The 288,358-nt window shown below is 39.4% G+C and overlaps 1 protein-coding gene across 2 annotated transcripts; it reads right to left on the bottom strand.

Annotated features, from left to right (window-relative positions):
• Positions 1-79,995: 79,995 nt before the first annotated feature.
• FAM135B (family with sequence similarity 135 member B) lies at positions 79,996-272,933 on the bottom strand. 2 transcript variants are annotated; one of them, XM_057429781.1, is made up of 20 exons: positions 272,595-272,933; positions 212,133-212,228; positions 185,299-185,378; positions 152,862-153,001; positions 145,127-145,197; positions 144,324-144,497; positions 132,560-132,686; positions 108,145-108,298; positions 105,427-105,476; positions 101,358-101,513; positions 99,184-99,257; positions 94,857-95,011; positions 91,754-93,821; positions 89,879-90,045; positions 88,281-88,372; positions 86,079-86,176; positions 85,626-85,777; positions 84,279-84,389; positions 81,704-81,817; positions 79,996-80,357 (listed from the first exon to the last, which is right to left on the bottom strand). In XM_057429781.1, exons 2-20 carry the CDS (start codon positions 212,207-212,209, stop codon positions 80,152-80,154), a joined length of 4,266 nt encoding a protein of 1,421 aa, XP_057285764.1. In that variant the 5' UTR covers positions 212,210-212,228; positions 272,595-272,933; the 3' UTR covers positions 79,996-80,151. The 2 variants fall into 2 exon arrangements, 1 of the variants encoding a protein (XP_057285764.1); XR_008974967.1 differs by lacking the exon at positions 79,996-80,357 and having other exon boundaries at positions 85,636-85,777.
• Between the last annotated feature and the right edge of the window lie 15,425 nt (positions 272,934-288,358).

Raw genomic sequence — 288,358 nt, 5'->3', positions numbered from 1 at the left:
ATCTGATCTCAACATTTTGTTCACCATCATTCAGCACCTGAGAAAGATAAGAACCTCCCATGAGTAACTGGGAAAACTCCCTGTGTCTTTGCACTCAGAAGCCAGTCCTGTCTATCCCTCACGGTCCTCCAGAGGTACAGCTTGCTCTGGGCAAGTGCTAAATGCATTCGCAGCATTGCTTTCCTTTTAGGCATAATGCCTTGAAAGCAGAATTGTCATTATTGTGAAATTGCTTCAGCCAGCACTTAAACTCAATAGGACAGTATTTAAAACATTAACTGCAGACTTCCAGCTGAGGTCTTCAGCTCTTCTTTTCTGTCACATTACACAATACAACTGCTTTATGCTATTTGCCCTTTCCTCCTCTTTCGTAGGCTTATCTCAATAAGGCCTGCCTCAGAGTCACTGGAAGGAAGAAAAGAGAAGCTGAATATATCTGACAGCACTTTCTATCTGATAAACTAAAGTTCAAACGAGTGGAACTCTTTTGCCTTTCAAAGGCCTTCAGTCCCCTGACGTTTTCTCATGCTATATAGCCCTTTCTGAAAAGCAGGGACTGCTGTCACTTTCTTTGTGCAATGCAGTGGGACTAATTCACCTCTGATTTCCTAACTTTGATGAAGGATAAATATTTCTGCTGTGGGCATGGGGAGCATGGCATCACTCAAAGGGAAGTATAATATTATTGACTTTTTTCTAACTAACCATCAAAATAAGTTTTAGGGTTATTTAGAGATATCACACTCCAGTCCTTTCTAGGCCAGGTTGTTCTCTATTCTTACAGTGCCAAATAAATGACCACACAGAAAGTGTTCTGTTTGACAGGATTCACTTCAATGATCTCTCAGATCAAGGTGAGTATATTGATTAGAGCTGGGTGGGATAAAAGTTACCCTTCAATAGAAACATTTTCTAGGCTCTTCAGCCAACAAGAAGGCATACAAAACAAGGCAATGTGGTCTTTTCATCAATAATTGGCTTGGCTATTGCAGACAGAGAAGGTTGTTGATCTGACCTTCAGGAGGTCCGTGATGTTGCAGACCAAGGGATGCACCCTGAATATGTTCAAACCTCTCCCTTTCCCTGGAGATGAAGCTTTCTGTGCACATCTAAATTGAATGGCAGGATCAGACCTAGCTGCACTGGTTTTGTTGTTTGAGAAGGGGTGGCCCTGAGTCTTTTTCTGTTAAACTCCACTAAAGCAAAGCTAGGCCCCATTAAAGATTAATTGTACTTTGAGTTTGATGCAACCTCAAGAACAAAAGTTACAGTTTTGTTAAATGACTCTAGCTACTAAAGTGAATAGTTACAAAGTTTACTACTGTGATTCTGACCTATTAAAGTCACATGAACTTTTTAATGTGCCAGGGGCTGCCACTGCAACTTCGGATAGATTAAGCTGAAGGCTCATTCACTGCTCTTTATACTTCACCAATAGATTTTTACAAAACAATTTATGTCTGCTCTGTAATTAGTGAACTCCAGAACGGAAGCATCATCAATACTGACAATAGGCAATACTCTTATTTTACCAGCTTCTCTACCTGTCCTAAAACATCTTGTCTCACTTTTGTCTTTTGATTTGTATCTCAAGATGTAGAGTGTCAAGCTGATTTTCTGAGTGAAGAGGCAAACCTTTCAAGAGGTAAAAGCTTAAGTCCTGGTACACTATGGGCTCAGAATCAGAAAAGTCCATAATGTAGTCATACATTTACTTCATGGTCCAGTGACAATATTTGATTCAGGAGGAAACATGCACATTGCTGGTGAGAACTCTTTGAAAAGCTTGTGATTATTACAAAACAAACCATTTAGCTATAGTTACAGTAGCATCTCATCCACTGTGAACAGGTACAGGAAATCCCTTCTACAACCTGCAGATTACCACAATGACCCCCTCTTTCCTCCATGACAGGATCACAACATGTCACTGATTTTTCATGAGATTCAGGACTGGCCACTCTGAAAGGAATCTCAAAGTGGTCTTCAGGCCAGATAGTTACCAGCTCTTACTGGGAGACACTTGACCATCGTGCAAGTATTAGTCTTATCGTAAATTTTAAAAGCAAATTATAAAATGTTTTTGAACATTTGGAAATGTGAAGAGACCTGTTCAGAAACTTCAGTGTGTAAGTACCAGATCTAGTTGAGTCATGGCCATCAGTAGAAGCATTCATCTATTTCATCAGGTGCAAATTGCCAGTGTGATAAGCAAAACAGTTGACAAAAAATAGGACAATTTTAGAATGGCTGAAATGTGGTTTTCTAAACAAACATTTCTGTGTTTCAGCCCTTTTTGAAACTTCAAATTTTATTTTGCTAGTAGAAAAAAGTTACACATGAAATGGAACTGTAAAATAAGAAGTAATATATTATAAGATTTTATACAGAAATATGGGGGTTTGACTTGCTGTGTGTAGTATCTTTTTATTTGTACTTTAGCCAAGCATTTTTCATAGGTCACAAATCTATTTCCACCGTCTTTTCGATGCACATTCAATCGGTAGAAAATACCACTCTCTTCTTTTTACAAGGATGGATTTGATAAATTTTGTCAGTAGAGGCAAAGTTAATTTCTTCTGAAAGTAAGAAAGAAATGAAAGCTGACTTGTTCTTCTTCAGAAAACTATATTATTATTTGTAGACTTCTGCAATTTCATGAAATAGTTATATTTTAAAATCGATCTACTATCTATATATTAACTCTTTGGTGTTGCTGTTGTGTTTTTTTTTTCTTTCCTGAGGGTGTTAGCAGGGAATGGATTAATTTTTAACGAGGTCAAGTTTATCAATGCACGGTAGCCTTATTCTGAGAAAAAAGTTTGGCTGTACAGCTGGAAAATGGAGATTTCAAGAAAAGGTCTTGGTCAAGCCAAAAAGATACAAGTTTTAGGCCTGCATTACCCCATTTGATTAAAATCAAAGCAAAGCAAATTTTGTGTTTCTCTAAAAACAGATATAATTTTTTGTAAGAACTGTATTCCATAATTCATTCATTAAAAAATTATATCTGTGAGAGCATTCATTCGTTTGGATCCTCTTATTTTTATACTAAAGTAGAACAAGGTGGCTGAAACCAAAATAAAAACTCTGATTTATGGTCCCCATCAGATTTATCCACAGCATCTGAAGCAGTCACCTTCCAAGGTGTCTGCCAAGCCATTCTTACCATGCTTGAAACCCCAGAACAGTAAATATGTAGAGACCAGGTGTAGGGATTGAAATATGCAAATTGGGAAAACCCAGAAATGTTCTGACTTTTGTGTGCTTTATTCTTTGGTGGAAAGGACAATCACAAGTGTAAGAGATTAAATTTTTTTCCTTTAATTTCATTCTTCATCTTCATTCTTCTTTCCTTCTTATTCATGTTATTCCTTTCCTACTTCTTAAGTGAAATCTCAGATCCCATTAAAAAAACAGATTTAGCTACGTAGGAAAACACAGAATGTTCATTCTGGCAAATTGCTCCATTTCTCTGCTGTTCAGCTATGTTAGCTGCTGTTAGATTTCATTGTCCCACATCAGATCCTGCTCCAGAATTACAGAAATATGTTAAATATATCAAATGAAACAATTAGTATTTCAATTTTTGCTTAGCTTCTTTTATTGATCTTTCTTGGGTTTAATATATAGGCTTGAAAATCAACTTTTTCCTGATTCAACTGAATGAGTTTTGGAATTGCCAGGCAATCCGATCGTAAGTTTATTGGGAAAAAGACCAATTCTACTTCTGCACATATATTGGAATCAGGAAGCCAGTTACAAAGCTGTTAGCCTGGGTCAGGATAGTCCTTAGAATTTTCTTCTGATTTAGAGTTTCAAATACATACAGAACAAAGAAAAGAATAAAATAAATATAAGTGCTAATGTGTAAGCACGTTATTAAAAATCGAAAGGCTAAATATCTTAAATAATAAATGAAAGAAATCCTGAGTAATATCAATTTGAGATAAAAATATTTTTCAATAAGTAGTTTTTCAATTAGAGATGTTCTTCCGTTTTATATTTTAAAGGGGAAATAATATCCCCCACAATCTATTCCCTTCTTTATCTCCTAGTACCCCAACCAAATATTTATTGGCAGAAATGATGTATTTTAAAAACCAACCAAACAAAAAACTATACCAAACAAATCAAACAAAGAAAAAATAAAAGCTCTGAAGCACTCAGAGCATGAACATGCTTGTGTCTTTACATCTACCTGCAATTCTTACATTTTGACACTACCTATGCGGTTTTAATTCCCGTCACATTTTCTCCCACAGTTACGACTTCAGGTCATGCATTAAGGATGATCTGAATAATGTCATATTCAGCAGGAAAGATGAGCCTTGCACTGCACACTTCTAGGTGGAAGCTTTGTGCCATCACACCTCCTAGAATATCTGAGGGATGCAGGTATCAAGCTATTGTACCAGAGGGTATCCACCCTGATTCTGTTATGCTCCATCCCAATTGCCTGATCCAGCAAAAAGCATTATGTTGCCCAATGCTTCTTTCTAAACCATCCTTAGGCTCAACAGGACAGCAAGTAAATCATAACTTTTGCACAGGAACTTTGTCCATAACAAAGAAACACCATGTTTTCATAAAGAGAAGGATTAAATGAAGAAAAGGAAATTTATACTTTATATATACTAACATCAATAGAAAATCCTCATCAGGGAACTCAAGAAACAAACCAACCAACCCTTTTTACTTAGCCTATCTTGAATCTTATTATTAATTATGTGGTAAGCAGAAACAGCAGGCAAATATGCTGTAAACAGGTCATCTGCTTCAGCAGTTGCAGCAGCAGATTTTTATGCAAAATCTGAGTGCATATGTTGGGTTATCATTTAAACCCTTATTGGGTGTGCAGTTTTGTCTTTTTTTACCTTATATTGAAGATAATGTAGTTTGCTTCTCTTAGGAGTCACACCTCACTAAAAGGATTTGTTCCAATCTGGTTTTAATCAGAATTATTGTAATCATTATACAGTATGCTTGGAAAATAAATGAATGAAAAGTAAGGCTCATGTTCTCTTAAATAACCTTTTTTTTTTTCTCTTTATTAGCTCTTACAGATTGGCACAGGGAACTTTTAAATCTTAAGTGCTTAGATATGGTTCAATAGTTCAATAAATCTCAGCATTTGTTATGCTAAGATTTAAAACAAATCATTCTAATTGTTTTCTTCTTTGTTTCAGTTCCTCTTCAGCATTCTGAAGGTGTGAGGTAGACACTATTGGGTTGTTTTTTTTTTTCTTTTTGAACTCCTGCATCTCTCCTTATCCAAAATGTATTTCTGTTGCTGTCTTAAATATCTAAGAGGTTCATGTTTTCCATTCGTAAAGCATACGTTTGGTTGGTTCAGAAACAAATCTCTGGTGGGGAATAGGCTGCATAGTGTATATGGCCATATTGAGCAGCCTGGACTTGCTGAACATAGCATGAGAGAGCAAGGAGGTCACAATGGGAACGAGTAGATGTTTTAGTAGAGACTTGTTGAAATTAGATTGTGAAAAGACAGCCTAACGCAGTAGCATGGGCTTCTTGATAACACACTGAAGGGTTGTTATACTAATCTTTCTCACATTAGTTCATTCTCTGTGGTTTGACAGCACTTAAAGCCTTTTGACCTCATGAGTTAAACAGGCTAAAGCAATGGTGGAGTCCTGTTATGTAGAGTTTGCCCCATGCGTTGCTTGGCAAGAAGCAGTTAGAAAACACTAATGAGCACCCCATGAGGATCCCCTAAAAATCTTTCTTGCTGAGTGTCACATGAACAGCATCAAAAAAGAATGGGAAAAAATACATGGAAATGTTTATAAACTTGATCATGTCTTGCTGCCAATTTAACCTATAACTGCAGTGCAGTAGGTGCTGCCAGACTCTGATTCCCCTGAATAAGTAAGACCCAGTGTAAATCTGGATAAAAAAGACAGTCTGAACAAACTACAAAGTCTCATCCCACTTGTGGTAGTAACAGTAAAACAAAGGGAATTGCAATCAGGGATTTAGACTGCAATCTATTAAATTTTGTACATATTAGTAAAATTAAGGATGAGACCCAAGCCTTATCACCTGAGGTATGAAAAACTGAAGTTGATGAGCAGTGAGTTGAGGATAGGGCAGCATGGGATTGGTGGGCAATGGAAGAAAAGGAACAATGGAGGTTAATTACGCTGCCTGCCTGACTTTAGACTTCTAGTTTAACTCCTAAGAACCTCTCAGAGGTGATTCAAAGCTTACTTTTCTACACTTGCTATATTAAAAGCTTAGCATACAAACTTGGATAAAAAACCTATATGCATAAAGCAAACATACCCACTTCCATCATGCTATTCTGTCTCCGTGATTAGAATAACTTGCAATTGAAATAACCATAAAGCTTTTTCTTCTATCATATTTGAGCCTGTGGTGCAATTACCAACTTCTTTTTTTTAACTGATGGACTCTATGGGTAAAAGATATTTGCATTTCTGCGAAGCAGATTTCTTTGAGGCACTGCATATGCATAGATAAAAAATACACTTTGCATCTCTATGCATAAATCTAGATGTTTATGTTGAATAGCACTGTCTAACCACAAAACTCTTAAGTGTCATTAGCATGGAGATAATGTGTATTGCAACATAATTTTAAGACACCTGTCATTTTTTGTAAAGCTAACATTGCTTTGGTTAAAGAATATATGAAATGATAAGTAATAGCTGGTGACTATGATTTGTGCAGTGAAAAAGAGGTATAAAATCTAGGAAATTCTTTGTAAGCACCTAGGAAATAGCAATAAGCAACTGCTAGTCATGAAGAAAGCACATCAAATCAATCTTTTTTTTCTTCTTCTATAAAATGGTTTGTTAATTGAGCAGAAGCTGGTAACATATTTTGAATTTGGTAAGACTTCTGACTTAGAGGTTATTTCCCCAAATAAACCAGAGCAATCTGGACTAGATGAAACTACCACACTGTAGGTGCAAAGCCAATTAGAAAGCTTCACTCAGGGTTTATTTTTCAACGGTTCATAGTCAAAACAGAGAAAAGTGCTGGGCAGGATCCAACAAACGTCTGCCTTCCTTTTGGAGCTATTCAATACTTTAGTTAATGATCCAGATGATGGAATGGAAAGTGTACTTATTAAATCTGCAGGTGACAACAAGCCTCAAGAAGTTGAAATACAAGACTGGAATTCAAAATGATGATGAGATACAGGAGATATGGTTCGAAAAAAATTGATGAAATTCATTAGGGACTCAGGCAAAGTATAATACTTCACAAGCATAATCAGCTGTAAAAATTCAGAATGGGGACCAGCTGCTTGAGCAGCAGCTATACAGAAAAGTATTTAGAAGTTGTAGTGGGTCAGAAGTGAACACTGCCATCTTCCTACAACCTCTCCCTCTATCATGACCATAAAACCAGTAGTATAGTCTTCAAAACTGTATGCTGTTATCATTCCAACTTATTCAGTACTAAGGAGACCTATTCTAGAACAATGTATTCAAAAGAGCTATGGAAAGGACAGGAGTGAGAGTGATCACATACCTGAAAAGCATGACAGTTTAGTAAAAACTGAAAAAGAACTAAACCATTCTGCCAAAAAAGGAAAAGACTGGAAGCATACCTGGTGACACTTTTCAAACAGGTAATGGTAGAATCATAGAATACCAGGTTGGAAGGGAACTCAAGGATAATCTGGTCTGGCATTTCTTGGCAAAAGACTATTGTATATGTCCCAACACCCTGTGCAAATGAATCTTAAATGTCTCCAGTACTGGGGAATCCATCACTTCCCTGGGGAGATTATTCCAATGACTGACTCCCCAGGAGTAACTTGTGCCCATCACCCTTCATCTATTCCATGTGACTTCTTGTAAAAATGGAGTCTCCATCTTCTTTGTTGCCACCCTTTAAATACTAATGATGATAAGGTCACTTCTGAGTCCTTGGATCATCTTTGTGGCCATTCTCTGGACTCTCTTCTGCCTGTCTGCACCTTTTTTGTATAGCAGAGACCAAAACTGAACGTAATATTCCAGGTGTGAGCTGAAAAGCACTGAGTGGGATGATGACTTCTTTATCTCTCTTGTGATGCCCTCGTTAATGTAACCTAGCATCCTGTTGGTTTTCTTTACTGCAGCTTCACACTTTTCACTCATATTGAGCTTGTTGTTTACTAGGACCCCTGGAGCCCTTTCCATAGAGTCAATGTGATGTTGAAAACGAGAAAGAAATATCCATGGAGGACAGGACTTTTTGTCATTTTCTGTGCCCCCTTCTGTACCAACTACTGCATCTGACAGCTGTACTCTTAGGCTGGCAGCTATACAGGCCTCTTTCTAGCACTTTTAAAAAGGTGTTTGACACACCTTATGAAGAATTAGTTGTAGACAAAATGTTTAAAGATCTCTCAGGCCAAGAATAATTGGCAGAGACCATTAGGAGTTACTAGAGCTTACTGGAAACAATGGCCTCCTACAGCCATCCTTTCCCAGCCTTTAGCAGGTTGGGAAATCTGCTCAATACTCAGTCGTTTTCAGGTGTTTGGTAAGATCAACCACAGATTTGCGGTTTGAGTAAAGTCCAGAGCCAGCTCTCTCACCACTGGAAATCAAAAAATTTATGTGAGCAAAAGTTATTTAACAACTACCAGAATCTAGTGCTACAAAACCTTATGTTAGACGCTATTATTGTTAAATCAGCCCTATACACATCCATTGTCTGCTCAGAATATGAAAGGAGATCGCACTTGGACAATATGCATCAGAGTGAAAAAGAATCAAATATCCTATTTTACCCTGTAACAGTTTTTTACATGCAATAGTACTGTTGGAGAAGTAAATTAGGTCTTCAGGGGGTCCTAATCACTAGGCTACAGACTTATGCTCCCACTTGTCCTCTACTGACTTTCATGAATCTCAAATTATTTTGCTATCCAGTAGATTACTTTCCTCAGGAGGGATTGAAGAATGACAAATATGCACAGATTCCCTCATTCTCCTACTCTGTTCTGCATCTAGACAGTGAAAGCAGCTTACTCAAAAAATAAAAGTAGCACTGAATCTCTACAGGTAGAGGTGGATATCAACCTGCACTCTCCAGCTCATGGGAGAGTCATTATGGAAGAAAAACTTAAGGCAGAGAGAAGAAATCAAAGCTGTTCCAAACTTTTGATTTGTGTGAGGCTTTCTGTGGGAATCTTTAATGGACCACAGTCCTCCAGGCAGAATCCTGATGAAGCAGAATGAGCTATATATCAAATATTACAGCCCTACCATGACAGAAATACGCTGTGGTGTTGAGGACACTACCAAAAAAGACAAACAACCACTTCTTGTTTGCTTTAAATCTGACAAGTGCTACTTTTGGTGATTTGGTTTTGTGTTGAGAAGATAGATACTACCATTCCCTGCTCATCTTCCCCAAATCACTCATGACTTTGTAGACCTACAGCATTCCCACAGTACCTATCTGCTGGTCACCAAAGCCAAACACAGCATTGTGTGTGAACACTGAAGGTTTTAGACATAGAGGACCAGGTTAATTTCACTGAAATCTTGTTATCTGACAAGATTAAATTAGTGCTGTAATTACTGTAGACTTTCCCTGTAGTCAATGCAGTGAACAAGACTTCACAGACTTCACGCATGAGTTTGGTTCTCCTTCAGTCTAAATGCATTTCTGAGATGCTATCACCCTACTTCTTCTGATGACAGAGGAATCTTGTCCAGATAAGAAGAAGAATTTGGCCTTGTGTGTTCTGCATGTAGATGGTGAGGTCCTTCACTCAGTACCTACCACACTGTCAATCACACAGCATTCAAAGGCTCAGGAAGTTTTAGATTGTTAAAGTGCTTGTTTTTCCATTTAGTGCTGAGAATGATTCTTTCTACACTCAAATGGATGTGAAACTGATTAATTTGAAGAGACAACGAATTTGTGTACTAACTGAACCCAATATCCTTCTATTTTTGCATATGTAGTTTAACCTTGCTCAAAAGAAAGTAAACCCATTCTATTGATTTCATCCCTTTCTTCATGTCTAGAAACTTTTCTGCCAGCAGAAAGACTGCCCTTTCTTACACCCTTTATGTTTCCAAAGTACACCTCAGGGACTGTACGCTAAACATAAAGTCATACGATACGTGTGATAGTACAGGGGACTCTAGTTAAATAAATAACTTTTTGACTTTGAATCCTGGCACGATAAACTGATGACATTGCTACTTTAGGGCCTAAATTCAAAAGCCTTCATCATTCAAGTCTTCTTTATGAGATATTAGTTCTACGGCATTTGCATCCTCTAATGAACATTAGACTTTCTAAGAATTACTGAGAGAAGAAAGTTGGCACTTTCTGCAAAATGGCAATGTATTTTCTTTGGAGGATAAGAGAGAAACATGCAAGTAAGGCTGAGCACTGCTTTGAGGATTTGACCCCCAAACAAATCAAATACAGGAAAAAAAATAGCATCACAACATGAGCATCTCTAATTTGAATAAACAACTCTAAGGAAATCTAAGCTAAAATTTTCACAGAGTTTGTGTAACATTATCTATTGTGACAACACAAAAGTTGAAGTATTTTTGACAAGCTAAAATCAATATGCCGATACATTTTTTGTTGGTTTTGTAGATTAAAAATAAGCTTTTCAATTTTCTTATATGGATGAATTTGATTGAAGAATCCCAATGTTAAATTAGCATTAAGAAGAAGGAAGGGCTCTCCTCTTCTGTGCAGACATAGCAGCTACAGTAGTTGGGATGTGGTCTGCGATGCAAAATCTGAGTCGCTAATGAAACACATAAAGTGAAAGTTAAATTCCAACCCATTCCTTCAGGATTTGCCAACTAAACTCTTTGAACACATGCTAATCAATTTCCATGTAATGGACATTCACTGCCCACTCTAACATTGAATTCTCATACATTTAGGAGCAAATATTTTTTAAAGGATTTGAAGCAGAAGATGCAATTTGTCAGTGACTATAGATGGCAATTGATTCCTTCAGGAGGTGTGAGTCTATGGCTGAAACTGAAGTCCAGACAACAGCTACATCACTGGCATTTTAGAAGTACTGTATTATAGCCTCAGCTGGCATAAAATGCTATGCACAGTGCAGCTACAGTGATTTACACCTGCAGAAAATCTGGCTAGCTTTAAAGGTTTGTTTATGAAGGTAAAAAAAAAGCAAGTAAAAAACAAAAATCACTTTTCTGTTTTCCTTTCTTTCTTCTTTACTTCTTTTTTATGGTCTTGCAAAAGCCAAGGAAGAAAAGTGAGAGCAAGCTGCTGTGACTGAAACAAAGCCTGGGATAGCAAATAATTACTAGCAAACAGCATAAGCAAATTAAAATGGAAAGGACATGCCACAGACTACTACTGTGCTGCATTCTTTGGAGAATCAACTCGCAATGGATTAGCAAAAATGTGCCTTGATCCATTATCGTGTTCTCCAGTTCAGCAGGCGAAAACTGATACTTTGGAATGGAGGTAAAGTGAAGTAAATGCTGTAATTTGTGACTGTGTGACAGCAAATGAAACTCGGCAAGTGGGCCAAGCTATCTGAAGCAAAACAATAATAGCTTGGTGAGCATATTAGGCAACCCCGGAGGAGAAGAGATGAAAGATTCAGGCAATAAGGAGAATGTATGTATTTTAGGTGTTAGACAGCCTTATTCTCAAGGCATTACAAACAATAAGAACATCTGAAAAGTGCATGTGGGTTAGGCAGAAACATATTTGCCCCTAGTAAACACATTTCCCAATAATACCTTGGTGAGAAGAACTAAAAAAAATATATTATCACTCTAGCTAGTAGATTCTGTTCAGATGGCATCTGGCTAGAGGTAAGTTGTATTATGAGACCTTTGTCTAGTTTTTATAATTTATGGGTTCAGTTTCATCAGATCTAGGATATAGCGTTCATTGGGTACTACACACTCTGAGGATTTATGCTGCATAGCTAAACATCATGTCTGTATATCTTTTCTCAGTAATCTCTGATAATACCCAAATGGGCATTTTATTTTAAACATCTGGATAGCCGTATGGTTTGTGAGAATTAAGGTGCTAAATGAAGAAAACAGCACAACCATAAAACCTTTCAAATAAACAAAGCTTTCTTTGGAACATTAACTCCTTTATAGAGAAATCTTCTCTGTTCCTAAAAATGCACTTAATACTTTATGTCTTAATCTCAAGGTAACACTTTTCTCTTACAAATAATCTCAAGGCGTTTAATGGTACCATTACTGTAGAAAATGATGAGATATTTGCATAAAAAGCACATCACCAGAAAGATATAAAAAAAAAAGTTCAATTTTTTTCCTTCAGCTTTTGTCTTTGTTTCATACTAAAAGCAGCAAAATACTGTTCAGCAGGGTGTTCTCTTCTACTCAGTAATAACACTGTCAGCATTGTCATAAAAATGGCTAAAGGTGTAATTTAGGGGAATTTGTCTGCATACTAATAATTGAATTTCTATTTGTTGACATTGAAATCCAGAAGAGAGGGAGAGATAATGCAATGTATTCAGTTCTTTGGTGGAGTCTGTTTTTACGTGTGTGCATGTCTATGTCAGTGAATGTCTGCATCTGTATAGCTCAAAATCATATGTAAAATTTTTCTTCCATGTGTAAATAATAAAAAAATGCTGAGGAACACTATTCTCAAGTCATATGAAGAAACAAAAAACATTGCATATTGCTCTTCTTCCAAACTATTTTAGAGATGCCAATATACTTCTTTTATATTTTATAAATATAAAACCGCATTTTTTTATATATATGCATGTACACACACGTATGAGACAGCAACCTTCAGTAATATGAGAAATCAAAATATGAAGAACTGGATATATTGCTAGCCTTCCTGGTTTTGTAATGCACTTTTCTTCATGAATGATTCTATCTCTATTATGAAATATAAAATTGTAAAATAATGTTGTTTGACTTTACTGAGGAATTCCAGTCTTAACTGAAGATTGAGTATCACAACCTGTATTCCTGAATTGACTTATTCACATGCATTTAAGTCTGTTGAATTCAGTGGAACAGGATGGATAAGTAAAGCTGATTTGGATAACCATGATTTTCAAAACTAGAACCTGGATTTTAAGGAGTTAGCTAGGTCACACTTGACCTATATTGCATCATCTGTTGTATGGAGGTTTCCTCTGATTTCCTTTAGAAGAAATTAGAAAATTCTTGTGCAGATGTAGAGATTTTTTCTGGTTGTTCATCTTTTGCATTCTTAATACTGAGAATTTGGTTATACAGGTATACCTACAGTGAAAGATACACATAAGGGTTTTATGCAAAAGACAGTGCTTGGGAGTTCTCTAGCTTTGTTTTGTTTTGAAGATCCTCTTAAAGCAGATTATCTAGTTTTTAGTAGGATTTTATTCTATTTTTGGCAAGAATGATTTTGGTAATTTTAAGGCATTATTTTGCTGGTGAATAAAACAGATGGTCTTGGTAAGACTGAACTGGTGTGGTTCCGAAAACCAGTAATTTTCACAGAATTTGATCAGTACTGAGGCATAGCTTAGCAATGGGAGAATCCTAGTTTCCCTGTGTATAACTGAACTTGCCTGAATATATGACAGTTGCTGAATAGTGCTGGTACCTTTGGAGTGATCCCATGCTACTAATTATCATTACTTTTGTGAACAAGCCAGTGACAGTCCACTGAAGGGCCACTAAGATGATCAGGGTCTATAGCACATGGCATATAAAGACAGGCTGAAGGAAATAAGAGTTTTTCAGCCTAGAGACAAAATGGGTAAAAGTGGCTGTAAGGGCACCCATAAAAGAAGCTCCCAAAGAAGGAAGATCCAAGCTTTTCTTAGAGGTATTAAGGAGGATGAGTAAAAACCTTCAGGAAAGGAAATTCTGATTGGAAATGAGGAAACGTTTTCCGCCAAGAAGCATGATGAAGTATAGCAAGGCTGTGGTATCTCCATCTTTGGAGATTTTTGGGACCAGAGTGGACAAGATAGTCTGCAACCTGAATTAGCTTTACTTTGATGTAGGAATTGGGCTAGAGACCTCCAGAGGTTCTTTCCAATCTACCTTCTATTGTTTTTTACTTAACTGAAGAACATAAATACAGAGTCTAATCATTCCAGGTTCCTTTTACAGTCAAAGGAAAGAATACTCTTCTGGAGGAATTAGTCTTCCACTGGTTATAGAAGGAGCCAAGCTCATCTCATCTTCTAACTTAGGTTCTATTATTAGGTATTCAAAGCTTTGTGTCCTGGGTTCAGCCACTTAAACCACGACACTTTGTCAAAACCAGATGCTAGTCTGTTGGTCTGGAGAAATACAGGCTTGGAGGGAACCATGAGTAATGACTTAACCCTAACTGAGCAGAGCAAGTTTTGCCCCTTTGCTCATCTTCTGAGGAAGACGTGTGACTGGGTGGAGAAGAAGAAAAGAAAGCAGCTAGGCACACAGTGCCAGCAGCATACTGTACTGACATGCAGTCTGTGACCTAATCTGAGCCCTGCTGGTAATGAAGAAAATGCAAAGTAGTATTAGCAACCAGTTCAAACCCAATCCTCAATGCAAAGGCGTTTTGTTTTTTTTTTTTTCTTCTCTCAAGTTCACACTCTATGCATACTTCTACAAATGCAAGAAAAGTATTTGTCCAGAGATTAGAAACTGCTCTAGTTATAGGGATTTATAGAAAATAAGGTCCTTGTGTTGAAGGTTTTGAACCTTGCCAAGTATTTATTAATGAAAGGGGGAGCAAACTGAACCATCTGGATCACCAATTTTATATATTTAATATACATTTTTATGAGAAAGAATGGCTCTTCAAACATAAATTTTACTCTGCTTCCTTCAGCAAACCAAATCTCTACTCTAAAGACAGTTCATCATTTTATGAAAAGCTGGGGCTGAAAGCCTCCTTCTAAGTTGTAAGGTCTAAGTCTTTGCTGCGTGGTGCGAAGGAAGGCAAGAGACTACACATCTGTGTACACATTTTCAGGCCTGACCTTTAAATCCTGAATACAGCCTTTTGTGTTTTCCCCAAGGAGGTGGTTAAGGCCATAACAAGCAAAAGAAATCTGGATGCATTTTCCTGTATTTTCTGCCACACATTAAAGGCTTGTGCTGCCCTCCGTATGTGCTTGTAAGAAATGGGCTCTTTGAGCACAGTTCTTCTTTCATTTCAAATAGCTCCTCAACAAACTAAATTGATTGACTTTGCTGAGGTTTACCTCATCAGCTGACCCACAGCTTGAGGTGCAGTATCAGGGAAAGTACTGCATTGTTTCTTTGGAAAGCTAAGTGGAAAATAAAGGAGGCTGTACAGCATGAACTGGAACAGTCCTTTTAAAACCAGATGAACAATGTAGACATCTTACAGGTGTAGACACACTCTGAAGAGCTTTCTGAAGGCAAAGGCAGATGACTTGTGCGTAGTGACAGAGAAAGGGGCAGCCAGAGGAAGGGGTACATGATCATTAGACACATCCAGGGCAAGAGGCAGTGGTTTACAGTGCAACTGGAGGGAGTTGTCCATGGCCAGGCGCTGGCCATGGTGCTGCAGGGCGGCCTCTGGGTGAAGAGACACCTCTGAGCCCCTCAGCCAAGCCGGGGACACGGGGCGGGGGGGGGTGGGGGGTGGGAGGAAACAGGTTCCAGGTAGGGCCAAAGGTGGCACAGGCAGAGGAGGAGGAAGCCAAGGAGAGAGCAGCAGCAGTGGGACCCCTAGGGAGGGCAGAGGAGGAGGTGGGAACCTGGGTTGTTTCTCTGACTCCCAGCACAAATGAACGACCTCTTTTTACATGACCCTACTGCTGACTACCTGTCGGCTGTTGTTTGCAACGACTGTCAGACCTTGAGTATTTCCCACAGGAACACTGGGAAAACATGGTGCCAAAAACACGTACAGAAAACGGACATATACTGTTAATGAGGATTACTAGCATTGACCTTGTCAGACTTCTCTTCTTTGCTTTTCTTCTCCTGTCTGTTGCAAATGAAAAATGCAAACAAAATTTGGAGGGGTTCCAATCTGGAAAGTGGAAATCTCCTGTTTATTTTGGGGGCATTTTATTTTGTTTAGTTTTTGCTTGGGTTTTTTGTCTGGTTTTGTTTTTTTTTATTTTCCTGAGGGGGCATTTTGATAAGGGTTCAGTTTGAAAGTTGTAATGTTTGTTGAAGTCTAGCACAGAACTGCCTCTGTTTATCACAGTAGTGTCATCCATGTCACAAATCTAATATGACAGGAAAGACACACCTTTCCCCTTTGGGGGTTTGGATTTTACATATAATAGCATGTAACAGCAGTGTTCTATCAAGAACCTCTGGTCTCAGAAACAGAAAGCTATTGTTGAGTAAGGACTGGAGAGAAGAAACCAGTGTAGTGTTCTCTCTATTCCACCTCAAGTGTTTTCACAGAGATGAGGCACCTCCATCCTTATTGTCATTTTTATAACAAAGAAAGGAGAGGAGAATTATCCCTCTGATCTCCTCTTTGATAGGTCTTGTATCTTAATAAATTAGCCGCTTTTCATTTTGAATGGCTGCAGTTCTCAATGTTGTTTATTATTGGTAGGGTGATAGCTCCAGGGAATATTTCCGTAATGAGATAGGCATGTAGTAGCTTTTCACTTTCTTTTCAGTGTGGGTCTGTTAGGTCACATACACTCTGGAGATTTCTGTCAATGTCTGAAACATATTTTCTTAATGATTTTTCATGGGTTTTGCAACAATATTTTTTTTTATAAGGAACGTTAACACTACAAAATAACTAACTTTCAGTCTGGTGTCTACCACAACCCCAAGGTCCTTTTCTGACAAGCTACTTCCCAGCTGGGTGGGCCCCAGCACGTAGTGATGCATGGAGCTGCTCTTCCCCAGGTACAGGACATTGCACTTCTTGTTGAACCATATAAGGTTCCTATCAAGGAACCCTATCAAGGAAACCTATCAGGTTTCTCAAGCCTGTTGAGGTTCCTCTGGATGGCAGCATGAGCTTCTGGTAATCAGCCACTCCTCCCAGCTTGGTGTCATCAGAAAACATACTGACAGCACACTCTGCCCCATTATCTGTATCTTAATGAAGATGTACTTAAACACAGTGTAGATAGACCATCAAAAAGTGATTATCCCACTGTATTCAGCATTTGTGTGTCCTCCCCTGGAGTACTGGGTGCAGTTCTGAACTCCAAAATTTAAGAAGGATCTGAAGGTCCTTGAGCATGTCCCAAGGAAGGCAATAAAGCTGGTGAAAGGGCTTAAAGGAATGTCCTATGAGGAGCAGCTAAGGACTTTGGGCTTGTCTAGTTTTAGGAAAAAGAGGCTGAGGGGTGTTCTCCACAAGTTTTCTCAGCTGAATGTGTTCGTGGTGTGTTTATTATTATTAAATCAAAAGATATTATGTTGAGGTCTAGATATTACAAACTTAAGATTTAAAATATTTTGGCTACATATATAATTGATTGGCTCTTCTCATTCTAAGATGCTGTTGAAAGTGAACTAGTCCTTGTGGATAGTGGTTAGGAAAGGAAAAAGCTCTATTTATTTCAGGCTATTTTGAAGAGAGCTGCCCTGGTGTCCTTGTCCCAGAGTTACCTCTCCAGCTCCCATGCTGGAGTCAGAAGTGGCTGCATTAAATGGATGAGCAAAGTGATTCCTTCACAGGCAGAGCTGGCAATTGCCACAGGAATTCTCAGAAGGAAAACTGCTATATTTGAGGACAATATTTTGGTTAGAGATATTTAAAGAAAAGACAAAATCACCCCTGTTTTCAAGGAACATTTGGTTCAGCTCCTTCATATGACACAAAACATCATGCTTTGTCTCTCCTGCTGCAATATGGTGAGTGACATTCCTAATAAAAAGTGACTGTACTAAAGCAAACCAATGGGATGCAGCCAGCATAGTTGTGTTGATGGCTCCAAAGTTGCTCCTGGGACTGTCAAGCAGTTAAGCTGCAAATGGGCTATTTGCTATGCCGTGCTCCTTGACATAAAAAATCCTTTACATTGCTAGGCAAAGAAGGAGGACGGGATAACATTATTTGCCTTTTTACTGAGATTTCTTTCCTGCACAAAAGCATATGATTTAGGCTCTGTTTTTGTTTTGGTTTAAATTATTTTCCAAATAACTCCATGACTCAGGAAACACAATAAATGGTGGGAATAATGTACACCTCCAGAATGCTGTGTATGAGAACTCATTATTTTGCATCCAGCACATTAGCTCTACACTGGCCTTTGTTTCCACCACATCATTCACAGTACAAGTTAATTACATAGTTTCAGTGTGCAGCTTTCTTTCTTACCACACAAGATAATGCAGTTCTGAACTCATTTAAGCAAAGTACGTGCTTTTCTCCCTATTATGCATTGTGCCAAACAGCAAATAATAGTAATTAATAAAAGCAGAGCAGAGTTTGGCAAAGTCACTTCTTGTTTTTATTAATAAAGAAAAACAAGATTCTGTGTAGCACAGTGCAGGGCACTCCTTTGCAGTTCTCAAAATTGGTCATAGCCAATCTCTTTTTGAGATAGGCAGAGAGTGGCTCTGAAGACCTTAATTTTCTTTCCTCAGTGTACCCCAGAATTAGTTTTTCTACAGCAGAACAGAAAAACTGCAAACACACTGCTGGAACTTAGTGAAGCAGAACAGCTATTACCAGGTTTATCCTGTGTATGGATTTGCCAACAGAATTGTTTTTCTGATCTTCCTCTTATTCTGTCAATTTAGTCTGGTTAACCAAACTGTAGAAGTCGTCAGGGCTTCCCCCTTTTACCACAGTACTTGTTTAAATATTTGTCCATTGGTTCCAGGCTACGCACACCAAAGTCCTTTTGCCTACATACTTAATTACATTTACCTGCATTCCAGAGATGACGTTTTAGCACCTGGCGATTCCCAGCTGGGGTTTTGGTGCCTTCTGGAACACACAATTGCCAATGGGGTTGTTAACATTCAAAGGAAAATAACCAGAAAATTTCTGTATTTCATTTCTCCTACCCTAAAGACCGGCTTGGTCAGCAATGTCTGCTTCCTCTCAGTAGACTGTGCCATGAAGGAGAATGGGCTTCTTTTGCTTGCCTTTGTTAAGAAGGTTGTAGGTAATAGCACAGGTACATAAAGAGAGTGGTAACAGCCAAATGCCACCTCAGAATAGAGAGCAGGCTGCAATTCCAAAATCCCATTAGAAACTGGGTGCTCCTAAGGCTTATGATCAGAGAGAAGTAAAGAAGAAAAGAAGTAGGAGAAGGAGCTGTAAGTGGAGAAACTTGTCACACAGGCATGCTGGAAGAACAGAGATTACTCTATCTTGCTATATAATTACTTCTCCATAAGATGTACATACTACAAAGCTGTGGAACACTGTTGTAATGAAGTTCTCCATCACCAGTGTCAAACAACTCATTTCACTAACTTGAAGCGATTTCAAGTTATTTCAACTTGTATGAAATACAGAAGACATCATACCATAATTCTAAAATTAGGTCATACAATAATTCTAAAATTAGGATAAAAGCTGAAATATCTGATGATAGGGCGTCTCAATGTAGATCTCTCCTAACACTTTGTGCTGGCAGCAATTAATTACTTAGTCATTAGTGCTAATGTACTATACTTTGGGGTTTGTTTATAAATAAGTGGGTTTTAGTCCAGGAGAGTAATTGTTTCATCATTCATTTTCAGTCACAAAAGCCAAAGGTGCCCTTTATATGAATAACTTGACTCCAGTCTGCTAGCATTTAAACGGTCAAGCTAGGCTTTAAAATTAGAAACATTTAGATGAATGACCAGGAATTTTCTCTTTGACTCGCATTAATTCTTTTTTTTCTTTGGTCTGACTTCCACAAAGGAAATTAAACAGGTTAATAAATAGCCAGGAACTGTGTTTTGTTTCTTAATGGAAGTTCTGTTTCAGAAAAAAGAAAAGAAAAAAGAAAGAAAAAGAAAAGAAGAAAGAAAATCCCAACACTTAATCTGTAAAAGTGTGCAAAATCCACAGGTTTTACCTGCTCAGAGATTTCTATTACACATTAACAAAAAAAATCCACTGCTGTGTAAGGCTGATTTTATATAATATATTCTATATAATATGATTCTATATTCTATGCCTATAATCTATGATTCTATATAGATTCTATATAGTTTCATATATAGATTATATATATAATAATAGATTATAGATATAGAATCATAGAATCATAGATTGTAGATATAGAATACAGAATCATAGATTATATGAGTCTAAACATAATATTACATATTATGTATATATTATATCAAATCAGCCTTACACATCAGTGTGAGGGGGTTATATAGATACCCATATGACAAAATAAGTATTTTGCCTACATGTTCTATATGATATTAATTTTCTGTCAATCAGATCATGACCTCACTAGGACCTAAGATCACTGGAGTTACATCAATGACTTTTATTATTGTACAGATATAGTACTAACCAAGCTCTCTGATTTGGGAAGCCTACGGAAAAAGCATATGTTCAGTGGAAATCAGGATTTATTCAATGTTTCAACACGTTTGGGGTTGTTTTTTTAGAGGAAGAGGGAGTCCTTTTTTTTTTAATGGATTTGTGTCCTTTTCTTTTAGTTCTGTAGCCTCCATATTGAGCATTAAAAAAACCAAACAAACAACCCAATAGTCAGACACATTACCACACCAAACAGAAACTAAACCTAAGAGATGTTGTATTACGCATTGATATGCATCCTTTCAGATGCAAGTACTTGTTGATATAAGTGCTAACACTGATCTAGGTAAGGTAGTTTAAATCTGGATTATGGAAACATATCACAGAACATGAATTGAGACTGGGCAGTGAGACTGTGTAATGTGTACTTGAAACCTATGAAAAGAATGGTTCTGGCCATTCCAGAAAAGATACAAGAACCAGAAATGAGCTGTGGAGTGGAAGCAGGGAGAAAATAATTATCTTTATCTCCCTTCTAACCATATCTCAGTGAAATCGCTAAGAAAAATTGCATATACAAGTTGAGAGTTATTAGTTGCTTAGCTCAATACATGACTCTTATTTCGTATGCATTAGCTTACTCCTCATCCTACCTAGAGTACACAGTACCTACTTTAAGTTCATATAAAGAACTATCTTGATTTTTTTGTCTCTATGACAAATGCCATGTATCACTGAAAAAACAATTATAAAACATACTGATCTCTTAGGAAGAAAAGAGCAGTTCAGGAAATCCCAGATATAGAGGTTTAAGACACCATCTTTAAGTCTGAGTGATTTGAACACCACTTCAGTTTTCTGAGAAGGTATACCAGAAATGCTGTTTCCCTAAGAAATAAGGTCAGGGAACAAAAAGTTTCAGCATTACTGCTCCTCTTAATAAGGAGTAGTAGTTAGCACCTTTCAGGTGAGAGAAAAACTAAAAAAGTTAAATCTCAAGTCTTGGCATTCAAATTTGGCATCTTGATAGCAAAGAAAGGTTTTTCTTCCTCACTTGGTGCAATATTGTCTACTCTCACAGAAAGCATACCAGATCCCTGGTTTATGGGTGTTCTTAGTTTTAAGCCATGTGTTCTAGATGTATTGTTTATTGCTTATGTTATGCTGAAGTGGAAGCATTTTATGCTTGAAGAAGTCTCTCCTGGATGTAGTTAGAAGACTCCCAGTGGCTTCAGTGATCTCTGAAAGAAGTTTAATTGTGTTGGAAGAACTACAGCTTATGTTTTTTTCTTGTTTCTATTGCCTTGTGCCATTTACGTGACAAAGGCAAACTGCTTTAATACAAAACTAGCTAGACTTCTACACAGAGACACACAACACCCTACCCAATTTTGCATTCAGCACTTCATGCATTCATATTTGTATTACTGTAATTCAATTCTTTCTTTTTCTCTCTTTCCTTTTAGGAACTTAGTAGGGTTAACTGTGATTGCAGCACTTTCATACTGGTTTTCAATTTGCAATTGAAAAAAAACCCACAGAAATTGGATATTGAGTTGTATGTAGAAGCATTAATACCTGCTGAATAATTCCTCTAAGTAGAACATTGCTTTTTGCAGTACAGGTGCCAGACAAACATGGACAAAAATATTAATATTCATATGTCAGTAAACAGGAAGGACTGAAGTGTACAGAATTTAAAAGAAACTTGAAAAAGTTATGCCTGCAAACACACTGCAGAAGGCTCATCCCTGTCTTGATTTGATTGACTTTACATCCATGTAGGCAAGTGATCTTGAACAAGCTCTCTTGGAGCCCTAAAAGAACACCTTATGTATAGACAAGGAAATTCACCTTCCAACCCATTTGCAGTCCAATACCTTGTTCATCTAGGAAGAACACAGAACACAGCATGACTTCTAGACACTGGGTGTAAGTGGTCTATTTCATTTGTTCTCAGATGGCTTGGTAGAGTGAATACTACACAACAGATTTTATTAAAAAGGGAGTGCCTGAAAGGAGGACAGAATGCTGCTTGGGTCTCAGAAACTGCTGGAAAGAGAGACAGGGGAAAGGTCTGTGGTAGTGTAGTAGTTCAGTTACTGTCTGGACAGTAGTTAAACATTCCATAATGGATATCACAGGAAAAAAAAAAATGCTGAGGTTTTATTGCTTGTTTGTTTGTGGGGATTTGTGTCTTTGCTGTACATTCTCCAGTTCTGCTTTGTGGTCTCTCAATCACAAGCCCACCTGACCAAGACAGCATTAAGTGCTTAATGCTTTGTGAGGGAAGAAGGGAGGAAGTAATTATTAAATTGTTCTCCCAATTACTGTAACCAACCTTGCTTCACACTGTGCTGTCACAAAAAGGTAGGAGCCTCTCATCATCACTCAGTGACAAAGAGTACTCCTAGGCCACTGAGAAGCCCGTCCATCTTGGGCACAAGGATGACTGATAAGATCATCCTTGATGCAGAACCATCTTTGGTGCAGAAGAACCACTGAGAGACAGGTTAGAATTAACATGTGGAGAAAATGATCTGCCTGAAAATGTTATGATTTGCTTAGAATTCCTCCTGAATAACACTCAATACGAAAAGGCTAGGGTGCATATACATGTACTAGCCTTGTCTGTCATTGCAATCCTTACTTTGGTAACCAAAAAAAGTCTGTATTTGTTTCATATTCTTAAAGATCTGGTTTGCTTCCAGAAATGCTAATAATGAATCTGCAAAGAAAGACACTGATATATAAATGTAGATATATATATGTGCTTGTGTACACATAGACATGTCATGTTTAACATAGATAGAAGAAGAATAAACACTTTTACTGTCAGGTTATTTGCATTTAGTGAAATCGCTTAACCAAGAACCCATGGAAGTTCTAACTTGAGTACAGTAAGTGGCTGGTTGCATTAATAAAACCCACTTCTATTAATTACCTTGGAATAGATCCATGAAGCAATGTCAGATTGCAGGAAAATGTGAGCTGGAAGGGTCCTGAAGGATATGATTTTCCCTTTACTATGTTTTTTTGGGGATGTCTTCATAGATATATAGATTTCAACTAAAATTCAATAAAAATCTGATCAAGAGAAAGTAATCTGGGTTTAGGTTGCTGCTTTTAGGTGTCTACAAGCAAACTGTGTATCTAATAGACATTTAAGATACACATTTGCTTAAGCATAAAAGAGTTTGTTCTACTTATGTTACTGCTAGGCGTAGTAGGACCCAGCTTCCCTCCTGTTGCTATTTCAAAAGGGAATAACTCTCCTCCAGGTCTTATGCTATATCTGCTAATCCCATGCAGATGTCTGAGATACCCGTCACAAGCGCAAATTACCATTTGACAACACACAACGGAATTGTATACAATTTTTCCTACAGAAACAGAGCTTTGATTTTTGATTCAGTTTCCCAAATGTATCCACCTTGTATGTTAACACCATTTCCCAAATGGTGTTAACACCGTTGGAGATGCCCTCACATTGCTATTCAGGAAGGTCCCATGTTTCTTGTCAATTTCTTTGTCATACCTTCAGAAGACTATGATCTTCTGAAACAGCAACTGGAGGACAGGCTGTTTCCTTGAGGGCATCTCAAGTAGCAGTAGGAGTCCACCTTTAGCATGCTTTGTATTTGCCTCTGGCAGCACTGTACCAGTGTGATCTCATACACATCATCTGAAACCACAGCAGAATTACAGCAAGGATGGCACGAAAAGGTATTTAAATGTTGAATTGGTATATACAGAATGATAGGTGATTTTTGAGGATATGCTAAGAAAATTTGGCTCTAGAGGAACAACAGAAAGCTTTTAGAGAGATTTCATCTGTTTTAGCTGATTGCTGTCTTTCTGTGATGTGAATTAGTTAGACTGCCTTCCTTACTGTGCGCAGCAGAATATTATTCAGGTTTCAGTCCGCAGATCCCCTAAAGTCTTCCCAGCTGAACTGAAAATCTCACTGTTGTCAGGCTTGTCTTTGAGTTTTCTTCATGAGTTGAAGCGATATTTATCTTTGAAGTTATATCCCATCACCTCTTATTGATAGATTTTTCTGAGGACCACTGAGAATAAGATTAGTAAAGTCTATCTCTAAGAAAGAATAGGCTTTACTAACACCTTAAACAAAAATTTGCCCAGATTTTATGCTGGAATTCTGTCTCAGTGTGCTTTTCTTTGTACGAAAGAATGTGGGGAGAGTGTACAACTCTCTCTCAAACATTATCTGTGTATCCACTAATGGAAGCAACACATGCCATTTCAAGCAATGTAATAACCTGTTTCCCAGCTGGATATAAATAAGGTAGAAGAACGGATTAACTGTGGTTCACACAGCATACCAATTACTAGTAACTTCCCACTCAAAATCAAAAAAGTTTGGACTAGTCCAACTATTCCTTGGAAAGACAGAGAGAGGAAAGACAGAGAGACAGGAACCACAGCATTCTAGAAATATAGAGCTTTCTGCAACAGAGAAAGCAACAATGCAGAAAGAGCACTCTCTTGTAGAAATATCTAACATAGGTGAAAGGAGGAGGTGACTCAAGAAGCAGAGTCAACTGAAAATACCTAACAGGTTCTGCTAAATGATTCAGAGGTGGATTTAGGGAATCAATAACTATATACTGCAGTACTGTAATCAGTTTTGTGGCTTGGTTTTGTTGGGGTTGTTGTGGTTTTTTAATCACCATTTACAATATGTACAATTGTGCAAATAATAACTCCGCAGTTTAATATTCCAGACTGTGGTTCAGCCAGAATTACCACTAAAGCACCTTTGAAATTCAAGCCATTCTCCCAAGAGGCTAGAAATATTTAACAAACTGAATCTGCTCAAGTTAATATGTGATTGCATGCATATTTCTTTCCTTTAACCTATGTATCTCCCAGCATTTCAGATCACTTGCTGACATGCTTTTCTTCCTTCTTCTTTTTACCCCCAAGAACATGTGTTTGCCAGTTTGAATACACAAATGTTCTCCTGTCGTTGCTCCAAAAACACCCCTTCAGTTGTTAATAAATTTAAATGCTTGTGCTCCTGATGGTTTCTGTTTGCTCGTGATTCAGTCACAGAAATCCATCTGTAGCAAGGAGTCTGAAAAGGGCATGCAGCTGTTTGCCAAGCAGACAAACTGATACATCATCATTTTGAGCTTTTGGCTTCCTCCTTTAATTCAGTAGTCATGTGGATACCATGGCTTTATAGGCCAGTACTTTAAGAACTTGAAGTCCATTTCACCATTGATTTCCCCTTCTCCCATTCCCCCCCCCCCCCTTCCCCCCACTTTCTGTTGTCTCTAGACATATTTGTGGACTTTGGAACAACCTAATGATGTAGCAATCACTTTCAATTTGCACAAGGTTCTTTTACTGTAAGACTCTGTAGTGGTTCCTCTTTACACCCTGGCTGAAATGTTTTAGAAGCTTTACAAGTGAATAAACAAAATCTAGCCTTGGCTGTTAAACTGGAATCAATCCCATACATAATCACTCTGAGCACATAATAATAGCAAATAATTGCACTGTCTTGTTGGTAGGGTTTAAGTGACAGCAGAGTGAATACTGGATTGGTTACTCTGGACGGGGGATGTAACTAAAAGCTGAATTCTGCTCTAGGGTGTAAATGTTTAAAAAAATGCCAAACCCCTGGCTTTTTTCAGTAATTCCTATGGGTTTATTTATCTTATCAGTGAATACAATTTACAAACTGATTTTGTTGCAGATGCATGGCAAACATTTTATATACGAGAAAATGGTCTAAATTCTAGCTGACAATGAAAAGAGAAGTTACAAAGCTGTATTTGGAAGTGTCAAAATGCTCCTCAATAAAAAGTCTTTTGAACCTAGGGCTTGGGAGAAAGATAGCCCTGTACAAATCAGTCTTCACACTGTTCATGACTACTAAGCAGAAGAATAGGCTCTATATGAAATTGTAGGCACATCAACATTGCTTGCTGTTTGCAACCACAACTGTATTCCTCTATCTGGTGATAAAAGGGCTATCAGTAAGGACCGGTTATGTCCTCGGTCTCCCTTGTTTTGCAGTGTCCCTTTCACTTTGTAAGTAATATCTGCCATACATATGATTCTGTGAGATTCTCAAGATATTACTGAATTCCATTATATAGGAGGTCTGAATTTAGCAGTCCAAGGACCTCCTGATTTCTTGAGCAGGATGACCTTGTATCATCCTAGCATACTATCATTCAACTCAAGAGGATGCAGATTTGGGCAAAAGCCTAAAGACATTCACCACTTCCATGGTTAAACTTATAACCTGTAGAAACTCACTCCAATGCCTGTTATTTCTAGAAACATTGGCAATGATATGATTAAAAACAATAAGGAGCAACATGTGCTGGCTTTGTTGAATTTTGCTCTGTATTTTTTTCAGATTTGTCCAAAGTTGAAATCAGAATGAAATAATTCCTAACCAAATCAACAATTCTTTTTTTCTTGAAAGAGTCTGTTGGCTGATCCATCTCTAACTGTAACCATATTCTCTAACAGCAAGCACAAGAGATGGCAATTTGCTTTCTCAGTTTCCTTTCATGCAATTTTTCAGTACCAACATGGAAGTAAATGTTGCCTGTTAGTGTACAGTGTTATCAGTCCCTCCATCTCCACTCAAGCACAATCAGAATAAATAATTACTGATGCAGTATGGAAACAGAGCTGCGCTGTGCCTCACACCAAGTAATGGTGTATCTCCAAACAGTAAGAACTCTCTCTAGAAGGCATCAGCAAATTGTAGTCTCACTGTGACACACAATTTTCTGTAATGTTTTCTGATTGTCAGTCTTTACAGTAGATGAACATCAGTACCAAGTTGTTCCCAGTCCTTTAGGGTAATGTTCTGTTTCTAGATGTTTCAGCTCTCCATTCCTCCTCACTAAGAGCTGCATGCCTGAATACTACAGAAATAACAGTGGCTAGTAGTGAGGCATCTGTTCTTCATGTCTAGTGATGGAAAATGAAGGTAGGGCTTTGAGGGTATTATATCTTTGCTCATGTGGAAGGAGTGTATGACTGTTATTAGTTAGAAGGTGCAAGGATGGTGTCTTTCTTCTGTTTGAAGTGGCTGCCTGACTTTTCAAGGAAATACAAGATTTCAAAGAAATGCAGAAATACAAATTCAATCTGTTGTGGATTAATGCTTTAGAAATGTCGAGCCTTAGACTCCTTCTACAGTTGGTGGAAAGAACTGGACAATTCCACTGTATGACTCAGAGCATCCAGTTGAGGAAAAGCCACATGTACATTCAGGGCTCTGGGGCTCTGACAACTTTAAGGTTAAGACAACTTTGTCAGCTCCCTGAAGATGAGAAGACTGAATATCCCAATCTTCATCTTCCTTCCAAATTCAAAACCTCCTCACCTCAGCCAAGTAACCACAGAAAGTTACTCTCTGAAATAAGGATTTTCCTGACCTCTTCCAAAGCATGGATATCCAGGTATTCTGATCATGGTCATCCAACAATTTTGTATGTGACTGATAAGGTATAAGCACAATTCCAAAAGCTGGACTTCCTTGAAAGACTAGTAAGTACCCAAAGGATGATGACTTATTCAAGATTGGATCTGCCTTAGTCAAGCAAACAATTAAAACACATTTAATGTCACTAAAATGCTGTTGCAGTGAAAGGAACTGTACAGACTCCAGTTAAAATGTTTTAACTTATGGGTCCAGTTTAGAGCTCAGCATGTCAACTAGCAACAGATTTTCTAGAATAAAACCTGCATCAGTTCATGCCACTGAAATACCAGTTAGGCTTGGAGGGATCCTTGTGTAAATGGCCTCTTACAAAGCACTACAGGGCCACTAAGGAGTGCTCTAGCCACTGGACTGGTTCCCTCATGAATGCAGATTTACCCATTTGGGAAAGAAGGGGATGTCAAATGATTCTAGGATCAAATTCAGTTGATAAGCAGGATTTAAACTTTAAAAATCCAGCTCAGTCTTCATGGAAGTGAGAGAAAAATGGGAGAAAAATGCCTAGAGATCATACATACATCTGAGGAGTGGGACATGCTGGCTAGGGATGCCCATGCCATGATTCAAAGTATCTTGGGAAGTGATTGTTCCCATTTGGAACAGGAGAAGGTACAAATCTAAGGGAGAAGCCCCACAGTCATTGAGCTACAGGTGTCTGACCTTTCCAGGGAGTGTACAGGACATGGAACACTGCATTGCCCCGGCTCTGCACACTGCATACAGTAACAAAACCTTGAGCCTAATGCTGCTCATTTCATTCATATAACTTTATACCATTAGTTTATTTTTCTGTGTTCCTCTCAAGTATCTACACCAGTTCATCAATGTCTATACTTCAGCAATAGCCATAAATAACCAAACTGCACAATGAATAGCTTATGGAGTTAATTTAATTCCATGTGAATTATTCACATACACCAGGAAAGGAGAAAATGGGCTAGCAGGTTTTAAGCCTATCATATTAAGGGTAGCAGCAGATGTTTAACTTCAGACATGCAATTTCCTGAATTAAGGTTCACTCTGTTTGGTATCAGGATGTCATTAAAAGTGGTATTTGAAAGCTCCACCACCAGATCAATTTAGATTACTTACTGTAGTAGAAGAAGTGTGAGAATTTCTGAGGTGGCCACACATTCTGTGTATCTGACTTTGCGTGCCATGTATGCATCTGTCCTCATGACATCAAGTTTGAATCAGCAGCCACACAAATTACATTTTCACCACGGAGTAAGGAACAGTGAAGCATCCTGCTTCTTGCTGATTCCAAGCACTACAGGTAATGGATATTCACTTGGTTTTTAAAGAGAGCATGGATTTTAATTTCCTCTGGAGCAGTGCCATGCACCTATTAAACATAGAGTCTACACGCTTATGCTACAGAAAATAAAAAATGAACCGTGGGATTCTTCTGGGAGGTTTTACTGGTTTTGCCATATCCACAAAATAAATAAATACATGAAAGACAGAAAGGGCAGTGATGAGACAGCCACTTGTATTACAGAATCAGCTCTTTTACTCCCAGTGAATAGCCTCTTTACAAGAGCAGTTTATTTCAATCTCCTCATCTTCCTAAAATGAATCTGTAGTGAAATGCAATTATAGTGAATATTTCCCTATTCCCAGTGCCTCTAAATGTACCTATATTAATTTGATGCAGTTATACTAGTTAATATATTGCTTTTTTCTCCTATTTTTTCTTGCATATATGTTTTCGAGCGTGTGAGTATGTGTGTTTGTGTGTGAAACTCCCCAGACAGGGCCAGATTTGTCTACTAGGATGATTGACACTGACAGCAATTGAGAAAGCAGTTGCAAAGATGTCTAGTCCCATTTCTGGGGCTGCTATGTCTGCTCTCCACGAAACTAGACTGGGAATTCTGACATTTCCATCCTGGCCATCACAGGGTTACCCAGGAGATCAAAACACATCATTTAAACCAGCCTCACGATTCTGAGGATGCTGTTGTCCCAAGGTGTCCCTGCAGAGGGTCTGTTACTGCAGCAGCTGCTGAAGGAAGAGGTTTTAAACAGTGGATGCAGATTGAGTTAAATTTAAGAACTCTCTAAGGATTTACCAAAAGCAGCTTGATTGAAACTGCATGGAGGGAGAATTATGCATAAATGCTTAAATTCTGACTCTCACTGGGAGGACCACAGAGTAAGATGTGACATTAGGAAAGGAAGGCTTTCAGTTCCAAGGGCTAAATGAGTATGAAGGTAATGAAAATTTCCCCAACTTTCTGAACATCTCATTTCAAATCAATATATGGTTTAAGTGGTGTTTTTTTGGTGTACTACTAAAACATTCAGGCTCGTATGGCCTTGAAGTAAAGTATATATATGACTCCAATCTCATGTAAGCAATAACATTAAAATTAGTGGCAGAAGGCCTCTAAATTAACTGAAGGAGTAAGGATTTATATATGACTGTAGTCCTCATAGGCAGCTCGGTGTAAAATATGAATATTTCTAAATGCCCCTATGGAAAGCAAAGGTTTGATTGGAGTTGATACCTTCTTGGTCACCAGGACACACAAGTAAAGTGTGTAGGAGAAGCAATATTTTAGATTATATTGCATGAGGCAACATTATTTCTGCATGAACAAGGCTGTTGAGTGAAAAGTTTGAAAAAAAAAATAGGGGAAAGATGAGACCTCTCCTATCATTTACCTCATCAACATTTACACAACATTCTAGAAAGAGATTTTCTAAGCCCTCTGAGAGGTCTAGAAGTGTTAAAAAGCAAGGTTACACCAGAAACTGTACTGAGAAGGATTTATATAGATTAGGAAATGCTGCCAGGTCTCCTTCACTTGAGCAGCCCATATCCTTGTAGTGTTCAAAGCTTTTTTCCTCCCCAATAATGTAAGAGTATCTCACTCCTACTCTCTGCTCTTTCAAAGGATATGGGAAGTTTCTTCTCTGGAGGTAGGATGGCTCATTCTTAGTCATCCTCACCTCACTGTGTTCTGCAGATCAAGAGCAAAACTGCTCTTGTCTGTGGTCAGGCAAATGTAACAGAGAAGCAGAGATCACAAGGATAATTACTTTCCTACAGGTTTCAACAAAACAGCAAGCTGAGTAGAGAAGGCAGCTCAATTATTCATAACTTTGCTTCTAAACACTTTCATGTGCTAGCTCTATAATCAACCATGGCAGCCTGCATTTCACCATCAACATTAAGAGACTGAGATATATAAAAATAAACTCTATAGATAAAGGGTTGATCACTGCAAAACTCAAGTCCATAGAAACCAGGCTTCCTTAACTCTGTATTTCACAAATTACTGAAGTTCAGTTTGCTTGACTGGTTTTGGTTGTTTTTTTTTCTAAAGAGTCATTTCTATGGCATGTTTCTTCACTCTGCTGCGAGAAAAGCTGAGAACTGATGGCCATTTATTTATGATCATTTTGCTGTTTGTTGTTAAATATAGTGCACTTAAAATCAGCTGTCACGGAGCCCACTTTACCTCCACGAACCTGCCAAAAATATTCCAGTTTGATCTGCCTTTGCATATTTTGGATGTTTGCTCTAACCCACCGATTTTCCTTCACAGATCTGCGCATTGGCAGCATTCTGCAAAGCCTCTGGAGGAAAAGAGGGGCATTTGAGACTGGCTTTTTGTTGGTTGTTTGGGGGAGGGGATTTCAGGGGCAAAGAAATGAGTTGCTCGATTCTTCTTAAGCATGCTCTCTGTAATATCTGCCCTTTTCATATAAGGCAGCCACACATAAAAGAACTGATAGAAAGTGCAGAATTAATCCCACTGGAGTGCAGCCAAGAGCCGGCTGCAGAGTAGATTCTGTACCTGGGAAATGCCAGATGTCTATACATTCAGAAGCGCAGAAATTACCATGGAAATTACCTGTTTGTCCAGCTAAACAGCTCAGAGGCAGAAGGGACAATCGCAGGGGGTTATTATTAGATTCATGGAGTGATCCCAGCTCCAGCCAGAGGAACCCAAAGCATCTGTGCAGATCAGCTCTGTACAGACTGGTCCCTTTGTTCCTGACTCCAAAGGACTTGCACACTACTCAAATCTGTTGCGGTTTAACTCTCCCTTTTTTGACCCACTTCTTTGTGAAAACTCAGCAGGTGTGATGGAAGGAGAAACCGAAACTAACAGCACCATCTACTGGGTATATGGCACTATTGCCTAGTAGAGCTGATGTAAGCAATGACTAATGGAGAAAACAACCAAGATCAACAGGCCTTCAGTGGTATAGGATGTTCAAAGTCTTTTTCCCACAGGCTGTGATTTGTTTTTGAGGGAATGGGAAATACAAAAAATAATCTGATTTATCTCTGTTATTTCTCTGAGAACAGCCTGGGCTGTTCAGCATGGCTGCATTTTGGACAATTATTCTTGTTTGGGCTAGTAATCGGGATCACAGAATCATAGACTAGTTAGGGTTGGAAAGGACCATAACATCATCCAGTTCCAACCCCCCCGACATGGGTAGGGACACCTCACACTAAACCGTGCCACCCAAGGCTCTTCCAACCTGGCCTTGAACACTGCCAGGTATGGAGCATTCACAACTTCCCTGGACAACCCATTGCAGGGCCTCACCACCCTTGCAGTAAAGAGCTTCTTCCTTATATCCAATCTAAATTTCCCCAGTTTGAACCTGTTACCCCTTGTCCTATCACTACAGTCCCTAATGAAGAGTCCCTCCCCAGCATCCCTATAGGCCCCCTTCAGATACTGGAAGGTTGCTATGAGGTCTCCACGCAGCCTTCTCTTCTCCAGGCTGAACAGCCCCAACTTTCTCAGCCTATCTTCATATGGGAGGTGCTCCAGTCCCTTTGATCAAAATTACTTATGAAAATAGGGAATGAACAGCTGGGTCAGCTTCATTCAAAGATTTGCTTTCACATCCAGGTTGCTGAAAAACTTGAAGAAATGAACAAACTAAACCCAAGCAAAACCAATCAGAAGTTGTCTCTCTCATATGGTGTTGATCTATATTCATTAGTAAATGAGGAATTTGACAAAAAAATAAAAGCTATTTACAGTGTAAAAACTCTTGAAACAACAAACTCCATGCTTCTCTTACCTGGATTTGCAACATAAGCTTGGGAATCTTCTTGAAGAAGAAGCACAGACATCTATTTTCAAAAGAGGCTTTTTGTCTGCATATTTTAGCTTTAGATGCTAAGTATCTCTTAGCTGGAAGGCCATGGGTAGGCATAAATTGAAGCAGTGGAGGAGAGTTAATGGCTTTTAAATACTGATTACCAGTCAGCTGACTGTCTCAAAAATGCAGTTTTGGGAACCTCTTTACTAGAAGCTTTGCAGGTATCAGAATATTTTTCTCAGTGCAGATTCATACATGTAAAATTTGTCTCACCACTAGGATGCTTTTTTTTTTGCAGGAGCCTATTTGTGTGGTAAAAGCCTGTCATCATCAAAATAAGACACTGAGTGTTTTATTCCCTGTTGATGCCATCTGAGAGGCAGACCTAGAAATGCAGTCTGACTTCTGCCATCTCAAATCATTTCACTGAAAGGCGTGATCCTTTCCATCACACCCACCAAACTCACTATACCAACAAATTGCTACAATTGCACCACTACCACAATGAGACGAAACCAAATTTATTTTATAAGCCATTTCTAAATGTTAATGGTATTATGATACTTAAGATATAGTCATGTAGCTGCAGAAAACAGTGAAAGAATGGAGTGTGCATAACATGAAATTGCACAATCCAAATTAAACTCACATCTACCTTTGGCTAGAGGCAAAACACCACAGCAGAAAAATGAGATCTGAGGAAGCTATGATGCTCCACCAGCAGACAAGGGTTTCCTTTGGAAGAGATGAGACATCTTCTGAAATTATATAGACAAGCAGCACTTTTCTGACAAAGAAAGTGAGAATGCAGATCAGTTTGTTCTTGCTCAGGCTTCTGGAAAAATATGTGTTATATGGGCTTATTTAGTTCTCCTTGCCTCTAAAATGAAATTGGCTGTTAAGTCCTTACATTAGTACCAAAACATCTCTCACCGCTGCTTCCTTTTTAGCAGGCTCTCCATAAGAATACACAACCCTTGCTTCTGCCTCAGAGAGTTTATGATTTAAAGAACAGTCAGGCTGCCTTGCTCTTGCCTAATTCAAACCCATAGCTGTCCCAGTTACAACAACGTATACAGTGATTTAGAGAGGTTTCTTTGCCATTGCACACCTGCTTGGGGGATGCAGCCCTCCACAGTATGAATGGTTGCAGCATTGTAAACCGATTTGTTTCAGGAGTATCTGATGATCATTCTGAAGAATCTCCCACCTGCACAGGGCTGGTCTGGGGCAAGTCTAGAGGACACTGGACACTGGCTATAGGACTCTTGTAATGAGACACTGGGCTCAGTCAATCATATCCTAAGACAACATTGACTTCCAAAGACGTGATAGAGGAGGTGATCACTGATGTAGCATCATACTTGTTTTTTTTCTTGTTTGTTTATGTTTTGCTGTTTCCATGGAAGTTACTGACATTTGCTGTAATCAATTTAACTTCCCTTTTCCCTGGATTTCAAGGCAGGAAATTATACTGACACCCCTTGGAGAGTGTGATATGATTTTCACTCTACAGTCCTCAGTCTTTCTCCCACATTCAGCTTTCTTCACAAGGCAGATTGATGCTGAAGTGATGTTTTAGTGATTTAAATAGTATCAGATGGGTTTTGCTGGAGAAAAAAGTATCACAAGTAGCAATTTACCCTCTACAGGAACAAATCTGTTCAGTGTAAACAAGAGCTTATTTCAGGATTTTATATAAACTGATGCCTGGTTAAAAGGATTTCCCAGGTGGCCATAATGAATGCAGCTCCTTCTATTAGCACTCCTGGTGCGGTAGGAGAGTTTTTTTGTAACATGGGAAGATCATGTATTTTGCTGGATCACCTCTTTTCCACCCATGCCTGACATTGCTAACAAGTGTTAAAAGGAATTCACTTATTTGAATATCAGTTGGAGCAGGCGTCTATAGCAGAATCTGTCACTGCACACAGGTGTGGAGCTGTCCTTAACAAACACCAAAAAATCAGTGGCAAGATAAAAATCAGGCTTCTACTTTGGAAAAGCTTTAAAAAACCTTTTGAGAAATGCTCTCATTCACAAAGGTCTAAGTAAAGAGCTTCTCCTGGAAAGACTATAAGGGCAGTGTGAGGAGTCATGTACATTGCGGTCATATATGCTGGTTTCTATCTCCTGAAGAATGATCCTATGTTTCTCCCAGTCTTCCTGCAAGACCTGTTGATTTTGTCTTTATCGAGGAGCTGCTTGCTATCAGTCCATTCATGAGTTCAACAGTGAATGCTTGGCTTGGAATTACAAAGCCAGAGTGATATTTCAGGTCTTTGGTGACGGACTTGATCCCACCTAAAACTATTTCTATTCATTGGAAAGAACCAAATAATTATAATGACCAAAAAACTGTGATCCTGGAAAGCCCAGATGACCTACTGAGCAGAGCACTCATCAAGAAACCATTCAATAGGAACATTATCATGCTGTAGAATTGCCTAAGTTATATCCTTAACTCCTGAATTTTGAGGGGGAGGAATTGGTTTCTGAAAGAGTTCTGTAGTTATGGTGGATGAGTCTTAATGCTCAGCTACAGCTGGTTATGCCTTGTGACCTTGAAGTCTCAGTGACACCCTGGAGCTTATACACAGGTAACATCTCTGGTAGAGCAATAGAAGGAGGAGTGATTTTTAGTGTGTGAGAAAACTGTCCTTGTGTAGGTCTGCCAGCAGCCCAGCCCATCTCAGAGGCCAGAAATGAAAAATGAGGAAAATTCCCCTTTTCCTTTCCTTTTCCCAGCTCCAGCATCAATTCAGAGATGATCCTGGAACAAGGTAATGGGGAGAAGGACAAGCAGGAAGACTGAAGCCAAGACAGGGTCTTGTACCTGCTTCCAAAAAACTCTAAACAATGTTGGGTAAAAAGAGCACGCAGCTTAACTGGGGCCCCAGGGATTCAAGCCTGACATCAAAATCATCTGTGAACATCACAGTAAAGGGAATGCTCCACTGAGCACCTTACAGCCCCTTTTGGTGATTACATGACTCTGTAAGTCAGGTTATAGTTATGCCATTGCCTTAATCCATCTATCAGATACACTGGATTTCAAGACATCTGCCATCCATGTGATTGTCTTCTGTGCCTATGACATGGGCACCATCCTTTAAAATGATGCTTTTAATGGAGCTATTCTGCAATTTTTTAACACTAACCTAATTGGATTAATGGACTACTTCCTCTTCTGGCCTTTGAGGTCTCTTTGCCTTTCACTGTGCTATTGGTATTACTTTTTGAATGTATGATTTGGATGCATTGCTTGAAGGGCTGCTGACACCTACCCTCAGAGATCCTGCCACACTCTCCCTTATTAAATCTGCCATCAGTTTTACTCTGCTGGTTTCAGGTGCTCATTTTCTTTCATCTTTGTCCAAGTATTATGTTCCCCTTGACATAGAGTTAGCCCATAGGATGCACACTAACCCATAGGATGCACATCTAGATATGTCAGTCCTGATCTAGATGGTGGCTGAGAGATGCCCCCAAGTCAAGGGAAATCTGTACGCATTCAGTAATGTCTCCCAGCTCCATTTCCAAAACCCTGTATGTTGTATTCATTGTTCTGGGGCACAGGTGAAAAATAACCACCAATGACCATGGTTCCCCCTTAATAGTTTTGATGGGGAACCATAAACAGCCATCCAGAGGGAGCTTGACACGCTTGTGAGGTGAGCTGATGCCAACCTCATGAAGTTTAACCATGACAAGTGCAAGGTCTTACACCTGGGTCGGAGCAATCCCAGGCACAGCTACAGGTTGGGCAGAGAAGAGATTCAGAGCAGCCCTGCGGAGAAGGACTTGGGGGTGCTGGTTGATGAGAAAATGAACATGAGCTGGCTTCAGTGTGCGCTTGCAGCCCAGAAAGCCAACGGTATCCTGGGCTGCATCAAAAGGAGCGTCAGCAGCAGGTCAAAGTAGGTGATCCTGCCCCTCTACTCTGCTCTTGTGAGACCTCACCTGGAGTATTGTGTGCAGTTCTGGTGTCCTCAACATAAAAAGGACATGGAACTGTTGGAACAAGTCCAGAGGAGGCCACGAGGATGATCAGGGGACTGGAGCACCTCCTGTATGAAGATAGGCTGAGAAAGTTGGGGCTGTTCAGCCTGGAGAAGAGAAGAGAGAGAGACCTCATAGCAGCCTTCCAGTACCTGAAGGGAGCTGGGGAGGGACTCTTCATTAGGGACTGTAGTGATAGGACAAGGGGTAACAGGTTAAAACTTAAACAGGGGAAGTTTAGATTGGATATAAGGAGGAAATTCTTTACTGTAAGGATGGTGAGGCACTGGAATGGGTTGCCCAGGGAGGTTGTGAATGCTCCATCCCTGGCAGCGTTCAAGGGCAAGTTGGACAAAGCCTTGGGTGGCATGGTTTAATGTGAGGTGTCCCTGCCCATGGCAGGGGGATTGGAACTAGATGATCTTAAGGTCCTTTCCAACCCTAACCATTCTATGATTCTGTGATCCTATGATTCTATGATTCTATTATCTGAGAGCCATTTCAGAATACCTGAGTCACAGGTACACTGTTTCTTGACTCTCTCTCTTTGTCTCAAGCTAATCAATACAGCATTCATAAGCCTATAAGGAGTTCACTGTTTTTTCCCAGTACGTATCGAAGGCAGACTATGTGGAAACCTGTTCCCTTTCCAAACACCATTGCAGTCTTAATAAGATGTTGAAGCAGGAGATCAGAAAAGGAGAGTGAAGAGTGATGCTGGCCTGGATTTACAAGTATGTTAGAGAAGTGGGGACGTCATAATGAAATTTGAAATTTTACTTAGGAAAATCTGGGATGTATGGATTGTCCAAAAGATCAAATGCTGAAAGTGGATTTTGGATTGATCCCAGTTGACTGGCGGAATTCAGGACATTTCTGGCAAGAGCAGTGATGGAATCACGTTCCTTTCCTAGATGAATCACAGTAATCCAGGACTGAGGTCATTGAAAGGCAATCTGGGGCACTCCCGGTGGGTGAATAAAACCTGTACATCTGTTCCCTGCAACAATAATTCCCTAATCTCGCATTAGGTATTTTATGCTATTAAAAAAATCCCCAAAACAAAGCCCCCACAAAACTCTCAAAGTCTAAGCAGTCATTTCATTTAGAAATAGAAAAAAAATCTATTCAGTCATTTCTGTTCTTAAATACCCCCTAGCCAGCTGAGCAAAACCCGATACACTTTACATGCAAAGGTCTTTCAAGGTAATTCTGGATGTTGCCTACCCTGAAGGCAAAACTTAAACCACAATGTGGTTTTATGACACCTTCCTCCTCTCTCCCCATCCTGTCCTTTTCCCCTGCTTATCCTCTCTCCATCATGCTACAAAATCAGGCTCTGATGCATCTTGTCAGAAGAGTCACTGAAATGTGAGCACAGTGCTGGGCTTTCTTTTCCTTTTAATAAATAACATAAGGTAACATGAAAATATGACTAAAAGCAGGTTAGCTTGGCTTTGAGTCTTCTTTCTTTCATGCAGATCAGGGTTCAGCTAGGACATATCCAAAACTGGATCTGAAGGGGGTATCCAAAACTGGTCTAGAATACTGGTACTGTACTGTTGTTCCCTCTGAGGAAGTGTTGGAATGACAGCGCACTGTGGTGGCAGAGTTTTATGTGTCTATGCCTTTCACATAACACATCAGTTCTTTGCATGAACAAACTGGTCTAGCAAATAGCCATAATATCCCCAGAATCATCCATGTAGTATGCCTACTCCAAAGGAGTGTTTGATACCAGATGTTCACATAGAGTGGAAGTCCAGGCCTCAGTTCAAGACTGATCTCATCCCAGTCCCTTTACGCCTGACCCTACTTTGTCAGACTTGTCCCAGAACTGCCACCATCTTGGCTGAGCATCCCTGGGTTGTTCCCAGTGCTGGAACTCGAATTAGTAAACTAGGCATCCCTGACCAGATTCCTCCACAGGGAATTTCATGTTAGTTTTAAGTCAAAGATACCCTGTATACACAAAGGATGTTTTCCATGCATGCTCTCATTAGCGCTTCCTATTAGCTGACTTAGTTCTTCCCTCACTGTAGAGCAATTTTAGGCCTCTGATGCCTAGTACATGCATTCCTCTACATGGCAAGAAACATAAAAGTTAAGCATTTACATGGCTCAGTGAACCTCACTCCTAGAACATTAAGCTTACTGACTCTGAAAAGGTGGCTTTGATGTCTTCTTTTAACATAAAAACCAGAGCACATTAAAATCTTACTTATTGCTCCAGCAGATTTTAGTGTTGTGGGTGGAAATAAAAGCTTTGATACTATCTTAAGCGTGGTGAGAAACCTCCACTATTGCTGCACTGTATCCTCTGGGCACTCTTTCTTTAGGGTTATTCCCTTCTCTTTTCCACAGGGCCTATGACAGCCCCATCACCATAGCATCTGGATGCTTTCTAGTACAGGATTAACAGCTGTCACATGGCTGCTTTCTATCTTGTTCTCATGGCTGAGGAAAACCAGGCTGTCACCCTTGCGCAAGTACCACATCTGACTTAAATCCTCATTTCCCAGAAGCAAGATCTTCAATGTACTTTGTATTTATATTAATGTACAGAAAATTATACTCTACAGAAGAAATCTTTCTTCCCGTCCCTCCCTCCTTCATGTCTTCCTCCTTCCCTCCTTCCTTCTCTTCCTCTTTACCTCCCTTTTTCCATCATCCCCTCCCTCCCTTCACTCTCTCCATCCCAGATGTAAAGGTATGAACTGCATTGTCTTTCACCTGCAAAGCCTGTGTAAGATACCAGCTCAGTGTCTGTAGAAAAAAACAGCCACAGTTATTGTGTGTTTAGTGATATCTGTGGCACAATAGTTACACACAACCTCAAACAGAGTTCTGCTAAGTTCTGCTAAAAGATGCTGCAGGACTAGGATGGGAATCTGGACATATAACTGTTTTTTTAACCCTCTTTCTTTTCTTTTTCCCCAAAGCCTTTCTGTGAAGACTGTGAGAAAACAAACCAGTCTATTCACAGATGTAGCTGCTTTATTAAATCAATCTTCAATCAACCACTAAAGTTAAACATAATTCAACTTCCTAAGATAGAATTGACAGCTCAAGAAAACATTCAGGATTGACAACTGACCAAGGGCATCATTGCATCCCACCTTCTGCAGTGAGCATTTTCTGGTTGAAAGTCACCACCCTGGCCTGACCCAGTTTGAAGAAAAATAAGCCCAAAATTTAGCCTACTATTGAAAGCAGGTATTGTGGCTGTGATGAAGGTGACAACTCCTTAGGAAGGAAAGTAAAGCAGTTTGCTTCATCCTGCCACATGAGCAGCAGCGGCACACTCCTAAAGCAACAACCGACATTAGATGTGTGGAAGGGAAAAGCAGGATTTGTTGCCTGTCACAGGGATGTCACAGCAATACAAAAGTGTCAGAAGACTTTGGATGCAACAACAGCAGGAAAAGAAGTGGGAAAAATCTGTCAAGGAATTAGAAATGGAAGGATAAGGGGCATTTTTCTTTTCATATATATGTATATATATGCATATATACAGCTTTGTATCTGTGTCTGTGTGTTTACAAGGAATAGATAAAAGAAAAACAAAGAAAAGAAACCCATTCTTTCTTCTGCTTAAAGCTTTTCTTAAACCTGCCTCTTGAAAACCCACTACCCCTCCTCCAGCCTGGTATGTTGTAAGGAAAGTGTTTCTCCCTCACAGTGAGATCTCAGAATTAGTGCTTACCAACACAGCGCTCATCATCAATCATGCATTGTCCATTCCTTATTGAGCTACTGCCTTTGCCACGCCAATATTTTCACATTTTATTAAAGCCTCTTGATTTTTTATTATTCATTCCCTCACACAGTCACTTCCTCACAGTTTGCTCCTGTTGTGGTCTGCAGCATTCAACAGAAATAGCACAAAACCTCCAGCATGTCAGAATCAAAGAACCTTTTTTGATGGGGGAAAGAAAAAAGCCCTTCATAGAATACCTTTTATTTTTATAAGAAATTCACTGTCACAGTGTTCTTCACTCAGATGTTACTGTAGTTTGGATGGAGAAGGACCAAGTATACTTCAAGATATACCCCATCTTTAATCCTCAAAGATTATGCCTTAATCATCAGGCAATGAAGTATCCTGAAGGGAAGGGGTGGGGAGAGAGGAGGAGAACACAGGAAACTCAGTTCTTTCATTGAAACTCTAGCATTTTATATTATTTACATAGTAATTGAATTTCCATTCCCTCTTTCACAAGGTGAGTCATAGCCACATCATAAAGGTCTTTCTCTCCATGAGAAGACATATCAGGGCTCTGGCATTACTGGTGTCCTCTATCTGCTAACATGGAATTTAGCCTTGCAGTTTTTTAGCGTGGTTTGGACACTGAATTGCCAAAATACGTGAATCCTGAGGAAAGATGGAAGTGTCCGGGAAACCTGGAGCTAAATTCCCAAATCTTTGGAAGAATTGTATTTTCAGCTGCCTTCTCAGCACTTGCCTTTTGCTACGCTCAGCTCAGGATAATGTCCTTTGCTCCCCATTTCTGTGTTACTACCGCGTCATCTTCACTGGGCAGGGAGTCTAAGTGTCCCATTCGGGGCTATAAATAAGTTTAGCAGCTGGGGAACCTGAATCTCTTAGGTGCCCAATGTTCATTTCCTCTTGCTGAATCCTGGAGGAGTGATTTCACCTTTGTTCTGCCCTCGCCAGGAATGCACACCAATTTAATACTAAATCTTCAAAGGATAACAGAAGCATTTAGAGCAATAGAATATATTAGCTCATCCATAATTTCTGACACAACTTTACTGGTTTGTGGCAGTGACAGAAAAAGAGAAGTCATCTGCTAGGAGTGTCTGTCTAAAAGAGGAGAGTGAGCATTAGACTCAGCCCAAAGCTTCTCAGGAATATTGGTCAAACCTGTGTTACCACCACCACCACCACCATCCTAAAGAGGTACCAGCATCCAGCCTGACTTCTCTAGGCTCCCAAGGGAAAGCAATGCTCTCTGCTGCTCCCAGCAGCCTGCTGCTGAACTGATATGTGCTTGGAGCAGGTCAGGTTGGCCCTGCACTCCTCGGTGCTGAGAATCTGCCACCACACGGGCTAGGAGAGGACTGTCACACCCTTTTCATCACTAAACTGACACCAGCACTACAGAGTGGGCATGGAGAGACAGAATGTGCACACAGTTTTGGCTCATGAAGTCAGAGGGAGAGCACGGTCAACCAGAGGGAGAGCAGCAGAACACATAATTACATAAACAAATTGATGCTGTTTGACCCAAACTGGCAAGGATCCTGCAACAACCAACACGTAATTTCTGCCACTCGTTGACCATGGAAGGCAGATAATATCAGCTCACTAAAGACGGGAAACTGCTGCTTCCTTCGGATCATAATTTAATTAACTGTGATTTTCCCAACCAGCACTTTTTTTTCCTCATTATACAAAAATAGAGCCAGACCCAGGGCTGATCCCATAGGCTTCCAGGCTTTAAAGACAACAACAGTTTAATGACACAACTTATGCTGTATTCATCCTCCTGCCCCAGGCACAAACACTCGATGAGCTCGTGGGCACGGGCTGGTAATGGAGTCAGCCCACCTAAGACTCAAGATGCAATTTGGACCTTTTCTGTCAACAGTGTCCAAACTGGAGCCAGATTAGCCAGGGGGCTTTTCTGTTGTGGTTTTAACAGTCCTGGACCCTTTTCGGACGTGTAACTGTATAAGAACCTAGCAAAATTAAAGATGTAGATAATTTTGCCAATGGTCTTCACTCTGCCCCCCTTTCTTCTCCTCAGAGAGACCCTCTGCTATTTACTTTCTGCGTCTGAGGCTTAGAGGGAGGCTCTTGGGAGAGCATGCCGTGATTTTAAGTTAATAGTGCCATCTAGTGATGTAAGGAAACATGTGCCAGGCAGAGCTGCAATGCTGAGGGTCTTCCCTAGGGATAAACCATCTTGTATCATATTTAATAATGTCTCTGTAGCATCAGGGTGACTTGTCCCAGGGGCAGGCAGAGTCTGTACACACTCCTGAAAGGACTGGAGGTTGGAGCAAAGAATCCAGAGCCTGGGAATCCAGAGCTCATTGAGATCTGTATGTGAGGGTTTAGGATGCTCTGCTTAGCAGTGATAGGAGGGGGAAAAAGTAGCAAATCTGGTCCTGTGATGCCCTTGAGTATTCCTGGTACATATATACACCTATATTCCACATATATATGGATGTTTGTGAACACATGCATTTGTATCTCCCCAGCAGCATATATGTGTATCTGTTGAATCCTCAAAACATAACAACCTGATTCTCAGAGGCTGCATTTCATTAATCTATTTCCAAATAAGGGAAAAAGGCACATGGACACACACACAAAGAGTAACTAATCCCAAATGACAGATATATATATATATATGCATGATCATGTGAATTATTTCATTATAGCAATATAACCAAACGTAAAATTTCAGGGACTCTTTAATAACCCCTAGAAATTGAATTTTCAAGAGCAGGTACAATGAGAGTTTATTCTCACTCCTATTGCGAAGTTTTTCCCTATACTCTCTCCATGTGCTCTTCAGAGTTTGCCTTTGTGCTGTCCCTTAAGATAAGAATGACTACCTGAGGACTTGTTTTTACGCCCGGAGCATGCAATGACAACACTTTCTGTGATTTATTTTAATGAGAAGGCAGTGCACTATTATGAAGCCAGACTCCAAGCAAATCATTCATTCCAGCTGCTCAAGGAGTATGCCGAGTGACACATTTCTGTGGCTTTCTATACCTGAGGGAATGAAATGGGGTACAAAGGTGTTCTCATTTTCCTGAATAAAAGTGGGCCTTGAAGAAGGTCTGCAGGGATTTGTACCAGCAAGCTTGTGCCAAAGGTCTCAAAGGAGACCTGGCTGCTATTTTTTTGGGTTGTATTTATTCTGTACTTCATGTTTTGCAGTTTCCCTTAATGTCTTGTAATATTTGGGTTTTAAAAATCTGCCTGGTTCTGTTACCTTGCTCAAATCTTGGTTTTAACTACTGGTGAGGTTGGTTATTTCCCTTTGACACTTCAGAGTTTACCCAGGGGTGCAGGCTGGGACATGCTGATGACAAGAGCGACACGAAAATTCCCCTAGAATGTGGATGGCATTTCTTCAACACACAGTCAGGGCTGAAATGCTGATTTTCAGGCAGACAGAAGGGAATATGTGGGACAAAGCTCTGCAGACCTGTGAAGTATAGTGTGCTCCTGGAATTACGCATGAATTTTTCCTATTCATCGCTGGCTTTTGCAGGAGGTGAGTACACCGCAATGCTCAACATCTCTTGCATTTCTTTTGTCCTGTGACACATCACATTTCGAGATTTTGGTCTTTCCCTGTAAAATTTAAGTTTCATGTAGACTGCTTGAAAGTATTTTCTGCCCCAGGGTTTGAAGTCTGTGTTCTGTGGACTGAACATTAATTGCATTGTTTCCTGTGAGTTACTGTAGGAGTACAAGTCGGTTTCCTTTCCTATTATTTTTTGCAGCATTGTTTTCTTTAAACCTTAAAATAGCTACAGCAGCTAGCTCGGAATCAAGTTGAAAACCTAGGATGTGATCAAAGAAAGCCTGGAGATACCTATCCAGGGACTTGCCTTCTGTCTCTCCTCTCACTATTTGTTGCCCAAGATTACAGAAAGCAAATGCACTTGTGGAAGACTATGTTTGAAAGGCTCATCTAAGGAATAGCACAAGGCTACAGTGAGGAGCTGCAGGGTCTAACTGTTCTTTGCATGATTCAGGCAGGGAAATTATGTATATATGTGACACACAAAGGCTTACTGCAGTCCTTCAGCCTCTAAAGATCCTGTGAAAAAAACCTTTGTGCACCCCGATGTGTATAATTTATTACACAGTAGGTTGGGTTTTAATGGCTATGTGTATCTAAAAAAAGATGCCTCTCAATTATGCTGATCAATGGGTCTGTTGGATGTAAAGATCAGTTTGAAAGCTGTTTTTTTCAGAAGCAGGAGAGAATTTCACACCATTCTGAGTGTCATTCGCCTGCAGGTAAAGTACGTCACTGTACTAATTAGAGCAGATTATGAACTGACTGACCTCCTATGACATGGAGAGGTAGGGTGGGATTTAGTTTGCCTTTGCAAAACAGTGAAGGTAGAACCCACACTAGTGGTCAGGTATCTGGGGTTTATATATCTGGATTTTCCACAGGTTGCCTGACTTTGTCTTTACATGGTCCTTATCTGGGCCAGGTGACAACGTACTTGGAGAGGGTCATATCTGCATGGGGTGTTGCAGTTCTCTATGTTGTGATCAAGCCATGCAGCAACACACTTATTGCTTTCTCTTTCCTTTCTTAATATGGATCAGCATTGCAACTGTCCCCAGTGAGCACAGATCTAAAGATGAATGTCTGGCAGTATTTCCTGCAGGTTTTTATAGTTGATTTTTCATCTGAAGTCTAAACTGAGAGCCAGACCATACCACCTGCCCCATACAACCTCTATTCCCACATTCTCATCTATTTTGTCAAGATAATGGCAAATCCGTTATGTGAGGATTGGAAAGGATGAGTTCTCTAGGTTATCTAGGTTATGAGGTCGTAGGATTTGGGGTTATCTAGGGGAGTTTTGGTGGGATGCCGCCTTCTGTTTGCTCTTCAGAAAGAAAGGCAGACTAATAGGTTAGTATGCAGGCAAATACCTGTAAGTATGTTAGCCCTGTGTCTGTGACACGTATCGTTCTTACGTTCCCTGACTGCATGCTCAGTAACTGTTGTTCCCTGCCTTTCTCAAAGTATTCATGTTAGGTTTCAAAAGAGGAATATGCTGTCATGGAACTGAGCAAAGTAACACTTGTGTCTGGAGCAATGGTTGTGAAACACGTCTGCAGAGATAAGTCATTTCCCTAAAATATAGAGCACTCGCTTCCCCTATGCCCATTCTTTGGCTTGCTGCTTCCTGCGTCAATCAAAAGATAAGAGACTGAATGTGGTCTCTGCACACTCCTGTCCATACAGCCATTTCCCATAGGTTATAAGTGATGGGGGACTAAAACTGTACAGTCAGAGCAAGTGAGCGGTGGAGCAGCTCAAAGGTCAAAACTCAGACCCAGACATTCCCACTCCTGTCTTAACCTGGAGTTTGCTGTCACTCCTCTGCATCCTGCAGGTCTGTCTGAGTGTAAGGCAGGCAATGCCATGTCACAGGTTACCTTATTCTCTTTTAGGACAGTCACAGTAATTATCATTCACAGGTCTGGCAAGGATTCTTACTCATCCTCACAGCTGACTAGGAGTCACTGTAGCTTGCAAGTCATGCTATCATGCCTGGATAAGAAAGAAAAATGCCTTTTTTCACAGCAGGTCTGTTGGGTTCAGAAGGGTGGCATTTTACCTGCTGCCTCCACCAGATTGGCTTAAAGAGTTAGTAATTTAAGATAGTGATATAAAGAGTGATTCACCTGACCTGTTTTCAATATCTCTTAGGATGAGATGATTCACCCGCTGGAGGGGCATCTCCGTCTCTCACAGGCTGCTGAAGAATCTCTTAGACACCTAACTGGTGCCTGCTGAATGGGTGTGTGCGCCCACATGCTGGTACCTCTGTACAATCAAGTCACACTGTGCTCCCTGTACAGTCAAAAGGGTCAGTTTAAGGACCCCCTAAACTTCACCAATTTTATTAATATATTTTGTTAACTCTAATAACAATGCAGTTTCTTCATGCAGATGGAGATGCCTGCACTGTAATATGCTGCATTGCATGTGATGAACCCTGCACTAGTTAGTACTAAACCCTGGATCTTTCAATGTTAGGTGAGAAGAATCCCACTCTTTGTGGTCATCCAGCAGCCATTTCTAAAAGCTCAAATGTTTAAAGCAGAAGGTTGTAGACAGGAGGAAGGTCTTTAGTTCACAGGTCTACTAGTCTGTGCAGCTGCCTCATATGCTTTATGGAGAAGGTAAGGTATATATATACAGAGATGTCAGAGTACTGTGGCTCATACCCTTTCCCACTGACTTCAATGGGAGTATGAATTACAAAACAAATAAAAAGAGGAAGTGGAGCTGTAAATAAGTAAAAACCTGAGTAAACACAGAATCTGTTTCTATGACTGGAACAATTATGATGCTTTCAATAATGCAGAATCCTTGGATAGTCAAATCCATTTTTGAAAAGAAGCCCTCTTTGGAGCCATTTTAGAGGATGTTGTTAGTCTAATTAGCAATGGGTTTATCACATTCCCAGCTTATTCACAGGAGGATATGTTCTAAAAGACTGCTGCTTTGTTTAAGCTCATTAAGATTGTATGGGCCATTACAGTTGCAAAACATATACTTTTGCTTATTCTTTGGGGGCGGGGGGGGGGAGAAGATCTACTTGGAACAATCTCTGACACACTCAGACTGCATAAATAAGTTTTTTATATATTCGTGCCATCAATACCTGGTCTCATTTGTTCTACTTGTACTTACCTTCAGCCCAGAACTAACAGCTACTATGAATATTACAATTTCTTTACACTTTAATAACTCATGAAAGAGACCATTTTCCAGTATAAGTAAGTCTTGCTTTTGATCAAACTCTTATCCTCAATTTCAGCTATGATGCCACAATGAATTGCAGCTGAGCAGGGGTACAACTCTCCCTAATTCAAGCTGTTTCCCAGCACCTTAGAAGGAGTTATACAGAACTTAATGGGAGGCAGCGGCATGAACTGATATAGATTAAGAATGCAACAAAGACCTTAGTCTTTAGTCTCAGTGATTTTTTACCCTGTTTGAAACTAGTAATGTTTTTAGGCACAAATATCTTCAAGATATCCATGTAAAACTGAATCAGCTCTTTATGTTTGTTGTTTTCCTATCTTCACATTTTTTTCCAATCTTTCCTTCGAGAATGATATAGGTACAGTGTACACACATACATGCATTTACAGTGACACCATAGAATTCAAACCTACGTATCTCTCCTAGAATGCTGTGCCAGGATGGTAAAGGACACTTTTTATTCCCTGAGTCCTAAGATACTACAAAAAGAAAGATGGAAAGGAAAATGTGAGAAAAAGATCACCAAGAGCAAATTACTTCCCTAAAGAAATCTGTTGATACAGGGAAACTGTAAACAAAGCATGTGTAATAGTGCAAAACAAAAATACAACACAAACATGGCATACTGCCGGTATTAAATCCCAAGTGGAATTTACTTCCCATTTACTTGAGTGGCAGTGGTGTTTCAGAGCTGTCTTCTGCCACTCAAGAAGAAGAAATTTTATAGCAAATGGGAGTATGGTTAAATAAGTTGAGGCATCACGGGTTAACCATACTAGAGCGCTCTACATGAATGGACTTGCAAGCTACTTTTAGAAGGAAGAGCTCATAAGGTCACCATGATGGACAGCTATGACAGTACAGTGAGAGTAAAGACCTGTATTTACAAAAAGGTGTGAACAGCACTGGGATGATGCTAATACCCTTCAACACATCCCTTGCTGAGATAAAATGCTGTAGGAAGACTGGAAGTTTCTCAGAATTAGTAAACCAATGACAGAGAAGGGAAGAATTACAATTATTTAGCCGTGTGAAAATGAGAGGGGGAGAGAGTAACGAACACATAAAGTTAAAGAAGAAAGGTATTTCAGGGAGCATTTCTTATTTAAGACTAAGGAAAGAGCATATTGTGAAGAAAGAGAAGGACACCATTAATTCAATTACAGATACAGACTCAGGTTGCAGACAGAATTGGGTCAGTTGCTACCAGAAGACCCGGCATTCATTATAATTTATTTAGAAAGGAAAATCAAGCTGCTGAAAACTCAGCAAAGAAATTAGGACCCAGTAAAAAATAGGAAAGGAAAGATAATCAAACACCCAGCCAGGGCTTCATGTGTCTCTTCTTACCTCCCATGTCTTCAGACCCAGACCCCGGGAAGACACCTTCTCTGATTAGTACCAACTTGTACCCTGGAAAATACCCTTAGGTAAAAACTGGTTTGACAGTCGGAGAGAGAACAGAAAGCAGGCACGATCTCTGTCAGTTCAAAGGAAAAGAACTCAAGGTATCCGTGATAAGCAATTACTTTATCAGCATTAAAACAGCTGTCTCTGCCTGTTTTGGCAGAGTCATGCGAGGATACACTCCTCTCCATGACAAGCATAATGATGGTTTTAAAGACAAGAGCATTGGTTCAGTGGAAACTGGATAAAACTTGTCATGAGTCACGTAGTATATGGAGTAACAGGTCCTTACTACTGTTTTCTGGTCTGTTCCTGGTGTGAATAAATGGGATGAACAATGAATGAGTCATGAAAGGGAAAGGTTGGACAGATAAGGAAAAACTTTTTGACTTTTGCTTTTGTTTGTCTAAAACATGATTTTTTTTTAATAGTTTACATTATCCACATATTTGCTACTCATTCATGCTACCACACTGAAATCAGTTTGAATAGGAATTTCTCTGTATATAACCTTTTTACCGGGTGCTAATGGCAGCAAAGACAACAAATACCAGGCTCTTTTTCAATCTTCTTGATTTTTTTTAGGGGAAAAAAAGGGAAACGGGCAAGAGAAATAGGGAACCCATGGAGAGGGATTTGGGGATGGTTTTAGACATGGACTCTTCAGTTCTGCATTGATCAAAAGGCTTACTTCCAGGAGCAGAAGACAGGCAGCAACTCTGCTGACCTGAATTCTTTGTATTGCATGACTAGTGATACAATCATCAGAAATTATTAGAATTTAACATGTTCCAATCATCTATACTCAGTTGAGCATTATATTTATTTCTCCTTTTGTGTAAATGCTAATTAAGATGAATTAATTATATTTCTTAAATTCTCCATCCTATGTGTTTTCTAAAGTCTTTGCTTGCTTTCAGACTTCCGTGTGCTGTGGGATCCTATATGGCTAGACAGTAATTGCTGTCATCTGAAAAAACAACTTAAAATGTTCCAGGAAAAAAGAGTGAACCCAAACTATGTGGGAGCCTGGTTGTTTGTGACTATGGTCATGGCCCCTTCTAAAAATGATGAGAGGCTCCATGCAGCCTGATAGGTTTTGCATGAAGCAGCAATTTTCTCTTAACCTTTCACATTCTTGCATGTGCTTTGTGTTCCACGTTGCTCACATGAGTGTCTATGTGCATGTGCATATGAGCATGTTTGTAAGAATGGTTTGGCTAAATTTGGGCTTCAACAGAGTGGTGGGAGTACTTCCACTTACAGCTCCTCAAAGCCCTTCAGGAGGGTTTATTTTCCCTTCATTGCTTTGTACAGTGTGTAACTTCATGCCGGTATTGTCATCTCTGTTCCTGGTATTGTTAGAGAGGGTAAAGTTTTTACAATAAAATAATCATATAAAATAGTAAAATGATTATATTTGAGAAATTTATAAATCAATAGTGAGGCTTTGCATATTAGAAGACGTCGTAACTTTGCCGTTTTGTATCATAGTTACTCTATAACTAAATGTTACAATGGTAGTCCTGGTAGCAAGAGCTAACATAACTGTATATGGTGAGGGGAGTATGGGTGTATGTACTGTAAAACTCTACCCAAGCAGAACCTAAGTTTAAGATAGCCAAAAAGGGCATACCATAAGCATCCTGGTGAAGATAAGAGAATGCTAACGTCCACAAGATGATTGGGACCTAGAAAAGGTGAAGAGGACAACCTGAGGAAGACTTCTTACTTCACCTGAGGAAGACTCCTTACTTCATCAGGGCGACCACCAGAGGGGGCTGCGCAAGCGCAGAAGAGGCTGATGTCGTAATAGACTGATGTAGCAATCCTTGATGCATATGTATTAGTAAATGATGTCATCTCTGTTGAATATGTATTAGTTACGAAATTTTTAGTGTATAAATTGCGAACGCGATGTGACGGGAGTCGGAACCAGATTTGGGTGCATACCCTGGTTCCCAGCGCCTCAATAAAGCACCTCATATAACCATCCCGGTGGTTATGTGTTTGTCCCGACGCTAACAGTATGGTCTAAATCCTAAACTCTCTATACCTGGAGAAATCATAGCTTAACTTAACCTAACTTAGTTTAACCTGAAGCAATATGAGAAAGAACTAAAGCTTTTTCATCTATATTTACCTGATGTGTTGATCCTTGTGTAGTAGATGCTGTATGGCTCATGCCGTTATCCAAATCAGATTTCTCAGAGAGCTGGAGCCTTCCTTTGTCTCATTAAATATATTTGTGTTGCTATGGGAACACATGAACCATGTTGGCAAAAAAACCTCCAAAACATTTGTTCCTTTAAAGTTTCTCAGGATTGACCATTCCCTTAGGGAGGATCTGCTGTAACAACAGTTCTCATTTATTTATGTCACTGAAATCCCTACAGGAATCACAGGATGCGCTCCTCCTGAGCAGTGTTCCCCCCTCCTACTGTTTATCCTTCTCCTGTTTTAGACCCACAGCTGGTTCTGAGAACTGGATCTTCTCACTAGACTTTCAGGACATTGAAGTCATTGACTACAACCACTCTACCCTAAGGCATATTTCTTATTGTAAACTTAACAAGTCCAGGGCAATGTTTCTTTTCAAATAAAATTGAGGCAGAAGCTTCCAAATGATTTGTTTTCCCAGAGTTATCACACACAGTGTGGATGGAGTCAAAACACAGAAGAACTTGCAATCACCACTCCTGCATTATCATCTCTGAAGACCCCCCAGGCTTGTTCCAGCAAAAGAAAAATTACCATACCTCCAGTCACCCACGAAGTACACAAAACATGCATTATCAGACAGCACTTATCAAATCTGAACAGAAGTTGGCATCAAATTCTGGAGAAACGGTAAGTAACTTCTTTCAGTGTAACACAGAAATAGGACAGGCTGCACAATGAAAGCCTGGGCACCAGAAAGCTGCTGAGATATTAATGTAGAGGCAATGGCAATGAAAGGATTATGATGAAGTCTTCAAAACATTAGAAATTAACCTTAATACTTATGTTTGCACATTAGTAATGGATTAGAAGCTGAACTATTTCCTTCTTTATTATGACAACTGCATCAGCTTGTATTCATCATGTTTTATCAGTTGAGAGCAGACACTGAAATAACTTAAGATGTTTAAGAATATGCAGTAAACCACTGACATAGCCAGGAGTGCAATTTGTTCACAATATTATGCTACAAAAGACCCAAGCCTGGGACAGCAGCTGTGTAGAAACATAAAGTGTACTTTTTATGAAGAGTTTGCACTGATACTGTTATCTGACTAAAGGCTAAGAAATTAAATTTCAGGACCTGGAAAGGATCAGGGGTACAATGATATGTAAAGCAACATGAGTAATTTAGTGAAAACCTATTCAGTGAAAGCAAGAGTTTCATTTGGTGAACCAGCTTCCAATTCAGAATATCAAAGGAGAAGGACTAGATTATTGTCCTGGTGTGGAACCTACCATGACGAGTCAACCAAAGACCGTCCCTCTCCAGAAAAACAGTGTAGACTAATGGGGTTATTGCCTATAGGGGGTATCACCTTGGAAAAATGCTCTTTTATCTGAGGTTTACCTAGGTTCCTGAGTCTTATCCTTGTTTTCTGAATATACCATATTTTGTTGGTGTACATGTACTCCAAAAATAGAAGCAAAACATCCCTTTTCTTCATAATACATACATAAAACATGACTTCAAGCAAGATTTTCAAAAAAGAAAACAAACAAAAAAAAACTTTGACATTTCACAGCATTGATACCTACCTGAAAATATAATATTTTACATTTTAGTGAAATATGCAGTGAAAATGCATTTTTATGCAGTACACAGTTCTTAGCTGAATTGCAGATTTTTTTTTGTCCTTTGAAAAGAAGATGCCAGGACATACTTGAATAGACCAAGGGTTAGGTCATAGGCTTAGTGCATGCTGTTTGTCAGTGCATGATTCTATTTTCTTGTATAACCAAGAGAAAACTTTATTGCCTTTTTCTACATACTTTCCACATTCAAAATGGAGCAGATAATGACCTGATGATGTAATCTAGTGATACGTACTGCAGAAAAGATAAACAATTTTTGGAGCAGAGCCTGGAGAGCTGCTCTGCAGAAAGAGATCTGGGGGATTGGGTTGGTGGCAAGTTGAGTACAAGTCAATGGTGTGCCTTGGCAGCCAAAAGGGACAACTAGTTCCTGATGTGCATCAAGCACAACGCAGTTAAGTCAGCCAGTCGAGGTTGACTGTCCCACCCTACACAGCACTGGTGTGGCTGCACCTCAAGTACTATGCGCAGCTTTGGGCACCTCAGTATCAGGACATCAAAACATTCAAGTGTGTCCAGAAGAGGGCGACCAAGAGGTACAAGGGTTGGTGTGAGGGAGAAATTAGGAATGTATTGATAGGGATTATCAACAACAGAAACTAATAGGGGCATTGGGGAATGCTACTGAATTGATATTTGCAGTATCATACACCTGCAAAGAGACTGGACTACAGTCTCCTGATAGCAATAAAAATGAACGTGGGAAGCTGTTAAAACGTTACTGCTTCACTTCATTTTCTTCTGCTTGGTGTCTCAGTGGTGACTTTGTTCGATATGCAGTAATTTGAAATATGTTGCTTACTGATTGATGAAAGAAATCTCGATCCACAATCCTTACAAATTATAAATTGAAAAGAAGCAGATAATAGTATTCTTTAAAAATAAATAATTTGCCAAAATGTGAAAATGCAGGGTGTCCTTATTTATGGCTTACATCTCAACCTATTTTGTTTCTAAATGTAGACTGCTCTGACGCAGGTAGAATAGCATTAATATAATTTCTTCCTTTTCAATCTGTATTTTAAAATTCTGATAGATATTACTAACAAAGGTGGTATTATTTAACCAATGCAAACTTATTTTTTGATTAGTAATTTTTAATATCTTTCTAAAATGAATAATATGAGCCTACTGCCATCAGCAGGACTGCAAATTTACAAGTGGACTGATCATGGGATGCATCTAATCTAGTGGCTTTTCCTTTCCCATTTGTTGCAAGCTGTTCATTACTGTATCTAAACCTCCATTGTCGAGATGGATCAGTAAAAGCTTCCTCATTTAAAAGATCAATTATTGTTAATGGTGTTTATGCACAACTTTAATTGTTTTAGAACTATCTATCCTTTTGCAGTTAGCTTTTGTTCATTGAGCTAGACCTTGAAATGCACTGGCATGGTGCTTTTAGGTTGCTCTCTGTGCTCAGCAGCTGTGCAGAGAATAAGTGGGTGGGGTTTCTTAGCAAGATGGGATGTGTGGAATGATGACCACATCATTCATATTGGACAGGATGAGAACAACAGACTTTTTCTTCTGATAGAAATGTTCATGTGATGGGAAGTGAAAACTTGTATCTGTTGAATGGACTTTCAGGATGTCTTGTAAAAACGGACAAAACACTTTTCATTCCACTTTTCTTCTTCCTTTTCTATCCCCCATATCCTAAATCATTTAGCAAACAAATAGTAACAATACCAATAATGAAATTAAAAAAAGGCAGCTGCCTACAAAGATCATCCAAACTTCTCCCACATACCACTGCCTACTCCTCCCCTAGCCCCCCTAAACAATGTTGATCTCTTTATATAAGCAAAGCCTTGCATCACAGGAAATAACCTGGCTTCTAAAAATCAGCTGAGCTACTTACAGCAAAGTGGATTTGACTTTATCACTGAATCACATAAAAGTCGGATTAAGGATTGTTTCCTTTTCAATTTCTCAGGCTTGTGCTTCAAAGCATGTAGAAGCCTACCATAAAGCTGGGCTTCAGTGCTAAAAGCTAATACCTTTCTTTCTTGCAGTGCTAGGGGATGTTTTTTGCTCAGCTCTGAGATGCTGCCCTGTATTTACCCAGCTCCACAGGTGTTGCTGAACAAGTTCTTCTTCCCCTTATCCCTCACAGTGTTGAGAGGAATCTTCTCCTCTGCTTGCTTCATTAGGCACCAGGCAGCCTCAGTCGGGATGGTTTCTTTCAAGAGAAAAAGAGAGACCATCCTAGTGAAAGAAGTAAGGAAACTGTAATTCTTCAGTTCTGTTCCTGAGCAGGGGTTTCAGGGATGAAAGTGCAATCATGGGAAAGAAGCCATTAGGGCCATTCAGAGCATACAGACATCAAAATCTCCCCACACCCTTTGGAGCTCTCCAAGCCAGAGCATGCTGTTAGCTATCTCAGCTTCATGTATTATGCAGACTGTGGAGACTGCTCTTTGATCAGAGGGAAACTGAGAAGAAAAAGCACAGGAAACAACCCAAGAGGGTTGCTTTGCAAGTGAATAGCTGCTTGCTCTTCTGCAGTTACCATTGCTTTCAAGACCTTCCCTTTTGTCTTACCAAGTTTCAAAGGATAGAGAAGAGTAGCTTTATGTTTGATCCCCAGGTAAGGCCCCTCCAAAAGAAAAACAAAGCTAGGAATAAGCAAGAGGCTGAGGGTCTACCTCTGTGAGAGGGTTTGAGTTAAATTCTCTGTTTATATATAATGTCTGAGCAGAGGGGAACAAAGCAAGCTCTCTTCCAAGAATGGAGCAATTTGTTGTTGCCCTACGTTGTTGCCTTGCTTGGTCAAACAACAGAGTGTACATGGGAAGGGAATAAGATGCTTTTGAAAGATAAATCCTTCCCTGTCCTCCTGATATTCCAGCTTTTGATTTTATTCAGTGTGGCTACTGCAAAGGGAAGACACCATCTGCAAAGGAAGATTCCTGTCCTTTCTTGCTCAGCACTGGTCTGATAAACCACTTGTAGTTTAAGGACTGTTGAAGTTGGGTCTGTTTAAGAGCCATCTCCCCTGAGGTAGGTCCATTTCAGGCAGAGTAACTTCTGTTTGCCCCAGGTATTTGGTAATTCTAAAGAAATACATTTAGGATTACCTAAATAATTGGGTCACAATTGGGCAAATATATATGTGGTTGTTGAGCCATTTGACTATGTCTATATTCTACTTGGGCAGTGACAGAAACTTGCTGTATTATATTGTTGATCTGTTAAAATAGTGTTTGGCACAGTTTTGGTCAGGACCAACCAGCAGTCTCTAGACAAATCCCAGGCACTTAACCAGTCAATGCTGGCCATGGACCATTTCCAAGAAGAGTATTAGATGCAGCCATCCTGTTTTGGAAGGTAAGAGTTTAATAGTATAGGTATTGACCACTCCATGCCAGTACTATCAGAGCTGGAGGAAAGTCCCAGTGCACTTAGTTTAAAAGTGTACATGGAGCCTTCACTCTTTTCTGCTGAACAAGCATTGGCTACCAATCTCAAATAATCCAAGAACAGGGATGAAAACTGCATGCTCCTATCCCAGCTGATTATCCTCACTATGAGTTTGTGCTCTTTCATGACTGTTTTTCTCCTGCACTTTTCATTCCCATGTCTGAAGTAGCCCAGCTTCCTCCACAGGAAGAATGGTAGCATCTCTGCCCAGGGTGTGCCAAATCTTTGCGATAGATTTGAGATTCTCCTTTGGGATATGGGAGATCTTCAGTGAAAGAGAGCCTAAGACTCAGGTCTTGCCTCTCTAAGCTCCCCTTTCTAAATATTTTTGTACAGGGTCTGTTTGGGATGGAGTTTATTTTGTTCATAGCAGCTCATATGGTGCTGTATTTTACATTTGTGACCAAAACAATACAGATACCACACTCATGTTTTGTTTTATTTATTGCTGAACAGTGTTTTCATGACATCAAATCCTTCTGTGTTTCACCCTCTTTCTTCACTGTGAATATATTGGAGGTACACAAAAGTTTGGGAGGGACACAACCAGGCAGATAACCCAAACTAACCAAACAGGTACTTTATGCTCAGCAGTAAAACAGGACATTCAGGGAGGTTAGCTATCTCTTGCTCAGGGACCTCTTGGGCATCAGTCTACCCATGGGAGGTAGTGAATGCATTTTCATCATTTGTTTCTTTTTTGATTTTTCCTTTCTACTTTTCCTTCACTTATGAAACAACTTTTATCTTGACCTACAATTTTCTTGCTTTTACTCTTCCCTTCCTCTTTCCTTGTCCCACCACAGGCTGGAGGGAGAACGTGAGTGATCACTTGTACAGTGTTTACCTGCCCACCAGGGATAATCCTCAACAATTTTACAGCACACAGGTGAAAGCAGTACCTGAAACCCTATCACAGGCTCAGTACTGTGAGCACCACACCTGGATCTGGGCATCTAATTCCTAACAGTTGCCATAGAGAATGATTTTTTTCTTTAAATCCATCCATTCCTGTCTGGATTCAATCACTTTTCTATTTCCCTTCCTTTTTAAACGAGTAACCCTGAAGAATTGTGGCAGAAGTGAATCTGAAAGCAAGAACTCTACATATTCAACTTTTATCAACTTATACTTTCTTGAATTTCTTAAAAAAATCATGTTACTCAGATATTCAGCTATTATAAGGCTTAAAATGAGTAGAATAAATACTATCCAACTCACCTGGTAAGCTCTCAGTACAGCAAATGAAATATACCAACTTACTTCAATAATAATAATATTTAAGTTTAGAAAAAAAAAAAAAAACAAAAAAAGCATCTCCATAATGGTATTTTTGAGGCACATCTACAGGAAAAGAAACACAATGTGTCCTCCCCACTTATTTATATTTTGTTAAGGACTTGGCAGCTTCCTTGCTTGCTGAAAATAGTCCCACAGCAGATGTCTAATGGCACTTACCGAGGTCCTGGGGACCAAGTTGATAATAACTAAAAAGTGCAATTACAATAATTTTCTCAGAGTGCCACTGGGTAAAATCCTCCCAGTTACTGTGCACAGGCTTTTAAGCAATTTTCAATCTGTGCCTCATTACACAGTTAGCAACATGTTCTTTTTCACCCCCAGCATTTGGAAGGATAAGCAGGAGCGGAAGGGCTTTTACCTCAGCACTATTTTCAGGGTTATTTTCCCATTTCATTGTGCTGATGAGGCTTTTCTCTCAACAGCTACAAATTGCATCCTGTTTTGGACCCAGTGAAGTGAAATCAAACTCAAGAAGGTAATTTAATTGCATGTCGAGCCCATGAAAGCTGGCAGTTTTCTCCTGCATAAATTGTTCCATTTCCAAAAGTTCCCAGTTACCTTTTGGTCATACATCAAAATTGTAGTGATTCAAGGGCAGAAGCTGCCAGTTATTCCTTGTAATTTTGTTAAGTTTCAGTGTTTAACACAGTGTGGTCCAAGGATGGATGAAAATAGGACATAATGCGTTTCAGCAGCAGGTGAAATTTTCCTGTTGATGAAATATTCACTGTAGAGACTCTGCAGGGACTCAGTGGGTCCTACTGAGCATAACATTTGTCAATGAGTTCAAAACTCAGCTCTTTAAGAATGAATTTAATGGTATTGCATGCATGACTGTGCAGTAAAATATATACCCTCATTGATGGTCGATTCAAAAGGAAAGTTAGAGTTTCAGATTCTGAGATAAAGATTGAAAATTGAAAATTTAGGGTGTTCAAGCTAAGTGACAGATCAATAACAACAGTACCACATGGATATGTACATGTTTTTAGCAAGCATAGTAATTTTCTTCTTTGTATACTGTACTGCACTAGTATGGATTGAAATTACTGTAAATAGACATTTTTCTTAGTGGCAAAAGGTTAGAAATATTTCAAGTCAGCATCTCATATTCACAGTTTTTCTGCCCTGTGAAAGATACTCTGAAAGACAACAGCATAAATGAGAAATTCTTTCCTTTTGAGACATTTAAATATTTAAATAATGTAGGTTTATGGATCTTTTTGAAGGCAAATGGAACTTTGATTTTCAAATAATTACCTGAAGACAGAACTTGAGCTAAATTATTCATCTCTTTTGCAAATTTAAGACATTAACATATTTCCAGGAAAAAAATCCTAGTTTCCTCTTGAAGCAAATCTCACTTCTCAGCTTACATGTGAATTATATGTCTGCCAACTGTGAGTGTTTCTGTTCTTCTTCATTTGTAGCTCACCATGATCATTTTTGTAAATAGCCAGTACTAGCTTCCACTCTCACTCTCTCTATTCTTGACCTTCCTTTTAACTCCTGAGAAGGATTTGTTGACTGGAGGAAGGTTCACTGCTCTGAGATATGATGAGAATCGAATTATGATTTGGAGACACGGGTCTATTTAGAAGTATGATACTTGATTGAAAGGCATTTCTTAGCTTGCAGAGCTCAGCTCAATATTATTGCAGAAAATAGTGCCCTGGATCCTCAGTTACAAAATCACTGACCAACACCTTGAGGCAAGCTGAGCTTCCATTCCCCTTCACTCTTGCCAGAAGGCTGTTTCAGACCATAGTGCTTGGTAATTGGAAGCCTTTTATATTCAGCCAAATTAAATGCCTAGTTTATCAGAATTTCTCTTTTGTGTTCTATCATTTTTCCTTCAGCAAAAAGAGCTTTTCTCCCTAAGTGTTGCCTCCTTAATGTTTACAGGTATGTTCCTCCCCCTTTTACCATGATTACTTTTTAGATTAAAGACAAGTTCTTTAGGTCTTGAAAAGTTTTCCTTCTCCTCTGTTTTTATATTAGTTTATTTATACATTCCTTCAGCTCCTTATTTCAATTAATCATTTTTGAACATTGACTGAACAGAAGTGTCCAGTGCTGAACATTCTATTTCAGATGAGATTTCAGTAGTACCTATTATGACAGAGAAGATCTATGACCTTTTCTCTGTCTTTTAAATTAATTGTGTTATTTTGTTTTGTTGACTTCTATTGAATTTTACTTTGGCTTTGCAAGCTCCCATATTTTTATTCTTAATCCTTCAAACATTGCATGCTAATCAGATGCAACAAATGGATCTAAATCTAGTCAGTCACTTCTTTGCCTCCAGACTCACTTCTGTCCTGTGAAGACATGCATCAAGGATGTGCAGTACAGCACACTCTGAGGAGCTCATATATGCTTCTCTGGAGCATGCCAGAAAATGCTTTTCTTTTCCCACAGGAGGAGAATATAATGCCACTACAAAACCTTCTCTTCTTTCTCCAGCGTGAGTATTCCAAGAAGGAGTAATTTATGCATCCATCCTCATAGACTTTTTTATATGGTAATCTCCACATAATAAAACCTATCTTCCTCGATTATCTGCTATCATCCTTTATCTGCTCACTTCTCCTCCTTGCCTTCACCTCTTCCTCTTCCTCCCTTTCATCTTTCCTTCCCTCCTTGATCCCTTTTTCTCCTGCCAGAATCATCACAGTTGTTCTTTTAAACATGTATGAACCAACTGCCTGTAATATATGAATCCTCACAATGAGAGGAACTGAAGAATCAGACAGTTGTTTGGGGCCTGATTGACTTTCAAGTCACATCTTATGTGTCCTCAGACGCTGACTGACTTATGAACTCTCCACTGTATTCAAAGCTAAGTCTGCAGTAAGCCTGACAGCCTGAGGACCAGGGCCAGCTGGGAGTGTTGAACAGACTAGATGCTTTAATTATTACATGGTCTTTGTAACAGCAGGGATGGGACAAAATAATTCTGCTTCCTGGCTAGAGGAACAGGAGCAGACAGGTAGAGTCATATTCTGCTCGACTGAAGCAAGAATACTATATAATTTAGATTTAGCAGTGAACAATTTACGATCCTCCCGTAAATAACATTTTATTTGAGAGGAGGCCCAGCCAGCTCTGACAGCAGACATAGCTATTGCTAAGCATAAAAAAGCTACAGAAGAGAAGAGAGAGCATGGGCAATGTGCTATTCATCACACCACAGTACTGTAGAAAGTAACAGCCAGGAAAACTGAGCTAACTGCCAGTTATACAAACACCATGGTGCCCATGCTATGAGCTTATTGAGTCTTCTGCATCTGAGAGATTTAACAGACACAGGCATCTTGTCAGAAGTCATCATTTATAGTCTGATGGCAACCAAATAACAAAGCAATAGTGGGTTTGTTGTCACTTAGCTGTGGTTTGGCTTCAGGACAAATCCTCCTCAATCTGGTGGGAAGGGACAATAGGTCAGGCTAAGAAACACAAATGTATAGCTGACAGTACTGATCTGCCTGTGGTGACCACAAGATATGTGAGATGAGGCTTTGGTTTCCATCAGCCTTTCCAACACAAAGTAAATATTTTTGTTTGAAAACACATAGCTACTACAGTGAATAGAGGGAGTTGCCTGAAGGGACAGGTACCTTGGGACTTTTTCACCTATTTGCATTTGGTGTACTTGTTTCTAACCCCATAAAGTTCATGTTACACACTGATCAGTGAGGACATCATCTGCCTGTGCCACTGGTGAAGATGAACAAGTTCTTTAGTGAATTCTGTAGCCTTTTTATTTACTGCAGAGTGAAAAACAGTCACCTGTGAGCCCACACTAAGTGCAGCAACACAGGACATCAATCTGAGAGTAATTTTGGAGCTTGTCTTTTGCCTATACTTGTTGCCTCTTCTACTTTTCCTCATAATGTGTACATCTTTGTAACATCACAAGATTTTAATCCTCTTAATATACATAGTGTAGCCTAATGTTGGTCTAGTGCTCAGATGAGCACAATGGCAGCTCAGTTATTAACTCGGTTATTAATGGTATCTTTTACTGACAGTTAAAACAACTGAAAATTAAGCTTCATAACAACAAACTAGGTGATCTTAAAGTCCTTTTGAAACCAAACCATTCTATGAGTCTAGGATTATAAACTTAAGTCTATACTAATGCTGAGTTACTCTGCTGTTAGAAGGAAATGGGCGGATTATCATATCTAATAAAGACCAAGCTTGCACTTCACTATGTTGTTGTTTTCACCTTGGTGAATCCTATCCTCCCATCAGATTTAGGTGAAATTAGATTCCAGCTGAAATGCCTAGCAGGACTCATTTCCTCAACAAAATAGTCTATGAAATAGCTGAGGGAATATTGAAACACTTTTACTCTGAGAGAACAAGAGGAGCATTGACGCTTCACCACACTACTCCTTTAAGATTGATTGCAAAACTCTCCTGTGTACATTGACAGTAAGAGGATGTGTCTAATTGATTTCACTTCTCCATTTTGTCTTGCTCCAAGTAGAGGTCAATATTTGCACTGATTGGGGAACCATAGAAGAATTTCTGTTAAAAGCTTTTAAACTACAAAGCCTATAAGTACTCTTGTCTAATAAGAATATTGCTTGAGAAATTGCTGCAGTGAAGAGTGATCAGGCTGTTAAAACATTGTGACTGGTATGGGTATTTTCAGGGTCTCTCCATTGTTGAGGTTTTCTTGTTCCTACTTTTAGCACTTCTGCCTAACAGCGTATTTCTTTCTTTTGTGAAGAGTCATCCTTGAAGATATTACACTGATTGGACCTACAAGAATATCCTATCAAATGTAAGTTAAGGGAAGCAGAGCTTTCTCGGTGCAGATCTGAAGCTGTATCACTAACTTTTATAAGGGCCATGGACCACCATGCAGACTTTGTACTCCTGGATCAGCTTCTTCCAATAAACCTGGGGTAAAGTGTAGGAATAAAACTAATAAACTCTTTGATAGTAAAAACTGTTCTGCTTGACATACTCAGTTTCCCTCTGGAGTATTAATATTAATACTTTCCTCTCCTATGGGCTGTGGACTGGACAGGAGAGGCATTCAGCACATGATGCTGGTGAGTCCAGTCCTAAAGAGGGAGACAGAGTTGGAGGTATATTTTGGTGTACAGGTCTATATAATGGGGCCTTTATTACGTGGTGGAAACTTTCTTCCCAGACAAACTGAAGGGGATTGCAGTATGGCCCAAGGGCAGGTAGAAGAATTGTGAACTTGGGAGTATTTATCATGGCTTGAACTTCCCTTTTCCTTTTATTTATTTAGGAAAAAGACCCATATGAAAGCCTTTCATAGAGAGGCTGTGGCATTCACTATTTTAGGCTCTTTAAAAGGAAGATCAGATGAAAGAAATGCTTTCATTTGTTCCTCATAGAAGTAATTCCACGCTTGCCGTTAGAGCCCAGAGTAATGCAGAAAGTAGTGTCTGTTACCTGAATTCTCCTTCCCTTCCTTTGAGTAAGAGGGAATAGAAGAGGAAGAAAGGTGGTATAGTATGATCCTGCCATTTGCTGAGGAAGCCAGAAAGGCTGAAGTACTTCCACTTCAGATATGACACATTTTCACCTCCAAGTTAATTTCTGGATCACACTGTAACATTGCAATCTGACCTGAGCTAAGGAAATTAGGCAAGTGAACTTCTTCCATGTTAAGCAGAAAAGTCAGTAATATCAGGGCTTCTCTAGAACTCTACCCTAGAAAGACCTCAGTGTTTCTAACAGCCATTAATTTCCATCTATTTTAACAAAAAGAAGAGACATAGCAGTTGTGATACCCTTAGCCAAGGTGATGGCTGATGGCAGCAGATGAATAGTGGAGAGGTGGCTCAATTGCTGCAGCTGTTTTTCCAGAGAGGACCACACTGGAAGACTTTTAAACAAATATCATGCTAAAAAATATCTAACATTAAACTAAAATAGAAACTTGCTGCTTAACTATAACAACTCCAACATCTGGCTGCCTACAAAAGAGGTTTAGGAGGATTTCAGTATTTAAGTATGATTTGTCTTTTTGCCCTTGTGTTCATTCTATCAAAAAATATGGTAACGGAAAAAGACATGAATTTATATAACATTAACAACAGAGTTGCTCTAATGCCGTGTTGATCTTTTTTTTCTGTGTATAAATCATCTTCTAGAAAAGGAAATACAGAACATCAGAAACCTAAGGTGGTTTATAGAATGTATCAGCATATGCTTTCAGCTGAGCTTTGACATGTTACCAGTAGAATGGATTAAGCTTTTCAATACAAGCTCTCCAGCATCATTCCTTAAAAAGGTTAAAGATGTTCAGCCCTGACAGAGAAATCCAGTAACAGAGTAGCCAAATGACAGATCTGTTCCACTTCCAATTCAGTATTTGCATGCTCTCCAAGGGAAAAATACATCCAAGCTTTGTCTGACAAACTTCATGTCAAAGTATTCCCTTCTGCTGAAGGACATGTCCATATAAAATGTTCACTGGACATTTCAATGAAATCCTGTAAGAAGCACCAAGATGGTATTTGACTAATGCCCTATGGCAATCTTTCTGTTAAATTCCAGCACGCTCTGTCCCCTCATGATTTTTGACAGTAGAAGAGCCTCATCTGAGTTCATGGTTTCGTTAATAAGTAGCAGTGAGTCCTGGACAGACAATAAAGAAATCAGATTTGTAAGAACTCAGTGGACAACTTCTAAGAAAGTCATGAGGTAAAACACGAAGCAAACCTATAGGCATTAAGCCATGTGTTGGGTCTGAATCTCCAATTTACGTCATCTGCAACTAAAAAAACATAAGGAAATAGTGATTCATATACCCTCAGGATACATGATGGTAGCCATGTATCAGATGGAAGTTATTTACCAGGGGCAAAATTGCACATCAGAAGAACACACAGCTTTGTCTTTATGACCATCCTGTTGTGTGCCTGGTTCTGTGTCTGGGCAGGGTGCGCCACCTGCCTGGAGTTGCTTCTAACATCATAACCTTGGCCTGTCACAGTCCTGCCGGGTACACAATGACAGTTGTGGAAATGCAAAACTCATTATAATCATATGAACCAATACTGACATTGTGTGGCTGCCTGGCAAGGAGAGGAGACCTCTTCTTCAGGCTTCTACTGTGACTGTCCACTAACTGTAGGAGTAACAGCCCCTTAGTGTTTTTCAGCTTTGGAAGCTGACTTAATAGGAACAAAATCTGAGTCTTCTCTCCTGTTTTCCTTCTGCAAATTCCCAATGGCAAGAGTCATCCTTCATGTTATGTACAAAATGATTGTGCGAGTTATTTGGGGCTGGTCGTGACACCCCACTGATTCATTTTATGTAGCCAGTGGCACTTCAACTATGGAGGAAATGACGTGGCCATGCAGGTGCTAGGTTGGACCCAGAGGTTGCTGCTGAGAACAGAGGCAAAGATTTGCAGCCTCTTTAGCCCTGCCAAAGACATTGCTTGTCAAAGACATTCCCAAGGAGACAAGGCAGCATGCCAGTTTCACAATTCCAGCTCCATGTAGCACAAAATGCACTTGGGAAATTTCGTATCAAACCCAGACTGAGCCAGACAAGGTAAGTCTGCAGTTACTATTACTGGTGATTTAGAATAGCTTTCATTTTGATTAGATGTGTCTCCCTGCCATGTAGAGATTGCTTTTATGATTTATCAAAGCTTCTTAAGAATGTTCTTTCTGAGCGGCCAGCTGCTTCCTTAGCACAGTAGTGTGCAGCACTAAAGAGATATTGTTGTATATGTTCCACATTTAAGATTAGACAGGGTAATCCATAAATAACTCTGCAGCTAAAAACCTTGTGGCAGGTTTGGATTATACAAGGATGCATCTTGGCATGCAAGAGGCTGTGCAATCTAAAGTGAGATGATTCTATGACTTTGATGTCCAAGTCTACCAAAAGAAGTTGAAATTTTGCTGAAATCACCAGATCTAACAAACTGATGGAGCACTGTCAGTGTTTCCTGAGCTAATTTATCACTACTACACAATGCAAGGCACAATTCTTATATTTCAATAGAGTAACACAATCACTCTCTGTACTCCCTGCAGTGAACATTGTTTTGGAACCCTACCTCATGCTGCTTATAGGATGAACTCATTCTAGATGCAGGAGCAACAACTGCTATTAATGATTAATTAATGGCTGAGTTTGAATACAAAATGAAGCAGACACAACAATGAGAACGAGAAAAGACAAGCAGTGATGAAAGACAACATTTACAATTTGGGTGTTGATTCCTATTTGCGCTTTCATGGCTCAAGAAAAAAAAGCACAGCCCAGGTTTCATCCATCTCTCCAATTGTGTGCAATTTTGCATGACTATGAAGCTATTAGTTGCCTATTTGAGGGAAGGCCCACAGCAGAATCAATTGTAAATAAAGTGGATGAATGTTAATGTTATCATTGTGTGCGACTGCATGTGAGAGGGTGTATGAATATATGATTCACTCTTTCTCTGACTCAAATTAGGGAGGAATTGTCTCTGGGGCATGATAATGAAAACTTGATCAGGCCAGTGTGAGCTCTCAGGAGACATCCAAGTTGAAGAATATGTTGCTAATACCACCACTCTGTACATATCAGTGCCTGGTCAATGATACTTGGAAAGATGAAGTAAGCCCACACTTTCTTCACTAATTAGGCTTCTGTTCCAGCATGGTAATGAACTCAAAGTCCAGAAGACCAGTTTTGACTTATTTGTTTGCTAATTACATTCTTAATTGTGTCAACAGGTTTTGGGTATGCACTAATTCGGTCTATTTATTTTTAAATTTGCCTCCTGACTTTTACAGTCAGTTGTCCACCATGCTATGTACAATCTTTGGTAACAGGCAGTTACAGTGTTTGTGTTGGGAGCACAAGTTAGAACAAAAGGAAAGAAAAATTGGGATACAAAGATTATGGGAAGTAGCTGAGGTTTCAGCTATAGGTATGAGTTACGTCTAGGAAAACAGGGTCAAACTCCAGCCTTAGGAGTGCAGAATGTACTGTGCTTCCAGGTGTTTAAGAGTCACCAGACTCAAAGTGACCAGATTCACTTTGGGATATATAGAGCAACATTTTACCTGCCTGCCTGCTTGCTTTTAGCTCTCCAAACATACAGGAAAAAAACACTGTCCCAGGTCTTGAAAAGAGATGAAAAGCTCATGTGCCCTGTTCTCTGCTTCACATCAATTGTGCCTGCCATGCAGTTATTTGTGATTCACCCTATGTCTAAAGGGCATATGTGCCCCTTGCTGTTATACTCCCCTAAGAAGGTATTCAAAAGACCAAAAAACAGGGCCTTTATGCCCTTATAGGCATCCGTGTATTGCCTTTTAGAACACAGAGATCTTTTTTCCCAAGTGTTGCTCTCATCTTACTTCATTGGTCTAGGAAACCTGTGTGTCTCTGAAATGTGGACTAAAATCTAATCAGGGTGTGGATTGTACAATAGATTGTTTGGAAAATACCTGCTTCATTGTGGACAGTCATAGCAACAACTCATGGTGTTTCTTTATTGAGAGTCCACAGAACAGCACTAGAATCTGACAAGGACATAGTTTACCAGCTGGTACCACAATTTGACCTGCAAGAATAATGTGTATTTAGAATTTTTTTAAATACTAGACTGAAAATACTAATTTGGACCAGCCAGGTAAAACTGGCATTGTTGTGGTTTTCCAGCATAGTTGTGCCAATGAGTTTCTCCTGACATTGACCAGAGTATCTGTTTATCTGCTTGTCCTGATTGCTTTGACGTGCATTCTGCCAAACCCCAGAAAATATGCCAACTCCTGTAACATTTAGGGGACAAATGATTTGTTGGGATCAAGGTAAGGCCAATTCATTTTCTGCCTGTGAGAGTGGAATGTAATTATAATCAAAAATAAAAGCGAAACACATCAATTATCCCTTCCCTGCTGCTGGTCCTTTTGCCATTTGATATGAATAAGAAATGAGTCACAAAAAAACCTGTCTATACAGACATACGCACAATACCACAGTCTTCTGTTGGCTACTAATCAGTTTGCAACATGAAGCAAAAAATCCCCTAAATTTTGCACTCTTTCCCTGTTTGTGGTGGATCACATCAGCTTCTCCATGTATTTGCTGGGTTTTGGAGCCTCTGTGGAAGAGACCTTTGAACACTTCTTTTTTGACAAGAATTGTCTGAAATAGAATAAAGGTGCACTAGTTAAAACTAGGAAATTTCTTCTGGGGCTTTGCTCCACTTCACCTCCGTCCTTTTCGTTTCCCATATTTACCAATTTGCTATCTTCATGGTTTTGCTGCTTCAAGATCTCATTCATTTAACTGGTCAAAAAAGCGCTCCATGTTAAAGGGCTTTAGGACATAATTAGTTTATTTAATAATTACTTATTCAGTAAGTGAGAGCTGTTTTTCATTCTTCAAACAGAAGGACTATGTCTGAATCCTAGAACCATAGAATGGTTTGGGTTAGAAGGGACCTTAAAACTCACCTAGTTCCAACCCCTGATCACCTTCCACTAGACCAGGTTGCTCCAAGCCCCCTCTAATCTGGCCTTGAACACTGCCAGGGATGGGACATCAGACACAGTCCTTCACATAGTTCATCTATTTACTTGCTTCATACTTAAGAATAATTTATTCTACGTCTCTTTATGACTATCATCATTTTTGCCTCATGCTGCTTGGACAAAAGGAGTTGGAGAACTTCTAGTCTAAGCATTAAAAAACACACAAAGTACAGACAAAAGGAAGCAAAGATTTTATTGACATTTCTTTACACAGAACACAAGCTACACAAAATGCCACAATAAAGCATATGTAGAAAAATAGTAGAATCATATTGGCACTGATGACTATTCATTATTGTTATTAATATTATTATTATCTTCATCTTATTATACAGGTTTCATCATAACCATAATAAATAAGCATTAAAATTTCACAGTGGCATTATAAGCTTTACATTCATGATCTTGTTTATACAAGGGACCATGTCAGATTTCTTCAGCTTGTTTGTATGATCATGATTCAAAGTAGTAGTTTTAAAAATTAAAAGCCCTTTCCCTTAACCTATAAGGATCTGTCCACATTAAACCATTGACTTGATCCCTTGGAGAGGTCTGCATTTGTCTAAAAAGACGTTACTTTTAAAACACAATTGACCAACTGGAAAATTGGCCTTAAAAATAACCCAGGATATTTGCTATCTTCTGGTGGTCCAACTGTGAGACGCCATGAATGCTACTGGCTGCTATTCAGCAAGATCCGTAGGCTATATAACCTGTTCTACCAGGTTAATCCATTTGGGGATTTGGCCCATTATATAAAGACTGCATTTGAACAACATTTGTCAGGATCAGACCTTTAGTTAAGACCTTGTGAATACCATTGAGTCAGAGCCTACATTTCAAAAAAACTGATTTGCACCTCCATTTTCCCTAAAATGTCATGGAATTGACTCAACTTCTTTTGTTTCTATTTTGTGAGATCATTTTATGCTTTTTTATATATCTAGCTTAAATCTTGACAAACATAGTTAAAGAAATTAAAGTGTATGGCACTTCACAAATGTTCATTATGGAAAGGGAAGTAAATTAGAGAGAGGCAGACAGAGCATGTGTTACAAATCATGGTGTCTTAAAAATAAATAAATAAATATTACAGACTTTCCAAGCTCTCAGCCTCTAATTATTGCCTCTTCTGTCTGATTTGGAATGTAATTTGTGAGAAACGTAACTGCCTCAATCAAGTGTAAAAATACAACCTCTAGTGCCACATGAGAGGATCAGTTGTATTCATATTCAGACCACAGAAGTGGTTATAATTAAAAATGCCACTGACTACTCATCTGCAAAGTTCAGCCTCAGCATGAAGTTACTGTCTTTAAATCCAAATTTGCAGAAGGTTGCACTTACTGTCACATGCACCAGTTATATCATGCATATTGCTTGCCCTGAACAATAAGTACTTGAAGAACGATACATCTCTGATGCATTGATTTGCAGCCTCTGTGTGTAAATGTGGGCATGTACACCAATGCTAGTATTTTACACTTACTATGCATGAGTACAAATGGTTAGTAACTCCAGGGGTCAGCCTCTTGATTTTTTACATGTTTTTATGAAAAGAGAAAAAACGAAAAATAAAACCAACTCCTTAAAGTTGAAATTAATCACTTGAAACTAAGCCAAATAGTATTTGTCAGTTGCTTATGTGAAAAATATGTCTTATTTCTTTTTACATATTTTCTAGCTTTTCCCTTCTTAACAGAAAACTGTTGAAGTGCGCTTAAGAAAACGACGTTCAGAGCTCATTACTTACAGGAAATAGTAAGTTTTAATTCCAAGGGGTATTTTCTTATTGTTTCATAAAGTAAGTAAACCATGATTAACTCTTTAAAGCATATGATAAGGACCTTCACAGAAGTATGCCCCTGTCTACTGAATTCTGTTCTACGTCAGTTGAAAACAGTGAAGGTCTAATTTTAGTTGTTACCACTGAGATGAGAATTAATCCGGCACTGTGAGGTGTTATATTTGAATAGATAATGGACAACTGAGAAGTTACTTCTGATGACATTGCCAACTTTAACTATTAAAAAGTTAGAACCTGATTTTGAGAGTTACAATTTTAATACACTTTAAAGAGGAATTTTTCAAGGTTTCCTAGAGTCTCAACCCAAGATAATTGTTCATGCATCAAAACCAGAGTAATTGTGTTTGTGTGTTGCATACAGGAAAAGATAAGACGTCTGTTAAGACCTCCCTCACAGGTGCATTTTGTGTGGAATATAAACCAGAATTTTCATGGAACAGAAGGATAAGGAAGAGGGTAGGATTCACCTACTTTCTTGATTAAATTAGACCATTACCATAACCTTCCCCTAAACAAGCAGGAAGGTCCTGCAGCAGGCAAGTCTTCCCAGTTAAGGCTTGTACTGTTCATGAAAGATAATATTGTCCACAGAGAAAGTTCAATTTTCTAATACCTCAGATGCTGTCACTAAGCATAAGTGGAAAGAAGAAGACTTAAAGTCAGATAATTTATGTTGTTTAAAGAACTTTAGTATATATTAAGGGATTTATGGAGATGATTGAGGCTTTAGTCTAAGACTGTGGTTAAAAAAAAACCAACTCGATAATAAAAGGGATTAAATTTTCAAGTCCAGGAAATCCAGTGTTGCATTAAACTCTTCAGCATTTAAGAAATGTCACTATTAGAAACAAATCTAAATAACAAAATACAGGCAAAAAAATTCTATTTATTACTGAACTTTTTGTTTTGGAATATAATGATCTGTGTTTTGATTTTGAACTGATACTTTTTTCCAAACATACAATAATATTCTGGAATTATTATTTTGGTGAAACGGATAGGGTTTGTGGAAATGTTCTTTTTGCTTTCTCCATCCTTACTGCCATCTTGGTGGGAGTATATTCTTGTCACATCATAAACAGAAGAAGGGCTTACCCTGCACCTTTTTTTTCCCATCTTTAGTTTATCAGAGCTATACCTGGACTCTTACTCACCTGGAGACTCTAAATGACATGGGACAAAACACTCCTTACTTCATAAGAAGATTTAATGATGAAAAAGGAAATAACTAATTTCCCAAGGTGGATGCATAGTCAAACATATATAAGACTAAAATTAGTAAGAAATGTGGCAAAGCTGATAAACCATTGATCTATCAGATTAAAAGAGAATGATTGATTGAAGAAGATGGATGTCGAGGAAAATTAAAAAATTATGATAAGCTTCCTGTCTCAGGAGATAGGGCAGCTTGGTTTGATGCATTGTATTGACCATGGAAACCATGGAGGTGGTGGATAATACACATCAAATTCAAGACCACTTAGATAAGGTCAGCTAATGGTGTGCCAAAATGTTGACAAATCACTGTACAAAGCAGTCTGTCTGCTCCAATGAGGAGGATGAAGCCAGCAAACAGGCTCCTTCGCAGGAGATCTAGAGGATAACCAAAGTAAACTCCCCCCAAAACTAGAAATCTATTAGACTCAACAAACACCACTAGCTTCTAAGCGTGGTATGGCATATGCACGCTGCATATGGGAACATACATTCAATACATATGGGAACGTAACATACATTACATAAAGGAAAAGACATCTTTGTACATATGTATGTAGGGTATACCACACATATATACCACACATATGGTATATATGGCAATCAAGAACTATGTCTTGTATTATAATTTTTACTGAAAGTGATAACACACCTTAGATCAAAAAGGTTCCCACAGTCTCTTCTGCAGCTTTTCTCGTGCATGTAGCTGCATATATGATAGTGCATCAGAAATGCCCTGACATTTTTCCACAGTTGGGAATGATGCAGGTAGTCTTATCCATACAAAATAGCAAAGCAAAAGTGAGCATTTCTCCTGTATTGGTACAGGTAGATTTTTACTTCTGCTTTCTTATTCTTTCAGGAAGGAATGAAAAACTTCTATAATTAGTTGCTAGAAACTGCCATGAAAATTGAAATATTGGCTCTTTCAGCACCAGAAGCTGTTATTAACATAAACCCATTTATGGGAAGTATAAAGTGAGGCTGTTGCAGTACTTATATCACCTACTCCTAAAAAAGAGTTGTTTGAGACTGAATCCATTGTGGAGGATTTTTTTTGTTCCTTTGGATAGGCTATGTTTGCAGCTGATAACTTTCAAAGACAGAAAGGCATGCTGCGTTGTAGTAGTTCTGTTCACTGTTTCATATTTTCGGAAGTAAAAGCTACTTTCATATGTGCAGGTCAGTGCAGGTAGCCGACGGACTTATGGCACATCCATGCATGTGTGCAAATCATCTTCAGATAGATGTAGTTTGTTTGCTACACAGATAATATGACCTTGGAGGAGTTTGGGTGAAAGTAGAAAGATGAATTTTCAAAAGCAGAGAAATCAGGTTTCAAGGTTATAACAGAAGTTAATTTAATCTGACCTTTTGCATAAGAAGAGTTTATACGTATTTTTTCTTTATGCTTTTATCCTATGTGGGGAAGGCCTGGCTCATCTGCATTTAAAGCAAGCCTACACTGATTAAGCTGTTTTCATAAGCATTTCTATTCAGTGCATGGATTTCTCTTAAGGAAGTGCATATGTATTATATAGTCTCATTAAAATAGTGAAGAAACAGCAACAGCAGCTCTTTCACATCAGTGACTGTCAGGAAGCAGGGTGCTGTGGACCTGATGATCACAAGGTAAGTGTTCTTCCCTGTCTGTTGTACAAGGCTGGAGTAGATTTACTCCAGTCTTCCTCGCTATCTGTGCATAAAGCTTACCACTGACTGAGATCACCTCAAAAAGATCTGCAAAACCAGGAGGGAAACTATTAGCATGGCAGTGAGCATGCCAAAGGTACAACGGGGGCCAGATCTATTGTGTGTTGAAAAATAGGCCCACAAAGGATGGTGATATGCTATGGGTCACAACTCCTTGCCCTTGTTAGTGCCGTTACCTTAACCAAGACAAAACAAGAGCAAGAAGTAGATGAGCTCATAGTGGGATGTAATCTGGAAGATTTGCAAATTCTGGAAATGTGTGAACAGATCCAGCTCTTCAGATTAGAAGAGGATGAATTAGGAAGAGAAAGTAATGAGAGCAAACAGCCAGTGAGTCCCTCCAGCACAGGAAAAAGGCACTGGTCTGCAGCAGAGGTATCATCCAAGGAATTTTGCCAGTACCTGTAGCCTCCTAAATCCAGTTCAAGGTTAAGAATCTGGAATGGCCTCAGAAAAGGGCTTCCAAGATGGTGAGGGGCCCAAATAAATGGCTTCTGAGGAGAGGCTGAGAGTTAATTTGCAAAGAAGAGACCAAGTGACAGACCAAGAGCTGTCTGCAGGTATTGAAAAGTGAGTTACAACAGAAACAACAACTCCCCTGTGGAATAAAAAGGTGGTATAACAAAATTTAACAGCAAGAAGTTGCAGCTTGGAAAGTTCAAGTTGGAGGTTTTTTCTTTAGAAAATGTTACAGCAGTTGAAAAAGTAATTCAGAATAGTTGTAGTATCTATGTCCGTCACTAGATAATTTCAATAGTCAGCAAGACAAAGTCACAGCTGACCTTAACATTATGCTCCTGATAATTCTGCTTTGAACAGGAATTAGACTGGGACACTTCCAATTGTCCCTTCTGTCACCTCTAACATTTTTTTGGTAGATGGATAGTTGTCATAAAAGGATGAGAAAACTGCTTGGAATGAATGCATGGACATGGTGTTCCGCTCCTGGATAAAAGCAATAGTAGTGCTGAATATATTTGTGAATGCGCATCTGCATTGACTTCACAGTCTCAAATGCTATCAACTGAATATTCACTGTGGCAAGAAGCTCCATGTGTGGCTATATGCATCACTCCTTAAGGTATTGAGAGCTTTTAGAGTTTATTACAGAATGAGCTGGACCAGACCCATTAAACATTTGAAGTACAAAAAATTGATAATAATTTATGCACAAATAATAATAAAAATAATCATTATTTTTCTTTAAAAGGTCATATCCCTCACTTCCATCATTTTAAAGAGATGCTAATCACCTGCACAAAATCTATTTCTTTAATTTCCAGTTCTGTTCTGAGCAACAAGGAAGGATGGAAGGACAAAAGGATAGAAGGACAGGAAGGACAGAAAGACAGATGGAAGGATAGAAGGAAGGAGGGAAGGAAGTTACAACTGGCAGCATATGTTGATGATGCAGAGAAAGCATGCTGAAACAATGTGCACAGCAGACTGAAGTAAACCGTGACTTGAGTATAACATCTACCCAGAATCAGCAAAACATCTCCTGTCCATAACAAAGCCCTAATTAGCTGGGGAATCTGTGTTTGAGCTTTGCACTGAGGATTCATAAAGGATAAGCTTCAACTTTGGAAAAAGTTCTGTTGGGTCACTTAATCAAAACTTCATGCCTCACACATAAAATGCAGCTTGAGGGACTGGATTTCTGCAAATCAGTCGTGGTTTAGAGCCAATAGGCAGCTAAGCACCACACAGGTGCTCACTCACACCCCCTATCAGTGTGATGGGGGAGAGAACAGGAAAGGTGTAAGCGTGAAAACTTGTGTGCTGGGATAAAGACAGTTTAATAAATAAAAAATAAACAGAAGGGAAAAAGCAATAAAGAAGGGAAAAGAAACAAACAAAAAACCCTCCAAAACACAAGGGATGCAAAAAACCTCAATGGCTAATCGCCAGCTGACTGATGCCCAGCCATTGCCTGAGCAATGGCAGCCCTGGCCAACCTCCACCCCACACACATAACTTTATTGCTGAGCATGATACTATGAGGCACTGGAATATCCCTTGGGTCAGTTGGGGTCAGCTTTTCTGACTCTGTCCCCTGCCAAATCCTTGTGCACCCTCAGCCTACTAGCTGGTAGAGTGGAGTGAGGAGCAGAAAATGTCTTGTTGCTGTGTAATCACTGCTCAGCACTAAAAGAGCACACCCCTGTGTTATCAACACTGTTCTCATCATGAAACAAAAATGTAGCCCCATATAAGCTATTATGATGAAATTTAGATGCATCCCAGTCAAAATCAGTACGAAAAATTAAAACCACTGACAGTACATCAGAAGATGGTGGAAAGTAACTGCCTTGTTTGAGTAGTCAGAAAGTTTTGTAGCTTTGCATGATGTCAAGGACAGGATAGGGAATAAGAATAGGAGGGATAGGAATTCATGAAAGACACAGGCAAAAGGAAAGCAGGAGGCATAGTCAAATCATGGGAAGCAGACCAGGCAAATTTGGGAATGTCTGGGCAAAGGAGAACTGTAGCTTAGGGCAATTTAAGCTACTCAAAGTACAGCGTATTAGGGGAACCATGAACAAACAGAGCAACAGGCACAATCTTACTGTGGTCACATTCCATCCTAAAGGCAAAACCAAACCAGAGAGAAGCGAGCTGGTTTTTTTACTTCACTGATTATCTGTGCATACAGTTGTGCTATATTTAATGAATCTCCTGAGGCTGTAGTACTATAGCTTGCCATAAAGCAGCTGCATTGAAGAGCTGAACTCTGTCTCCAACACACCTGAATTTATACTGACTTATATGTGAAAACAGTTCAATAATTAAATACACACTAGAAATATGGGGAAGGGGATAAATAAATATTAAAGTGTGAGCTAGAAATGGTCAATAACTTAACAACATTCAAGATCAAAATTGCTGAGCATATGTATTGAAATAAAGCAAAATAGTCTGTAAGAGTTCTCCATGGACATGACCTTTAGCATCTAAATGACCAGCTGGAGTGAAATACGTTAGGCTGTTCTGATGTTAATTTTTAAATGGAAATTTAAGTCCACAAAGAAACTAATTATTCAGCGAGCCTGACACAAACTGGCATGCTGAGACTGCTGAGGAAGTGCTCCATGACTATTCATTGTATATTAAATTTCATGGGATACTTGCATAAACCTTCACAAGGGTCTAACCTTCTTATTAGAAGTTCTCACCTTTTCCCTACACCACCACTTAGCTATTTCAAATTCAGAGGTAGAAGAGGTTTTTTTTAACATGCAGAAAGCACCAGAAGAATGTACAAAGTCTAATGAAAGCTTTGGCTTGAATTCCTAGTTTCTACATCATGCGATAACTTTCTCAAGCACAGCTCTTCTCTGGCAAGGGAAGAGTAAAGAGGATCAGTGGATATTTATGAGTGCTTTGAAGTGAAACAGTATGCAGTATTCTGGTTAATAACTTCCAAAGCTCTGTGCTGAGGTTTCAAGCCTTTAGAACACATTCCTTTAAAGCTGAACTTTTTCAATTTCCTCTATTGTCAGTGGACAGACCTTATTTTGAAAACAAATCAACAGTTTAATTGAAGGCAAAATGGGCATAGGTTGGAGCCTGGGAAAAGACACAAATTTTAAAGGAGCCTGATTAGTCTCTTCAGTGTTTGCTTTTGATCAAGGTCAAAACTAAGTATGAATAAAAGAAGAGCTAATAATTAAGGATGTCATTCAGTCCATGGATACTGGGCCTCTCCTACTTGTCTAAATCTTAAACACCTAAAAAGTGAGACTTAAGTTCTCTGGTCAGGGAAGAGAGGTAAGTAACCACCAAAGCAGAAAATGGGATCACTCCTGCAGACTTTCAGTAGTAACTACCTTTTTTCATTAACTACACAGAGAAATGGGACACTTCTATTTTAGTAGAAGAGATTCATTTTGTAACTATATTTTAAGGACAAATTAGATGATGACTTTAGACCTATCCTCAAAGTAGAAACTTCTCCAAAGGTTTCTCTAGGTTTCATTTAGGTCAGCATGCAAATATTATCTGGAGATTTAAAACCAACCCCTTGAAAATCCCTCTTTTGTCCAAGTTCTTGGAAAACTGCCTTATTTTCTGTGAATGTGCTCCTATAGATATATCATGCCAAGAGGGGCTTGTGCAGTTTGAAGGCAAATCCTTGTAGCAACACTGCTAGAGTACTTAAATATATTTTAAAAGGCCGTATGTGAAGGGTCAGTATATTAAAATCCCAAAGGTTGAGACAGAAACAAAGATGCTAACTCTGCAGTTATTTTGCTATTTGTTGTGAAAGTAATTCTTAACAAATATTTTTCTATATATAAATAAAAATTTCTGAAAATAAGTCCATGTTGATTGCTACAATTTGATGAAATGCAATCACTTAGATGTTATTTACATTGTAATGATTTCTTTGCAACATAATCTATACTATTAGAGTAGAATTACAGTATTGAGAGTCGTTATCAAGGCAACATCCCATTAAAAAGAATAAGAGAAGAAAAAGAGGGGGAAGCTATTCTGAGAACCTTAGAATGAACGCTCAGCTAGGCTGTTACTGCCAATATTTTCCACAATGTTCTGCCAGCATAAGGAAGATAAAATGTGTGTCTCTTCATTTCACAGGAGTGACACCTCCTAGGTATTTCTGAGGCTCCATAGAAGCTCTGCCATACCCCACAAGGAGCAAGTTGTGTGGACCTAATCCAGCTCCATGTACAATCCAACTCCAGTTCTGAACTCAGACTCTGAGCTATGGAAGAGTATTATAAGTAAAGGAACATAGAAACCTTTAGATACATTTATCCATTGGTCAGAGTGCTGGTGTCACTATAGAATGTGAAAGTGAACATACCAAAAGGCCTCCCAACTTCTGCAGCAAAATAAAAGAGACCTTTTCGCATTCTCCTTCTCTCACAATCATGTAAACAGAAGGCTTGGAATGCTGTCTAACAGACAAGGCAAGGCAAGAAACCACCAATCATCTGAACAGCTACACTGGTATGTTGTCAGACTCAGTACCCTCAAGATTTAAAAAGTTGGAGTGAGACCTTGAAGTAAGACACTTTGTATAGACCATATATGCAAATACATGCACATACTTTAGGCATCTATATAGGTGTAAACTAACTTTTCTCTTAAATTTTGTCAAATTTTCTGTTTAGCAGACTCCTGAATACTTTCTGAAAGAGGAGCAGCCTCTCATACAGCACACTGAAGCTAGCTGATGGAGATTGATTTCTTTCTTGTTTTTCACATACTCCTTAGAAAATGATGTCTGTGACTCAAAACCATTGCACTGCATAACATCTTAACTGACATGTCCCATTATATTTAAAATTCTGTAAACAATTTACCAAGGAAGAAGTAAGTTGTGATATATAAGTGATATATAAACACTAGTATGTTGAGGCTGAAAAGCGACAAAGGCTTCCCAAGTGAGAAGCGGGATCCAGAAGTTCTTGAAGTTCTTGACAGGTTTATTTGTTAACTGGGTAAATCTAGCATTTTGCTTTAAACTGTCAGTTTATAAAAGGGGAAAAAGGATAAAATGCTATCTATTATTTAATTCAAGTACTGAGGTAATATTTAATGTTTTAAAAATTTGTCAATATTTAAATATACCAGGTAACTTATTCTATATAATTTCTGCCTCTCAAAGGGACAGATGATTTTTAGGTACAATATAACTTCATGTAAGGATGATCTTAATCTTACCCTTTTGGATACTCTTTCTTTTTCCTTCCTATATTAAAAGCATGTCTATATTACCAAACCAGCCTTGCTCTTTAGCAAGCTTTACCAGTCTGCAAGCAACTCTTTTCTTGAACTAATTTATGTAAGTTTTCCACTTTTCTTCTTTTGAAAAAAGCAAAAAAAAAAAAAGGGTTTACTTTTTGCATGTACAAATATTTCCCTGTGGTTGTGAGTTTTTTCATTTTTCAAATCTCTTACTTCAGAAATCTCTCTAGCTCCATCTTAATTTACTGATAAGAGCCCTGACACTCGCCCTTGTCATTTTTTAATATTTCTTGTCACAAGATATAGAGGGATGTTTGTTTGTGGTTTTAAACAAATTATCAAAAAATTGCTTTCCTTCCAAACATAAATAATTGTGAAGAATAATTCATTTTTTCTTTTTTTTTGGAAAAACTGCTGGGACATTGAAATGTCCAGCTATCAAAATGTTATGAAAAGGTATAGAAAGCTATTGAAATAGTTCACTTTTATAAGATTTTAATTAAAAAATTAATGAAAAATTGGAAAGAAATTAAAAATGTGAAAAATGGAATCTTTTCCAAGTCGTTAATAAAATTTAGATAACTTTGTATGAATAAAGTTTTAAATGTTTCAACCAGCTATAACCATATAATAATCAGGACTGTATACAGCACTGCAAATGTGCATTAATAAAACATTAATACAGAATTGCAGAGGAGCCTAAGAAGAGATCCTTATACCTTTTAACCTTTCCACAATCCTTAGCACTTTATTTCCACAGCCTATATTCTCCTGATTGTTTATTTTAAAGGTATTACTGGCTAAATTTTGAATTTCATATCAGAGTTACGAATCTTAAAAACATTAAAATTCCTTGGGGTAAATGTACTTAGATACAAGTGGAAAAGTAAAATTTGTACCTCTAAGATTATAACGAGCACAATAATGATCCTCTATAAATGTAAATGGAAGAAATGTTAACAGACACCACTGATCCTTTACATGTAATTCAGTGAACTCCTCTTGTTTTGGCAGCTTCTAACTTGAACAAAATTCTTCCCAACTTAAAGTTGGGTGGGGGTTAAAGTCAGATACCAAGATTTCTTCATTCTGTGTTAAATATCTCACTTCTTTGCATCATTTGAATGCACACATCTTGAAAATTATTATCAGAAATGGAATCACCCAAATACTTTCTTTCAACAAAGGGAAACATTGAAACTTTCGTAAATGTTTTTCAGACTTCTCAGTTCATCACAAAGGAGGTTTTAACCTGAGTTCACATATGCTCGCTTCGTCTTCTGCTAATTACCCCAAAAATGCTACAAGTGTATAGCTTTGTTAACATGTAAATAAACATTAAATCAAGGAAAGACAATTTCCTGGGTTAATCTTTAGAAGAAATGGGAAACATATTGGTCCAATCAGGTTTAGAGAATTAGCATTCTTATTCTGATCCTCAGCAGTAGCTCATGTCATTATGTGGACAAAGGACATACAAACTGAAGAGGAGTATTTACTTCTTCCAAAAGCACCAATATTTGGAAGCTTGAATGCCTTAAAGCCATAGCACTTTATTCTCTGAAACAGAAATGGAAATGGAGAGTTTGAAAGTCCCACCTGATCTCATTTCTAACACTGCAATGTTGGCTAAGGGATTCTCCTCCACTCAGTGAAAAGTTTTGCCTCTGTTACCCAGTACTTCAGGCACTATTTGAAGTAGTTGAGTCCTGCCACAAGGAAAAACTTCTCCAGGAAAAGTTCAGAGTCCAGCACGGCAATGTGGGCAGCCCGGCCTATCAACGTGTTGGCGGTATTTGGCAGAGCATGGAACACGTTGTGTCTGATCAAAGTGCAGTCCTTTGCACCAATCAAAGGCTGGAGAAGGTTGTTAATCATTTCTGCATAAACAGGACCTGAAAAAGATTTTAGATGTCACACTTACATGCAAAAGCTGCCATATCCCCTCCTTCCTCCCAGTATTGTTTAATTACAGTCACAATGAGAAGGAAAATGGAAGCAAGGCCAAAGTGCAAGAGGTAACAGTCCACTTCAGAGATCTGCCAAGTGTCAGGCATTAATCTAATGGAGGCACTGGCCATCTGAAGAGTCTGCTGAAGTTGCTAGCATGAACAGTGGGACACTCCTCAGAGTTTAGGTTCCTTTCCTCTATGGTAGAAGGGAATACTATTGTTTCCTTCAGGAAAGAGTGTCGGAGTCATGCTGCCTGTGAATTCAGATGCAAAAGGGTCTGGCAAGACCTAATGTCTTGCCAGAAGGAAGGAACCTAAACTCTGGTTTCTCTGGGAGTCTAATGTAGGGTGGACATCACACACATAGTTAAGGAGTTTAGAAGGCAGAAAAAATGGCTCAGGAAACTTGTACTCATAAATGGTCTACACTGAATGTAGATCTAGCTAAGTCAAATATTTCCATGAGAAACAGCCACTGGAAGAGGGAGTTAGAGAATTATCTTTTAATACATATTTGAGGTAGGATAGAAAAAGCTGCAATTTAGGCAAGATATGTGAAGGCAACGATGTTTATTATTAGGCCTGGATGTGTCTTGCTGCTTCCAAATATTACCGCCGTTTCTAGGTAGTTGCACGTGTAAAATAGGTATGAGATTACACTGAGTGTGATTTCTGGAAGTGGTGTCAAACTGAAGACATGAAATCATAAATGAGGGAGACTGCTAATACCAAAGGCAATACCTGAGACAGTACACTGGCCTGAGTTCACAAGAGGGTGAGGCCTCTGATAGCAGAAGTCCTGATGCATTTTACAGATATTACAATGCAAGATGATTTAAAATCTGTCCCTTAGTTTGCCTCACCATCATCCAAACACTATTGAAAACAAAGGGAAACCCCCCCAACTTTGGATGTGCTGAGAGAGATTTCATTATGTTGAACAAAGCTGAGACAATACTAGTAAATCAGTAGACTACAGAAAAACATCATCAAGAGATAGTTCTATTATCATCACTTTCAAAAAAATAAATAAGAGGGAAGTGGAAGAAGCAGTAAGAAACTGTTGATTACAACCTGAATGAAATTTGTTTTCATCAAAGAGCTTGTTAAAAAGCTTCTTTTATTGATATCAGTAATTTCCTGTGGGAAGAGAACACTTTCTTCCTTATCAAATAAACATTTCAGTTTTCATCATACTGATGAACAACCCTTCTCATGCAATAACCTCAGATACACAGAAATGTAATTCCTCAAGAGTTTTGTAAATAGAAAAAGGATCTTAAACATACCTGCATGTCTGTCCTTAAGTGCATTTTTGCACATTTCTATTCTTGCTGAATGAAAGGGTACGTATCTGTCTTGGGGTGAGGCCACTAGCACGACATTTTTAAAATACTGAAGACCTGTGTCAAATGCATTAAACACATTTATCACAAAGATGCACAGCAATGAAAATACATACAGTGTCAGCAAGACTACTTCATGTTCAAACACCTTTGAAACTCTACAGTGCAAAATAGATGAAAATCAAAACATGCAATACAAGCTTAAAAAGATTCATAATAGCTTAATCCGATTTCTGCTGCTTCTGCAAACTGTTCGTGACTTTTGAACACGCATACAGGATAATTGTCTGTAATCAAAAAAAGTAAGAACTGTCTCTATTCTACACAAGTGTTTGATTAAGACCTTAATCCATAAATACTTATGCTTTTAAACATTGGAAACACATCTACAGCCCACTATGGTCAATGAAGGGTTTTGGATAAATAAATGTCCACAAGAATGGGAATGAAATCCAAAACCAACACAATAAAATAGTACAATTTTCAAACAAAATAGAGAGAGGGAGAAGTAACACCTTCACTATAATGTCATGCTATTACATCGTTGTTGAGAGAGCCTTGGGATCCAGCCCCTGCATTCAACAACGCCTTGATAAACATACACTACTGGCACATGGATTGGAAACCAGGAATCCTCCCTCTTCTCTGGGAGCAACTGGGCCACTGATGGACCATGGAAACAGGCTCCCTGTTTGCCCTGTCTGCGGTCTCTTGACCCTTCACCACCCACATTCAACAGAAAAGTAGAAAAATTGACACAGATGATCTAGTCTAATGGACCAGAGGGTATCCTGAACACAAAAAGCTGCAGGTTTGATCTTCACCTTTTCCTCCCTCTTATGGGGAACGGGTTCAGAACCAAGCCCTTTGATTTCTAGATTTTCTTAGGAGAGCTGACCATCACCACCACAAAGTAGTCCCAAAGACTCCTGATGGCTGCCTTTACTAAGTCTGGCTGAAGCTGTTTATCATTTTCTTGTGCAATCATACCAACTGAGTTTGTGTCTCCAGACTGAGGTAAAAGTCAGTAAATGAGACAATGAGTGTTACCATAGCTAAAATCTAACATGAAGAGGTTCAATAGGGATTAATGTTGATTTTTTTCTTTCAAGACAACCACAAGGAGCAATTAAAGAGGTTGAAAAGTACCAGGGACTTCTAGTTTAAGAAGAAAGTCAGAAATTAGTGGAGACTTAGAGTTATCTGGGAAAGCTGGCACAATGCTGCTACTGATTTTTCTCCCTCTGTGGGGAGAAAACCTCAACTGAGCTACTCAATTAATTTTGGGAGCAGGGTGCTACATTAGGGACGCCTCTATTTGGACTCAGCATGCAAGCTCATATGTTCCCATCCGGAACTACCTACTTCATATTTTTTGCCTAAACATCTACCTGGAGGATTCAGAATTTACAGACAACCTTTTTCACATTAAAATTTCTGCTTCTGAAGGAACACCTTCTTTCATAGCCTGTTAGATCTCCAGTCTACCAAGCTAACAAACAACAAATTCCTTTCACTCGCAACACATGCTTGGGGATTCTTTGCTTGGAAATTGTGTAGACCTAATTTTGTTTGAACTTGACAGTAGTAAAGCAGATGTCAACTGTGCTCCACAGAAATCAGAGACAGGAAAAGAAAGGAAAAATTCAATTAAAGAAATTTAGATAATATCAAGATACAGCATCTACCCATCGTTTGTCATGTAGTGTGTTCATAAAAGTATGAAACAGCTCTGTGTTTGTCCAACTAAGAATTACCAAGCCATATTCATCTTAAGACAGTCTTTGTTTCCTATTAGCAATGTACCAAAGTATGAGAAAAAAATTAAGTATCAAGTACTGACCTCGTGACTACCTACTTAGCACCAGTTTGCTGACACCCCATATTAAAAATAACTCATAAAAGAAAACATTTATTTGAACAAAAGCATCGTGTTTGCTTTCTTTTCTTTAGAAAAGCATGTTTTATTTCATTTATTCATGGCAGACCAAGGAAACGGTAAAAAGATCTCTATGAAGACAGCATTTTTCCAGTGTGAGGCCATTCATCTCTCTCTGTAGTACAAAGATGTCACAATAGACATGAATAAAATTTGCTTTTCATCTCACAGAGTCATATTTCCTAGAGACAAGCAATGTTCAACTTACAAAAATAATAAAAAAGGAAAAAAATGGTTCTCATCTGGAAGCATAAATTATGCAATGGTGGCCTGTCAAGAATAATATTTCTCACTTGCAGAATATAAAGTCAGGTGCATGTTTACTACATCATAGGGGTCTTATTTGGTGCCAACAGTCTGGTAAATATATCCACAGATAACTAGCATGGAAAAAAAAGCACAGACAAAATAGATAATAGATGCTAGATTTTAGAGCAGCCCTTTTCAAAAGCAAGAGCGCGTACAGAAAGATCATTAACAAAATGCAGATTTATTTTACGCTCTGGAGGACATGGCAATCCAGCAAAATCCTTTGGAATAGCCCTTGGTGTTCACAGAGCTGCATCAAGCCCTACTCACCCGTTTTTTGGCTGAGCTGATAGAGGAAACACTTGCGCAGATCCGCATTGTCCCTGAAGGTCAGTTGCAAAAGCGACCCTGACTTTTTCAATTTCTGCATGAGCCAAAGACCTGGAACGAAAATCAGTCCATATTTTTATCCTGTTTGATAATTATCCACCAAGGGGATTAAAGACATGTGCCTACAGTGGGGGTAGCATGGTAATTCTATTTAAGTCTGGCTTCCTCTTGCATTTCTAATCAACAGGGAGAAAAGTCTAAGGGCCTCTCTGGATACATGTAATGGTTTTAAACTAAAAGAAGATAGATTTAAACTAGATATAAGGAAGAAATTTTTTGCTATAAGGGTGGTGAAACACTGGAAGAGGTTGCCCAGAGAGGTGGTAGATGCTTGTCCTGATTTCAGCTGGGATGGAGTTAATTTTCTTCCTAGCAGCTGATGCAGTGCTGTATTTTGGCTTTAGTCTGAGAGCAATGCTGATAACACAACAATGTTTTAGTAATGCTTACCCCAGTCAAGGACTTTTTCAGGCTCATGCTCTGCCAGTGAGGAGGGGCATGGGGAGGCAGGAAGAAGCAGAGACCGGACACCTGACCCAAACCAGCCAAAAGGGTATTCTTTATAACAGTACATCATGCCCATAATAGAAACTGGGGGGAGCTGGCTGGAAGCCACTGACTGCTACTTGGGAACTGGCTGGGCATCAGGTCAGCAGGGGGTGAGCAATTGTATTCTATCATTTGTGTTTCTTGAGTTTTATTCCTCTCTCTCCTTTTCTTCTTCTTCTTGTTGTTATTATTATTACATTTTTATTATTGTAATTATATTTAGTTTCATTAGTAAACTAGTAAACTGTTCTTATCTATCTCAGCCTGCAGTTTTACCGTTTTCCAATTCTCCTCCCCATCCCACCTTAAGGGAGGTTGAGCCAGCAGCTGTGTGGTACTTCAGCTGCTGACTGGGGTTAAACTACAGCAGTGCCCCATCTTCTAGCTGAAGATGGCCCTATTGATTGCAGGTTGGATTACATGACTTTTATAGGTACTTGCCACCCCAAACTATCCTACGATTCTGTGATTATCCACATTGTGGTAACATAGACACTCAGGAAGGCTGAAGGGAAATTCCATTCCCATAGCACTGTAAGTGTCTTCTTCAGCCTTGGAGATGATGAAAACTCTTCTCATTGCATTTTTTCTGTGTGGGTTTGAAGTCTTCAGTAAATATTTTCCACAACTTCAGTGTACAAGTCATGTTGGTACTGTTTATTGCTACCTCCGTGTGTTGCTCTCTCATGCACACTGCCATGTCCTGCAGCCCACCATAGCTTTCGCATCAACTCTTACCTGTACTAACCAAAGTACTGTTGTTGTAAAGGGTTCCCAGATGTGGCCCAGAGAGGGACAGGAAGGTGTGTAACTTGTTGAGGTAATAGCGAAACCTGGGGCGAGTCAGTACAGATCGAATGATGACATTACCAAGGGAATGTCCAATAAAACTGTTGGGAAAGACAGACTTACATTAACACAAACCCCACCCATATTTTATTTATATAAAACATAAGGGTGGCATAAATTGCTCTTGAGGGGGACTCTTATCAGGCCTTGCAGTAATATCCTTTTAGTATCACTTCACCTTTTTTTCAGCCTAGTAGATACTCTTCCATATATAACTGTATAAAAATTCATCTCACTGATTTACTGGCTTTTGACACAGAGCACTTTTGGAAAAGCTAATTTCACTGAATGCTGCTCATGTAACTCAAACATTTACAGACTATTGACTGTCAGAACACTTACCTTATTCGGGATATGGAGAGGTTGTACAACTGGATATGCTGAATAATTTCATCCAATAATCGGTCCGTCATGGTATCGAAATCAGCAAAAGTATCAGTCTGGTGAAAAACAGAATTAAAGAGTGGATTAAAATACATTACACTTATTACAGACTGATGTTGTTCTCAAAGTAAAATGGAAGCAGAATCATAATAACCAGCCCAAACTTACTTTATATGTGCTCAAGGTCTCCAGGTCCTATAAAATTTTAAGTTCCTGTTTGAGAAAAATTGCTGAGTGATTCAAAAGTCACAAATATAATCTTAAAGCAGCCTGTCTCGACACTGGGGAGAATGCTCAGCCACTGCATATACCAAAATCTGGACATGGTAGTAAAGCTTTTGGCATTTAGAGTTTAATGGATTATTATGCTAATATCGTTTACAAGCAATATATACTGACACATGGGTTATGCTGATGCTAAGGATGCAATCATGATTATTTGGCCATCTTAATGAAATGCTGGTGTTGGTTCTTCAACAGTTATCAGTAAGAGAATGAGTGTTTGAGAGAAACAATTTCTTGCTTGAAACAGTACTTCAATTCTAATGCAATAAAACAAATAATTCATTGTCCAGTCTATAAGACTGCAGACAGATCTTATTCAGAACTGTGTCATGTGGCAATTCAACAGGACTCTAAATCAAATTCGTAACTAATGAGATGCCATAAAAACAATCATCAAATGTTGGAACAGCTATTCAGAGCAAAGATATCAGTAATTAATGCTTTTGTGGCACAACTCATCTTGTTAATTGCAGCTTTCGCAAAGGAAAACACAAGCATATTCACTTTGCAATACAGCCTTAAAATAAATGTTCTCATAAACCACAAACAGTCCACTAACCTTCTGTGCATTTGTTTTGCCTGCACTGATAATTAATCATTTCCTCTTAGGCTCATTAACCCAAACCTTTCAAGTTGTTTAAAAGTGGAAGAATATCAGCCTGAACATTAATCATAAACAGAGCACATCAAGTGACATATTTCACCTGCTTATATTTCCATCATTTAATATCGTCTCAGCCTGATTGAGCTTGTCAAATGTATCACAAGTGGGTGCCTAAAAAAAAAAATGATTTGCATTCTCCTTTGTAAAGCAAACTTCAGCTAAAGGACTGATTTCATGGGTAATTTTGTGTGTGGTTCTCAAAGCAGGGAAAAAAGTGTGACAGGAGGCTTTCCGGTACCCAAATAGTCATCAAACCACACAAGTTCTACTTCCAGTGCCATGGGAACTTCCTCACCTTCCCAGTCTAAAAGTTTCCATAATGGGCCCTGAAAAATGTTAAATAGAGATCTTGTAAGATGTTGCATTCTCTGAAAACATGAAAAGAAGTTTTGATGCAAGTCTGAAGTGGCCTCCTCATTATTTTCATCTTGTTTCACTGTGCAGGTTTGCTGCTGACATATCTGCCCTGGGAAGCAGCAAGTTTACAGGCTATCACCAACTAGCCACTTCATAATATAAAAGCTGTTGAAAAAAAGAAGGTTGGGAAGGTTTGAATCAAGTTTCTCAGCTGCTCATAAATCAGAATAATATTTCTGACTGGGCACTGGAAAACCTTATCTTGTGCATATAGGCCTCTGTGTCATAAATATGGGTTCATTGCAGAGCAAAGCACAGATTCATTTTTGTTTCTCTGCCTAGGCTAGCAATGAATTTTTCTGGAAGACATTTCTTTATCCTTAAAGGAAATAAATCTTGCAAATGTTTCAACCTGAGAAACAATGGCTGATACAGCAAAACACGCTGAGAACACCTGCTGGATAATCTACATCCTCTAGAGAATTTAGCATCACTTACCATCCTGCTTTCTGTTGGTGCTGTGTTGCCTGGCATCCAACAGGCAGAGACACCAGGTTGCAAAGTTTGCAAACTGAGAGGATAAATCAATTTTCTTCTTCTAAGGTCTAGTCCTATAAGTGCTAACATCATTGCCTTTGACTTTAATTCTAGGAATATTGTCTGATGGATTTGAACACCCTATCACGTTAGACAGAACCAGGACCAGGCTTTTGCACTAAGTACTAAATAGAATTCCCTGAATTCTCCAGTGCTTTTGTTTCATTCAGCTGGTGAAAAGACTTTGCTGAAGGTCCTGTTTCAGCAGTGTCAATGGCTTGTAGCAGATATAAAGATGGAAATTAGCTCTGTAATACCTGATTTCTTTCTGACATTAGGAAGTCCAGTTTTCCACCAGGGAGTCCCAGTTCTATAAAAGTCTTTACCAGCCGCAGATCTGCACTGTTACCTAAAAATAAATTGTGCTTTACAAGATGTAATTCAACAGAAAAATAACTAATATAGAGTCAATTTAACACATTCATCTTCCTATAAACCCTGACACCAGGGAGCTCTTGCCAAGTACTGCTAAAACACCTCACTACACCATAAGATCATGCATTGTAACAGCTGGAAAGCAAGAATACCAACAGCCTGCGCAGGTGGGGCTGGACCTCACCTCCCTGCTACTGGGGACTGCATAAATCATAGAATCATATAAAGGTTTGGGTTGGAAAGGACCTTAAGATCATCTAATTTCAACCCCTCTGCCATGTACAGGGTTGCCTCATGCTAGAACATGTCTCCTAAGGTTCTGTGTAACCTGGCCTTGAACACTGACAAGGATGGAGCATTTACCACTTCTTTGGGCAACCTGTTCCAGTGCCTCACCGCCCTCACAGTAAAGAACTTCTTCCTTATGTCTAACCTGAACTTCCCCTGTTTAAGTTTAAACTCATTGCCCCTTGTCCTATCACTACAGTCCATGATGAATGTTGAGTAAATAGTGGGGAAGAAAGGGAGAACATCAGGCCCAGAATAAAAATACTCTGTCCTCTATTTGCTGAACAGCAGAGGTAAGACAAAGTGCTGAGGTCTGCCTTTCCACTTTCACAGCTGGTGAGGCTCCCAGGGGACACTTCAGCCCTACCAGGGGCCTTGGCACACGTGCTTGGGTATGGAGCTGTACCATCAGAGGCAGAGGAGCCTGTCTTTCAATATTCGCAATTGAAGGCAATGCTAAAATACTGTAAGGCTCCTAATATTTTGGGGGATGCCCCATTTCATACTAGGAAATTCTGAAGACTTCTGAAATGTTTTACTGGAAAAGGGGTACCTTCACCTTGTGAGGAGGACGTTACTGTCACAGAGATATCGAATAGCAGATTGTCCTTGCTCAAGCCAGCCAATGTTTGTTTCCCACCTTTGCAAGAATGTCTGGCATTTTTTACCCCTCCTTCTCTGTAGTTTCAAGGTTAATATCTACACCTTTCCCATTGATACCAGTAATTTGTCAAGAGAAGATTCATATAACATCTCTGTTTTCTGCTTAGAAAGCATAGATATAAAAAAATTCCAGGTCATGCTTCCTCTGCAGTGAATAATGTTTTTATTCTCTCACTATGGAAAGCTGGCCACTATTTACCCTGTAACAGTGTTTAAATAGTGTTTTTATCCTGGTGACATACTGCAAAACAAGCAGCTGTGGAAAGAAAAGTTACTGAAATGCACTCCTCTTGCTTACAGAAGAACCAATGTACTTTTGTGAGGATTTCTGTTTAAACAGCAACAAAGAAAGTTTCAGCACTCATTCCTTAGAATAAGTATTTTATATTCCCCTAGATCCTTTATTACAATAGACTGAATGACACAATAAGGACTAAATACTTAGCTAGGATACATAATTTCCTTGGACTCTCCATTCTTTCAAGCTTGCTGAACACTTGCCCTTTACAACAGCTCCTCCTGGCCTTACCATCCAATCCATGGACACAGACAACCAGATGAATTCCATCTTCCAAATTTTCTTCCTCTTCCTCTGGTGGGAAATATGGGATATCAGAAGCTAGTACAGATACGTCACTGTACAGAAATCCTTCAATCTTCATCTCTTTTTTAAATTTTTCTTTGGCCTGATAGAAACTGGAGAATACATTAATTAATCACAGCAGAACTGGGTGTTTAACAACAAACCTTTCAATTAGAAACAAGGAGGCTGCTATTAGCAAGAAGCTATGTTTTCAGCCTTCAAGTAGAGACCTGGATACTATTTCTTGTCTGTTCTGATTGAGAGAAATCAGCATGCAGTGAAAAAAATCTGTTTCTGAGTGACTGGGCTACATGCATATTGGGAATAGCTAAAGCGGGTTAACACCCCACACCTTCCAGAGGAATGAAGGATTTGCAACAAATAATTTACTGGTGGCCCATAACACTGAGACTAAGACACAGAATTAGCATCTTAACAATATCATCAGTCTTATAGATGTTGAAATGCAAAATGCATGATTTTGCTAACATCAGATGCATTTATAAGCACGTGGAAGGTGTTCTTCCCATTCTTCAGGCTGTGCAGTTAAGGGATGCACTTCATATGGTAGATATTTTGGTTTGGTTTTGGGTTCTTTTGAAACCATTTAGTAGCTAAGAGGAAAAGCAATGCAAGTGTTGAGAGAATGAACCTAGCCCCTTTCCCACTAAAAGTTGGAAATTCGACATATGAATTCACCCTAAAAGCATTCTGTTGGCTGAAGATGCCAACCTCCTCAGTGGCTTTTTGACTTAGCAGAACTTATCCAGAGCTTTTAGGAATCAATAATCACAACATAAGTGTAGAATTATGAAGAAAACTGGATGGACCAGGTTAGGAGATATAAATCTTTAAAGTCTGGGGACAGCTTAAGGTCACTTGATATAATGGGAAGCAATTACTTACAGCAACCTAACCAACTTTAAAGGTATGAAAGAATGAAAAAATGGGCCTTGGACCCGGAGGCCCTGGATTCATGTGCATGAACACATGCTTAAATATTTTGCTTCACAAAGAAAGACCAAATTTTATGCTTAGATTAAGCAGGACATACAGCAGGGTCTATAAAACAAGCTTCAAGATGCTTTCAAACAAATTGAAATAAACCCCTGGGTCACAAATGAATGCACATGCAGAGAGCCAACACTTTGGGCAGCTTGAGAAATTCCCATGCTACTGTTTTGCCTCAGCACAGCAAAGACACCAAAATATAACAGAAGTATACATGTGCTAGTATGTCAGTCTGTGGAATGGGTCACTGTGAGCCACAATGTGGCACATTTGGCATAGACAATGAAGCAAGAAAAAAACACCCCAAAAAAGTTCTTCTCCAGCTACCCAGGATGCAAGTAATCCCATTTTCTAGAACCTGCAGCTAAGACCCTACTTGCTGCTGCTCCTGTTTCATAGTTTAGCTAATAACTGCAATTATTTAAGCAAAATAGAAGAGCTACAGCACTGCCATAGTGAACTAACTACCTGGGACCAATACTCCAGGCTGGATAACCTTGACTTCATGAAGGAGGGCCAGATCTTAAGGATTATTTAGTCACCTAAATCCCACTCTTTTTCATAAGGATTAAGGACCTAATATCTTTTACAATCTTGGTCTCTCTGTGTTTTCATCTTTCCTGTCTATTTAGATTATTTATTCTGTATGAAACTTTTGTCTATTTGGATTATTTATACTGTGTTCCTCAGGCAGCAACTGTCTTTGAATGCAAGCTTACAGTATACTTTACTGCATTAGAGCCCTGAAGTTTGTCAGGTTCTCTTGACGTTACAGTAACACTAATGAAGAAATTAATTAGACATTCTTACTTCATCATCCTTTCATTCGTCTCTTCATCCATCTCATCTGAATTTGAAGAGACAACTCCAAAGGAGCCCAGGGGCTGGCGTGTGATGGGGAACACAGACTGCTTTGCAGAAAAGCCGACCATAGCAGGGGTCTCTTTGAGCACAGAAGAAAAGGGAAGACACGTGGCTGTGCAAGAGACGGACAAGTTAACCACATCAACAGTCTTCCTACTTTCCAGGGCTACTCCTTCCGTTGTCGCTGGATGAAACCCAGTGCCATTAGCAACAAGTTTATGCTCTTGGCTGTTGGGCTCCTGAGGATACTCATCCTGGTAGGATCCTGCAGCAGCGTTTGCTGAGGCAGGTGAGTCGTTGAGCTCAATTTCTTGTAACCCTTGCATTTCTGCATACACTGCTGAGCTCTCATCAGCTAGAGAGCTACCACACTCTCCTTGCGTTGAGCCAAATTCAGTTGAGGTCTCTGAAGGAGCTGGAACTCGATAGCAAAAATCTGGTACCAGCTTTATGCTTTGGGAAAGACCCTCCTCTCCTGGAGTTCTGCTATTGGAGTAAAAGTCTTGTTGTATTTCTAAACTGTCCAGCTTAAGTTTGTCCTTTGGATCCTCAGTGCATCCATCAAACTTATCTGTATTTTTGTCCAAGTAATTGCAAGCCCTGGCTGTTTTTAGGCTGCACTCACCATTGCTCTCCAGTGACTGGCACTCAGAGATATTATCTTGGAGCTGCTTTGGACAAATGGGTGGTCCTACATTTTCCAAACTACAAAGAGTCTCTGGAAAACCTTCCTTCTCCTCCTCCCCTTGTAACTCAGTGTTACTGCTACTGTGTTTGATAGAGGGGTTTTGGGAGCCTCTTGGTTGCTCACTTCCAGTGAGGATTTTACACTCAGAAAAGTCCACGATTAATTTTCCATCTCCACCCTCTATTTTTATGCAACTTTTTGAGTTTCCTCCTGACTCTTCTGAGGTTGCTTCACTGTGTTTGGATATATCTACCTCTTCCGCAGGCTCTTCTGGGCTACTGATCTGAGGAGCTGAGACAGATTTTGTCAGTTTGGTAAGCTCCACTTCTCTCTCCTCTTCCTCAAAGGGCAAAGAGCTGATGGATGTGAGTGATGCTTGGATCCCACTGGGCAAGCTGGTATTGCTTTCCGTGTGGCCACCCTCCAGGGAGTTTCTGTGAATGACGTGTCTCCGTACCAAGTGGTGCAGGATCTCTCTATCACTGGGCAGCTCTAGTGCCCGGCTACGAGCATCAGACCATGCCACTGAACTCGGTTCACTTTCAATACCTGAATCTGATATTATAGAGGAGGATCTTTTTATGACCCCTGACATAAGGGTGAATTCTTCACACTCCTCACCTCGTTGTTCCTTCGTGAACAATTTCACTTCAAAGCTGTGTGTGGGCAAAGCTTTTAAAACAGGGAGCAAAGCCTTGGGGTCTGGATCTCCTGTTTTTTCAAGACTGGTTAGTTCATTCAGTGCAAGCTCAGATGAAGTGAAATCATTCTCAGGATGCCTAGGTTCATCTGGTTTATGTATTTCAGGCATCTCTTCCAAGCCATCAGTTCCACATGCTCCGCACTCAGGCTGAGCACTGACGATTAACACAGGCTCACTTTTGTGGGAATCCTTATTGCTAGGGTTTGTATCTCCACAGGTAACATCCACTGCAAGTCTGTTGTGTTTTAATAAAGCTTCCTCAGGTGATTTAAAGTCATCTGCTGTGCATTCTGTATTGCCTGGCTCTGAATCAGAAGTAGTTTCCTGACTTGAAGCAAAAATATTTTCAGGTTTCCTTTGGCCTTCTTTGTTCACTGTACATACCTGAGATGTGGAGTGCTGGTTTAAACTCTTAGTTGTATGTGCAGCACCTTCAGTACCACTGTATATGCACGAGGGATTCCCATTTATCCTATCTGTGTGTATAAGCAGAGGACCATTCCCAAAGTCTCCTTTCATTACCGCAGTGGCATCATTTGATGCAAAATCCTCGTTGTCATCTGTTACATCTATTCGAGTGTTTGCAGGAACCTCAAAATCTGGGAAAACTTCCAGATTCTGATCTGAAAGAAAGAAACAAAAAGTAAAGTAATACCTGCAAGAGCACAACAAATTACCCTAAGGTGATGTGGGACTTTGAAAAGTTATTGTAAGGCCTAAAAAAGTATGTATAGTTATATTATATAAATTATACATACATTACACACATATTACAAGTGCAAAAAGAGTTCACTTAACCAGAATTATCCTCACTAAACTATTACAGTTAAGCAAAAAAAACCAACATGAATAAAATATACTTTCCTTAGTATAACTGCGTCTAACCTGTTAGTTTTTACAGTGTATGCAAGTGAAACAAAGCTGATGTTTCTTTGTATTCCTGCTGTCATATGACATTGGTCATATTACAGCTCTTGCTTATGAGTGACATTAATATTTGGTTTAATAGTTTAAATATCTGTAATGGGCATTGCCAAAATTTAGGCAGTCGAGGAACTCTAGAAGAGTGGAAATTTTGGACCACAGTTCCGATTTACTAGAATATGGTACCTATAATATTATACATATTGCTTCCTTGCTCATCTTAATAGTGGAGTAAAAAGAAAAGGAAATGAAGGGCTATGAGGCTTTACTACAAATCTGAAGAACTAAATAATTTGTTAATTAAGAATCTGATTTGGCTGCTCAAGGGGAAGTATTTTTGAAAGCAATGCTGCCTTTCAGAGGCAGCATGGGCTTTCTGCCGAGATCTGGGGCGTTTATTCTGAGTTTTCTTGCCACTAGATGTCACACTGGGGATGAAATTCACACTGGTGGTTTTCCTTTAAGTTTGTACTGTAACAAAAATCTGAAAGATTTTTCTTTCTACATTTTGCCTCCAGCTCTTGTAACTAAGCAGCTTATTTTGAAGGTGAAATACATGAAGCTACAAGAAATACTCTGGCTCTAGGCGAAACAGAAGAATTCAGCCATATTACATAGCAGATCATAGTCTCATCCAAGCCAGATTCAGCCCAAGGGGTGTAAAATAGCTTACCTTGACCTGGGGGAGTGAACCTCCCTCAGCTCAACCTGTCTCTCTGTGGTGTTTCACTCACCTTTGCAAGGCATATCCATGTACCTATCTTCAAAGATAACTGGGAGCGTGTTCCAGTCCCCATCTATGTCAAGGCATTCTGCTGGAAGCGGGGGCATGCTGGTGAAGTACTCTGAATTACGAATTTCTGTAGAAATCTGACTGTGACTTTGAATCCTGGGAACAAAGTAGGGAAGAAATTGAGTGTTTGAGTAGTTACTGTTCTATTTCCCCATCACTCCTGAAAGCCTGGCAGCAAAGCTGGGTGTGTGGTTAGAGAACAGAGGCAGCGTGTTTAACAGGAGAGGCGGCAGTATGGCATGATGAGGGGTACCTGGTGCTCCTAGGAGATTTCCCATGAGTTGATTTCAGTTCAGATCTCTGAGTTAGAAATACCTACAACTTGCACACTGCAAAACCCTTGTTCCAGCTGCTGCTGCCACAGGCTCCTTTTAACTACCATAACTTATTGCTGTCCTCCTGGGGGTCACTGCAGATGAGACCGGATCCCTCAGCTGGCTTTCCAGTGTATCTCTTCCAGCTGTGGCAAGAGTTTTAAAAGCCAGAATCAAAGATTTGGTTGAGCAGTACAGGAAGGAACAAGGCCAAGAAGGATGCATGGCAGGACCTCAGTTTTATGTATATTAGTTCTCAGAGGACTCACTGTGATATCTCATATATGTGTGCATTCAGAAGAGCTAAGATACATCAGAAGGTTATGTGGAGACCTCATAGCAGCCTTCCAACATCTGAAGTGGGCCTACAAGGATACCAGAGATGGACTCTTTAGCAGGGACTGTAGCGACAGGACAAAGGGTAATAGCTTTCAACTTAAACAGGGGAAGTTTAGACTGGATATAAGGAAGAAGTTCTTTACTGTAAGGGTGGTGCGGCACTGGAACAGGCTGCCTGAAGAAGTGGTGAATGCTCCATCTCTGGCAGTGTTCAAGGCCAGGTTGGACAGAGCCTTGGGGGACATGTTCTAGGGTGAGATGTCCCTGCCCATGGCAGGGGGTTGGAACTGGATCATCTTAAGGTCCTTTCCAAGCCAAACCTTTCTATGATTCTATGATTCTAGGTCAGCCACTGCCTGTGGGCAGAATTAGAATAACTGTCTTCATCTTTCAGGCCATGTGAAATGCTACCTGGTTTTCATCAGTGAATGTGACATTCAACTGGCACATGAATGTGGCTTCAGCTATAATAAATACAGTAATTTTACTTATGAGCTTTTCTATGTAAGCATCATCCTCAAACAATGGAGAAAACATAAAATACAAAGTTTGTTTATTTGTGTTGATTCTTTAATGAATTAATCTGTTTACACTAAGAAACAGAGGAAGGCAGCAAGCTTCTCTTAGATGATCAGCTGAAAGCAATTCTGCACAGATCCCATAGGACAGCACAGTGGCAATATTTCTAATTAACATTAGCAAAAAGCAGGTAATCATCATATGGCAGTGAACTGGAAAAATCACGCTTTACATTATGAAGCAAAACTCAAACAGCAGGTTTGTAATTCATGCCAGAGTGGAATATTCCTGTGTCCAGACACAAATAGCTTATTCAGACCAGCACATCAACTTCAGAACGTAATTGTTGCTGTTTATCATTTGCTTATACCTGTAGGCTAGTTATTTTTTCCTCAAAGATAAACAAGTCATTGGTTGTTAACACATGACTCAGAGAGGAGTCACAGACAGCTAACTGCTCATTCTTGCCTGCAGCAACACCTAGGTGTTTAGAATTAACTCTCGGCAGCATAATAAGTTCTCTCTGACACATTCATTAACAACATCAGCATTTTATTAAAGACCACATCTAAAAATAATAAACTAAACTTGTTTCAAAACCAAACTGACACAAAAGATGAATATTTGATATTAAAAGGTGTGACAATCTATTTTTTTCCCCTGTAAAATATTGGAAGGGTAAGTCATCTGCTAGAAGCTCCCACCCTGTGTGATACCCAGCCTATTAAAAATGGTGTCCTCATCTGTCTAAGCAGTCAAATGCTGCCAGGCATGGAGGTGCATGGCCTGATAAAAAGCTCACAACAACAGCACAGGAAGCAAAAACAAGGGTCTTGACTGGTAAGAATGAAAAAACAACCAGGGGAATAAAACCCGTTACTGTTTGAGGTGGTTGTACAGCACCAGAATGCTGAGACCTGATCTCACTTTACTGTATGAAACCAATTAATGCTCCCTATTGCAACCCCCAACATTGATAACACTCCAGCAGCCAAGACTGTTTTTCCAATACATAGAATCATAGAATAGTTTGGGTTGGAAAGGACCTTAAGATCATCCAGTTGCAACCCCCTCTCATGGGCAGGGATGCCTCACACTAGACCATGTCACCCAAAACCCTATCCAGCCTGGCCTTGAGCACTGCCAGGGATGGGGCATTCACAACTTCCGTGGGCAACCCATTTCATCATCTAGCAAAGTCAAAACGAGAACATGACTATGCCATGAGGCCTGTATAGGCTGAATATACTACCTAGATCTACTTTAAAAGTCTGTAAACTCCTTTATTCTTTTTTTACTCAGTCTCCTTGATAATCACTGAGGAAAAAATATGTTTATCTGCAGGAATGGTTAGCTCTCTGGCTGCCTGCAGAAATAAAAACACTTCATGCAATTAGGCTTCCTCCTGTGCAGGGTTATGTTTGCTTGAATGGAGCGATGAGTATCTGTGCCCTCACCCCAGGATCTTGACATGGGTTTTCCCTTGTACATTGCTCACTTAAAACCTGACATGGGAGGACTAAGTGAGCACAGCTGGGCCCTTGCAGCCATGGTGCTGTTCTAATTTGGCAGAACAAGGTAGGCACATACAACCCATACACTAATGAAGTCATGGCCCTTTCCATCAACATTGAATCAGATCTTAAGTCCCTAGTGACAGCTCTGAGAAAGTAGTTTCCTTCTTTGCACTACATCAGAAGCAGATGTCTCACTTAAGCCTCATCACTGCAACAGGACCTGATGTCATGGCCTTAAAACCCCTTCTGAAAGATGTGTTTCCATACTGGCAATGCTGTGGTCTCCCCATGGTGACAGGCTGTTTCAATGCACAAACAGTGTGGACGTCCTTCATTACTCAGAAATTCCAATCTGAGCATTTTTGAACTCTGCCTTCCGGGGTCAGGTGCTGAATGTTATCCATGTTCTCCACTTGCCCTGGTGTAGCTTTAAAACTGACTCATACTGTCCAGCTTGGTTACAAGCAAGAAGTGCCAAGCAGAAGGAAATACTTACCTTGCCATTGTTTTAGAGCATGTTTTTCTGGACGGAGCCTAGTGCAACGTTTGTTTTCCAGGACTGCTTTTGATTGTTGATTCTCAGTCAATTATCAGCCCTGAACTCCCATCACTCTCAAGGTTCCTCCAGCTAATGTGATGGTATTCCCCATTCCTGTCCTCCACTGTTGCATCTAGTGACCATCCACAGTTTTGCACTGGCTGCTTATTGCTTCTGTCTGCATTTAAAAGTCTTTTCTGCTATAGAAAGTAAGGCTGGGGTAAATATCAAAAGAAACCCATGTCTACCTACCTCCTAAAATGTTTATTAGGATGGTGAAATGCAAATTCTTAAGTGTTAAGGTTTTATTGCTTGCCAGCAGTTATTTCCCATTAAAAGTATCAGTAATGGATCTAGTATAAGGAGTTTAAGAAGTTAAGTGAAGAAAGATATAAAAAAATACATCTGCCTGCCCTGAGGCTGGTGGTATTCATGAAGATGCACTTTGAAGAGAAATGCATCCAGCTGTGGCTGAGAAAAGATGTGGGGAGAGGGGGACTCTTCATCAGGGACTGTAGCAATAGGGCAAGGGGTGATGGGTTTAAACTGAAACAGGGGAAGTTCAGGTTAGATACAAGGAAGAAGTTCTTTACTGTGAGAGTGGTGAGGCACTGGAATGGGTTGCCCAAGGAAATTGTGAATGCTTCATCCCTGGTGGTGTTCAAGGCCAGGTTGGACAGAGCCTTGAGCAACATGGCCTAGTGTGAGATGCCCCTGCCCACGGCAGGGGAGTTGGAACTGAATCATCTTAAGCTCCTTTCCAACCCTTAGTATTCTATGATTCTATGATCTCCTGCATCATTTTTCTAGAATACAGGAATCTTGAAAATAATAATTTCTGGGGTCTGATCGCAGTCACTTACTTACTTTTTACACTGATTTCAATGGCTTTACAATATGGATGTAGAACAGAACCTGTGACTTCTCTCAAACCAAACTCCTCCATGTCCAGCAGAAAAAGACCTCAGTCTTGATCATAAAATGTTTTAAACTACATTTTCAGATGTTGCAGTGACAGGTGAAGGTTAGTGGGTTACTTACAGGCCTTCCTGAAATGTGAGCACAGCAAGCTTCTCATGCTCAGTGTAGAAGAAGGCTTCTGAGAATCTCCTCACCTGAGGAAGAAACACACAAGTTAAACTTAAGATCTGCTGGAAGGTGAGGAGTACACTCAGGCTAATAACAAAGCAGTGACTGTCAGGACATGATTCCTTAGTATCCTCTATCTGTGTTATGTCACTCTGGTGACAGAAAAAAAACAAAGAGCTCAGTTCTGCTTCCCTTTCCCAGTCTAGCCCAAAGCTGCTAGTGTTGTTGCATATTTTGCTGGGAGGGAACAAGTATCCCTTCACAGTAAATCGAGATTTGCTTACATTCATCTTCTACTTTTCTAAAAGCTGTTAAACTTACCATATTCCCTTGTACTCTTAAAGTAGAGAAGGAAGATTTCTCTTCCCCACTGTGCATAGCATATAGCAGTAGCAGAATGAATTATTAAATTAGAATAATTTGTAATTGGTCACCTCTTCTATGAATACATCCACAGTGGTACCCAAGAAGTAAAGCAAGGCTTATATATCAGCCAGAGGAGTATAAGCCTTACCATGGTAGAAACACACCTGCCAATGTCATGATACTTACGTTGAGAGCTCTTTGAATCTCTTCATGGACATTAGGTCTGTTTAGTGTTGGATAATCAATTATAAAAAAGCCACAGCTTTGAAGTGGCTGGCAGAGCACAGAGTATGAAATAAGCTATAAAAAATCAGTGCTGCTATCTGCCCTGGAATAAGCTTTGAGTTTAAATGAATCAAGCATAATATGCCATCAAATGTACTAAGATATTAAACTGCAGCCCGTACGTTATTAATAATATTTGCAAAAGTGACCTCAGTTACAGCGTCAGAAAATGTCAGTGAAAAACATATGTCAGAGCATCTCAGCACCCCCCTAAATCCCAGCTGTGCTTTAATGAACAGCCTTTCTCATAAAAGGACCAACATCCCTTCAAAAATACTGGTTATTATAGTATGACTTTTCATCTGGGGCTCTCAAACTGTTTTCCAGACATGGGAAAGTGTAATTATGTGGAGTTTGTATGGGGGGGAAGTGAAGCACACAAAAATATGTAATTTGCTAAAGGTTATGCAGGGAGTTGGCATCAACCACAGGCAGGATTCACCTTGCTGGGGCTGGGAGCATACAGAGTTGGGTCCTTTGACTGACAGCTGCTCATGTCCTCTCAGGGTTGAGGATGACCTGGTCAAACTAAACAGTGGAGTCTTAGGATCAGCCCCTCAGTCACCTCCTCGTGAATTTTATGCCTTCTTTTTGCAAGCTAAACCATGTTCCTGGGGAGAACAACTGGAGAGTTGTTCTGGTCACTCTGGAGAGCAAATGGACCTCAACTGACTTTGACAGGAACCAGATCATAAACTGAGATATCAATATCTACACCGTGGACTCCTAAATTTAAATAAGGTGAGTCCTACTCTTTTCTGTCTGTCTCAACTCTAATGCTTAGATCACATTATGAGTTCAGCTCATAATGATGTCCTGAACTGATGTCTGGTCAATAACCAAGAATGTCCTAATAGAAGACACTGTACTTGCTGAACTAATTAGATAAACTGATCTGACAAAGTCAGCTTGAAAGATGAGTAGTTTTGTGCCTTTATTATCAAGCACAAGAAGCAGTTTCTACATGGACAATATTAATATTTTGTTGTGTGCATATTACTAAGAGAAAGGCAAGAACTAGTTACATATATATTATACATACGCATAGCGAAGAGAACAAATTTATATACCTCATGGTAGTTTTGTGAAAGAAGTTGAGGTAAAATCATCTTTTTGGTTATTTGTCTTTGTGATGCTTGTGTTTTTTAAAACAAACGTTTATAATATATGTGTATACAGCAAGTACAGGCAATACCTACCTCTTCCCACACACCTCTTGTTCCATGTCTGATTCTGATGTTCCAAGTGCAATCATTTTATACAGGCTCATGAGTACCATAAAATCAATAGCCTTCATTTCAGAAATTGAAATCTGTAATTTCAAATCCTGGGCTTCACCTCTTGCCCTGCTCACCCCATTTCAAGAAAATACCCATTATTGGCAGAAATGTATTGGAAATTTATATCCAGATAAATCAGTCACATTTATTAGGAGGTTACCATTATTGAACTTGCTTTAAACTTCTTAACATTACCCTTAGCATGTGATGTTCCTGAGTCAGATAAGCTGTGACTTCTGGATGGAGCGTTGCCACCTCCAGGAACTGGGTCCACAGGGCCAGGAGGTGGGAGCAAAGCCAGGCGAGGTCCTTGCTTATCTGTTCTGCTATCTTCTCTGGATTGCTCAGCAGCTGGAGGAGAGAAAGGACATTTTGAGATCAAGACAGTGTCATGAAGGAAAACCAGTTTGCATGTTTTCCTTTGAGGAAAACAACAAAAAAATGCCTCTTGATTTAAAATTATTATTAAAGTGACCATTTTCAGTTATTTTATCCCAAATAAAGCTGGTGAGACTTTTGCTTTTACTCTTTAAAAGCCATATATTTTAGTGCAAAGGGTCTCATCTACACAACTGGAGTGCAAGAAGTAGGAACAGCCTCAATGTTTGTGGAGATTTTACTGCAGTTGTAGTAATTAGGGAAAAGAAACTCAAATAAAGTGGGTTCCAAATTATCCACCAGATGGTGCTGGATGCTCTGAAATAAACCATAGCACATCCGCTTTCTGCTAGCAAAAGCTTTCTCACCCATGTCAGACTAGGATACCAGATTGGTGATTTGGGGGCAATGAACAAACCCCAAACCAAAACACTGTGTCCTCAACACATGATGAAAACAGACATCCCAGAGTCTGCTGCTGCTTCACTCGCACACCAGGACATGCTGGAGCTCTCTGTAACATCAAGATCTAGGCTGCAATTCTCTGCTACAGCTCTGCAGCTCAGGAAGTACCTATCAGAAGCAAAGTCCCTTCATATCCATCTCCCTGGTTTCACAATTTCTTTAACATGAGACAGACATTTTACCCTCATGTTTTGGCACAAAAAAAAAAAATACAGAACTGAGTTTCGTCTGTTCCTGGGGTTTCACCTGCTTCTATGAACCTGGTAATACTACCAGAAATACTCCCTAAATAGCATCAGAGGAATCACTTATCTCTTCTTGGCAACATCTTTCTTTGGTTAGGACTGCAGTCTAGCTGCAAGCCTGCTTATTTTTCAGATTTTATTATGCAGGTCGGTTGGTGACCCTGCAAACTAAGCCATGGCTAAAAGCAAATTATCTGTGTGAGAGAGAGAGAAACAGAGAAAATGTGTGTGTGGATAATGCAGATATTGTCACTGAGTTTACCTTGTTTGGGTGCTATTCTGCTTTAATGACTTCTCCAAAAATGGCACAATCTCCAGTACCTGTTCAAGTACTGGAAAAATCAGGGGGATATTACTGGGAGACAAAAGATCCTGCCCAAACATTTGTCTTTTCAGAGTCAAGGCACTACTTTATTTATTGCACCAATTTTATATTATGTATGCCATCTTTTTATTTTATTTTTTTTTTATTTAGTCAGTAAGCCATCTCTTATGTCATAAACTGGAAAAAAAGGCTTCAAAGAAGATGCATCATTCATGTAAGCAATATTAGGAACAGGTGTATATGGCTATTTTCCTAGTTTTGAAAAAGGGAAGGAGAGGAAGGAAGGGAGGAAGGGAGGAAGGGAGGAAGGGAGGAAGGGAGGAAGGAAGGAAGGAAGGAAGGAAGGAGGGAAGGAAGGAAGGAAGGAAGGGGAAGGAAGGAAGGAGAAGGAAGGAAGGAAGGAAGGAAGGAAGGAAGGAAGGAAGGAAGGAAGGAAGGAAGGAAGGAAGGAAGGAAGGAAGGAAGGAAGGAAGGAAGGAAGGAAGGAAGGAAGGAGGGAGGAGGGAGGGAGGGAGGGAGGGAGGGAGGGAGGGAGGGAAGGGAGGGAGGGAAGGAAGGAAGGAAGGAAGGAAGGAAGGAAGGAAGGAAGGAAGGAAGGAAGGAAGGAAGGAAGGAAGGAAGGAAGGAAGGAAGGAAGGAAGGAAGGAAGGAAGGAAGGAAGGAAGGAAGGAAGGAAGGAAGGAAGGAAGGAAGGAAGGAAGGAAGGAAGGAAGGAAGGAAGGAAGGAAGGAAGGAAGGAAGGAAGGAAGGAAGGAAGGAAGGAAGGAAGGAAGGAAGGAAGGAAGGAAGGAAGGAAGGAAGGAAGGAAGGAATCATAGACTCGTTAGGGTCGGAAAGGACCTTAAGATAATCTAGTTCCAACCCCCCTGCTATGGGCAGGGACACCTCCCATTAAACCAGTGATGCCTTCTTCTAAGTGTGTGACTGTGCTGCCACACACATGACAAGAGCTTAACAACGCTATTGATTTAAGTCAAATGCCAGGGACTCGGTTCCTCAAAGGAAAAGCCAGCAGTTAAAAAGATCACCAAATGTGATTCTGGCTACTCCATTCACATACCTGCTGCTGGGCTGTTACCTGTGACTGCACTTTTAAAGCCTCACTCAGGGCAGTCTGGCTTTAACAATGCTGTCGTGCAAACCGGATCAACAGGGTTTCTTTTGAGTAGTTATTTTTCTTCTTTATTCACAAATCAATCACAATTAAAAAAATAGTTCCCTTCCACTTTCTCCTGGATTGACTATCTTCTGTGTTCGTGAGTTGAATACAAAGCTATGGCAGGTTAAACTCAGGTTTTTTCCTTCTTCTGTTTGTACTTGATTTTTAAAATGGACCTGCTTCTGGTAGCACAGTAAAGACTAACCCCACAGGCTTATGTCTCTGTGGTTTTTAATAACATTTTCTTTATAAATTACTATTTTTCATATGTTCTGCTGAAAAGAAATGGTTTCAGCTCACATACTCCTAGAGGCAAAATACTGGGAGAGCATTGCCAATACTAATCTCTACACCATATGGAGGTACATACGACTTCAGTGCTTTTACTGCAGCAACGGTCAAAGCTGCAAGTATGTCCCACCAACATTGTAGAAGGTCTCAACACATGTCTCCTTGAAATCGCTGTCTTTATAATCAAATTATGTGTAGATGAATAGAAATCTGTCATTCCAGGATGCTAAGGGAAAACATTTTCACAGCGTAGAGAAAAACAAGAGGCTTTAGAACATCCCAGAGAATCGGCTCTTCTAGCTGTTGTATTCACCTATCTGTTGCTATGCTGTTCCCATCAGCTTGAAAGCAACAAAGTAGTCTGGCTTTACTAATATCGCCATGCAAATAAAGTCAATAAGCTTTTGGGAAGAGCAAGAATGGAACAGGAGTTGGAAAACAGTGAAATTAATGCTGACATTTTCTGATCTATGCCAAGCCAATTTGGACCTCCCCAGACTCACTGAAAATAAGTCCAAAGGAGACTCTAGATTGTATTGTCTGACCTATAGCATTTGAGCTTCAAAATCTAGTAAACCTGAGCCAAATAACCTATGTTTCTCTAAATTAAATTTATATAAAATCAGCTTTCTTCCAAAAGTATCTAAGTCAAGATGACTTAAAATTAAGAAATTTACCATTTCAAACATTTTTCACCCATGACTAACAAACATCAGCCCACTGTTCATAACTGGAGTGTGAACGTACGTCCAGTCTGGTTCGGCTTCAGCTTCCCTCTGTTAATTGATTGTTATTTTGTCATTCTTCCCTATGCTGCCCCTCCTGCTAACAGACCAAGTAAATCAAATCTATTAAATCTCGGATTATAAAGCATTTTCCCCAATGATCAGCTAGCACTTGCATTTCTTTCTGGCACCCTTGATGACTTGTCAGTGTCTCACCTGAAGTAAGCATAGCGGAAACAAGTTAAAGAAAGTAGTTCTAATACTTCTGCGCCGAAATTACTTTTTTTTCCTCCCATGAGCCCTTTGACACATTCAGGAATTTTTATTTTAAGAGATATGTCTGTATAACTTGGCAAAGTATCTTTTCTCTTGTCAGCAGAAAAGCTGCAATTGCAACCTACCCCCAAATATTTTTTTTCTGCATATCTGAATCTCAGGGCTAGGCTCACTGAAGGATGTTAAAGCAATCCAGCTGGTGACTTGTTAAAAGTGGCAGAAACATCTTGTGAGTAATACAAATTATGTGAAATTGTTGGTAGAAGAGAAATATTCAACAAACTTGAACAAATGGAACCAAATTCCTTTTCTCCTTGCTCTGGTACATGACTGGGCTGTCTCAGTGCGCTTAAAAAATGACACTGAAAAATGTATGGGCAGATTCTGCTGAAGAAAATACCTGCAACTCCGTACAAAGCTGAGATAACGTCTCTTCCACAGATAACTCCTCTAGGGAAAAAACATAAAGAAAAAAATCAGGGTTAAGAACAGTAGATGTGAAATGCTAATGCTCTGCCCTTTATTTCATGTGAAAAATAGGTAATTCTATATTCTCCCCCCACAGAAAAATTTGGATGGGGACACTCCATAACCCACCTCATCCTGGTACAGATTCGGGCACAACTTTTGTTCATGTATCCTGGACTACTAAACCTGCAGAAGCTCTGGAATGCTGTTATCAGGACAAAGCCAACAGAATTCAGCTTTTCATTGTCTATCCTCTCTTTTACTAGAAGTTTGTTAGCTTTTGGTATTTATGGAGAAGTCCAGTACTGAATGCAAAGTCTCACCATTGCAGACGATGTGCAAGAAAGTTTTCCCTATTCTTCTACACAAGACTGTGCAAGTGATAGCAGATGTCTGACTAGTAAAAGATTGGGCATCTGTGTACTGCCTTGCAGAGTGCAAAACACCTCCCCACCCCTACAGCAAACAGCAGTGCTTTGATGTAGTCCTGAGAGAATCCTTCACAGGGACACTTCACTTTAAATGCACCGCAGACTCTGAGGCAAAGGAGGACACAAATCAACTCTCCAACTTCGGCAGCTTGATTTTGCAATGTGGAACTTTCTAACGATATATCTGCAAAGAAGCAAAGTAGAGCAAACAAACTGGCCAGTCCCCAAATGGCTCTTCTTAAATAGTAATAAGGAATGAGAAAGGACAGAGTGAGATGGATAAAGCCTTGAAAAGACCCATCCTTAGCTGGTAAACCTGGGAAACAGTTATTCCACTTATAATGTCTAAGCTAGGCTATTATTTTTTTTAAGATGCTACTCAAGGAGCTAAAAAAAAAAAAAAAAAGGATTAAGAAACTCTGCAGAGATTTATAATCCTGGATTTATTTTAACTATCTTTAGAAATCTATGATGAGATTAATATGGCCAATATAGACGTTTACAACCAAATGAGTCATTTACAGTTTCCCCCTGGTCAGTGGACAAAAATGAGCAAGTACAAAGTGCAGTTCATGCCATCCCAAGGTAGAAAGCAGTACTTGTCCAAAAAGATATTTAAGTGCCCTAAATGGATCTGTTTCTCTCTAGTGACTGTAAGGAGAAAGATATAAAAATCTGCTTCATATTCATCATACTGGGTGAATCTTACACCCCATGATTTTGATAAGTTTTACAACAGGCCTCAAAGAATTTAGCCTTAAATCCATATCTCCAGTAAATTTTCAGACTGTGAGTAAAATGATGCAAAAAGTACCCCGCTCAAGAGATATTTAGGAAATTCGCATGTCTTACAACAAGTACCTTTGCAAATTAAGTGCCTGCTTCAGTACCAGTAGTCATTTGAAAATCAAGCTAATTGCATTTAGAAAGCCAATATGTGTTCTGGGGTAGTTCTTGAGTTGTGGTGTAGCAACCATACATATTCTGCCATCTCTCAACCTCAAAGTGTGTCCAGGTGAGACACAAATCATCTATTATATCTGTCTGATAACCAAGATGCCTGAAGCATGAGTTCTGCTGCATGTTGGATTCTGTCTTGTGACTCATAAATTGCAAATAAAAAACTGTATTTTTTTCCTCTCATAGCTGGATTGAAGAACACAGTATCTTCCCACCCTATAAATTTTAGGCTATCTTGAAGGGAAATATATGTTGGGGAACAAGATGTGAAGTGGAAAATAGGAGCTATCAAGCCTATAAGTCTGTAAAGCATAATGTATTATCGCTGTTAGTTCTTGTATACAAGCACTATACAATGAAACTGAAGAGTGTTTTTTGCTCTGTTTCTATGTCTGCTGGCCAATGCAGTGAGCTCTCCTAACAGAATTACCTCTGCAACATAACAAACTGATAACTTCAAAACCTGTACACAGAAATACAAAGACAGAAACCGGCAGATGTGAAACCATGAGCCACATTCCTTGAATTGAAAGAAACAGGTGGGAGAGCAGGAATTAGTCAGGGATGCATCTCATTTACACAAGCACTCATGCTGTCACTGCAAACATGACTAAACACAAATTACAGGGCTTCATCCTGCAAATCCAGCCAGCCAGCACTTGCACGTTGGACTTAACAAGCTTGACCAGCCAAAAAAAAAAAGCTTCTGCAAAACCCAGAAAAATCTATTAAATAATAGAATTGGGAAGAAAAGCAGAATCATTTTAAAGAACAAGTTGCAATTACGCAATTGGCAAGGAAGAAATATACTGCAAATTGTAAATGAGGGAGTATGTTTCAGAAACACTCATATCACCTTTCAGATTTCTCTTCTCAGTTTTTGAAAAATGTTTGCTCAAGAGAAATAAATACGCAAAAGTCTTCCCCAGATTTCATGGCAATTCAGAACTGGAAGCAACTGAGGCCAGAAATCACTGAAAGGCAAGTATTTTGAGAAATGTATCAAAACAGTTCACCTCTCATCAAATGTATCAACAATTCACCCTCTAGAAATCAGACTACATCCTATAAAAGGATTTGCATAAGCTGAGAAGACAGTCATCTTTAACAGTGTGCCAAAATAAATATGAATCAGAAAACAGGGATAAAAGTCCTCTAAAATCTCTGAACAGCCCCAGAATTTTGCTATATTAAATTAAATTGGGTATTGAAAATGCAGCACTAAAATATTCAGTGAATTTAAGTGTCTGTTCACTTACCCAACTTCAGCTGGGGTAAATCAGGAATCTCTTTCATTATGAGGGTGTAATACATATGAAGTCCTCTTTGAGCATTCAAGAGCAGAAGACAGAGGTCTTTATGCCATTTGTATGCATGCTGCATACAGTTTTCAGATGGGACATAAAAGCTGCCCTGTGTAACAAAAGTATCAAGAAAATAAAATACAGGGATTAAAATTCATCGTCTCCATTTATCCTAGGGGCTTCCACAAAATTTTAGTTGTGGGCAAGCCTTTCATTTCTAATCAAGCAGTTGGCACCGAAGAGAGATTTTAACCATCCCCTTACCTCCCAGCCGCCTAACCATCTAGATGCGTAATCGTAGTAGTATCTCATTCAACAGACACATTTGTCCAAGCCATACCAAAACTATTAGCTCGCAGCAATACTGTCACATTTACAAAGATCCTCATCCCAAACATTATAACACAGAAGTCCATCTCTGTCCTTCACACATGTCCCACTGTGGAGCCAATGGCTCCCAACAATGTAGAGAGTGCTGGGCAAAACAGACCCTCTCTGCTATAGCACATGGGGTGGAAAGAACTACAAAGATGGTTAGATTAGCTTTTATTTTTCCTCATATCCTCTTATCCCCTTTTGCACAGGTTGTAGCTTGATGGTATTGTCGTATGCTTTGTTATGCGTATTAGTGAAAAAAATGTAGATGCATGCCCTGTCAACAAATATGAGCCACTTTGTATTCCAGAATCAGTCTCTGGATTATTGTATCTCTTGTGGGAGGAGATGTAATTGGACAGATCACAGCATGTTTAATACAAAAATTCCCCAAACAACACATTTACATTTAGAACATAAGCTGAGATTGCATTAGAGCACCATACATCAAATGTTTCAATTCTGTCATAAACCACTTCTCATATAAATTACTTGTATTTGAAATTTGCACTGCTCAGATTTAAAATAGAACTATTTATTAAGTCATCTTTTCTGCCCAGGATTTCATGGAGAGTCTCAAGTTCTTTGAATGTGGACATCTAAAATCAAGGAACTGAACTGTGGCCACTTCTTTCAATTAATTGTGAAGGAAAAATAATACAACTGACTACCTGTTCTACACTGTAGACCCATTGAATCAGGACCAAGTACAATCATAAAAGACAAGTCAAATTTCTCTTCCTGTCCCATATCTTTGGAAGGAATATCTGCAAAAGAAAGGTGCTTCGAGTATACCACTGTATGAGAGAAGCAGCACTGCAAAGCCACCATTCAAGGCTGCACCAAACAGGCGCAGTCCAAGCCATGCCACTCACTGAGTAAGAAGTTGTATCATTAAGCTGAAGCATTCTGATGAAACTCTATGAAATGGCAACTGACTTTGAAACCTTGTTTGAAGGGAACATCCATACTAATCTGAAAAATCATCTTGTCAAGGTGTAAAGTGAGAGTTACAGAAAAAAAGATGCCAAGCTCCAAATCTCTGGTCCTTCAGTGATTTAAAGGCACTACTGTGGTTACAGGGCTGTTTCTTCTGAAACTTGTCACACACATGCAGGATGCAGAGTAGGACATAACTGCAATTATTAAACCCACTTCAGGGACAGTTTAAGCTAATGTGAACTAAGGTTTGTGCATCCTCATCTGCAAGGACCCCAGCAGGCCAGGCATCTGTCAGATGATTTTATTATAAACTGCTGCAGCTAAATCAACTCATCCATCACTGTTCAGTAAGTTTAGAAATGTCAACAAATATCTTTCTTTGAGATGGCCTGAATATTGTAAACCTTCCACATTGACTATTTCAATTGAATCTTCTATGCAGTTATTTAGGGGGTCATCTATTTCCTAGCCTATAGCCTGAAACAAGGATTCAGACTACAATGCTAACAAATCTAGTTCAGCAACACAGTATATGATATTCTAAGGAAAAACTCTGCCATAAAACTAGCAGTCCCAGCCACTACAGCAGTGGCTGTGACCTGTTAAACAGCTACAAATTGCTCAGCTCTCTGAGTTTCCTGTATGAGGAGCACAGATGCTGTTTAACTTCTGGTTAAGACAAAACTCTTATTAAAAGAAAAGTTCATATTGAAGCTGACAGCTTGCATAAAACATGATGGCTTCCCTGACCTTGTAATACCCATTGTAAAAGTACACATTACCTTCTTTTGAAAGGATTCTCATGACCTTTTTGAGTTAATTCTTTTGGTCTACTGTTATTTTAATCTCATTAGTTTGTAGATTGACAGATTTTTCTATGAGAGCTGTAAAATATATCTGCACTGATCTCCTTCTGCAAGATCGCTTGTAACAGTAGACTGTATCTCTGGCTTTTGCCCTTTTCTACTTCTGAAGATTTTGGAAGCAAATGAATGTCTGACAAATACTCACTTCAAGACTTACCATCTGAAGGAACTCTAATAGCAAAGATGGATGACAGCACAGAAGCTAACGGTAGTGACATGAGAGAAAAGTATGACTTCCATTGTGCCAACATCAGAGGCAAAATAGTTCAAGAAAGCCAGGGCACAACAGAAAAAGAGGCAGCCAGGAAAACAATGCAAAGAACTGCAAACAGTGCTGATAACTGGAGTCTCTGCAATGATTTACATTAAGAATATTTTTTCCTGTAATAATTGAAAGCATAGCAGCTGTATAGATCCCAAATGAAAAGAAATAAAGCTGTCCCATCAGCCACAAAATGAGATTGTTTTCCAGGACCCATCCGATGAACTGAGCAATGAGATTCCTTTTTATGTTGAGCAAGTTACTGGTAGAAATATAGTCGTATTACCAAAACCTACAACTGGTGACCTCAAGAGAAGGAAAAGCTTTACCAACTTCGGAAACTGAACTAGTCCCATGAGTGCAAGATTTGAAAAGCTGGAGATAGGGAGGATGATAAGATTGTACCTTGTCTGATCTTCTATAGATAATGTTCTTTTGCTGTGGTCCACAAACCAGCAGTAAGTCATTAAACTGAATGTATTATACTGAAAGTAGAATCATAGAATCATTTAGGTTGCAAGAGACTTTTAAGTTCATCTTATTTCTAGTGAGTCTGATTTACCTCTTTCCCCCTTCAAACTTAGTTTAAATATCTTTCCATGAGCCCTGCTCATGCTCTCCTACACAAAGATCCTTTTTTTGCCTTTGAGGCAGGTGTAACCCATCTGTCACCACAGGTCTGGTGTCGTGTAGACCTACCCATGATCAGAAGCCCCAAATTCTGCCAGTGAGACAAGGCTCAGAGCCAGGAATTAATCTGCTGCAGCACAAGAGCAAAGCTCACCCTGCAGCCTGGCACCAGGTGGGAGAGTGTTCCCACTGGGGTTCTGCTTGGGTACTGCATCAGTCATGGTGGGTGCAAAGCTTAGAGAGGACTTGGCCTCCTGCTGAGTAGATAGCTTTGCTCTCTGGTTGAGTTACAACACTCTTCTGTGCAAAGTGGGACTGCTTGCCTTAGTGACAGGTCTCAGACAGTGTCGGCAAGATGCAGGTTCCTGGCAGGTCTCTTGGTTCTCCCTGAGATTTCCTTATTCCAGGAAACCTCCTGTGCACCACACTTTTTTCTGCAGATCATTTTGGCACCAGAGCTGCTCACCTCAGAAACTGAGTAAATGGAGAATACTTCATCGTTCCTTGCTTTTTGATGTTGAAACAGAGAAACTAATTTTCCTAAGTGTCATGTGAGCACCTACGTGTACACACTATGTCTGTAGGAAACATCACTTAAGATATGTTTGTAGGCCGTCATGAAGAATTACGTACATATAGCCTTAATATCTCTGTTTCACAGTTTATTGAGGAGGGATGATATAAGGAAAAACCTAGTCAAATGCTAGATAAAAACAACTACCTAGAGTTTTGGAAATGTAAAGGCTTCAGTTCAAACAGATCATGTTCTCAAAATCTAGATAACAACATCAGGCTGTCACTGTCCCTTGTCCATCTGACATTTAAGATGTTCTACTGCTACATTTACCCATCCAAGTAAAATAGCCTACAAAATCAACAGCCTCAAACAAAATAAACATTCTTGACAATATCCCTGCAGAATAAATTTAAATAAATCAGTCTTTTAAATGAATAGGTTTCCTGTGTAATGTTCTTTTCAGTCAACAGATTTCTCCTATGATTAGAGTGTATTGCTTTATAAATGTACTTTTCCTTTATAACAAGAGAAAAGAAAATTACTTGAGAAAAGCAAACATGCATTAAAGAAGGTTCATGCCAATTCATTATACAAATTCAGAGAACAATTTGTGAAGATCTTTTCCAGTGTACTAAATCCATCTAATATCAAATGCCACCAACTGGATTTTACGCTTTGTAATATACAGTAAGTTGCTTGTATTTGTTTTGCATTAAAGTAATTTCACAAGCTATGTTAACTATGTGCAATGCTCAACAATAGCACTAACAGTTGGTAAATTAGATCCTTTACATTAAATCTAACTCAAAACAGCATTTCACAATTCAGATTGAAATTCAAATTGCTTGTCAAGAATTTTAAGATGCTAAAAAGCTATTCCAGACTAAATAGACAAGTTTTGCAGTCTCCAGCAGTATTTCATTAGCAGATAGAACTAGCCTACCTTTCCTACTTCTGGCAAAGATCTAGACATCTGCTTCAAACAGAGGAATAAATCTCAGCATCCCAAGATGAATGCAGTTTCTGAGAGCACAGTGTCTGCTCATTTGTCTGCATGCTTGTATTGGTCACCTAATATATAAATTTTTTTATAGCTTCAAACTCACTGACAAGGAGATTCTTCATCCCTACTTTGTAGACTGTTTTCTAAGATAAGAGAATCCCTGTTATTTGGTGGTTGGAAATGAAATTAGCTTGAGTTACCGCGTTACTGTTAACACTTTATTATCATATTTCAAAAAATGAAAGAGGATTAAAAGATAATTTTTTATAGTTAGGGATATGACTAAAGGATACAAGCAGAATACTCTTTCACATGTGTAGGAACACAAACGACAAAGAGAGGTATTTCTATTTCATAATTAAAGGAACAAAAAGCAAACCTGGAAGTGACCCAGGAGTGATGTCACACAGCTCATATTATGCCAGTTATCCTATGCTTGTTGTTTCACAAACATTTATACTAGCAAAGTGTTAGTTTAAAAACCCAATCAACCAACCAACCATCCAATGTTTCTCTTCCTCCTCTAATTTTGTTTTTCATTTTTTGCTGAGAAACCAATAGTAGACCCATAGATATCCCCTTTTTATGTGAAGGGCCACACATGGCTATAAATGTTGAGGGAGATATGATATATCCTTTTTAATAAAATCGATGTTGTGAAGTTAAAAAGTACAATATACAGCTTGAGCAGGGGGTGCCACTGATTGGAGAAGAGGAAATTCTTACCACATTTCTTTTTCTGAAACTGGAACATGCCAGAAATTCTCTTTGTCTTAAAGAGCTTACGATGTAACTACGCCCCAAAACAGTTCCTATGGCAGAAATGACATGAAATCCAAAGGGATAAAAGAACCCTGAGGATTCAAATTTAAGTATTTTCAATGAGAATGCCTAATAAGAAAAAAAAAAAACACCAATTCAAACAACAATATATATACCTATATGTATGCCTACATGAATCTATATATGTATATTTACATTTCCATCCAGCTATGGAAAAAAAACAAACCAATTCCCCTTCATTAATTCACTCAGCAATAGAAAATAAATTCTAGATCCCTGTGCCAGACAGTTCAAAGATACGGAATTCCACAGTGGCCAACTTGTGGATGTCATTCTGTGGTGACATACTGTTTCTTCTTAGCCTTGTTTCCTCAGTAAACAATGCATATTCAATCATGCTGCCTGTGTGTGTGTCACTCTGCAAGTGCTCCCAGAGACTTTTCTAAATGGTGGCTGAATTTAGCCTTCTTTGAAAGACAAGGAAAAGTCCCCAAGACATTTAATGTGTAAAGGTGTGGTAAAAATGGGCAGTCAAGAAAGAAAAGGGATTTAAAATATTTATCTAACAGAAAGATTGTGCTCTACATGTAATAGGCAAACCTTGATTCTGTCTGGCAGAAGACCAGTACATCTCTCTGTTTATCTGACAGCAGCAGATGTATGAACACAGAACTTTCTTGAGGGATTGTTGACAACCACATAAGCCAGCTCATATATTCACATTCTTCCAGTATAATGGGAAGACAACATGCTTATGGGAGAAACAATTAGGAAAAATTGAGAAAATGAAGTACCTTCCATCAAACAAAGTGAATCCTAGAACCAAAATTGCAAGATAAACAGATATATTGGATTAGGATGCACTTGAATATGTGTACTCCATCAGCTGAAGTAATAGCCTTGCTTGTATTGATTTAGTAGTCTTGTACATGATATGATGGTTTGTTATCCAAAGCTCAAAAACAAAAGAAAAATAAAATCATTATATTTTTCTTTGATTTTTATGACATTAGAATCATGGAATCACAGAATGAGGTTCGAAAAAAACCATCATGCCCAACCTGGAACTGCAAGTCCACAACTAAACCATATCCCTAAATGCCACGTCTTTTAAATACTTCCAGGGATGATGACACGGCAGCCTGTGTCAGTGCTGTGTGGCTGTGGCAGCCTGTTCCAGCACTACACAACCCTTTCAAGGAAGAATTTTTCCCTAATATCCAGTTTAAACCTCCTCTGGCATAACCTGAGGGCATTTCCTTTTGTTGTATCACTTGTTACTTGGGAGAAGAGACAGACACCCACTGTCAGGTACTTCCATGGTTTCTAGCATCTAGAACCCTTACGTCTTTGATGCCATGTGTACCTCTGTCCCCTACCTCCCCTGAGATTGCGGACCGAAGGACCTTGCTAGTCCCTCAGACGTTGGTGTGCTGCCCTCGGGCTTATCTCTAGCAAGCCTGATTTTATCCCTTTCCTCTTCATATCTAGTTCAAAGCTCTTTCAATGAAGCTGCTAACTCCTCCTCAAAGATCCTTTTTGCCTTTGAGACAGGCATATTCTGTCTGTCGCCAGCAGACCTGGTATCGTGTAGACCAACCTCTGATCAAAACCCCCAAAACTCTGCTGGAGACACCAGGCTCAGAGGCAGGTAGTGGACTGCTGTCTCCTCTTGTTATTTCCCTCATCATTCCCTGCAACTGGAGGGGAGGAGAGCACTACTAGTTCTTCTACTAGCTACACTAAATAAAAGTGTCAATAAAGGACAACATTTGCAAAGAGATTGACAATATATGGAAATATTTATGCTTTGCCTTTCACTAAATCTGTTATGTAAGAAAATGTAGGTTGGCATTTCATAAATATAGGATACAATTTGCCATTTATATTGGCTCTTACATTTAGTTGTTTTGTCAGAACCACAGGGATGATAATGCAGTAGAAGAAATTTTTGAGTTTGGAGTCAGATTTAGTGATAATTTTCACTTTTACAAAATTAACAGGAAGAAAGGTTTTGAGACCCTTGAAAAACAGAAACCATCAGGCTTGAAAAAGAGCCATCCTCTCAATAAGTAGAAGATAACTATCCTGGTAGCTCTTATGGTTGTGTCTCATGGTTTCAATAATGTAAGCTACTGTTGAAAAGGCAAACTGTAGGTTTTTTAGTTTCAAATGGCTGAGAAAGGAAGAGTGGCCAAGGAAGTATTTGACAGGAAAATTTCCACCTAAAAATACCATTCTAGTGAAATGATAATGCATCACAGGTCACATGAATTTCCATAAAAATTCTTCTAGCAGAAAAATCGGGGACATTTCACAGTTTTATTATTTCTATTCAACACAAATGAAGTTAAGTTCTGAAATGTTCAGCTTGTCTGAAGTCTATTTTTCATATCACATCGAAAGCTGAGCCTAGTGTATGGAGGTCAAGTCATATCCTATGCATCATCACAAGTGTCTACAATCATAATGGCTCCTCATGTAAATGCACATGGGTATTCTATAGAAATATTCAAAAATTCTGATGATGATAAATAAGAAGGAGGAAACTACCATTTCCTCCACTTAATCTATAGGGTAATACATCACCATAGAGAAAATTAAAGCCATAAAAACATTTCTTTAGCAGTAAATTAATCACTGGGGAAGATGTCTTATGGAAGTTAGAGCAGGTGTCTGACAGGAGGCCTACTTTTTCCAAGATGAGCACTGAAACCATCTGGCACAAGAAAAGTCATATGTTTTTGTTTCCCTCTGTTGGATGTATATATGAAAACGATACATATTAGTCCATATCTTCATCTCGTTATTATTAAGGATCTGTGTAGGGAATAGTCACAAATCACACTTATCCTTCGGTTAAGAGGTGATACACCAATACTGAATAAATATTTTATATGGGAAAAAAAACAGTATTTGATTTTCAAACTGCTTGGAAATAATTGTTTATGCAAAAAAGAGGTCAGCTTAGACACATAGATAAACAGATGCATATATAGATGGCTTTTATGAGTAATTTATTTTTAATATTTATAAATACAGATACACACAGATGGTGTAAATTCTGACCTCCTAAGTGATATAACACAGTGAAGACATCAAAAAGGGCCTTAGTACATTGTCCTTTCTGATTAGAGTCCATGCTGCTTACTCACAGATAAGGAAAGCAAATCCCCTCCTGTTGCTGTGATCAAAAAAGGACCCCTCAGCTGAAGAGCTGACTTGTATTACACATCACTGCAGGCAGCAGGCATAAAAACAGTCAGGTCTTAAAAGGACACTTATTAACATTTTTTTTTCTCTCCCACCTCTTTGTATACAGTTACACACATAGAAGGAGATCTTATTCATTCTGCTATTAGAATTGGTATTCAGGGCAATAGAAAATACCAAAAATGTTTGATTCAACCTTTATATACATAGCAACAGGGAGGGATATGTTCAGGTCCTGCTCTAGTTGGGGTGTAGATGACTTTATGCTATGTAATCATGCAGGTTAGCAGCTGCTGGGGCAATTTTTCTCTTTCCACTAATGCTGTATACTGTTTGACACAAAATACATGAACGAATGACTGAATAAGTAAATAAATAAATATATGCTTCCCAGGATCTTAAAGCATCCTAATAGTTTTGGTTTATAAAAGTTTGCAATTAAATACATAGGTGGCAATGATCAAAGCTCTAACACGTGTCCCAGTTTGCTCACATAGGAATGGTGAGATTAGTACCTAGGAAAATTTTAGCATGCAAACATGTCCAGCTCAGCTTGTCACCCTGGCACATTATAACACAGAGAGAGAAAGAAACAGGCATTTTTGAAGCACAGTTCATACTCTCTGCTTCTAATGTTGATGTTACAGTATGTTATTCCATTGAAATTCTTCTTGCTTTCCACAGACTTTACATGAAAGAAAATTAAACTAGAAGACTGGATGCAGACAATTCAGAGATGGGCAGAGAAGTTTCACCCCAGCCCTTACTAAAAAAAGCCAGAAAGTAATTCATACAGTTTTGAACTGTCCTTTCCTAATAAATTGTGATATTTTCGGGCTTAGAGGTAACAGCTTCTAATTTAATCTAATTTAATTTACTTCTGTAAATCTCCAGCTTTTAGAGGAAGAATCAGGATTTTAATTGGGGCGGTTACATCTGTGTTAGCCTGGAATTATTGAAATACCAATGGCAATAAAAACAACACACAAGGATTAGCAGGCTCTTCTCTTATACAGTGATTGTCATATAGAAAAGCTAAAGAGCATTGTAAATAAGTCAGTACCATTTTCTGTGGTTTATATCTGGGAAAGCTAATGCTCAGAAAGGTCATCTGAGCCACTCTTTTCAGGTGCAGGCAGAGGGAGAGAATTGTGGAATTGGAATAGATATCTTGTTCTCTCAGACCGTATGAATGCTTCAGAGATAATGATTCAGATAATTCACCCAGAGGTAACTGCTGGATCCAAGATGATTACAAGCAGTCCCAGAGCGAGTATTTATCTGTGTCTAGAGTGAGCTTGGAAATCCTCTAACTTAGAGAAAAAGGGGGAACTAGAGGGACCTGAGATGGAAGAAGTGGTGTGAAGGGAAGTGAAGATCCCATCTTGTGTTGTCCTCATAGTGCTCCCTGCAGGCCATGGCTGATACAAGAGACAATTGAAGATACTTTATAGCATGTGGCCTGATTGGGACCTGACAAATGAATTAGTTAAAACCAGTTCTCTTGCAGATGCCATTTCTGTCATAGTGTTTGGTGCAATATGCTATAAACACAGTGAACTTCTATCGTACTGCATGCATCAAACTACTCGGTTCAGCGTTATTTTCTGGGTCTGTTGCACAGACCTAGTGCAAATGGTCACTTTAAAATACTCTTTATTTAATGAAAGCAGTAGCAAGGATCACAGCTTCATATTTAGAAATGCCAGGCTCTATTAAATACTGCCAGTCACAGAGAGAAAGTGACTTCAGGCTTGGGTCTCCATTTATGTATGACTAGAGCTACAGGAATAATTGATTTCACAGTTCAGTGTCCAAACAGGGGAAAAAAGAAAGTGTTAGGACAGCTTAGAAAGAAATTATTTCCTTGTTCAGAGTGAATTGAAAACCCTTTAAAAAAAAAAAAATAAAAGACATTGGCAATAATGATTACAAGTTATCTCTTATTGTGGTTTCACATTTCTAAGACTAGTGAGTTAAGCACAAAAACAGACCTTGCACACCCTCTTAATAGGTTAAAGACACAAATTAAAACATACCTTAAACTCATCTTTCTACATTTGGAAGCTAGAGAAATTGCCATGTGCTGAATCATGTAACATAGTACAGGATGCCACAGCAGATTTTTAAGCTGAGGAGCAGTAAACAGTAGGATTCACAGAGAATGTTTTTATAGAAAATATATTCCAACCTACTGTAATACATGGGTGACATGGTTTAGTGTGAGGTATCCCTGTCCACAGCAGGGGGGCTGGAACTTGATGATCCTTTCCAACCCTAACTATTCTATGATTCTACTCCTATTTCACAGTTTCTTGGTGGTGGACTGAACTCAGGCACTGAACTCAGGACTGTCTCTGGCCGCAGTATTTGGGCTTTCCTGCTTGTTAGGAATATGCATTACCAATGGACATATAAGAGGAGAACTAGGCTGACATTGCATTCTCTGCACGTCATTCAGTTTTGAGAAATAACCCAAGTCACACTTCACTTGTCTCAGTTCTACTTCATTTGGGCTTCTGAAATTTGGTTCCTTTCTTGCCCTTCCAAAATGTTCACAGAAATTGTGTTAAAATTCATTATCACAGTGGTAAGACATTTGCCGAGTCCTATTTTCAAGATGGAGCGTTATCACTGGAATCAGAGGAAAAGGGTCCTGACTGATAACCTACTACATAAGCACAGGCTCAACTCAGCAGTCTCATTAAAGAAACCTACCTATAGCAACCAAGCTTGCTTTGTTCACACAGCAGATCATGACAATGAAGACATAGCTTTGTCTTAGTGTAATTTCCCAACAAGCTGTGCTTGAGTTGTGTGAAGACCCTGAGACAGCAGCACACGAAGCTGCTATTTTAAGTCTAAAAAGCCCAACCACTTTGCAACCTGTTACTGTCTTAAAATAAAATTATACTCAGCTATATGTCCATATATGGAGGAAGAATGACTACAAACATGAGAGAACCAACTTGTCATAAGATAAAGAATGGGCTTCTAGTGTTACTACAGCTTGAAAATATTGTTTATTTTGAAGACTATATTCCAAATCTGAAGGTTGAGTAAAATTTATCAATATGAATAGCTGGAACTTTTGACAGTGGTTGTACACAAATTAAGCTCATTTTATACACAACAGCAACCTGAGAAATGTACTTAAATTGAGAGGTGAGCTCATTGGAGCAGCCTATTGACTGTTATAAGCATTACCTGTGCGCTGAGCAGAGGCAAAGAGCCTTCTGCTAGCAAGTGGGGAATTTGGTGACAAAGTGAACATTGATCCTGATCTATGGGGAAGAAGAAGGAGAAATTTACTGAAGGCATAAGACTGGAGTCTTAATTTAGAAGATTTGTAATAAGAAATGGGAGGAGATGGGTTGCTGGTTACTCCAAGAAGTAGTATTCTGTTTCTGTATCTCTTCTTTCAGGACTGGTGTAAGACTTGCAAGTAAAAATAGAATTTGCTTCTCAGATACCATTGAGATGGACATGTTTGATATTTGTGCAAAAGAAAAGATTCAAAAGTAAGGACAGGAATCTTCCTGTGTGATGAAAGGAATGTATAAAGAACCAGGCAGGAAAAAAGAGCAGAAAAGATACTAGAGATTATCAAAAGGCAAGTCCCACTTAGATGAGGTGATGAATTTCCTCATTTCTAGTTCACATTTTGGAGAAAAGACCTTTAAGAGTTTGATACTGCCACAAGAAAAATCTAAGGACCATTGCTCAAACATCATGCAATATGAAATAAGAGATTTTGCCTTTTCGTGGGGAACCTAGAATAAAAGGAAGCTGGACAAAACCCAACCAAACAAAAAAGACAAAAGAGGATCTCTTTGCATTGCAGTATTTGTCTATATTTCCTATCAATCTAACAGCCTCAGCCTTTGCTTTAGTCAAAACACATTGGTATTAGCTGTAGGGAACACATCTCTACTGACTTGCAACATGACATAGAGACATCAAGAAACCAAGATGGCTTGCGAATTATTTTAATAGAATGGGTATAGGACATGAGCCTCTTGGGATTTCTGGTATGTTGCTATTCCTGCCCATAAAGGACGTTTAGGAACTGCACCTTTTACTTTTCAGACTACTTCTGCATGAGGCCAAGATCACTTTGAATCCTGTCATTCTACTCCCACTGGCTTGGCTTCTGAAATGACTTTTTTTTATAGCTTCCCAGTGGGTCATTTTAGTTCTTGATCACACAGAGTCTCATAGGAAAGAAGAGAGAGGCACCAACATGCCCACCCAAATATATTTATTTGAGAGCTTGGCCCAGCATTCAGTGTGGCGATCTCTATCACCAGAGCAGTTGCTGCGTGATGGTTTATTAGTTTTGTCTTTAAAAATGAAGATAAAAGTTAGAACAATCATAACATTATTTCCAATGTCTTCCTCAGCTTGTTAAATTTAAACATTAGCAACATTTCCAAACAATGGCTAAAGAGGAAATATTTAGCTGTCTTTTGGCAGTGACAAATTGCTTCAACCTTTACAGGTTCATTTTTTAAGCAGTTTGACATTTCGTTACTAAGGCAGGTTTTTAATTTTATTGTTTCTTTCAGTCTGTTACACAGCCACAGTGTTACCAAGTAGGTTCCTATGAGTCATAAGCAGGTGGGAAGAAATCATATCTCTATTGATAGCACTATTATTTTTAATTATTATTTCCAAATGTTCTTGCATATCCCCCTCTTTTCACTTGGTTCATGACTGACTTCTCACTTTTCCCAAAAAATGTGAGCAAAATACACTGATTTGCCAAACTCGATCAAAGCTGAAGTCCAGCAAGTTTTGTTTTGCAACCAATCGTAGTTAAGTATCAAATACTCACTGAGGAGACACAGATAAACAAAGAAAAGAAAAGCTAGACCTAAGCCCCGACAACTTCAGCAATTGCATGATTTAAGGAAAGATTGACTAAATATTGGCTTATACCACAGCCCTCACAGTTCCCATCCTTCCTGAACAAGGATTATAGGAATCATCAATGCTGTCGGTTTGTGCAGTTCTGGCAAATCCAACAAACTTCACAGTAGCACCTTCCGGCAATGTGTTACATCAGCTACCTTATGGTGTATAGAAATGGAGAAAAAACAACCCTTTTACTGGTTCTACATATGCTATTTTTCAGGTTGCATGAATTTTGTCTGTTACTGTATTGTGAAAAATAATCAAGTGAAGATCTCTTGCGAGATTCTACTTGAAGGCTTGTTGTAAAATCAAATAAGGCAAATAAATATCCATTCTCTTAGAAATGTTTCAAAACCTGGTGGGATTTTTTCTGTAGCATTATTTTTTTCAACCAATCACACCCCAAAATAATCATTTCTAACCCTGGTTACAGGCACATTCCTTCTTGCCATCAGTCTGCAGAAGAAATGCTCTGCTTTGGCCTAGGTGTGATAAAGTTGGTCTTTTCTTTGATGTGGGGGGGATGTGATTTCTATGCCTTCTTCTGGCAAGAAACAGCTCAATGTTTAATGCTGCCATTATGCTGCCTTCCTGAAGTCTTCACTTATGACATTCTCAGGCAATGGATCATTTATAGCTCTTTGACATGCATGCAAACATACATCAAGTTGCAAAGCCAATTATAAACCAATGTACAGCCTTTTTCATCACTTCAGAAATCCACAATTTCTTTTTTTTAACACTGGAACAGAAGTAATGGCTAATCAGAAACTTTCCTGGATATGTTACTTTAAGACACCTATATTAATTTGCTGTAATTTACTGCAGCAGAATGAGGAACTTTTCAATAGCTGGAGCTGTATAAATTTGCATAAGTATTACTTTTTCAAGGTTCATTTTCCTAGCCCAGTTGATACCTCTTGTACTATGCATAATGCATAATACATATACCAGCCCTTAAGTAATTTACACCCAAAGACAATCAAATTCCATGAGCCATGAGGAGTTTACCATTTATTCTGCAGGCCATCATTTTACGGTTTTAAATAAAATACTTCTAATGAGTTCAGCAGAGGAGAAGGAGGGTTTGACTGACAGCTCCGGTGTTTGCTTAGAAAAGAAACACAATACATAGAGCAGAAACAGTGCTTTACCACCTCCTGGAACATAACTTCACCTTGCCCTATAAACCACTCTGCCCTGCTCAGGCTTATGCCATTGTTTCTCATCAGCCAACTCTATAAACCAGTGCCAGGTAGGTATAATTCCAACAGAGACATTTCAGATTGTTTCAAGACCTAATAAAAAACTATGAGATGACAATGACATTTGGGGTGGGTCATCAAAGAGCAGACTTCAACTGACTTTATGGCTTTATGGAGAGAGTTAGAGAACATCTTGGAAGACCTTATTGCAGCCTTTCAATACTTAAAAGGGGCTTATAAGAAAGATGGGGACAGACTCTTTAATAGGGCCTGTAGCGATAGGAGAAAGAGTAATGGCTTTAAACTGAAAGAGGGAAGATTTAGACTAGATATAAAGAATAAATTCTTCACTGGGAGGGTGCTGAAACACTGGAACAGAGGCTGTAGTTGCCCTATAACCAGCAACATTCAAGGTTGTGTTGGATGGGGCTTTGAGCAACCCAATCTAGTTGAAGATGTCCATGTTCATTGCAGGTGGGTTTGACTAGATGACTTTTAAAGGTCCCTTCCAACACAAATCATTCTATGAATCTACAAACATGACAAACAGGAAAATGATGAGAAAAGGCTGTTGGCCTTAATTGACTTATCAGAAGCCAGAGGCTACAGATGAATGATGCTGCAGGTACTTCATACCTCATGACACACTCAGCTGTCCTGGGATAATACAGTGACTGAGTGCACAGACAGGGTCAATACACTGGACAATATTCAAACACCATCCTATAAAGCTGGGAACAGCAGAGGTAAATACTGGTGTAAAACCAGACTGACTGGAAGCTTAATTTCTCAAAGTTCACAATAGTCAAAGAAGTAATGTAAGTAAGGTCATATTCATCTGATTGTATCTAGCTTAGGCTAAATAAATCTTTCAACCCAGATTCTCACCCAAATACTCATGTGTAACTGCCTGAATACTCACACACTGTCTGGATTTTGGAAAGATCTTCCTTGAAGAATTACCTAATTGTGCCCGCAATTACTTTTCTTTTTCCAATCATCAAAACACTCCAGTGCAGACTTTGAACATGTGATTAAATCAAATAAACTCCAGGAGAAATTATTCTTCTACAGAAGATCTAAAATTATTCTTATCTTGCCATGAAGCTTCAAAAAATGCGTTATGTATGTCAGCTAAACTTTAATGTTATTCTCCTCTGTCTGGCAATACTTTTGAGAATCATAACACACTTACCCATCTCTATTCTCTTAGCCCAATCTTTTCTGTTTGTCAGACTACTGAAACTTGTCTGATCCTCAGAGAAGCCATGAGATCATTGGAGCAGTCACTTACACACAAGGTGATGTCAGAGGGAATATGCTTCCATGGAAAGAAGTGCTCCTCCTAAGCACTGCCCCAAAAAAAACATACTAGCTGAGAAACTGATTCTTGGGTTATTATGACCAGTGTGATGATTTTGAACAGAAATACAGGCTTTTACTGTCACTTGAACATGTGTTTCCACAAAACAAGACAAACTGGTTGGAAAAATAGGGAATCTCTTTTCTCACTCCTCAGTCCCTGAGCTGTTGTCTGGGACACCTGCCAATAGCAAAGGGGTAGCTTCCAGATGTTGGATCTTAACTGTGCTGTTGTTGGCATCTGTGCTCCTATTGGAAAGGCTGTCAGCTTGGAAGCCATGAGAATTGATTAGGTCTCCTTTCAAGAACTCTCTCATCATCAGTCATTGGGAATTATTGCCTAGTGGTCCTTAGGGCATTTGAAAATAATTGAAAATAATTTTTCAACAAAGTACCACTGGAAAAAAATACTGAGAAGAATGAAAAACTGAATCATAAAGCACTCTGTCAAAAGGCAGAGAGCAGCCAAATCAACTTCCTAAAGAGCAGAGTATAAAGGCTGTTCCTGCTGCCCTGCACTCCATTTCACGGATGAAAGAAAGAAACATCTGTCCCATGCTCCCTCCTATAAGCTTCCTCAAAAATCAATGCTAAAATCTGTAGAAAGGGAAAACTTTAAATGATGTTGGTCAAATGAATGACTGTACAACAGTGGATTTCAGTCCCGAATTGAGAAATGTTGATGGGGTTTCAAATAATTTTGTCAGTATATAACTGTAATAGTAGCTGTGAAAGAGAAATAAGTTCTCCATGCTAATTCTTCCTTTTACCACTCCTTTCACAACTACTTTAAGTTAGCTATGAAAAAATTTCTTTTCAGTTAAACAAGTCCAGACTTGATTGACTTTTTCACAGTAGAATGCAGAGAAACAGGAAGATTGCAAAGAGTATGCAGCAGTCTGATTCTTTGTAATAGAGAAGCATTGCAGAAAAATAGCAAAAAAAAAAGTAGTAGGAAAAGTGAAACTTCCTATGCAAATTCTATTGATTTTCAAAAGGAGACGATTATCAATTGAATATTAGCAATTCCTGAGGACTTCCTCCTGAAGGACTCCATCAACATCCTGCATGGAGTGTCACAAGAATTTCCAGATTATTCCATGACATTTTCATTGAACACCCATAGTGAAAAGATTGTAAAGCTTTTTCAACATCATGTTTTAGACATAATCCCAAATTAATCTCTGTTTTGAACTCTATCATAATGCAGAACATTGCCTTGCTGTTCTCAGCATATGACAGATCAAAAAATAAGAGCCTCAGGAAAGAAAAATGACAGTGATTAAAGAAACTAGTTATTGTCCCATTATTAGTTACTATGTTTTCTACTACAGCTAGGAAATCATTTAGTTCTTTCCTAAAATCAGCCATTTATCTTCAGGAAACTGAAGATTAAAGACTTCATCAGTAATTATCACAAATGGTGCCCTGAACACTGATTAAAGATACTTGTCATTACACCTTATAAAGAACAATATATCAGCTCTCTTACTATTTCACTGTAATTATGTGTTGGACATCTGCTGGAGTCCAATCACAACTAATCATTGTTTGCTAAAGCAAGACACTGAAAGAGTCCTGTTCCTAAATAATACATACCAGTTATATACACACTGTACTTCTAAATTGGTAAAATCAAAATCTTCATTATGCCTTAAGTTTGTAAAACTCAGACATTGCTAGTGAAACATCTCTCTTGGCACACAGTTAAGAAGAAAAAAGAATAAAAAAAACACTTGACAACTTCATAGTCCTGTAGACACATCAGGTCCCTTTTTTCCTAGTAGAAGATAGAGAACTTTGGTTAGTTTCAAAGGAAAAAAGAAACGAACATACACATTGCCCTTCCTTTAAAAGGAAATAGTGGTGTTTTAGTCTTTTACAAATTTTTAGTTCTTTTGTAGAATTAACAATGGATTTAAGTCAGAAAGATGGCTGCTGTGTCTATAAATAAAAGAAGAAAAGGATACTATTAAACTCTGCATTAAGATTCCTGTCTGAAGAGAAATTAAGTTTACAGCTACGTATTCATCTTCTCCCAGCTAAACTGGGATTTCAGGCTAAAAATCCCACAATGGATCCTACATGAGCTATTCTCTGATACAAAATCTTCCATTTTCAAGAGCTGAAAAAGTGAACTATTGTGGCCAAAGAGCCATAACTATAGAGCAGAAAAGAAGACTAAACCACAAATAACTCCTATGTGACACAAAAATGTAGGTTTGAATAACATTTTATTGTTAGGCTGAAACAGCCTTGTTTTTTAATATGTTGCTGAAAAGATGAAAATATTAATAAACTGTGGTAAAGAACTCTCAGCGCCAATGCAATTTTATTTGAATGACACTCCTAGCTGTTGCATGAAGCCGGACTCACACTTCATGTCTTTTGGGGTAGCTACATCAATGCTTCATGGAATAAGAACACTTCTTACCAAACACCAGTGTCTTAATAATGGGAAGTCATATGATTAATCAATCTCATTACTTAAAAGTCAATTTATCTGCAGTGCAACTGCTATCCAAATGAAAATTAGATTACTGTGTGTATAGTTTATTAATAAACCCCAGTATGTCATTGACTCAACTTGATTATGACACAGCAGGCATGTGATGCACAATATTACAAAGACAATAAACCAGCCTGACAATAGTGGATATAGAAGAGGTTTAGGTACAGGGTAAGGCATAAATCTCTTGAAGTATAAGCAACCGTTCAATTTTTAGTTCTGCAAGGAACATTTTCTTTTTACTTTATTGCAGATGTAGGATCTGTAGATATTTTTAATGTCCAGCTCTTACTGCTGCAGAGATAATCTGAATGCATGAGTCAGTGTGATGTTCAGATCCAGACTTTGTAACCTCCAGAACAACCCCTTGAACTTTCTCACAGGGAAAAACAACTTAGCAGACCCTAAGGGGAATTCAGATGCCCCTGAGGGAAGCCAGTCACACACAGCTCATGAGTCTGCAGTAGATACAACCCTATTTTGGACATATCTAGTGTGTTACATATTTTCTGTGAGTATAGGTTGTGGGCTGAAGAGAGCTTGAGAAAGTACTAGCACATTTTCTTATTTTGTAGATTGTTCTTTAATGGGTTTTCAACCCCAAAAGCATCTTCCTTCATATTTATCTGACAACGAAAAATTCTTATTTCAGTAAGAATAACTGCTTTCTCAATTGTACTTGAAAGCAAAAGCATAGTCTAGATAGAAACTAGTAGAAAAGGAGGGGAGGAGGAATGGAGAAGGGGAAGATCCCTGTTTGCTGAGTACATGACAGGGAAGAGAGTGGAGGACTTAACAAAAAATCACCAAGATTTAAATAGGATTAATTATTGTAACTAGTCTATTAAGCCAAGGAATATGGAAACTGTCAGAGGTGTTCAGAAGTCGTTTGGAAAATGCACATGTACAGTCCAAAGCCCCTGGCATTTAATTAGTCTCTGCGTTAAGAAGTGTGAAAGTGTAGAACAAGGAGCCTTCAGGATCTATCATTAAGCAGTGGCACCTCAGCAGCCCAAACACACAGCAGATTAACTCCTAAGCTAGTGGCAAGGGGAGCTGATGACTGATACAGCCTTTCTTTAGAAATGAAGGCAGTCACCTGCGTTTTCAGTAAGAAAACAGCAAATGAACTACACAAACTAGATGAGAACTAACACAGTCAATCTATGGGTCGAAAAAGAAAATTCACTCTCTGATGGACCATGTTTATGAAGAAGAAAAAGGTAAAATAAGATGCATGGCCTAGAGATAATATGTCAAGAATCCTCTACTTCGTATTCAACAGATGGCTTGAAAACATGATTTACTACTAGTAACATCAGATTTCAGTGCAATTCTGGCTTTGCTGGGGGCTTGGTTCTACTGTAAATCCAGCCACCACTGTACTGAAGCTATATGTTCAAATCTTGTCTGAACCATGTGTGGCAGGTTGACCTTGTCTGGCTGCCAGTTTCCCACTGAGCCACTCTATCACTTCCCTTTCTCTACAGGACAAAGGGAGAAAAATGCAACAAAACCCTCACGAGTCAAGATAAGGACAGGGAGATCACTTACTAATTACTGTAATGGCCAAAACAGACTCTACATGGGGGAATTAATTTAATTTATTGCTAATTAAACTGAGTAGAATGAGAAATAAGAAAAATCTAAAACCTCTTCCTTTAGGGCACAACCACCTGATCTGGCATAGGGTCCTACATGGACTGCAGTGGGACAACCTGTGTCATAGAATCATAGAATAGTTAGGGTTGGAAAGGACCTTAAGATCATCTACTTCCAGCCCCCTTGCGATGGGCAGGGACAGGCTGCAGGGGACCCTGGTGTCTGTGGAGTTTTTTCTCTTATATTTTCTCACTTTTCTGTCTCTCAGCTACTGCACATTGCTTTTTACCCTTTCTTAAATATATTATCAAAGAGGTGTTTCCAGCGTTGCTGGTGGGCTCAGCCTTGGCCAGTAATAGGTCCATTATGGAGCCAGCTGGAACTGGCTCTGTCTAACACGGAGGCACAGAAAACCCCACTGTTCCAATCTCCGTCAGCTACAAAAACTATGCCACATATGCCATGACACGAGTCCATCTATTGAGCATGATGACACTAGAAAGGGCAAAGTTTACTTTTATGAGCCAGTCTGCTTCTTGGCTTTGTAGAATTTATGCCACTTCCATGAAATTGATGAAATTGGATCAACTGCATTTAGTAAAAGCCTCAGAAAAAGTAAACCACTAATTCACTGGGGTTGTAACATGCATCTCCTAGATTTGAAGAAGAAGATGCAATAAGAATGATTTAGAATTCTTATGAGTCAGAGGCTTCTACTCAAATGGAAATATTCTGGAAAAATAATCTAGCAGCAATAATGGGGAAAAAAAAGGTCTTTTTGGTTTACTCTCAATAGGGAAACCTCAAATAAAGAAAATCTCAATTGTTTGCAGCATTATAGAGAACTGAATAATCAGATTCAGTTCCCTAGAAAAGACATCAGACAGAACACACTTGCCCAGGAGATGTATCTGAAGAGCTTAAGCCTGGGGATTTCTCAGATCAAGGAAAATACAGAAATATACATGGAAAGTAGAAAGACCCAAACTCAGCTTTGCAGAGATGAAGAAAACCACAGTAGGATAGACTAACATTAACCATTTCACACCATTTTACAATATAAAAAAGAACTAACCAAAGTCTCTTTAAAAACAGTTTTCCTACATCCTCCTGCCCAGTGAAGCTTTGTCTGCCTTGGATGACAAGATACATTAATTGTTCTTGCCTAGATTTAGCCAGTTGCATCAAATTAAAGTAGCTTATAAATAAACAAATAAACAGAAAGTGTGGCATATCTTCAGGTGAGGGATTTGACAGTTATTTATTTGGAAACAGCGTAGGCAAGGTCCAATGCAATATATATACAAAGTGAGTAGAGTCCTCTGCAGTTTTCATCTAATGAAATGGGTAGGACCCATTCTCATGCCCACTGACGCTGATTGCAAAATTCCCCAAACCTGGACATGTCCATAGTCCAATTGAAGTTATATTTTACAAACACATTCAAACGACTTGGAACAGAATATATACATTTGTAAAGGGGAGTGGAGTTGACCCAGGGGAAAGCATTGCAGCACTGTAAAAAATATTATTATTCTTCCTTCAGTTCCTTATGGCTTGATAAAAACTCCACATAAACCGCTATTCACTTGGACTCACTTGGAGCTGGGTTCACTCCAAGAGCAGTTCCTTTTCTAGTTGTGCATTATTATTTTTTCTGTTAAACCAAGAACAATAATCTTTGCTCATTACCATACATCAGGGACAGCATATGCAAAAAGCCATCACGGTCTATTAAATTAAAAGTCTCAGATCAAAACCAGATGTCATGACTTATAGAGACCCCTGAAGCTAAGCAAATGTACATCTCACCATGTGGAGGTGGAGTGTGTAGCATTCTATTTATAATTGTTTGGGGTGTGATGTTCTGATGACCTGCATGGTAGCAGAGTGCTAAAGCCAGCTTATGATAGAGTGCTTTCATCTGGGTGTTTAGTAGGTCACTTGCTGGGATCATAGAACCATAGAATGGTTTAGGTTCGAAAGGACCTTAAGATCACCCAGTTCCAAACCCCTGCCATGGGCAGGGATGCCTCACACTAAACCATGTCACCCAAGGCTCTGTCCAATTTCACCTTAAATGCTTTTAAAGATGAAGCATTCACCACTTCTTTGGGTAACTTGTTCCAGTGTCTCACCATCCTCACAGTAAAGAGCTTCTTCCTAATATCCAACCTAAATCTCCCCTATTTAATTTTAAAGCCATTGCCCCTTGTCCTATTGCTACAGTCCCTGATAAAGAATCCCTCTCTGGCATCCTTGTAGGCTGCTATGAGGTCTCCACGCAGCTTCTCTCATACTTATTGTATTGGGTCTGGCTGAGTTGGAGTTGATATTCCACACACCAGCCCTCACAGTGCTGTGCTTTGTATTCATAGCTAGGAAGGTGTTGATAACACACCAGTGTTTTGGCTACTGCTGCGCAATGCCTGCACAGTATCAAGGCTGGCTTTCCAATATTCCCCCCTCACCAGTGATCTGGGTGTGGGCAAGATAATGGGAGGGGACATAGTCAGAACAGCTGACCCAAACTGACCAAAGGGATATTTCATGCCATGTAACATCTGCTGTGCAATAGAAGTTAAGAAAAAGGTATTCATTCCTACGACGCTTGTCTTCCAGAGTAGCCACTAAGTGTATTGAATCTCTGCTTCCTGGGAAGTGGCTGGATATCACCTTCTGGTGGGAAGTAGAGATCAAATCTTTTTTTTCCCCTTTCTTCTGCATGCAGCCTTTGGTTTTGCTTTATTAAACTGCCATTGTCTTGACCTACAAGTTTTTGTTATCTTACTTTCTTTGCCCCTGTTGTGCTGCGGAAGCGAATGATGGAGCAGCCTGGTAGGCACCTGGCATTCAGACAAGGTCAAGCCACAACAATTATGCTGTCATTAAAAAAAAGGTAAAAAAAACCCAAACCTTATGATCAAGCTTCTATTGAATAATTATCAGAAGAGATAGGTAGAAAATAGGGTTTTCTCTATTTTTCAGCTAATGAAAATATTTGAGAAGGAAATAGCGTTTCCTAATCACATTAGACCAAGATTTTTCCATGGAGGGTAAAAGGAAAAATGGGAGTGGAGAATTAGCTGTTCTATTTATCTTCTTACAATAGAGATTTGTGCAGAGGATAATGAAAATTAGGAACCACTCTACAAAGATGCCTCTCTCTTGTGTGATGTACGGATATTACTTTACGAACACTCGAATCCGTTATTTCAATTTATGTGATGTGACTGTCTAACAGAGACGCAGAGGTTGAGGTCAGTTTGTTTGCCAAAAAGCATACAACGACCCAATGGTTCAGATAGCAGCTTCAGGCCAAACATTCTCTCAGCCTGAGTTAATTCCCTGGTAGTTCTCCTACAGTAGCCTCTCTAGGCTAGGATATTTTTAACATTCATACAGAACAGAGCAGCTTTGACAGGAAAGGTTGAGGGAAGCTGAGGGCAACATGTTAATCAGAACCCTCAAATCGGGATTTCCTAACAAGTTAATGATTCCAGAATTCTGGGTTGAGTTTCCTAGACCTGAGGAAACATTTCTGACAAAAGAAACACTTCAAAGCTAGGACTTAACCCCCCCCCCCCCCCCGCTAACCAAACAAAACACTCTCCAAACCCCCCCAAAACCTACAAACCCCCAATTAATCATTGTTTTCCAAAAAAACAACTTTGTACTAAACATTGCACAAGTTCTCTGTTTCAGCTGCAGTAAGTAATAAGACCTGCCTTGAGTAAGGCAATGTATGTAACACCCCATCATAAGCACACACAGTACTCTATACTCCAAACACAAACCTTCACAACATCCTTAAGAATTATTTAAGTCCTGTGGCCATTGAACATAAGACCTGAAAGCAAGGATTTTTTACTGAATAAGGAATTTCACCTTACAGCAGATATCTAGCCCGGTGACTCCTGCTGTAAAAGTGCCATTGGCAATCAGGGTTATATCCATACATCTTGCCTTTTCTGAAATGGTTCATAAAGGTGAGAGCTGAACCCAGGAACTGTATATCTAATTGCCAGGTGGTTCATGCAGAAGTGTTTGGAGGGTTCTTCCTCCAACAAAATCACTCTATTAGCAATATGAACCAGGGCCTGCTCTTCGCGGATAATGTTGACAATGTGAATATAGAAATAGAAGACAATGTGAAATAGAAGTAATACAGGAATCCTCCTTACCTCTGAAGAAGCGGGTTTGCAGTAGCCAGCTCCAAACACTAGATTTTCTAATGACATACTGGACTGGTCTGGTCCTGCATCCAGGTTGCCTTTACCAAGCCATGAACCTTTCCCTGGACGAGCAAAACTAAAAGAAGAAAAATTAAGAAGAAAAATAAGAGCAGTATTGTTAAAGAAGATTAACTGTTGCCCCTTTCTTGGCATTCGGTCCAGTGGTTTGAGCATTATCATTCACTCAGTCCTTTCCCTGCTGCCTTACAGATCTTTTTCCAGCGTAATTTCTCAACATTACTTTTCCATCTATGCACATAGATAATACTCTTAATCCAGCTTCTCATCATCTTACATCTTGGGTGATACAACATCTTTCTCTCTGGCTTTAACCATACCACACTTCATTTTCAGCTGTGCAATTGTGAATCTCCCTACACTACCAACATCCTTTATATCTCATCCCAATCTTTTATTACAGATTGGAAGTTTAATTCCCACTTCTCACTGTTCCATGACATAAAGCTTCCAGCACCAAAATTACAAGATGTCAGCCCCAAACTGCATGCCCCTTTCCTGGCTACAGTCCATTCATTTGGGATGTGTTCTCCCATACCCATTCACAACACAATTTTGCTGTTATCCAAATTCTTTCTCAAAAGTCTGACAATTTAAGTAGGTTTAGGCTGAGATCATCGTCTCTCAGTGCTGACTATTGTAGTGTTCCCTTCTGACTGCACCTGTATGTCTCCTGTCTTATAGCATGGACCCATTAAAAGTGAAACTTCTTGTTTGGAGTTTGCTCAGCATTGAGCCTGTCAGAGTCCTGATGAGCAGCTAGGGCTCTTATTCTGGATTAATCTGAGCAAATGTCCGCATCCTAGTAAATTATGTAGGCTGCCTTTATATTCACTGGAGAGGAACTGGTATTTCCAATGTGTGACTCATATCTTTCTGAAGTAGTGATATCAAATAGGTCAGATGCGTTTCACCCTCTAAGCGCTTATTTCTTATTGTGGACTGTGAAGAGATGCTAGGATGACTGCCTTATAAACAGATGAAGTTTGGTGTGATAAACCCCACTGTTAGACCCTGTAATAACGTGCAGTACATAAACTACATCAAGATTTGAAGAGAGAAATCAGGCTACTTGTAGTGAATACAATAAACCAAATTGCTTAGTCTAAATGGTGATGCAAGCAACCATAGTTGCTCTTACAAAGCATGCACTTGGGCCACCACAACAACTTTATGCAATGCTCCAGGCTTGTGGAAGAGTGGCTGGAAAGCTGCTGGCAGAGAAGGAGATGGTGCTGAGGGTGTTGAAAATGAGTTAGTTTGTACCCAGGCAGCCAAGAAGGCCAACAGAGAAGGCTCAGGGGTGATCTTACCACTCTCTACAACTACCTGAAAGGAGGTTGCAGTGAGGTGGGGGTCAGTCTCTTCTCCCAAGTAACAAGCAATAGAACAAAAGGAGACAGCCTTAAGCTGCACCAGGAGAGGTTTAGATTGGATATTAGGAACAATTTCTTCACCGAAAGAAGGTGGTCAGGCATTGGAACAGGCTGCCCAGGGCATTGGTGGAGTCACCACCCCTGGAAGTGTTCACAAACTGTGCAGATGAGGCCCTTAGCGACATGGCTTGGTGGTGGCCTTGGTAGTGCTTGAGTGAAGGTTTAGACTTGATGATCTTAAAGATCATTTCCAACCTAGCTGATTCTATGATACTGTGTAGGTGAAGGTGGAATTAAGCTAACGAACTACAGAGAAAAAAGACATTTACTCAGTAATGCCACTGAGTTTGTGCTACAGCTTTCAGACTGGGTTCACCATCCACAGGCACCTGATGCATCCTGGCATCCTAAATTACATCACATGCAGGAGACCTGGTCTCCTTGAAAGAACAAAAGTTTCTAAGATGGAGAGCACAAAAAAACATTTAAAAACCACATTATGCCAGAACTAAAAGGCACTGGGCAGTGTCATTTATTCTGCCAAAACTTTCAATCTGAGGTTATTTCTCTATGTAGATATGTATCATGTGGCTACGTCAGTTCAGATCAGCCATTACTCATGGGTATCTACACCTAATTCAGTTTTTAAGGACAGGTAAAAGTTCTGGCTGCTATTCAGAAGCCCACAACAAAAGAAAGGAAGATTATGCTAAGGATGGATACAAAATGAATGGAAGTGCAGCAATACTTGTTATCACCCAAATAACAGGGGAGGTTCTGATATGCAGGGAAACTGAGTGATGCGTGCAACACCAGAAAAAGAAATCTCAAGCAAAATTAGGTATTGGACTAGTGTCAGAAGGTTAATCATAAATCCTTTCCTTGCCTCAAGTCAATCTGCTCTCTCTTATATATTAGCTAGCATTTATACATTGACAAAAAGAACATTCCATAAGCAAGTGGGGGGTAGAAGACTGTAGCATATATTGTATGCATTAATTTTTGTGATCCAAGAAATTTCCAGCTGGCTGCTTCTAAACAGCATGAATTCCTTCCACAGATTTCATACATTTAATACAGAAATAAATAAATAAACTAAAGCAATTTCAAGGAGCCAAGAGATAAAAACTGCTCTGAGTAATTTCAGATGTTATTGGGTGATATTGTCTGCCCTGGTCTGCTGAAAAGGCTCAGGAAGAAGAAATAAAAACGTATTGCTATGGTATCAGAGAGAGAAGCTTAAACAAATGTTGCATGCACAAAAAACCTCCTCATTTGAATATTAGCAAAGCTTTCAAAGGCTTTAAGGGAGAGAAAAGCACTTTTTAATGCCTTTTTAATTTATTTCTATTTTGCTTTTACAGCAGAGAAGGGATTTTAATCACTTGGTTTTACAGAAATTGATTTCATATAGCACTGTAAAACAAAAACCGTTTTTTGGGAAACCTGCCATAATGTCATCTGTCTGTTGAGGGAAAGTTTAACTGGAAGGCTTACAAACTGTTAAAGTTCCCCTAATGCTTTCTGAACTACATAATGCTTGAAGACAATTTTTACTCACAAAAATGGGTTAATTCCTGTATTTATGCTATTTATTCCTGCAACCACGTTCATTTGTATGAATCTTAACTCTTGGTTATTTACATGACTATTTATTTAATAACACTGATTTAATATAAATATTTATATCCTTATCCTGCATGTTAACCTTAGCTTTTATTTAGAGTCAGGATAAAAAAGATCAAAGGATGCAAAGTGGGTGTGTTTGAGAGAATGAACATGAGTGCAGAATTAATATTTTCATTGAAAGAAACAACTTTTCATTTTTATTTTTTTAGCTGTTCTTTTGATGACCTTATCTATGAGATATCTTTATAGAATCATAGAATCATAGGGTAGTTAGGGTTGGAAAGAACCTTAAGATCACCTAGTTTCAACCCCCCTGCCATGGGCAGGGACACCTCACACTAAACCAAGTCACCCAAGGCTGTGTCCAACCTGGCCTTGAACACCACCAGGGATGGAGCATTCACAACTTCCCTGGGTAACCCATTCCAGTGCTTCACCACCCTCACAGTAAAGAACTTCCTCCTTAGATCCAATCTAAACTTCCCCTGTTTCAGTTTGAACCCATTAACCCTTGTCCTGTCACTACAGTCCCTGATGAAGAGTCCCTCTCCAGTATCCTTGTAGCTCCCTTCAGACACTGGAAGCTGCTCTGAGGTCTCCACGCAGCTTCTCTTCTCCAGGCTGAACAGCCCCAACTTTCTCAGCCTGTCTTCATATGGGAGGTGCTCCAGTCCCCTGATCATCCTCGTGGCCCTCCTCTGGACTTGTTCCAACAGTTCCATTCCAGAAGTTTATCCATCAGAAGAGTCTCCTAGTTCTTACAGAAGCTGTCTATGGATACATACATGCCTATATACATACAGGTGAGAATCATAGTATAATTAGGGCTGGAAAGGACCTTAAATCATCTAGTTCCAACCCCCTGCCATGATTATTTTCTATGAATCTGCCTTTTTGATTTATACTTTTGGCCTCTGTAACATCATTTGGAATGAATTGCACATTGCAATATGTGCTGGACTTTCTTTTGAATCTGCTGTTGGAAAGCTGAACATGGCACCTCTTAGTTCTTATATAGTGCAAAATATTAAATAATCATTCCCCATTTTTTATCTTCTGTGGACAATTCTCTAATATATAAACAAGATGGCAGTTCTCTAGCATAAGAAATGGATTTGCCTTGATAAACATTGGTTCAGATGTATTATTGAAGTAATTCAGAATAAATGCTGTAGGCCAATTTAATAAAACATAATATTCCCTTTGAGATTAAACTCCTCCAAAAAAAAAGAAATAATCTGTTTTATTTTTTCATTCACTGTTTTTTTTTTTTCAAAATGAAGAGCTTTTTTTTGGTTTTTTTTTGGTTTTTGCTTTTTGGGGTTTTTTGTTGTTTTTTTTTTTTTTTTTTCTGGTGAGCAAAACTTAGTTTCTTCATTGTAGCTTTCAGCAGAATGGGAAAAGCAAAATTTAAAGACTGGGACCTGAATCTTGTTTGGAAAAAAAAACCTAGCTTGCACTATATGAAATGGTCAAACTGTAAAAACAAACAAACCAAAACCCCACACATTCATCATATTCTAATGACCAGAAATTATAATATTCTGATTTTCCCTGCCAATGGCAGGTGGTTGGAACTAGATGATCTTAAGGTCCTTTCCAAGCCTAACTATTCTAGGATTTTATGAAGCAGTAGTGGAAGTTGAAGAAATGAACTTGCTTCCTATTTAGAACAGACCATCTGAAGAAATAACTTCTTTTCCCTTCAGTCCCTTATGTATAAAATATTACTGATTTTAAAAAATATGGAAAATATAAGTAAGTCACATAGAAATAACATCATTCAGAATCAAATCCTCACACCCTTCACTGACAGCACAATTTGCATTTCACCAGGAACTTCCCCCAAGCTCTCACAGATCAGGTAACATGCAATGCACAATACTGATTTCCCTCAGTGCTCTAACTCAAAACTTTAATATGGTGTCGTGGTTTAAGCCCAGAAGGCAACCCAGAACCACTCAGCCACTAGCTCACTCCCCTCCCTTTCTCCCCCAGCTCCCGGAGGGATGGGAAGGAGAATCAAAGGGATGCAACTCCCACGGGTTAAGATAAGAACAGTCCAGTAACTAAGGTATAATACAAACCACTGCTGCTGCCACCAATAATAATAATGATAAGGGAAATAACAAGGGAAGAGAATACAACCACTCAGCACCCGCCGACCGATACCCAGCCCGACCCGAGCAGTATCTAGCCCTTCCAGGTAACTGGCCCCAGTTTATACAGTGGGCATGACGTGCTGTTGTATGGGATACCCCTTTGGCTAGTTTGGGTCAGGTGTCCTGTCTCTCCTTTCTCCCAGCTTCCCCTCCTCCCTGGCAGAGCATGAGACTCAGAAAGTCCTTGGTCAGAGTAATCATTACTGAGCAACAACTAAAAGCATTGGTGTTATGAGCATTGTTCCCAGGCTGAAAGTCAGAAAAACACAGCACTGCAGCAGCTACTAAGGGGAAAAATGACTGCTACTGCTGAACCCAGGATATATGGCTTTTGGCAAACTACTACTAGCACGTGCACAGAGGTTACATGGATGACCCATTGTTCATTTTTGAGAATAATGTGTGGATACTGACAGATTGTGCTCCTCTACATGCTTTCCCCTTACATAAGGAGTTTCGTTAAGGTTATAATCAGTGATTGTAAAATGTTCTGAGCTCCTTGGGTAAAACTGATAAGATTTATTAATATAAAATTTGTAATGGAAACAGATATCTCTTCCTAGATCCCAAAGAGAATAGGGGGGATCTGATTTGAAATATCTCAGTGATTTTGGTTGCTGGAAAATGTTGATTCATTTGTGCTGAGCTTAATTTTAGTTGCTATAAAACTTGAAAGCAGGTAAAACAATGTAGCTGTATTTATTTAGTTTGAGGTAGGGTTATCTTCCTTTTTGATTTGGGGGTGGGAAGTGTTGAAAGTTTGACTCAGAAATAGTCAGGTTTCTCTTATGTGACTTCTTGGCTGGTAGCTTAGGAGAATGGCATACCAAAGTGGAGTTTTATCTTTGCAGATATATAGCAAACAGTAGTGAATAAAGAAAATTCAAAGGGAAAAACATCTAGTTCTTATGCAAGAGTTCTTGGAAGAAAAATTATAAACCACTATTATTTTAATAAATGTATTATGGAAGCAATAGCTCTTTACTGCATAAATATTGCATTTCTTTCTATGGATTAATTTATTTGTAAATAGGATGCGGAGAGAAGATAATTTATTAACTTCACTACCCAGAATTACATCTTTGGCAGTTTTGAATATAAACTGCCCATAAGTAGGTGCCAGCTACATTTACAATCATAAACAAAATTGACCTGCATGTTCTGCATCCAGATTCCAGGGTAGTACAGAGTGTGTGTCACAATAGATATATCAGTTGTGCTTTTGAGGAACAGGAGGATGCCTGGAAATAAAAGAATTAGGGGAGAGAAAATTGCCCAAGGATGGCCAGTTTTTGGCCTGATTCCTCAGTGCAGTGGAGCAGAGCAGAACTATGTCAGGGATGAAACCTTCAAATAGTCCATGTCCCTTTGATCATGTTCCCTCTTCCCAGAGCAGAACAAGTTCGAGTCACTGAAAAATTCAGTATTTATGTCTTGGTTTCTACCAGAAAAATTTCTATTACAGTCTTTACCTATCTCAGAAGTCATCAAGATTTCTCATTTCTCAAGCAGTAATTTGGATGTGAGCAATTAAGAATTTAATATTAACAACTAAAATCCTGAAAACGTACTTTGCTTTTCACTTAGACATATGTATGAAAGTGGGGAAGAGAACAGAAAGTTGAGTAGCATCCAGAAAGCTGTGGCCATCAAATGAGGTGGATTACGTACAGCTCTAAAGCAAAGGAGAGCTTTATGGAAACCACCCTGTACAGAGAGTAGCAGTTTGGTGCTGAAAACCAGCTCCTACATTTCCAGGAAGCTTTCAGGGAAGAAAGTATAAATCATCTGAAGTCACTGGATAAATTTCCAGTGTAAGACATGCCAACCAGATCCTATTGTCCATGCTGCTTAACAGGAAACAACATATAGGGCATTATCTTCAGTGTGGGAAACTGTGTGGCAGAAAGTATGTATTAGGGTACTTGTTTCAGAGATTATTTACAGGTTGTATTTTTACTTATAAACCATAGCATATATTAACTCCTCTTGGGAAAGAGTGGTGCAGAGGTCTATGGAATTAATGAAGCAGGTAACCATGTTTCTTGCTGCTTGATTCCTAAATAAGTCCAATATAAGAAAGGCACTGAGCTTGCAGCATACCTGAGACTTAGTACACCATGAACATATCCCTTTGGGAAAAGCAGAAAATTTCTTGAAGTCTGAACTGTGCTGAAGCAAAACAACTGATGCTGGGCTAATAATTGCTGGTTGCAGTTATAGACTGGACCAGCCGTGAAGCTGGTGACAGGGAGCTAAGGGAAAAGTCGGTGCCTCAGGCCAGAAATCAATACAAAACAGAAAACTGGAGCCCAAAAGCCCTAACTCAACCTTCCTCCTACAACTGCTTATGCACATTTGGCCTCTGGAGCTTAGGTAAGAGAATAAAAAAGCAGTTTGTGAAAGCCAGTGCATTCAGCAGGAGAGTAGTCTCAAGCCTGAACACTGCTCCTTTTTTCTCTTTTGACAGACTTTCTGGTATCATCTGTCACCATGGGTAAAATAAGGTTGCCAGAGTCAAGCCCTTTACTTCTCAAAGAGAACTCTCATTTCTTTGATGTTAGGAGAGACATCCCCCAGCTCCTGCTTTAGGTTCTCCTCTATTCCACCCACATTCCAAAAGTCTGAAGATACTGCTCCATGACCTGCAGCCGCCAAAAGCACTCAGTGCAGACACAACTGTCCTGCACACCAACTATCACTGCAGGGAGCATGCATGTGGTTGGCATGCAGTGGTGTCACAAATGTGCTGCTGTACCTGGTGGAAGGGGTTGGGTGTAGGGCAAGACAAGGGTGAAGGAAGCAGTGTTTTGGGTTGAGGCAACATCTATTGCAACCACTGCATCCTACACTCCTGTTCTCCCCTATTACTGTACTTCTGCCTGGAAAACTAAGGTTTTGGAGTTGGCCTCAAGTGGTCCAGCTTCCACAGCAACTTCTGGGGTGCTCCCCATTTAGAACTCTAAATGTTAAAGCAAGAATTTTCAAGTTATAGCTCAGTGTTCTGCAAGGACACCCAGCCTCTTCGCTGCTGCTCAAAGTTCCCTCTGCAGCAACATTTCAGAGGGATATAGCTGCTCAAAGAGCCAAGAGAGATGATCTGAGCCCCAAGGTGTCACAGTGCTCCTGGTCATCACACATCTATACCAAATAGGATTGTTGTAGAGATACCACAGCTGGAGGTAATTTGACTGCAAGTCTGCCTCATTACCATTCTATTCAGCCTCTCACCTCCTTAGTAAATACATAAAGCCATTAGCAGCTGCCAAGAATTGGGACTCTCTTAAAAAGCTGAGGGTTATACTCTTTAGAAAAGCTGAATCGCAAAATTTCCATCCAGAATCATAGAATAGAATCATAGATTATAGAATCATAGAACAGTTTGGATTAGAAGGGACCTTCAAAGAACATCTAGTTCCAACACCCTGCAATGAGCAGGGACATCTTCAACTAGATCAGGTTGCTCAGAACTACATCCAGCCTGTCCTTGACTGTCACAGGAATAGGACATCCACCACCTCTCTGGGCAACTTGTGCCAGTATTTTACCACCCTCATTGTAAAGAATTTCTTTATCACATCCAACCTGAATCTCCCCTTTTAGTTTAAAAAATTGCCCTTCATTGTATTGCAACAGGTCTTGCAAAAAAGTCTTTTCCCATCTTTCTTATAAGCCCCTTTTAAGTACTGAAAGGCTGCAGTAAGGGCTCCCCAGAGTCTTCTCTTCTCCAGGCTGAACAACCCCAACTCTCTCAGCAGCTCCTCAGAGGGGCTTCATCCCTCTGATCATTTTCGTGGCCCTTCTCTGATTCATGTCTTTCTTCTACTGAAGACACCAGAACTGCACTCAGTACTCCAAGTGGGGTCTCACCAGGGCAGTGTAGAGGGGCAGAATCACCTCTCTTAACCTGCTGGTCATGCTTCTTTTGATGCAACCCAAGATACAGTTGGCTTTCTGGGTTGCGAAAGCACACTGCCAGCTCAGATCCAATATTTCATGAACCAATACCCCCAAGTCCATCTCCTCAGAGCTGCTCTCATTCCATTCAACCCCCAGCCTGTATTGATACCAGGGGTTGCCCTCTCCCAGGTGCAGAATCCTGCAAAGAATCCCAGAAACATGAATTTCACTCATTCTCAGTTTGGTCAGAGGTGAGGGCTTCAAAGTCTCAAACCTAATGTAATATTGATCATGTAAGAATTATTAACCAGGACAAACATCAATGTCAAAATGTTCTCTTGTCAAAAAACAGGAGTCAATGGAAGCACCCTGGCAAGGTTTGCTCAACAAGAGCTATTTGTGGGTGTACATTACCCTGCAGGGAAAGGCTTGACTCAGTCTTGATATTTTCCCTACTGTTTTCACTGTTGAAATACAGGCAACAGGGAAGAACTTTGGGGAAGAGTATTGAATATACCCAGAAAGCTAACAAGACATGAAAAGCTGAGTCTACAGCACATATATGAGCAAAAACCTCTGCTTCAGGCAAAGTTGTTTTCCAAGTATCCAAGTGTATCCAAGGATAACTTCAGGACAGCAGTGAATTTCAATTGTACATAATATGTGACGCTTATTTTCAGGGTAGGTCTAGAACTATTCCTGTTTTACATTTAAGTGTATACATATGTGTGGAAAAAATATGTATATACATGTAAAGTACGTACTACGATGGCGCAGTTCAAGGTAGCAAACTAAACACAGTGAAATACTGCATGGATATTTTTCCCAGACAATGCAACTATCTGGTGTTTATTATTTCCATAATGTGACAGAAAAAACTTTACAGTCATTTGGGTTCTATTGTGTTACAAAAATAGAGATCTGATTGTACAATTAAACCCTTTTGTCTGTAATGCTAGTAAACTCCAAGAAGGAAGGCTTTGAGTTGTGAGAAAACCAGATTTTAGTTGGCTGGTTTTGTTTCAGAATGCTTGGAACTGGCATTCCTTTGGGACTAATGTCTTCACCCTGATTTATATTTAGAGAATGCTCAATATAAAAAGGAGCTAAATCCTCAGTATCACACTTTAAAATTATTTTACTGCCTTAAGCGATTGAGACTTTATATTGCATTGTCAAAAACCTTCATTCCACTGCATTAAGTAAAAATATTGTATAGTTCATAAATGTCCACAATATTATATTTTAAAAGCTATAATAATCTGACTATGGAACAGTTGCTCATCAGTTAGACAAAAATATTAGGAGATTTATGCCTAATAACAGTAGCGAGTCCATTCATTAGAGGATAACAAAGCACTGAAAACAGTTATTAAACATGATAACTTGCTCTTTCATCCTTTTATATAGTAGAACAATGGGCAAATTATCTGAAGAAAATTATCTGGTTAGAAGGAGTCTGTTACAATCTAATTCACTATTTTAAAAGTCAACAGATAGCAGGGAGAGATATAGCAGTTACACCTGTACCTCAGCTGCTGAAGAAAAAGGTATGCCAGTCTGATCCATAAATATGAGTCACATCACTGTCACAATTCAGCCTCTTACAGTCTCAATTCATTCTACGGCACTGAGCACAAACAATGCCTTTACACAAATGGAGAACTGAAGCAAAGATGTATTAAGTCAAGACACAAAACCTGAGCTAAAAAGGGTCTACAGGTTCATCTTTTCTTTCTGATGCAGTGTTCTCTGCACAATATTTGATAAACTTGAGTCTCCTGGTCACTTGGTAAACAACAAGGCCTTGCTGGAGTAAGGGAAGCACAATAATGTTGAGCACTGCTTTTTGTTTCAGGACCAAAGGAGTTCCCTCCCTCTCAGCACTCTTTATCTCATGCAATGACAAGATTGACCACAAAGTAAATTGCCAGAAAGACCTTTGCTTCCCCTCGCCTGCTCTAAATATTAGAGGATATTGACCTCCAGCCCTGTTTTGTTTGAAGGAATTCTGAATTAATTTCTTGTCATTATGAATCAGATAACATAAATCACACCTAGACCCCGTGGCAGCTAGAATTATACTGCTACATGGTTAATCAGATGATGCTGCAAAGCAGAAACCAACAGAGTCTTATCCAGTCCTGACTCATTCATGCCTTCTTCTAGCCATGTTATGAATTATGTTAATGTACAGAGGCCACAGATGAGATTAGACTCCAACTGTCCTAAATGCTTTAAAAAAACAATGGGGGGGGGGGGGGGGGGGAAGGGGGAAATGTAAATGCTCTTAGTGGTTTTTAGGCTAAAGAGGAAAAACTGCTGAAGAGAAGAAAATTTCCACGTTCCTCATGTTACAGATGGGAAACAGAGAGTTCAAGACTAATTAAAACCTCTGAACCTCTTCCCAAAGGTTTTGCTAGTTTTCAATCAGACCCTTATTGTCTTCTCAAGGGAAGTAGCCTGTGTCAGAGGCTGGCCCTAAACACCAAACTGCAGAATTCTAGCTCTGGACCAAAAATCCTTGAAATTAAATTATCCTCTTTCCTCTACCTTCTCCTATGCAGTAATACAAAGAACTCATAAGAGAAGTCTCTGCCTTTCAAGAGACATTTCTGCATCCTTTACCTGATCAGGGGCTGGTGTAATGCTACCAGTGATGCATGCACCGTGACGGATATCACTGACAGGTGGAAATAGTCAAACATGACAGGAACATGGTGGTGCAGACCTCTCCGGGGGTGGAAGTGGAGACACAGTGTACGGCTGCTGATCATGGGGATCGCTGGAACATCTCTCAGCCTGGAACACAAAGAGCACAATCTCATAGCTTGAATGTCTCAGTTCTTTTTAATCTTGGCTGAGAACAAGCTTTCACTTTTTGTATCTTGAAGATAAACAAAACTTGTTCTTAAAATCTGTTTAGGGCCCTATGGATATGAGTAAAATCACAGGGGGACAGTCTTGGCATGAAACAGAGTTTAGGTGATTTCTTTGCACCTCCTCCTGTCCTGTCCTCCTGTATATGTCGCTGAAGTCATTGGAAGCCTTTTCTGTGATTCAATGACTGAATAATATCTGGAATCACACTTTCTGCTATGTCTCAGGAAGGGATGCTGCTCCCACTTCACCTAAGTTTAGGGAATCAGATGCAACTGGAAGAAATAAAACTCAGTGGGAAGACTTCTTCCTCCTAAACTATAGAGACTGCTTTGCTTCTTAATACGAGAAAAGTGCTTAGTATGTTCTTCAGCCATCTTCAGCCAGAGAATACTCTGGTGTCTCCTGAGATACACGTGCTCATGAATCGCAGCCCCTGCTCACACAGAGGTCATATTCCATTTGACTTTAACAGCAGGAGAGATAGAACAACATAACAACTTTGAAAATCTCATACTACATTACCAATTAAGCTTTAAAACAGCACTTACTGTTGTTCGCTATCAGTAAAGTGCAGGTCCAACTTGAGCTGAAAATCTGCCTCACTTAATGCATCTTCCACCTACAAAAAGAGAAAGGCAAGGTTACCTTTAAGAGTCGTCTACCACAACACTGAAGGCAAAAGTGGATGGGTTTGTCTGATAAGAGCAAAGGCAGAAATATTCAGCGACAAAAGCACCCCACCACAGTAGCGGAAAGGAGCCAATGTGACAGCAAATCAAGATAATGGCTGAAGGAGTCAGGGGGAACCAGAGAAGTCAGAGGTGTTATCGGCTCTGAGGTGTCCTGTCAGGTCAAAGAAATCACTCAAAACATGAGTAATCAGCATGCACAGTGTACTGCGTGTGTTGAATCCTTGCTCTTTGCACACTGAGTCAGTGGAGTATTTCTGAAGCTGTGTGCCCTCACTGAACGAGTATTTGTTTGGGTTTCCTTGTCGCCCGAATGAGGAATAGGTTTTCTTGGTCAAGAAACAGTCATGAATCTTTCTGGTTACCTCATTGTAACTAATGCAAGATTCAAAGTTTGCAGCTTAAAACGATCAGAAATGGCTAAAATAATTCTGACAAATTCTCATCTCCATCATTAGCCTTTTAACGTGTTTTTCAGCAAACTGAGATTTTCCTACCTTCCAGTCACTCTTTCTGGCTCTTGACAGATTCATGGATGTAGTTCATCATTGATTCACATCTATCCCATTTTCTTTGCAAAATTCAACTCTTTTTGCTGTTTTTAAAGCTTTAATTATCAGAAGTTTAATTATTCACTTTAGTTTAGAATGCTCAGCGTGTTTAAACAGAGTCAGTTCAGCTCACCAAAACCACCGAATGTATAATGTGTGGTGATAAGCCAGTTCATTGGTATCTTCATCTTATAGGTCCCACCAGCAAGATTACCCTTCTTTTATTGTCAATAAAATACTTTAATTGTATTTTCTGACACAGTACATGAAGGAAGCTGTCAGTTCCTTCACCTGAAAAGGACTACATAGGATAACACATCCTATTTTGTCACAGTTAAAACAACCATAATCAATGAAAATAAGTAAACCAGAAGAGGAAAAGGATTAAGCTGACCAGCACTTCCTTCACTCCTTAGAAATGTCTTTTTTTTTTTTTTTCCAGCAAAGTAGGTTTAGTAGAATAAAAAAAAGGTTTTATTTCTATCAACCTAAATGAAAATGTGAACAAAAATTGCTCATTTTATTAGAAAATTAGCTTTGGTTTGTTTTGTTTGGTTTTTGTTGCTTGTTTTTCTTTTTAATGAGAGCATAAGAATATTTTATACCAGAGTACAACCAGGGCTGGAAGGAATGCAGCTGGAGAAGTGGAGTTATTCACTGGGAAGAGGCTATTATAAATACAACTTTTTTTACTCATTTTTTGCCACAAATAGGTGAGGTGAGACATCCAGGTTCTGTCTTCTGACATTGGAAAACAACCAGCAGATGCACACAGTGAGCTGACCCATCCTGAAGTACACACTGGAAAAGGATGACTGATTTCTGCTTGTGCTTGCCTCTTTCCAGTAATAACAGATAGAGCCTAGAGAAATATCTTGGTCTAGACGCACTTTAATTTTAGATGGCTTAAATTAAGCAAGAGGAATTCTATTTCTTAATAACAGAATATACCAATAATGCACTGAAGGCAATGTCAAAGGCATCTAGCCTGCTTTGACAGGTACGATTCTTAGAATATGTAACATCAACCATATTTAGCTAGGTTCTCCAAAGGTGAAATTCCATCTACAGAGTACCATTCTTCTGCTGAAGCAAGAAAATTGAGTCCAGGATCGTTTACACCTTGACAAAATTATCAAAGATGCAAAATTTAAACCCTTCTGGAGTAATACGGTGTCCCTGCCCACAGCAGGGGGGTTGGAACTAGATATTAAGGTCCTTTCCAACCCTAACTATTCTATGATTCTTCTAGCATGACCACAGGCAGAGATGTGATGAGAAAATTCCAGCTTCTGTTTACTGAAAATGTGCTTTCTCTTTTGCATTTGTCTCAAAACACCTGGAAGTATGTCTTTCAGAATAAAAGACTTTTTCCTTTTTAATGAGCTGTTGTCACTAAAAATCACAGTTGCTGGCAATTGCAAAGGAAATAATCATTATTGAAGCTGCGGTCTGAATTTAAATTAGGAATTCAGCTCGAGTGTTTCAGACAAAGCAAACCTCATCCTCATCCTCCAACAGAAGGGATGAAATCTTGGGTCTGTGCCTAATACTGCTGAACACCTGCAACTGTCACTGAAATCTGAGTCTGTGTTTAAAACAAGCCCTATAGCAAGTGACACTAGCTCAAAACACCTTGAGGCAATGAGCAGATGTCTGAGACACTTAGAGATATTCAGCACTGCATGGGGTCGTGTGTTAAGGTGCAAGTATAGGATTTTTTTTAATCCCATAACTGTATCATAACCAGACTGCTCAGAACAGTGCAAAACCCTACATAAAATCAAATCACAGTTCTCACTACACAGATTACATGTTTTCCTTTGTATATTGGAGGTAATATTGAATCAAGTGAAAAGTGAACAGTTCAAAAATCACTGGACTCTTAATGAGAAATCATAATTAAATGGTTTATGCACAGGTTGAGACACAACAAAATACCACGGTTTAGACCCAGTTGGTAGCTTAGCACCATGCAGCCGTTCTCTCACCCCTCTTCCTCCAGGTAAGCTAGGAGGAGAATCAAAAGAATCTAAACCTCACAGGTTGAGATAAGAACACTTTAATAGCTAAAATAAAGTAAAATATAGGAATAATAGAATGAATACAAATAATAATAATAGGAAACAACAAGAGAAGAAATAAAAGCTCAGAAACCCCAAGTGATGCACAATACAGTTGCTCACCACCTGCTGACCAATACTCAGACCAACCTGGGCAGTGATTGGTCCCTTTCAGGTGACTCTCTCCAGTTTCTATATGGGGCATGATGTGCTGTGGTATGGAATACCTCTTTGGCTAGTTTGGGTCAGGTGTCCTGTCTCTGCTTCCTCCCGGCTTCCCATGTCCCTCTTCACTGGCAGAGCATGAGACTGAAAAGTCCTTGATCAGGGTAAATGCTACTGAGCAACAACTAAACCATTGGTGTGTTATCTACACTGTTCTCAGACTGAAGCCAAAACACAGCTCTGCACCAGCTACCAGTGAGAAAAATAACTTCTAAAGCTGAAACCAGAACACAGAATTAGGTACAATAATTACAAGACAATAGTTACTATACAGCTTTGATACCTGCTAATAAAATAGCCTTTCCATAGCTCACACAGAAGAGGCACTCAAATTTTATCATTCCTTAAGCTCCTATATGAAATAATATTGTCCTTAAGTATCGTTTGTTTATTTTAGCACTAGTGGGACTATTACAGTATTTTCCACAGTTATAATTTACAGACTGTGTAATTGCCCAGAATTCTGATAGAGTATCAGGTTTACCTATTTGTTTTTTTTTTTCTCCTGAAGAAAAGTTTCAAATTTTAACACCAGCCAACTTAAGAAATTAGCTTGAAAATTTTCTCTGGAATATAATCAGTGTTTGGTTAAGCCAAGCAGTGTCCTCCTAGATATTCTGTGATAGGCTCTTCCTAATGTTCTACAAAGTTCTTGGACCTCTCAGCTGTTTTAACGATTAAAATCGCAACATGTGAAAAAGAAAATAAAGATCTGTGTATGTGGAAATATATTCATACTGAACAGGGAATATTATTCTGTTCTATAATATTCCATACACCCAAATGACTATAAGAGAAATTTAGAACATCTACCCTCTGGGAAATATTGCATTTCACATGCTGATCTTGTCTCCAACCAAAAATAGACCAAGTGAAGACAGCTCTGAACATAAATTTTGAAAGCTTTCGTTCTAAATAATACATGATATTTCCCCCCCCCCCCCTTAAATCAAATGATGAAATTAATTTTGTCATTTCTCATTTGATTAATTCCTCATTGTTTGCATCTCTACCTTTTTCCTCTAGCATCATCTTGTGGAAAATAAGTTTTCAGATTCAGTGTTGTGTTCTTCACTGCTGGGGGGTGCCTACATTTCCCCTAGAGCTCCCACCTTGGGCCTCATGGCTCATGCAGAAAGACTCCATACTTATCTGTGAGCACACACAGTTTTCCAGAAGGTGCTGTCAGGAGTTCTGGATATTTTCTAAGGAGCCTCTTTCTTTTCTATAAACTGCGTCTCTTGCCAAAAGACTGCACTGAGAGAGAAACGCATTCCATTGAACACTGTTTGGAATCTCTACAGTAGAAAATATTAGTATAGGAAAAGTAAAAGTATTTTATACAAAAAAAAAAGTGTATTTGAAGTACTTCAGTTTCTGTTGAACTGGCCTGGAATCAATCAATTGCATCCTTTCAGTTCTGAATTCTACATTTTTGGGATTAGCTTTATATCTTTGGTTTACCTTTCAAGAGCTGTGATTATACTGAAGTTTCCAGCATTCTTGTGATATATGTCCATAATATTTAACCATTTAGCCAGAATGTCAGGCAGAACGATCTGGATGTCCAATCCCACTTAGATTTCTCTGGAAAGTACAAAATCTAATATACTGTGATATCCCAGCTTACCTCACTCTGTCCTCTCCCTACTAGTAAATTGTCCCTGAATGGAGCCAGCAAGCAAGGAGACAGACAAGTTACTTGGTTTATTACTTGATGAAAGCGGCAGACCTCCTTCTTTAATGAGAATGAAAGCAAAAGCTTATGAAAATATATTAGACTTCTTTGTAACAGTAAAAGTTGTCTCTGCAGTATCGTTCCCTATGAATTCAAAATAATGTTGTATTTTTGGGTAGTATAGGAAAAGGCATCTAATAAATCAGAAAGTTTTAAAACACCATTTATATTCTGAAAGTTGTGCTCAGTGCCACTTCTAGGAAGATAGTAGAGAGTTTTTTCCATTTAATGCCAGACAAAAAGAGATGTACTTCCATATTTAAGATTATTGAGGGTTATGCAAGAAGAGGGAAAAAGAAGAAGGGGAAAAAAAACCAAAACAACCAGTAACATATAATCTAATGCGGGCATTCACACTGAGGTTTTTTTGTTCGGTGTTTTTTTTGTGTACTGAGCCTATGTCAGCAATGTGTCTCAGCAGCAAAACTACCGTAGCACCATAAGTATACTGCTTCCTTGTTATAATAATTGATAATTCCAGCTCTGACAGCAAAAACTACATAGAATCATAGAATCAAGCATATGAAGCATATGAAGTCAATATTTCCATTACTCAGTGTGACTTCCTTATTCATCATAACTTCCATTTGCAGAAAAAGCAGCAAACAAATCCTTCACCCTCAACCAAATAAAAATCCAAAACATCACCATAGCACACAGTTGGCACAAAAGGGACATAAATCTGTTGTGTATCAAATAAATTAAAAAGTTATGAACAGAGATAATATTTAAAACACTAAAAAGCTGCAAGCATTCTGCCAGTGCCACATTGCAAGGATTGTATAGATTAGGTATCAGAGATGCAAAACCATCTCTGAACAATAGCTGTGGATGTAAAAGGTTTCTTCTGATCATGGTACCTGATGGAGTGGCACACTTCAGTCTCTCCTATATTTATGTAACATCTGTAAAGTTGTGGAGGACAAGACATCAAAGCAGATAAAACAGGCCTGGGAGCATCAGGCAGAGGTGAATTGTGGTAGTCTGCTCAACGTGCAAGTAGTTTTACAGACCTTTAGTTTTTATGTTTGATTTTTTTAGTGTCTTCAACACTCATGCAGAACCAACAGACCTGTTTATCCTTTTACTCTACATGCTTGAAAACCCAAAGAAACTTCATCGTACAGAGATGATGGAGCTCTTTCTGTGTAAAACCATTCTTTAAATACGAAACTGGGGAGCTGTCCTTTTCCAAGGGACCTCCTATAAAAAGACAAATGTGATGTATACAGCACATCAGGAGTCAGAATGAGTTTTGATGAGAGGAATCTTGTGGGATTTTTGGTTTTCTTTTTCTCATTTTGTGAAGTGCACAACTGTCCTGAATATTAAGGCAAAAGTCATCAGAAATCATCCCTGCTCAACACAGCAGAAACTGCTGTAATTTGAGGGGAGGGACATTTAATCAGAGATGTTCCACTGAGAAAGGACAAAATTAATATTCAGTTAAGCATGTTGGAACAGTTTCCTAACAAATAATGAGAAACTTGCATTTAGTAATTTTTCATTTAAAGACTAAGCACAAAGAAAACGATTCTAGGGAGGAATAAATTGAGGACAAACAAACAAAACCCAAAAAAAACCCAAACAAAAGCTCAAACCAAAATACGAAAAGTGGGTGGAAAAGGTAAGCATGTGAAAGAAGCCTGATATAAGTTCTCTAGCTGTTTTAAATTAGATCTATATATAACCTAATTATGTACATATATATATGGGTTGAAATAGGACAAAACAGAAATTCAAATTTCTTCATGGTCAAATAGAAAGTTACAAAAGGAAGAACAAGTAAGCATCTCTGTCCCCAAGGTCCACACACAGCTTCTGATTCACACTGGCTGCATAACTTATGGGACCTATTTTTGATGGATTGCTGATTTTACAAATCCAACTCATGTCATGTGTCTCTCACTGTCACCAAGTACCAATGACATCTATTTCGTACCAGTCCTTATGCTGGCAAAGCACAGCAATGACACCTTGGACCAGGCCTTAATGGCATTCTACTAAGACACTTTTTCCCCTTTCTAAGAGTCCAGTGAAACAGTACTCTCCATACTCTAAGATTACTCCTCTCTTGTACCTCCTGGGAACAGAAGTTATCACTGGAAGATATTAGTTTCACGTCAGTAAGAGGAAGCCAATGGTGCCCAACAAGATGGGTGATTCAAATCATGTACCCACCCTTGTGTGTGTGCTCCTGTGGGCTGAAGGAGTGAATGCCCCATGAGGAGAAGTATCTCAGTATGAACCCATTCTAGTTGAGACAGGATGGAAAACAAAGGGGTTGTACATGGACTATAAGGAAGGTAAGCTCCAGTAACTCTGCCATGCACTTCTGCAATCAGGAGCACTAAGGAGAAGGATGAGACCTCTGGTGGAAAGGGACTCTGGAGCTTGGTCACAGTATTGTCATTGCTGTAACAAAAAACATTCACAAGAAGAGAGGAGAAGAAGATAGCAGTAATGGATGGGAGAAGTAGAAGCTGGTCTTAGGAAGATGCAGAATCTTCCTGGTTTTCTCAGGTGAGGCTGATCTACAGATATGTAGAATGAGTGATCTAGTGTATACAAAAGACAAACTATGGTTGATACACTTGAGTTTATGGCACACTGATTTACCAGTGTATGTCAACATCTTATTCCACTGGAAAGCTCAAATGTTGACAACATTTCATAACATACACATTGCAGAGGGTCAATCTGACCTAATGAAGATGTTTATAACAATAACATTTACAAACAAACAAATCACCCCAGGCACCTTTGTCAGCATAGGCAATGATGGGTACCAGACAGTCAATCTTCTAATGCAGATGCTGGTATTTGGTCAGATAAATCATCCCTTTACCTCCACCAGCCATATTGAGGAGACCTTTGTCAGTACACGGACCCCATAACAGCTTCTCAAATGGAAGCTGTCATATCTCAAATGAAGATATGTGTGCAAGGGACACCTAAAGTTGCATAAAAGGAATCCCAGCCCTCCTGGTTCTTATGTGCATCCCAAGACAACTCACCCTTTCGCCATCCAGAAGCAAGTGCACTCTGAAGTTCATTGATTCATTAAGAACGATCTCTTCATTTCTGTACAAAATCTGAAATATTCTGCTGTAAACGGTGTTTTCATGAACGCAGGCTGAGCAAAGGCTGGAATCACCTGCACAAAACACAGACAGATTCCTGGTGGGATCTCTGCAGGGAGTTTATTTTTATTCGCATGTTTTCATTTCAGGATTATCTAGGCCAGTTGTGTTAGCACTTGTAATTAAACACTTGCATTCTCAATAATTAATAGTAATGGAACAGATTGTAATTGTGGGTTGCAGGTTTCCAAACTTGGTACTTAAATAAAATACATGTTAAACTGTAGGCAGTTTGTATTTCACAATGAGAATAGCTGACCCTCTGACAGCACTTACCCTATTAACTTCATTTCTAATGAAAGCTAAAGCATTAAATGTTTTCTACCGATGAGGACTGTGGGTGTTCATTTGTGAAATTTCATCTTTTATCTGTCATGAAGGCAGTTTTCTTCATGTCTCTGGTGCTCCCAGAAGTTACTATGTAGGAGGGAGGACAATAGGCAATAGCAGTTATTGAATGTAGAGTCTGGAAGTGCAGAGGCATCTTCAGTTAAAATGGAAAAAGGAAACGGAAAAAGGAAACAGAAAAAGGAAAAAGTACTCATTTTTAGAAGACACCAAAATTCATGTGTAATCCTCCAGGCCCTTGACCTATGTGAGAGTTGGCAGTTTGGTCCATACAATTGGGATTAATTTGGGGAACTCAAGAACCAAACTCCTAAGCTTCTCTACACTGAATTCAAACAGCCAATAGCTTCATCTGTATGATGCATCATGCATCATCACATCACAAATGAACTTCATATAAGCTCAGGTGGGATTTGCCCTTCCTAACTTTTAAGTGCCTCTAATGTATGTATTTTATTTTGGTAACATTGGAGCCTATGGAACTTAAGATATCATTCATCTGACAAAATACTTTAGATTGAGGCAAATTTTTGCTTGAAGTCCACTGCTTAAGTAATTTGCCTTTGAGTGACAGGAAAACAGTGTGACTTGTTTAGCTGTACAAACCCACACTGGAGGCAACAACATTTACTACAGTGAATTACTTTCAGAGGAACCTGGAAGGAATTTCACGACATTAGTCAAGATGTCTACATGACTATTTAATGAACCACTGGTCACCAGAGTTAGGTGTTTTCAAGTTGTGTCTTTGCTGTTAACCAGAATCCACTGCTAATTCTACTTCCTTAGGCCCTGAGTAACAACTTCTGGCAAAATATACTCAGCTAGTTTTGTTCCTTTCCAGCATTCAGTGTGTTGGGAACCTGAGCTTTTGAAATATGGTCTTTTAGCAAATGGTATTCTGGAACATTCCTGTCAAGGAGTGCTAAAAAATGGTGTACCAGTATCAATCCTTCAAAAGGAGACAGGTCTGTGATCACCATCAAGAAGCCAGAAGGCACTTTTACAAAGAACAGTTTTTCAGAAGATACTTCTGGGAATTTGAGGCTTTGAAGAATTGTTTTGAGTCCATGAGCTGTGGTAAGATAAATGTCCAGGTCAGAAAGTCTTAGGGACTGAAAGTTTGTCAAAGAATTTCAAATCAGGACAGGTCTATTCTGCTGCCACAAGGGTACTGCTTTGCTTTTCCATGCAGAAATCATAGATCCATGGAATCAATAGGTAGGAAAAGACCTTAAATATCACGAAGTCCAACCATTACTGCAGCACTGCCAAGTCCTTCACTAAACCGTGTCACTAAGGGCCTCATCTACACAGTTTGTGAACACTTCTAGGGACAGTGATCCCATCACTGCCCTGGGCAGCCTGTTCCAGTGCCTGAGCACCCTCTCAGTGAAGAGATCTTTCCTAATATCCAATCTAAACCTCCCTTGGCACAGCTTGAGGCCATTTCCTCTTGTCCTACCACTCAGAAGTCAGTGAGTCAAGACTGAGAGAGGACTAAAGATTTCCCAAGGTAAAGTTTGGTTAGGGAAAAGAAATTACATATATAAGAGAAGAGTAAAGACTTAAAAAACGAGAACTGAAGGCCCTTGTAGACAAGTGAATGGATTTTGTCATTACAATGATTAGTTTCTGTGGTGCCAGTTTGCTGCAACAGGAATCATACAGACAAAGAGAAGTATCTTCTCATAAAAAAAAAAGAAAAAAAATCATATGGAGCAGGAGAACAGGTTGATTAAATACCAATAAACCCGCTAAGACCTGAGCTAATTAATTAGCAGGAGCATAGTACTGTCATTCAGATGACACTCAAGTCATTTTGTTATTACTGACTTTTACCAAGGACACCCACGAACAGCCTAGAGTGCTTCACCCTGCTTTTGTCTTCCCATCACATATCTTGCATAATAGTTATGCATAAGTCCAGGCAGCCTAGATAAATACACACTTATTTCCTTGTGTTACACCAGCTAGGCTCGAATGTTTCAGCCTGATTAGCTCTTCAAAAGCATGCAGTTGTATTTATTTTAATTTAAACCTCATCATGTTAGAGACACTGCAAAAATCATATTAGAAGCATAACATATTCTTATGCCTAGCTGGCAGACAAAGGAAGCTATGTGTTATTTGATTTAGATATTGATATACTGATATTCTTCTAGGACGGAAAGTTTAATGTCATTTTCTTTTCAAACACACTCCTGCATAGACCACTCCTGGTCGGTAATTGCCTTGGGAGTTAGATTTGCAAGGTGACATAGAGCCTTCTTTCTTGTGTGGAAAGTCAAAGTCAAAGACATGCTACAATGATCAGGGTTGTCTCAAAACAGTGCGAGTGAATATGACACTACAGGTCAAAAAATTGCTGTTTTAAGCAGAGATCTAGCTTTGCAGAAATCTGTCAGAGAACTACAGCATCTCCTTAAACACAACCAGTTCCTGCTTGTTTCAATGACCACAGCCTTCTTTTTTCCTCTTAAATATGACATAAGACTGTGACAGGAGTTAGCTCACAGGCAGCATGAAGATGTCCTAGTAATGCTAATAGCAGTGCAGGGATCCTGCTTCTCAAAGCAAAGGGCAAGGATAGCAATTCCATAGCTATTGTCCTTCAGGAAGTAGCACTCACTGATGTCTTATGTGCTTTAAGATACAGACAGGGACCAGGCTGTTTCACTGTACTCCTACCACTAGCAAGAAGTGGTACCTGCACCAAACATACTCTTCCTCAGTCTACTCCATGAAAACATCATTTTCCCAGTAACTTTTACGAACTTCCCCTTGTTGCTGCCTTTTGATCCTCATGTCTTCCTAAACCCTGAGACTTGTCTGCTAAGGGACAGTGGCAATAAGGCTGGGATTTGCCATGGCTGAAATTGTTCAGAGAGGGTTGCTGGCAGGAAACATAGCAGATGTACCCCCATGTTCACTCAAGCACCTCTGTCCTCCAGCACAAAGCACAGGAGTGTGTGAGAGAGAAGCCTGAATCTATAAGCTTTCCCAAATCTCTCTCCAGCATAACCTCAGTAACAGAAACAGCTCTGAGCTGTGCACTGCTCAGCAATAACATGCAGTTCAAGGAAGAGAGATATAATTTGTGGAAACTGCTGGGAGCCCTCACTCCCTGGTGAGGGCTGGAGTTAAGACTCTATTGACCTGCATGTAGCTCCTTATTCTACACTTTCAAAGGTTTGTACTTTGGTGAACCCATCAAGGAAAGTCTAATTTTGTGCTAATGAGCTTTTGCTCACTCTATTTCTTTCTTAAGAGATTTACTTGTGACACTTGCAGTGTTCCTTAAGCTAGAAGGAATCTTATTTTCCTGTCTCCTCTTCCTAAGTGGCTATTCCTAAGGCCATTTACTCCTTATCTTCTTTTGGTTGAATAGGTCTTCAAATTATCTGAAAAGTGAAAGAGCTCTCAGGGCTGTCAGAACCATCACAAGCATGAACAGGACAGTCCTGCCTCACAGCCATTCATTTAAGAGAATGAGAAAAGCCTGTTGATGAGTCTCTCTCTTTCTATTCTTTCCACAAGAAGTATACCGCCATCCCAGGACCACCCCTATAGATCCTTTCACAGACTGTTGGGTAATGACATTTTACAAAAAGGAAGGGAAAAAGAAGGCTCTTTGTAGTTGTGTCCACTTTTATACAAACAGTATAGGCTACCTGTACAGATCAGTCAGTATATCATGTCCTGCTTCCCCACCATCTCTATATCCAATACACAAAGCTCACCCAGATACACTCCAAGCTACCTAATTTTCCAACCTGGAGGTTTTTATAGATGGAGATTTCTAAATGTTATTTCCACACACCATACAGAAATTATTCATCCCTTTAAAAAAAATCAGAAAGAGGGTGTACAATGAGAGCTGGGGTAGGAAAATAGAAACTAGCAGGCAAAGGGTAAGAAAATCTAGTTTAACATCTTCAAGGAAAAGCCCTGGAACACGAAGAACATCACCAGAAACCATATGTCCTACAGAGACATGTGACATCTGGTCAAACTCACTTAGCCATAGCTTTGCTGTTGGTAGTAGGTATAATTAGATAACATTGGTAATGGAATCAACTTGAGTTGACAAATGAGCTACTCTATTTGAGCTTTGAATAGATGTGATATGCCATAATTACTTGCTCTCCTACTTAAAGGACTCACTGGTACATCAACTGAAACTATTGCTTGGCCAGACTCTCAGCATTCCTCAGCTATAGCAAAGTTTTCCTGATTTTCATTCATTTGAAAATGAATGAATTAGTGTTATTATTCCCAGCAGCACACTCACACACACTTCTGTTCTGAGAGGAAGACATTTGTAAGGAAAAGTAAAATAAGATGTTGATAATATTCTGCAGGTCAGAACTGTTTCATCAACCTTTCTAAGATCCTAATACACACACCGGATAGATTAGTACTCCTTCTCCCAAACTACTGGCCAGTTATCCCAATTGTCCTCTCTAGATGTTCCACTTCCTTCATTTTTCAACTCAGAACTTTTATAGCATCCTTCTTCTGCTTTCACTGTGCCTAAATTATCTCCCTTCTTCCCTTTACATTTCCTTTACTTCAACCATCCCTCACTAACTTTTTTTTTTCTTAACTTCTATGAGAACTTTCTGAGAAGTTTCATAGTTGTTTTATGTTAACAACATTTCTACAGGGCAAACAAACAACAAACTCTTCTTGGCAGAATCAACTGGCAATGATACACACATATCTCAGCCTCTGATTCCTGTCAAGGAGAGACCTTGACATAACAACATCTTGGTGTAGCTGAGACTTGATGATGAATGATTTCCCCAAAGCCACCTAAGTCATATGAGCCCTTGCTGTTTGCAAAGCAATAAGATTGGCTGGGTTTTATGGCCTCTGCAATCTGTTTGGCATACAAGTGATTATCATGATCCTATATCAACAGCTAGATTCTTTCCATGACTGCATTTTAGATTGTGCTTCCTCCTGACGTCTATAGCTGCCAAAGGAAACTGGAATAAATGTTCACTAACAAACCTTTTCAAGGATGGTGGACATTCCATTCTGAGACCCAGATTTTCCCAAGAATATTGGTATAATCTGACCTTTGAGAAATGCTGGAGGTTTGTTTCTATTTTTTTTTTCTGGGGCTTTAAAAAGCATGAATGCCTAATCACACAGCCTCAGAACTCTTGCATGAGGTAATGTTCCTACGATAGGAGGGTGCCTTCAAAGCTATGAGTGAAAGGCAGAGGGTGCTTTCAAAGCAGCAATATGGTTTAGAGAGTTTCTGAAGAAAAAACAACAGTTAGAAAGGCAGAGATGCTCAGATATAGCACTACAGAAACCACGCATAGCGAGTATGAACACTATTACTTCACTTTGCACTACTTTTTTAACTCTTCTTCCAACAGATACCAGAAGCATGAAGTAGTATGGGAATTAGGTGCTTGGTTTGTTTCAAAACTGAGTACCTTGTAAGAATAACTTTAAATAATGTTATTTTTCCTTATACAACAAGAGGCCTAAATGGAACATGAAAAACTGTGTTCTCCAGCTGGTTGAAACCAGCAAGTTTTCTATTCAAATTTTTTCTCAAACTTGTAGGATTTGACTAAAACTTTGCTGATAATTACAGTGGAAAACTTCACACCTATACCTCTTTGTTACCTCTGCTTTTAGTATATTTCAACTTCTGGGCCTGACAGATAGGATTTACCCTACCTCCGTCCTCCATTCAATAGCTGTCCTGGGTTCAGCAGTAGCAGTCATTTTTCCCCTTCTTGGTAGTTGGTGCAGTGCTGTGTTTTGACTTTCGGCCTGGGAACTGAACTGATAGCGATGTTTTGGTTTGGCCAAGGACTTTGTGAGGCTCATGCTCTGCCAGGGAGGAGGGGAAGCCGGGAGGAAGCAGAGACAGGACACCTGACCCAAACTGACCAAAGAGGTATTCCATACCACAGCATGTCATGCCCAGGATGTAACTGGGAGTGAGCCGGAAGGGCTGGGAGACTGCAGGGTTGGAGGAGGTATCGGTCGGAGCTTGGTCGGGCTTGGGGGGCGAGTTATCGGTCAGCTGGTGCTGAGGTGTTGTATTCTGTTCCCTTGTTATTTCCTTTGTCATTATTATTATTGGTGGTAGCAGTAGTGATTGTGTTATACCTTAGTTACTAAACTGTTCTTATCTCAACCCGTGGGAGTTGCATTCTTTTGATTCTCCTCTCCGTCCCTCCGAGAGCAGGGGGAGGGCCAGAAAGGGGGGGAAGTGAGTGAACGAGTTACCTGACTGGGTTTAAACCACGACAATAGCCCAGAGAACTAAGATTAATAGTTACCACTTCTTCATATAAGAAAGGAAGAAGTAAGACAGCTCAGTCCTGGCACTTTGCTGCTGAAGAGATTACATCGTTTTCTATTCCCTATGCAAGGCAGAGAACAAAGAAAGTAATTTTTTTTTTTTTTTTTTCTTAAATATGAAATTACACCTCCAGGGAATATGCCCTTTCAGAAAGATGACTTCAGGTTTACATCCTGCTTTCTCCAGAATTATCACTCTACAGTTAATTGAGCATTGTCTGAGAGGTCTAAAATGAATAGGGAGTGATTATACAGTCAGGGAAAAATTCATATGGAAAACAGATCTAACTTCAGATCTAGTTGCTTTAATGCCTTTACGACTATAGCACTGGAAAGAAGATAATTACTCAATTACTGGCAAATTCTTGACTCTCTCCTGCTGTCTGAAAAAAAGCAGCCCTATTATGCCATTGTTCAGATAAATGGAAAAGTAAGTTTCTGTTAAATTTGCTTTGATGAAAGTGATGCTCTTCAATAACGCATAAGATACTGCAGTTGTAAACAAAGCTTCACTGTAAATAGTTCTTTATGAATAACAGTGCACACTTAAACATTTGTGTTTCAGATTCATTCAGAGCCACAAGAAGCATATTACAGCCTCTGTACTTGGGTTCCCACACATGAGAATCTCAGACATGAGATATCTTTATAACGTAGATGAGTTCATTTTCCCAGGTCACTCATTCGTAGACAGATGAAGGGCATTTCTATGCACTCAGTTGGGAAAGAGCTGTGAGCATTTTAAAACCTCCCTACCCACAAACCTTATGTTACTACCCACTCAGATATGTTGTGTCAGTGGTTCATGTGATCTTTCATAAGCTGCTTCAGTGGAAAGTCAACTGTTGGTAAATGACAGCAGAAGGCAATTTAAACTGAGCTAGATGTCCTTGCCCTGAAGTGAATTGGAAGCAATTGCACAGTCTGTTAACAGAGGTGAACAGCGAGGGTGATAATAAATGGGTATAAACAATATTGCCTTTGAAATCTCAGTCAGGACCAGCTGTAGCCCACCTACCTGTAAGGTGAGTGATTTCTACAGCACACATCATCCTGGTTGGTACTGTCAGAAGCATAGCGCAAATCTATCTAATGGATGACTATCTCCCTCACCCATCCAGACACACACTTTAGGCCGTTATGTCTTGGCCTTCAGCATCTGAAATTCCCACTAGCTTGCAAGGAGAACCGGTTGTTGGTTCACAGACCCTACAAAACAGGTATGAATTTTCTAATTTTAAAGTTTTCATGTCATCTAATTTCTTCTGCTATCACCAAAATTCTTAAAAACTTGCAGGGCATGCATGTTTTGCTATTTGTTATAGAACATTAAGACATGTGGGCATTCCTCGAATGAATAGTATGCTATCTTGCTAGAACCTAAGAACCATACCACAAAATATAACCAAAGGAGACCAGAAAGTCTTTTGCAAATAGCTGTGTTTATCTAACTTGCTTTTTTTCCTTTACCATCTGTTGGAGCCATATGCCTTCTTAAATAAGAGCTAATTATAGGCCTCTACCACAACTAGTCAAATAGTGGCAACTGTTGCAAACTTCAGCTGGAAATTTCATTTCTTCCTTACAAAAATTCTCCCCCCCCAACCCAGACACTGAGGTGGTGGTCACCTTTTCCTGGTTTTCTGGACTTAGGTACCCAGTAGTTGCAGTTGATGCACATGTCTGCATAGGAGTAAATCATAACAAGCTGGAGAAATACTAAGCCAAAGTACAGTTCCCAGCAAGTATATTAAAAGGGGTGAATTCAGAACAGACAGTGACTGTATCTAACAGATATCCACTGACATGGTGTTTTGGGTTTTCCTTCACTGCCCCTGTGCTCTTGTACTGAGGGAAAGAGAGAAAAGAAACAATGCTGTCACAAAATTATCTGGCTTTCAGCACTGAAGAACTGGAGCAAAGGCTCATTCAATACTATAATTAAATTCCAGAAAAGAGATTCCAGCCTATTTAGAGAAAAATAAATCTCCTAATGAGCTCAAAAAATACAAGACTGCACTTTCATGTACAATGGGCATTTGTATAAATGTCCATTTATATAAATGTCAATTTACACCATTCAGGCAAATGTTTTATAAGTGCCTCCAGTGTCAATGTCACTCTGCATTGCTGTGCAACGTGAAAGGACTGAAGGATAAAAATTATTTCATTCCTAAATATGGCAAAGAGTTGAAGTGCCTTTTAAAAGCCCTAAACCCTAAATAGCAATTTTAACATCACAAGACTGTGGCAATTCCAGACTGTCATGCTGACCTTCCAGGAAGTTTAGAACTGTTCTGGTATAAATTAGGATTAAAAATAAAAAATAAAAATATAAAAGGAAAATGAAAATTATTTCAATTAATTCATTCCAGCTATCAGACAGATAGCTGTTTCTCATTATAACCACCACAAACTCTTTGTATAAATGAGTGATGCACATAGAAGAAAAAGAACACTCTGGGATTTCATTTGAGCTACTCTTTTCCTCTGACTACCAATGGGAAAGTTTCCTTTCATTTTTCTCACAATTTATCACATGATTTGAGAGCTGGAACACCACAAATAGATTCAGCTATGTAAGAGTTGAAATACATATATATACATATATGTACTTTACAGACACTTCAAGCACGGATATAACATTAGGACACACTCATTATTCCCCTGGTTCCATACAGCATATCTGGCATCATCTCATCAACACAACAGCAACTGAATCAGAAAGGTCCTGAGCTAAAATCACAGACTTTACGTCAAACAGGAACTTAAAGATTACCCAGGCAGAGCTGTAACACTTTCAAGTCCTCTGATCAATGGTATGGATTGGGAACTAAATGCTCTCCTAATGTAGTTACAATGCCTGCTGAGTTCAAGAAGTTGACGAATGAAAGTCATACATTTACCAAACTTCTATCTTCAACAGTGTGGCCAGTTGCGCTTTACTCAGAAGGTAAAATACTGTGAATTAAATATGTAAAACGTTTTTTGACAGTCTAATAAAAAATATGACAATAAATCTATTTTTTCAGATGTATGAGGCAGTCCCTATGATCCAGCTGTAAAATAAAAAACCTGAAGATTCAAAGTGAAGGACCTCAGACTTCCACTGGAAGAAGCCCCCATTGATGATCCATGTTTCTGATAAGCCAGGCAAGTTATCTAGGTTTTTAAATACAAGTTTCTGAGTCCTGATCTGGATCACAAAAGTAAATACACAAAAAAAGCTTTCAAGATCCTATAGTTTTTTTTTTTTTTTTCCTCTTTGTGTAGAATACCAGTCAGGTCTTTAATATCCTTTCTATGACTGGTGTTCAGAATGAAGTTACATACAAAAGAACGGATTCGTGCAGCTGCTGTAGTTGAGGATCTTTCATTCTACAAGCTGCAGATTCAATTTATAGTGTGATGTTCGAGGTGGGTTTGTCACATCCACATTTGCAAGGTGATCCCTCCACATTATGTTCTTTATTCACGTTTAAGTGGATCAAATCCCTTGTTCATTCAGGAGAGACCTGATCCTAGTGCCCAGGTGGTCTGTGATTCTGACCGCTATATGTGGTATTTGCATATATGGGACAAAGGGTAGAAATATATATACCTCCTTATCTGCCTATAAAATAGATGGAATAGATGGAAACTCACTGAGTTTCCAGGACAAGATAATCTGCTATAAATTAGATGTTCTTCTTCTGACGCCAATTCTTTCCACAAATTACTATGTAATCTTTGTTCTGGAGACATTTTACATGTACACTAGTTTCTCAAGGCAAACAAATACAAGCCTGCCTCCAGAAAGGCAGTTAACATGATGAAGATTGGCAGAATGAGAACATAGGTAAGTTATGTCAAGGCCTCGTATTTTCAACATAATGTCATCACAACCCTTGCAGCAAGAGGTGGTACTTAGGTATTCAAGTGAATTAAAGAGACTAAAGGAATAAACACACCTTACTGCTAACACACATGCACACAAAAATAAATTGCAGTTTTGTTTGCTGAAATAGTTTTTGTTAAAAATAAAAACAATATCATTATAAAGTAGCTTCCAAATAAGCAAACCACATTGGTATTCTATAAGATGAACTGTTTCCATATAAGCCATAAGCTGAATTGAAAAATCCAATATATTCTTCTGTATCTTTTGTATCTTTAAAACATTCTTTTGAGCAGATAATTTATAACTTCCCATCCAGCTGAGAAGCGAGACTGCTCCTTTCCTAGGTCAGCCAGCTCTTGTCTGATTAGTGATTTAGTTGCTGAACTGTCTGCAGAGCTCAGCACAAAATGGATAGAATTACTTTTTCCTATTCAGTTGCTTTTCTGATTAGATTCCATCAACTTCTGCCACTGCATCGTTTTTTTTGAGTTTTGGGGTTTTTTTTTGCTTTTTAATTATGCACATTATCTCAGTTGAAAACCTGTAGCTTCATCTGGATCTCACATGCACATAAATCAGCAAGAGACTGATCATGCTTTGTCAATGCGTGTCAGGCACACAAGCCATTTGGCTTTCTGTCTGGGATTTCATTAAACTGCATTAATGTTCTCTCTGTCTGTGATGTGCCAAGAGTATCATTAGCTGTTCTCTTTCTTCAGGCTGTTTTCTGGTAAGGCTATTCAGCGCCTTCAGTCTGAGGTAAGGGTCATTCGAAAAAAGGTTTTGTTATCACTTTCTGGACAGTCTGTCTTTTTATTTGGCATAAACTTTGCATACATATCATGGTCCTGAATTAAGCTCTTAAATGGACTAAACAATATAAGACAGAGTCCTGAATCTAATCCTACCAACCTTACTCAACAAAACCCATCTAAGACTTTTAAACATAAATTGGTCAAATTCCATCTATCAAAAAAAATCTCATACAAAGTCCCTTATATTCAAGATTTTAAATGCCTTTGCCTCTCCAATACAAATAAAGGTGCCAAAAAAGTTTTACTATTAGCACAAACTAGAAAGTAAACTTACAAAAGTCATGGTAGATAATGCTAAAAATCAATAGCAAAGTTGGGAATGAGCTCACACATAGTGTGAAGAAAATCATGTATTTAGTGCCAAGCAGACAAACACACTACTGTTGTACACATCACATTGTACGGATAAGTGGCTATATGTCCTGGTTTTGGCTGGAATAGTTAATTTTCTTCCTAGTAGCTGGTTTTAGCTTCAGTCTGAAAACAATGTTGATAACACACCAATGTTTTAGTTGTTGCTCAGGAGCATTTACCCCGATGAAGGACTTTTCAGCCTCTCCTGCTCTGCCAGTGAGGAAGGGCTCAAGAATGTGGAAGGGCTAATTTCAATTATTAAACTGTTCTTATCTCAACCCATGAGTTTTACTTTGTTGGGGTTTTATTTTGTTTTTAAGATAAATTGAGCAATATTTCACTAGACATTTTTTGTTTAGTGACAATCATACTCACAAGTTTTTCCAAAGATTTAATAACAACTTGTCTCTTTTTCTGGATCCTATAAAATTATCCATCAATATCACTCATAATTTTGAATGTAAGAACCCCAAGTGCAGTCCACGATGACAAGTACACCTCCGTGACATAAGCTGACAATATTCAGGACACATGTTTTGCAGTTTGAATTGTAATCCATGGGGAGGTTTCCTGGAGGTATTATAACTTATTATAAACCTGTGTTGCAGCTGCTTACATCTCCCTTCTTAGCTTTTAAACTCTTTCCCAATGAATAATAAAAGGAATAGTACATATTCAAGTGACATAACTTTGGAAACAACCCATCATTTCTACTGTTACATTCCAGGGATGGGCTCCCCATCCTTGGGAGTATTCAAGAACAGGTTGGGTGGGGCTTTGAGCAGCCTGGTCTAGTGGAAGGTGTTTGCATCCATGGCAGGAGGGTTGGAATTGGATGATCTTTAAGGCCCTTTCCAACCCAAACCATTCTGTGATTCTATGATTTGAATTAAAAGAAGGAACCTTCAAACGCACTCTTCCTCTAGACTTTGGTGGTAAGGAAGTCTGAGAGAATACGTTAGAGATCCCAACTAGCAAACATTGCACTAATCAGAAAAGTGCCTATAAAGAATGGCAGGAAGACTCATAACTAGTACAAAGTCCCTTCCCTTTTCAATAGTTTTACAAACGCTGAAAACTAAGGAGATGTTGCCTTCCATTATTCAGGAAATAGTGATTTAGGTTAAGATTGTTCTACAGATATTAAGAAAGAGAAAGAAATTACAGTTCATTTTGCATAAGGCTTTTTCACAGCCCATGTCCTTGTAAGGATGACTATCCTTGAAAATGAGAGCTATAGGAAATCATGTAAAAGCCTGTGGATATGAGTCATGGGGAAAAGACCAAGTATTAGCTTGTTCTTATTTAAAATTAATAGATGGAATTTAAAGACTTGATGGGAACTTTTCATATAGGCAGAAAGAATGAAAAACTGCGGGGAAATTGGAAAGCATCCAAAATAGGCTTGGCAAGAACTTTTAGCATAAATGGTAGAAAACCACCATAAATTATAAGGAGAATAAAAAATAAAAAAAAAAAGAAGAAAAGAAAAGGAAAGGAAGGAAGGAAGATTATAGGTTTTATCATGACTAAATCATTGCTATACATCACATCAACATGATCATCATCACAATGATGACACCAAGCTGTGCGGTGCAGTCCACACGCTGGAGGGAAGGGATGTCATCCAGAAGGAACATAACAAGCTTGAGAGGTGGGCCATGTGAACCTCATGAAGTTCAACAAAGCAAAGTCCAAGGTCCTGAGCATGGGTTAGGCAATCCCAAAAACAAATGCAGACTGACCAGAAACTGGATTGAAAGCAGCCCTGAGGAGAAGGATTTGAGAGTGTTGGTTGATGAGAAGCTCAACATGACCCAGCAGTGTGCGCTTGAGCCCAGAAATTAACTGTGTCCTGGGCTGCATCAAAAGGAGTGTGACCAGCAGGTCGAGTGAGGTGATTCTGCCTCTTTACTCCACTCTTGTGAGACCTCACCTGCAGTGTTGTGTCCAGTTCTTGGAGCCCAAACATAGGAAGGACGTGGACCTGTTGGAACAAGTCCAGAGGAGGCCACGAGGATGATCAGGAAGTTGGAGCACCTCCCATATGAAGACAGGCTGAGAGAGTTGGGATCGTTAAGCTGGGAGAACAGAAGGTTCTGAAGAGACCTTAGAGCAGCTTCCAGTGCCTAAAGGGGCTGACAAGAAATCTGGAGAAAGACTTTTTAAAAGGGCCTGCAGGGACAGTACAAGGGGGAATGGCTTTAAACTGCCAGAGGGGAGATTCAGATTAGATATTAAGAAGTTTGTTACTGTGAGAGTGATGAGGCCCTGGCACATGGTGCCCAGAGAAGCTGTGAATGCTCCAATCCTGGCAGTGTTCAAGCCCAGGCTGGATGGGGCTTGGAGCAACCTGGTCTAGTGGAAGGTGCTCCTTCCCATGGCAGGGGGTTGGAACTGGATGATTGCTAGGGTCCCTTCCAACTGAAATCATTCTAAGATTCTATGACTATTGCATAGCAAAAGCCTTACTGCATGAGCTGTTCAAACTTCCCTGGTTTATGGGGAAAGATGTGGAATGTTGTCCCAGACATCTAGTCAATTTCTATATTAATTAATATGCACCTCCTCACTCAATATTCTTCTATACTGAAATCTGGGCGAACACAAAATATTCTGGCTCTCTGAAACATTATGCAGGCAGCAGACCTTTCTGGAGCCAGACATGGTTGCTAGAAGCTCTGGACAACCAAGTGGTCAGTTCACTAAACTGGCACCAAAATAATAATAATAAATAATAATAATAAAACCAACAATAATAATAGGCTCTGGTTTTCTTTGCAAAAGAAAGGCATTATTCTGTGGTTTTATCCAGTTGCAGCCAAGGTTCTGCAGAGAATAAAGGCAAGAAGGCTCTTTGACAGACTGAATCCTGCAGAAGTTTTCTACATCAGCCAGAATTAGGGCTGAGTAGCTGACTGAATCTTAATTTCTACAGCAAAATGAATAATTTAAATCACACTAACATGAACTCATGGTAAAATTTCCTTTAATATCTTGTTGCTATTTTCACAGTTTCTATATTTCCCTGGCTTAAATTACTCAAAGTCAACTAGTTTTCCTTCATACTTTTAAGACAACTTCGACATCTTTTTTAGAATGTCCTCTGCCAGGTAAAGAAATATAAGTATCAGTTTCAAACAAATTGTGTCTAAAGCTGTGTCAGCATCTCTGAAGAGAGCTCGTGTTGGAAGGGCAGATCTTTCTTCAGTGCAGCTGCTCTTTTCCTCCTTGAGAACGTTGTTGAATCAATTACGATTGGGTTATTCAGAATCATAGAATCATAGGATAGTTAGGGTTGGAAAGGACCTTAAGATCATCGAGTTTCAACCCCCCTGCCATGGGCAGGGACACCTCACACTAAACCATCTCACCCAAGGCTCTGTCTAACCTGGTCTTGAACACCACCAGGGATGGAGCATTCACAGCTTTCCTGGGCAACCCATTCCAGTGCCTCACCACACTCACAGTAAAGAATTTCTTCCTTGTATCCAATCTAAACTCCCCCTGTTTAAGTTCTGGGAACTCTCTCAAAATATATGAAAAAACAATGGTTTTCAACTCAAGCCTTCAGGCTTTAAGGAGTAATCCCTGCTGGAGAAGCTTTGTTTCTTTTCTGCTACAAACTATTATGGTGTTTTGTAAGACTGACCTCTTCCAAGCTGAAGAATTTTTACCTCCATGCTGCTCCCTTTCAGTGTTGTTTTGTATACTAATGTCTACCTTGTACTCAGATTGTCACAAAACCTGCAACAAGAAGTCCCTGATCATTTGGTGAAAAAAAAAAAAGGACACTTTGATCAAGTCATCCAGTCACATGTTTTATTCATCCTTCAGCTTTTCACTTGTTTAACTCAACCTTTGCTCTTTTAAATGAAGGATGATGCTGCTGTCCCTTTGGTCTATATTCAACAGTATTTAAAGTGTGATATCAAAATAAGGCTCCTTCAATGTGAGGTTTGGGTCAGAGGAGAATAAGGTTTTCAGTGATCTGTAAAGTATGTGAGCCCTATGACTAATCCCCATGGAAGCATTGCTCCTTCTTGAATTCATTTAGGGAAATAGGATGGAATTTGATAATTACTTGCTTGTACAAAAGCACCACCAACATATTGTTTATCCTTTCCCTAGTGATGGATCAGCCACTTGAATCAAAAGATTAAGTGAATCCAAACTTCTTTGCAGGAATAGGTTGGCTACCTCAGATGTCTGCATTCCCCTTTTTCTCCAGGCTGCTAATAGACATAAAGACTTTAAGAATAAGGAAAAGGTTTTATCCTCTTTATCCATGATTATATTCTACATCACAGCTCACGTTATGGAGCACAGATTTAGTCTATGGTGATCACACTATGAAACAGAAGTATCTCTTCCCATACTTCCCTGAGTTTGTACTCACCATTTTCACTGTATGAGCATAGTCATCAGGCTTTTGTTTTCAATCACTCTGCAAGCAACCTCACAGACACAGGCAAATGCTAAATTCAGTTCAATTCACTTGTGTTTGCATTAATTGGCTGGTTAATGTGAAATGTATCCCATAAGACCACCCACATTGTGCAACTGAACACTTTGTCAGGGAGTACACTTTGTTGAAGATGCTCATCACTAATGAGCCTCAGATTCCTTCCTTGCATAAGCAAATTTCCCATTCCACATAGCAATTATGTAAATGAAGGTAAAATTCCTGATAACTTCCACTGATTCCTCTCAGTTCATGATTAAAAAGATGAAAAACATTAAATAACTTTCAGTCTCGGGAAAGAGCTGGATACCCAAACTAAAAAAATAGGGGTTTTTGAAAGATATTTTTACATGGGCTTTCCTCTTTACCCAAAAAAAGACAACAGTAAATGGATGAAAACCCACCTCCAGATGATATTGTTCAAAGTTAACTTCATTGTGTTGTCACTCAATTTCCTGTTGCAGTTAAGTACTGCCAAAACCAAGCACTGTGCAATATAAACAGTGAGCAACATTCTAGATTAAATCTATTTGATATGACATGAAAGCCTTCCAGTTGTTCGCATAATTTAGAGGCAGTCCATTACATGAACATTTTTGTGGCCTTCACCACATCCTCACAGTGAGTTCTTCACCTGCTTTATCCCTCACAGTGCTGATTGTAGATACTGTTCACCCATTTACAGGTGAGAACCTGAGGCAGAACATGGCTTAGGCTCTTCTCCTGAGGAGTATTCAATGTAAGCCAATGTAAATTGGGTCTTTGAGGGACTTTGAAGATCTGAATCTAAGTGTCTTGTCTAACAGTGTAGAGAAAGCCTTTTGGAGAGTAGGAAATTGCAGCCAGATCTCACAGTTTAGTGGCAGTCTAGACTCCCTATTCTTTCTCTTCCTAATATTGTAGAAATATTTGTTACTGGAAATCAAAAGAGGCAAAAATTTGCAGTTTAATTTGGTTTTATTAAAACCTAAAATGAAATTCTGAAAAATTAAAAAAAATATAAATCCCCAATTTCCTATTATGATCCACAAACAAATGAAATTCATTATAGAAACATAGATCTCTGCTTTTGTTTCCTGTGTCTAGCACTAGTATGAAAGCACATGGTAATTGCTTGGATCCTGTCAGAGGTCCTTTATAGGCTTTTATAATCTAAATCTTGGGACTCTGAGCTCAGATGAGTGTAATTTCAATCAAATATTATTGTTTATTTTAACACAGAGATCCTTATTGTTTTACTTCTTCAAGAGATTTTTTAATCTCCCACTGTCCTGGGTTCAGCAGTAGCAGTCATGTTTCTTCTTCTTGGTAGCTGGTGCATTGCTGTGTTTTGACTTTCAGCCTGGGAACAGAACTGATAGTGATGTTTTGGTTTGGCCAAGGACTTTGTGAGCCTCATGCTCTGCCAGGGAGGAGGGGAAGCTGGGAGGAAGCAGAGACAGGACACCTGACCCAAACTGACCAAAGAGCTATTCCATACCACAGCACGTCATGCCCTGGATGTAACTGGGAGTTAGCCGGAAGGGCTGGGAGACTGCAGGGTTGGAGGAGGTATGGGTCGATGCTTGGTCGGGCTGAGGGGGGGGCAAGTTATCGGTCGGCTGGTGCTGAGGTGTTGTACTCTCTTCCCTTGTTATTTCCTTTATCATTATTATCATTGGTGGTAGCAGTAGTGATTTGTGTTATACCTTAGTTACTAAACTGTTCTTATCTCAACCCGTGGGAGTTGCATTCTTTTCGATTCTCCTCTCCGCCCCTCCGGGAGTAGGGGGAGGGCAAGAAAGGGGGGAAAGTGAGTGAACGAGTTACCTGACGACACCCACAAATATAACAGCTACATTATTAGTGGTCAAATGGTGTTCATAGAATCATAGAATGGTTTGGCTTGGAAAGGATCATCTTAAAGTCATCCAGTTCCAACCCCTTATCATGGGCAGGGAACCTCACACTAGACCATGTTACCCAAGTCTCTGTCCAAGCTCGCCTTGAACACCTCCAGGGATGGAGAATTTACCACTTCTCTGGGCAACCTGTTCCAGTGCCTCACCACCCTCACAATAAAGAACTTCTTCCATATACCTAACCTGAACTTCCCCTGTTGAAGTTTGAACCCATTACCCCTTGTACTGTCATTACAGTCCCTGATAAAGAGTCCCTCTGCAGTATCCTTATAGGCCCCCTTCAGATACTGGAAGGCTGCTATGAGGTCTCCACGCAGCCTTCTCTTCACCGGGCTGAAGAACCCCAACTTTCAGCCTATCTTCATATGGAAGGTGCTCCAGCCCCTGATCATCCTCGTAGTTTCCTCTGGACTTGTTCCAACAGCTCCATATCCTTCTTATGTTGAGGACACCAGAACTACACACAGTGCTCCAAGTGAGGTCTCACCAGAGCAGAAGAGAGGGACAGCATCACCTCCTTCGACCTGCTGGTCACACTTCTTCTGATGTAGCCCAGGATATGATAGGTGTTATTACACTATTTCCTACTACTTAAAAGGAAGGGAATTAAACTTTGATATTTCTGAGTAGGTCACATGGTGAAAACTCAAATTCTAACTTCCACATACTACTTAGAATAGAGCCTACTGATGAGGCTTCCTAGATCCAAATTAGTCCAGGACTACCACCCAGTTGCAACCACTAGTCCTGAATAAAACTTTCAAGACAGGATCTGTCACTTCTCATTTTTGTCACAGAAAAGGCAAACAACTAATTTAAGTTGCTTTTTTTCTTATGACCAGTTAAGAGAAATTAAGACCTAATGGCAGAAAAAAAGCTTATAACCTAAAATTCATGCTTCAGTTATGTGGAATTAAGTCCCTCCAGTGTTATGTATGAAGGAAACTTGTGCTATAATATTAGACTACTCAATGTGACTCTGAGACTACTCAAGTCTATAATTAATATTAAGACCATGTGAGAAACTCCCTTTTCTCTTCCTGAGACTGTTAGTTGAAGTACAATGCCAAGACCAGAATAGATGGAAGAGATGATTCAACTATATCAGGGGTAAGGTAGAAACTGTAGACATAAGCAAAACTCAAATCCAAAACAAAGTGCTATGTGATATATATTTATCTAAGTGGTTTTTAAAGATAAGAGATATAGATGGATAGACATAAACAGACAAATCCAGGAAGTCATAGGTGATATTAGTCACCATGTGTGGAAGTACTCTCAGCACAACTTTAGGGTACACTTGCATAAGGCCTTCACCTTCACAGCAGTGGCATTACTGTTTGGAAACATCATACTAGTCAGTGGAAAGACAGGAGGTTTAGGGAGAGTTGCATTGAAATACCTCACTTAGCATTTCCAATTATTTCCATGCATAAAACTTGACCTCCAGTTATACTTTTTTCCAGCTCCTGAATTGCAGAAAGAACACAGGATTTTTGGCCTATAACTGTGCATACTTTGGGTAGCTTTTTTTGGTGAAAATTACTTAAAGAAACCTGACATTATAGAATCATAGAATCACAGACTGTTTAGAGAAACTACCTTAAAATCCCCTAGTTCTAACCCCCTGTAATGGGCAGGGACACCTCCCACTAGACCAGGTTGCTCAAAGCTCCATCCAACCTGGCCTTGAACACTGACACAATACCGATGACTACACAATAGAGCATGCTGCACATACACCTGAGATAAAAGGCAGCAAGCCTCTATCAGAGCAAGAGCCAGGATGAATAATGTACAATGTGCTGACAAAGGAACTTTCATCAGGAATATGTTGCTCTCAGGAGGCAAGTTATTTTAGGGAAAGTGTTGTATTAGGTCACAGAATGTACCAGGTCAGAGCTATGCTAAAGATATTCAATATGTTTTTGTGCTTCACAGTACAGACACAAACTCTTATTTTGCCTCACAAGAACTTGGCCTTAAATCTGAGTTAACTCGCAGTCTCAAGGCATGCTGAGATGTGCAGATGAAAAGTGCTTTTCTGAAGTGGTAAGACCTGGTAGCTGTTGCTGAATAAATACCAAAACTCATTAACCAATGTATCTGAGGTACTTATAATGAAATAGTTCTTTTTCCCCACATTTTTCATCGGTTTCCCCTGCTGCTTCTGAAGACATAGATATGTGTCTTCTCCATATACATTGTAGGTATTAATCTTGATAAGCATATAAAATAAGTAGGTGTGGGGAGTGAAGGTGATAAGATTTGCACGAAAAAGAGTTTGGGAAAGAGCTCTGAGGCCTTGGTGCTTGACAAGCCCTGGGGCTGTGAGCTGGACCGTTGAAGGACAGAGAAGGTAAATCAGCAAGCCTTGGGAGGATGGGCCAGGATGTAGTTGTGACAGGAATCTCAGTTGGAGGGCAGAGGATGTAGGGGTTGTGAGAGTGTCTGCAACATTGTGATTGGACTATTTACCTGGAGAGTTTCACAGTGGGCAGTGGGATTGAACATTGTATGTATGTGCAGGTTGGGAAAGTACCGAAAAAGGGGATAAAAAGAGCTTGGTGGTAATAAACGAGGATTTGAGTCTCTGCATCAACTTGAGTCCGTGTCGTGAAATGCTGCAAGTAGGTTTCTAGTTTCCTTTGTGCGTAATTAAAACCCCAGATAGACACTCCTCCACTTCCTTACTGTGCCACCTACACTGGAGTGCTGAGGGCCAGCACCTTCCACCAAACTAACCTTTGTTTCTTGCCATGAAGGACTATGGAACTGGTGACACTACAGAGCCACTGGCTGTATTCAGATGATGAAAAACAGAAGCTGGTCCATTCTGCAGATTTTCTAAATGCATATTAGTTATTTCTGGCAGGTTAATGTATAGAGATGTGGGACAAATGTTTTAATGAGCAGAATTATGCTCTTAATTTTGGATGTGGTACAGCAGCTATGATGATGTTGCAGCATACTTCCATTTAGGACACAATCCATATTCAAAAACCTCCCACCTAGAAGAAAAGTCAGTGGTTTTAATTACGTTAACAGACTCCCAGATTACTGTTACTACAACTCATTATGCAGTGTGTGGTAGAAATAGTAGGTCAAACATTTGCCTCTTTGGATCCACTGTATTACTCTCAAAAATGTGAACCACCCAAAGTTTCAAGACCGTAAATAATACTGTGCTCTCCTACATTGTCACATACCCCAAAATATCAAAGTTCCTTTTATTAAGTAATTAAGTTTCACAATAACCTTATGATACAGATACAATTAACCCCATTACACATATGGGGAAATTAAAACAGAAGGAAGCTGACTACTCAAGATCAGAGCTGGAAAAATGAGCCCAGACATCATAGGAATTAAGGACCAGTAAATCTTCCTGGATCCTCACAAATAAGCCAACTATCATATACCATATAGGGACATTTATAACTTCAGCACAGCTCAATGCTACAGACAGTCGGGGGGGTGTATCTGTTAAGCTCTGTCCTGAGGTTTTGTTTCTTGTTTTGACTGGCTTGAGTGTCTACATTGGATGTGGGGCACTGGGTATATCCATTGGTTACCATCCGTATCTGCCATAATTTAATTTCTGTGTCCTTTCTTTGTTTAACCAATTGAAATGTCAGTAACACAAGGTTCTTCTCTACACTATACTTCCAGCTGAGTTCCTCTTGTAAAAGAACCAAATGCTGAAGTTTCTTCGAACTAAATATGAGTAACACGATTTCATGACTCCTCCTTAACCTTTTGTCAAAGAGAGAATAAGAACAGGCTTTGTAGGCAGCAAACGGTTCAAGGCTGCTGTTCAAAGCAGATTCACTCTCCATACAAACAGATGCTGGCAAGCGAAGTCTAAAGCAAAACCAGCATTTTCACACTGAGACATATGGTCCAATGCCAAAACTGATCAGTGCATCTTGGACACTGCTGTAGTAGGTTGCTAGGTACTGCTGGACAAGCTGCCTACAGCACGTTTCAAAGGCCCTGCTGCAGATGGGAGACAGAGTTATGAGAGGACCTACTCAGTATGACCTTCCTTTAAGGGCAGTACACACATAATCAGTGAGAAAGCGATTTGACACTAGGCATGAATTTATATCATTACACACATCCCATCTGTGCCACATACCATCACACACATACCATCCCAACCCAGCTTTAGATCAAAATGAAATGTAAACATTTAAAGAGCAATCTCAGTCCAGCAAAAGTGCTCATACCTAAATGGACCGATTTATTCATTCATTTCTTCTCACACTTAATGGATATATAAGGCAACTGTAAGAACAAAATTGACATTGCTGCATTCAAATCCATACTCTTTGTTCATGCTGGTCATGATAATTCATACTAAAAATTGTAGAATGAGAGGATGGTTTGGGATGGAATGGATCTTTGAAGTTCACCTAGTTCCAAAACCCCCTGCTGTGGACAAGGACATCTTTCACTAGATTATGTTGATCAAAGCCCTATTCAACAGATTGAATCTGATTTTCCGTAGTTTCTTTCAGCAGTAAACATAATGCAAAGAAGATGAAGGCTAACTAAAACTACAAGAGAAGGAGACATCAGATGTCTCTAATTACAGCTGCTAGAAAGGCAATGGCTGTTCCTCTTGTTTCTACTATAAAAAGTTATCAACAGAAAGAAGGGTAATCCTTTCTCTCAAGTGGAAATGAAAACAACAACAAAAAAGACAAACCAAACCCCAGAGCAACGCCCCCAAAACACCCTTTTCTCTTAAAAATAAACATTGAACATCCTTCTACAAAGTTATGCCACAGTTCAAACACCAGAACTGTGCTTTGTGCACAAAACACTAGCTAAAGTTCAATGGCTTAGGTTCAGAGGGTATCAGACTAGCTATAAAAAGGATCCTCTCTGAACAGAAAAGAATCTATGAAAAAAATCCCAGAACTTTTCCCTCTCATTGTGGCATCATTATTCTACTTGGGACATCAGTTTTCTATTGGTGGGAGATTTTCAATCACCAGCTAGAGGGTATAGCTCTATAGTTATTTGGATTCTTGTTGTTTATCCTACATATTTGAAGGTTATGATGTTATGCATGTATTTGCATCTTTGAAGCAGTACCATCTTTTACAGATAAGACAGACACAAGGACACACAGTTTGTCCTGCTCTCTGTGTTTCCTGTTTTAATCTGTAGGCCCCAGGATTTTTCAGAGCAGCCCCTGTCAGTGTTATCGATGGGAAACTAAACCAACCAGCACTCCTTGGCTAGAATAGTAATTTAAGCAAACTCTTCTGAAAGGTGCACATGTACACTTGAATGCACAGAAAATTCTCTCATTTTTTCTAAGTTATGGTCATGTCTAATGCACAATATTATGCTTCAGAGCTACTGACCACAAAGTAAGGTCCTAGAGATCTGTTAATAGCTGAACCAAAAGGTCAGTTTTTGGTCCACCAAAATTAAAGCCTGGTTTTTATTTCCCAGTATATTCTTTGTCCATCAATCTCCATCTATGGTCCATTTATTCTTCGCTCATCTATGGTGAAAATGCAATCATAGTTTTAGTCTTACAAAATATAAACAAACTACATCACTTCCACGTTTTCCTTTTCAATTAATAAATCATTTTGCCATTCCAAAAGGAAAGTCTTTTTTTTTCCTGTTAATAAAGAAAATAATAAGAAAGTTGTTCCCTCACTGAAGTCATCTCCTAGCTCTTTTATTTTTATCCTGAGAAACCATTTGGAAGCATTATGCAAAACGTGAATCAAGTTATTATCTTTGATTATTTGCTGGGAAAGACAAGGGTACCATTTGCTCTCTGTTGACCTTGTCACCTTTCCTACTTTTCACTGTTACGTGCCTAATTTGCACAGACACATGAAGGCACAAAGTGAAATCACAGCCTTTTTATGCCAGCTCATTTACAAGTACAATGGGAATGCCTCCCTCTGCAAAAGTTCCTGTAACTTCTTTTATAGTAAACGGACAGAAATAGGTGTGATTCAACTCGTCTTAAAATAGACATGTTAAATTACTCCCTCAAATTACTTTTTTCTCTCCTTTGACTATAAAGAGAGACTGATTTGCTTAGGTGGAGACACCCACAGCATAGACATCAGAAGTTAGATAAGATGATTTTTATCCTTAGTCACAGGTTTACAGGGCTTCTTCCATCTTACAGCTATAACTCAGGCTACTTATGATTTATTGCCTGCCCTTAGAATACAGCCTAACACATCATTACAAGACAACCGTTTCCTGCTAGTACAGAAAACTTGGAGAAAAAAGTTTTGTTAGAAAGCTTATATATGAATCATGTAAGATACCCTTCCCAGGAAAGAACCACTTTACCTGGAGCTGTCAAGAATATATATATATATATATATATATATATATGTTTCAACTAATGAATATCTACTTCTTACACTGGAACTGTCATCTATAGATCTCAGAACATTTGAATCCTAATTTTTTATGATCTTCTGTGTTCCATAGTTACTAGGACATCCTGATGACCTATACTCTCAAGAAGCCATCACTCCCTGTGGCATATCTGTAATGATTTGCCTAGCAGAACATTGGGAAATAATCCACCATCTGTAAGTATTTTTAAAGACAAGCTTAGAGATACTTGTGGTCCCCATTCAAAAATAGAGCTGCACCTTCCTGAAACTATAGCCATTTAGTTAATACTACTTAAGACCCCAGTGTCTTTCAGCTCAGATGACTGGTGTGACATTTTATCCATCACCTCAACTGGGTAGCAAAACCTTCAATCCAGAATGACCTGCTAAATCTGAAGGTAAAACTATGAAGAGGCTGATGTGACCAAGAATGTCATCTTGGTCAAACAAGCTTCTTACTTGAATCCTCTAACACATGGCTACAGTTATGCTGCATGCTAAACATGGTTTAAAGGTGGGCTTGACAATGTTGGGTTTATAATAGGACTCAATGATTTTAAAGGTCTTTTTCAACCTAAAACTATCCTATGATTGTATGAAACACTCAGTTGTGAGTCTGCTTTTTTCTTAACTAACATAAATGCAGCATAGTAACATCTTCTGCAGAGTTTTCTGGTGTTTTTATAGACCTCTATTCTGTATGTTGTGTTCCCTCTGCTACCCAGAGGGGATATGAGGTTATTACAGCTGTCAGTTGCTCATTACTCTCCCAAGTTCACAGTGAATTCAGGAGAAGCAGGACAAAGTTTCAGGTTTATCTGTTATATCTGTAGAAAGACAATATACCTGTTATTCAGTCTTAGCACTAAATCTGCTCTTCCATTCCTGCAGGTACTTGGAGCTCACAGGAATTTATAACTCCCATGAACTGCTAAGGTAAACCTATTCTGGTTTGATGACAGATTTGAAAGAGCTTTGCTGGTAAAACAGGGTTGTCTCATGCATAGAATTATGAGTACATTTTGTGGCTTTGCCTCCTGTGTTCTATACAAAATTGATATATACTAGTTCTAACAGCTGACTGCAAAGATTTTAACAATTTGTCACAAGCTATATGTTTTATAATGTAACTGCACTTTTTTTGGCACTCAGTGAACAAGAAATATTGTAACTTATTGCAGATTTGAAGCTCTGTTAGGTTATTTAGTTGGCCCATTTTGACATTCCAGTTTCAGAGTTATCTTTCTGCTGAAACTTTAGTGTTATAGGCTAAAGAAAAAAGAAAAAGAAAAAAAAAAGACTGAAGCAATACAAATGATCAGTGACTTCTGAAAATGCAGACTCTAAAGGCAACGAATCAGGGCTGAACCTGCCACATTTATCTACATGCGCTGAGTTCTATATCTGTTTTTTAGAAGGCTTGAAAACTCGGTTACTGAAGTCTGATAAATACACATTCTTTAGCAAAGGAGTACTCATGCAGACACTCCATTTTTACAATTGAGCTAAAATCAGCCTGCTTTGAAAGTGCAAAGACAACATTTTTTAGGCACAAACTCTTTCAATGCATCATCATTTTCCTATTTAAATGTTTGAAATGACTTGGTTTAGTTTTGAAAAACTATGTTTAGCATATACATATTTAGAATAAATGCAGATGTTATATTTAGTTTAAATAAATTCTAAAGAAGACAAAGTTCAGAAATGTTTTCTCTCTCAGCGTGACTTTTGATTAAAGCTGCACATTTTTTGAGATGAATCCTGTACCTTAACCTTGCCTTTTGGCATTTTGAATTAGCCTCATGGAAAGAATTACATAAAACTACCTCTCCACCAATACTTAGATTCAGTGATGATAAAAAGCAAGATGTGCTATTAATTTCCTTGTATGAAAGACCCTAACATAAGTACAGTAGCTTATCACTGTATTGCTCTATAAGCTAATGACTTTCTCAGACACACTGAAATACGAGATGATGGAATAGCTACCCCACTTCAGCAATAAGTTTTGTCTTTGCTTTCTCAAATACATAATGTTTTGTCAAAATAAACATAATCTATGCTTTTTGTATTGTTTATATATTTTTCCAAATTCATTACCTGTTCCCTAAGAACCTTGTTCAGTTAGAGAATTCATGTCTGAAAATAATCTTGTGCTTTGGAAACTTAAGTGAGCAAATACCCATTTGTTTTGTTACCTAACTCTGTAGCTGACACTATATATTTATTCCAAAGATTAATTCAGATGAGAGAATTGCCTGAGTAAAGTATGGAACAGCACAGTAGGACACCACTTATTTTTTTCAGCAGTGCATTGCAGGAGGAAACAGTTGTCTGGATGCAATTCACCTCCTGAATTAGTGTAAATTACAAGACTGAACTGTACATTAGACTGAAGGCAGCAAGGATCACTGTGTGGGGAAATCAAAAACATGCAAGTAAACCTGTAAAAGAAGAGAGCTCTGTGAAGGCGAAACCATACTGGAATGATAGGTCTGAAAAAGCTGTATGGCCTATTTAACTACAGAGATGAAGGTCATTTTTGGCCTCAAGCAGCAGAAATACTGCATTGGAGCACTGCTTCTGAACAACTGGACTCTGTTTCTGCCAGACCTTCAGGTGGCCACTGATGACAGGTTTGTGTCTCAGACTGACTGCCTAGAGGAAGAGACTTGTGGCACATGTTGGTGCTTACAGGTCTTTCAGAGTTCTTGCCTCCTCCACTGACAAGGTCTCAATTTTGAGCTGTGATGCTGCTCTGCATCTCCAAAACCATTGCTTAACCCCACTGCCATCTGCATGGTCTGCCCAAGCTTCTGGAGGGGAGAAACAAAGGTGTCCTGCACAGTTCAGGGTCTGCAATGGAAAATCTCCCAGCCACAAATACGTATTTTCAGCTTCCATTCCTTTGGCCTATGAAAAAGCCTTGACTGGAAGAAGTCTGGGACATACACACAGAAGTAACACATCAGTCAGAGATATCTTCGGTTTACTGCTTTTCATCTTTTTCTTTGGTTCCATTCTTCTTCTCTCTTGGAATATCATAGAATAGGCATTCCAAGAAAGAATACTTGAATTGTGGATTAACAATTCTTAAAATGCCTGACCATCTTGTATAATCTCACAGCTAATGAGGTTCCCTAAGACAACTCATCTCTAAACTTCTCTCACAGTAAGGTCCTCTCTAGATATAATTTGTATTTGACAGGTATGTTTTATTTTATACATAAAATGCATATTTGTTTTCAGATTACTTTAATAATCTTTTAAAAGAAACTCATGGGTTTGTTAAAGCATGAATCTCTCCCCTTCCCTTCCCCCCTTTTCTCATACTTCAAAAGCAATAAACTTGTCCTCACTTAATGTAAGCAGAAATTACCTTTCCAAAAGTTATTGAAACTAATGACTGCAATTTCTTACTGTTTCACAAGATTGGGTCTCTTTCTTCTTGCTCTAATGAGCAACTAACTGCAAATGCTTGTTTTGACTAAGTCAAGAATCCATTTACAATAAAAGATTTTTCTTGAATCATCTTAGTAGAATTCCTTCACCAGGAACTTCTTTGAGATATTGAAACGCTCCCTAATAGAGACTAGAATCACTAATTGTTCCATAAAAACAAGCACAAAGCATTAAGGCAGATATCACAAATACAAATAGCCCCTTAAATTAGGTCTTAGGTGCAAGGTAGCCACAGATCAACATTTAATTTATAAGAGAAGGCAGACACAGGCTACTGCGTTATTCTTTGTTTTCTCCTACTTTCCTATGTCACAATTTTAAATTATGCTATTTTTTTCTTGTCACTTAATGTCAAATAATTTCATTTTATGAAAAATCATCAAACTACGTGCACATGAAGCACCTCTACATCACCAGTCAAAAGAGTTAAAGTATAATAGCAGTCATCGGTACCTTTTCTTGACTTGTCTGGAACACATATTGCATCTTATCTCCCCAGACTTATATGAGATATATTAAGGAAGATCCGCATTCCTCAGCTGTCATTGGCTTTCTGTACTTCTAGACAATAACCCAATTTAATTGACTAGAATGAGATGGAGCACTGCTACAATCTAATAAGGAATAAACTGGCAGGTAATATTTTTTCTTAAATACTTCATACTGCTTGTAATTAGATTCTCTGGCCAAGTTTTCAGAAATATTTGTCTGTTTGAAAAGTTTTGAAAACTGACAATGTGGTACATCTGGATGAGAGAAACAAAAGAAATCTGAACACAAATCAAAGTCCTAAGTAATTTCTTTAGTTAATATTCACCACCAAAACAGTTTCCTTGGCCTGTAAGGTAAACAGCTAGGCAAGCAGATGGGCAAGCAGCTTTCCATGGTTGCAGTACGTGAGAATGAGGCATAGTTGGTCTAAAACCAGAACGTTTAAAAAAAAACCTGACTGCAACTTCCACTAATAAAGAATAATTCTCTCTCAGCAGCAATGCTTCCAGGAGGTGTGTAGATTAGTGTGAAACACTGCAGAGGAAATGAAAATGTGTACTTTTCCAGAGATTTGACTTAGTTGGCATCTTCAACCGTGTAATCTACCCTCATATTCTTTATAGATACGCTGCTAAGATTTATCTCATGCATACCATCTTCCTTAAGTAATTCTCATTTATACTGCTTTCCTGGTCTCCACCATTTCCCATTCTTTCAGGTGGGGTAGGAAATCAATTTAAAACAGCTAATCGTAACTATTTCTGACCAGTGTTATTCTCGCAGTGTTTTAATCAGTGACTTTTAATCAATGGGTTAACTTTAAAATAAAAATATTTTAAAGATATGTTTTTAAGGTCCTGAACTCTTTTATCTAGTCTCTATAACCTGGAAATCAGTGAATCATAACTTCCATGAATTCTAAAAACAGTTCCAAAATATAGGACAGCTGAAAACTGAAAACTTACTTAAGGCACTTAGTGGATAATAAAACAACTCAACCAATGAGATAATTATACAAATGTGCAACCGTGAGGTGTGCAACTGTGAGGTGGCATATTCTCTTTCCCTGTTCCTTTAGCTGTTTGTGCTTAATTCATGTAGATTCAGCCCACCATATGCTGCAGGTGGACACCATCACATGGTGGCATATGTAAAAGTCCCATAAATTCACTCAAGAAGGCCTTGCTGGCATTTAGTTTTAAGATATGTCTGCATTTGCTCAGCCCTGCAGAACCAATGCTGAGGCCAATGGTGTATGTGCTGTTATGAGATGCACAAGAACAAGTAGAGAGCATCATTTTTTCATTATAACCCAAAAGCAGGCTGCATCAGTCATGACATCTATTCAAAGACAGGAAGCTAAAGGTCATGAGGGGTTTAAAACCTGAATGAGAGCAATTAAAGACTTTGCAGGACAAGCCTCATTCTTTCTCTTCTTTTAATTGTTGAGAAAGTCTTTAGGAAAGCTACCTTGCTAAAAATGTGTAGTGGTATGAATGAAATGTATATATTTTTATGAATATATATATGAGTGTACATATGTACAGCATACATATGTTCAGGCAACCTGACTCAATATAAGCTAATGTCAGCCTTGATGAACTAAAGGACCAAATCAGAGGAGATACTGGGCTCCAGAATGACTTCCCTTTGCTTCAGCTGTAGCACATAGCCCATTCTTTTCTCACAATGTAGACAGAATACTTCCAACATGTGGACCCTGTAATAGGTTGTCAAGGCCTCCTGTATACCCTGTTGGTCCTGCGTCATAGATGGAGTCTTTGCTAGGCAGATTTGGCTGGCAACCACCAATACAACGAAAGGGTTTGGCCTCTGTTTTTGAAAGCATCTAGTAGGAAGCAAACATTGCTAATGCTGTCAGTTCCCATGGGTTTATCATAAATCCCGCAATATTTAATGAAAAAGCCACATGTAGTGGAAGATAAATACTATCTCTTTATTTTATATATTTCCATATTTTATATATTTTATTACTATCTATATTCACAGATATTACTTTATAAAATTACATAATTGTTTTCAAAATATCTTCCAGTTCTTATAGATGAACCCTATGAACCTGAAAAGGAAAATATAGAAAATACTTCCTTTAAACCTAAGTCATGAATCCCACCTATTTTGCATTCATTCTCATTGCTGAGGAAGGAGTTTATTCACTATTTTATAACACCCTTGTTTTGTTGCAGTACAACTTTAATAGGTGTGTCTTCCTGAAACATGCACAACAATTCAATTAGTTCCATCCCAGCTATCTCCATACTGAGAAAGATCAGTGGCATGAGAACCAAAAGAACGTTATTGCGTGTTTGCCTTCAAGTTCAGACCCATTAAATGACTCTTGCAGACCTATGAAATCAATTAGGAAGTACTTGTGAAAATAGCCAAGGAAAAACTGTTTAAACCCTTAACAGCTTAAATATCCACGTCTTGATGCCCTATAAAGCTATTAGGCTTGAGTCTGGATTGCATTAGCACTATGAAAGTCAGTTGCTAATTCTGTAACCACACAGCCTCTCTTGCCTCTCTCCTGTCCATGCTTTTACATAAGTTGCTTTTAACTGGGGTGAAAGAAGAGGAGACACTTAAGAAAATACTAATCTGAATGAAAAGTAAACAGAGAAAGTCATTGAGTTTCTTCCTTAAATAATGCAGCCATGCCTGGTTCAATGCAGAATATGAGTAGTTTGGGGGGGTTTACTGCAGGTTCTTGAGGGTTTTTTTACCCATAGAATGTAGAATTGCAGCTATCTTCATACTGGGAGTATTCCATTAGTTCAAGAATAGTTATGCCAGAAACTACTGTAATTTGAGGACATTTCCAGAGAGCAAAGGAACTCCAGGGGATTCTGGATATGCCAAGGGTGAATTATACTGGAAGGTGATGAAAAATAATTTTCTTTCTTCTTTGGAGATTTTCATACGAAGAGGTTTTCCAAACCTGGACTACATTATGTATTTATTTCCTAAAGATATTTCTTTATTCGAATTCTGAGTCTGGGAAATCTTTTCAGGTGATTTCTTCATATTTTTGTACAAATTTTTACATTTTATACAAATATAATTTGTCTAATCATTTTGCATTTATATGTATCTTTGTATTAGAATGCCTTTTCATTGAACCAGACTTCCAGACTGAAAAGTACATTTTGCTCAAGAACCTGTAATCCACAGAACAATATTAAACTGGAAAATTCTCAAATTTAAGAATTAAAATCCCCAAAGTTCAGGAACTCATTAATCCTGCACTACATTTGTGTTTCCTCTATGCATAATATTGAGTCAAAAGGACTCTTGTAGTTATTCTCTAAAAGCTGTTGTTAATATTGTGCATTGGATTTATGTAGCAAGGTTTTGGTAGAAGGGAGGCTGCAGGGGTTTCTTCTGTAAGAAGCAGCCAGAAGCTTCCCCCATATCCAGTGGATCCAACACCAGCCGTCTCCAATAAAGACCCACTGATGGTCAAGTCTAAGCCCATCAGTGATAGTGGTAGCACCTCTTGGGTAACCAGCAAGGGTCAACCCACAACACACTGAAAGAATTTTCAACCAGAAATCACTTAGAATAGCAAACCAACTCTTTCCATTGTCAGAAAGGAAAGCCACATACAGGAAGGACTGCTTGCAGATAAAGCAATGAGAATTTGCTCTGCTTTTCTGATGGACACGAGCACCAAAACTCAAAGCCCAAACCCATACCAGAACAGAGAGATGAACAGCTACTAATTATGAGGGAAATACAGTTTTGGAACCAAATCCAGGCTCATTGTTCCACACACACACTCTCCCCCTCCATGCTGCCCCACCTCCAGTCATTGTCACATCTCTCTGGGACCTGCTTACCTGTCTGTCCTGCAATCGTAGCAAACAGCCTGTGGGGAAGCCTGGGTGGGATCTTCAGTCCAGCTCTTATCTGGTAATACCTGGAAGGAAAGAATTAAATATTACATGTTATAGGTGACCACTTGATTCAATCCAAAATTCTGTTAAGAACATGTCCTGGGCAATTGCACTCAAACAGGAGCGCTCAAGAGAATGGGCAGGCTCAGAAATATTGAGCCTTTTGCTTTTTAGTTTTAACTAAAGTGGGTTTGCACTGATTTTAATCAGGCCCCTCCTATTTTACAGCAGGCAGAGTGGACACAAGGGCCTGATGTGTGACTGATGAGGACAGACTGTGAAAAGCTCTTGGCTTCAAGTAGGGAAAAGAAACAGAGAGAAATATCTACAACAAAAGGCATTGAAATCAGACAAGTGGAAAAAACAAAGAGGAAACTTCTGTGGGAAAACAAGATATGTGCTCATATCTAGGAAAATTCAATTTGTACATAGTGATTATCATTCTGCTCTTCCCTCTTGAGGCTACCATATCATGAAAATGTTAGCATTAATCATATCTAAACCAGCTGTATTCTAGTTATTTGCAATCCCATAGGTAATCACTATGTTAGGTGAAAGAAGACAGAAAAGAAAACCAGCAATTTCACTGGCCTGCTACATACAGTGCAGGTTACTTTAGAACATTTGCAATTATGAGCTCAGTCTAAACAGAGTAATAAAACTCATCCCAGTCTTCCTTCATCACTACTTTCATGAATGAGAAATAGGAGGCAGTGCACAGTAAAGTACCTAATCCACTACACTGTAGATCAGGACACCTCTGCCTGTTTACAGATCTCCCACTGACCTGCTGTAACACCACATTGGTGTTATTTCTCCTTTTGCTGCCTTTTCCCCCCTACTCTTTGTTTGGTCTATTTGTTGATAAATTCCTCATATCTCACTAGTGTTTACAGATATTTTTGGCCTGATTTGTGTTTAAGACTGTAAATACAATAATGAAGTTTAAATTATAACTGTTAATATCTACTTAACACTTAAAGACATTAAGACACAAAATTATTTCTTTAGAGGACCACAACTGTATTGTGGAAATGAACAGTCAGAACACCAGTTTTCTGTGAACTGCTGTATAAACAGCTCATACAGGTTACAGTTACCAATAGTACCTTTGCTAGGGCTCTAACAGTGGATAAACCAGATCTCTGTGTCTGCTAGGTTAAAAGCTGAAGAAAGAGGTTTGATGGGGAGAAAGAGAAAACACTTTAGAGCCAATTGCACCAAGGTCCTTCACAGCTGAAAGCTCACATTACCCTACCTACTCCAACTGGTAGATCCTTGCCAACTTGGATATAATTCCAGCATGAGCTCTGACATTTTTAGGTATCTTTTTTAGGTCAGAACTTTGGCATGAAAACTCTCCACTTACGTATTAGTTTTCACAGAAGAAAATAAAAGAAATGCAGTACCTAGTTAAAAATAACAGCAATTAAACCTGAACTGCTTGATCTTTCTCTGCCTTATGCCGTCTTTGCACTGTTGTAAGAGCTTTTAATTAATGCAATTGCTCTTGATTTATTGCCGAGTAAGTGCAAGAATTATAGAATCAGAGAATCATAGAATAGTTAGGGTTGGAAAGGACCTTAAGATCATCTAGTTCCTACCCCCCTCCTATGGACAGAGACACCTCATGCCTTAAGGGACACCTTATGCATTAAGACCCTTGGTATTCCCATTACAGTTATATGAAATGCAATTTTTTTAACTGCCAAAAGTACCTATTCGGACTATGCATACAGTATAAACTTTTTCAGATAACAGTAATGTGGAATTAAATGATTGCCACAGTGGTGTAATGGGACACTCAGTATGGAGATATGTTTTACTACATGCCCATTCCACTAGACTTATAGCTGTTTCAGATCTGCTGTATAAGACTGTGGTGGGTTTTCCTTGACTAAGGGCCAAATTCCCACACACGTGGTCTCTCACTCCCCTAATAAATAGGACAGCAGGAGAAAACAGGATGAAAAAGAGAATGAGATAAAGCAGGGAGATCACTCACCAGTTACTATCACAGGCAAAAAAGACTCAGTTTGGGGAAAATTAATGTAATTTATTCACAACTGGGTAGAAAGAAACAAAATCAAACACTGAAACAACACCTCCCCACACACCACCCCCTTCTTTCCAGGCTCACCTTAACTCTTTCTAACTCCTCTCTTCCCGAGCAGCACAGGAGAACGGGGATGGGAATTAAGTCATTCCATAACAGTCCCTCTGTCACTCCATGCTCCTCTCACATTCCCTGTTTCAATGTGGAACTTTCCACAGGCTGCAGCCCCTCCATGAAATAACCAAGTGACTACGTACTGCCACCCTATGATAATGTCTGCCTTCCCTCATCATGTGTCTCATGTTCAGAAGCATCTCAAGAAGCCCTAAATACTTCCATTAGGAAACTGATTTCCAGTGGCTTGGCTGGTGCTCCAGATCAGGTCACCTAAAGCTGAAGAGACTACACATAGGTGCCTAAGGTGCCAGTTTCAATGGCCATATAATCAAAACTCTCAATAGACTTACAGACATTCAGGTCCTAAGAGAGGATGTTGAGCAGACTTTTTCTTCACTCACTGTCCAGACTACAACTGTTGACTACAATACAGCCTTGAATATCAAAAACACATGAAGGTACCTCAATCCTAGTGGCTTCATAACAAGGTCATTTCCACTCTTTATTATTTCCTTTGCAAAAGGTACTCACTGTAATAACATTAAGGAACTAGGTCTTCATCTTATTTTAACCTTTCCCTGGTTCTTCCCCTTAATTTGAATGTCAGATACCCTGTAAGTCATAAATAGACATCTTCCTGTGAACCCACTGCCCAAAATAAAAACTACGTAAAAAAGCCATAGAAACCTAAGGAACACTCAGATTACAGTTAAACTCTAAGATTGAAGTTCCAAATATAAAGAGAATCTGGAGACTAGTAAGGTCTTGAGTAGTAAGGAATATAGCCAGAAAATGCTACTCATATTTCATAGGCAACCAGAGTTGTTTTCACTCTTAATAAAAAAACATGGCATTTATCAGTTACTAATAAATTATTTATTGCATATTATTTGGCACCTGATGCCAAAAGGTTTGGCCTTGATAACACAATTTGCAATTAAAGCAATTTGGAATTAGATACATTCTTCCTAAACAAAGAATTTAGAGAACAGTCCTATGCCCAGAAGACGTAAGAGGCTTTTGAATATTCAAGATTTGTGCAATTGTGCATATGTACACATTGCAATTCCTTGCACATCAAGATAGTGACACTTTTGGTCAATTAGATGAATGGCAGAAAAGGACAGTAATGTAGAGGATCTCAGATCAAAGTCCCCAATGCCAGTGATTTTCATGGAAATTAACACACAAGGAATTAAAGTATTAGAGGCTCAAATCCACACATTGCATTAAAAATTAAATAGAAATGGAAATGCTCACAATTTATCAATTTACTCCTTTTTAAATTGAATATTTTCCCTGAAAATCTTTGAGAACAAGTCATTTTTCAATGCCAGTTTCAGTAACAACAGCAACAACAGCTCCAAAGGAGCTAAAGACATCCTCATGTGAGTTTCACCAGACCTCTTGTTGTCCACTTAAAATAAATAACCTCCATACAGGAAACTGAATAAAACCCATTAACTGTTGTTTGTTTGGTTTTTTTTTTTCTATTTTTACACCACATTTCAATATTAAATCGTAAGATGGACAAATATCATCCATTTCTCCCCAGAACTTCCTCTAAGTCTCTGCAGAGAGGGAGGAACTTCTTAACAGTTATGCCTAAGCAAAAACATAAAAATGAAGGCTCTTGCTTTCACACTGTAAAGCTGGATGTTACTTCACAATAGTTTGTGCGTTGTGAGGGGGCTTTTTCTGATCAAAATGCAGGCTGCTGCAAGACACAGAATCCCATTTTTTTCTTCAGTAGCAAATGATGAATAGATAAGAATAGATAAGTAACTCTAATTCTCCACCCCATTGCCCTACACACCTTTTGAATATGCCAACACAAGTAATAATGAGACCAAGATGTAAAAGAGAACCAGGTTAATACGAGCAGAAACAACAAATAAAGCACTCTTTTTGTCAGTACCTCTAAAATAATCCATGTTGTTGTATAACTGAGTACTGTGCGCAGTCCCTGCTAACAGGACAGTAGAAGGAAAATAGTTCTGACATGCTAAGACCACTCATTTTGTTACAGTTAAGTACTGTCTGGACTAGGAATGGCACATAACATGCTGAGAAACAACAGGTAGAGTGCTTCTGGTTTTCCTCAGGTTGAAGCAAATTACCTCCAGCTGGCTTTAAATACTCTCACTAGGAAGTAGCCTCATATACTGATTATGCTCATTAGCCTATTCCAATTCACCCAAACAAAAGATGGATCAGTTTAGTGGCTGGAGCTCTCTCAGAGTCTCCATGGCCTGTTCTTACTTGAGTGGAACATTTGATGTGTGGACATTGTATTAGCAGAGCCTTGAGATTGTCTGGGTGGAGGTAATGCGCAGATGTGGCTTCTCCCTCTTTGTATAAGTAGCTGCTGTTTGTGTATCAGGCTTGGGAAGGAATCTTGCAGACAGGGGTTTTATATCTGCCCAGCTGCTTGAACCTCTCCAAAATGATGTGAGGCATGAAGAGAAAAAATACAAAGAATAGGAACAGGATCTGGAGGTCAAAATCAATGCCTAACACTAGAAAATCAGGCGGAGGTAAACACAGCAAAAGCCATCAAAATAGTTACAAGAGGTTCTCCACCACTTATGTGCAGGAAAGGACTACCTGATGTTTATGTGGGACTGACGTTAATGATAGATGAGATATTGCCTCCAAAACAAACAAGCTATTTTGTCCTCCTCTTTTTTTTTTTTTTTTATGAAGAGCACAAATGAGAAGGCTAAAGGGAAGGAATACAAAGCTTTGAAAAAGATTACAGCCAAGGTGCCAAAATCAAAGAGGTCAGCATGCTTTGTGAAGATAAAGCTGGAGAACCTTGGCAGAACTGACATGTGAACTGAACACTCTGTGATACAGGTTTACCACAAATCCAATAAATCCATAGAGGTACAGAAGGGCTGGTGATGAGCAGAAGCTAAGCAGTCATTTTGCAAAGGTGCTGAAATAGACATGACTATGGGTCCCTGATTGTAGCCCCAGAAATACTTAAGGTTTTATGGTAGGTTTTGAAGGAAAGAATAATTAGGAAATAAACGAGAAATTCCAATGCAATTCCTGTTTTACTACTATTAGGCTAAGTCTGACTCATTAAGCGGTGCATCTCCTTGAATAAGCAGCTTGTTTGTGTTTCTTCTTTTTTCTTTTTAAAGATGAGTGCAGAAAAGCTTATTTAGACCTCAGCAAAGCAGGGAGACCATAGAAAATTGCCAGCTAATGTGTAACAGGAGCTGTGAAGCAAAGATCAGGAAACAGCAAGCTGATTTTAAGGAAAGAACTAAAGGAACTTGGCACACTTAACTCATCAAAACACAGCAATCAGCTCCCTTCTCCATCTATAAATACATTGGGAGGAAAAACATCAGGAAGGAAGAGGAGTGAGGTACAAGAAAATACAACATTGGCACAAGAACAACTGCATATAAACTGTCCATGAATAAATGCAATTTAGACATAAGAAGTAGTAGCTTGCAAAGATCATGAAACAACTTCCAAACAGAAGCAGGAATGAAAAGACAATTTTCTTTCAGGGAAAGCTCGATACCTTGCCAAATGTTTTATAGGACATGGATCCTTCTTATTTGCAGGACCAATGTTATTTATGCAGGCAGTGCATAGCACTCCAAGTCTCTTCCCTTTTTCAAGACAGACTGCACGGGTCACCCATGTAGCAATGAATTTGCCATCACCACCTTCACTGGCTATTTGTGAATTGCTTATCTTTAAAATTAAGTATGTAATTTGAACATTTGTTTTGTTTTCCTGTGCCTGGACACATATTAATCCCTGATAGTCTGTACTGACTCATCTAGCATGCTGACATTAAAGCCATGCTTTAATGGCTTTAATGCCCTCATGAGCCTCATTCCACTAATGGATGTGTTGGATGACACTGCCCTCCCTTGTCTACCCCTTCAAGAAGCAGAGCTACTGACAACTTTCAGTCTCTTGGCACTGCAGTGGTCAGGCCTCTACTCAGGAGCACCAAGATCACTCTCATATGTTAAGTGCTCCCTTGCGATCAGGCAGGGTGTAAAAGCATTCAGGGGTTTTGCTGTCTTTGGTAATTATTACATTGTACACAAATTCACAGATGAGATATTTAATTTTAGGAGAATAACATGTTTTATCACAGGGCAGTACTTAATCCTGAAGGATTTATATCAAAACCAACACAGAGAGACAGATGAAAGGAGCAGGCTGGTACCAGCCATGGTACAGACACTTTGGACTCCATCCTTCCTTTGCTTCATCCTCTCAGGTCAATGCCAGTGCTCTCATGTAGTCCTACAAGTTGCTGCCTACTTGTCTTCCCCTGCCATTGACTGATAATGGTATTGTAAAGCCCAGGGATTACTAGACTGAGAGAAGCAATTTGTTGGATAATATTGATACATCATGCTACCAAACCAGACCACAAGGAACCCTGACAGACCAGACTTCTCCTCCCTGATCATTCCTGCAGCTCAGTAACACAGCCAGAGGAGTTCAAAACTGCACGGCTTCCACCTGCTTTTAGTTACACTGAAAAGCTCCAAGAATGAAGGTTTCATCCAAAATTATAGAATCACAGAATACCTGGGATTGGAAAGGACCTAAAGATCATCCAGTTTTAATCCCCTCCCATGGGCAGGGATGCCTCACACTAAACATGTTATCCAAGGCTCTGTCCAGCCTGGCCTTGAACACTGCCAGGGATGGAGCATTCACAACTTTCTTGGGCAGCCTGCTCCAGTGTCTCACTACTCTCACCATAAAGAACTTCTTACACCTAATGTAAACGTCCCCCCATTTGAGTTTGAACCTGCTACCCCTTGTCTTATTGCTACAGTCCCTGATGAAGAGTGTCGTGGTTTAAACCCAGTCAGGTAACTCGTTCACTCACTCCCCCCCTTCTTTCCCTCCCCCTACTCCCAGAGGGACAGAGAGGAGAATCGAAAAGAATGCAACTCCCACGGGTTGAGATAAGAACATTTTAGTAACTAAGGTATAACTACTGCTACCACCAATAATAATAATGATAAAGGAAGTAACAAGGGAAGAGAATACAACACCTCACCACCAGCCGACAGATAACTCACCCCCCAAGCCCGACCAAGCTCTGACCCATACGTCCTCCAACCCCGCAGTCTCCCAGTCCTTCCGGCTAACTCCCAGTTACATCCTGGGCAAGATGTGCTGTGGTATGGAATACCTCTTTGGTCAGTTTGGGTCAGGTGTCCTGTCTCTGGTTCCTCCTGGATTCCCCTCCTCCCTGGCAGAACATGAAGCTCACAAAGTCCTTGGCCAAACCAAAACATCATTGTTATCAGCTCTGTTCCCAGGCTGAAAGTCAAAAGACAGCACTGCACCAGCTACCAAGGAGAAAAATGACTGCTACTGCTGAACCCAGGACATAGAGTTATGCTACATTTTAATTAACAACCCTTAATATACACTGCTAACTGTATGTTGAGCCTGATCAGTCAGCTTGGAGCTTCTGTAGCTCCTCAGACCAGTGCTGGAGTTGCCTTCCAGCAGCCCCTGTCTGCAAAACTCTGTTGAATTGCAGCACGCTGGTTTGGAAATCAGTGAGGAAAAGCCTTTCAAGCAAGGAAAAAAATGTATTCCCTCATGAAAACAACATGAGAAGAGACTTCAAATCCCTATGCAAGATGTAACTTCATTTGCCATACAGAAGTTTGAACTCAGGGTTTTCAAATCAATAAAAAACATATTCGCTCTCTGGAAACATGAACAGACCTTTCTGTCCTGCATTGATGATACCCAGAAAGGATTCTCAAGTGTTTTACTATCTCAGACCTGCCTGCTACATATTCCAAAAGTTTATGCAGGACAGAGGGAGCATCTGTAATCATCCAGGCTGATTCCCAGAAAACACAGTAATCGATAATAAACTAAACACACTACTATTTCCTATACAGACATTGTGAGCTGAAACTTAAAAAAAGGCTGATATCTGCTTAGCTTCATGCTTGAAAAGTGAAAAGTAAAAATCAGCTCCTGTCTTGAAGGTGCAGGGAGAAAGTCTGTGTTAAGAAGGCAGCCAAAACAGAGTTTAATTCTCCTTTCCTTCAGTGAAAAAAAATAGAAGTGTAGCCATAAAAAATTCTGTAACATTGCTTCTGACAACACAGGATCCTTGTTTATGGTGATAGAATCATAGAATAGAATCATAGAATGGTTTGGGTTGGAAAGGACCATAAAGCTCATCCAGTTCCAACCCCTTGCCACAGGCAGGGACACCTTCCACTAGAGCAGCTTGCTCCAAGCCCTGTCCAACCTGGCCTTGAACACTGCAAGGGATGGGGCAGCCACATCTCCTCTGGGTAACCTGTGCCAGTGCCTCACCACTCTCATAGTGAAGAATTTTTTCCCAATGTCCAATCTAAACCTGCCATCTGTCAGTTTAAAGTATTCCCCCTTGTCCTATCACTACATGCTTTTGTAAAATGTCCTCTCCAGATTTCTTGTATGCCCTCGTAAGGTATTGAAGGCCACAGTAAGGTTCCCTGGAGCTTTCCCTTCTCCAGGCTGATCATCCTCAGCTATCATAGCCTGTCTTCATATGAGAGCTGTTCCAATACTCTAATCAACTTTGTGGCCTTCCTGTGGACTTGCTCCAATGAAGGTAGGTGTAAAATTAATAATGTAAGAGGACAAAAATCCATACCCTCTTTGCAGTACAGTAAGTGGTGTAGCCCTTGTCTTGAGCTAGAAGGCATAGTGGGTCTATTAAAGGCAAACTTCTCACCTACAGAGAGGCTGTAGCATTCAGACCAAGGAAGCATGACGAAGGGAGTTGTATGTTCAATGAGAGCAAATTGTTCAGTTCTAAGTGTATTGCAGCTCTCTTTAATTTTTGATTTCTTTTACTCTGACAGAAAATCCTATTTTAACAACAAATGCTGCCCAGTTCTGCAATCCTGAGAGGCATTTGGTGTGATTCATTCTCACCCAAGCAATCAGTATGCATGGGTTCTCAACATCTTCTGAAGATGCTCAGCATGTCCGAGGAACAAATAACAGATAGCTGTATCTTAAGTACAGGACTTAAGGCTGGAAGCAATCAAGAGCCATGTGCTCTGGGTATAACATGAAAAAAAGATATGAACAGCTTTGGGCAAATGAGCACTAGTATTAACAGTGATGGCAGATCAGTACTGGAGCAATGGTAGGCATATTCCAGAGCAGTACTGAATCAGAGCTCACACCTGGCACTTGATGTTTTTGAGGCTTTCATCTGGAACCCCGTTAAGTCACGACCATGATAATTTTTATACTTCTAGGTTCTTATACATTTCATCAGATCATCTGTCCTATGCAGAAGCTTGGTGCCCTATAGGACATAAATGCTCCACCCCTTCCATCTCTGTAGCTCTCTGACAGTTACACAAACTGGCACTCTTTACATCTCCACCATCACTCTTTACATCTCATTTTATGCTTACCTTAGGGACTCTTGCATTTTTATGCTCATCTAGATAGGAATGCTACCTTTTATTTGATCCATATCCACCCTTTTAAAACAATTTGCTCTTTACTTCCCTTTCAGGCAGCATAATAAAGTAGAGGTGAAGAGGAGCAAGTACTGGAATGGTGAAAAGCAGAGTAAAATGAAAAATTAAATGGAAAAGAGATGGGGAAAGGGCAGAAAAATTAGGACCCCAATAAAGATGTGAGCACTTATATCCTATTCTTAAAGGCAATAAAAAGCCTTGAAAACATAACTTAATTTAGTCTCACAGTCAAGTAGCCACCTTTTTCAATCTGCTCTTACATTATATGAACAGCTAGAGAAAGAGAGGGTTGTGCTCTTCTAACTGAAGCACCTGGAAAACCTGACACTGTGATAATCTCAGAGAGATAAGTAATCCTTAACTGTTCAGGGTGCAAACAAGAGGCACTCTATAGCGATCATTTAATAGTTATAAAATGAGCTGAATATTCCTGAAGGTCATCCTTTTTCTTTCTTAATGCAACCTTCTGTATTACATCTTTTTTACTATAATAAGACAAATATGGTGTCTCATGAGAGTTCTAAAGTGTCTTTGTGCTGCTTGTAGACTGAAATGGATAAACAGAAGATGATAGCCAGGAAATAGTTTCTCAGAGCCCATTGCTTTAAAACATATACATTTTTTCTCCTATCTCAGAACTTCCCAGAAGTCTGAAAGCCGAAGTGACTTTGAAACAGAGGTGCAAACTGACTGAGAACAGATGGGTATGTCTAACCCAGGAGGCCAAGGAGAGATTTTTCACTTAATTCATAACCTGGCAATTGTCTAATCACAAATTAATACAAAACCCAAGTATCTTCTAGGCATTGAACTAGTTTCCAAAGGAAGGGAGTTTGTGGACTTGAGCAAAGTGAACATGCAGTGTGATCTGACACTCGGTGACTTATGATCCCAGGACAAGTTATGACAATTAGCCCATCCAGCAGACCCCTAAATTCTGCTGTTACTGAATCTGTTGGTTCAAATATCTGAAGTTTCAAGTTGAACATTTCTGATGGAAGAAAGTCATGCAGATGAGTCAATTGCATGGTCTCAGTGTAAAACTTGATTTCTACCATGATTATGCCTGTAGCTCTTGCAGTTTCATGATGCTGTCCTGGTCTATGATCCCAGCCAACCATTGCTTTGGCACTGATCTGCCATCACTGGATTTGGTTTCGATCATTGATGACTGACTGGTAGAACAAGGAAAAGAGAGAACCGCATTACAGTACTGAGACTGCAAATTGCTTTCCAGCAAGGCCTGACATTTACAGGAGCCTCAATGGATTTCACACTCAGTGCTGCCTCTTCTCTCCATATCAATCTGGTGTTACGGTCCCTGCTTCACATCACTGACCCAGCACCTGAGGTCTCTATTCTGTTCAGATACATCAGCACGTGAGAGGTGGAAGCCTCTGGCAATAGCAGACAATGCACAAAATTGCATTAAACTGAGTTCAGTGATGGCAGATCAGTACCAGAGCAAAGAGAAATTCAAAAGAGCCACCCATCCTAAACTCAGAGAATTCAACATTTCTATCTGTGTCCAGTGGAATTCTCAAGGTACCTGCCACAAAACAGAAATTTACCTCAGAAGTACAAAGACACTGCTTCAGTGGCTCCTGCTGAAGTGAAGGTATTTTGGGGGGGATTATATTTTTTGCATTCAAATCACAAAATCACAGAACCATAGAATATCTCGAGTTGAAAGGGACCCATAAGGATCATCGAGTCCAATTCACTGCTCCTCACAGGACAGCCTAAATCTAAACCATATGACTGAAAACATCATCCAGACACTCCTTGAACTCTGATGGCTATTTCCTGAGATGTCTCAGGTGATTTTCAAAGAGGGGTTTCTTCCTGTTCTGTTTTGGAACTTGATTGCTAGAACTCTTTGCCACTCACTTTTATCATGTTAAATAGTATGGGGCTTGCAATGGTTCAGCTCTTCTTAAGATGAGGTTCTTAATTCAGAGAGTCAGCCTGATTTATATGGGTAACTTCTATGAGGTGCAAACACAGATTATGACTGTGTCATACATGGAACAAATAAATAAACCAAACCAACAAAAAAAGCAGCATTCCCTATTCTAAAAGACTAAAGATCTCAGTACAGAATCAGAAACAAACACTAACAGCTAGGAAATGTGGACACTTTTCAGTATTTCATGATGCAGATGTAGAGCAAAAGCTGTATAGTTTTTGTACAAATGAAGCATTAGTCTTTTTGATGTTTCACATACCCTGTACAACTCCATAAGGCAATAAAAAGAAAGCGATATGCCTCAAAACTGTAAAGGAAATAATACAACCCCTTGGCTCCTGTTGCAAACAGTTTCTAGGACTGGAAGTGGAATTTTTAGCAAAGGAGAAATTACAGTTTCAGTGTCAGACACAAAAGGAGAAAATATTTATGAGTAATATTTACGAAGATGTAGAACATGAAGAATGACTGCATAGAAATCAGGAGTTATTGGAGCCTGTATATCTAAACCAGCAAATTCCAGTCCTTGAAAAACAGCTTGAAAACCAGTGGCAATAGATGGATAAGTAAAAAAATTAAGGAACTGGCAGAATGATTAAAACATACAGTAACATTAAAGCCTTCTGGAATGCTTAGCAAATATGAGGTAGAATTTTTGCAAGCAGAAGTAAAATAGAAGATGGATGAATACAGTAAGTTTTTATTAGAAAAGGAGAAACCCATCAAGAATTTACAGCTTGTGATAAAGAAACAGAGAAACTGGTAGCTCAGATACAAGACCTGGAGAATAGCAGTACTAAGGCTACAAGACTGACAGCTAGTTGGAACTACTACAGAAAATTTAGAAAGTGGAAACTGAATTAAAACAAAATGAAGACAGATTGCAACAGTAACAGTACTATATCCTGATTCGGATGCCTACTGTACAGTTTAAATTGGATGATACAGGCCATGGCAGGGAATCCCTGCTCCGGGCCTGCAGCACCTCCTGCCCTCCTCCTCCTCCGCCCTCCCTCGGGGTCCCGCTGCTGCTGCTCCCTCCTTGGCTTCCTCCTCCTCTGCCTGCGCCGCCTTTGGCCCTGCCTGGAACCTGTTTTCCCCCGGGCCTCCCTGCTTGGCTGAGGGGCTCTACTTGGTCCTGCGCTGGGGCTGCTGGAGCCGGTATGAGGAAGCCCGGCCTCTCCTCACTGAGGACGCCCTGCAGCACCATGGCCAGCGCCTGGGGACGGACAATCCTGACCCTCTGATCCGCAGTGACTCTTCAGCTTTCCTTTTCCCAGAAACACTGTTTTAAATGGTCAGTTTAAATGATTTAACCATTTAAATGATTAGATGAAGAGACTCAGATATCAGACACAGGCGCATTTCTCCCACACCAGGTCTGGGGATGACCAAATCAGTGCCTCAATGAAATCGCCTTTCTCCTCCTCCCTCATTCTTTTCTTCATTTTTACTTTCTGCATTAGGTTTTCATTCCTACTCTTTCTCAGGAAATGGGTCATCTCTATTTCCACCCAGTCACTCCACACACATAAAACTAATTGTTGAATGTGGGAGCTTACAGAAATTTTCCCGTTTTTCTCACTGCAGTAAGCACTGAATGGACTTTGCCCTTCCAAGAAGGGTGAATACTCTCTTCTAGAAGTATACTCAATGCTGGTAGAAGAACGATGGTTCTGCAGATGGAAATCCCATTTTCTGTGGAATAGATTCAGCATCAACAACTGCATCATAACCTCTCTTCACAATGTTTTTTGTCATTATGACTCCTCTCTCCTTTACAGAAAATCAGTACAGAGAGGTGAAAAGTTTTCAGTCCCAACTGTGTCATGAATCTGTCCCCTCTGCTAAAACTCTGACCTATTTTTTTAACTATTCCTAAAAATCTTAATATTAACCATGCAAGAACTCACAAAAACTTGTGGCCTGATAAGCAATTTCCTACCCATCTAACAGACCACCTATCCAGTCTGTATCTATCTTCCCTGTTTGTCTATAGGGGGAGGCTGTGGGGAAGAATGTTGAATGCTTTGCTGAAGTTCAGTTTCACATCTGTTCAGTCAAAGCCTATGCAAACTCCTTTCAGAGGAGAAAGAGCTGCTACACTTTTCTGCACTCTTTTCTGTAACCTAAGTCAAACCATAGGTAGGTCCAGTTCCCTCCCATGTCTGAGATCATCTGCAACTTTACTCTTTTCTGCACTTATCCATATGGTATTGTTCTCACTCCTGCTGAGGCTGTTCCTGTTTTCACTGAATAAAAATGTCAGTTAGATCTCAAATCAGTATCATATATTAGGCATTAGCAGAAGCAAGAATAAAAACTGAGGACTCAACTGAAATAAGTGAATTCACTGTGGTTAAGATAAACATTGCTGTTTCTCTAACTCTTTATCCTATTTCAGAACAGAATGACTCACCTAACTTGTTTCGTACATTCATTATGTATCAAATAAACTGGACTTGTGAATTCCAGGCTGCAGAGCAAAACACATAAACATTTGGTCTGATATAACACTAAAGACAATCCAGATCCACTCTCTTTGGATCTGAATTGTCATGCCAGCATTTAAGATATTGATGACAGAGATGTGAATACTTTTATCAAACTTATGAGATCTTCCAAGGGAGCCAGGACTCCTCAAGGCTGTATCACAGGTGAATTTAAAAAGAATCTCAGATGGGGCCTCAATCTGTAAACTTTATGTTTCATTATTGTTGAATAAATGTTAATTTCATCTAGGCAATAATTCTGGCAGCAGCCTCATCTTAAGAATATTCTCTCCTCATGAGGAACATTGCAAGAGTACCAATGAAGGAAGCTTAATCTGCATATTCTTTCTCCAACCGAACAAATTCACCATCTACATTGAAGCACTGAAGTCTCACTGGCTCCTATTAACTGTATTCCTACTAACATTAACCTCTGACAGGAATTTTAGTCCATGAACTCAGTGTGTTTTGTAAGTTGCTAATTTGGCTAGCAGAGATTTTTGCAAAATATAGGATGTCATCTGAAACTGGGTTAATCTTTGCATTGAACCATCCTAACAGCACAGCGTCTATCTGCAGGTGTCAAGTAGGTTTGACCATCAATTAACTTTTGCAGAGGTGAGAAGCAGAGCAAAAGGTCAGGAATAACCAAGCATTACTTTCAAGGGGGGGAAGCATAAAGAAGTGAGAACAGGGGCAAATTTTAATGACTTCTACTGGCAAGAAGACACAATAGAAAGGTAAAATCTCAGCCACCAGCTGAAAGACCATGGAAATAATCCAGGTGGTACAAAACTGTGAGTGAGATAATAGAATTTCTCTCAGCCTCTGTAAGAAAGGATGGTAGTGTTAACACAGGAAAACAGAGTCAGCATGCAAGACACAAATCTTTTGATATGATGATGTATATAGGGCAGTAGACAACAAACCTTTCAGGAGGAAACCATATTCACACTGAACTGCCACATTCTCTTGTGAAATACAAAGACAGATGTCCCAAAGGCATGAATGTTACATCCTTAGAGAGACCTCACCAACTCAATAAATAGACTGATGTGGGTTTTGATAGGTGCTATTTTCATCAGTCTGGATGTGTAACAGTAGAACTGGTCACTGTCCCAATGTGTGCTCACAGGTGGTGGTCAAGGCCAGGTTGAACAGGGCCTTGTGTGACATGGTCTGATGTAAGGTGTTCCTGCCCATGGCAGGTGGATTGGAGCTAGATGATCTTAAGGTCCTTTCCAGCCCAAGCCATTTTATCATTCTATGAAAGCAAATTATTAGATCCAAAGTGCTACAATGTCAATGAAAGACATTTTAATTGTTATGTGAAGGAAGAGTAACATTAGTGAGATCTGCTAGAAGATTGCACATATAGAATCATAGAATCATAGAACAGTTAGGGTTGGAAAGAACCTTAAAGTCATCTAGTTCCAACCCCCTGCCATGGGCAGGGACACCTCCCACGAAATCCATGTATATATATATATATGTATGTATAAAAATCCATATATAACTCCCACTATATCCATAAGTTTTGCAAACATCAAGTCACTAATGTGAAACCCGGTTGCTTTTTATGACTCATAATGCAAATTTCATTCAATTTTGAACTGTAGCACACATAGGGGACCAAAGATTTTCAGAGAATATCCATGTAGAAACGAATATGGCAGCTTTAAGTAAGGGAAAAAAAATTTGCCAGAAGCTCAAGTTAGACAAAAATAAAAATCTTATTTTTCAATGCTTACAGACCTTCATTTCATTCTCTGAAATATTTCCCACTGTTTTATTCTCTTAAAACTGCCATTGTATTTAGCCTTCCAATAACTGCATAAAGGTGGGGAGCACAAGTGTGTCTTCTTTACCTGTACACTGTTAAGGCAAGCCCTAAATAGGTTTATTTATCCCAAACTAGTAATTTGACCTACTGTCTTAAATTATTAAATTATCTATTTATTAAAATCTAAATGCTTAAGTACTGTGCCCATTGTCAAAAGTAAGAACTTGAGTCTGGTATATTTCCTGTTAAGGAATTTAGCCTTCTTTCTCTATCCAGTGGTTGAACAAGCCAGGGCTGCTTTTATCTGAGAATCTTCACACCAGTCATTTTCCTTGAGCTTTAGTAGCTTTATAATATCAATTTAATTCTCTCCACTGTTTCACAAAGTTTATCTTGTAAGGTGGATGTGTGAGTCCTGGCTATTTTGAGCCCTGGCAATATCTGAATCAAAAAGAATATGTTAAACTGCAGAATATTATAAAATAAATTAAAAATCCACAGCTTCCTCAGCATTTTTGGTGTTGGCTGGCTGCAGACATCACTCCCGTCACATCATAAACTGACTTCTCATTTGTCACAGGATGTCAGTATAAAGATTTATCATGCATAGCGAAACGGGAACAAGAGATTACTGAAAAAGAGTTCATTTTTCAACTGCATTTTATTTGTAGTACCTTTTCTTGGCAGATGTTATCCTCACAAATGAATGAATGTTCTGAAGTATCAAAGTGGATGTGGATTGACAGGAGAAATCGATCTGCATTTGTTAATGTACTTTTGCTGCAGCAAGCACATTAAGTAATTAAAGTGCTAAAAGAGATCTTCCCTTCCAGACACACAATATACTGAACTCCATTAATGCAAGGACAAAAGCCAACTGTTTTTTTTCCATTGCAGCTCCAAGTGCACCTTGTCTGCAGTATACACACCATATAGTTTGATTGCATCCATAGAATTTAACTATCCGGTTACATGAACAGCTACTATCTTAAGGCAGCTCTATAAGATGAAGTGTCAAAAAAGAGCAATAATTTTGGGCTCCCAACTTAAAACAGCTGAAAAGCATCTGATCCAGAGGTCGTGTACAGGTTTCCATTCTGAATATTAGACTTTGGGATGTTTTAAGCTTAAAATAAAAGTCAGAGACACTCTGGAACAAACTTTTCCCATATATAATGATGTTTTCTACTAACACAGCATCTGAGCATTTGTGATTGTATCCTGCTAAGAATAATCTTCTAACATATTACTACTACTCTCATGTTTGTAGCTATAAGCCTATGAGCTAAAAGGCTGGTCAAGCCCACCTCAAGAAATCACTCATTCTAGCAAGTAGTAATAGTCATAGATCATCTCAGTCATAGATCATCTGGGTGTGGAACAGTTACACTGATATGCACCTTACAAAACTGGGCTGAAGTGCATGGACATTATTGCCAAAAGGCAAGATTTCATCCAATGTAGGCAGGGCAACAGAACTCAACCACATCTCCTAGTCACTAGGCAGTGCTTCCTCTCTGAAAATGATGAGGATAGGGTATTAAGTTAGGGACATAATAACGAGAGAAATTGCTGGTGTGTTTTCTTCAACTGTAGTTTGCATGGAGATGTGGATTTTTTCACATGCAGTTCCCAGCAATCACTAGTACCAAGCTGAAATCAGGCACATGCAAAATCAGAGGGAAAATTCTGGATAACACGGTTATTTAAAACAAACACATATTAGAGAGCCCAGAAATGTTATATTAATTTGAGAGCTTATGAGTACTCCAAATGTCATCTTATCACTTCTCAACACATATGGACCAGATTCACCACTTGTTCTGCTCCCATTTGGTGCCCATGTAGCACAACAAGAGCTGGCTGAGTCATATGTCGAGAAAGAGTGTGCTCACTTTACTTCAGTTACCCTTCACACATCGGAAGGCAGCTGATTTTTCTTGGTCATGAATACCAGAATGATAACTAGTCATTAAAACAACTTATTTAAAAGTACACATGGCACAGCACTCAGCAAATTGGTGTCTGTTTAGTCATCAGTATAACGGAAAAAAAAGGTTTAAGTATACTCTAGTGAATCAATACATTCACTTCCTGGATTTCTGATCCAGTCTTGTTAAAGTTGTCTCAGCTTTTTCCCATCTGTAAAATGTAAACAACTAGACTTAAGAAAGACATTTTAAAGGATAGGTAAAGGTTGTAAAGTGATTTCTGATCCAAAGATAAAAGGTGATAAAACTTATGCAGAGCAAAGTGTGGTATAGATTCTCTGACTACCCAGGTGGACAGCTTTGTCTGAAAATTCAGAAGTCAGAAGGTAAGGGTACAGACAGAGAAGGCTTTGTTCTTGCTCCTGGAAGACAAACATTAAAATATAACAAACAGAAAGTGTTAGCCAGGAAGAATGTTATGCAAACAGATGGGATCCACTCTCCCAGGAAATAAAATGCAAGGTGTGATATTAGATAAAAGTCTTGGGTAAAAAATATGGTTTAAAAAAAAAAAGAAACTAAAATGAAAATTCTGGGATTTAGCTAGCTTTTAATACTCATTAGTCACTAACCTGGAACATAGCTAATTCTATCATTTATAACATTAAAAACTGACCATCATAAGATTTTCTTCAAAGCTCTTGGGTAACTGGGTAGTGCTTTGACCATTTTTATGATTTCAATTCGTAAAATAAAAATATTTCTACAAGCAGAGATCTTTAATTTAAAGTATTATCCTCTGGAATATCACAGAGTAGCTTTGATCACCCTTAAGAGAGTTAATTAAGCTTTCAGTTCAACAAAGCAAAGGTTTTCATTTAATAGGCTAAAATCATGTCTTTGGGGTGAATTTCTACTTCAACCAGTAGAGTTTGTACAATAAGTGGTTGCTTTTCTTTTGTGGGTCTTGAAGAGGCATCTGTGATCTTCGTTGGTGCGCTCAGGTCTAACTTTTACCCTCTGAATATTTGTGCTTAATGATATGGAGAATTGATGACACAAAGCCCATAAACTCTTAGAAGTTGTTGGTATTAAGTGCAGCATTTAAAACTGGGGTCCTTCAAGGTTGTGATAGATTTGTTGAGGAATTGAGCACAGCAACATCGAGATTTGAAGTGTGGAGCATTGCATATAGATGAGAAGCAGAACTTTATTTAAAAACTGCATTTCTCAGCTAAAATAACTTTTTAATCTTAATCAAATAAACCTATTGCATGCTCTATGCTAAATAGCTAGATGAATTATTGGAGACCATGGTGCTGACAGTAAATCACTAAAACATAGTGTCTACTTCATGGGCTGTAACTGGGTGATGCAGAAGGAAGCTGCACAGGGTTGTTTCTGTGCCAAGACAGGCTATGATCATGCTCATTCTAGAGAATCATCCAGGCTGGAAGGGAACTTGGGTGGTCTCCAGCCCAATGCCTGCTCAAAGCAGAACCAGTCATTGAATTTAGACCAAATTAATCAGGACTATGGCCATTCAGGTCTCTAAAACTTCCAAGGATGTAGATGCTCCAGCCTCTGTGGACAGCAAATTCCAGAGCTTGACTATTCTTACTGAATTTATTCTTTTTTGCTTGCAACCACGAACTGTAGGAAGGGACCAGGTCTAGCTGTTCTTTCAACAGCTTGTCCTATATTTAAACACAAGATTTGCTGCTGGTGATTATGCCATGCTTCCTCTAGGGATATGCACAATGTGTAACAATGTGATAACACATTCTGAACACAGATAACTTCATCTGCCTCAATTAGTTGCTGTTTGCAAAGTGTTTTAGAGAGGAAAAGTGCCAGAAAAGCTGCAAAGCACCACAATCACCCTCACATGAAAACTTGGAGAATAACTTCCCACTCCTTAAAAATTGTTCACAAGGAACACAATGTTTTTTGAAGCATCTCATAGTTATTTTATTACTAGAGCTGCTCATTCAGCAATTTCTGGCACCCTCTTTCATTTAAAATAATTTCAATCAGTCTATGCTGTTGTCATTTCTGGCTTGTTCAAGTTCGTTTTAAAGATGTGTCACTTAATTTGTTCTTAAGTAATAAAATGTTGCAGCACATACACATATATCCTTTTGTAAGCCTGAGGACTTAGATTCCCTTCCCCTACACACACACACAGCTGATTGATTCCTAGTGAATAGACACAGGTCCATCTAGAAACTCCTTGAATTAGGATCTGCAGTCAACACTTGAATTGTAGGTCTGTATAAATCATGTTCGGTGAAATTGAAGCACCTTTCTGACATAATTCACTCAGAAACTCATGAAAGCAGCAATATAAATGTCACTTGGATGGGAGTGGTATTTACTTTCCTTAGAGAAGATGGTATCCCAATGTTAAGGGGCAAAGGTTTATTTTTTGGTCAACCAAAAAAAACAGATAAATTTGGGTTTTTCTTCTTTTTTCTTTTATTTCAACTCTTCCAGCACTGATTACCAACAAGGGATTGTTTAACAAGGGAACAGAACCTGGAGCTGATATTTCCAAAATATTTTTTAAAACTAATAAATATGAAATTATATTTTGAAGCTTTGGGATACAGCCTTCCATGGTTTTCATACAATCACGTGCATTAAAAGGTTAATTTTAAATAGTACAAGAGTTTCTTCTCTAACTGGCTGATTTCAGGAATTGGGGCTTTATGAGAAGGTGTAGGACCAGCATCAGAAGCATAGACATTGCCAAAGGCTCAGCTACAAATTCTGGCACAGATATCTGACTAGAAATGTTATTGCTTAATATTAGGTATCACAAAGAAGCTTCTTTGGAGGCATGAGTTACTGAGATGCATTGCTTGCCAGCCTGTAAATCAGAGAAGACACAAGCCAACAAGCTGGTGGAGAGACTGCCATTGTTGAAGAGGTTTTGAAAAAGGCTATAGGAGCCCAGTTAACATAAAATGCCACATGGTTTTAACTGATTTCCTGAGTATTTAGCAGTCTTGAAATCTGAGGCTGGAGGAGCAGTGAGAACCCTGTATTTTCTGTATTAATTTATTTGGCTATCACAACCGATTACTGACAAGATCACCACAAAGTGCCCATTCTGCTATGGTACTGGCTTTGTCTAAACATCCAAAATTATATAGCTTTCTGTATTTATAAACATGTTCATAAACACTCCAGCTGACAAGCCTTTTCTTTTATTTTTAACCTCATTCTCTATGTGATTCTTATATGATATTTATCACTAATATCTGAGCAACCCCCAGTACTACTTCCACAAAGACCAATGTCTGTCATACGATTTTCCTTTTAGTCACTCCTCTTTGATAGAAAGAGTATTATTCTCTGCTTTCTACACCAGCTTCCTATATGATCTGGTGTCCAGCATGTTCACAGCAGCCTGTGGGGCTGAGGAGGTAATGAGCAGTATTTTGTAGCAATTCCCTCATGATGACATTTCTGCAGCTCAGGACAACTGACATTAAGACATCAGAGCAAAAGGGTATCTTCTAGGCAAACAGAGGTAGTAGGAATATCAGTCATACCTGTTATGGTTATTATCAGCAAGCAGCCTAAGGACAGTCACAAGCTGAGGGCTTCACATACCAGTTATGTGTATATCTGTATATGTTTAGAAGTACATACATTTCCTAAGGATAGTGAGCCATACTCTACAAGAAGCTGTCATCTAACTGCTAACTTGTGCCTTGCTTAGGTTCACCTCTCTTTTCTCTGCTATGCACTGAACCATTGTAGTGTGAGACACTTATATGTAACAGATGGATATGAATATTTCCTGCATAAAGTTATCACTTATTTTACACCGTCTGGTTAAAGTACAACCACCAAAATGGCAGAAAAGACAGAAAGGGAACTGACCACAGTAGGTCACAGAAGAAAGAGCTCCAGAAGACAAGGCACAGCTTTCATCACTGTACACTGGCTGCATTTCAGAAAGGACACACTAAAGTTCCCTGCCACATCTAATATGTTAAACATCTCAGGATTCAGAGTGCTACTAGTCCAGGGACCTTATTTATGAATCTAAATTGTATTAACTCTGTGACATTACCTTGGTTAGCCAACCTATTAAATGAGTTGGAGTTGGCCTTTAGCTCAGTTCCATGTAAGTATAAAAGTGACACAGAACACTTATCTGATGTGTTTAGACTAAGATGAGTATACAAGAGTATTGTTTATTTGAAGGAGGAACACTATTTCCAGGTACAAGAGTATCCTACTTTCCACTGATTATCTTGATTGTTAGTCAACAGAGTTTGTTGAGATGCTGCTCTTCATCTGCAGAACAGCCTCATATTTTTGTCTCCACTCTATTTAGTTTCAGTCTTTTCCCCCTAGCACTGGCACTGGAGATCAGTCTCTTCAGTAGACACAGGGTGTCTGAAAATTAAAGGTGGCTAAACCAAATGAGAGAATTGTCTTCACCAACTATTATGGAAATAAATCATCATACATGATTCTCCTGAAGTTGAACATTTACTACACTTTGGGAGATTGTTGTTTATCTTACTGAACACCAGCACCGCAACTACATTCATGAGTATGGGTTTGTGCTTCACTGCTTTCAATCCTGTCAGTTCAATGCAGCAGGTTCTCAGTGTGAAAAAATGTATATAGTTATGAAAAAGCAACAAGATTTCCCTCTGTCCTAGACTTTCAAATCATAGAATCAACTAGGTTCGAAAAGATATTTAAGATCATCAAGACCGACCATTACCCCAGGACTGCCAAGTCCACCACTAATCCATGTCGCTAAGGGCTTGACACTGTACCTCAAAGACTCCATGTCCTAATAGACAACAGATGGAAGTAAGGGCTGAACCCCTGGACACAGTACGTATTTTCAAGGTATCCATCCAGACAAGAAAGGCACTGGTTGATTGCTGAACCCCAGTTTTCTGAGGAAAGGAACTGCTTCATTTTGTCTCTGAAGGCAAGACTTCACGACTAAGTACAGAAATACCATTGTCCCTGTAAGCAACAGGGATGTTTTGTCACATAAAGAGAAGACCCTGTTGAGAAGACCCTGTTTTCAGCAGCTCTGAATTTTACTGATACTTATCTGATACTTGCATGGTTTTGCAAACTCTGAGAGCATCGATCTTTTCCCCAGTGCAAAGTCGCATCATTTAGAAGAAGCTGGATGTCATTTTTCCACTCGATTTATTCACTACCACACCTTACACACATAAACCATCAGTGTGTCAGACACTTACAAATTGCAGCCTCAAATTTGAAGAACGATAAGACTGATAAGCAGTTGATCCAGTCGTGTGATTGGTAACTAATGACTTATCTTGGTTTATAATACATCCTTCCCAAAATCCTAGTGCTATTAAGTCAATGTTTTACCTTCTTTGTGCTTTCTATTCCCTCACTGACTCCAAAAGTTGCTTGCTTTGTGAACACAGTAGTTGTGGGTTGCTGGTCTTTTTTTCTCTTTCAAATAGGTTTTGAAAAGCTTTAAGAAAAAAAAAGGTGCAGAAGGATTGCTTTTGACTGAAGTAGACAGATCAATTAATTGGTCTCTGGCAGTCAGGGATAATTTTATTTCCTACTTTATTAAGGAAAATCAGAATCAGATAATTTCACTAGAGAAAACATGTCACCAATTATTAAGCAGCACACAATGGAGAGAATTAAGGAGAGAAAACTTGAAAATGTTTTCCAGAAATTACATTACTTATGAGTCAACCTTTAGAACTCTGGCATCAAACAGCATTTCAAATCCTTTGGTTTGACCAAAGAAAAGCTTCTTTCTCTCCCCTATAGTAGCACCTACAGCATTTAACCTTTGATGTCTATAAATACTGAAACTTACAATTGAGCTTCAGAAGATAAATTTAACACTAATTGACTGAAGTAAACTACCTGCAACACAAAATACGTGGATGACTGTTCCTGTTACATAAGCCAGAAACATATAACCATACCATATATTTTTAAAAAATCATTACTTTTGTATCTCAGTCACTTTTCAGTATTAACCATTTATACAGGTTAAGAGATTCAAATATCACAGGGTGCTACTCTGATAGATTAAGGAGCTTTCATTTCTTGTGGAGAGGGAAAGGTGCAACTGGCTGTGTGTGCGTACAGAATTCAAAATAGCTTCCAGTGCAATCAAAACTAGAACAAGACCATTACTGAAGGCCTTGCATTTTAAAGCACTTTTACTCTGTGGCTTACAGCCAGCAGATCGTGTTCTTAATCAAGTTTTATTATTAACCATCACCTAACGGCTTCAGAAGGGCTGATTCTCCCAGGATTCTTTTGCTAAATGTGTTGATTTATGCAATCCTTTATTTGCATGGAGTACTCTTCTCCAGGGGGCTCACTGCTGGCACAAGCACACTCTCCCTAAAGACATTGTCTTTAGGACAGTTAGCCAAGACTGAGTGTTTTGGAAAATACTGTCCTGATTTATTCATAGGTACACAGTTCCAACCCAGGATTTTCAGCCTTCTGTCAGTAAGTCAGGCAGTAGCAGGACTGTTATGTATTTGTGGAGATACATAATCAGGCTTTTTTATTATGATTGTTTTTATTTGGTTTTGTACCAAAGTATCAAAAGGAAGAGTAAGTTACATAAATTATTATTAATACTGCTAGCTATTAATAGTGTTAACTATTAATACTGTTAATTATTATTAATACTGCTAAACCAACACATTAATAATATTGGGTTTATTGTTAAAAATCCTAACATGTTGTGTTCTCATAGAAATTAAGATTCACTTCAGCTCTGCTTCTGTGCTGATGGACAACCTTTCATAAATCACCTTTCTGGCCTTCAGCAAGACAGATTGATATTGACTCAGTTTACAAGGCACTAAAAGAAGAAAAACACTAGTTAAATAGAAAATTCCCATCATTATTACTTCTACTACCTTTTCTTCTGGGAAGTTCATAAGTCAGTCCAAGATATCCCAGATGTCTATAGTGAATACCAGCAATGGCAATAGGGGAAAACAATAAGAAAGTGTGCTCAAGTTAAAATGAAATTTGGCAAGCTCATCTACTCCTTTTCTTCACACTTCCATACTACAGTGATAGGGGCTGCTGAGTAGATGAAACCAACGAAAGGACACTGATCATCAAATCTGAGGCACAATAAAGGATTTAGTTGGAAATGCAAACATTAAAACTATATGTATACACTATATAAATGCAATAGTGTGCAGGATACATAGAAAAATAACTGTAAACAAATTAATGCAGTATAACCTGTAGTACTGTGTGTTTGGAATATTAATCAGTAAAACAAGGTGAGTACCAGTGGGGAAAAAAGCAAGGGTAATTAGAAGCTCATTAGTATGACAGCAGAATATATTAACTGTGTTAATGCCAGGTTTACCCCACACCAGAGATTTGATGTAACTGTCAAAGCCAACAAAAGGAGTTTATGGAAATTATAGAATGCAAAAGCAGACTAATATGACAAAAAACAGGCAGCCCATCACACAGTAACATCCAAAGTGGGAGGATTCCCAGCTAACCTCTATACATCCTACCATCTAAGTCCAAAACAATCACTGAACCCACAGACAAGTGTTGATTTTCAAATGTGAGGAAGATCAAAGACATTTACATGCATCACCAGAAACCAAGAAAAAAATCTATAGCTAGAGTTATCTTCTAAGGTCATAAGGACCAGAAGACACAGGAGGGTTCTTTTATAACTCAGATAAACCAAAAAACCCAAGCACAGAGCACTTTATACGTGTGCATATATATATATATATATATATATATATGACAAGTACTTGGTATAGTCAGAATGCTTTCTAACATAAAGTTAGTGTTTATTCACTTGAAGATGTGAACAGAATGACAGATGCCAGATGTTAAAACAAAATAGAGACATGTTTCCTTCATTTAAGTTCACAGCATCTTTCCCACATAACTCGTCACAGTAAAAACACAAGAAGCCTGTATACAGATAGGAACAACTCTAACGTATCTATCCCAATACTTGAAACAATTCCATGGTTTCCTTGCAGGAAATGGTGTTTTTGATGAGCAAACCTGCTGTGAACCACCCCTGTACCAAGCTAAGGCTTGAGAGAAAGTATTTAGGGCTCTGTATTCATCAGTCCTCATAGAGTAAAGAAAATGAGACTTCACTAGACCCATTGTTGTCCGTGAAGTACCTTCTTTTGACCTATTTGGGTCTTCTGGTCTCCTCAAAAAGTGTTTCTTTACCTTATCTTTTCCTCACTGAGTAACACATATAAGATACAATATGCAAGAAGAGTAACAACTCACCCTTGGTCAGGCTTCTCCACAGCCGCCAGGTTGTTAAAAAAAAACTATTAGGAAGAGCGGCGCAAAAGAATAGGGCAAATTAAGTAAAGCAGAAGTTGTACATGTTCTTCTAACTTAGGGGGATGTGAAAAAACAGTATATCCACCAGAAACAGAGCTTTAGGCAAACATGAGCATTTATTTTCCCTTGTGAAATGCTGAGATTTAGCTAATTTCATTAAAAGAATATAGCCATCAGATTTATGACCCTAAAATGAACATGTTTCCCTTATAGTTCAATACAGCTGTAATTTCACACAGGCTCAAAAGCAGCCCAGAAGCATTTAAAGCAGCTATTGTACTTATATCTGAACAGATGCTTAAAGTAATTTGGAGCATTACAGCATTGTATTACAAAAACAAGTCAGTCAGTCTGACTTTATAGTGAAAGTAATGTACATTGATCTTCCTTGACAGCAATGAAAGCCCAATGACATCCTTCTCTGCCTTGAAGATTGCATGAAATATAACTGCATTTGGCAGAAAAGAACCTGTTTTGCAGTTTAACTCTTTTCTGTAAACTCATCCTGTGTTATCAGCTGTAAATTAATGGAAACATCAACTCACCCTCTCTGGAAGAGGTCCACATTATGGAATTTGTGTAGCTCCACAGAAAACTCGACCGTTCCCTGGACCTCAGACATGATTTTTTCAGGTCATCACCTAAACAACACATATATAGAGGCATTATGAACATTTGAAGTATTTTGCTTAACAAAACCCATGAATGGATTACTACTTTTTGTTCAGCATCTTTGGGTTCATGCAAAGCTTGAAATTGACTGAAATAAACTGGAACCTTTCCAGCAATATCACTGGGCTCCATCTTCAGGAAAACTTGCTAAAAGCCAGATCAAAGCAGTAATTAAGAGAGGTAAAAAGTCTAATTAAGCCTGAGGACAGAATGATAATATTATGCAAAGTATAAGAAGCAAAAAGTAAATAACATATTATGTGCAAGAATCTCAGAGCAAATTTTAATTAACTCTCTTGCTACTCTCATATGGGAAATTGATTTTTCCTTCCCATTTTATCAAATGGCAGATATCCAGGGTCAGCAGAGCTCATTTCTATAAAAGCACAGGCCCAAAAGACAAAAGCCTTAGACAGATGAGAACAAGAATTCAGCTGCCTCTTGCTTTTGACCCTTCCTATGACTTAACTAAAGTCCCAGAAGGGAAGCTTCTGAAGAAATATGAATAATTTAAACATTAATGAATGAGATTCTTCTAAGGAAAATGCTGGCGATCAAATCAACTAATAGGCCACAACAGCCAGATCACAATTTGAAGCGTTACAGCCACTTACAGATAATATCTCATAAATTCATCAAAATCATAGAATAATCCAGGTTAGAAGCAACCTCAAGGAATCTTTGCGAAAGTACATTTCCAAACCAGCCCTACTTAATACACCAGTGTAAACCCTCAACATTCCCCTAATTGCAGCAGAGGAAAGCCAAGGGCTTTTACAGATTTTGGACAGATTTTGAATTTTCTATTTACCTTTTTCTCCTTTCCTCCCCTCAAGTTTACTTCTAGCAATCTGCAAGCTGTCTGGAAATTGCCTGTAGCATCATAGATCTCTACAGATAGAGATCTTTAACATGTTCAAAAGCATCATTTTAGTAGCTGTTTGATAGCACCCAAGTACAAACTCCAAGCATGACCCATGTCAGGGCTGCTAATAATCCCCCTGTCTGAGACATAGGTGCTTTAAGAGCATAGAGCTCAGACTGCCAAGCGAAGAATTTCTCCATATGTACTAATCAGTAATTTCCATGGCACTCAAAGATTTTACTGCTTCTTCCAATGAATCAGGAATGAAAAGGACATTGATACATGAAGTCCTCAGACAAGCATTAGGCTGTAGCTTTCTGACAAGTTTCAGTGCTCACTCTTGATTAGTAATTTTCCAACTGACTGGTTTATTACACTGATTATTTTAAACTATGTTTTCATTCTGGCTGTCCTCTCATTTTCAAATGAGAGGACATTTTTCAAAAAGTACTCATTTTTCAAAAAGTACTCATCCCAGAGTTAAAAGGTTGTTGATTTTTCATTCAAAAACTAATAGTGCAGATGCTGACTTTGGAATGACAAGAATGGGACACGAGATGAATGCAATATATGTAACACACATTTATAACTGTGAGAAAGAAAAGGTCAATGCTCTGTTCCTGGCAGTGGTCAAGGTCAGGTTGGACAGGGCCTTGGGCAACATGGTCTAGTGTGAAGTGTCCCCACCCATGGCAGGAGGGCTGGAATTAGATGATCTTCAGGTCCTTTCCAACCCAAACCATTCTACGATTCTATGATAATTGCTAACCTATCCATCTGGCTCTCTAATATACCTCCAAGGTAAGGAACTTTACATTAGCCCATGTTAGGTATGATTTAGGAGCAGCAAAGGAAACTTGAAACTTGACAAAGTGCCATTCTGTTTTTCTTTCCTTGTTTCAACAGGAATGAGACTAATTCTCTCTTCTTTTACCTTTCTGCACTCGTTTCTAAGGAGCTGTATATTGTTTATAAGGAATGTGTATGATATATCCACCTGGCTATGTGAGTTATAGTCTCGTCTCAGGGTGCAGTATCAAAGCAAAGCAGACTGCATGTAGGAAGACAAGAGAAAACCACGCAATGTTACAAAGCAATACTCTGACAAGGTATTAGCCTCAAGAAGAGTGCTAACTGGAAGAATTGCCTCTGGATAAGCCTGCATGTTGTGCTGAGGCATTTTTCCCTAGACCAAAATCTCAGGATCAAAGGAAACTCCATGCTTTTGAAGATAACCAGTTTAAAGAGGAGAGGTGGAGTGGATGACCAGCCAGTTCAGACCAACACCAATACTGTCAAAGACAGAAAGTATAACATGAAAATAGGGTTAGCTAGGGTAAAAGAAAAAGTAAATGCATGGGAATACACGCAAAGGTATTCTCTGTATTTACATTTTATTTTGCATGCTTTATACCTTTTCAGAAAAAATGTGAAAGAATTGTCCTAAAAAAAAACCCAGCTGTTTCCATAACTTATTTGCCTCACTGATCACCAGAATGAAGGAGTAAATAAGTAGTACACCAGGTTGGAATTCTGTCCACCCCACCAGCACACCAGAGGATCAGAGCCCACAAATACTACATCAGATGTCTATATGGACTGAGCCCCCAGGAGCAGAGATAGGGAACACATGACAGGTACTAAAAGGAGGCTCTGGAGCAGCTTATCATCATGGCACTTAGAAAGGTTCAAAGAAAACCTGCTCAGAGACATGGACATCATTCTTCAATGAAAGAAGCTCTGAAATTTGGTAAAACAGCTGCAGGCACCACTGGATCAAGAAAACGCAAGTGCTTAAAATGATGCACCAAGGTACGAGGTGCCTGCTTAAAGGAACCTGATCGTAGCCCTTCAAAATCCAAGGTTTGTGAAAGACATCTGACCATCCTTTACTCACTGATCAATGTGCAGGACAACCTTGGTTGAGATATTGCCAGCACTGAAATATCATCATTTATCTAGTGAGAAGTTTGTTAAAGAAAAACACAGAGGTAATTCTTGGGAAGGCTTTAGTACACTATCGTGGTTTAAACCCAGCCAAACAGCTCGTTCACTCACTCCCCCCTCTTCCTCCCTCTTTCTTTCCTTCCACACCCCCCTCCCCCTTCCCAGCTCCTGGAGGGATCGGGAGGAGAATCGAAAGAATGTAATTCCCATGGGCTGAGATAAAAACAGTCCAGTAACTAAGGTATAACACAAATCACTACTGCTACCACCAATGATAATAATGATAATAGAAAATAACAAGGGAAGAGAATATGATATGACCTGCCGAAATGAGCCCAATCCAGAAGAACCCTTCTGAGTAACTCCCAGTTACCTCCCCGGGCATGACGTGCTGTGGTATGGAATACCTCTTTGGCTAGCCTGGGTCAGGTGTCCTGTCTCTGCTTCCTTCCGGCTTCCCCTCCTCCCTGGCAGAGCATGAGGCTCACAAAGTCCTTGGTCAGAGTAAACATTACTGAGCAGCAACTAATAACATCGGTGTTATCAGCGCTGCTCCCAGGCTGAAAGTCAAAAACACAGCACTGCAGCAGCTACCACGAAGGAGAAAAATTGACAGTGTTTTTTTTAAATGCCTGTTTATAAGTCAAAATCTTTACATTTTCTAGAAGAGAACTGAAGGCAACACTAGCAAATATCAATGTGAAGCTACTAAACTACTAAAGCAACGTGGGAAGTGTTTTTGGCATATGCTTCTGTAAAAGCAGTCTCCATGATCTTTTTCATCACTCCAAAGCACTGGAATGTTTCATAAGGTGCTGCTAGTGCCACCGTTTGTGCTCTGCTGTCCTACATGTACCAATGTTACAAGTCAGGTCACCACTTTGACAGTCTGTCCTCCCAACTACAGCTGGTGTCCTGGCAAGAGACAGTTAATTTCAATTGGGATTTTACTTGCAGCAAGAAGACAATAACTGAAAATCGGAATCTTTTATGCAAATAAAACTCTATGAAAATCTGTATGTTTAAAGATTAGAGACTGTCTCACTTGCATTTTTAAGGGAAAGCTTCATTTTACTCCCCATATCTCCATTGTTGGCAGTGGTGGTGCCTTCTGTATTCGAGATAGTACAACATACAATACTGGCCATACTGCAAAAGCTTTATCCATCTTTATCCTCCATTGCTCTCTGCATCTTTTTGATTCACAGTATTTGTGTGAATGACACTTTAGAGATACAGTCAACTGACTGAGCCCTCTGACAGCAGACTAGTAGCTGATTATGTACCACACACACACAACTGTTAAACGCCTTGAAGTTAAAAACAAGCCTGTCAATTTTCTGCTGCAATCAGCATCAACCCAACCAAGGGGAGTAGAAGAAGGTGAGATGGGGACAGAACAGGGTGGAAATAAGGACAGGACACTGCGTGCTCTGAAAGTCCATGAACTTTCCAGCATTTGTTCAATCATATCTGAGCGAAAAATCAAGCAGACTTTTTCAGTGCTTTCACTATTCCTGTCCCTCTCTATCACAGGAGCCGGGAAAAAAAGAAAAAGAGAAAAGAGAAAAATACCAATGACAAAAGAACAAAACACCATGTGATAAAGGGCAGTGACTCATAAATCTAGAGACATTCATCTAAGAGAATACAGCTGGAAAATGAAGCTCCTGGAAAAACAGCACATATTATCTTCAATATCGCACCACTGTCCTTACTGCTTTTAAAGCTTTTATTTCATTGTTAATTTCTTCAGAAACAGGCATTTGTTGTGAGCTGGCCTTAATTTATTTATTTATTTCTTAAGAATTCCTTGATTAAGTGTTTAGAAGTCACAGTGAGATACCCTTATTCTCCTCTCTACAAATGACTTCACCTGCTGTAAAATTCTGAGTAAGGAACAGTAGGAGAATGATAAACACACAGGAATATGCTCTGAGAATAAAGAATTAGAAGAAGCAGACATTAAACCAAGTCTCTTTTTCTGTTTATTTTTCTTTATTAATTAAATTGCTCCAATGTTCACCTTCATGCAGCTGAACTGGATCCCAGTTCTTACAGCAGTGATTGCATCTCAATAGCCATGTCTGAGCATGCATTAATTGCTTGAGTCAAAGCAGCCACAATGTCAGTAAGTCCTTTCAGTACAACATTGTCATTAACCCTTCTCTGGCATACAGAACCTCTCACTTTTTTTCTCCATGCCCCAGGAAAATGGGAAACATGAGGTCTTCAGCAAAACAATGATTTCAAAAGGTAAGACCTCATTTTGTTAAAATCAATCAAGCCAGTAATTCTTGTCTAAGGTTTTGGGTGATGGCAAGGTACCTCCTTTACACTTTTAAAAGGAGGCAGTCTAAACACAATACTAAAGATATGAAGAATGAGAAGGCTTGTTTAACAAAACTAAGTAGTTACAATATTTTACATTGTATCCTTTCTTGGTACAAATCACCAACAAAATAAGGCCTAGAACCTGGATATCTCATAAATATAATATTTTTAGACTGTTCTAGGATAGAGTTGGCATTTAATTTTATTCAGAATACCTCTTATTTTCCTAAAATGATTTTGTTTGTTTTCCCAGCATTGCTTAGGCATTTACACCATGCTCAGGTCCCACACTGTCCAATACATTCCTATTACCTACCACCATTCCTTTGACATAATACATAAATATTATTCCTTTAGCCTATGGACCACCCTTGTGAAATGTCTGTGAAATGTCCATAAACATCCACAAATGTCAACCAAATGTGTGTTGAGTTCATTTAGTCAGTGGCTTTGGTCTTCGTATGTTATGACGGTGACTGGACAGGAGAGGTGATGTGATTGCATGGAGTTACAAGGCACCAAAGCCAGCTCAGGTCCAGTCACCGTTGCACTTGCACTGCCTGCAAGGCTTGTCCTCCATTGTTTCAGGTGGTTCTTGCTATAGTAATTTCCACAACATGCAATTTAAATCATGGGTTACAGCAATTTAAAGTTATGTCCATTACAAACTCCATCCCTGGTTTCCTTGGGCCAGCTGTCCTGGGTTCAGCAGTAGCCGTCATTTTTCTCCTTCTTAGTAGCTGGTGCAGTGCTGTGTTTATGACTTTCGGCCTGGGAACAACGCTGATAACCCTGATGTTTTTAGTTGTTGCTCAGGAATGCATACTCTGACCAAGGACTTTCCGGGTCTCATGCTCTGCCAGGAAGGAGGGGAAGTTGGGAGGAAGCAGAGACAGGACACCTGACCCAGGCTAGCCAAAGAGGTATTCCATACCACAGCACATCACGCCCACTATATAAACTGGGGGCAGTGCCTGGAAGGGCTAGATCACTGCTCGGGTCGGGCTGGGTACTGGTCGGTGGGTGATGAGCGGTTGTATTCTCTTCCCATGTTATTTCCCTTATCTTTATTACTGGTGGCAGCAGTAGTGGTTTGTGTTATACCTTAGTTACTGGACTGTTCTTATCTCAGCCCATGGGAGTTACATTCTTTAGATTCTCCTCCCCATCCCTCCGGGAGTGGGGGAGGAAAGAGGGGTGTGGGAATGAGCGAGCGGCTGTGTGGTTCTGGGTTGCTGGCTGGGCTTAAACCACAAAAGCCATGTTGTAGGGTTTAACATTGCAATAAACTCCTCTTCTTGTTCTTAGCCTGGCTAGTAACAAGGGATCCCTGATACAGTACTTCTCATGATGTGCAACTCAAATCATGGATTGTCTTCATCCAGTTTGGCAGCATTCAGCAGCGGTGTGACTTTGTTCAGGTTTGATACGCCACTGTTAGCCTCCACTCTTCGTTAGACTTTTGCGCTGGCCATATGAACAAGTCTTACTGATAACTCCTTGGGTCTCTGGTAGCCAAGGCCTTGGTTGGAGCACATGAGGAAGACCTCCCTTTCTTGTCTTGTTTAAACATTTATTGGGTCAGTCTGTCCACAGTGGAGATACAGGCACACATGGAGGGAGTGAGATTATCTTTGTATTCTTGGAGCTGTCTGGCCACTTCATCTGTACTTGATGCCTCCACATCTCTCCAGTGTGACATCAGTGCATTTCATACAAACTTCTACCACACGGACCGCATGCACCAGATTTCCTGTGAGTCTTTGAATGCTAGGTCATTATAGATCACCTCCAACACAACTAATTTCCTCAGATACTGAGCACATCTCTCAGTGCTAGCCCATCTGCTTTGGGAATTTTCAAATTCTTCCTTGAAGGGATGCTTGTCCTTCACACTTGACAGGAGTCATTGAGAAAGACTGACGACTCCTGCCTGTTTTCCAGCTCCTTTATCAATGGTCTTACCCTCAGCAAAGGATCCCAGCTGTCAGGCTTCCTTACCCTCTAATTCCTGGAAATGCTCAAGGCCAGGATGAACAGGATTTTGAGCAACTTGGTCTAGTGGAAGGTGTCCCTGCCTGTGCCAGGGGGGTTGGAACTGGATGAGCTTTAAGATCCCTTCCAATATGAACTGTTCTATGATTCTATGATGATACGGCTTGATGATCTTAAAGGTGTTTTCCAGCCTAAATGATTCTATGATTCTATGACTTAGAACTTCACCAGAAGTCTTGTTAGTTTGTTTCCTAAACGTACATACAAAATCCACTTTCAGATCTTTCAGTGAACTTTTAGGTCACTGCTTCTGTGATTTATCTGTTTGTTTTAATATGTATTACCATTTCAAGCTTCAGTCTCAAGTTTTCTTCAGAAATCATGTTATCCTCAGCCATGAGAAACCTCCTAATGCTCCTTTTAGTCATGGAAGTATCGGGGATTATTTTGTAAGATCTCCAATCATTACAACCATCTAACATTGCCCAGTATATTTTACAGAATGATAGTATTGCAGCACAAGATAGCAATAATCCCTTACAGCTCTTTAGCTAAGTTTTTTAGGTTTCCAGTCTGCTGTAATCCTTTGCATTTTTTCTTCAATATGCAAGCCAAAGCAAAGGCTTGTGACACAAGTAAAACCAAATGCAAGGCACATAGTTTCATTCAATCATATCTATTTAACTTGGTTTTCCACTGCATAAGCATTCAGCCTAGTTCAAAATGTCAAAGGCTAATTTATTATTTTCTACTCTAAAGAGCTAACTCAGTTTGGATACAAGCCCTGAAAATAATCTTCCAACATTAAAAAAAAAAAAGAGAAAGTTTGCTGTTCAATGTTCTCAGGAAAATCAGTACCCTCAAGTTTGTCAGATGCATTAAGCATATGTTCATTAAAAGTGCAACACCATGAATCACTTTTCTCAAGGTTTGCTGATTGTTACCACCAAACCTGATGAGTTAGAGATGTAGAAGACAAATAACAAATGATCCTTTAAAGAATTACTCATAACCCAAAGAGTATTCAGAGTGGAGCAAATAAAGGAGCAGTTTTGTTTTATTTGACTTTTTTTTGCACTTATGTACTCCACTGTTCTTTTTCTTTTTCAAGCACAACTGGAATTCACAAAGTACCAGTGAAACACTAGGGGTAGGAGCACATTTAACCTCCAGCAGCAGAATTAGTCTTATGAGTAAAATCACTTGCACCTCACAGTTGAAACCTTCAATCTAGATCTATAACTTCAAACATACAGTCCACATAGTCATGGGTGAAAAAAGAGTGTTTCAAATGAATCCAAAGAAAGTAGCTTGAGAAAACAAGGCAACAATTTACTTAAATCTGTCTCACATTCTGTTAGTAGAACCAATTCATGATGGAGAATTTGCACAGGTCACCAGATTCAGAATGCTGAGAAATAATGGTCTAGATCATACCCTTCATAAACTGGTCATTTCAAGGGTATTTAGATGGAGGAATAAAACTACTAGGGAAAAAACAAAACAGAGCCAAAACCAAACAGGTTGTGCCAGAGGATATATAGGGCAGAACTGAATGAGAGCCAGAATAATTTCAGGTGCCAGTAGGCTGCTCTTAAGAGATATAAAGCCTTTGAGCTATTACGCAGGATTAAATGTGAGCACAGCTGTGCAAATTTAGGTCAGGTCACTCAGAAAAAAAGAATGAAGAGCAACCTCATTTTGTCCTCTGTTTGCGTGTGCCTGTCAGGACACCAGTTCTGAGTTCAGCTCAGCACAAATCACTATCTGCTTACACCAGTTAATAATAACCTGCTGCTGGTATTGTGCACAAAATGAAACAGCAGGGAAAATTCAAACAGAAGAGGAGGGAGTGAAAAACAGAAGGAAAAAGGAGATAATACAGACTTTCACCTGGACTAATTCCCCACTGCTATATAATCCTCTCTTCTTCACACCTTCCCTACCTTTTCCTTTCCTAACTTGTATTTCTTCTTTACAGCCTTCAATAGAGAATGAGGTTTTAAAATTTCATGCACAACATGAGAGCTAAAACTCCAGACTCCTAAGAACATCATCATCTTCAATCTTCAGCAGTGTCTTATTTCCACTGTTCATCTGAGGCTTTTCTTCTGATATTCCCATTGTCAGTCTTAGAAACACAAAGTGCATCAAAAAGCAGCAAGTTATTTGAAACCTATTTAAAACACTCAGACAGAATTAGCCATTGTTATCACATTTGACTGTGATCCCCTCACTAATAAGCGCTATATTCTTCTCAGTCTGTTTTTTGGGTTTTTTTTTGTTGGTTTCATACAGGAAATTAGAGCTCTTTAGACACTGACTATATCTTTTTTTTTTTTTTCCCTGTACTTATAAAAGAGCCTTTTGTAAGTCAGGTATGAGCTTAAGTTCTACTTGACTTCATACCCGACTGATCTCCAAATTGCATGGGCATAGGTCTATACTAAGTCCCTGGAAGTATATCAGGATGTTTGACTTCATTCAAATATTTAGAAGAAGCTAAAGGTCAATTCTGTCTGTCTTCTGAATAGGCCACATCTGGATGTGACAGCAAGTTGATCAAGAACCTCCCTGGAAATATTACAGCATCAGGTGCTCTAGGGCTGGAAAGGAGATTAAGAAGATGGATGAGATGCACCCTCTTGTAAAAGATACGTGGCTGCTTGATGCATAAGTAAAGCAAGTATCTGATTTTGAGCACAAATGGTCATGTCAATAGAGACATCATGAAAGATTCCAAGTAGATAACAGAGGGACTTGAGCATCACCATGATGCTATTAACTAGTGACAGCTAATAAACTAGTAACAGTTAAGACAGTGAAAGGCGAATGGCTTATGGCTTTGGGCACTGTTCTGACTGTATTTCCATTTCTGGTCATGAAAAGTTTCATGGCACTCTGCTGTAAAATCAACTGTCCTTGTCAGATTTTAAATGCTTATATTGTATTTTGCCTGATCAAAATCACTTGGACAAGGTATATTCTCCTTTAGATGTTCTGAGAACATCCTAAGTAAGCACATACTTTACATTAATCCCACTGATTTTCCCTGTTTGTGAAACATTTGAAGCATAGTCATTTGCCCATGAGATTAATCTCACTAAATAGAAATACCTTCATATGGATGAGGTGCTTAGTCGTGCTATAGTCAATAGAGATCTAGCAAATACACTCAGAAAGGTTCATGTGACTACTGGTACGTACTGTGCTCACTACCAAGGGAGCTAAAGGTAACTTGCTCAGATGTAGACATGTAGGCTTAGTCCACATCTAGTTAGATTAATGTAACTGATAGCAAAATGGCACATATAATCAGGGTTTTGAATGTGTCTGCAGAATCACACATGTAAAGGGTGAGAGAGACAGAATATGTGTGTCTCTATAGATACTATTGCCTTATATGTGTTTTTAAAAGATAAAGAAAAAACCCCAGCATTTCCTCAAAACTTAATGATACAACATTTTGCCTTTATTTCCCCTCAACCATTTTGCCTTGTATGACGCATATGAAGACATTTAGCTGGAATCAACAGTGGGAGTATCACTGGATTGCAAGGTGTTCAGCTCTTAGAAGATGGAAAATGCCAAAGATAAGGTTGACCATGGAATCTCCATTATCTCCTTACCTAATGCAATCCATTGTGTTATTATCAGACCAAGATCTACAAAAAGACTGCTGCCTTTTTCCGTGTTCAAGACAGACAAGATCTGGGAATGAGAATGAACTCTTTAGAAGAGTCTCTTTCTTTTTTTTTGGATTTCAGATGTGCTCTAAGGAAGATAAGGGATCCCAGGAAACAAAAGTGGACTGCTGGTTCTGTGCATATTTATCAAGTCAGGTTCTCTGATGTCTTGATCATCTGATCCAGTTAAAGACTCTTCACACAGCCATTTTTATTTAATAGAATTCTCTGAAATTGCTAACAAAGCAACCACTATCAGCAGCTGTGTTAAGGTTTCATATGGAATCATTGAAGCTACTCGATGCTCGTAAGGAGCTGTTGAATTGTATATTTGCAGTGCTGGACCAAAAGAGACTCATGCACTGAGCAAGAGAAGAGCTAAGAGCACTGAAAGCTTGACAAGCAGTTGTGTGTTCGATTATTATCACCAAAAACACTCAAAGGCTGGGACAGTGAAGGAAGAAGATAAGGATGCTGGAGACAGAACTTGACAGAGAGAGACAGTCAGAGTAGCATCGGCAGAGCTAGGGTCTCAGTACTACAGGATGAAGGGATATTTGCAATACTGAAATGGTGTTTTACTCTCAGGTTCACAAAAAAATAAAACAACCAAATATTTAATTTTTTTTTTAATAGCCTTCTTCATCTGTAAAATATTTAACAAATTTCACACAAATGTCAAAGCAAATGTTTATCCCAAAGGGCATTGACTACTGTAGAAAGTAAAAAACCTGTAGACAATTTTCCATTACAGTGGGTCTTTGGACAGAGAGTAAATATTAAACTGGAATGCAATAACAGGAACAGACGCTGGTTTAGAGCAGTAGGATTTAAATAATGGCAATAAAATATGCAGAGCCATAATCAGAATGTTGACGTATTTTAAGTGCTTGGGGCCATGTTGATATAAATAACTGCATCACATTTTGCCATAGAGCAAGGACTAAATTGGGTAGTTTACAAACAGAGGAAAAGGCTGACTTCTTTGGCATTGCTTGATTTGTGATAAAAAAAGAAAGGGCCAAGTGAGCCGTTGCTGGACATGAAGCCAACACAACAAGGTTTGAGGTACAGTTGCTGAGTAAAAGGAGGCTTGTAGAGTCTATCAAAACAAGAAAAACGTCATTCTCAAATTCAGGCCAATGTCCTGGCAAACTTCACCAGAAGGATGGCTTTGCATAGCTAGCAAGTTTTCCTCACAAAAGGACAGTAATTTTTCCTGGAAGCCTTGGTTCCTATTCCAGTCTCAGGTCATCTGTCCATCAAGCTTTGCCTGACAAACCTGTCATGTTGGTCTTGGTCATCTCATGGATCCAAATGAGATACAGCTTGCTGGATGGATCATGAGCTCTTGAGGTTCATTTGGATGGGAAGATGGATTTCCCTTTGAAGAGCTGGGGGCACTGGCAATAACATGTGACAAATGACTGATTTTCCAAAGCATCTAAGTGTTTGAGTTGGCGCTGTCCTTAACACACTTATTGAGTTGCAAAGCAAATTGTGCCTGAAGAGTAAAGATATATGCTAACAAGATAAAGATATCCAACCTGGGGCTATTTCCCTAAAATCCTCTTTCTTGTGCCTAAATACCTCCAGCCATGCAAGCTTGGGCAATGCAGACAGATTTCTAGTAAGGCTGAGGCAACCATTGTTCCACACCACCTCCACGTCCCTTCAAGCTCTGCTTTCCTAGCAATGATTAAGTGTAAGCAGATTCAATGTCCATAGAATACTGGAGATGTACCAGCAGTAATCTGCACATTTATGATGCAGATAACACTCTGGTAGCTGCAGCACAGAATGCACAGTAGGAAAACACTCTGCAGCTGTTTTGCAGCCTGTAATGAACTACATACAGCCACAATTTACACTGGCACCAGGGCCCAAACAGGCTGGATTAAGACAACCAGGGTACCCATAACCTGAAGTTATAGAAACCACTATTTAGACACAGCCCTCAGTTTGCAAGGTCTAAGCAGATGGCAGGAGAATTTGCTTCTTGCCAAAATCAGGCAGAACTGTGTTGCTATCAGCTGTACACCCTGGAGAGAATCGCCTGCTGAGGCGTGGGCAACTGAGAAACTTTCTCCTTTCAAATCGGGCTTCTGAGGCCGCGCTGCTTTCCAATGGAATTAAACTGCATTCATTGCTGAGCTGTTATTCTGTCATTTTTAGCACAGACCAAGCCCTGAAATCTTCTGAGCGGTATTGCCCTTCATGGTCTTCAGTGGGGTTGATATGAAGTAACAGAAGGAACTCAGTTTTGGATCTAAATGGTCATGGGAGCCTCTTGTGGGAACTGATTATCTTTACAACTAGTGGAAAGACCTGTTATGTACAAACTTCCTTATTCCATGAGTTACTGAGTGCCTTATAAACAAAGGGTTGAAGGTTTCTTATAAGCAAAGGGTTGAAGGATGACAGTAACAAAGCTGGAAGATGGAAGCAGCAGGGTTTTAACCTTGTGATCACTCCAAAAGCTGAGGCAGAGAGGAATGACATCAAAAGATATGTAATCTTTTCATTACAACATCAACACTATTTCAAACTATAAAAATGATGGGCAGCAGTTCCAGTAACAGTCACTGGAGAATAAAGGCAATGCAGAAATATACATAGCAAACCCATCTTTGGTTCCTTTTCCCTCAGTATCCCATCTCTAGCAAGTCACAGAAGAAAGCTGGGGAAAGAATGTAGTTGGTAGAAGAAATTTCACATGGTACTTTGTGTAAGAAACCACATTTGATACCGAATTCTGGTGATTTTATGAGGGCAAAGATTTTAGGAAACATGGGAACTCTTCCCAAGACGAAATATTGCAGATTTGGAAATCATGGAAGAATTTTCCCAGCTAAGGGCTTTCCCACCTAAAATCCTGTTTTGTCATTTCAGTAAGGACAGAAAGTTCACTACCACTCATTTTAATGTCTTTAGAACATTAAAAATTCACCCAATAACAATACACTGTATGAAGATGCTACTTGGTATCCACTGGTCCAGATAGATATTTTTACAAAGTGTCAGAAAAAGGAAAAAACTGGATTAAAAGGTGTAATGAAATTGAAATTAGGACATTTCCTGCAGCACCTTTTCATACTGTTTGGGATAATCTCAGCAAAATGAAGTGATGTATCCAACACCGTGTACTCCCTGTGACCAATTTGCAGCCAGAAAAGGTGTCATTTTGATTATGTTGCTCCCATTTCACCAATATAATACAATTCCAGGAATAAGAATATCTTGATGAAAATATATATCACACACATATCTTGTACAACACTCCAATTGCACAATCACACACCAGGCTACTGAGATAAAAACCAGACCAAAACAGCTTTGGGTACTCCAGGCCAAGAATTTAGTAAGAAAAAAAAATCTGGTCAGAAGCAGAGAAGTTATCTATAAGCAGAGGAAATTTTATCACCCAAGTAGAAACTGGGACAGCATTTTGGATTAAACACTTCTTACTCAAAACAGGAATCTTTAGCAAACAAGAATGAGATGCAGATGTATTTCCTAAGTCCCTAAATTTTCTATACAGAACCAGCCTCCAAATCATGACCCTGCTAAATTTTTGAGCTCCTTGTATTTACATACCTCACAGGGAACATTCAAGATCTCTTAAGAATGAAGAATCCACTTAGAAGAAGCTTCTAGAGCAGGATCTGACATGACTGTCAGGCATGGATCAAACACCTATGTTAAAACAAGCAGAGGGCTGCTCCTCAGTCTCTAAACAAGAAAGTGAGACGCATGTGCAATTGAAGTCAAGAGAATGCAGTTAAACATAAAGCTATAAGCAAAAATAGGTACATCATCTAAGCAAAAGTTCCCATCCTGTGAACACCTTGCTCAGTGCAGGAACATTTAGTACAAATGTGCTCTGTTCCTGGGGGATTTCATAGCCTAATTCTAGGTAACAGTTTAATCATTCCTGGTATCCCACAGTCAAATGCTTAATCCCCACTGGCTTTCATTTTTGTATTATAAATCCAATCGATATGTAGAACATGAGGAAAACTTCACTCAGTGCTATATGCAGCTTAACAAAACATGAACAAACCTCAGCAAATTGCTTGTATTTCTTATGACCTCATTTTACCTCTGTTGTAGAGGTTCTAACTGATTTAAAAATTAGGAACAGCTTTTGTCAGAAGCATGATTTTATTTCCATAGCTTATAATAGAAGTGATGATGGGCCTGCAAGGCTGAAACTAGCTTCATGTTTGCATCTCATGATGAGTTTTATACACTAGCTTGTTGCGCAAGCCAACATTTCAAATTTGATCTGAAAAATAAGATGCAATGAACAGAGGGCCTCCAGGGTCTTTTTATTGCCTTCTTGGAAGCAATGGCATCTTTGCTTCTCATTTTTACCCCTCTGAATGTTTATATCTACATAAGATACTTTCGGAAACCGGTAATTTTGGACATCTTGCAGAGTCAAATGCATAACCAGAATGTCAAACCGCTAGTATTTTCACCCATGACACTAGATACAAAATCACTGAAACTATTTTCAGTAGTAATTAGACACCTAGGGAGAAATTCCAATGCCTAAACATAGAGATTTAGTGTCATTTTATACCCCCTACAGTATAAAAAAAGACATCTATTCACAACTGTCAGTTTACTCACGATGTAGGGGAGTTCTGTTTCCTCTTGAAGCATCAGCTAAATATCAGATGAGGCATCCCAAAACCTCTCAAATAGCACTGCATACTTATGGTTAGGCAACTGAATCTTTCCTCTAAAGCCTACAAACAATTAAAGCTTGGAAAGTGATTGAACTTAGCCTGAAACGGTCACCCAGCTGAACTAATTCAACCTCTTGTGAGTGCATCTCTTTTGGCTGCAAGGGAAGCTTTAACACTTGCATCTCTACATACTATGTGTGCATTAACAACTAAATGTAGGTCTCTCAATGCGGGAAAGCATCCAGTTCTCAAACTGAAATTCATCTCACCTACTTTAGGTATATACATTGTCTATCTCTACATATGGGCTGTGTCTAGCAAAGAGAAAAATAGGCACCTTTAGAAAGAGGTCCTTCTGACCCATTTTTCTACATTCATTTTACACTGAACTGAGTCATTTCTTTTCTCTCCACCAACTAAAGGTGCTTATCTTTGATGCAGACTTCTTAAAGACAGATGAGAAATCCCACTTCTGGAAAAGCAGGTACTGATCAAGAACCAGACACCTGCCTCTCAGAAATACAACTAAACATCCATACCTATCTTTAGACACCTAAGATGCGTTTGAATCTCTAAATTTTAAATTGCTAGATTTAACTGCTCTCCAAAAAACAGCTCAAAACAATCTCCTTAACAGGAAACAGGATTTTCAATTATATAGTTATCTGCTAAAAAACTGTTAGGCATCTAAATGCAACTTTGACCTGCAGATTGCACACCTCTAACAGAAACATAAATCACAAGATTTAAAAATGGATACAAAATTTTGATGTAGGGACTTTGTGTATGAACATCAGAATAACCATTCTCAGCAATTTTAAATGCTTCGTGGAATGGAATGGTAAGATTAAATAATAACAAAATAAAATTCTAAATATAACAGGAAACTCAGTTCTTTCCACTCACAGGCAGAAGTTCCATTTCCCTTCACTTAACGCCCAATATAGGGAATTATATTTTCCAGCTAATAAATTTCCACTGCTGTATTGTCTGTTTCAAACCAATTTCCAGTTTTGATACTATGAAATAGCTACTTTCTTCAGCTCACAGAAAGATATTAAAGATATGTATGCTGGAGAGAACTTTGGTGCTCCTCTGGATTAAAGAAACATGAATTACTGTTAGAAGAAAGTAACCAAGCAGCAAAACAGCAAGCCACTGCTTTCCCAGGAGTGATGGGCTGACATTCTGGGCAAGAAAATATAAAGGCTTATTTTCTCCAACTCATGTTCTCATCAGCAGCATCAGTTATCAGTGCCTCGTAAGATCCCTGTCTTAAAAAGAGCTTGAAATCTGAGAAAAGAAGAATGTGTGATATCAAGGGGCAAAGCCTCAACAAGTCTTTAGAGTTTTAATCACAATCTTGAACTCATTGTATTGCATAAACAGTCATCTTGGATTTCTGATTTCATCCTCCTGTTAGCAGCCAGACAACCATGAAATGTAGTTCTCACACACTGCTGAAAATTAGGCAGACAGAACAAACCACTATGGCAGGCACATGATTTCATCAGGCCATAAATAGGAAGTTGTGAAATATTCTGTTCTTCCGCATTTGAATAAATATCACTATGAAGCAGATGAAGACAGACAACCCAAGCTATTTACAGCTTCTGTCATAATGAAAGTGCAGTTGTGTTTCCATAATGTCCTCATAGCAGACAGAAGATGGCAGAGCATTTCCCAAGTGTGCGTTTCAGGCCTTATAGCAGCTGAGCTGCTAGGTAGTAAAATCAAATGTAGACCAGGACATACATTTCATGGTCTAGAAGCTCACCTTGTGCTTCAAAGGAGAGTCAGTGTGGCAGAGTTGGAGTCCTGTTTGCAGGACATAACTCTTGCAGTATGAACATATTTTAGCCTGCTCCAGCACTTTTACATTGTATTTATATGCAGAAACACACCATCTGTGTGTCTTCTGAGATAAAATCTTGGCAGCAAAGACAACATCACACACTGAGTAATAGCCCAGTGATTCCTGGAATGTACTGATTGCAATAAGAGTAATGATGTTGGGTAAAATTCTGGTCATGCTGCTGTCAACAGAATAGCTTTGTACTTTGTCTATGATTATTAAGCACCAATCTGGGGATAACAGAAAAATGAGAAGATACAAAACACTATCTCTTGTTACTCCAAAGTTACATTTGAGATCACTGTTAAGACTTTATCAATAAACACCATGTGCACTAGAGAGCACAAAAGGCTATTATTTTAGTGATACAGATTCCCACACAAATTTCACGATGAGCATCTGAAACATTGAGTGAACTTTGTCACCATATCTGTTAAATTCTAAAGCATCTTCAGTATTGTAGAAGAAAAATCTTTGCAGGCTAAATAACAAATTTGACATTGTACACCTTTCTGGTACAGTGTAGAGGTTGACATTTACCCCTCTTTCCAGATGTTTCCTTTAGGTAAAACAACTTGCAATAACCTGTGGGAGTTGCTCTTTTTCTTGTTTATTTTTCAGATTAGTGTAAGAAACTTGTTTCTACCTGCATAGTTAAAATAAGGATATACTAAGGACGTACTAAGACATAAGATGTGATTCTACTGAAATCTACTCATTGTACACAACCATATTTGACATACATAGTAAGCCAGAAGAAAATGTCTGTATCTGTAGAAGTAAAAGATAACTTAAATTCTGCATCTCATTTATGAAACATTCCAAATGTGGCCATCAATGAAACTTTTTCCAGAGGAGGTCCCACTCCCATCCAAAGCAGTAAAATAGCTATTTTCAAAGTTTCTGCACATGACTGTGTGTCACTGTTAAGATCAGGAGATACAAACGAATCTGAATATTACAAAAAGCGTTCTCACGAATCTGTCAAGCAGAATGGGTTTGTGGGCTGATGCTTCACAAAGAACATTAATTATCAAACAGCATGGAATCTGAACAACTTGATATCTGGAATATTTCTCACCATAGTCAGGTGTTCAACCAGTGAATATCAATTCAATTTGACAGAGATCAAGGGTGTTTTTTGCCTACTTACACCATGGGACGATGTTTCACACTGTCTGTTTAAAATATCTTGTCCTTTTCTGTTCTTGTATAATAAGCCATTATTTCTGCAGCTAAAGCTTCCGAAAAACATGATTTCTGTGTCAGAGGGATAAAAATATCCTTGACACAACGCTGGATTTCATTTAGAAAAGCATCAGAAGATTCACAGTTTGAGCTGGAATTTATTGATTCTTGCAGCTCAATGCAAATTTGAAATTGTGCTCTGAAACAAGCCACACACTTTTCTTAGCCAAATCCTTACAGCAACATTAAGAAAAAGATCAAAACAGTTCTAAAATTAACTGCTGACATTTACAGTATTTTATGGATCTGTCACTAGACCTAGAGGTGAAAATAAGGGCATGAATCTATTCTGGATGAGAACTTGTGAATTTTCTTCCTTTTGGTTTATATTTCTCTGGTATGATTGCAATTTGTGTCCTGAGAGCAGCAAGCTGAGACCAGAGACTCATTTTAATAAACCCAATAGAGAGAACCCTTGGAACTTGCCAAAACACACCTTTAAATCTGAAACAACCCCTTCTGAAGAAAAATCTTCCATCCAGATTGTTGCGTTTGTAGAATCTGCTGCACCGATTCTGCACTAAACTCCAATTTGTTTTTTAGCGGTTATTTTAGGCATAACAAAATGCCCACGTTTCTCAAACATTCAAAATCCAGAAGCACAAAACTGCTCAGGTATTTGTAGCCATATTACGTCAAAATTAAGGTTGGGAACCCTTCTTCTCAATGCCATTTTTCCACCTCTTCCAGTGCCTTTCCCGAGCTTTCACTAGCAAAGTTCTCTTGGTATCTGTATTTCTGTATAAGGCCTGCCTGATATAAATTTGTCTGGGCTGAGCAGCTTTCTTTCCATTTCCTAGCTGAATGGGATCAGGCAGCTTTAAAACATGCATCTTTTTGATAAGGTCCCTCGAGTAGTCCAGTCCAGAAAGCATCTTCTGCGTGTGATTAAAGCATATGACAAAGAGTAAACTGCACCTCGAATATTGTGTCTACGAATGCTTTCACCCCAAACCAAAGTCCTGGTTTCAAAGGATGTAAAGGGAGAGGGTTTGAGGACTAGAGGATGTACTCTAAGGGTCAGAGTGGAGATACATGGCTTAAACAGTCAACTTTTATTTACTACTATATGCATTCACTTCATGCCTTCCTTGGTAACTCCTACATGTAAATTTTGCCTCTGGCTTTTGCAGTTTTAGTCTTGATACTCTAAGCAGTTCTTGTCTGTCACTTTCAGTCGTCCATCAGAAGATTTTCTACTGCAGAATAGGCTCCAAAAGGTGTGTGCACTTGAGTTTACAACATGTTCCTTTGGCAAAAGACACCTTCCATCAATATTTCGTCTAATAAGCTAAACTCTGAAGGAGACCTCGGATACCTCCCACCCTTACTACCCTTGGTCTGTGGGACAAAAACTTCCCATAGAGGGACAGAAGAGACATGAGTATGACAAAGTCCTTATCCTTCAGAGATCTAACTATAGTCATTCATCTGTCAGGGATCTCATAATCTGAAACTCCATCACTTTTTAAATCAGCAAAAATCCTTACTTGTGCCCTTTATTTTCAAGCTTTCTGAAATTTGAGTATTTTAAAAGAACAAACTATAAATGTGCAGAGAGTTGGACTTTCTTGGGGAGTCTCGTTTTTGACAGCAGGTACAGTTAGCAAGCTGCAGCTGGAACTTTCAGTCTTTTGAACACCTCATTTACAACATGGTCTTTCTCCAGAGTAAGCCTTTTAGTGATGCTACAGCTGTTCAGGTTGTAATTCTACAGATCCAGCACATCACAGCCTCCCTCCGAAATCACTCTCTATTTCAGAGGTATAAAAGAACACATTGGATTTCAGGGGGAATTCAGTATGCTAGAAAGCTTGTGAGGAAGCCTGGTTTTTAACAAGCAGGTTTTCAAAGAGACTGCTTTTACAAAGCTGGTTTGTGAAGTGCTGGCTAAGCAGGCAGGTGCTGGAGCTGGCTCCAGATATAGCAGGTCTTAAAAATTACAGGAATGTTGTATAAAAATAAGATGGGGAGAGTATAAACTCTGAAGAGGAGGAAAAATTGTTTCTATACTCAAGAATATTTAGGGGATTGGCTAAAAGGATTCCGGGATGTGTCAGTAGCAACTGACCGTGTGCAACCTGTTCCGAGCAAATTTATGAACATCTATGTATAGACACTGGTATAAAACATAGTATTTCATTATTCTTTTCATTATTATTCTTAATAGTAAAGATAATATATCAGTGGTAAACATTAGTGGTTCTACAAAACCCATCATATGGGAGCATCAGCAGTGCTTCATCTCCATATTCCCCTGGGAAGTGAACTTATATTATCATCCCTATTGAATAACTGTGTGAAATGTTTGCTAAAAGCAGAAAAGGAAAAAAGTGCTGAAAACAGAGAATGCCATAAGCACATTCATAAACGAGCAAACTAAAGGTTCCTTTAGGCCTGTGACATGTTTTCAGAGACCAAGAAAGTCAGAAGAAGCAAGGAGCCATCTTCCTCACAGATGCTTCCAGACCTCTGCAGTAACACCCTGGCTCCCAGGCCAAGCTGGACACACCAGGATATTTGGCTCTCTCAGTATGGAAACTATTCTGTGTTTGTGATCACTTGTGTCCCATTCTCTACATTTTCAGAATCAAAGACAGAAATACAACCTATTTAAACAGACAGAAATAAAACTATTTAAAGTGTGAACTCACTCTTGATGCCATACAATACAACACCACAATGAATTCCTGAGCTTGTTCACTACTCATTTCCTACTACTTCCTGCCTGCATTTTGCCTGTTTTGTTTGCTCAGTAGTAAGCTGCTTGCAAGAATTTTTCAGTATTTCCAATATGGCTTTGTGCTCTAAGAAACTACATTAGAGCATTAGTTTTGTTTGACTACTGAGGATTTGAGGATTTTCTCTCTTTGGTATTTTTTCCTCATCAACCAACACAGAAATCATACAGACAATTTCATCTGGGCTTGACTTCACTTTCTCTGAGATCAAGGACAGGTTGAAAGTTAAACACAGCTTGTGTTTTGATGGTTAGCATCTGAAAACAAGTTCCAGCAGACAGGAAAATCCTTCTCTCTTATAGCACAAGGAAGATGACAGAGAAACCAATATACAGGTGGTGAGTCCATATCAGGAGAAGGATGATATTACAGTGATAACAACAACAATAACCAAGTATAATCATCTTTCCAAATCTAAAGGTAAGTACATTTCTAAGAACCATTTAGTGGATTACCCTAAAATCCTCAATATCAGTATATAGGTCAGTTAATCCAGGGCTGCAGAAAGTCCCCAGGCAAGAAAAGGAAAGGAACAAGTGTATGAGAGAACTGCAGAGACACAGCTGTGAGTACATAGCACACACAGGGACACAGATCTCTTCTCTGATCACAAAGCCAAATGACTTCACCTCTCACCTTAGCTGAACCAACAATAGCAAATCTGATCTGAGGAGCATTCTGCAACAGGAGTATAAAAATGATCATTGGAAGTTTATTACTTAACACTTGGCAAAGCTATTTCCCTTGGCAATTTGATAAATACCTTGACTTTTCTGTCCATCATAACCTCAGACGTTTATTGCCTCATTTGCTATAACAAACATTGCTATCTTCCAACTACCCATCTTATATTTAACAGACTGTACAGTAGGAATGTTACCACAATAGAAAAAAGCCAAGAGATGAGACTGGAATTTCAGGTGGAGGGAGATACAACAGTTTTCTAGGGAACTGCACCCATCTTATGCAGGAGAAGCTGCTTAATTTAAGCAGAAATAATGCTTCAACAGGCTTGGGGAAGCAGAGGGTCCTTTCTGCTCATGGAGTCTCTCCTCATTTTTTCCCAGCTACAGGGAGAGCAGAGACCAAAATCTCCACAAAATACCATAGGGCAGGCAGAAAAAATCATGATGGGTCAAGTCCCTTGGACTGAATTTCTTATAGTATTTATTGCTTTATTTACTGAAAGCCAGTTCTTGCTAAGAAAAGGTGATCTTAGCAGGGCTTTGCAGTCAAAGAATTGGAGACGGGGCAGAAATCCAGTGTCGGAGTAGATCATAAGCCTCAACACCAGTGGGATTTTTATTGCCAAAAGGATAAACAGAACTCTGCAGCAGCTCACTATGTGCCTTCCCATTGACTAATGCAGGCTGGCATTGCTGCCAGCTTGAGCTGTCCCTGCTGCTATGAATTCATTACTTGGAGGCACAGAGCTATGGGCAGTACTGTCATAGGGAAGCAGGACAGGTTCTCCTGCTCTGTGCAGAGCACCAAGACAAGCATGCTCCTTCCCAGCCAGAAGTGCAAAATACGTACTGCAACACTGAGGGTATTTTGGAGAAGAGATGGAAAGATATCCTGATGCTCCCTTGAGAACAATGGGGCTAATATTGCCATCAGATTCAGTGGGGATCAGTGCTTCTCATTTCAACTCACTCCAATCACCAGACAGTTGTGATCACCATGTATATGTGCCATCTGCATGGCAAGGCACAACCTGCCCTACTTGCAGAGTGTCTGTGCATGCAGGTGGTAATTATGAGGAGAACATGTCCCAGGTCATCTCCCAGCGACACTAAGAGACATCCCCGGCACACATCCAGGCAGCCCCCACTGCATCCTCCACATCTGGAGAGGTTTTGGAGAGGTTTTATCTACAAGAATAGAACAAGTTCCCAAGCCAAGAAAAAATACAGTGAAATTTCCAACAACAAGCAAATAATGCTCATGGAGGGGGATGGAATATGCAGGAGCTGATTGCAGTGTAAAACATCAGTCCTGTGGTTTTCAGTGTACTCCTTTGCTGCTTGGATACTTCCAGCAGCTGAGTAAAGATCAAAGGACTCCAATCAGACCAATGGGTTATAATGCCCTACGGAGCCAGGATTAGGAGTTGATTCTTTGGTCTGCATTCCTCTGATATTATTTTAATTAGCTGTATTGTGAAGGTGGTGTCAGGAGTCTCAATCATTTCATTTTACCAGGGATGGCTGCTCTATTAGTTTTTAAACAGTATGTTTTAACTATTTACTATAGTTGTTAAGAACCTGCAATGAGGAATCAAGAGATGCTAAGACCCTTCTTACCAATAGGAAGAATTCAACTGTTCTTAGCAAAGTTCTGCTGGTTTTATCATTCAGCCAAACTCCAAAACATAAAGGGAAATATTAACCTGTCTTACTTTGTAATAACCCTCCAATCTGAAGGAGTCTGTGATGTGTTTTTTTTCCATTTATTTTATTTACACATTTAGCTTGGAGATATTTTCTGCAGAAGTCTGAATTCTTTCAATGATAAATTCCATGCTTGGATTATGAGAAGGGAGAAGAGAAAGACAAAAACAAAAGAGGAAACAGTGAAAATATGATTTTTTCCAAATATTTGACTCTTTTCTGTAAATTCCAGATCTCAGATGCAACTGGATACAGAAACTTTCATCTGCTACTGCACAAAGGGAAAACAGGGAGAAAAAAAAAAGGTTTTGAAATTTTAAAGGAAAATTATGAAAAACTGAGTTATTTCAATTCTAAATATATTCTTGAAATTCAGAATTATTTAATTCTGAATTATGAAGTTCAAAAACAAATTGTCAAAACCCAGAAATATTTAAATACAGTTTTTAGAGATAAGGGTGGATTTTGAATCAGAATCAGTGCTGAATTTTGAAGTTTCCTATGGCAGATTTTCAGTGGAAAAATCGTGGAAGTCGCTTGCTCTTTCTTCTTCTTGCTGTTCTTTTTTTGAGAGGTACACAATATTTGTTGTTTTGGAGTGAAAAGAAACATTTAATACATTTCTTCACAATTTTTTCTTCCAGCTTGATATACGTTATTTGTTCAGCACATTTGTGGTGGGTTGGCCTTGGCTGAAGGCAGACACTTTTATCTATGCAAGAACTCCTATTGTGACCATTTGCAGGAAAGTCTTCTCACCTTATTCAGCTCTGCAGAGTCATACCTCACCTATTTTCCTCTCTGCTTATCCAAGTATTTCTGTTCATATGCTATTTTAACATCAACATCCTCAAGCTAATTTATTGTTCTTTCTTAGTTCACAGATGAGAAATGAGGTGAGTTTCATAGGACTGAGCATGCAACAGCTGGAGTGATTATTCATGGTGCTAACCTCTGTGTTATCTGGACTGATATGGGCAAAGCCAAGGACCTGCACCTACTACTGGAAGCTATGGGTCTGGTACAGTTTTAGCCTAACAAAGATGTCAAGCAGAGCACCCAGGTTTTACACAAAATCGAAATCCTTGACATCAGAGTTATGTGCTCTTTTTCTGCAAAAAGAAACTTCTCTATAACAATATTCTCTGTCCACTATGAAATCTGCATAAATAACTAAGGATTAACTTATATGTGAGACAGAGTTGATTATATCAGCCAAAATATTTAACTTATATAACAATGGGCATAAGTTGCAGCAAAGGAAATTATGATCAGAGGTAAGGGAAACTTTTTTCATTCTGCAGGTGGTAGCACACTGGGAACTTGCCCAGAGAGGTGATGGAATCTCCACCCCTGTAGATATTTGAAACTTAACGGGACATGGCCCTGTGTAACCTGGCATATCATCAGGGGTGTCCCTGCTTTGGTTGGACTTAGTCTTTAAATCTACTACCAAGTTATGCAGTCCTTTGCAGCCATACCATGATGAAAGAGAGCTTAATCTAACCACGATGCCTGATGAAAAAACAGTAAATCCACAGCAGAAGGGTGATCCCCTCCCAAGAGGCATAACTAAATCATGGCATTTAAGACTACACATCTGTGTTGTTACAACAGGAAGGATAAAAGGGGAAAGGTTATCCTGAAGTGCCGTATTTGCCGGCATATGTAGAGAAATCTCATCAACTTTAGAGAAACTTATCAACTGTGAAGAAAGCCATCAGCTGAGCTATTGTGGCCCTTTCTTCAGGAGCAAGAATATTTCAGAGCAAAAATTCAATGCATAACTCAGCAGTCATAACTGTAAAAGAAATATTTTCAAGTGTTACACAAAGGGTATCAGTTCCACCTCCTTCATGTCCTTTCCTCATACCCCAGGACTCTGCAACATCAAAATTACAACCTGAGAGCAATCAGACAAGACGGGCTGTAGGTACTATCTATCTCAAGAGGGAAGTAGGTGGAAGCTCTGCAGTTCTCTGAGTTTTCATAGCAGGCCCTTGGCAAACACCTACACAGAGTTGCTCATGACTGCGAGACTCACAGCTTCTATCGACCCACCCAAATCTCTCCATGCTACCCAATACTGTAGGCCTTGTTGCAGGAGGGTAAATGAAACAGTACACACACGGAGAGCAGATGGAAGAGAGAAGGGGAGCCCAGGCTGGAGATGAGCACTGTAAGCTGATGGTACAACAAGCACAAGGGTCTTTGGCCTGGAAGGTCAAGGATTCAAGGTATGAAGGTGATGAATTGGAGGATGACCAAGCTGAGGTTTTCCTCTTATTCCTGGTTTCATATTGCCCATGTCAACCACATTACAGTTAAGTGTAAGAATCGGAGTAGAAGAAATGAGACTGAAACACCTGACGACATTGATATGAGGCAGACTAGAGAAAAAGAATGTTGGGGCTGCAAACTTAAATAAATGTCTGTGCTCATACATCATAGCAATATGTAGAGCAATTAGCAGTCAGATAGGGTAAGCCCTATCTGAAAAGCTTCTCCATAGTATTAAATTACTTTTTGTTTTCGCATTTTGAGCCTAATTTAAAGAATATCAAAAGAACACAAAACCTGAAAATACTGATTAGTAGCTGTCATCTCCTTAGTCAGCAGAACTTTGTTTTAAATCTGTAGGAAAGCATTAACTCTGAAATAGAAACAAAGACTAAATGTGTCAATTGTAAATTTAGATGTTTTTTTCTCCACTGCTAATAGCCATAGGCTGGTCTTTGCAACAGAAAGATCAACAGCTTTTTCCTGACTTATCTCTAATGTGCTGTGAAAGAGATGAACAAGGAGAAAGATGAATGAGAACACTGGAAGAGGATGTAAGTTTGCTGTCTGGGTAATATGAAGATCAACCTAAATGAAAATGTTGTTCCTTTCACCACCCTATCCTTCTCCCTCTAAAATGTTTATACGAATAAATACAAAACATGTATCAATAGTTTAAAAATACTAGGTGAATATTTTTTTTCTTTTCCAGGGTAGTTTTATTAAAAGCAAGAGCCTTACTTCATAAAAAAAGGAGAGAAAAAAATTAGATGAGTGTCAGCCTTATCCCAGTGGGTAGGTCATTCCCAAGAGGCAAAGTGCTGACCTTTGCATCTTCCACCTTCCCAAACCAGAACACGGAACCTGATACTGACCATCCTCACAGTCCTGTAATCAGGGGGAAATTCTAGGATAGCTCATCCTAGCTTTTAACCATTGAATGTATTCCAATGTGTACAAAGAATTAAAAACTTGATTAGTCAGAGAAAATTTGACTTCAAGAGAGGCTAAAGGATTTGGGGATGGTACGAGACACACTGGCTCCAACTGCACTATCTGCTATTTAATTCTTTTAAACACAAACCAGGACAATTTCAATAAATCAAGACTGACCCATTCTAAAACTGAAAACCCTCTACAACATTGGTAAACATCTCTCTTGGGAAATGGGAGATTAATTTTTGCTTCGGGTAGTCTTCTATAGTGATCAAACCACCCAAACAGAGTATTTAAAATGTCTAAAACCTCATGGTTTTAGATGGTACTTGAGCTTTGATATTGTCTAACTCTAAATGTGTGGAGATGTGCAGGTGCAACAGCACTGCGGGCAAGTCATTCTGCAGTCTCTTTGCTCACCTCTCCTTTAAAGAGCTTCTGAACACCTGCAGCTCGCATTAACTGCAATTTGTGGAAGCCCAGCTAGTCTGGAAATCAGTCCCTAAGCCTACACTTCAAAGTACATTAAAAAGAAACACAGTGGTACTTTAACATCAGAAAGTCACTAATAATTTAAGCGACTAATAATTACTGAAAACCACCTGTATACAGTCTGTCTGGAAGTCCTCTATTACTGAAGTATGCATGGGCCAAGCAAGCAAATGCCTAACCCTTTCAACACCTCATTTAGCTTGATATCCACACATATGCTTTTTCAAACAGCCATTAAACAAATTATATTGTGCTACATCCTTTCTTTGAAAAAAAAGACACCAATTCAGCACTCACTCCCATCCCTCTGTATAATTTTTGTGCCAGGAAGAGACTAAAATACCAATACAGCCAGTTTAGAAGCTATTCACTGTTGCTAAGAGGACATCAACACGACTGTTAGCCAGCAACAGTCCTGGTAGAGATTAACGTTTCAATGGATTTTTTCCTAGCTTCATACTCTAAATTGAGGAGGCTATTTTCTTTTATTGTAAAAGTCTCCCATTAGTAATTCAAAGTTGCTTAGTTAGCTGAACTGGCATTTCTTCTAAACACATCCACCAATGAGCTGCTTCAGTACAGTCAATATATCGCCATTACTCTCATTCAAGAAATAAAATAACAAGATTTTCAAAACAGAGCACAACACCATGTTTATTCTAACAGGCATGTAACTACCTACCTAACAATGTATGATCACATAAACTTTAACACACACAAGATTACTATGCATGTAGAGGAACAGTATGGTGCACACATTTCCATTCCAACTCATGTGTACCTGCACATGATACGTTGTCAGGATCATCACGTAGCTTTCCTTGTTGCATGTATCCCCAGCTGCCAAGGTTGCTCAGAATGTGTTTTGATACTGCTTTAAGGAGAACACTCTGTAACTTCATGTTTGTATGGTAAAGCGTTTATTCATTTACCTAAGTTGAAAGCATCTGAGGCATGATCAGGAGGCAGTAACCGTCCCCCAGGATTTTTAAGCATAGTGGTGCTTTCTAATCAACACTAACCACTGCACATTAAAGTGCGAAAAGCTGTAGACTGCAAAGAGTTATGTTTGCCTTTTCTTGCACAAAGCAAACATCATGTGGCTTGTGGATATGTGAAAGCTTCTCTTTTAATATAGTCATAATCTACAATATAAAAACTGTTTGATTAGTAAATGGCTTACACTGCCCCCCTACTTGGGCAGCACTTATTTAAACATAGGGATTTTTTTTTTTAGAGAAGGACAAAAAGAAATTTATTTTATTAAAAGTGGAGAAGGATAAAGGAAAAACTGAAAATGCACAAGGTGTCACCTGACATGCGGATGATTCCCTTATCTGTGAGTTTAGATCTATAAGCTGCAGCCACATAATCAATCATGTTACCACTGAGCTCAAATACCACTGATGCAAGTCGAAGTAGGATGTGAAACTGGCAACGGACAAAGTTTCAAAAACCTTATAAAAAAATGAATGCAAACAGGGTTATAGAGGCATCTTTCGTTTCCTTGTTGGAAGCAAGGTGCTGGATCTGCTATTATTGTTGTTTCTCTATTTCTTAATTACCATCCAAAGGTTTAATAACCAGACATTTAGTTTAATTGGAAATACACAAAATTTAAAGAGGAAAGAAAAGAAAATATTTCCAAGGTCAATACTATGCTTGGGAAATATGTTGTTAATTTTGGAGAGTTTGCAATAAAAGCATCCCAATTTTTAAGTCCTATTTCATTTTTTCATCTTGCTCTATAAAAGACTGGAATGAGCAATCACTGCACTGAATAAATATGCTAAATAGTAAAAAGATATGAAAAAAAAATATGATGGATAGAATTTAATAAACTGATCCTTTTTCCTTTCTTGACTTTCAGCCCAGAGCACTTTAATACTTATCATATTAGAAATAATCCCAGGAAGTTGTATGACTTCAGAGGAACAGGACAGTGCCAGGAAAAGAAGGCTGTACATTCAGCCTAGGCAGGCTGCTGTCACACAATAAAGGTGCCACACCAAAACCTGAAGATTTTGCAGGAACAAATTCAGTCCTTTCATCCTTTCCCTAACATATGAACATGATTTTACATTACAGAAAAATTGCTAGTCATCCACTTCAGAACCCTAAGAACAACAAGCCCTGACAGCAGGCTACAGGAAATGTGAATATTAGCTCAGCCTGAGTTGCAGGAACAAGATATAAAAGATATCATCCTCCTTCAACTCTGGTACAATGAAAATTGACCTTAGGAGCTGTGTTTTGTTGGCCTGGATACGTACAGCACAAGTTGGGTGAATGGGATTCTTTACAGGATGAGAATCATAGAATATTTTTTCCCTCTTTTACCATGCTAAAGAGAAAATAAAGGAGAATTCTTCCTTTCCAGAGCATTGTTTTGGATACGAGAAATCAATATTCAGCCACAGACTGCAGCTGATTTAGCAACCTTAAACTCAATAATCCACTATTAATGCTTCAATCAGGACTTCAGTAAAGAAAGCTCAGGTTTAGCCCAGACACTAGGTACTGTGTCAAGCTGGCATACAAACATGGTGATATACATCTAGACATTTAACTATCAAAGATGATAGTGAACAACAGGATGACCATGAACCAACTTTGTGCCCTTGTGGCCAAGAAGGCCAATGGCATCCTGGGGTGTATTAGAAGGGGGGTGGTTAGTAGGTCGAGAGAGGTCCTCCTTCCCCTCTACTCTGCCCTGGTGAGACCCCATCTGGAGTATTGTGTCCAGTTCTGGGCCCCTCAGTTCAAGAAGGACAGGGAGCTGCTGGAGAGAGTCCAGCGCAGGGCAACAAAGATGATTAAGGGAGTGGAGCATCTCCCTTATGAGGAAAGACTGAGGGAGCTGGGTCTCTATAGTTTGGAGGAGACTGAGGGATGACCTTGTTAGTGTATATAAATATATAAAGGGGGAGTGTTACAAGGATGGAGCCAGGCTCTACTCAGTGGCAAACAATGATAGGACAAGGGGTAATGGGTACAAACTGGAACACAAGAGGTTCCACTTAAACTTGAGAAGAAACTTCTTTTCAGTGAGGGTGACGGAACACTGGAACAGGCTGCCCAGGGAGGTTGTGGAGTCTCCTTCCCTGGAGACATTCAAAACCCGCCTGGACACATTCCTGTGTAACATTATCTAGGTGTTCCTGCTCTGGCAGGGGGATTGCACTAGATGATCTTTTGAGGTCCCTTCCAACTTCTAACATACTGTGATACTGTGATACTGTGAGAGCTGAAATACCAGAGAGCTGTCTTGAATTTGAAGTACCCAATGTAATTCAGTTTTAGGTAAATTCATAATTAAATTCTTAATCTTGCTATACTCAGTCAACAGCTGAAAGCAACGAAGCATCTCCCATCCTTCCTTCCCAGGGATTTTTCACACAAAAAATATATGAATTGTTTTTATTTTGAAACATAAAGAATTCCGACTGAGTGGAGTGAGTGGATTATTACACTTTACTGCAGCAAGAAGTGCACACAGGAGGTATCCACATGCTGTACTTTGTGAGGTGTGTCTTCATTCCTCTTTGCCTGTCAAGACCCCAGAATATTTTGTCACTACAGAAAGGCGGCTAGAAGTTTTAATAAGAAACAATATTTCCTTGTTTAGTCCTCAGGAGGGAGAGGGAAATGCTGACTATTTAAAGACTGCAAGAAAGATATGAAGATCTATTGACATTGAAGGATTTCCTTAACCAACACAGACACTAGAAGAAAAGAAACACCATGGCTGAAGTTAATGCTTAATCAAAACGTTTATTACAGCTGAAAGAAGACATATGCCTATCAATACATGTGCATGCATATACAAAGGCACATGTACAAAATTATACACATGTTGAGTTATACAACACGAATGTAGGACAACTCTTTATATCATTTCCATGCTTGCTTGCTTGGATGATGATATTTAATGGGAAGACCTATATGCTTAGAAGACCATATTCCTCTTGTTTGTGAGCATGGCTAGCAATCCAGACATGACAATAGTAGGGTTTTGTTCCATATCTCAGCACATCCTCTGTCTGAAAATATCCTGAATGCTTATTTGAAGCATAGAGACATGGTGAATGAAGATTTATACAAACATGCCAAGTACATGTCAACACTGAAAAACAGACCCTGCAGTTTTAAGAGTGGTTTTTGTCATTTGTCTTGAAAGTGTTTGAAATTGCAGCTAGTCAATATGCTGTTGTCTTTTCCCTCACTCATAGAACCATAAAATATTTAGGGTTGGAAAGGACCTTAAGGTCATCAAGTTCCGACCCCCTGCCATGGGCAGGGACACCTCACACTAAACCATATCACCCAAGGCCTCATCCAGCCTGGTCTTGAACACTGCCAGGGATGGAGCATTCACAACCTCCCTGGGCAACCTATTCCAGTGCCTCACCACCCTAACAGGAAAGAATTTCCTTCTTATATCCAGGCTAAACTTCCCCTGTTTAAGTTTTAACCCATTACCCCTTGTCCTATGACTACAGTCGCTAATGAAGAGTCCCTCCCCAGCATACCTACAGGCCCCCTTCAGATACTGGAAGGCTGCTGTGAGATCTCCACGCAGCCTTCTCTTCTCCAGGCTGAACAGCCACAACTTTCTCAGCCTGTCTTCATACGGGAGGTGCTCCAGTCCCCTGATCATCCTCGTGGCCTCCTCTGCACTTGTTCCAACAGTTCCATGTCCTTTTTTTGCTGGGGACACCAGAACTGCACACAATACTCCAGGTGAGGTCTCACAAGAGCAGAGTGGAGGGGCAGGATCACCTCCTTGGACCTGCTGGTCACGATCCTTTTGATGCAGCCCAGGATACCGTTGGCTTTCTGGGCTGCAAGCACATGCTGAAGCTGGCTCATGTTCATTTTCTCATCAACCAGCACCCCCAAGTCCTTCTCCGCGGGGCTGCTCTGAATCGCTTCTCTGCCCAACCTGTAGCTGTGCCTGGGATTGCTCCCACCCAGCTGTAGGACCTTGCACTTGTCATGGTTAAACTTCATGAGGTTGGCATCAGCCCACCTCACAAGTGTGTCAAGGTCCCTCCGGATGGCATTCCTTCCCTCCAGGGTATCAACCGAACCACACAGCTTGGTGTCATCAGCAAACTTGCTGAGGGCGCACTCAATCCCACTGTCCATGTCAGCAACAAAGATGTTGAACAAGACCGGTCCCAACCCCGATCCCTGAGGGACACCACTCGTTACTGGTCTCCAGCTGGATACTGAGCCATTGACCACAACTCTTTGTGTGCGGCCATCCAGCCAGTTCTTTATCCACCAAGTGGTCCATCCATCAAATTGATGTCTCTCCAATTTAGAGACAAGGATGTCATGTGGGACAGTATTGAACACTTTGCACAAGTCCAGGTAGATGACATCAACTGCTCTACCCCTGTCCATCAGTTCTGGAGCCCCATCATAGAAGGCCACCAAATTGGTCAGGCAGGATTTCCCCTTAGTGAAGCCATGCTGGCTGTCACCAAGCACCTTGATGTTTTTCATGCGCCTTCCAGGAGAATCTGCTCCAAGATTTTGCCAGGCACAGAGGTGAGACTGGCTGGTCTGTAAATCCCCGGGTCATCCATTTTCCCCTTCTTGAAAATGGGGGTTATATTTCCCTTTTTCCAGTAATTGGGAACTTCACCTGACTGCCGTGATTTCTCAAATATGATGGCCAGTGAGTTCTAATACTTGTCACTGGCTCACATCCAAAATCAAAAGGGGCACCCTCAAGTTTAATGATCCTGACAAAGGCGAACAATGTTGAAACAAGTTACAGAAGCAAAACCAGTCAGAAATTAAAGTGCATCTCTACTAAAACCTGGGTCTCTGCAGCAGAACTGGATTCACTGCCTTTCACTTACAAGAATGGCTCACACCCAGCAGAAATCTCACAACATTTTGATTACTGCTCAAAAATCACAGAGGAATTATCTGGTTTCAGACTTTTTATTTAGCTTTTTTGGTTTATTTGATGTTAATAGGCATTCATGTAATTATATGAATTAGAGAAAGAACATGAAAAGAAAATATATCTTACAGACAGAACAAGTGAGACTAATGTCAGCCCTTTGCTGCTTCTGGAAGGTCACTTCATGATTCTCTACTGAAAAATTCTTCTTTTATACACATAAGTGCTTTTATTCCACAAACTTAAAACAAATCAGAAGAACTGTCTAAAACACTATGCTTTTCATCATCATTAGATAATCTCCAAGGTGTCGTGTAGTTGTTTTATGCTATTGAAGACTAAAATGTTTCAGCTATTCTTGGACAGAAGATAATATATATATATGCATGGGGTTGTTTGCCAGATGTTTCTGAAGATGCATGTTTCATTATTCTGTATAATTCAGAGTGTCTAAGGTTTATGTAGAAAATGTCACATTTTCATAACTCACATGAGAAGAAATGAAATTAATAACTTTCCATTGCCTGCCATTATAAAGTGGATTTTCATATGTAGCCAAGAGTAACTGCTGGCACCATTGTATAGTGTAAGGAGCTCAGAAGGAATTAAATAGCAAAATCTCCAATCAAATGAAACTACTTAAAGACTTAAAACTCCTATCAACTCTCAAAGAATTTCTCTCTCTGAGTTTTGCCTCTGTTTTCCTTACAGTCACTTCAGACAGTGTAACTGGTCAGGAGACAGGGAGTCGCCATAAGGATCTTTTTTTTTTCATTAAATGTCAGTGAATGTTCAATTCCCTAAACATTTCTATTAAATTACCTGATCTAGTTAGCCCTTGGATCTCTCCACCATTTGTTTCTTGGTTGGATCCACAGCAAACACAATCAAGCCTTTCAAAACTCTGTTTGTTGTGGTCCCTATATCCTTCCCAAAACTTCACTTCACAGGCCTACTCTTTCATACGTATTTGTGCAATCCAAAATAGCCTGGCATCCTTCTCCTGTCTTAAGGTAGAAGAATGATTCAATGAACATACGCAACACTGTGATACAAGAAATCCAAATTTGATTCTGTGTTGTGACACATCTGAGGTTTTTACCTTTCTACTCCCTTTAAGAAAAAAAAAACAAAACCAAACCTAAAAAGAAAAAACAAAACAAAAGAATCCCCGACTAAACTCACAGAATAAATAGCACTCGCTTGGCTCAAAGTCTACAGTGAAATGCTCTGGCATGAGAGCTACATGTTCCAGAAAAGTACTTCAGGTAGTGTGTTTCTCATGCTATCCTAAATAATTCCTTCTTCTTCAAGCACACCAGGCAATTTGTGCTCCAACAGCTTGCTGGTATTGAAACACTTTCCCCAGTTGCGCACCAGCCATTACTAATTCATGCCACAAGTGTTTTCTTTAGCTCATATTTAGCAAGATAGTTTTGGAATTGGCAAATTGGAAACCTGGCTGAAGGGCTTGGGCAATGACTACCAACCCGCATTTATCCCTACTGCAGTCTCATGATTCTTTAGTACACCTGAAATCTCTCCTTGAATACTTTGAAACCTCTTTGCATAACAGTGATTACATGCAGACAATGGGAGTCTTTGGAATATTTGTTGCTTCAATCAAATATCATCTCTTTTTTAAACTTTGGTAAAATATATGCAAAACATTGCATAGTGCATGAGTGGTTTTGGGACTAGCTAGGACCCTGTCAGTTCGTCATTTCAGAGACAGATCTACCCTGGGATCATCATGCTATCCTCTGCTAAAGCTGCATTTTTTAAATAGCTTCTGTCTTGACAACACATGCAAACAGCAAGGAATTTACAATTAAAAAAAAAAGATTCTAAATAAAACAGTGGGAGATCATTTTAAATGACAAATATGATAAATTTTAATCAAGAATGATCAGGACAGAATGGATTAATTCTGTGCTGGTTTATATCCATACAACCTGACTAGCTCTGGTAGGAAGTGAAAAAGGGCAGAACTCGGTTTTTTGAAAGACAGGGGACTGAGAGCACCTTGTGAAGAAGGCAGTTTCCCCCAAGGTTGGTGTCTCTGCTAACAATACACAATGAGTTTGAGCAGCAGAAGTTTCAAAGGGTCCCAATCTACATTCCCATTAAGTGCTTTCAGCTACAAAAATGCATCAGCCCCTCTCTTTCAAACAAGCCCAATCTGAACATATACATTCAATGCTGAATTTGTAGTGATCTCTACATGTAACAGAAGAGGATCTCTATAAAGACTCACTGTTTCAGAAAAGCTATGCATGGTTCTCCCATGGGGTGCATCCAAGTCATATGAAGGCAAAAAGAGTTTGCTTTCCTTATAACATGTGAGTGTAGCAAATCAAGGAGGCTTTGGTAGGCAGAGAGAGAGTCACAGGAACATTACTGGGCTTTGGAACAAATACTGCAAACCATAGGTACTACAACTTGCCAACACTGATGAAAACCAGCAACACAATGGGACACAGAGATGCAGGACAGCAGTCATCGTATGACTTATTAGTCACCACGGTATTAAAATTAAATGGAATACCCACAAGATGGTGTTGAAAGTGAACATGGAAGATGCACTCAATAACAACGTTGAGACAAAGAGCAAGAGCTGACTATCAAGCGCATACTACCATGTAATGATAACTCATTATCATTACATTTCTCCAGTGACCTATTTGAAATCAGAATAAAGTATGCCAGTAGTAGTCACTGAGCCTCAATAAACACTTAATACTCCCTTCCCATCTGTATTGGTAGTCCCCCTCACACAAAGTCCAATAGAATACAAAGCCACTTATTAAAAGCTGGATCTTTATAATCATATGTGGAAATATTTGGCTTTTTTTTTTATTATTACTATTACTTATTTCCCAAATGTATTCAAACATTGCATCAAAAAAGTTAACAGGTAAAGTGCTTTTAAAGTTACATAAATCGTAAACCATATTTTATTAACTTAGCTGACCTTAATATGGTAATTAACAGAGAATTAATCTCTCTTGAGAAGATATAAAACATATGAAATCAAGACAATCTGGAATGTAGCCCAGCAAAAGGGTTATATAAAGAGGATGTACTGAACCATTTAGTCAACAGCTCTGCACTAATCTTTTGAAAGAAGGTTCTAAATGCTAAATTTTAAAGTGCTAGAATAAACCAAAAAATTGAGGACTTTACTCCTAACCCCACAAAGCAGAATATTAATTGCATCTTCAGAATGAGATAATTTCATATGTATAAACACTGTTTATAGGTTCACCATCTTCTTCACTGGAGTGTTTTGTCAGCTGGGAAGATTCATTGCTTTAAATGAGAAAAGACCCAAACACATGCCGTCACTCTTAGTGTAATGGCAAGAAACAAATCTGGCAAGAGCACTGAGTGGCCAAATCATTGACTCAGTCTCTTTAGCAAAACACTCCAGATAAAAGCTGGAGAATTGAGACATGCTATTGGGGAAAGAGATGCGTGACCTGTTATTAAAAAGAAAAGCAACACAAATGTTCCAAGAAAAGGGAACAAATTCATCAAGAAATGAGAGCAATGAATAAAAAAAGGGCTAAGGAGAGAAAGAGCTCTCTACAGGAGGACCCCCTGTTTCACTCAGAGTACTTGTAATCTCAAAATCGATGAAAACTAAGCAGTTGTTTGCTGTTCTCCATCCTGCGTAACTTCCAGGTAATTTTCTGTCACAGAAAAGGATCTATCCCTTGTTCCTTTGCCAACTTTGGATCTTCATTTTCTTTGAGACTTTGAAATGTGAACCTGAGATGAGCACAAGTGAACTATGGAAGAAATTCAAATTAAGCTGAAGCCTAAAATTATCATGCTGCAGGATTGTATCCCCAGGAAGAATGCAATTGTGTGTGCAGCATCAAATTGACAGGGCACCATCCAAACCCATTTGCCTTAGGAACCTTTGTAATTCAAAGCTATGATTCACACAACGCACTGATGACAGTCTTTTAGACAAGGAAGAACAACTTTAAAACAAGAATATATTACTTTCTTCTAGTGCCTTGGAGGTCAAAGAAAGTCTATTTCTTTCAAGAGATGTATGGCTGCATCTGTCACAAGGCAACTGGTGATTTCTTCTCCCCTCATTTTGTTAACTCAAATCAGCATAGACCCATTAGACAACACAGGAAGGAAGCATAAGAAAGCTATTATAGAGAGAAGTTGTCTTTATTCCAATAACCTAAATGTCTTCCCATCCTCACTCACAAAGCTAAACACTCAAAAAATCTAAGCAAAATTATTCAAGGAAACCCTAAAGATACTCAAATACAATAAATACATTTAAATATGCACATCTGCATTTTAAAACTTGTAGACTTTCTAAGGAGAGTACAAAAATTGGAACTTTATTAGGCACTGAACAATTCCCATGCCATTTAGTTCCCTTCTTTGCCCTCAGCATTCAACTCCTCCCCTTGCCTGTTTGTACAGCCTTGGTACTAGGGTTTCATCATTCCCAGTATTTAGCTCTTGAGGCTCTCACAGCCGAATATATTTAGTCTTATAAATAGAAAAACATTTGCGTCAGCCACTACACTATGTTAATTCCCTAAATTGCCATACTTTCATTACTCGTTATAAAACATCCCTTTTCCCCCCTCATCAGGGAATGATCCCTTGTGTAAATGAGATAAATGTGGTTAACAGACTAACTAATCCTCATGTTAGATCATACTTTCTTAGAAGGAGCTACTTAGATTTCTAAGTAAGAATGTAAGAATACTCACATATGTAGAAGTCAAGGAAAGAATAACAATGAAATGGAAGTTCTCCTTTCCCAAATACACATTTCAGATTTCCTGTGAACTTATACTGCCTCTATTTGTAATACTTCAGACGTTATTAACTTCATCCATACCATTTCCATTCCCATTTCTCAAGAGGAGCTTACAGAGGTGTTAAGGCACACAAAAATGTTAAGCCACACTCCCACCACAAAGGATTCCCATATGGATAGAAGAAGCTTCTTTTCTCCCATGTCTGGACAAGCTTCCCTTCACTCTTCCTGTGCTCCCCAAGTCAGGAATTATAATGTAGCACTGAAAAAACTTTGCAGTAAATTTATTCTTAATAGATGGCCTTAGTGTCTCTACTTAGCAAAAATATATTTGATTTCTCTACCATATATAACCCAGTCTTATAACCAGTATGGTTGTTTTCATTTACAGAAGGACCAGATAATGAGTTAACTATCATGATATTACACAGGGTAATGAAGCAGCAATTTGTCAATATTTGTGCAGTGCTTTGAAGAGGTAAATAGCTGTAAGTGCTGGGTACTATAATTAAGAAATTGCTAGATGCAGATAAACTGAAAAAAAGAATTTCATATCTGAAATTGCTACTGAGCTATTCAACCTCTGTCTGTTGATACTGTTTCTTGGAGCAGCTATTGACTGCACGATAGACCAGTCAAATGCTAGTCTTATTCAAGCCAATAAGCACTTTGCCCTGACTTCAGAGGGTCCTTCTCTTGAGAAACTAACTTTTACGGTGAATTTTTTCTAGTTTAAGCACCAGCAGATCATTTTTAAAAGATTTTTTTTCTCAAGAAGCCAAACACAATGATTGGCTGGAATTGTTGACTATGGCCATCTCAGGTGCTTTAGCAATATTACCAGAGGAAGACAGGTATGAAGAAAAAGCTTCTCTGCTTCAGTGCCATACAGTTCACTTTCAATACCTTAAAGCACCTGGCACTTGTGGAAACACTTTAAACTTTCACCATGCTCATAAGTGGCAGTGAATATACTCACATTGCGAATCAACCTTAATTTGTGATTCAAGGCAGACCCTGATCTCTTTACTTTGTCTCATATTCACCAAACTCATTAGAATCATTTTGACAATTGCCCTCAAAGTGCTGCCACCTCATTCTGCACTGATCAACAGAAGACAGTGACCTGCAAGCAAGGAATGACTGGGGCAGGGATCAGCCTGACTTACCACAGAGTCGCTAATGATTTGCATCACCGGTGGAAGAAGAACACCATTACTGTAGCTCAGACACTTTAATAAAAGTATAAGAGAATTACCTACTGTGGTCTACAGTAGACTGTGGGTTGAGAAATCCTGAAGAAATTTATCTGCTCTTTACATCAAGCCAAAGACTTAATTAAAATATTATCTCTTTACACAAAAGCTTATAAAATCATCCTTCCACCAATTAAAAAAAAAAAAACAAACAACAAATTAAAGTCTATATGACATGTCTTGTATGTTCTGATCTTAAGGGCCTTTCCAACCCTATCATATGATTCTCTTCCAGTACAGCGTGCAAAAACTGGTCTCACTAGTCGTGTATGGAGGATTTATATAGTGAAAGTTCTTGCAACAGCTAAGAAAACAAAATCTGCTTTTCCAGACAACACTTGGCATCGAAGATACTGAGTGCATCAACTCAGATGCATAGCAGCTCAAGTTCACTTGTAGCCTAGCCTACAACAGCCAGGGTAGAGGGAGTGCAGGCTAATAGCGTGAACACATGCCTAAACCCAAGCAAGAAAATCTTCAGGGGATTAGACTTTTCTACCTAAAATATACTCCAAATGACTCTGCTTTATGACATTTCTTCTTCTTGTCTGTCAGATACTGAGTTGGCACCACTGAACTGATGGCTCCCAAACCACGTTTCCTCACATTTTGAGTAAAATTAAACAAATTTAAGCAGCAGCTCAGTTTGCTTTCACAAATATGCACATATCTACTAGTTCGTTTGATTTGGAGGCAGTCAAAAAGATCTGCAGATCGGTTGTGGGGACTGACTCTCCTCAATCCCCGAAACAAATCATTGAGCTGAAAACCAACATTTGAAGTATTATGGGTAAACAGTTACTTCTGGTAATACATGTATGTGGTGCACAGCCACGGAGCTTGAGGGCATGGAAACCGAAGACTCTCCAAGGCTCATTACAACACTAGGGATCTTGCTGCATTAAGAAGCAACTTCCAGCTTGAATGCAGTAGGCAGAATCAGAACTGGTTTGTTTAGCACAAGCTCTCATTGTGTTGGGAGAAAGCCGCTAACATCTAGGAAAATGAAAGAAACAAACCAATACTTTGCATAAAGAGACTCAGCTACATGAGACTGAAGAAACGTTCTGAAATACAAAGGAAAATTCACCATTCCCCATTTTTATCGTCAGCTGTCGTGATAAAGTGGACTACCCTAAACAGAATCTGATGAGGCATTGCCTCAAGAAAGCACAACTCAAACCTATACCACAGCATCTTTGGAGAAACACAGATTGCAAAGACCCTGGATCTGTAGGATGGTTCTACAGCAGCATGAAGAAGCCATTTTTTGTATTGCAAATGCCCAAACAGGACAGAAGAAACTGGATTATGCAGGTTCCCCACAGCTTTATAAAGACATCTGAAGTATAGAAACCAGTCAGCAAGGTATTTTAATATCAGTATCATACTACTGAACGTATCCTATGTTTCTTTTTCAGTTTTGCACTGAAAGTTTCTTGTCTCAATGCCCTACAAATACAGTAGACAGTTTTAAAGCTACATATGTTCAAGTTTGTGTTGTCATTCCAAGACAGAATTATCATCGTCAACTTCACTCAGTAAAGGTTGTTAACATTTCTGTGCCTTAACCAGTCTAATTAAGGCTGCTTTTTCCCAAGTGGAAAGATCACAGTTTAAAAAAAATAAACATTTAGCACCTATGCCTCACCTCCCAGATTTACATATAGTTTGGAGAAACACACAATGCTGTGTAGCAGCTAATGCATTTAGACAACTCGGGGGAAGTGAAATATTAAAGGTGAAATATTGGCTGAAGCACAATTAAAGGTGATAAACCACCTACTCTGAACCCTGGGTTTTGTTACCACAATCAATAAATAAACAGAATTGAACACAGATTCAAGGTGACTCTTCATCAGAGATTCACTGCTACAAGATGTAACAAGGTATTGTGTCCATCTTTCTTCCTCTGAAACTCTTACCATCACATCCCTAGGTATCCAAAGACAAACCTGCAGATCTAGGAGCAAATAGATCCGAGACAGTGAATAACTGATTCCTCTTCTCCATTTGACACCAATCATAGTAAGAGACTTTTGTTCAAAAATAAGCAAGCTACATAATTAGTCTGCTATCCAGAGTCTTCTATGCTCCTCATTTGAAGGAACATCACTCATTACTTACATTCCACTCAGGCACAGCATCCTTCTTAGTGCTAGTGTGGAGCATTTATTCTGTTAGAAATTCCAAATCACACAAGCAAAATGAAACGGAATATTGTTTACAACAGTGTAAGGAATCTCATAGTGTTTTATATTTCTTGATAATTTATATGTTTCCACTTCACGTTTGAGCCTTGGCATGCTCAGAATTATGCTTAGTAGATCAGTTCACACTCTCATAAGATCCTCATATAACTCTAAGTGAACCAGTCAGGTGTTGGAGGACAGCTTCCAGACCACAACTGCACAAGTCAAGGAACACAGCACATTTTATAAAAGCTGATTATTAAAGGATATCAGAGACGAAAGGAAAGATGTAATCTCAGACCTTAGGGGAATGCACACCATTTAGCTACCACCATCTCCTGGCTGGCTGGCTGACTGATGACAAGAACTACAGATGGAAAAGGTGGGAGGGAATTAAATGGAAAGCCGTCCCACTCTTACACTTTCCAGACTGTCAACAGCTCTTCTGTGTTACTTTTTGTAAAGCTTTTTTTACAATTTCCCTAGGAAGAATTTTTCATAGCTTTAATTAGTTTCTAAGAAACAACATTAAAACAGAAAACAAAGACATTGGAGTTCTTCTCTTCCTGAATTCAGTAAGAACTATGTCATTGACTCCCACCAGTTTCACAGGGATTCCTCAAAGAACAATTACAACAGGTCAGCACAATTTAGGGACAGCTTCCTTCAGGGCTTAGGTGTTCAAAGCTTAATTAAGAGCCAAAGGGATCCGTCCTTTTAGAAGATCCACATGCTTTCAAAATGATGCCTGTTTTCCAGAGCTCCTGAAACTTAAAAACTTCCTGAGATCAGCCTGTACAACCGGGGAAATAGATTTTAAATATGACATTGTTTTCCTTCTTTACCCTTTCTTCTCCTATCTTCAGAAGCTAGCTATGTGCAAATTGAACTGAAGAGAGTAATAAGGTTTGACAGAGATCTGAGGCCTAAATAATATCTCACCAGGGCATTCAGTCTCCCGAGCCTTTTGTAATAAATAAATGGCATAGTGTAAAACACAAATGAGCATCACTGCGGTTGTGATTTCATTGTCCCAATGGGGGACCTGTGCCTGGCATGAGGCCAGCTATGTAATTCAATACCAAAAGAGCACACAAATGGACCTCGGGAGGAGGATCGATTTTAGTGTAATCCCAGCTACTAATCAAAAGAGACTGAAGGATTAACATTCACTAGGAAATGTCTGCTCAAAGTTGTCATAGCTTATTGATAAAGATAGCTTTGTTTTAATTAAGATACAAAATGCCAATTCCAGGCCTAATTTTAGCTGCAAATAATCAGTTATTGATTATGTGTCTGGCTGAATTGTTTTAACATGCCCTAGAATGGTGTTTTTTTCAACTAGCTCAGCCAATGTGGATTGTTTTTTCATACTGCAAGGAGGCCACATTCTCATACTGCCTTCAACCTTCAGGCGTAAGTTGTTCATAGTTTCCTATTTTCCAATATGAAGCGCATCGTTGGCCCCATGTTAAACCTAACTCATGACTCTTCACCCACCACTGTCTATCCACCTGCATGACTGCATCCTGCTTTGTCTGTCCTAAGACATGCTGAAAGCAGCAAGCCAATATGCACACCTCAAAAGGCCAGATGACGTCTAAGAAAGCCAAGCAAGATGTGCCCAAAAAGGTTATCTCCCATGTTACCTACTCAAAGACAGCAGAAAACACACCTCTTCTAGGCTGGGTGAGCTTTACAAGATAAGCAGAACTGACTTGCTTAAGACTACCTGTGCCTGCCCAGGGGGGTTGGAAGTAGATGAGTTTTAAGGTCCCCTCCAACTCAAACCATTCTATGATTCTATGATACATTCAATGACAAAGCATAAGACTTAGATATTCTGAGCCTTGTAGCTCACACTCCCCAAGACTCTTGAATATTCCCCACTGTAAACACTAATACTGTAAATCCTTTCAGCTGCACTTATCTTTCAAAAGCACAAATCACAGCCATTTTCAGTGCAACGCAGCAAACTGGCACATGCTTTTATGACCCATAAAGATTTTCCTCCACCAGTGGGTCAGTGTTTGTAGAAGATATAGTCCACATAGATAATACTTCCCTCTGCATCTCAGAGAGCAACTACAGGCCATGGCTTTGCTTCCCAAGGCTGACAAACCTCTTCTGTTCTTGTGCTATAACACACAAATCACAGTTAGGCTGAGCAGTGGTACATAGAAAATGAGGGTATTTTGCTGCAGGGGGGGTATACAAAATAATTTCACTGTTTCCTTTATAATGGGTTTTCCTCACTCAAAAAATGCTGCAGAGTTTTGCTGCAAGTCAAACACAACACATGCCAGCCTCCACAAGATCTTGGGCTGTAAGTGCGGACACTGTGATGGCATTTCACAGAATCTTAGGCTCAAACCCAAGTTCATAACTGACTTTTGCATCTGGAGTCTCTGTAATAGGTCACAGATATAGATAGCTTCATCACATTGATCTTAAACACGAAAACTTGAATGTGTTTTCTAATTTGACTCAAATCAGAGCATCTTCCTATTCCAAATGCTGGTGTTCAACAAGCTACACACAAGACCTTGACTAGACCAAGGTGCAGAGATTAAATCCTACACCATGCACCCTAAAACACCATCTTTCAGCCTGACCAATCCTCTGCTGATCTCCCACTTCCACTGTTTGAACAAGTTGCTTTCAAATTGTGATTCAACTTAAAAGCTCTTTACTTCTTTGACAAGCATCTGGTTGCCTCCATCTCTTTGCTGCAGAGCTGTCAATCCAAACTCACCCCTGCTCATTTCCCAGGCCTCCTGATAACTCGCTATTCATACCTTGCCAGTACAAGGGCCTATTCCCCTCCCACTTACTCCTTTGCATCTAGAGCAACTATAGCTCATCCAGTCTGAAGCCCCCAGACTTCAGAGACCTGGTCGAGAAGTTTCTTAGCTGATCTCACAGTAGGTGTAGTCTTCATAGTTAGTCTTGACCATTTAGAGAGGAACAATTTTAAAGATTTCAATTTTCTTTTTCTGCTTTCCCTGGGCTCAAAAAGGATGGGGTCCTTCTTAGAGACAGATGGCAGCAGAGATAAGAACCAGGTCCTACGTGGGAAAACTGGTCCCCTCTCCAGTACAGAGAGTCTGGATGGTTAGAACTCTATAGGAGGAGAGAGAGAGAGATGTGAAAGAAAGCCCCCTTCCTATTGAAAAATGTTGAGATTTTTGAGCAATGAGATTGATTATAGGTTGGAAGGATAAGGAATGAAAGTGTGGAGAGGGAATCCGGTTAATGAAAGGAACAATATGGATCCAGCTTCATTTACCAGAAAATACAGCAATCTCAAGACCACCTAAGATAGATACCAGTAAAAATATGATATTTATTCCTGCATCACTTCAACTGCTTTCAGAGAGCTGTTCAATACAAAGAGTTGAACAAGCTTTAAGGATGCAGAACTTGCATCCTGTTTCCAGAAACGCAGCCACCAAGGCAATGGAGGGAAGGAGCTGAACGTATCTTATGAGATAAAGAAGCACAAGAACAGACCCACCTCAAGATAATCCTTCCTAAACTGTACAAAATAGGAGAAGAGAGAGGTAATTTTAAGGGGAAGGAAGGCACTATCCTCCAAAACCAGACACAGGTCAGCACAGCTTTCTGTCTTGGCTAGTGGCAAGGAGAATAAAAGGAAAAGCAAATACCTAGAAGCCATACCCTACAGTGAGCACGGTGGTTTGCTGGGCTTAATACTAAGCTGAAATAGTGGTAGTTTCCTATGCAGAGATGACGAGAGAGGACCTGAGGAAGCAATGGTCAGGACGTGCCCACGGAGCTGGAGATGAGCAGCCTGACCCTATTGTTTGCTGAAGCAACAAGGAAGTCAGGACCTGTTCCTCGCAGGGAATTATGCTTGGGCAGTGATTATGCATAAAACAGTGATGGCACAACACAAGTGCAGAGAAGTGGCTAAGAGATGATTTGTCTCGTTTCTGTGGCAACCTGTGTTAGCAGGGATATGGAGATAAGAAAGGACCTAAGCATTACAAGAAGTCCATTATGTTGAGAGCTACTTTATATAATTCTGCCTCCATCTTACAAGTGACCTAAAGGAGGTCATAAAAGGTGCTGGAAAAGAGGAAAAAGAGGGGGAACAAGCTGTGAAGGGGTGTTTCTAATCTTGAAAGAAAAAGAAAGAAATAAAAATGCCTACAGGAGCATAGGTACCTTTAGCCTTCCTGGATTAAATGTACCATCATGAGCACTGCTGTTTTAACAACTGCCTTTTACAGTCACAGCTACACTATAACAGCAAATATTAAATCCTGCTATGGCACAATAGGGATTTTTCTTGAAAGTTGCCAAATGTTTTAATTTACTGTGGTAAAGGAGATGGGTTTCCTTTGAACCCCAAAGAAGAGATTGCTAATAATCAATTTATTCTATGAAAACTTCACCTTGCAGGTGGAAAAGAAAAACCTGCTTTCAGTTCTGTTTTCTGTTGTCACAGGCATCTTATTTCCCTGTGTATAATCTGAGCCTGGCATTCTGCAGTGCCTTTATATTTCTTCCCCTCCATTTTCAGTATAGAGTTACTAGTCCTATTTTCTACACATTAAAAAATAGAATTTTCTATTAAAAAAAATAAAGAAGAAAAAAGGTTCTGAGAAAGTTAATTAACAGATTTAGATCTTTTTTAAAGGAAAATCTTGCATAACACAGTACGCAGCTCCAAAACCAGGATTTCTGAATGCTTTTAGCAAGGAAGGCACTGTGACATTTAAAAATCAAAGCAAAATATGGGTAAGATTTTATATACTAAAGTCTAGTGTTATGTACATTACAATATAACTATGTCAGCACTGAAAAAAAACCCCTACAAACAGCTCAGCATATGGATAGGGATTTATGACCTAAGAAATAAGTGTCAGAGTTCACCTCTTGACTTCAGAATACTGGAGACAAAAATGGCATGCAGATACATAATAACAAGATTAATGACAATGGTTTCAATGAGAAGTAAGAATAATCCTGAAATTACAAACTGTATCTATAAGACAGACTGGAAAGAGACAGACTGGATGGGTGGTCTGTGAGATGGACACGAAATTACCTACCAGGCCACACTCAGAGGATGGTGATCTATGGTTTATACTGAGGTTGCCAGCCTGTCACAAGTGGGGTCCCCCAGGGATTAGTACTGGGACCCACACTGTTCAGCATCTTCATAAATGACCTCGATGGTGGGACTGAAAGCACTCTCACCAAGTCTACTAATGACACCAAGCTACTGGTGAGGTGGACGTGTCAGGAGGGAAAGCTATCTTACAAAGACCTGGACAGGCTGGAAGAGTGGGCAACAACTGTATGAAATTTAACAAAGACGAATGTAAAGTCCAGCACTTTGGGATGATCTGAACAAAGAGCCCAGTGGAGGTTGGGACCTGTGTGGCAGGGGAACAGCCTTGCTGAGGGTCTGGAGATCCTGATGGACAACAAGTTGAAGAGGAGTCAGCAGTGAGTTGCTGCAGCAGCAAAGGCAAATTGGATCCTGGGCTGCTTCCATGGGACATTGATAGCGGAGACAGGGAAGTGATCAACCCACTCTACTCAGTGTTTGTCAGGCCACAGCTGGAGTACCCTGTCCAGTTCTGGTCCCCACAAGTCTAGACAGACATGAACAGATTGGAGAGGATCCAAAGGAGGGCCATGAAGGTGTTAAAAGCAGGGCTGGGGAGCTTGTCCTCTAAGGAAAGACCAAAGGAAGTCTCTTCCGACTGAATGTCTTTTCTCTCTGGAGAAGACTCTAGGGGAGCTCATCACAGTGTTGCAGTACTAAAAGGGCATCTACAAAGAGGAGAGGCTCTTTCTTACAAGTAGCCATGTGGAGAAGAAGCAACCTTTACACTGGGAGAGTTTTCATCTCTGTAGAAGAAAGAAGGTTTTTTACTGTAATAATGATCTATCCCTGGGAAAACATCCCCAGGGAAGTAGTAAAGTCACCATCTCTGGAGGTCTCAAGATGTGATTGATCAGCCTGATAGATGACCTCATGTCGTCTCCCTTTTCTGTGAAAGGATGTACTAAATAATCTTTTATTAAATCTACATTCAATGTATTGCCTTTCACTTTCACAGAATACTCTCTCTTACATCTTCTAAAGTGAGAAATACATGTAAATTTTTTCACCTTTTATTATTCCAGGTACTAATAATTTCTGCAGAGCACTACTGCACCAGATTAAAATACATCATTTTAGGATATGCTATGCTTCTGGTAAGACATTCTAATGTTGTGGAGAGCACAACCATGGGACCTATAGCAAGCAATTTTCTGTGAGTGGGTGAGTGTTTGTCTTCACACTCAAAATGAAAACACTGGAATTCCCACAAAACAGTGTTTTTTTTGACAGAAATAAAAATATTTTTTATGGATCTGAAACTGTGTTTCAGTGAATCAGCACATTTCCTTTAGGGGTTTGGAGTTTTCTTTACATCTAGATAAACCTATTTTCTAAAATAATTACAATTCAAAATAAATAAAGGTATTTCAAAACAAAACCAAAACCCCTAAACTTTCTAACAGGATATTGGATATTATATTTGGAAATATTCTTCATCATAGCTCTTATTCACCAGATATCCTACTTACGCAAAGAAGGTTTTGTTTCCTGTGATAACCATACATGCAGAAAGTTTTACTGAAGGATCTCCCCTCAAGTGGTGAGAATTTATTTAGAACCTACCAAGGTCTATGAATCATTCAGCTTACTTCTTTCCATTGTACATTACTTTGTATTTGTCAACAGAGAATTTCATTTTCCTTCATACAGGTCTGTTTAGTTTCCAGAAGTCTTGCCTAAGTGTAATAATTCTGCATTTTCTTCCATCTTTATTACTTTGTTGATTATTAAATCAATGATCTGGAAAAAAATTATGTATCCAACACTGATTTGGGGCTTAAAGTAGATTTGCTGAAACTTGACAAAGGTTCAAAACAAGATAAATATTTTTTTTAAAATTAAAAGCAAGAAGTCTGCTTCAACAGTGGAAGAGAAAACAAACATTTAAATTACTAGTTTAGGTTCCTGGTTATGACCAGCCTCTTGTCCTGTAGATCCTACTATAGCAACCACAGAAGTCAGTGAACAGCAGTTGTGTGAGATCATGTACTAGACTGAAAAACATTGTGGAGAGAAGAAAATAAGCATTTGTCTTTTCAACATATTGTCATTAATGTTTAATAGGATACAGGAGAGGAAACTTCTGGAATAAGTTTCCAAACTGCAGCATACTCTACAGAGAGGAACAACTGGATAATCAGGGGTCTTTTTCTCAATTCTACACACCTCAGGCTTTGGGTATTTCTCTGGCATCATAACTGCTGCTCTCCTTGACATCAGCCAGAGTCAGAAAGACTTGTGAGTGAGCCAGGAGGAAAAATCTACAACAGCATTAGAAGTTTAGGCTCCAAAGTAACAAAAGGCAAAGTCCAGGTGGGAATCCTGACAAAGGAACAGGGCCTTAAAGTACAATTCTTTTCAGAAGGTGATTGGATTATTCCCTTCATCCCTTTGGGAATCAACTTCCAACCCCTCTTATCTCACCACACAGAAAAAGCTAAAGACTTGGCTGGGAAGAACTGCTGGTGAATAATGGAGATTTCCAACTCCCTTCACCAAAATGTTATTTTTTTTCTCTTAATGTGCAACCATAACATCTGTAAATACCAGAAACACGCCTATTACTTTAAGAGGAGTTGTGTGTTCCCATAAACGCACCCACACAGAGCGCTAAATTGCTCCTCCAACCAAAAGATACTGTATCTGAACCACTGCAAAGACGTGTTAAAGCTATCTCTGAGCAAGCTGTGGCTCAGGGGCAAGGAAAGGATGCTGCTCTGCTTGGGCTAAAGCACCCTACCAAACTGGTGTGGATCCCAGTGGTGGCCTGGTTCACCTGAGCACCAGGAAAGGCACTTATAGTGCCTCCAGTTATCCAAGCTGGATCATGGGTTTTGCATCTTCAAAGCTCAAATGCATTTTCCAAATATGTTACAATTTGGCAAATATGCCATTGATTCCCTCACTATCTCTTACAGCTAGAATCTTTCACTACATGTAACATGAGGGTCTTCATTCTTTCACTGTGGTAGTGGAACAACCAACAAGAAATCCAAAGTGAAACATCATACAGACGAATGTCATGGCAGATTAGAGGGAAGGTGGTCGTGCCATGTGAAATACCAGAACAGACCGAAACCTGAATGACAAAGGCAGGAGGCCTGCATATGATCCCTCCTGCAAAAAAGATCACTATGCCACACATTTTGGGGAACCTAAAGACAAGCAACAAGAGCATCTGGAGAAGAAGGATAAAGCTCACAATGTCCGTGCTCTGTTCCATATTTTGACAGTAGATAAGATTAGATGAACTTGATAAAATGACATCTGCAGTGTAAATGGCTGTTCCTCAACTATTTGTCCAGGTTCCTGTTTAGTGAAGACAAAGTTTGAATGATGTTAAACCCACTGCAGGTGACTAAAGTAAAGCACATTCCATCCATGACCAGGACCTTATATAAAATGCAAGCACTCATGTGCATACATCTTCCCATACATGACCTAGAAGACATGAGGAGGGTTGAGATTCCAGACTCTGTGATTCCCAAAACCAAAGGAAGTGGGAAGAGATGTGGTACTCATCCTCTCTTCAATGGTCTGTCTACACAAAATAATGTTTAACAGGACGAGCTGAAGCCAGTTCTTATTTTGTACCCATGCAACCAGAGGAAATACTCTCATTCAGTGCAAGTCTGGAGTAAACTGTCTGGAGTAAATTGTTGCTAAACAAAGGTGGGATGAAGGCAGGAAAGAGGACTACTGATAATGAGACCATGATCCCTATCACAATTGCACCATGGCCGAATAAGCATATCCATTTACAGAATGCATCAGAATAGAAACCAAGATTGACTCCACTGCTTGCACTGTGTAGCTTGTGGTATATACCAATTTCAGATTGTATGTCTGTCTTGAGACTAAGAAATACTGCTCTTTCTAGCCAGAATAGGCTACAGGGATTCTGTTGCCAACCATAACATATAAAGGAACCTATAAAATTACAGCACACACTAAGGCATATGTCTCACATTTAACTTAGTGTTTATCTTGTCAGGAAATCCAGCTAGACCATGCCAACATTTTGTTTCATTCATACTATCTTCAAAATCATCTGTTGTTGAGGGAGGAAAAGGAAGGGGAGAGAAAAGAAAATGCAAGAGAAATGTCTAAATATAGACAGAGAACAAAATTCAAGCCGATTTCACAAATGAGACTCAAAAATGAAAGCATTGTACCAAAGACTACATCAGCAACACATACACATTTACCCTCTCATGGACTGAAGTTGTCACCCCTAATTTCATCTGGAAAATAACCAACGATTCTAAAATCTGCCTTTTCCACATTTATGATAAGAAGTAGACTCCTTGACTTCTGATAAGACTTATTCTGCAAAAGGCATTGTGAGCCAGCCTTTTGCAGCTGAGGAAGTCACCTTGACATGCTACAGACTTGGTATCAGCCACTCCTGAAGAACACTCCATGGCAAAAATCAATCGCCACATGCACAGAAGCGAAAGAGTGAAATGGCAGCTACTGCTTTCAAAATTATCTGAAATATCTGCATTTACATCACATTAAGAAAAGCATTTCCTCACGTAAAACACAGCTTACTCAACTAAATAATTCATCATGATGAATTATTTAGAGACATGTGGACCCAGTATGTTTACAAGTCCCAAGCTGTTTTACTAAAGAGGAAACATTTATATAATTGGATCCTCAAACTCTTTTTTAAATGTTCTTCCAGTGAGAGGTTTCTGATTATCGTCAGTTGTCCTGAAAGAAAAGTGTTTAGAAACTGAGCTTTTGGTGGGAAGATGAGATAAGATGGAAGAGACTATGTAAGGTAATCTTTTCTTAGTAACTGGTGATTATTGCTGCTGAACAGATGATTCTTCCAAAAGCCATCTTTTAAGCCTTGAGTTATCTCAGGTGTGGTAAAAGGTCTTCAAACAAGACAAAATTAAATCACTGACCTGAGGTATTATCTCCCAGAACAGTCATCTGCCATGTACAGAAGCACAGCTAGTGAGACCCATTTCACTGTAAACACCAGCTCTTTCCCCCAGCAAAGCGTATTCCACAAGTCCCCAGAGGAAGCCATTTGTGCCTAGGAATAAACGTACCCTTGACAGCTCAAGGATGCTTTTGATAAGTTCATCTTCACCTCTGTCATGTTCTGCATGCCGTTCCCCTCTCAGAGTCTCTGCCAGCTCCCTCTGGGTACCTCCACAGTCAAAAGTACTCATAGAAATGCTCTTTGCATGTGCAGTCAGGTCTCCTCTCTCTCAAAACCATCTTTCTCTGAAAGCTCCTTCTGACCTTAGTCCTGACAATTCAAAAGCTTTTACAGGCCACCTGCTTTTCATTATTGATGGGTAAAAAGCTGGACTGGATAAAACCTTGAGAAAGTTGGTGTGACCCCACAGGTAACCCTGATTTGAGCAGGTGATTGGAATAGAGCTCCCTTCCAACCTGAATTATCCTTTGAACAAAAATGGCTTCTTTTCTATGCACTTTATCAAAAAGTAAATGGAATGGTAGTCCCAGAAAGAAGCTAAGACTGGTTAAGAAAGACAGGCAAGCAAGCTTGTCATTCTTGGTGCTTTTTTTTATCTGGAGTAACTTCAGTTAAGAAGGCACCTATCACTGGAGAAATAATCTCTGTGCTTTGCCTGTCTACAGCAGATCCCCATGGCTCCAAAAAGTCTCAGACATAATACCAGGGAGGTTGATATCCTCAGATTCACTGGAGGCGATACGGCACAGAACACAGGATAAAGCTCAGGTGCATTGAGGAAAGGGCTTACTTCTAGGCTGAATCTTTCAAGAACAGTCCTGTTAGCTAAGTTTCTTCATACAATATCCTGACATTTTTTGCCTGAGGGCAGCACCTGTGCTTGAATAGTGGATTCTCACCTCATACAGGGTTTTATTACATGTAATGCAGGAATTTCAAATCAGAGCATTCAGCCCTTGCTTCTTGTCTTCACTTTTTCAGCACTGTGTTGTGTTGGTGTCTTTCATCCAAAGACAATGTCACTACCTTTGCTCAACAGTTAACTCTCTTTTTTCATTGAGCACTTTTCATCTAAAGTATGTTCCTCATGTTTAATCTGCCACCTGACAATGCAGCAGATTTTCCATGTTGCAGTGCTAATTCTGATATTAGATGTGTCCTTATTGAAGCTAACTAACCTATTTCGGGGTCCCCACCACCACCACTATAACTGGACCACTCTTTACTTTTTGTCAAGAAGACCTCAAAGTTCGTAGCAGAAAAAAAGCCATGTACATGCTAAATCAAATTTCACCCTTGTGAAGCTGAAGTGGAGAGGTTGGGTATGACCTGGGAGGCTGTAGACAAAACTGGATGAATCTCTTTGAGCACAAACAACCTTTGTGCAGCGATAACTCCAAGGCTTATAATTCAGCAGGGATTTTGACATCTGCTGTTTATCCCCAAGCAGGAGCACGGAGCAGAGGAACAGAGTAGCCATGGTTACATCCCTGTTCCTGCTGCAGGTCACTCCCACCTCACTGGGTGCTACCAAGATCACGTAGTCCCACCCTAGGAAAAACTGGCTTCCGAAGTCATCCTGCATAGCCTGCTTCACCCTATACAGTCTGTTTATGGCTCTGGAGAATTATTAGCTCATTAAGGATACTAATTAACTTGCTACGAGGAGCTTTGCACATCTGAGGTAGGGCTTGGTGTTTGCACACATGGGTCACCGCAGAGCACTGCTGAACACAAAGGAAAGCCATTCCCCCTACCACCAGAACGAAGTGTGTGTTCAGCATGTGCTGCTGTAGGGAAGAAGGTTGTGCTGGTGTGTATTTTTAGTTCAACTAACAGCAACTATTTCTGCATTCTAATTTCTGATGCCAAGTTACCCCACCTTCTGTTTCTCGATTAGGGTATTATTATTAGCTACGCTAAACTGATGGGCTTCTCAGCATGGCAAGTTTAATAAAGCACTAATGTCACCTACTACCAACGCAAGTCAACTAAAGAAAACAAGGCCTAAATTACAGTGCTACTAAAAAATTAGCAAGAGGTTGCTGATCATTCCTCACTGGGGTTTTTTGCTGTTTGTTCCCCCCCAACAATAATCTTTCTTCCCTCTGTAGACAAAAGAATTGACACAATCAAAAAATCTATTCCTCCCTTTCCTACCATACAACACAGAACATATCTAAGGGTTTTTCACACAAGCTTCTGCAATTATTACTGCTCTCCATTTTGGGCCAACCTTCAGATGTTGACTTCTTCCTGAAAGAATGCCTCTTTACCTTGTCTGTTTTCTGCCCCTGACTTTGATGCTTAATTCCTCACACAAAGACAAGGAATTTTCTGGTGGTCCTGGTGTCCCAGACTAAAACAGCATCATGACTTTGATCCATCTATGGCAGCCAACAAAAGGTTTTTAACCGAAGGATTCAGGCTCCCATGCTTCTCAAACAGCAATCTCTTCACAGCCTTGTGCATTATCTTTCCTTCTGAAAAGACTTTTGTGCGTGGGGATGAATCCTGCTGTTTCTGAGGTCAGTGGCAAGCATCTTATAGCCTCCAGCAGTGAAAAGGCTGGGTGGCTGTAGAGCAAAGCACTCTAGAACATAACACAATGCGACTTTATTTTCTCTAACCTCTACCAGGGTAAGCCGTACCCTCAGAGAGCTCAGCTTAAACACAGCTGCAAAGGGAGAGGGAAACAGAGAGAAAACAATGAGGAGGCATGGGCAGAAAAGAGACATTTTCTGCTGAGGGTTTAAAACAAGATAGGCAGGCAGGCAATGAGAATAAATTGGGCTGTGCTGCTGCATGGTGTAGAATAGATCTGTTCAGTGTATACAGTGTACTCCGTAAGGGCCTGTAAGAGTTACTTGGAGCAGCAGACACTGCTCAGCCCTAATGAAATCCATCTAACTTGTCCCTCAGAAAGCCTCACACCTTAAGATGTGGGATCTTTGGGTTCTAATAGCACAGAAGAGCTGTGCAGTTGTAACCCAGTACCTGATGAACTCAGGTAGTCAATCACACAGTGAGTAGTTGCTACAGGTATTAGCAGCTAGTGAGCCTGAATAATAGGCTCAAAACCTGTAGCTCAGTCTCAGTTGTCTGCAGGAATATCAGTGAGAACCCAACTATTGTGAGATCACATAAATCCAGAAAAGGGATATACAAAGGGACATGATCTTCCATAACTGTGCATTGTTCCATGCTTCCCCATCACCTCTAAAAATATGAGGGATTTATGCATACAAAATCATTTCAGCAGTTGTTTCATGCAGACATCCTCAAAGTTGACACTCAGAAACCAAGGGCCTATTTAACTAGACCATGAGGTTAAACCATCTATAAGCATTATCTGTCCACAATAAGGTCAAGTCAGAACCACTGAGAAGAAGAGGTTATGAGCAGAAAAGGTGATACTATAATAGAGATGTAAATTTTCATACTGAGACACCTCTCTTGTAGAGGACTTAGTGAAGGGAAATACTGTTCCCTTTGCTCTGTTCTTTATGAAATCATTCTCAGAAAATAGGATTGCTTTTCCTACTGTCACTAGTGGTTTTGACAGTATGAGCTGAAAAAATGACAGAGATACAAACAATGTCTCACTCAAGCCACATCCCCCAAGAAATACTCATGTTCTTTTGGGCCATAAAATAGTAACAGAACACTGCTTTCTAGCCTCAGAAATAAATGCAGTGTTAGCAGCCTGTGTGGGACTAAAATTATACATCTGGTGATGCTGGCAAAGCCAAATTCCTTCCCAGTTGTGCAGATCTAGTAATACAACAGGAGAGATGAGTTTGTCAAGACATTGCAGCTTCCCAGGCTCCTAAATGTTAGCATTGGGATCCTAACAGCACAAGTTGTCCCTACCAAGCCGAGCTGGACATTAAGAAAGTCCCACTAGTCACTGTGCTGCATGCTGTGAATCACTAAAAGCCATGTTATTGCCAGGAGGTCAGAATCTGAGACTTCCATACAAGACAGACACCAATGTGATGCATTATCAGCAAAGTCCATTTTGTAATATCTGCAGTTCTGCCTTTAAAGTCCAATAGAATGCATAATGTCTGACCTATCCATGAAAATGCCACATAGCTAAGAACAAATAAGAACAAACTTGGGTAAATATATCTACTAGATATAGAGCAGAAAGTACAAAACCAAGAATTTGGGGCTATATTTACCAGCAGAAGGTCAAACTACTGCTTAGGCTGTCTTACACCTACAATTGTAAGGGTGAGAAAACACAGGTATCAAGAACGTGTTGGGATATTGCATCTAGTGCCTCCTATGTAGTAAGAGAAATAAACTTTGTGGATCCATCTGTGTCCACTGAAGACAAACTTGGATTTCTCTGTGGATGTCAGCAGAACCAGAATCACTGTTTTTCTGACAAATCCCTAAAAATGACTTACTTCAGTACTGAAATATAGCATCTGAGGTTTGGGGGCTCCAGACTCAAAGAAACCACACCAATGCCTGTCTGAACCCAGAAAAGAAGCAGAAATGGGATATCTGGGAGGCAGGTAGGAGGACCAGAGCAGACACACACACACCCCAAGGATGGATGCTGGCAGCATTTGAATGTAGAAAAGAAAGAATTCTCCCTTTTAGACTTTGTTCAGATGCTCTATCTGCTGCAGTGAAACAGGGAAGTAAAACTGCTGAATAACAGAGTCCTTAACATTGCAGTCACTAATAATAGGATTAGAGGGAGAATAAAATCATATTTTCTTGGATTTGGAAGATTTGGAAGAAGCCAACTTCTGACTCACTCACCCAACAAGTTGAGATCAGGCATATCATGGTGCTGACCTTCTGAAGAAGGACTGTGATCAGCCCAGCAGCCACAATCAGTGCAGGTAGTTTCAGCCCATTACCTCTTGGTGCAGTGTTAGCAAAGGTCATGCTACATTGTGAGGCCTGGATTCTCTGCAGCATGTCAGGCATTGCCAGTGTGCAAGGGAGGGAACTGGGTACAGGAAAGATCAGAAATACACGTGAAGTGAGAGACCTGCACTATTCATGCTCTTAGACACACTTTTCTCAATGCTGTACTGCTGGGAAGCACAGAGACACAATCTGTTCTCATTGAGTGGGGAGGAAAGATGTTAATCTATGAGCAAGGAAGCTGATGGACCTCAGGAAATGCTGAACAAAGAGACTGGGAGCTTCCACTACCTGAGCCAACAGACTAGAAAGGAATTACAACCTTTCCAAGGGCTGGTGTGGGTATCTTCTATGTGTTCACAAAGGTTCATAGTACATGAGCAGAGGTAAGATTCAGACTTGAGAAGAACCTGCCAAGACCAAGCTGACCCTTCAAGAAGATGAATAATGGCCAAAAAAAAAAAAAAGTTATTTCCTTATCAGGTATGGATGGGCCACAGCTCCTGCTAATTTCAAGGGGTCTGAACAGACAGGGAGTGTTCAGGCTCTAATGTAAAGATCTCACCCTTGTCCTACTTATTGGGAAAACTTTCCCATGGTTACGTGTCTGTCTCATTAAGCAGTAAATCAAGCCAATCACCATAGAATGCAAATAGAAAGAATGACAATATTGCAACAGGGGAAATGACAAAGTGTGATCATTAACAATAAACAGCAGTTTACACATAGCCTGGAGATCAAATGAGTAACTTTGTTAAACTAAATGCAAGGTACAACATCCGTCATTAAATCATCACTTGCCTCAGGTTTCTACAAAGGAGAATCTGGAAAACCTCATCTTCTGTATTGTAAAAATCCATAAATAAGTAGAAGTCCTGGCTGCAGCATTTCAGAAATCCCTGTCTCGACCTGTTGGCAAGCACTGACTTTCGAACAGCAGCTATTGCAGAAGTCATCTTCTGTGCCGAGAGATACAGTGGGTGACTAATGAAAATAAGGATTGGGATTTTAAAGGATGCTTAGGAACATCGTTAGATACAAAAATGTCTGTTTTCCTTAGAACAGTGTTAGCAACACTAAGTGGGCATCAAGGGACCAGCTCTTAAGAGCCATGCACAAAGCAGAAGAAAGGCTGTGTTCCTTTCCATTACTAAACACATAAAAGATAATAGAACAAGTCATAAGGCAAAATGAAAAAATCTCATTTAAGTTGTCAGTATAAGCAAAGGGAAAAGGTGCCGAAGTGTGGGGGGCACTGAGCATGAAAGATTGTTTATGTTAGGTGAGGAACATCCATGTGTTTAGACTGATTGTGGATTCAGTGCTCTGACTTCCCACGAACAGCCCTCCACAGAGGGTGTTTATGGTAAAGCAGTGCTCATGGAAACATCAGCCTGTCCAGCCTTTCCCAGAGTCATCTATAAGAGAAGTTTAACAACCCCGGAATAATCAGAAGTCCGTGTATGAGTTCTGGCTTCCCCATATTCATCTGCCCACACCTAGCAGTGAAGTAAGACTGTATAAGAATACTTGCAGGGTATTAATGTGTAATCCCCGAAGCCCTTTAACCTGCAGTCATTTGCCTGCGCTGACAAGAGAGTCACTGCTTCACACCTTACCAAGGAGCCTTTGGATTATGCACTTTACATGTCTTCAACACATATAAACAGGATTTTGTTTCTGTTACTCAGTGTCAGAAGCACAGTCAGGCTTGTGCTCTTTTTACAGGCATTTTTACAGACACTTTTATTCCCTTTTGGTATTACAAAGAGAATCTGTGAGATTTAAATAGTTTCTATATTTGAGGCAGACACCAAATCTTATACAGAAATATACTCTGTAACGTGGCTAGGCTTGTCTAATGTCCTGAGGACTGTAGCCCTACAGTGCCTCAGTTTATTTAATTAAAGTAACCAGAATCATCCTCTTCAGTTAAATATGATGTCCATGAGCACTGTTATTAACATGGATCAAACAGCCTCTTGTAGAGAAGACCTGTTGTGATGATACAGTCAGGTTCTTAAAGAAACGATTCTCAAATCAGAGCACTGTTCCCAGATACTTGTCTGGGGGTTGTTTGTGGGGTTTTTTCTTCCTATTCCTCATCCTATCAAGTCCTCTTGAGATAGAACAAAATTCTCAGGTAATTTTTACAACACTTCTGCATAAGAAGTGGGCATAAGATCCTGCTTATCCAAATTCCTTGTTCTCCTATAGCTTGCAGGATAAGGATGTTTATAACCAGGAAGAAAAGGTGGACCAAATTCTGCCTTCACTTCTATACGTATAATCTCAATTTATGTTCCAGACCCTGCTGATTTTAGGAGGATCTGCAGACAAGTAGCAAAACACAGGACTGGGACCAAAAGCTTTGTGATTTTCAAATCAGGTTTAACACAAAAAACAGGTGCTTTACCCTTTACATATTACCTGTCACTGGGTCATACACAGACTGTCCCTACAATATATGCAGGAAGCAGATTTACAGCTATATCATATCACAGGATGGGCTCAAAAGCCTTTTATTAAAATGCTTATAATTAATAAAGCCAGCAGTATTTCCAGCCACACAGATAAGGATGATCCGGGGAGAACACTCTGGGGAGGACAGGGGAAGATCAGGACACCAGACAAGGAATACAGGGGTTTAGAGAGGCCGATAGAGACAACAGCAGGAGCATCTCTCCTTACTGCTGACAGAATAAACAAGTAAAAACAGTTACGTGGAAGTGGAAAGAGGTCTCTGCAGTCATTATATTGCAAACACTTACCGCTTGGCTGAAACTTAGTTCTTATCCTCTCCCCCTTCACGCTCCTCAGACAAGTACACCCTCATTCACATATATTTGGCTGCACAAGGACACTCCACAGCTTTGGATCTCTTCTTGTTTTAAAATGACAAGGACTGTCCCCATATGCCTTTGGATTAGAGCTATTCTTTCCCCCTTTTTAATGTAACCAGTACATGTTTTCTCACACAGATGAAGTGAGCATCGTTTAATGCCTGACCATCTATCCACACCTTTCAGAAGATATTTTTTTCTTCATCTTCTTAGAAAGTAGAAAGGTTTAAGAGGAGTATTTTTACAAATGTGTATACATACGTCTATATATAAATATATATTCACAGGTATAATTGTACTGTTATTACAATTAAGTTTGTCTTTAAAGCACTTACAGTAAATGTGCCAGTTGTGGACCACAGTGAGATTTCTGGTCTTGGTTATTCATACACTTCTCTGTTTCACAGCTCTCTGCTGAATATGATGATAGAGATTTATTTGTGGAGTGAGCAGAGACAGAAGTACGTTGTCGCATTATTTTTTCCTTAAAGGTTAGTAATTACTGTGTCAATCTTTGCTCTGCTGCTGCTGTCCACTTTCATTTTGGAAGCACAGCCTTTCAACACTCACATCACATTGAGTTCTCCTGATCACCCCATTTCCTACCAACCTTTTGGAATATTATTTATTATTCCTTATGTATCTGGGTAGAAGAGAGGCAGAGGGACAGTATGGCAGAGATGGGAAACACGAGCCGGAAAACATGCTTGCCTCGAATTGTCATTACACTGCCGCTGGAAGGAGCGAGCAGAGGGAAACTAGCAACAAACACTCGCACGCAAACACATGCCAGGCACACAACCACATCGATCACGGGGAGTTTGCGAGCAGCCCCACAGCTCTTACCTGGGTTGTCTGGGATCCCTCTGCAGTGTACCTCCCTCTGCTCCCTCTCCCCTATTATTCCCCACCGTGGGGAGCAGCAGGGACAGTGGCGGTGCTGTGGCTGGGTGACGGTGCAGGTAGGGGACGGCAGGCAGCTGGCTGCAGCCTCGGCTGCCGGGCTCCGGCTCCTGCCAGGGCTGCTGCTGCTGCTCCTGATGATGCTGAGGAGGAGGAGAGCCGAGTGAGGAGGAGGAGGATGCTGGCAGTGATGCTGTTGCTATGGTTACCCAACTCTGCGCCGGCAGCGGCACTGCTCAGCGCAACAGCTGCCCCAGCACCCAGATCTCCTTGGTACCCCTCACGGCCAAATGGCCCCTCTGTATACAGGGATAGGTATTTCACTCCAGAGGGACGGTGATGGTGGGGAGGATGGAGGTCACCCTTGGCACAGTGTTGGGACTCAGGGAAAACAGATGGCATGATGCATACGGAATATTTGCATTCTGTACTTGTGGGTAAGAGCTCGCTGCCCTGCAGAGGTCAAACACCAGCTCTTAGGAGGCCAGAGTTTCGTTTTTTAAGAATGTCTTGCATTTTTATAAGGAAATGAACAGAACAAAGCTGAGGGGAAGAATAATTTTCAAAGTCCCTGTTTTGATACAATTTTAAACTTTTTTAAAATTGAATTTAACCCTCATTCCTTAAAAAGGGGATTTAAAAGTCAGATTTTACTGTCTTCTTGTGTAAATGTGTTTTTTTGCTTAGAGAAATCACTTTGTGAGTTCCTTATGAGAGACAGAACTGTCTCTTCCCATAAAACAGCAAGAAAGAAAACCTTTCAAGAAAGGAACTCTCTTACACAGCCCAGGACACTTTCATGCCTAATTGCATGACGCAAAGAAGCTGAACTTTGCCTTTCTCTAGGGATCTGGAAATAAAAAGAGATAGAAAACCTCAGGTGGATGGGCTGTCACATGATTAAAATGCAGAATCCTAACTGAGAGAGACATGTGAAATCAAGGCATTCAGTTGCCATTTATCTATCAAATACGGATGTCATGAGGCTTTCATTTTGCACTGGAGCATCACAAGACACAGCAAGGTCACAACAATCAAATGTCACTTCCATCCAAAAATGCCAGTGCAAAGCTATATAATGCTTATAAACCATGACAGTTCTTTTAGGACCCTGTACTGTTTGCAGGACATTGTGAAACGCTGCCTAAAACCTACTGGAAAAAGAAAAAATCACTGGTGGAAACTTTCTAAAGGGATTTGCTTTCTCCTGTCAGAGCTCTGCCTGCAGCCTGGATGCTGCAGATTATATGAATCTATGAGCTTGAGGCACCAAGAAGATGCACTGATTCCCATTAAAGTGTCAGACGTGGAGAAGTTGTAGATGTGCTGGCAGCACCTCTTCCCAATGTATTCTAGAAGACAGTGTCTCCACACCATGTTCCTTTTCAGAGTCATGATGTGGTTCATATAAAGACATTTTCTATATATCTCATTACTATGGAAGAAGCTGGAACCAGCCAACTAAAGAGAAAAATGTGCCAACCAGCATACACTGTCAGACTTTCTTGGAATAGCTTCCTGTTTCACAGCCTCCATGTATCTTATAAACCTAGTCACCATATAAACCATTCCCTATATAAATTTTTTAATTAATATCCATTTAGGCAACAATTCTGATGTCCACTCAGACTATATAGAAGAATTGTCTCAATGGTCCTTTCTACCACACAAAAAAAGAAATCAGATATGTTATCTATCTTAATCTTTACAAACATCATGCAAAATTAGACAGTACTCTGAACCGTTTCTGAAGACCTAAAAAGCAATATTTGGTGCATGTATGGCCCAGGGGATTCCCTGCTGTAATTTTGGGTGCAGAGAGAGATCTCATTGTGGTAATGATTGTGAGCAAATCTAAACCACCCACTCTATAACTAGCTAGCTGACAGCAAAACCCATGGTTATTCTGAATAGATCACTGAAACCAAAATAGATCTAATTTCTGCTAAATCAGGGAGTGCACTGCAAAATGTATCTGCTGAGATATGTATAATCAGCTTGTAAGCTCATAGTTTATACTTTTGCTTATTAGGGCTATTTTTGAGAGCTGCATCTCTGATTTCAAGAGCATACGCAGTAGAGGATAGTCGGCCCCTTTGGCTTCAGGTGATTCAGCTCTGCATGCTTGTGTTATGCAACTGAAGACCTGCCCACCTTTATTCTATTGTGGACACTAGTCTGCAACGCTGAGGAAAAATACACCCTCAAGAACATGCAGAACTCATTAAAATCAATGGCTCTTGTACCTCCCTGCAGAGTGCACATCCTCAACTGCACCAAGGGAGCGCAAAGTTCTAATGCAACAAAAACACACAAAGACACAAGAAAAACTTTCATTTGACCTCAGCCATTCAGGGAGGTCCTGCATCGTGGCATCAGTGACTTGCACTTGTTTACCACTAGGGAAATAAGTCATGTTACAATATGTAAAGTGTGTTGATTTCATAAGTAGATATGACTGTGAAGAAAGGACATTTCACAGCCATATTTGACAGAGCCTAGAGGAAAGGCTGCATTTTCAGTCAAAGCTTCCACTTTTAAGAACTTAACCTATGTGATGTCTTCCAGCTTTGCTTAGGTATTACAGACCCCTTAAGGCATCTCAGATGGTACCAAACACTTATTTTTATGCACTTTAGTCATGTCCAGATTATTTTCTTTCCTTAAATACTGACAGAAGGCGAATCAACTCAGCCTGACAGACTTCTAAAACAAATCAGTTAAATTTTCCCTTGTGTCTCCTTTGCCCTCCCCTGTCATTAGGAAGACACCAAGGCTGACTAACTTAACTGTACTTGTCTGCGATGACCTCAGGTAAAGGCAAATCCCATCCCTAACTCTTGTTTGGAAAAGGTATCTCACCAGATCATACATCTGAGCTCTGACGCTTGTCAACAAGGATTAAAACCAAAACATACCTTCTGGAAGTGCCTTCTTAGCCTCACAGGAGCCTGAGGTTGCAGCAATTAAGATACCTGTGTGCCCGTTTAGCTGCTCCATGTTCACAGGCTGTCTGAAATCTCAACACCACAGGCATCCTTGGACATACTTGGTATCCCAGAGGCCAGCATAGGCAGCAAATGTCATATTATAGATTCTTTACATAGAGCCTTTGTGTTAAGAATAACCTGGAGCAGATATTCCCATTAGGTAGCAGGATATCTAATAGAAGTTCAGTGTGGCAGTCCATTCTGCAGGCCCCACATTGGGCTGGCAATCATTTTTACAGGCTGTAGGCTCCTTTTCAGTCTCTTACTCTACTGTACTTGAGCTGTAATGAATAGTCAGTCTACCAACTCGGCTAAGAGTAGGGTATTAAATTAATTGTAATAAGCTTAGAAGTGCAAAGTTCCCCAGATAGCTGAACATTAGCACATAAACCCTTACATGACGAGGCAAAGCATGTGAGTTAAACATAGAGGACAAGGAAGCAGTGTGTTTCAGGCAAGCTGTTACATGTGGCAAGGAAAGATCAGAACACTAAGCTTAAACCTAAAGCACCCAATAAGTGGTCACAGACAAACACCACATCCTGGCTGCAACAACCCTATGATAGCACAGTGTTGATGTGTAAAGTCAACACCATGGCTGAGGAGCAGAAGGCAGGGCTAAATGTGTGCTTCAGGCTAGCAGCAGGAGACTCAACAGCTCTGTAGTTAATAGACAAAGAAAGATAAGCTTCTCTTTTGATTAATGGAGCGGCTGACTTTACCTTGTGGTTATGATGCAGTATCTTTCTACTGGGTTTTGAGAAAAGATAAGGTCTAAAGGGAAAGTGCCTGGCTCACAAGAACAGACAGCACTTTCAGTCCTAAGGCTTTGATTTCTTCTGGATCCTCCATACCCTCTGGGGGTGTTCAGATGGCTAAGACCCTTTTAGAAAGCACTACACCGTATTGCTATAGCATGATTTGAAACACTGACTAATGCAAAGAACAGTCTCCCATAATTCAGTTTCACCCTACACAATGAAGGAGCAGTGAAGCAAAGGAAGAATGAGAAAAACAGGAGAGGAGATCAGAAGATGCCTTTCATGCAGCTACTCAATAAAATATGTCCAGAATGGTATAACTAAAAATCATATATATTTATTCTGTTGTAGCTGCATCACTGGAAGTGGTCAAAGTCAGACTGGACATGGCTTTGGGCAACTTGATTTAGTGAAAGGTGTCTTGCCCATGGCAGGTGGGATGGGGGAGTGGTAGTGGAACTAAAGGGTCTGTAAAGGGCCCTTCCAACCCAAAGTATTCTATTATTCTATAATCATAAAAATATAGCATCTTGTTGGGGAGTACCACAGTATAAAGGTGTTTTTAAAATAATGCAGCATTTGAAGTCCTGCAGTATTTTCACATATCATACAGGAGAATTAAAGGTGAAAATGACAACACTAGAAAAATAATAATCCTTTACAGTATATAGGATAATTTACCACTTTTCTAAGTAAGTATTCCCCATAAAAGCCATGTAGTATAATATATACCAAGATCACAAAGACTTGGCTAGCATTAATAGTTGTATCCAAGAAAAGCTTCAAGGGCACAAGCCTCTCCTTACAAGTCCTTGCACCTATGTGTTCTCAAACCACAGAGTTGTCATTCAGCAGCTATTCACTTAATGTTTTGTTCATTCTGTCATTCAGTTTGTAGTCAAGCGTCTTACTTGTTACAGCTAATCTGCCATGTGAGCAGCCTTGCTTTAAATAAGAAAAAGCTACATTTACCCACCAGTGCTTCCCTTATCCAGAAGGGATACAGTCTTATTCACAACTCTGGAATATTGAACCCTAGATAGAAAACCCAGAGTAAATAAACCAAGCACATTTTAAATGATTGACATGAAACATACATCTGAGACTGGAAGAAACTGCAGCAGTAGGAGGAGTTCAGAAACAACTTCTGACGTGTCTTCGTGTAGTATAGAACAAGGGTCTGGAAAATAACACATCTACTGACAGTGAACAATAGGAATGAGGGATAAACACATTCTGGATGTCTTTAAAGAGTAACCAATATTAAGTATCTACTTAAGCACATCTTTCTAGGGTCCTCTGCAGAGCACAGTAGTTTGGTTTTGGGGGGTGTATCTCATCTTACCAATGCTTGTAGCAAAATGTGAACCCTAACACTCAAGATCATACATTGCTCCTTGCAGCTTCATGACAATAGGGGATAGGAAAAGGGAGGAGGATTTTGTGAGTAAAAGACCATGTTACAGACAGCTTCAGGAGCTGCAAAGCACTTCACTCATCACTGCAGTACCTCACAGAACCACAGTCATTGTTTTTTTCCAAATAACCCCTATGGAAAAAGGGTCTGTCATTGTAATTTATTTCCTGCATTGAAAACAAGGCATGGACTTTCTCACAGACAGGTAAGTCTCTCTGAAGGCCAATGCTGAACTCTCTGCACACTGGAACAGGTTGCCCATACTCATTTTCATTGGAAATATTCAAAACTTGATGGAATATTGTCCTGCACGACCTGCTCCAGGTGATCCTGTTTGAGCAGGTGTATGGACAATGTGTTCTCAAGTGATGCCTTCCCACATCAATCATCCTGTGAAATCAGGAGCCACTTCCAGCTTGCATTCCACAAGTTCCTGATCTCTGCCCTTCAGTTCACCCAGTGCTAGCCTCTCCCTTAGTTTTATTCATTGTTTCATTTTCCTACACATGCACATACTGTCATACATGTATAGTCACACCTTACTCACACCCATCCCAGTCAACCTACAATATCTTAAACCCAAATGACTTGATCTCTCCCCCAGGTCTCTTGTTAACTCCTAGACCTCCCTCTGCCACTTCTATGCTGTAAATTACAAGGACAACTTCCTCCCCTATTTAGCTTGGGCACAGCATAGGGAGCCATTCTCCAACTTTGGGTGCCCTACTTTAGACCTGGTCTAGCCTATAGCATCCCAGAAAAAAGGAATGAAAGTTGCAGGGAAATTCTTGTTTGATACAGACTGGAAAACACCCAGTGCAGTCAGCGTATCAGAGGAACTTAGCTGTTTATGTCTACTTGCTGCAGAACACCAGAATACGACTCATTTCTAATGCAGGCAAAACTGAATATTTCTCCTAGATATTCTATGGAAACAGCTAAACTATTTGGGCTGCAGTTTTCTATAATTAATTCAGTGCAAGGCAGATGCCCCTGCAGAAAGAGTTTCAGCCCAAGCAATTAAGATACAACAAAAGGATAAGCAATAAAAGCTAGAGTATTACTATAAGAAATGCTGGACAACCTTAACAACACTCATCGGTATCGCTTCCACCTAAAATACATGTTAATTCACTGAACAGCCAGATGGGCTTGTTTGTTTAAGACTCTTCCCAAGTGGTTTTCAGTTTCTTCTTTATATAGGTCTTTTATAATGCAAAATACCAGTTGGCAGGCAGTACTAGTAGTATGTTGCTATTAAGTGAAGCTTGCATATAAAGATTAAAAATATAATCAGAACCAAACACTTGTCTAACGTTACTTCTAATAAGCTTCACATTGCAGCCGTGCAGGTAGAGGAGAAACGTCATCATTTATGCCTAGGTAAACTGTGGTACAGATAAGCTAAATGTGTTTGAGGAAACGTTTATTACAGGTAGAAGGGGGACAGGGTAGCAAACAGCTTACTCAATGATACGTTTGCATGCAACATGCTATTCAGCCACTGGATGGCAATCTGCTGTACCAAACCCAGGCGAGTGGCAAACCAACGCTTCCAACACTGTTGATTTCAGATTCGAGATCTGAACACCTAGTTTACGTTTCTTTAAGTGCTGACCTGCAACTTCCAACAACCATATTGCTTTTTAGGTCAACACCACCCCAAAGCCCATTTACAGAGTGGTAAAATGGAAACTGCTAGAGACATTACTGTCTTCCTTGGCTCATGGAAGAAGTGCAACGGTATGGAGTAAGATCAAGGAAAAGTCAGAATCTAAACAGTTCTTGCAAGTCCCGGCAAAGCAGTTTAAGATGTCATTATCCAGACTAATGAGTCCTACCTTTCTACCACAGCTCTATAGAGAACATAGCAACAAACAGAACAGGGTGTTTTTCAGTGCTCCTGTTAATGACAGAAGTTGCTAGTGGGCATTTCCTTACGGATTTCAGCAAATGGGCCACTCATAGCATTGTAAGGTGGAAGGAGCTCAGTGTAGCAACTTTTGAGGCATGCCTACATTGTAGACTGCTTTGGAAAGACTTGCACAGCTATTTGATATAGTGTAAATGCAGCAGTACATTGCTTAGGTGAACTACTACAAGCAGAGGCGCATACCCATTGATTCCCTCTCTTGCTACCTTGAGTTTGTTCTCCTCTCGAGTTAGAAGTAGGCATGAAGCTTCAGCACCTTCCTCAGCAAAGGAAACCAAGTTAGGAAGTTTGTAACAGATGCAATAATCCAAGGGATGGCAGAAAGGAGCAATGAACCTGTCACAGAAAGGCCATGATATATACCATAAAGCAGAGCTCCTGTGTTCTGGCAAGTCAGCAGAGCAGGCTAGAAGCACAGGTCAAACTAATCCATTCACAAGCATTAATGGTTGAGAGTCTATGACTTCCTTCTTTCATTCTGTAAATGACTAGAATTTCATGAGGTCTATGAAAACAATAGAGGATTTCTGGTGTTTAATTTCTGCTCTTTGTGTCACTGAATGAACTCAGACACATGTCAATCCATGGTTACACTGCCACAGCCATAGCATTACAGCTCCTGTGCAACTGCAGTTCCTTATAGCAAATGCACGCACCTGGCAGCTTAAGGGATAATCAGATGTTGTGGATGAGATTCCATGAACTACCTCCGATCATTTTGTAGGACAGCCACTGGCTCATTTCAGGGAAACTTTCCCTTTGATGTCTGGTTTCATTTTCTTTATTTTCATGGAAGGAACTGGAAAAATTAAAGAAAATACTGGGGTGTTTTGGGTGGAGAGAAACAGTTTAGGTCGAAGGTGGGAGTTTAGTGTACCCCAGCTTCTTGAATTGACTTACAGTTTTTTGAGCTTGCCTATATAATTTGACAGTTGGAGGCAGAAAATTGCTTGCTCTTCACAGCACAGTATCTGAGTCTCAGTCTTACTTAACCTTTTAAATTCATAGACCATGGTTATGCAGTGCTGAAGGACTAGCTCTTACCTGTCTTCTGGGTGGCTGGAAGAGTTAAGCATAAGAAAATAAACTGATCTGCTTTCCAGAGTTAACACTGAAAATGCCCTTTCTTTGCATGCAAGACCAAACAGTGGTTATGAAACATGCATGTGCTGTAACTTTAAGACAAGCTAAACATTAAGGGGGCTATGCAAGCTATATGATGCTCTTCAACTGGTAGTTCAAAGAAAGGTGAAAGATATTATCTTGCATAAGAAATCACAGAACCGTGTCTTAGTATCTGTGTAGACATCTGCTGTTCTTATTGCTCATTATTTATTGAAAAGAGAATGAGAATGTCATGGTTTAAACCCAGCTGGTAACTCAGAACCACACAGCCATTCACTCACCCTCCCTTTCCCCCCCCCAGCTCCAGGTGGGATGGGGAAGAGAATCAAAAGAATGTAAACCCTACAGCTTGAGATAAGAACAGTCCAATAACAAAAGTATAATATAAAACTACTACTAATAAAAAGGAAAATAACAAGGGGAAAGAATATAAAACTAAAAAGGGGAAGGGAAAAACAACAATAAACCCAACTGATGCACAGTACAATTGCTCACCACCTGCTGACCCATACCCAGCCTGACTCAAACAACGATCAGTCTCTTCTGCCATATTGGGCATGATGTGCTGTGGTATGGAATACGCCTTTGGCTACTTTGGGTCAGGTGTCCTGTCTCTGCTTCCTCCCAGCTTCTTGTGCCCTTCCTCACTGGCAGAGCAAGAGACTGAAAAATCCTTGATTACAGTAGGCATTATTTAGCAACAACTAAAACATCTGTGTGCTCTCAGCATTGTTCTTAGACTGAAACCAAAACACAGCACTGCAGCAGCTACTAGGAAAGAGAAAAATAACTGTTACAACTGAACCCAAGACAGATATTTACTACAAGTCTAAAGTAAGAGGTAAACCACAGGTTCAGATAGCAACTGAAAGACTTCAGGGATTTGCCATAGCACAGGGTGTATCTTGAAGTCCACAGGTGCACAATTCAAACACATTTCCTCTTCTTTACTTCTCAATATGCTTCTATTGAGTACATGACAGCAAGAATCAGTTGTAAAACCTGCCACCAAAGGGTTTATCTCAACGAGGAGGACATGACAACTGATTTGGAGAAAACTCCAGGAACAAACTTGCCAACAAAGTTTTCAAGCTGACAAGCAGGTATTCTTTATTGCGGTGCCGGGAGACATGGGGGATAGCTCCTCCTAACGTGTGTCTCCCCATTGCCACACAACCCATCCTTTTATAGCCACTGGGCATACATACATATTCATGAGGCTACATATGGATTACATCATTTTCCAGAAAGTTCCCCGCATGCGTACAGAATTGTGGTGGTGGTCTCTGAGGGTCATTTACTTCTTCCAACAATCTTCATCACTTCTGGCAGCCTTTGAAGCATCTGCAGTAGATGCTCATACCAGTTTAATTGGTTCATTAGCACCAGAGACATAATAATCCTCCTATCCTCCTACTTATCAGTTAGTTTAACTGTAGCCCATCCTGGACACCTGCGGTTCCCAGATACTCCTTATATCTGCGTCCTGTTCTTCTAGACTGTTTTTCTTAAACTATGTCACAACTATAACAGTTTATCTTCTGAGAATTCTCAGTATGCTCTCTAGCTGTACTCTATTTTTTTTCTGTATGTATCATGCACCTCAGTAATTTTCCATTGCTACTGTTACGAAGCCATCAAACTTAACATTACTTAAATCTAATTCTAAAGGTTTCTATATTCCATTCTGTGATTTTGTGTCCCCTTGTTTCACAACATAAAGCTCTCTCACTGCATGTCCCAACTATGTAGGCATATCTTTTACATTGGGACCATACAATCTAGACATTGATACAAAGATATTTGAATAACTACAGATGGAATGACTTGCACCTTTACGTTTACTGACTTCTGAGCTGAAGGCCTGGCATGAATAGGAGATCTAATTTCACAGTAAACTGAACCCCTCAGCAGAACTCACATTCAACATTCAATCGAAGCAGAATTTCTTCATGCTATTGCTGAAAATACTGATTAAGAAAATACGCTATCCAGCTTCAAAGAAGCTGAGGATTTTCCCAGTAGGTTGTCCCTGTTATTCTTCAGGAATAGCTGCAATGCACCTTATATAAGTCACTTTTGTTTTCCTTCTCTGCTTCCCAGATCAGAGAGGAGAAAAAAACATGGTTTTGTTCCTCCTGTCCCATTCCACCCCATCAGGAAAACCCCCACCCTCAATAACAGCAACAGAATCTTAATCATAGCCAAAGCCCCGGGCACAGCTCTATCATCAGAGTGCATTTTATGGTCTTCTCTGCCACACAACTGCAAGTAGGAAATTCTATGTGCACACACCACAGCAGATGGTGTAGGTGGGAGCGTGAGGCACCTGGCATTACTCTGTCAACAGCAACATCATGGCATAACATCAAGAATGTTGTTATACTTAGGTCCAGCAACCAATGAGGAGAACTGCAAAACACAGCTCATACAAACACTGCTGTATCCTTGAAATCACTTTTTCAGTGTAAGGGAAGGAAGAAACACCAGCAGCAACAGAGGTTGTGATTGATGGACTGCAGAAACAGCTTCAGGCGTATTGGTGTGCAGTGAGCTGAATGTGAGTTGTAGCAGAAAAGACCAACAGCCTTATGGGCTGCAACAAGAAGACCGTAGCCTGTACATGAAGGGAAGGGGTTATCCTTTCCCTTTTCAGTGCTCTTCAAACCATACAAAAATACCACATCCAGTTTTGGTCTCCTAGTAGAAGAATGAGGATAAACCGGAGCAAGTTCTGGAGAGGCCCACTGAGAAGGTAGGATCTGAAACACTTGCCCAGTAAGGAGAGGGTGAAGGATTAGGGCTTCTTCAGCCTGGGTAAGTGACTGCTTTGGAGGGACTGTTTAGGGGTCAGCACCCCCCTCACTATCTATGAAGACAGGTCATAAAGAAGATGGGAAAATGCTCTTCACAGCGGTGCATGGCAGGGGAACAAGAAACAATAAGAGACATAAGGTTAAATAAGAGACATTCAAACCTTTTCCCTATGAGGATAATCAAGCAGTGGAACACATTGTCCAGAGAGCTTGTGTGGTGTCCATCCTTAGAATTTTTCAGGAGTGGTCTGGATAAAGCCTTGAGCAATCTTAAGTGACCCCACAGCTGATTCTGCTTTGAGAAGGGAGCCGAGTTAAAGACCTCCTGAATTATGCTGTAATACCAATGACTTGGCTCTCTACAGAAATCACTTCCCCGGTTTTCCAAATCTTCCTTTAGTAGTCTGCCTTGCACTCAGCCTGGGAGTGGAAAAACAGAGATTGTATGCATGCGTACTTCTCAGTGACGACATTCTGGCGAACAGATTGGCACAGCAGGTACATGTCAAACCAGTAAAAAGGAAAACCAAAGAACGCTAGAGATAATCACTGAATTTATCAGAGCATTACATCACACTTTTTATTTTCCTTTCTTCTATAGTCACAAACATAGCAATAGCACTGACTTTGTTCCCCCGCTCTGAAATTAAATGGGGCAAGAGAGAGACTCAATCTCCTCAGCACAAGGGAAAAATTAAACTTTTCCCTCTGCCTTGAAAGACTTCATGGCCCAGTTCCCTGCCAATATCAACTCATGAAAGAGAAAAAAGAGGTGGATTGAGGGGAAAAGAAGTAGAGGCTCTCCTCATAGCCTGCCTATTGAGAAGTGATAATTTGTCATCTATTGTTTTGACCAGTTCCCATCACAGAGCATGCTGCATGGCATAAGAGGTGATAACAACCCCTAAGTACTTAAATTAGGTGTTAGCATCATCCTTTGCAATCTACATAAACAACCTAACCAGCACATAGTGTCTGGATTTTGAGGGGCAAAATAAGGTGCTTATGCTTAAATAGCAACAGCACAAACCCATGACAAGCACTACATCCTAGCAGAAATCACAACGTATTGCATGTTACCAAATGTAAGGTGGCAACAACCTCAAAACAGCTCATTCCAACTCTCATTATCTTACTATGAACTCCGCAGGCTCCTCCAGGATCCCCATTCTCAGAAGTTAGCTATATCTTTCCTGGCAAAGGCAGGCTCATTAATGTGGCTCATTAATGTGGCCAGATATCTCACTCCTATATTTCTGTTCAGAACAGACCATTTCTGTTGTGCTCTGCTCTGTCAAACAGCATCATTACTCACTTCAGGGTGAACTTTAATAAATTCTCTGCTGAGCTACATCTGTGACATAAATAACAAACAGGGGCAGGGGGTGCAAAATAATGATGTGTCATCCAACGAGCAGTTGGAAGTGGTTCTGCACAGGGCATAAAGAGATTGAAATGAAAGACTTTGTCAATCCTAGCCCCAAGCAACAGGTCTGTGTGCCTTGTCTCGTCCTGCTGCAGGCTGTTCACTGAAGTCCTGGGGAAGAATAATCCCATCAGGGTAAAGTGCTTCGGTAGGAGAGCTCTCTTTTCTGCAGAGACCTGGTGTGCCGTTGAAAGGACACCTGTTTGAGCTTATCTCCACCCTACTCTCAGTAGCAGCTAGGAACAATATCAGAATCAAGCCATCATTTTAGGCTACTTCATCTCAGAGAACCAGTGGACTGATTTCCTCCTTGGGGCCTGAGAGGGGTCTCAGTTGCCAGGATATTTGCCTGGAGACCAGAACCAGTCTTTATCAAAGCTAGGGATTTCGCTACCTCCTCTGTGGACCAACATGCAGGCAAGAGGGATTGGGTACTGTAGCCTCGTAAGGGCCTCTCCTGGGGCAGCATGAGGTCTGTTGCACATCTCTGCTTCCAGAGGGGCTGAGCCACATATCTTGAATACTATTTTGGCACCAGAGAACTCAGCCTGTAGTCTGATGTATGTAGCTGAGCACCTTATTCCAAATCTTCCATTACCTACAGAAACAATGCAGGAATCCCAGTTTTCTAGTTCCTTATGTTTTCATGATCTATAGTCAAACACAAATAGTAGACTGGTTGGGTTAGAAGGGACCTTAAAGCTCATCTAGTTCCAAACGCCTGCCCTGGGCAAGGACACCTTCCACTATACCAGGTTGTTTAAAGCCCCGTCCAGCCTGGCCTGGTAACACAGTTTTAGTGCACATTTTTGGCATAAGTACAGTTTCAAACCATGTTTCTAGAATGAAACATGGTTTCATTTCTGTGCAAAGCCTCTTTTTTTCTATTGAATTTGAAGTTTTTAAATATTTCTAGAAGATGACTAATACAATGCTGGTTCTAAAGTATAAGCTCATTTTCAGATCAAAGCTCTTCCTTAAAATATTCTTATATTTATATTTCTCAAGTTCTAAATTACCATAAATTTACATTTCAAATTACCCAAAAGGTATTTCTAGGAAAGATCAACAAATCTGTTTTAATCACAAGGAAATCATCTCTGAACACATCAATCTTTCTGCTGTTTCACATGCATACAAAGACTTTGTCAGCTCAATCTTTTAAAAGACTAAGAAATCTGAGGTAAGACTGCAGTAGTTTCACAATGCATTTTTTCACCCATTTCCCCAATATGACAAATCAATGAAATAAACCAAATCCTTTGAACTCATACTGTGAAGGGCATTAGAAAGTTTTTTCCTCTATTTCAATCGTTATTCCATTTCCCTTTTTCCTGCACTTCCCTTGTTCCTTTTCTGTGCATGAACAAATCCTTGGACATGAGCAAGTACCAGAGAGTAAGGCGGCCTGAACACTAGAGGGCAGATTAGAAACAAACCATCAAGTTTATTGCTCATCATTTAGGCACTGAAGTGGAAATTTTCTTGTAGTAATTTTATTCTTATTGCATTCTATAAGCAATTTTGATTATTTTAACTTTAAATATCTATGCCAGTGATCCCAGTTGCAAAATCTTTATTTTAAGATTTTAAGAACTGAAGCAAGAAACTTCAAGAAAAATCACATTCAGACTTCAAGGTTTGAAGGACTGTTGCTTACATGTTCCTGCGGTTGATGAGAAATAACTCATAGCAAAAGATTACATATAGATGAACTTCAGTGCAGACCAAAGTAGGAAAAGCTTTCACACTACTATACTGCAAGCACCTCTGAGTTACTGACCAACATCCAAGGCTCAATGTTTATGCATTAAAAATGAGGCTCACTTGCTTGGCACTAATTTCTCTTCATGCTTCCTTGCTCCAGTCTAGTCCTTCATTTCTTCTGCCCCTGTAAACACGGATGTGCAATTATGCGTCCCTGCTCCTATAATCTCATATACTGAGTTTCCTGCATTTGAGTGATAAAGATTTGTATCACTCCCAGCCACTGCTGGTCTCACAAGGCACATGCACAGCAGAAGGGACATGCACATTTACAAAGATTAGAGGGTTTATCCCTCATGCTGCCAGTAGCAGCCACCACAGGAACATTTGAGGCAACTCATATCTTAGGGCAGATTGAGTGAATACTTTAAGAAGCCAGTCACAGCCTCACAGAAAGCTCTGGATCACACCTGGGGTGAAGCAATCATCCTCAACCCTTTTGCACATCCTTAGCATGTCTCTTCTCACCACCAGGAGCCTAGCAAGCTGCTGTAATTCAGAAGGATGTTTCAGTACTATTTACAAACACACCTCCTTGTGCAGCATTGCGTTCTCAGCACAAATGCAAATATAGGCTCTGCAGTATCTCACAGGCATAACATTCAGTGCTATGCAGATCATGTCTAGATGGTTTGGGAAGCTGCTTTCTTCTACCTGCTGAAATAAAGAAATCTGCCACTCCTCAAGCCATGATTTTTCCTGGCAAACCTCAGCCATGGGTCACTCATAAGGTATCTTGTGGATTTATGCAAACGGGAAACAAAAATAGCCAGTCTTTGCTGGCTAAGCGTACAGGCAGAGCCATGCAGCTGCATTAGTGTGGCTCAAAGCCTGAACTAATGTATATAAAGGGCTCTCATAAGAACTTACTATCTTGGGTATATATAAAACATATATATCCCTGTTATATAGCCTCTGGCTTAGAGTAGGCTCTCACAAGCATGCAAAAATGTAGACCACAAGCTTCTTGCTACCAGTCTCTTCTAGGCCATCAAGGAGAGTGAAGGCAATTCTTTTAGCCACCCAAAACCAGAGAATGCAGCATGGGCACTATGAACCCTCAGGCAGGGTGAAATAGGCACATCAGTTGCTCCCACAATGGGTGCCATTTGCCCTTTGGTGAAAGAGAAAGGAGACTGAGATCCTTTTAAAAAATCACTTAGAGAGGTTTTATAAGAACCAGTTAATAGGGTTATTCCTGCATTTCTCTGTGGTGGGTTACCTTTGGCTAAGGGCTAAACTCCCACCTAACCATTCATTCAGTCCCCCTCCACCATGGTACAAAGGGAGAAAATAAGAAAGCTTGTAGGTCAAGAGAAAGACAGGAAGATCAGTTATCAATTATCATCATGGACAATACAAGATTATATGGGGAAAATTGAATTAATTTGTTCACTATTAAAGTAGATTCCAATATGGAGAAACAAAGACAAACACTGGAGAGAAAATAAACACCAGAAAGGAAATAAACA

The sequence above is a fragment of the Pezoporus wallicus genome, unplaced genomic scaffold (genome assembly GCF_028554395.1).
Source record: "Pezoporus wallicus isolate ANWC-B61680 ecotype Strahan unplaced genomic scaffold, APGP_CSIRO_Pwel_v1 contig_7545, whole genome shotgun sequence".
Taxonomy (NCBI): domain Eukaryota; kingdom Metazoa; phylum Chordata; class Aves; order Psittaciformes; family Psittacidae; genus Pezoporus; species Pezoporus wallicus.
The sequence above is the reverse complement of the archived record's forward strand: the minus strand, read 5'-3'. Positions and strand labels throughout refer to the sequence as shown.

What these genes read in the sequence shown, in the direction of transcription:
- FAM135B (XM_057429781.1), bottom strand. Translation starts at nt 212,209, where the DNA reads ATGTCTGAGGTCCAGGGAACGGTCGAGTTTTCTGTGGAGCTACACAAA. An exon ending in AGGAACATCACATGCTAAGG is followed by an intron (nt 99,258 to 101,357) that starts GTAATGTTAAGA and finishes TTTCTTCCTCAG; the next exon opens with GTGAGGAGATTCTCAGAAGC. An exon ending in CAGTACTTTGGTTAGTACAG is followed by an intron (nt 84,390 to 85,625) that starts GTAAGAGTTGAT and finishes TTTTCGTTCCAG; the next exon opens with GTCTTTGGCTCATGCAGAAA.